At 41.6% G+C, this 244571-nt stretch overlaps 4 protein-coding genes across 11 annotated transcripts in view; 2 read left to right on the top strand and 2 right to left on the bottom strand.

Annotated features, from left to right (window-relative positions):
* Positions 1–17170: 17170 nt before the first annotated feature.
* WBP4 (WW domain binding protein 4) lies at positions 17171–52877 on the bottom strand. Its single transcript, XM_054013878.1, has 10 exons — positions 52769–52877; positions 43893–43965; positions 41537–41599; positions 41299–41422; positions 40313–40483; positions 39274–39329; positions 36167–36233; positions 25145–25311; positions 23861–24072; positions 17171–18081 (listed from the first exon to the last, which is right to left on the bottom strand). Coding segments are annotated over exons 1-10 (1143 nt in total). The 5' UTR covers positions 52771–52877; the 3' UTR covers positions 17171–17873.
* A 55-nt stretch (positions 52878–52932) lies between these two features.
* Positions 52933–178437, top strand: ELF1 (E74 like ETS transcription factor 1). 7 transcript variants are annotated; one of them, XM_054013801.1, is made up of 9 exons: positions 52933–52994; positions 133814–134120; positions 144234–144408; positions 154989–155096; positions 155750–155914; positions 160804–160887; positions 162207–162399; positions 164079–164549; positions 176728–178437. In XM_054013801.1, exons 2-9 carry the CDS (start codon positions 134049–134051, stop codon positions 177344–177346), a joined length of 1887 nt encoding a protein of 628 aa, XP_053869776.1. In that variant the 5' UTR covers positions 52933–52994; positions 133814–134048; the 3' UTR covers positions 177347–178437. The 7 variants fall into 7 exon arrangements, with proteins under 7 accessions (XP_053869776.1, XP_053869802.1, XP_053869794.1 ...); XM_054013827.1 differs by lacking the exon at positions 52933–52994 and adding an exon at positions 53308–53408; XM_054013819.1 differs by lacking the exon at positions 52933–52994 and adding an exon at positions 53312–53417.
* Positions 178438–184563: 6126 nt separating this feature from the next.
* On the top strand, positions 184564–228754 carry SUGT1 (SGT1 homolog, MIS12 kinetochore complex assembly cochaperone). 2 transcript variants are annotated; one of them, XM_054013770.1, is made up of 13 exons: positions 184564–184668; positions 185328–185373; positions 191221–191311; positions 193056–193125; positions 193678–193748; positions 195781–195834; positions 198532–198551; positions 199932–199966; positions 202163–202259; positions 203115–203222; positions 225492–225582; positions 227073–227254; positions 228183–228754. In XM_054013770.1, exons 1-13 carry the CDS (start codon positions 184661–184663, stop codon positions 228282–228284), a joined length of 975 nt encoding a protein of 324 aa, XP_053869745.1. In that variant the 5' UTR covers positions 184564–184660; the 3' UTR covers positions 228285–228754. The 2 variants fall into 2 exon arrangements, with proteins under 2 accessions (XP_053869745.1, XP_053869737.1); XM_054013762.1 differs by lacking the exon at positions 184564–184668 and adding an exon at positions 184980–185239.
* A 13044-nt stretch (positions 228755–241798) lies between these two features.
* CNMD (chondromodulin) overlaps positions 241799–244571 on the bottom strand; it is a 19056-nt gene continuing 16283 nt past the window's right edge. The window contains exon 7 of the mRNA XM_054013751.1: positions 241799–244571. This exon is cut by the window's right edge and continues 587 nt beyond it. The gene's annotated coding sequence lies outside the window, so the exon portion shown is untranslated.

Genomic DNA, 244571 nt, shown 5'->3' with positions numbered 1-244571 from the left:
GCTACATTAGTAGGAGCACTGCCAGCAGATCGAGGGAAGTGTTTATTCCCCTCTATTCAGCACTGGTGAGGCCACATCAGGAGTACTGTGTCCAGTTTTGGGCCCCACGCTACAGAAAAGATGTGGACAAATTGGAGAGTCTTCAGTAGAGGGCAACGAAAATGATCAGGGGGCTGAGGCACATGACTTATGAGGAGAGGCTGAGGGAACAGGGCTTATTTAGTCTGCAGAAGAGAAGAGTGAGGGGGGATTTGATAGCAGCCTTCAACTACCTGAAGTGGGGTTCCAAAGAGGATGGAGCTCGGCTGTTCTCAGTGGTGACAGATGACAGAACAAGGAGCAATGGTCTCAAGTTGCAGTGGGGGAGGTCTAGGTTGGATATTAGGAAAAACTATTTCACTAGGAGGGTGGTAAAGCACTGGAATGGGTTACCTAGGGAGGTGGTAGAGTCTCCATCCTTAGAGGCTTTTATGGCCCAGCTTGACAAAGCCCTGGCTGGGTTGATTTAGTTGGTGTTGGTCCTGCTCTGAGCAGGGGGTTGGACTAGATGACCTCCTGAGGTCTCTTCCAACCCTAATGTTCTATGAGTCTATGACAGGCAATGCAGGCTTCCCCTCAGGGTGTCTTGAACCTTGATGAAGGAGGAGTCAGAGTGCAGGTTGATTTCTATGCCTGTTCAGTCCTGGGCACCTTTGCTCTGTAATGCCATTTGTGGAAGTGGCTTTGTGATGTAGATGTGTCCCCGGAGAATAGGGTTGAGACCACCACTGAGAAGGTAACTTCCAGTAGCTACTGATTGGGGTTAAAGCAGTAATAAATAGTTAGTCTACGCATGCCATGACAGCAAGCTTCCCAGGCCGTTCAACAGATTTGGACTTGCACTAGTGCTCTAAAAATAGCTGTGTACACAGTGCTTTGAAGTTGCAGCTTGGCCCGGAACTCAGACTCTGAAGCCCACCCTCCTCCCTGGGCTTCTGACCCAAGCTCCAGCCCATGCTGCAACTTCAAAACACTGACTACACAGCTAGTTTTAGAGCACTAGCGAGAGCCCTGCAAGCTTAAGTCTGTCAACCTGGAATGGGAGACTCACTCCCGTGGTCTGCGTAGACCTATCCCTGAAAGCTCTGCTCCAGCCAGTTCCCCTAACTTCAATGCTTCTTAACATGGGCCCAGATCATCCCCTCTCAAATTAAAACCCCTGGCAGGAGCTGTAGGAATGGAAACCTCTGCAAGGTCCCCCTTCCCCTATCATCCCATCAAGGGCAGGGGCAAGGTACTCACTCTACCCCCCAAAATACTCAAAACCTGGAAGATCGCCAAGAAGCCATGGGATGCCAAGGCTATAAGTGTAGAGGGCCTCATCTCTGGCCATCAGGTGAGCCCCCTTCCTTAGTATTTTGGCAATGTGGCTTCCTACACAATTAATAACTTATCTGCAAACAGTATTCAAAGAGACTAAAGGAAAATCCAACAAATTCACAAATAATTTGATCAGCTCTAGTACGTGTGTGTCAGCTCAGGTGTGAGTAAGAAATATAACACAAATTAATTCACCAATTAATTATACAGCTTCAGCTACCCTCAAGGTTTTCTTAGAAGCGGGGTATTTCATCATATTACATTCCAGATCCAGGATTTAGTTAAACCTTATAAAGTGCTCCAAGATTAAAAGCTCTGTCAGAGTGCTAAAAAACAATAACCCGAAGCCTCACTTCTGGTGTGTATGTGCAAGAGAGATTTACTCTGCAGTTTCAGCTGCAGCACCTTAGGGATACTTGCGACTAAGTTGGTTAATTTTCTTAAGCCCTTCCTTGTTGTTGATGGTTTTGTGAACAGTGATGAGAAAGGGGAAAGCAGAAGGGAGCTCCACTCTGCTGCTTAACTTCTGATGTCCCCAGTGCAGGCACCGAAGTTTATCAGCCAGGTCCTTTCTTCCAGCCCGTTCCAGGGCATCCTGAAGGATCTTTGTCTTGTTAAGTTTATTCCATGCTCGTTCATACCTGCATTTGTCGCAACAAACATTACAGCATCCTGATCAGTCCATGTAAGATATAAGCCAGCCCCATTTGCACTTGAAGTGCATCAACTGCTATGCCATATGTTATAAAAAATATATTTATTTATCTCCCCCCAACAGACATGATACTGTTGGAGACCTTATTTTCCTTCTAACTTCTACTGCCACCATAGGATTGCAACAGAGATAAGAGCAGGGACACCGTAACCGAAAATAGTCTAAGCTCCTTGGGCTGCACTTGCAGTAGGAAAATCAACACTGGTGGGGCTCTACCCATTGTGAATGACTGGTCCTAGGCCAATATTTTCAAAACTCGGTACCCTCAATTTAAAGTCTTCTGTCCACATTTAAGTACTTAAAACAGGGCCTGATTATCCACAGTGCTGAGCAACCAGCAACTCCCATTGGCTTCAATAGCTGCTGGATGCTCAGCACTTGCAAAAATCATCACTACTAAGAACTAGTCCTCAGGTGGATGTTATTCTAAACCTACTTATGGGAACGGTTTTAATAATGAACCACAATGTTAAAAGGGGAAAAAAAGTGCCTTTTATAATGGTAGGAAATACACCAGAGAGAGAATACAGTTGCTCATTGTATCCCTGTAGAACAAAGCAGGTACAGTACAGTGGTTTAATCTGTACAGTAATCCTTATTGCCTTATAGTTTGTTTGCCTGTAAAATAAAAATTGTAACACAAATCAAATACTTGCTTTACCCCCCACTACTCTCACTTTCTTCAATATTCATGACTGTGTATAATCCCAATCTTGTACTTTGGCATAACAAGGGTAACCATTAGTCAATGCTTTTTCAGAAATTCTAAGTCCAGAAGGGTTGTGATCATGACCTGTTGTATAACACAGGCCATAGAACGGCCTCCCCACAAAATTCCTAGAGCTTATTTTTTAGAAAAACATCCAATCTTGATTTGAAAATTGTTAGTGATGGAGAATCCACCATGACCTCTGGTAAATTGTTCCAATGGTCAGTTACCCTCACTGTCAAAAATGTATGCCTTATTTCCAGTCTGAATTTGTCTAGCCTTAACTTCCAGCCATTGGATTGTGTTATATCTCACTCTGATGAAGAGCCCATTATTAAATATTTGTTCGTCATGTAGATAGTTGTGGACGGTAATCGTCACTCCTTAACCTTCTCTTTGTTAAGCTAAATAGATTGAGCTCCTTGGGTATGTTTACACTGCAATAAAACACCCATAGCTAGCCCAGGTCAGTTGACTCAGGCTCTCAAGGTTTGGGCTGTGGGGCTATAAAATTGCAGCACAGATGTTTGGGTGAGCTGGATCTTGGGCTCTGCAGGGCCTCAGAGCCTGGGCTTCAGCCCAAGCCCAAACAGTTGACACGGGCCAGCCATGGGTGTTTTATTCCAGTATAGACATACTCTGATTCTATCATTATAAGGCATGTTTTCCAATCCTTTAATCATTCTTGTGGCTCTTCTCCGAACCTTCTCCAATTTATCAACACCCTTCTTGAACTGGGGCATGAACGGGGCACAGTATTCCAGCACCACTCGCACCATTAACAGATACAGAGATAAAATAACCTATCTACTCTTACTTGAGATTCCTGTTTATGCATCCCATGATCGCATTAGCTCTTTCAGCCACCGTATGACATCTAGAGCTCATGTTCAAATCATTATCCACCAGGACCTCCAAATCTTTTTTAGAGTCACTGTTTCCCAGGACAGAGTCCCCCATTCTGTACGTATGGCCTACATTCTTTGTTCCTAGATGTATTCATTTACATTTAGCCATATTAAAATGCATATTGTTTGCCCCCCCCTTACCAAGTGATTCAGATCGCTTTGAATCAGTGACTTGTCCTCGTCATTATTTACCACTCCCCCAATTTTTGTGTCATCTGCAAACTTTATCAGTTATGATACTGTTTTCTTCCAGGACAAAAATGTTACTAGCATAGGGCGAAGAACCAAACCCTGCAGGACCCCACTGAAAACACACCCACTTGATGATGATTCCCTACTTACAGTTACATTTTGAGACCTATCAGTTTTTAATCCATTTAATGTGTGCCAGGGTAATTTTCTATCATTTTAGTTTTTTAATCAAAATGCCATGTGGTACTAAGTCAATCACATTACCGAAGTCTGAGTATATGTCATCAATACTATTAACTTTATGAACCAAACTTGTAATCTCACCAAAAAAATATATCAAGTTACTTTGACAGGATCTATTTTCCATGAACCCATATTGCATTAATTACGTTACCCTTCTTTAATTCTTTATTAATTGAGTCTCATATCAGTTGCACCACTATCTTGCCTGGGGCGATATCAGGCTGACGGTCCTATAATTATCTTCTCACTTTAACTCCTGTTGATTCACAGGTTTTCACTCTCTTGTGAATCTAAAAGCAAAATACCTATTCCTGAAGTCTCTGGTTCTGGTCTTTGGATTATTCAGTCTGCTGTTGTATTTCAGTCCCAGTGAAATGCACTATAACAAAGCTAATGAAATTCTAAATATCCAACCAAAACTTCTATTTGTTTCCTTTTTATTTCCTATCCCTCTCTCTTCCTTTCTGCCTCTCTCTCTTTCCTCCACTCTTCTCTCCTAGGTATCAAAGTTAGTACAATGATGCACTGCTATGATGAACACACTAGACCAGTGGTTCTCAAAGCCGATCCGCTGTTTGTTCAGGGAAAGCCCCTGGTGGGCCGGGCCGGTTTGTTTACCTGCCGCATCCGCAGGTTCGGCCAATCGCGGCTCCCACTGGCCGCGGTTCGCCGCTTTAGGCCAATGGGGGTTGTGGGAAGGGTGTCCGGCACATCCCTCGGCCTGTACTGCTTCCCGCAGCCCCCATTAATTTAATAAAAATAATAATTTAATTAATGGAGATATCCTATCTCCTAGAACTGGAAGGGATCTTGAAAGGTCATTGAGGCCAGCCCCCTCCCTTCACTAGCAGGACCAAGTTCTGATTTTGCCCCAGATCCCTAAGTGGACCCCTCAAGGATTGAACTCACAACCCTGGGTTTAGCAGGCCAATGCTCAAACCACTGAGCTATCCCTCCCCTGCCCCATTGGCCTGGAGTGGCGAATTGCGGCCAGTGGGAGCCACAGTTGGCCAAACCTGCAGACGCAACAGGTAAACAAACCGGCTCGGCCTGCCAGAGGCTTTCCCTGAACAAGCGGCGGACCAGCTTTGAGAACCACTGCACTAGACCAGATTAAGTGCCATTGAGACAGAGACCTATGTTGGGTTTATAGTCAGCAGTGTGTTCTCTTTCCCAGCTAGAAGCTCTGTTGGATGGTGTGCAGAAGATGGGAGACTATAGGCCAGTCTTGTCTCCATCTTTTCTTACCTGTTTTGGAGTAGGTGGGGTTATGTCTAGTTATGGGCAGTAGCAGGGAGCAGTTCTTGCACCCAGGATTTCAGAGACTTTAATTGTGGCTGCCTGCTGCCCCCTGCCTGGGGGAAGGAATTGTTGGTGCAACAGCAGACTCTTGCGGCCTCAATCAAGGGCCAGACACAAACTGGCTCATTTGAGATTGTTTGAACTAACATACAATACAAAGTGGGTCATAGCACTCAATATTACTGAGGGATCCAGGAAGATGCCCTTAGCAATAAGTATCAGAGGGGTAGCCGTGTTAGTCTGGATCTGTAAAAAGCAACAAAGAGTCCTGTGGCACCTTATAGACTAACAGATGTATTGGAGCATAAGCTTTCGTGGGTGAATACCCACTTTATCAGATGCACTAAGGGCTATTTTAGTGACTGCAAAAATCTAATATATTGAAAATATCCACCAAATTGCTTTGTGTGGCTAGTTGATTGGACAGGGATTAGAGATCATCAGAGCAGTTTGCTTAATATCTGATTATACTAGCAATATTGTATTTGTACATGGTTATGCTTTAATCTCTTTTCAGCAGGCACCCTGTTATTTGTCTGGCCCAGTTTACCTCCTGTACAGCAATGAGTATATTTAGAGGGGTACAGAAACAATAATAAAGATGAAGAAATGATAATAAATTTTCAAGAGAGGAATTTGTTCATGCTGCACACAACTCAACTGTCTCATCTGTACTCTGAAAACATTTCTATCTCCTCTTGGGCATGCCGAAGTTTTGCTGCTACAATTCTAAAAAACTGTAATGAACATTTTGACATTGTGTCTGTATCAAAGTATGACCTCCACTTTGTATTATGTATTGAACACATCTATACTTATTGGTGGGCAGCCTATTTACTGCATACCAGACAGCTGCCCTACCTGGAAAAGGTACTGGATGCCTTATTGAAGAACTATCACTGAGACGCTATCAAGGCTGCAGTCTAGGGTGATTGAATTTTATTATCTCAACTACTGGTCCAACCCAGGGATCAAGTTTTTTCTACACAGGTGGGCAAGCATGACTGGGGGAGGGAGCTAGATCTTCCCAGTGGAACACATGGCACAGGAGTGACCTACTTAAGAGCAATATTCGCTCTGTGCTGGAGGACTGACCATTGCCACATGTAAGAAGGACGTGAAGGAGAGAGAATGCAGGAGGAACTCTGTCCAGCATCAAACACTGCTGACAAACCTGGGACTCTCAGATGCTGTAAGATCAAGGGGAGGGTGTGTTTCAGGAGTTATCTTGTTTTCAAAAATCTGTAAGTCTTTAGTAGTTTAAGAGTAAAGTGACTCTGATTAAGAAATTCCTTTGCTGAGTCTGTGTTTCTTGCATTCCTGCCAATCTGTCCCCAAATGGGTTAAAATAGAAACTCAGAGTGACCAGAGCATAGGTGGGATTCTGAGGGAGTATGTGTAGACACTTGTGGGTAGGGGACTGAGAGGTCTGACACTGATTTCAGGATCTAGGGCAGCTGGGCGTCAGTCTGCCACATGCTGAAGAAGGATGCCAGATGAGATCTGAACTGAGAGTGTGCTCTTTAATTCCAGAACTAGAAACAGTGATGAGACTCTACCCAGACAGAGTTGGCTTGGAAGCACATGGGACCCATATTCTATATTCTATGACCCAACAAGTGGGTTTACTTGCAACAGACTGCTGACCATACAGAAGAGTAGTGGGTCAGGTTGTGACAAGTATCATATAAACATTTCTTTTGAACGCGATAAGAAAAATAGGAATAATCTAAAAGTATCCCCATAGGTCAAAGCCATCTTAACTGTGGGATGTGGATGAAAGTATAAAATGATTAATACAACTATTTATTTGAAAGGATGAGGGACTTTGCACTCCTCTCTCAGCTTGAGCTACTTACCAGCATTCCAGCATTTTCTGTGCTTGAATCTTCTTCTCTGTGCTAGCTGAGTGAAACTGGGTTATTTCTGCTCTGCTGAATCCCAGCTCATTAGCAACAATTGTCCACTCAAAACCCAGCTGCTTACCCAGTTCTTGTACTGATTTCAGGTTAATCACAGCATCCTAGTAGTCAGATAAATTCACATTGTTTAACTCATTGAAAAGAATGTTATGACATAAAGAGAAATGTAAAACACTACTCTTAGGAAGAAAAAAATCAAATGCAAAACTAAAAAATGAGGAAAACTAACTAGTAATGCTGAAAATGATTTGGGGGGGTATAATGGATCACAAATCGAATATGAGTCAACAATGTGATGCAATTATGAAAAAAAGCTAATATTCTAGCATATATTAACAGGAGTGTCATATGGAAGACATGTGAGGTAACTGTCCCACTCTTCTTGGCAGTGGTGAGGCCTCAGCTGGAGTACTGTGTCCAATTCTGAGTGCCTACTTTAAAAAAGATGTGGACATACTGGAGACAGTCCAGAGGAGAGCAACAAAAACTATAAAAGGTTTAGAAAACATGACTGATGAAGGAAGGCTAATGAAACTGGGCAGGTTTAGTCTTGAGAAAAGACGACTGGGGGGGGGGACACCTAATAACAGTCTTCAAATATATTAAAGGCTGTTATAAAGAGGATGGTAATCAATTGTTCTTCATGTCCACTGAAGACAGGACAAGAAATAATCAACTTTGCAGCAAGGAAGATTTAGGTTAAACTTTAGGAAAAACTTAACTGTCAGGGTAGTTAAGTACTGGAATAGGCCTCCAAAAGGGGCTGTGGACTCTCCATCATTGGAGGTTTTCAAGAACAATCCAATGGACTAGATGATCTTGATATCCTTTCCAGCATTACATTTCTATGATCCTATGACATGTACATATTAAAGTAAAGAATGGATCATCTTTTTGTTATGTGAACGGTGCCTAGCACAGTGGGGTCCTGGTCCATGACTAGTGCTCCTAGGTGTGCCCACACAAATTACAGTAATAAAAAGCCTGGAGGGATTTATATACACATAATATATCGGCAAATAGATGGGCCCCAAGTACTAAATACTTGGTGGTGGTACATAGTTGGTGGAATCCTGCAGTAAAATGCATTTATAATGCAGCTTTGGGTATGTCTACACTGGAGCTGGAGATGTAATTTCCAGTGCAGGTAGATCTGATGGAGCACGCATACTAAGAATAGAAGTGTAGCCGGGGCGTCATGAGAGCCCATCCACCTGAGTATGATCCCGTCTGAAATACTAGGCATGCACTTGGGGCCGTTAGCCCATTCCACCCTTTGCACAGCCATGCCTGTGCTTCGATTCTTAGCGTGCTAGCTTGATCAAAGCTACCTGAACTGGAAATTACACCTCTATCTCCAATGTAGGCATGTCCTTTGACCATGTACCCTTTAAGCCCCTTTTGCATTTGCCTGATTTTAGGCTGTGCTAAATCATACTGCTTGCTAATGTCTTCAGGGGATTGTTATGTGAACCTTAATCACACCTTATTTTACTCGGCTCAGCCTCCTACTCTGGAGTAGAAGCCATTATGCCAGCTGGTTGCCACTGAAATGTCTTCTGACACTGCTGTGATCCTCCCACAGGGACTTACAGGTTGATTTTGTACGTTTCTTTTTAGAATGAAAGCTCTTTATTAGGGCAGGGGCTGTTTCTTCATATCTTTACAGCACCTAGTCCATTTTGGATGCTATTATAATATAAATAAATAACTTTCTGTTTAGTATTGAGCATCTATGTTTATACTTACCACAGGCAATTTTACTAAGAGAATTAAAAACGGTGTTAACATTAATACTAATACTAACTCAAACTAATTAGCATAAGAGACAAATATGTTCTTTGGGCACTAGTAATGCTTTCTTAGTCATCAAGATCTTTCTCAATTTACCTGTTTGACAGTACCCCATCACCATAGTGACCAAGCATCCAAGGTACAATTTTCCATTTCTAGGAGTCATAACTGCATGAATATGGATAGACTGATATAACCTTGTAAGCATTTTTATCTTAAAATTAGTGGCTGAAAGATTAACGGCTTCTCTGAAACACTTTGGGAGAACATTCCATGTGACAAAAACAAAAATAAAAAGACCCCTTTCTCTGAAGATTAAGTGTACATTTTGTTTACCTCTTGGGCTTTATTTGGCATTTTTAATGTAGATTCCACTTGAACATCTGGCAAAACTTCTTTACTTTCTATGTAGCAGCTATCGTCAGGATGGCAATGAAAAAGATAAGTATTTTCAGATAGATATAATGCAATAGTATTTTTCACAGCAATTATATTTCACAAATTACTTTCCAAAAGTATCGATACTAATAGTTATTACGTGCCTATAGCATTTACTGTTTAAACAGCATCAGCTCCTCTAACTGGCCTGGAAAATCCAAGAGATGCAAATGAGCAATAGATAATACCCCACAGGTCCTGTCACAAAGGGGTGTTAATGCTTCTGGCTTTCTTTATTGCTGTTGAAATCCAGGTCTGTCCTGAACTGTGATGGGGAAAATCAAGGGTAATGCATTGTGAAGAAGGAGGCCATGGTGTCAAAACCTAAGAGTGCTTTCATGCAGGCTACTGGGCCATTTGATGGCTCAGGGATACTTTTCAGGTGAAAGTTGATCAGCTGTTCACTCCATCAGATCTGGGCAGGAAATAAGAGAGGGCAGAGTCCTTTTCTTGTGCCCATGTTTTCTGACCTTTCTGTTCCCCAACCTCTTTACAGTTCTAATGGACAATGTGATTTTCTGAGCCAGGTTCCCCCAATATTTCATTGATACTAAATGCTTGAAATGATACATGGAAGTTAAAACCAAAACAAACACTGCTGTCCACATACTTATGCATGTTCAAATTAGAGCCCAGTATGAGGCCAACGTGAACATGTAATATGACTATACATATTATGCACAGTCCCTATTTTTGGTTGTATGTGAACAGGCACCTTTCCCACACTGTTCTGCACGCTATATGGAGTCCAAACTCACCTTTCCTGGGGTTTGGCTTTACTGAGATAAATCGATTAAAAATAAGATCACAGAAAGTCCTGCTTAAGCTATCTCCCCTTAGGGCTTCTCAGACCACTCCCTTGAACCTCTGTTCCACAGAGTCACTCCCATTTCCCTTGTATCTATGTTGGAATAATGAAGCATATGCCTCAATGACTCAGCTTTCTCAGCAGGGTCAACACATGCTAACAGGATGAGGATGTTTTAGGCGAATTCTGCCAGTTTATTCTGCCAGTGTGCATATAGGGAGCATAGTTTTGAAAGTGTAGCTTCTTGTACACAGCTTTTCTCTGTGGTTTACACCCCAGCAGGCAGAGGCAGAACACTTCTTTCAGTAGGTTGAGAATTCATAAAGGGAATCTTTCATGAGGATATGTTATCCAGAGCCTTTGGCTGATGTGTAGGGTATTCCCATGTCAATATTTTAATAAAACATGAATTTTAATCATTCTGATCCTATTTCCTTCTTCCTCTGACTTCTAGAACGAGACAATATTCCTTGTGTAGCCTCGCAACATATTCCTAAATGAAACAGCAGGAATCACTATAAGACATGCTAAAATCTATGACTTCTCATGTGTCTAAGTATGACAGTACTTTCACAGCACTGCTAAATTTCTTATGTGCATGGGTTAAACATAAGTTTAGGAAGAAATACTAGAAAAACCATTAAGTATAACAAAGTTATGGGCAAGACAGTGAAAATACAGATTTTTTTTTCTAGACCAGTAGAAAAATATCAGTCTTAATAAAAATTCAGCCTTCATTTAGTCATTTGTAAAATGTATCAGCAAAGTTCTCGGTGATACTGCAGCTATGAATGAATTCAGTCACTTGGAAAACCAAGAAGTTATTCTTATACCCATATTACAAAAATGAAGCTTGTTTCTTTGACTTAAGTCTGTGTTAATCAGTGTCTTTAGTATTTTTAGGATTATGAATGTTTCCTGAAGTAGAAATAAATACAGCTAATTCCCAGAAATAACCTCCCTCCTATGATGATAAACCAAATTTCATAACCAGCAAAAAAACTGTTTGCTTGGCCATTACCTTATTTTTTCTGTCCTCCTGATGCAGCTGAACAGGGAGCTCTGCTTTCTGTAAAAGAAATTCCCAAACAAGTTTACTACAGGATTTTCTTGTTCAAAGAAACCTGATAAAAATATTTGCTTGTATTACTCATCTTTTTAAAAATCTTAACCTTAATGTCTCTGAGTTATTTCTCATCCAGATCAATAACTGTGAAGACCACTTTATGATAATCTGTTATATGAAAAACATCCTTCCCGATATATACTTTGGATGTTGCTAAGTAGTAACTACAACAAACCCCAACTGCATTCTGTTAAAAATTTAAAAATTAACAATTTTAACCCAAGGCCATTTGTTACTCATGACTGGTGCACTGGGTAAAGCAATTTCCATTAATTGCTGAATGCACTACTGGAAGACGCTCAGATACTATGGTGATGAACGTGGTGTAAGAACTTAGAATAGAATTTCATATAAACAGTTCTGTAGTAACACACTTCTTTTAGTTTATATTTATCATTATCCTCAGTTTTTAATGGAACATGTGTGTCTAAATCTCTTATGCTGCCTTAAAAATCTTTTAACAATATGAATATTATTGTTAGCTTACGTTTTAAGCTTTATTCAGGATTTTTACGTCAGCTCCACTTCAGCAGCTGGTAATTTTCTGTACTTTGAATGGAGAAGTTATAAAATGAGAATGGTCCATTGGCATGGCAAATAATGAATTTTTAAAAAACTAAACACGTAATTTCTAACAGTTCCCCATTGTTTATCAATGTAAACATTTGATTGCAAATAAACTGTAAAGCTGGCAATATAATTTTGGCAAAAAAAATAACATTATTATAGATACTACTTCTACATTGACAAGTACAAATTTGATACCAGTTTGATTTGATACAAGTTTCATACCATTTTCTGGAAATTGTGAATGGCAACTACATGTGTCAAACTCCAATTTGTTGAGGTTACTACTTTATTTACAATACAATATTGCTTTATTTTGTACAGCAACTTTCATACAAACTATATCCCAAAATGTTTTACACAGCTAGGTTATATAATCACAGAAAGAAATAATACAATTCAAAAGTTAAATAGCAGGTAGAGGGAAAGAGGAATTATGAGGTAGATGCAAGGGAGCAGACAAAGAGATCAAGACAGAAACACAGGAAGGCAGATGGCAGAAGCTATAAAGGAGGCTCTTGCACCTACAGTAATGATACTGTGTGAAAGGACATAGGGGCAGTGAGTCTAACAGAAGAAATGGGTAGGGGAGCAGATGGACTAAGATGGACGAGGTCCATGTCAGGTTTTAAACATAATGGGTCACATTTTGGGGTAAATCCATAGTAACTCCTTTGATTTTAGTGAACATCAAAGATTAACTGCAATTAAATTATTCTGGATTTATACCAGCGTAACTAACTGAGTAAAATTTGTCTCAAGGAGGGAAATTGTGAACTGGGTCAAAGAGTACTTGAAATCAATCCTGAAATTACTAGAAAATTATTTGTAAATACATGTAATTAGGTTGTGCTTCTTGTATTTAGGAGGCAGACCTGGCAGGAGCATACTTCATATGCTGGAGTCTGAAGAGCTGGGAACTATAACAGTCAAGCTGAGAGGAAATGAAGGCATTAATGGGTATTTTCAAGAGTAAGGGTTGGGGTAAAGATGTACATTGGTATTGTGGCATATCTGGTGATGTATATATTTACACATATGGGAGATACTGGAGAAGACAGTTCTAGGTCAACGGTGACACTAATTATTTGAATAATGGTAGCAAAGCGCAGGTGCTTTGTTAATAAAGGAGATTCTCCCTTTCTTAGCAGCCAAATAATATTAAAAAGTGGTCCCTCAAAATTACTTTTATAGAATAAAACAGAAACTTGAAGACTCGTGGGGTTAGTGAGGGGTTAAATAAATTTTCACCAGTTTGAATCTAACTCAGGTTGCGACCAGAGGTAGACTTGACCACAACCCTAAATCTGAACATTATAATTGGATTTGAGTTTCAGGGCCATAATGTGTCAAATACAAACACTGAACACAACTACTGCTCAAAATGGAAAAGTGTGGATTTCAAACAAATTGCCATGTTCAGACCTCAGCATGTACATTCAAGCTCCTGTCAAGTAGTCGCAAAGTGAAAAGTAGGTGGTCTCAGTGCAGTTCCTGGCAGACAGGTTTCCACATCACGCCAAACCACAAATAAACAAATAGTGTTATGTTAACATCTAAAGACCTCAACCAAGCTCAGGCCCTATTGTGCTAGGCACTGTATAAATATATAGTAAGAGACAGTCCTACTCTGAAAAGCTTATTGTCTAACTAGACTAAGCAGACAAAAGGTGGAAAGGGAAATAAAAACACAGTAGTGAAGTGACTTTCCCAAGGTCACAGCGCCAGACAGTAGCAGAGCCTGGGTCTGAAATCCCTGGATCTGAGTCCCATTCCAGTGCTGTGGACATTGGCCCACAGCACCTTTCTCTTTCTCCAATAATCATTGCTGCACAGTAGTGCTGATAGACTGCATGACTCTGTACAAACCAAGGAAGATATGGTTCCTGCCCCAAGGAGCTTACAATCTAGGCAAACAATACAATTCAGATACAAAATGTATCAGAAGATGAGAAAACTGATCGATCAGAAAACATGCAGGTTTTTTTTAAACAATAAAACCTTGATTTGTTTGACAAATTAACATTAATAGGACTTGCTAAAGAAGTGCAATTTAACGAAGGACTAGAATACACAGAGCATAACTAGTTACCATAAAATCCCCTGGGGTGCTGAGTGCCAAAGGCATGAGAGCTTAGGAAATGAGATGATCAGTGCATATGTAGTAAATATGCCCTGGCGTATCAGTATCCCTAACTAATTCTTAGATGAGGTAACACTTCTGTATGTGATCAGAAAATATTTAGTTTAGGTATGCAACAAGGAAATAGCTGCCAAAGTGCTGGAGCATGGTCCAAAAGCAACAATGCCTATTTAAATATGAAGCTTCTTAAGCTTTGCCAGATGCTGGGAATGAGCAACAGGGAATGGATCACTTGATGATTACCTGTTCTGTTCATTCCCTTTGGGGCACCTGGCATTGGCCACTGTTGGAAGACAGGATACTGGGCTAGATGGACTTTTGGTCTGACCCAGTATGGCCATTCTTATGTTCTTAGAGCCCAGATTACATTTTAAAAAGACATAATACTGACAATAATTATCAATGTGTTTTTTGGGAAGGAACCTAAATGATGCATTTCACATGAAGTGGAAAGTAGGTTTTAGAAACCACACTTATTATCATACAAATGTGCCTAATGAAAGCGGCTATACTTATCCTAATCCAACTTTACTGCGACTCTCAGCTCATGTTGGCTCAGTTTGTAAATTTTACTTCTGATGGAACAATTTGTAAATTTTTAATAAGTTATGGGCTAGAAGCTTTTCAACTCTCCTTCTTTAGTAGCCATTACATATAAAATCAGAAGAACCACCAGGGAGAAAAGAGACTGTCAGTGGTGAATAAAGAAAACCTCTGACCCTTTTTCATACTAAAAAATAAGTGTCTGGATTTTTTTTTTTTTTTTTTTTTTTTTTTTAAGATTGATCTATTAAACTCAGCATATTGCAATGTCTGATTTCTGGCTGCCTTTTTTCAGGAGCTCCTCAAGGAACAAAAGTTCTAACAATTTTAATTTCTCATTTTAAGATTTTTTTTAACACGACATATAGCTATAGTTAGGCATTTTCTACATAATCACACCAATTCAGGTGTCCTAGGCCACTACCTGCATAGTACTTTTCCTTATTGATCATGTGAGCAAAGAATAAATGTAACCATTACTTGACCTATGACCACAAGGCCATTCAGAGCATCCTGAAAAGTTGCTCCTATGTGGGCTGGTCTCTGAGTGGCACTAAACAGCTCCTTGAAATTTATCACAGCGTGGCAGGTACCACAATAAACATAATTGTCATGACAGTGCAACACAAGCAGCACACAAGGGCCTGAATCTGTAATCATTTAATTCCTCTCTGCATCCACAGAAAATATCACAGCTCCAAAAAAAAATTAAAAAAAATATCTCTATTGTAATTTACAGTCAAGGTCCCCAATCCTGCACTCTTTAGGTTTGTCTACACCCCCCTTCAGTACAGACTCTGAGGGTATGAACTGTAGCATGCACTAGCATGCTGCACTGTAACGCCATGTGGATGCCGCTGACACGAACTAAAAGGTACCTAAGTTTGCATTAACATAGTCTTGTTTAAAAGAGGCCTAAGTTAACGGTGAACTGGGTATCTCCTAATTTGTGCCTGCAGCATTCACACAGGGAAGTGACAGCACAACATGCTGCAATTCACACCCCCTGTAGAATGAACTGCAGGGCCACAAAGACATTGCCTTTGCTCAAGTAAAGAAATGCAGGGGGCAAGCACTTATAAGGTACATCACATTGTATCTGGGCGCTGAAATATTTCATAGCTTGTACAAATGCTCTATAATTGACTGAGACCCTCTCTAATGAGGTATTCGTGATTTTAGAAGTGGCACCACTACACATTATGAACCCACACTAGCTCTTCATTAGAAAGTCCATGAGCACCAGTGGATCACAGCCAACAATTTGGGAAGCTCTATGTATCACCATCTTCTTTTACATCAGAAATGGTAACATACAAAAGCCAGTAGGTGAACACTTTAACCTCCCTGGACATTCTATACCAGATTTAAAAGTAACTATTCTTGAACAAAAAAACTTCAGAAACAGACTTCAAAGAGAAACAGCTGAACTAAAATTCCTTTGCAAATTTAACACCATTAATTTAGGCTTGAATAGGGACTGGGAGTGGCTGGCTCATTACAAAAACAGCTTTGCTTCTCCAGGAATTGACACCTCCTCATCTATTATTGGGAGTGGACTACATGCACCCTGATTGAATTGGCCCTGTCAACACTGGTTCTCCACTTGTGAGGTACTCCCTTCTCTTCATGTGTCATTATATAATGCCTGCATCTGTATCTTTCACTCCATGCATCTGAAGAAGTGAGGTTTTTTACCCATGAAAGCTTAAGCCTAAATAAATCTATTAGTCTTTAAGGTGCCACCGGACTCCTTGTTGTTTTTGTGGATACAGACTAAAACGGCTACCCCCTGATACTTGACATCTTTTGCAGTCCATGGACTTTGATGATGCTAAACACAGACCACTCTATCATCTGAAAAAATAGAAATCAACTCAATTTGTGAATTTTAGGACACTAACCTTAAGAAAGTGTTTAATCATTTACGTCATGGACTTCAAGCTGCAGCTTTCTGTGACAGCCCTGCAATCAACTATGTCTATCATCCTTCTGTTTTCCTCTCCTAACATACGTCCACACGTTGGGATCACTATTCACTTGGTCTCTACCAGATTCTATGATCAGTAGTCTAGCACTGTGTAGCTAGGCAGTGCACTCATCTGAACATTTCACACAAGCAACAACCACTAAAATAGTGTCTTGCATTGGAGCATGACTCCAACTTTGAAGGACTTGTTCATGAAACTACTGTGTGTGACCATTCCTGACTTACAAGGAAACAGACAAAGAAAATATGGAGAGAAGAAAGAAAATAAATGTGTAACTGGAGGAAAAATCATGGACACAAAAATATACAGTAAAAAACACAATGGGGAAGATACCATAGAAATACGTGTGACACAGAGGTGGTACTTATCATGGTATCATGAAAAACAGATTAATCAGAACAAGGTTTGAATCTCTGTATACTTGCAATATATTTATCATGTATGTACAGTCTTGCTTTCCATGAATCTAAGTTAGAACACTTGGCTGAGATTTTCAAAAGTTTCAAAACTCGCTTTTGTCATAAATGGGATCTGTGTGGCTCACTCCCCTACCTTGGCTTTGAAAATCTCAAATTATACGTGGACTGGTTTGCACTTGCATCACCTTCAATTTTGTAACTATTAAATCAAAGCTTATTTGCTGGAAGACCACTCTGCTTATATCATATTGGGTCTTAATTCTACTTTCTAGTACATGGGTACCTGTGGACTGCCGCTTATCCACTCCTTGTGTTCACACACATGCTCTGTACCATATTTTTCCAAGTTATGCATTGATGTATTCCCATATACCTAGGAGAGTAGTCAAAATCTTATATATTATATTGTATTTTAAGTAGCACACATTGAGCAAACTGAAATCAGATAGGCTTAAAATAAAAAATAAATGTATTTACAACACTGCATAAATTGTGCAATTATCCATTCAGAAAACAAAATATAATCACATTAACATAAAAATAAAAAATTTATTACAATCCACATTCAATACATTTTTGAATAACTATAAATTCTTAATTTCTAACCAACATTTTCTTTAAAAAAAGCTTGTTTAAAATAGTAACTTTTCACCCTCTCTCGTTTAAACAGCATCTAAAATGCTTTGTTAATTTATTACTGATCAGTTGGTCTTTGTCGTAAATTTCTAGATTTTCCATTTTCAAATTTTCTCTTTTTGAAGATCGGCACCTCTTCTGTCAGGTCTCCAAGGGAGGTGACTGTTTTTTCTTTAAATATCATTTTTGCATCCTCTGGAACCTGGAGCACTGGCAGAGGGAGATAGTCACTCTCTGTACTGGGAAGCTCTAAGTCCACTTTTTCACTAGGAGAGGAGGTAAAAAAACAACAACTACTAGATGACAAGAACAAGAATGGCACCACAGATGGCAGACAGCACTTTTATTTTCATAGCGGCCCGACAAAATTGTTAGGAAATTTTATAGCCCTGGCACAAGTTTACTTGCCCATCCTCATCATGACCATGATAATCTGGCATTAAAATAAATACTGTATTTGCCTTGGGTGAGCTGACAAATAGCAAACTAGGGCCCCTATCCTGCAAACACTCAAGGATGTAAGCATTTTGCTCATGTAAGTCCTATAATAGCCATTATTGCTACTCATGTGTAAAGTTAAGCAGGTGCGTAAGTGTTTGCAGGGTAAACATCTAATGGAACAATCTTTTGGTACATGACTAGGGAGTTTTGCCAAAGCACACAGGATCAGGTCACATGAGCTTGACTTTAAACAGGGGCTAAGCAGCTACACCCACCACTGAAGTCAACCAGAGCTGCAGGTAGCCAGCAGTCCTCAGGATAAGACCTTAAACCTAACAACTAAGAAATACAAGGTTTGAGTTGCAATCATCAGCTGCCATTGTTTCTGTATTGTTCCACACAGTTCCAGCTTTTCCCACTAAACGGTAAGCCCTTGGAGGCAAAAAATCTGTAATTTGTTTGGTACAGCTTTCCTGCTGCGCAGCCTCAGAGATGTTATATCCATAATAAATCAGGCTATGATTTAGTCCTGGGTATTTTTAGTAAAAGTCGTGGAGCGGTCATGGGCAATAAACAAAAATTCATGGCCCATGACCTGTCCATGACTTGTACTATATACCCATGACTAAATCTTAGCTAGGGTGCAGGGGTGCTTCTCTGGTGGGTAGGGGTGGGCCACTGCTTTGGGGGGGGGGCTGCTTTGGGGGAGGGGGGCCCGAGGTTCAGCAGCACCAACTGCTGGGGGCCACTGAGCAGCAGCTGCTCTGGCTGCCCCTGGGGCCGCCCACCTGTCACTGCTCCTGTTGCCCCCAAGACCGCTGCTCAGGTGGTCCCCAGGGCCAGCTGCACAGGCCAGTTGCGGCTTCAGCAGTGCCATTGCGGCTGGCTGTGGAGCCACTTCAGCAGTGGCTGATGTGGATGTCCCCGGGACCGCCTGAGCGGCTGGCCCCCAGGTCAGCCACACCAGCCACTGCAGAAGTCACGTCACGTCATGTCACCTAACCAAATAAACAAACAAACAAATAAATGAATAAATGTCATTACATTAAAAAAATAAACTAAAAGAGTCACTTTATTCCATGGGCTCTATCATACTGGGGTTAAAAAGAACTTTTGAAGTAATTTTGCTCAGATCCATTAATTGGATTGAGGGTTAATGAAGAAAGGAGGGAAATACAGAATATTTTGTATCTGCTTTAGACTAATCTCCACCACACTAAAAGCCTGTGCTCCTGAAGATTAATATATTCTAACACACAGTGGTTTAGCCTCATAAATTCACACCCTACACACTATTATAATAATCTTTGTACAAAATACATCTTGTGAGGCATCATTTGAAAACGAATAACTCACTGGTCAATAATATCATGGTGAAATGTATGTAGCAACAGTATATATAAAGTTATGAAATATCCCTGTATGATGTTCTTCACGTATGTTCAAAACTACACTGCCCTGCCTAGGCACGAGTATACTGAATGCAGAACTGAGTGTTGACTTCAATGTACATATAAGTAGTAAACAGAGTCCTCGAGACAGCAGGGAGAAGAGATGGCAGGAAGCAAAGCAAATTTGCATTTCACCAAACACGTGAGAAGAAAGAACTTGGAGCCTCCTTCATCACCAGGCTCCATGTTGCCTTCTTTACAGTTTGAATAACTTTGCTTTGAGTAATAACCATCAGAAGAATCCACTTCAAAGGTTAACTGGATTATAAAAGAAAGGGGCAGAAAAACCCAAGCTATCTTTCTCTCTCTTTTACCTCAGAAGACAAAGGAACCAGCCCTTTGGCTTTGGGAGGAGATCCTGACCTGAGAATTTGGTCAGCCCGATTGCTGGGAACATGTGGTAAGGATTTTGCCTTGAACCAAGTCTAGCTTGTTAAGTTTTAGCTAAGAGAAAGCGTTTTATCTATTTCCCTTGTAACCATTTTCGACTTTAATATCATATATTTGTACTCACTTAAAATCTCTCTCTCTCTGTAGTTAAATGAACTTGTTTTATTTTTAATCTAAACTAATCCCGTGCTCTGTTTAAACTGAATGTTTGGTAACTCCAGGTAAAGTAGCAAACTGTTGAATATTGACCTTTTGCAGGGACAATGGACCTTTATATCGGAACTGTCCAGGAAATGGCTGAACAGTGCAGAACTCAGTTTTTTGGGAAAATTCGGAACTGGGATTGTGTTGGGTGGTGGAAGCCAGAGTGTCAGCAGAGTGTTGCTTACAGGCTGCTGGGGTCAGAGTTGCTGGACCAGGGCTGTAGGTAAACAGACACTCAGGGTGTGACCTGCATGCTGTTAGGTTGTTTGTGAGTAGTCCTGACTGGGAGCTGCAATAGCAAGGCATTGTGAAGCACCTAAGGTTGCAGGGCAGGCGGTGACGCAACCCCTCACGGGGCTGGATTGCACCCCAGCATGTGACAATATATATAGTCATTAAATATATATTACAACTGACTTTGGGAACTTTAAAAAAAAAAATCCTTTAAAGTCCCTGAAATGAACTTCAATTATAAGCTATTCAGGGAAAGATGGTCTCTACCACTAGAGCCCTGTAAATCCATGGGTATCCGTTTTGTATCCACAGACCATTATTGCGTATTGCAGCGTGGATGCGGATACAAAATTTGTATCCGCACAAGGCTCTGTAGCACACAAACACCAGAACAGCGAGGGTGTCACCCAGCCTGCAGGCTCCAACTTGGCTCTCTGAATCACGCAGCAGTGTGCTGGGCATTCTGGCAGTTGTAGTCCCCAGCTTGCTTGGAGGGAGGAGGTAAACTAGAGTTCCCAGAAGGGAGTGAGCCAAGCGCCGTTTTGAAGGTGTGGTTGTTCTTTAAATGAGCAGGCGGCAATGGCTACGTGCATTAGAGCCGCTGCAACTGCGTAGGGGTGTCCGAGCCCCTCACAGGGATGGCAGCACTGCATAGAAGAATCCAGAATTGTAGCCTCCCTGCCTGGAGCGAGGAAGGAGGTACAGCAGGGGAGGAGCAGGCGGGAGGACAGGTCTCTGGTGAGAAGTGGGGATGGGGGTGATGGGGTGATCGGGGGTTTGACACAGCCCTGTGTCACTGCTGTGCAGTGACCTGTGGAGCTTTTTAGAGCCCTGAAAATCCGCAGATATATGCAGATATCTACAGACCATTTTTGCGGATCGTGGATCGGATACAGATACACCTTTTTTTATCTGCGCAGAGCTCTATCACTTTGTTTCTACAGTGGGTAAGCTAATGGGGCTCTAATTCTGATCAAGGTTCTGTGCTGCCATAATCTAAATATTAATTAATGTTTGTGGGTTAAACTGAAAACCTCTCACGATAAGCCTAGCATCTCACTCCATGAATGGAAGATGTGACTGCGTCTTTCCTGTAATCAAAAGTCATCCCTCACCTCTGGAGTATGAGAGTGCCTTTTGCCATTGTTCCCCACTTCCATTATACTAGAACCACAGGTAACCTAGGGTTACCATACGTCCGGATTTTCCCGGACATGTCCGGCTTTTGGGGGCTCAAATCCCCGTCCGGGGGGAAATTCCCAAAAGCCGGGCATGTCCGGGAAAATCGGAAGAAAGGGCTCGGTGGTGCTCGGCCGGGGCCTCTTTGGCTGGGGTCGGCGGTGTGGGGCCGGTGCGGGGCCGTGCCGGGGTCGCGGGGCCGGGGGCATGGTGCCGGGCCGGGAGCCGGGCCGGGCGTGCGGTGCCGGGCCGGGGTCCAGGAGCCGGGGTCGCAGTGCCGGGCCGGGCCGGGCGCGGGGCCGGGCGGGGAGCCGGGGGCGCGGTGCCGGGGCGGGAGCCGGGGGGCCGGGAGCCGGGCCGGGGTCGCGGGGCCGGGCCTGCGGGGCCGGGAGTCTGGGGTCGTGGGGCCGGGAGCCGGGGGACCAGGCCCGCGGAGCCGGGAGCCGGTCCGGGCCCGCGAGGCGGGGCCGGGAGCCGGGGTCGCCAGGCGGGGCCGGGAGCCGGGGGGTGCGCCGGGCTGCCGGGGGCCGGCAGTGCTGGGCGGGCCGGGGGCCGGGGCCGGCACCCCAGGGCCCAAGCCGACCCAGGCTGGAGCCACCGGGGGGCCAGCCTGGGCCGCGCCTCCTCCCCCCACACTCCCCCTTACCTGCTTCAGGCTTCCCGCGAATCAAATGTTCGCGGGAAGCTGGGGAGGGGGCGGAGTTGGGGCGTGGGCGGGGCTGGGGGCGGGGCCCCGTGGAGTGTCCTCCTTTTGGAGGCACAAAATATGGTAACCCTAGGTAACCCAGCCTGCACCTGACAACCCACAAAAGAATAAACATTTTGATTAGAATTTGCTAAATTGCCACCAAGACAAAGAAGACTTGCATCGCAGAAGTTCTTGAAGAAAGGACAACGAAGGGCAAGTCTTCCCCATGCAACTGAGCAAAGTCTCTTTTGTCCACAGACAACCATCTTACATGAAAACTTAAGAAATTAGGGAAAAGTGGCAGCCTTAACTATACTGAGCTGAACAAGTGACATTATACTATGATCCTTACCTATGGAATGTTGAATTTGTTATTATTATTTGCATTACGGTAGTGCTTAGGTGTCCTACTCATGGACCAGATCCCACTAGGTGTTGTGTAAACACTGAACAATAAGATGGTCCAACAATAGTACAACTTTGCATTTACCTAAGGATCCACGCATCCTTATTAATTAACCTTTCTGAGACATGAAAGTGTTATCCCCATTTTACAGAGAGGGAAACTTAAGCATAAAGAAGTTTAGTGACTTGCCACAAGGTAACCAGCGAGTTTTGGGTAGAATCAGAAACGGAACCCAAGAAACTCCAAATTGCCTTGCTCAAAGTCCCAAATTCCCATATTTTTGAGGATAACACAAGCAATTTGTAGCAACTAGTAAATATTTTTACTGTTAACAGTGAAAGATATTTTTATACTAATAATAAGTGACTATTTTTACTCTAGTAAAATGCATTATTTTAATTAATTTATGAAAAGATCATATGGGAAACTCATAAACAATAACAACTATCTGAAAAGATAGCTGCCTGTAGAGAAGCAACATGGGAAGGCCCTACCATGTCCTCCAAGACATGAGACCACATGGGTCATGTTTAATCTAATGAATGTGTAAGCAAGCAGAATACCTGATTTTACTAGATATGTAGCAATATATGGGCCGGACTTAGCCTATAATTTTTACACAGAGAGAGAGTTCAACAAGCATCATCTGCTTCTCTGATCAAATATTACTGAATTTTTGGAAAAATATATACAGAGCCAAATTTTTAAAGGTGAAAAAATTGTATGCATGACAATTTGCATTCACACCCAGAATGGGGCCTACAAAACTACACTTAAAAATCTGGCCCATGGCATCTGAATACTAAATCCATTGAAAACAACCATCACCAGCAATTTGTGAAGTTTACCCTGTGATTATAATGAACTTCAGCATTAAAAAAGACTGAAAACTACTTTTTAAATAATCACCATGGGTAAAACCCTTAAATCTTTACTCAGGCTAAACTCCAACTGACTTGAGTATTAATATTGCCTGAGTGAGGAATGCAGGTTTTGGCCCTATAGATAGGGCCTCTGGAACAGCAAGGTGATAGTGGTAAATGGACACTTACTATGGATCTTCCTTTTCTGTAACTGTCTCCCAGTTTCCATAAGGGTTTGTCTTTTTAGATACATTGTGGGAGGTAACTTGTGGAACTGATGGGGCCTCATCCTGAGCAACATCAGTTTCTTGTTTAACTTCCTGCCACTCTCCATAAGGGCTTATCTTTTTAACTTTGGGGGGCTTCTCTTCCTCTGTTTCTTCATCGCTGTCTCTTTTCATCTAAGGAAGAAAAAAAACTCACCTTCAGCAAAAATGCCTAAATGAAACAACAGAATATTGCTCTTTTTCACATCTATTATTTATACTTTTCAACCAAGGAAAATCAAAAGCAATAAAGAAACAATATTTTAGTAGAATTTTACTATTTTTCTCCACAAGCTTCTTACTCCATTCAGAAAGAGACAGTCATTCAATACATGCATAAGAAGAACAATCATTAGAACAAGCTATAGTTAAAAGGTCCCGTCTCACACAGCTGAAAATGAGTGGAATACCACATACACATTTACAAAACAAAGCTCTATCATATATATTTAACTTTTAATTCTTATTTTAAGTAAATATTCTTTGCACACTTTCTTATGGATAACATTTGGTAGAACTTTGACTAGTTTTGTACACAACGGGGGAAGAAAATTGGAATAATACCTTAAAGCATTTGTATCTGGGTATTTTCACAGTTTAAATAAAAACACTATCTTTGGAAGCCGAAGTTACTGTTTCTGGACTCAAAATAAAATGCACTGGAAAATTTTTATCTACCCATACCTAAAATTACAGCCTTTATTGTGAACTTTAATATGAAGACATAGTATCTAGTTTTGACAGTACTTTTATCCTACCATTGGTCTTGTCGGACAATTAATAGGAAAGCCTGTAAGTGTCAAATTTTCAGACAATGGCCATGATCTTGTGGTGTCCCACTGTAAGCAGATATCTTTGAAGAATATGGGCCAAAAATTATAGCCACATATTGAAGTCAATATCAATCTGAGGATCATCTAATGGGGATGCCAATGCCCTTCCTTGGAAACCATGAGCACCTCTAGCTACATCCAAGCCACCCACATTGAAGAGTCTATCTTCCATGGTGTAACAGTGCTGCTGATGTTCCTATAGATTAACAGTTATTTATTTTGCATTTCAAGCATTATAAAGTGCTAATTCTTATCAACGTCAATCAGGTTTAACCTAACTACAATCAATATAGCCACCCAGAAAGATGAAATCACGTTATTCCGGAACATTAATATTGTACATAAAGTAAATCTGATGGAAAAAAAAAACTTACCTTTAAGTTTGTTTCTGGCTTTTGTACTTCACTTTTATTACCATCCTTCTCAGCATCTGATTCAGATCCCTTTGAATCCGCTGTGGTGTGTTCTTCAGGATGATTGTCATCTTTATTGCTCTCATACGAAGATGAAACAAAACCATGAGGCTTCTCCCACGTTGATACTGTTCAACATATTTGGACAGTCACATTATTCATGTTTTAATTCTGGCCTTACATCAGTTCCACTTTGACAACATTAACCTTAAGCAGTACCATATGCTCCATGTGAAAAATACAGTAAAGAATTTAGCATAAGCCCTTCCACTTTTCTTTTTTTCTCATGTTTTCTTTCTAGACTTCTCAAAATTACTTTTTCAATATTTTATTTTTAAACACAAGTTTCATGACAGTTCCACTCAACTTATGAAAAGACTTGCTGTATCCTGTCCTCTACTATGCATTTGATCTTTTCTTTAAAGTAGAAATACTTCAATTAAACCTGTCCAACCTACTATACATTATTTACTTTACATACCATTAGTTCTCTTTTCAGATTGGATAATTTAATTATAACAACCCTAATAATGGATTAGGATTCTTTGGCATGTAACTGTGAACATAATTAACACAGCTATAACCCACACTGTTCCCCACTACAAAAATACCTTTGACCATGCATTTGCCATCTCTTGCACTGATTACTCTAACATATTCAGATATGGTGTCCCAGCCCTCCGCACAGATTTTAAAGCCAGCATCCCTATTTACAGACTAAACATCTATCAATTTCCTCAGTGCTAGCTGCCTCAGTAGCATACAGCCATAGAACTAAGGCTCTTTAATTAAAAAGCAGCATTTACATATCCAAACCTGATTTATTGGAAATCCCTCAAACAGCTGAGGGACATGACCTTATCTTGAATTAAACAATGATGTTCCAGTAAACTTGTTGAGTGAGATGGTGTGATGGATGTATCCACATATTGAAAATCCCAATGTCATCACTTAATTGCCTTAAATGCACTGATTTTAATAAAATGTTCCACTATTAAGTGAAAAACCAAGTAATTGCCAGCATTCATTTGAAGAGTCAGCAATTAGTTGAAGAGTTTGCATAGACAGATTCTATTTGACTAGCCAAATCACTTTTATAACACTGGAAAGTACACTGACTCTCAAATTAATAAAAACTATCATACTTTTGACATTATTTTCATATTTTAGACATATTATTAATTAAAAACATTTAACAAATACACTTCTAAGATTTATTATCTTCAAAGAGCAAAAGCTTTCTTATTTAGGTGTGTTGTACTGACATCTAGTGGCCTTCAAAGCTGTTAACAACAAAACAGAGTTTTTGTTGATAATTGTCCCTTCTTTAGAACACTGGGTTAACTAAGAGGACATGTACTCCAACAGAGTTAAATTGCACTGAAAATTAAAACCACAAATATTTGTCTGGTGGTCACAATGAATGGTAATTCAAAATCCAACAGGTATAAAATAATACCAAGCAAAATAGTTACAAAGAAGTTGTTCATGCAGCTTACACAACTATGTAGAACTGTCAAAAGTAACAAAACACAAATTATAAAATACAAACTGGAGTTTAAAAGAGAGCACTGACAAATGACCTGCAAACAAATCTACAAAAACCCCAAACCAAAACCCATCTTTTTGCATATTTAGGCTACATATGCTGAGAAGAGTTATTTTTCTGCGTCCTTAGAAATATCAAGACTGCCAAGTCTGATTTTCCCTGTTTTTTTCTGGAGAAATGTCAGTAGTCTCAGATGTTTATTCTATGCTCTGAAGACTTAAGTGAAGGGCAGGTTCTTTAATCATTAAGAAAGAATTCATTTCTCCAAAATGTTGATTAGTTATTACAGTTAAATAGGTGTTAACAACAAACAAACAAAAAGCAAAGAGTTTTTACAAGAAATTGACTAAAATCACTTTCCTTCTCAGTAGCTTAACTTTCATTCTTTTGGGTCTTTTGGCATTATTTCACTAGTTCTCCATCCTAGAATCTTTTCAAGCCTAGACAAATGCTGAATTTCTAATATGGATGAAAAACAACAACAAATAAAGAAATAAAGCCATCCTTTCAAGTCTTCTTCATACATCATAACGAATCAAAAAAAGGACACAGTTCAATTTTTTTGCACGTGAAGAAGGGTTTTTAAGTTAGATTGCTTAAACCTCTTTGTTTCCAGGTATTTAACTCAAAATTCTGACACCCAAGGAAAAAAGTTCTTTTAAAGATTCAAACCAGCATAGGCGCCGACTCCGTGGGTGCTCCGGGGCTGACGCACTCACAGGGAAAAAATGATGGCTTCTGAGCACACACCAGCAGCTGCCCTATCAGCTTTCCCCCACCCCCCCAGAGTGCCTCCCACCCACCAGCAGGCCCCACGGATCAGCACCTCCCCCCTCCAGTGCCTCCCACCCACCACGAACAGCTGTTTCGCTGTGTGCAGGCAGGAGGCTCTGGAGGGAAGAGGAGAAGAATGAGGACACAACATGCTCGGGAGAGGGTGCGGAACTGAGCGGGAAGAGGTGAGGTGGGGGTGGGGCCTTGGGGGAAGGGGTGGAGTTGGGGTGGGGTCTGGGACAGAGCCAGAGGTTGAGCACCCCCCCAGCACTTTGGAAAATCAGCAACTAGCGCTGTCAATTAATCGCAGTTAATGGCTGTGATTAACTGAAAGCAAAATTCACGAGTTAATTTTTTGAATGTGTTAATCACATGCCTCTGGGCGGGGCAGAAGGCATCGGGCGGGGGGGGGAGGGGATTTGAAGCCTCAGCCCACAGCTCCATGGACAGCGGGGGGGGCTGAAGCAGCTCCAGCCTGCAGTTTCCCTGGTGGCAAGGGGGCTGGAGCCCAGTGAGAACAGCTGAAGTTCCGAGCCCCAAACTGGGCTGAAGCCCCACACCCCGAGAGGGGCTGAAGTGTCAAGACCCCCAGGGGTTGAATTCCTGAGCCCCGTGCCCCCGGGGGGCTGAAGCCCTGAGCTGGGCTGTAGCCCAGAGCCCCCAGCCCTAACCCTATATTTGAAAGTATAGAAAACCCAAAAAATTTAAATAAATGGTATTCTAATATGGTTTAACAGTGCACTTAAAACTGCTATTGGTGTATTGTGCACTAAGGAATTTGAGAGTTTTCAGGAGATGGGGTGGTTTTTGATTAGGCCCCTCGCCCTCTTGGTAGTATTCCCCTTTTGGGATAGGGGATTGGCCGTCCCATTTCGGATTCCCAGGTGATAGGTGATAGATAATGAAATTGATCTGAGAGAAAAATAATGTCCACCTGAGCTATCTTTGTGGAAGGCTCAAGCCTTGAATCAGATATTCAAGATTCTTAAGGTTGGAAAAGACTTGCACTGGGTGTCGGGCTCCCTCGAGGTGATGGTGCCAGAATTCCAAGACTAATTTAATTGTGAGCAGTTCCTTATTTATTATCTTATCATTCCATTCTTCAGGGGGTGAGTTTTCAGGAGTAGTTGGCGCAGGGGTGCAACACGTGCTGTGGACCATGCCTCTGAGACACTATGGCCTCGATGGTTATGTTGGAGGCATGGCTTCCACTATGAATGCCTGGGCCGAGTCCTGGTGTGCTAGAAGCAGAGCAGTGGTGAAAGCAGCCTTGATCTGTTCAAAAGCATGGCGAGCTTCACGTGTCCAAACAAATTTGATGGCCTTGCAGAGTAGGTTGGTTACTGGGGCTATTTACCTTGAGAAACCTGTAATGAACAATTGGCAAAATTTGCAAAGCCCAGAAGAACTGTAACTCCCGGAGGGAATAGGGCACTGCCCAGTTGCGGATGGCCTTTACCTTCCGAGGGTCCATCCTGACTCCTTCTGGGGAAAGGATTCTGTGGAGGACTGGTCAAAGGTACATTTTTCCAATGTCACAAAAAGGCCAGGCTTCTGTAGTCTTTTCAGGATGGAATGAATATGGTAACAAATCTGCTCAGGATTATCTGAAAAACAAGTATGTCATTGAGATGGATGATTACATACTGGTCCAGGATGTCTCGAAATATGTTGTTCGTGAAGTGTTGAAAGGTTGAAGGAGCATTTGTTAGCCTGAATGGCATTACTAAATATTTGAAGTGCCCATAGTGGGGTTTGAAAGGCAGTCTTCCATTCATCTCCTACCCTGATGTGCACTAGGTTGTAAGCACCCCAGAAGTCCAGTTTGGTAAAAATTCTGGCAGACCACACATGATCTAGTAATTCTGATATTAAGGGCAGAGGATGCAGGTTTTGGACCATCACCTGGTTTAGGGCCCGATAGTCTATAGAAAGGCTTAGCGCATTCTGTCTTTTTTCTTAATGAAAAAGACCGAAGCCCCTGCTGGGGAGGTGAAGTGCTAGATGAAGCCCTTGTCCAGGTTTTCCTGGACGCACACACGAAGGGCTGCCAGTTCTGGTTTGGACATCGCATAAATATGTCCATAAGGGACCTTTGCCCCAGGCTGCAGGTCTATGGGGGCAGTTGTAGTCTTGGTGCACAGGTAGCGTGTCTACATTTTTCTTTTAAAAAATGTCTGCATAATCCCAATACTCTTCAGGAAGATGGGGACTCAAGCTTGGGACTGACTCCTTCCGGTTAGCCGCCATCATCTTGCATTCCCCCACAGGTTCTGTTGTTTCCAATTGGCTACAGGAAACGGGGACTGGGAGGCTTGAAGCCAGCTGCACACAGACAGACCCTTCAGCAATATTCCAAGGGAAAGCGGACCCTTTTTTCTCTCCAGGAGATGCAAGAGTCGTGCTGCTCCAGCCAGGTAATTCCAAGAATTAGGAGGCAGTGTAGAGAATGGATCATATTGAACTGCAGCACTTCCCAAAGGGCCAGGATTACAGCCTCTAGGGGTTCTGTTTCCTGCATTACTGGTCCTGAGGACAGGATGTATCCATCTATTGCCTCTACAAGGACTGATGTAGGCTTTAAACAGAGGGGAGATTTGTAGTGCTCAAGCAGCTTTAGCATCTATGATGTTATTGGTAGCCCTGGAATCAATCAGGTCCCACTAAGGGGGAATCAGTTTAGCCTCATTCATGGTACGTAACTTTACTCATACTTGGAAGTGTGGGGAGTACCTGCGTGTCCTGGATCAAGTTTCTCTTGAGGACTGGGGAGTAGTTCCAGAACATAGAACCCTGGTGGTGCCCAGGCTGCCTCTCCCCCACCATAGGGCCTGGGCTCGCTCACTTCCCAATTCCTTGCGGGTTGAGGTCCACAATGGACAAGAGGCGACGGCATGTCCTCGTGCTTCGCAATAAATGCATAGGTTACTGTGCGGTCATCATTTCTTTTCTTCCAGGGTCAAGCTTCGGTGACCTAGATCAACCTGCATCAGTTCACAGTTGGGCCCTGGGGTTTCTGGTGTGGTGTTGAGCAAAGTGGTGGCAGGGTGCCCCTCTTCTCTTCCTTTTGCTCACATAGCCAGTTGTTGATGCGGAGAAAGAGGTCAGTAAAAGCATCCAAGTGGGTTGGGGTCTCAACGTGGGTTAGCTTATCCTTTACCTCCTCACTACAGCCATACCGAAAACGCAGAATTTGGGCTGCCTCATTCTATTCAATGTCAGCCATGAGGTGATGGAACTAGGCAGCATACGAGGCAGCTGGCTCTTGCTTTTGCTGGAGCCTTCGTAGTGTGGCTTCTACTGGGTGAGTGTGATGAGGGTCATCAAACGTGCAGAAAATGCTCAAAGGAAGGTGTTCCAGTCTGTTAACACCTGGCTGTCCTGCTCCAGCATGGGGGAGGCCCAATCCAGTGCTTCTCCAGCTAGCAAACTGATCACTAGTCCCACCCTGGCCTGGCTGGTGGAAAAAAGAAAGAAAATTGGTTCAGGCACCCCCGAACCTCTGGTGGTTTCCATCAAAACATTTGGGTAGTGGTACTGCTGGACGCTGTTCAGAGAGCAGTGACCCAACCCAAGCCTGGAGCACAGATCTCTCTTCCTGGGACTGTAGTAGCAGCTCACGGAGTGTCTAATTTTCCACTAGGAGCTGTGCCACTTGGGAATGGAGCAGATGGTTCTTGGTTTGGAGTTGCACGACCCGCTCCTGCAGATCTAGTACCCCATGGGGTCCCGTGGGAGATGGTAGACCCGTCCCTTCCATATCCCTGTTAAGGGGCTCCCGCAAAGGGGGTAGGAAGCGGGTCTGGGCAAACTGTAAGGGACCAGGGCATAGGCGGTCTGCACTAGCGGTCACAGCGGGGCTGGTGTCCACACATCAGGGACAGTAGTCAGTGAGCAGAGGTTGAAGGAATTGCTAGAGCCGGGTTCAAATAAGCAAGAATTGAGGTCAGAGTCAGGCTGAGGTCAGAGACCAAGATCAGGGAAGTACCATGCTAGAGTCAGGAGGCCAGAGTCAGGGTCAGAGTCAAGCTGGGGTCGGAGGCTGGAGGTCAGTTGCAACATGCACAAAGTTTGTGTTGTTGCCTAGACAATTTGCTAGGGCACCCTCCAGGGTTAACTAGGCTGCTCAGCCCAGTTAATGCAGCATGATGCTGCATTATCTTTCCACTCTATCCTTCTCTCTGGACTTAGGGATTGCCTTTTAAGGTGGAGTTCTAAGAACAGCTTAATGGCTCAGAAGTCCCTGGCAGTATTGTTGGACCATATCAGGGAATTTCTGTATTAAAACCGTAAAGTGTATGTGTATAAGAAGTCTGAGGCCAAGAGAGACAAGGGGTAAGATTGAATTCCCCACAGCTTAGGCCTCTTGCTTTTTCCATTTCTGTGTCTCTCCCTCTCCGTGAGAAACAGGCAAGGCCAAACTGCTAATTGTGTTAACACATCCTAAGACAGAAAGTCTGTTCTCAAAAAGGAATCAGGCTTTGCAAAAACAACTGTAATTGTTCTTCAAAACAGAACACCACTTTTAACTTGTTTGCTATGTATGTTAAAGTTTAAGTAGATTTGCAACATCCTGAGAGTTGCTAGAAGTAAGAAATAGTAAAGTAATAAGTGATAAATGTATGTTAAAATAGAGGATGTATGTTAATGGATGCTTGATTTAGATAAAGGATAAATTGATTTAGATAAAGAATGAATGGTTAGGGAAGTGCCAGCCTAAGAATTACAACTTCAGTCTCGATTGGCCGAAGAATACGTAGCACGGAGATAACTGGATGACCCCACAGGGCAGTCCGGAATCCACCCAAGTGCCCCCCCGAAAGAAGGGCTGAAGACTCCAAGAACAAGATAACACTCAGACATTAGGGATGTGCCACCTGCTGATTGATAATCACCTCAAACAACATCAGCAGGATGAAGCAATTCCCATAGACTTGTATAAGGACAAAATCCTATAAGAACAGACTCTAAAGACTGAAAACTTTGAGTCTGGTTCTGCAACCACCTTCCAGGAGCATCAAATGTGCATCTGACAAGGACTCGGCTCCACCCTCGTGTGCAGGCTACCTGGCCAGTACTTTGCCATGAGCAACCTCTAGGCTGGTAACTATAACAACTCTGCAGAACGTGTGTGAATGAATAAGGAATGGGAGTGAAATAATATTGAATTGCATATCTTGATTTCTCGCTCTCTCTCTGTATTTACAATAAACCTGGCATTTTGCCTCATCTCTCTTATAAGATCCTGTTGGTATTATTTTATTAGTTTAACAGTATGGCTTGATTGTAGCTATACTGCCTGGGAGCACAAAGGGACCCCGAAGTTGGGACAAAAGCAGAGAATCTGCACATGGCCAGTCCTGTCCTACTATGAGTCCCAAAGATCAGTAAGGTTTAGAGACAGAACAGTTGCCCGTTTTGAGGGGGTGTGCAGAAAGCTGCATTATGCAAGAAAAGAGATTAAGGAAAACTGTTATATGGAGATATACATATCTCATAGAACTGGAAGGGACCCTGAAGGGTAATTGAGTCCAGCCCCCTGCCTTCACTACCAAGACCAAGTACTGATTTTGCCCCAGATCCCTAAGTGGTCCCCTCAAGGACTGAACTCACAACCCAGGGTTTAGCAGGCCAATTCTCAAACCACTGAGTTATCCCTCCCCCCTCTTAGAGGATCACTGCAATATCTCTCCCACTGGTATTTCTGTAAGAGGAAACAATCCAGGCTATTATTATTTGATCCTACACTCATGTCAGATAATTATACATGTATGATCAATAATAAAATAACTGGTCAAATATCAAATTCAGTCCACTATTGAAGTAATGGGGAAATTGGTTCTCTTTCACTGGCTGGATTATCTTAAAATCTAAATCTTACTCTATAATTTCCCAAGTTGTATATATTCTATTTTAGGAAATTTAAGCTTGCTAGAGAGAGTATGTAAAGTGTATCAGTGAAGACAGCCCACTCTCATTCCCCCCTTTACTTTTTTCTTAACCGCTGACTCTTCTCTGGTCTTTCCCCTCACGTACAAACATGCTTCAGCCTCTTCTATCTTATAAAAAACCCATCTTTGACCAGACTTGCCTCTCCAACTAATACCCCATCTCCCTTCTTCTTTCATTTCTAAGCTCATTGATAGGGCCCTACCAAAGTCATGGTCCATTTTGGTCAATTTCATGATCATAGGATTTTAAAAATTGTAAATTTCATGATTTCAGCTATTTAAATCTGAAATTTCACAGTGTTGTAATTGTAGGGGTCCTGACCCAAAGAGGAGTTGTGGAGGGGTCGCAAGATTATTGTAGGGGGAGTTGCAGTACTGCTACCCTGCACTGCTGCAGGCGGCGGCGATACCTTCAAAACTAGCCAATGGAGAATGGTGGCTGCTGACCAGGAGCCCAGCTCTGAAGGCAGAGTCGTTTCCAGCAGCTGCGAAGAAGTAAGGATGGCATGGTATGGTATTGCCACCCTTACTTCTGCGCTGCTGCTGGCAGGGCAATGCCTTCATAGCTGGGCATCCTGCCAACAGCTGCCGCTCTCCGGCCACCCAGTGCTGAAGGCAGCGTAGAAGCAAAGGTGGCAATCCCACGACACCCCTGCAACTCTCTTTTGGGTCAGGACCCCCAATTTGAGAAACGTTGGTCTCCTCCCTGAAATCTGTATAGTATAGGGTAAAAGCACACAAAAGATCAGATTTCACGGGGGAGACCAGATTTCAGTCTGTGATGTGTTTCTCATGGCTGTGAATTTGGTAGAGCCCTACTCATTGAACATGCTATCTGCAATTGCTGTCTCAAGCTCCTCTTCTCCAATTCCATCCTAGATCCTTGCCAATCTGGCTTCCATTCTTTGACCTTTTGCTCTGGCCTCTTCCTAGCCAAATCTCAGAACCATACTCCATCCTCATCCTCCTTGACCTGTCAGCCATCTTTAACACAGTTTACCATGATCATCTTCTTGAAACCTTGTTCTCCCTTGGCTTCCATGACTCTGTCCTCTCCTGGTTTTCCTCCTACCTCCCCAATAATTCTTTTAGTATGTTCTTTGGAGGATCCTCCTCATCTGTCCTCCAACTGTCTGTGGGAGTTCCACAAGGCTCTGTCTTTAGTTCCCTTCTCTATCTATACCTTATCTCTCGGTAATCTCAACCACACACACAAGTTCAGTACCATCTCTGTGTGGATGATTCATGGATCCTCCTCTCTACTCCAAACCTGTCCCTTTTGTCCAACTAACATCTCAGACAGTCTCTCTGACATCTCCTCGTTGAGGTTTAGCCCAAGCTCAACATAGCTAAAACAGAGCTCTTAATCTTCACCTGCAAGCCCTTCCTCCGACTCCTTTCTCAATCACTGTGGACAACATCACCACCCCACCTGTCACTTGGGCCCATAACCTAGGCATCATCTTCAACTGGGACCTCTCTCTAGGTCCTCACATGAGTGATACATCTAAGTCTTGCAGATTCTTTCTACATAACATCTCTAAAATATGGTCTTTCCTATCCTTCCACACAGCTAACACTCTCGGCCTGGCTCTCATGATCTTGTGTCTCATCAATTACTCCATCATTATCTTTTCTAGCCTTGACAAACGCAATCTTGCCTCACTGATATTTATTCAGAATGCTGCTGCAAAGATCATTTCCCTACCCTGTTGCTTTGACCATGTCACCCTTATCTTTGCATCCCTCTACTGTCTTCTCCTTCTCTATCAAATCAAAATTAGCTACTTGGTCTTCACTTCCGAGGCCCTTCACGACCTATCCCCGCCCTTCCTATCATTTCTCATTCAGTATCCAACGATTGACTCCTTCCTCTGATCGGTCCAAGATGCCAGCCTCCATTGCCCACTTGTTACATTTTCAAAACAAGCACCCGCATGCTTTCTCCCATGCTGCCACTCATGCTTTGGAGAATCTCCCTGCAAACATCCACAAAACTAAATCCCCCTTCAAACTCTTTTGCCAGGAAGCCTGCAAAAAAATTGACAACAACTAGGTTGCTGGCATCCTGAGACAAGAGCCTATCATGTTGACCAATATTGTCTCAGTGTATCCTTATACTCCCACATCGGTTTGTCTGTATCCATCTGTTGTCTCTAGTCCTATACTTAGATTGTAAGCTCTTTGGGGCAGGGACTGTTTTTTGTACAGCATCTAGCACAATGAGGTACTGGTCCATGACTGGGACTCCTAGGCACTACTATATTATAAATAATAATAATAATAATAATAATAACAACAATTGTAGTACTAAAGTTACAGCAAAAAAACAAAACAAAACAAGAGCCTATCCCTCTTTGGTTTCCAAACAAAGATTTTTTTAAATAAAATTATGTATATAGACTACCCATATTTCACAGTTACAAACTGAATGGGTAGACATATATGAAATTATTATGTTTGCATGCCATCAAGGATTTGCCTGTAGGCCAACAAAACTAGGAGTGGTTTAACAAAGCATAAAGCATCAGATGATTCTCAGCTGAGGGAAACGCTGAATTAAGCAACAGGCATAATTTAGCCATTACTACATTTTCAAAAGATTCAAAAGTTTGAAATAGTTCTAAGAAAGTTTTATTAAAAACAAGAAACAAATCCAAACCATCTCTTTCAAGACAAGAGCTCAATTGTGAAATCTATGTTGCTTACCTCCTGTCTCTGTATTATAATAGTAGGTCTGACCATCTTCACTGACTCCTTCCACCCATACTCCTGTCTAATGAAAACACACAGAAAGTAAATTAGTGGAATAAATTTTAATGAATAACCAAATAATTGCTGACAAACTATAAAGATATTCAGCCCTCCAGTACTTTCCAGTCATGATAATTATGATGTTTTTAGGGCCTGCTCCAACTCATATTAAAGTTTTTGGAAAAATTCCCCGTTGCCTCTGCTGGGAGTTAGATAGGGACCTTATAACTTAAAGTAATACATGTGCAAACATGCACACAGACACTCTACAGGTACACATATTTCACACATATATACAAATAGTTAGTTTTTAAAAATAGGATGCTCAGTAGCAATCACTGTAGTTAAGGTTGCCAAACAGTTGAAATTACAACTTAACCCATTATTATTTTCACATGCTTGTGGCTTTCCAAAATATTCACTGCTTGAGTCTCAGAGGGGTAGTCGTGTTAGTCTGTATCAGCAAAAACAATGAAGAGTCCTTGTGGCACCTTAGAGACTAAAATTTATTTGTTAGTCTCTAAGGTGCCACAAGGACTCCTCATTGTTTTTACTGCTTGAGTTGACATTTTCAATAGTTGGTTTCTGACCTAAAGTTAACAGAAAAGTTCTCAGAAAGTCTGAGAAAAATTCATCTAGCAGATTTAAAGTTTTGTGAGGGTTGGAGAAAAACAACATGATCCAGCAGAGCACTTAAGCATATGCTTAACTTTACGCATATGCTTAACTTTACGCATATGCTTAACTTTACGCATATGCTTAACTTTACGCATGGTATGACCCAAGAACCCCTTAATGCCAACTGTCAGGGGGGTTACAGGAATATCTTGATTCTGGTATGTACATTCTGGTTCACCAAAGAATATGAATCTTGAATGAAAGCTGGAGTCACATTGGTCATTAACATCATTGTGAAATGTATGTACGGATACTTTGTAAGGAGTTACACATACAGACTTCACACAAACAAAATACTTCTCTAACACACACAGACACACACACAAAATATGTTTTTGAAGACTGTAGCAAGGCATTATTCACCAGCAGAGGTGACAAACAGGTTGTCCTCCAGCCAGGAGGTAAGATACACCTCTACCCTGATATAACGCTGTCCTCAGGAGACAAAATATCTTACTGCGTTATAGGTGAAACCGCGTTATATCGAACTTGCTTTGATCCACCGGAGTGCGCAGCCCCACCCCCCCGGAGCGCTGCTTTACCGCGTTATATCCGAATTCGTGTTATATCGGGTCGTGTTATATCGGGGTAGAGGTGTATGTATATCTCTCTGTCGGGATGTAAATTAAGTATTGCACACTAACACAATGGATGTCCACTAACATACAAAGTTAAATGTTATCAAAGAGATGTGAAGTCAACAGGGAAGCAGCACACAGGAAAAACAAGCCACATGTACCACAATGAACTTTGGAGGTATATGTAGAAGGCAAAGAAGACACCCCCTCATCCTGCCCATCGGAAGTTAACGGACAGCACGTTTGCATTCAAGAAAACAAGATCACAACCAGCCTTTGTGGAAAACACTGCAGACTGGGTGAGACAAAACTTCTTTAGATAGAGGAGGTTAACCTGAAGAAGGAAGAAGAGCTCTGTGTAGCTCGAAAGCTTGTCTCTCTCTCATCACCAGAAGTTGGTCCAATAAAAGATATTACCTCACCCACCTTGTCTCTCTCTACATCTATCAGCATTTATATAGCTCTTACCACTATAGTAGTTAAACTTCAGTACACAGCCCTGGTTTATTACTCCACCCTGTATGTTTGTGTGAGGTCTAAGCAAAAAGTTAACTTTCTGAAGTTTAGTTATAAGTTAAGAGATATATAAATGCTGATGGACATACAGAGAGATAAAGTAGGTGAGGTAATATCTTTATTGGACCAACTTCTGTTGATGAAAGAGAGACAAACTTTCGAGCTACACAAAGCTCTTTCTCCTTCTTTCTTCAGGAAGTTAACTTTCTGCTGGCTGTAAATCAAGGAGAATCTCAGAACCTAACTAGTAACCCAGCATACATACAACATGGGGAAGGCGCCATTGCTTTTAGAATTTCCTACTTCGTTTGCTTATCTTTTGTTTGCAATTTTAACACACATTATTTATTATTAGTTTTCCCATTTAATTTCCTCAGTGTAGTTTAAACTAGAAAATAACGATTCTGCAGCATTTTGTACAACTCCATAAACTGCAACACTACCTTAGATATGCTGAAACTTTAACTCTAAAATCAGGGAGCTGAATTAAAAACACAACTGTGCAACTATATAGCTGCAAGAAACACATATATGCAGCACTGTGGAGTTCCACAAATACTGCACTACATAGTTGCATAGGATTTACTCCAATTAATGTTTCAAAAAATGAATAGAAGTTATTTAATCTGCATAAAAGAAACAAGCAAATTTTTAAATTGTTTATAGGTGGAATTGCTCAGGCAAACTTAATTCTGGCATTTCTTAACTTTTGAGTGCTTGACTTTGAAACATTAACATTCTTTTAACATAGTTTTTGGGTGCGTGTACACACACACACACACACACACACACACACACACACACTGCATGTATACCCTACAAATGTTTCCTAAAGGAGAACTAGCCACATGTAAAAAGTTTAAAACATTAGCCATTTCCAAGCAAAAGAATCTTATGAATTATTTTAAAATGTGAACATATAATTTTTTTACTGCGTTGACTAATTTGCAAAAGGCGGAACAGGATTTGCTTGATTTTTTACAGAAAGATTCAGCTTTTTTGGCTGAAACACAGCATCAAAAGTTTGACTCCAAAAGAATAATTTTAAAAAAGTTATCTGCAACTGAAAACAGGAGTTGGTAATGAAAGCTGAGTTTTAACCTTAACTGTAGGTTTCACAGCTCTATGTATTCAAGCTACAATATATTTTTCTAAGATCCACAAAATGTAGGTTGTTTGAATTCAGTATTATGAATAATACATGCATGAGAGATAAGTCAATTAGGCAGCAAAAAGTTTTGTAAAGAAAGCCATAAGAACAAAGAAGTAGTACAGATAACATTTGATTACCATTTGTGAGTTTCGAGAGTTGTCTCGAAATCCTTCAGGTTTCTCCCACTGTGATTCTTTAAACAGAAACATATTTCATTTATCATTTATAAAACCATTTCAATTTTTACTATCAACTATTATGACAAATAGTTTACTAGAACATATTGCAGTTGTGTATGCTCACCCATGCATCACTAATATATGTATTACTCATCTAAAAAGAAATCACACTGGGTCAGATTGTGATCCTCTTACTCCACTGAACAGTAACCCAAGAGTAGTCCCACTGAAGTAACTGAAACTAAATGTGGAGTAAGGATATGACAATCTGTCCTACTATGACTTGTAAATTTCTATTGCATTATAGTTGATATATAGTTATAGTACATTTAAAATATCTTCTTATAGGACAATCAGCCAAGAGAGACTGAGAAACAGAAGACTTTTACGGTTTGGAAGTTAGGAAGAACTGAGAATTACACCAATGTCAGTGCCTAAGAGAAACCGTGTGAGATTACCCATCTAATCATAATATAGGACCCCTTCAGTGCTCCACAGCAAACACATTCATTAAGGCCCTATCAACACACTGTGTTCCTGACCCCAAATAAGGTGACCAGTTTAATCCTGTGCAGGTAAACAAGAAACCCAGTAATCATAGTCTAATCTCATTATCTCATTTACCTTGAGATACTATTGGTACTCAAATAATTACCCATTTTATACCTGAGCCCTGATAAAGTGGATTCTGATTGCCCTTTTTTGGGTGGGGGTGGAGAGGGGATTGCCCTTCTGTGCATTTAAATATAATCTTTGTAGGGTGTCAAGAACTTCTAGGAATGTCCATGAGTTCTCCTGTTATTTACTGATTAACAAAAATCTTAAGCTCTGGACACTCTCACATAATTATAAAAGTCATGACTTTATAATATATAATTGTCCACACACTAATAATCAACCTATCAACACAGATAGTGGAAGGCTAGCAAAGTGTATGGCGCCCTGCTTTGTTCAGAGGGAATAATTAGATCAATATTTGTTCCTTGCCATTATTTACCTCCGGTTACAGTATTGTAGTAATACATGTAACCCTCAGGGGAAAGTCCTTGCACCCATTCCTTTGTTTCATCTGATGACGCTTCTGAGGTGTCTTTTCTCTTTTTTTTCTTTTCCTTCTTTTCTTTCTTTTCCTCCTGTTTACTTTGTGTTGAACTGGGACCTATAGAATCTTAAAGAAAATAACACCCATATTTTTCAGAGTTATAATCAGAATTTACTTATTGGGCATTCCTCATACAGGCAACAGCAAATATCAACTTAGTCCAAAGTAGTTTCTTCTTTCATGATAGTAGATAATGTTTTCACCTCTCAGCTCACAGAGAGCCGAGATATCAAAAGCTTTTCTAGTATAACACTATACTATTATGAATCAGTCTGAGAATCACCAGGAGAAACAAGCTAAAAAATCTAAATTCAAGGATTACCTCAGTGCTATTGAGCATGGAGTCAACAGAAGCTAGAAACAAGAAGAGTTATGGAAGAGACAGTCTCCATGGAGGGTTCAAACTAACAGGACTAATTAAAAAAATGGTGGTTTACCCTCATGGTAACAGAACAAAAGCACCTGCTCAACTTTAAAATGGGAGGAGATTAAAAGAAGAAAAAAGGACTCAGTTAAGTGATGGATGCAAGCTCAACTATTAGCTATGCACTTGTCTCCATTGGGAAAATTGGGACCCATAATTAATGACTGTTGCAGCTCCACCAGTAACTGTAATAATAGAAACTGTACAGTAGATAGTGCTTAGGCACTTTTTCTATCACCTGAAGTGTCCTGAGGGGTTAGAAGACATGACGGTAAAAACCCTGCTTACACAACTTCACAGCTTCCACTATTGCTAACACTGTGGCAAATTATATGTCCCATTTTTGCCAATGTAAACACAATTCTGGAGTTTCTGCAAAACTAATACAAAAGAAAATCCTGTTCAATATTATCTCTATTGCTGCCTTTAAGCCTTTTCTGGCAGCTACAGGAACTACCTGACTTAACTCCAAGCCTTTTCAGATCCTCTTGATATGCTTTCAGTGCAGCTTCCTCCATTGCTGCGAATTCCTTTGACATTTTTTCTTCTTCTTTTGCCTTTTCCATACTTTTCTTTTTAATCTACAATTTAAAAAAAAGGGGGGGGGGGTGGAGGGGAGAAGAAATAGACCAAAGTCATAAATAAAAGAGATAAAAAATTAAATGTTTAGAGAAAAAAGGAAAAATTCAATTTACCTCACTAATTTTCTTTGCCACATTTTCCTTATGGTTCTTTCCCCTTTCATGAAATTCAATGCTCTTAAAGAGAAAAAAAGTAAATTAAAATACAATAAAAAAATAATTTGCAGGAAATTAATTTCCTTTGGTAAACTACAAATATATACACAGACAAGAAGAAAAACTTAGTTAAGCTGGAGTTAAGACTGAATGTACCCAACATAGGTAAAAATTGTTATGAAAAAATCCAACCATTAGAAACTTAGGAAATACAAAGTAAAGTTTAAACATAAAAGAAACCCAGCAGTAGAAAGAATGGAAGTGCAGTTATATTCTGAAAAATGGCATGGTGAAGTTTTATATTGACTGGGTCTCAGTGACATCAGATGGTTTGTATGGGGTTTTAATTTAAAAAAATATATATATTAAACAAATTAAAGAGCAGGGACCCCTGTTTGGTTTGGGAGTTTTGCATGGCCCACGGTTCTCTAGCTCCCTTCTATGCCCCTAGGATTCATATCTCAATTTCCACTCCCCTTTACCTTCCAAGTCTATAAGACTTACCATAGACCAGGGGTCGGCAACCTCTGGCACGCGGCTTGCCAGGGTAAGCACCCTGGTGGGCCGGGCCAGTTTGTTTACCTGCCGATGCAGCAGGTTCGGCCGATTGCGGCTCCCACTGGCCGCGGTTCACCGTCCCAGGCCAATGGGGGCTGCAGGAAGTGGCGCGGGCCGAGGGATGTGCTGGCCACGGCTTCCCGCCGTACCAATTGGCCTGGGAAGGCGAAGCGCGGCCAGTGGGAGCCACAATCGGCCGAACCTGCCGACACGGCAGGTAAACAAACTGGCCCGGACCGCCCAGGTGCTTACCCTGGCGAGCCACGTGCCAGAGGTTGCCGACCCCTGCCATAGACCTTAGTGGATCAATAGGAACTTATGGGACTCATGAAGATCATATTAAGATCCACCGAGCTCTTGAGGTCTTTAAAAACTCTGTAGTTAAGCAAATCTGAGATTGGGAGCAGAAATCAAGGTATGTAACCTAGGAGATCAGGCGGACTGGGAGTAGGATGCAGATAATTTAGGAAGACAATTGGAGAGCCTCTAAACCAAAAAGGCTGCCAGATAGAATAGGGGAAACAGAAGCCTGAAGAGCTTAGGAGTCCTGCAGGAGCACTGAGGGAGGTGTGGTGCGAAAGCCGTGGGGAGTTTAGGAGCTCTTGGGGTTGTAGGAATCACCTCCTAATCCAGGTGCTAGTGTACTTGCTGACAAACAAGGCTCAAAAGTACTTCTGGAGGCCTGGCATACCAACATGGCAAATGGTGCATGCTTAAAGTGATAATTTGGTCTTAAGTGCTTAGAGCACAAACTTTAGAAGGACTGCAGGAGGGAGGCAACACTACTATGCTCTTGTGGATTCTGTTGACATTCTAAGGTCCACAACAGGTCCTGTAGACTTTAGAAGATTTGCACAGAGGCAAAGCTTCAAGACAATGATGTGCATGGCATTTACCTGGGTGGTTTTTACTAGGTAAAATCATGGTTTTTACTGCACCAGGAAAAACTAGTTAGTCCCAGTTCAAGACCTTTTCTGTTTTAAAAACTGTTTCATTGAGGCACACCACATCAAACTTCATTTTAGTTACACATTCAAATTATCAAATTCAATAAGGAAGTAGATTTGGAGATTAATTTAGGGTTGTACAAATAAAAAGTAAAACTGCAGTAGGGGTAATACTAATACAGGTAATATAATACTGAACTTTGGAATGTCTGTATACATTTTGGTTCAGTATTTTCTCAAGGAAATTATACATGTCATGACTCATATTTCAGTTTTCAGTATTATATACATATGATATATACTGCAAAACTATTATCATATTTGTAAATATTTTTCAGTAATTTTCATTAGTATATTCTAAGAATAATTTTATTTTTCCCAGTTAAACTGGGTTTACACCGGTATTTACCAGTGCCTTGTCCAGGCTAGTTTTTCCCAGGAAATGGCCAACCTTGCTTCAAGGTGGAGCAAAATTCAAATTATGGAGCCTGAGAAAATGGAACTTGATTCTCCAGACCTTTTACACATGAATAAGGAATGTAGGATCAAGCCCTAGGGCTCCAGTCTTGGATTGAGGTCCATGGAGTACAGGAGATTCTTAATGCAGGATCCAGGTCTTAATTTGCAAGTCTTTTTTCCCCTAGTTTTATGGCTAACATGGCTTAAAAAGGCATATTTAAAATAAACAAACACTATTTAAACATTAATTTACATGTCAGTAAACAATACTAAAAAAATATTTTAAACGCCTATAATTCAAATTCTAGTACTTCAGAATCAGTAATATTACACTAACTAGACCAACATACAGGCTTGTTGTCTGCTATCCAGCACTTGCAGTAACCACAGAATTTCTTTGGCTGTGATTTCCAGTAATCAGCCCTAAACATAAACAAACAAATTAGAAAAAAATTAGGTAGATTTATGCATAATCAGAAACAAAATAACCAAAGCAAAAAGTTCTGAAACAGAGAGCATCAGAAACCAAGTCCAGCCTTGCCATGGTGCTTGGCTGTGCTGTCAAGGATTTCTTCTGCACAAGTTTTTATGGACAGTTTAGAGTGGCTATTCTAGGTCAAAAACAATATTTATTAATGACTTCCACTGTTTCACAAAACAGATCAGAAGTTCTCAACTTAGGGATTGTGCCCAAGCTGTTACCTGTGGCTTTGCAAAAATTTCTACAGACCCAAAGCCTTCACTTACAACAGAAATTATGTTTTTGGTGCTTCTGTAGTCAGATAACCTTCCAAATATTAACAGCTGCAGTAGGTAGGCTTATTGAATACATAACAGTGGGGAATGCACAATTCATGATATCTGCAATAAAAATGTAGACTTGGATATTTTTTAAACTATCAACATAATATAAATACGTAATTTGGCTATATAGTACAATGAATTTAAATATTTTGGGGAGAGAGAAAGAGATATTTTTGGACAACTCAAAACTGTGCAAAGGATTCTGGAACAGATATGGAATAGATTCCAGTTATGTCCCAAAATGGAAATTTTGAAATAGGCAATTAGAGAGCAGGTCCAGAGCACCTCTTGGACCTTCTCTCTTAGTTGAGAAGTTGTTCCTAAACCATCTCTAATTCTTTTAACAAATGGAAAGTGAATCCCCAGGATAATCCCTGGTTAACTTTTAGGAGGTAGAGGAATAGTTTCACTTTTAAGGCTGTATTCTTTGAAGTGAATGAGTATTAACAGCACTGTTAAAGGACTACACATTAAAAAACTTCAAGTAGTATATTATGTGGGACTCTCTATCCTCTAAAAAAGAAAATACATAAAAATCCAAAAAAGTGCTAAAGTCACCAAAAGTCAAGAAATGAAAGAGGTGAGGTTCCTAAACTATTAACTCTGCTACATTACCCATATGTATATTCTATTCTTGTTTTCCTTAATAAATGCGTCATTTAGTAGGTTACCAGACATGACTCCATTCTGCCATTACATCCTGTAGGAGTCAACGGGGCTCTGCACAGGCACTGGAGTCTGTGCTAGCAAATTTAAGGGTGGGACCGGGGCCTACAGCTGAAATCTTGGCTTCACTGAAGTCAAACACAAAATTCCTATTGTCCTCAATGGAGCCAAGATTTCACCCATGTTGTTAAATGTATAACAAACATAAAGGATGTGGATGTGCAATGCTGCAGACTTTAATATTATTGCATTTCATGTGTGATTTTAACTGTGAAAACTATGACCCCAACCCTCTGAAGACGTATACACATGTTCAATTTTATGCACTGAGTAGTCCCACTAGGGGACTACTAAAAGGGGCAGATTCCCTGGTCACCAAGCTAATTTCATGCCGCTTAAAGGAAACTGAGATGGTCACCAGAGACTATCCCCCATGTAAGGAGAATCTCTAGAACCCTTCCCCCATTTGGAATACAGACGCTCCCCGACTTATGCAAGCGTTTCATTCCGGAACGCCTTGCGTAAATCAAATTTTGCGTAAGTCGGGGATGTATATCTGACAATTATGGAAAAAAAACAAAAACAAAAAAACCCCACTTGTGGAACTTTTTCTGTAAGTGCGGGTTTGCGTAACCCGGGGAGCGTCTGTAACAGCAAGAAGGGGTATGTCAGAGTCCTGCAAGGGACAGGCCAGCGATGGTGAAGTGAGGCTCCACTGTGTCCAATATTCCATTGGCAAAAGGTTGCTTAAGCCTGGTCTACTGTGATTTTTTTAATTGATATACTACACTGATACATGCACTAGTATAGATGCAGTTATATTGATGAAGAGCACCTTTATACTGATATAACTGTGTCCACACTAGTGGGATCATGCCACTGTAAGTACACTGGTATAGTTAAAGCAGTACAAATTTCTAGTGTAGACTAGGCCTAAGGAACCTCATGTCAGTGGAGTAAGTTAAGGCTGGTCCCAACTTGCACGTGAGCCAGGCACCAGAACCAGGGAACTATGAGCAGCTCCCTCAGCATCATGCCTCTTCACTGTACCTGAGCTATGCTTGGTACAAGCCCATGGTGCATAAAGTTAAGCACATGCTTAGCGGTTTGTGGGATTGGGGCATAAATTTGTTAAGCATTGTGCACATTTACCAAGTGTTAAGTTGTTTACATGAAGGCAAGTTTATTCTCTTTTTAAAACATGCTACATTAAAAAATTATCATATATCAAAGATAATTGGATATATTATGTTAAAATAATACTTGAAACAGAAATGGTCAATACGGTAAGAGAAAGATGTAAATCAGGCATCTGTTCTGGCATAAGCTCTAACAGTATTTTGATATAACAGATGGACTAGCATGACAAACATGTGCAGACTTAGCTTTCTCACTGCCTAACGAAAGTACGCATTGCTAAACAGCTGATAACACAGAATTTTCCAGGTCCCAAATCCTTTAAACCAGGGGTTCTCACCAAAAAAAATGTTGGTGGCCTCAGAGTGTGGCCACCAACTCTTACTGGTGGCTGCTCTGACAATTTTTCCTAAAATACTTAATTAACTTCAGGAAAATCAAATAAATATACACATATCCATGTCCAAAGCATTGTAATTTATTTATGTAGGGTTTTTTGCAGACTCAATAGTAAAAATAACATACAGTTGTCTCTATTCCTTACTGGATCTAAACAGAATAAAAACACAAATAAGGTGCTTTGCACATTCTCATGTTCTTGTCTTTTTTCTTATTGTTTCTTTTGCCTTTTTTGCGGGGGAGGAGGGTTGCTTTTCTTTTTTTAAGACTTGTTAGCTAGTAGTCTGCTGTGGAAACTGATAAGAACAAACATACAAATATCACTTTTCACAGCACACTTACTCAGTCCCAGCAAGCCCAGGGACAAATTAAGCCCTGTATGGGGAAGTGGTTACAGAGGCACCAGGGCGATGGGGCACTGAGGGAGGCAGCACGGGCCAGGGGTAATTGGGGAGGGTGAGCTCGGGGCCAGAGCCCGTCACCGCATAGCCAGGGAATGGAGCCCAAAGCCTTTTGCCCAGGGGATGGGGATGGAGCCCAAAGCCCCATGGGTGGAGCCTGCACCCACCACCCCAGGGCTGAAGCCCAACCCCACCTCACCTGGGAAGGTGGGGAACACACACCAGCTGTCTGCACCTCCAGCTTTTCTGTCTCCAGACAGCCAGGACCCAATCACTGCTGTCAGCCCCAGGGGAGTGGCAGCTGCTTTGCCCCTTCCCCCAGCCTGAAACACTGAGAAACCTCAAACTCACAGAAGGGATAAGAGTGAGACCAAACCAGTGGAGGGTTTGTCTCAGAACTTTTGTTATTTTGCAGAGATCTGTAACTCTCTGTGTCTTTTAAGATTAAAGTGGCTGTGGTTAAGAAATTCCTTTGCTAAGCCTGTGTTCCTTACTTTCCTGTCACGTTGCCTCCGAAGAGGTGGAACTAGAAGCCCGAGTGACCCCAGCCAAGATGGAACTCTGTGTAAGTGACCAGGTAGAGGCAAGGGAGGTGAGGCACTGTTTTCAGGGTCTTTGGTGGTTGGACTGTAGATAAGATAGTTTGTGATCATGTAATTAAAAGCTGTATCATAATGCACACATAAAATGGCGAGTTAAAGTTGCACAAACAATCTTTATTCCAGCATTTCCTAACTTTTCAACACTTGACTTTGCAATCTGAATGTTCTTTTATCATTTTGCGGGGGATATAATTATTTATATAGTGTCAAATTACTGCTTTGCAATCCTGTTTAAAGACTAGTTTCTTGCCCCAAATGCCTGTACAATCTAAGGCTCCAATTCTTCAAAGATGTATGTATGTGTTTATATTTAAGCATGTGAGTAGTTCCATTGAACTGAACAGTTATTCTGGAATAGCTCCCCATGTGGATACTCTATTCCAGAAAAAAAGTCATTTTAATTGCATAATCAGTGTGCTTCCAAAATGAATTAATTACTGTGCAATGAAATCACTTTTATTCTGGAATAAAGCAGTCACATTGGGAGCTATTGCAGAATAAACTATTAGCTATATAGTTATTCCTATATATATAGCTATTCTGGTCAATTTCTCTGCATAGACGAGCCCTAAGTGTTTGCAGGATTGGGAGGGTGTGGGAGAGGAAGCCTGTAGAGCAGGGACTGGCAACCTTTGGCACATGGCCCATCAGGGAAATCTGCTGGTGGGCCAGTTTGTTTACCTGCAGCGACCGCAGGTTCGGCCGACCGTAGCTCCCAACTGACCATGGTTCGCCATTCCAGGCCAATGGGGCTGCGGGAAGCGGCAGCTAGCAAATCCCTCAGTTCATGCTGCTTCCCGCAGCCAGGCGAACCTCAGCCAGTGGGAGCTGCGATCGGCCGAACCTGCGGAAGCTGCAGATAAACTAACTGTCCCGGCCCGCCAGCGGATTTCCCTGATAGGTTGCGTGCCAAAGGTTGCCAATCTCTACAGTAGAGACTTGTAAGTATCTGCTTCAAGTTGGATTGGGTATAAAAAGAACTTGATACTCTTGAGCTCAGGTCAGGGTGGATGTGGACTACCAGGGGGCTAGGTCGGTACCAGGATGGAGGGAGCAAGGGAAGGATCTGGCTCTCTGTCCTCAGAGCCCAGAGGAGGTGGTGGCAACAGGCTGGAGGAGTCAGCAGTGGGACAGCGGGCTGGCTATGCTGAGAAGGGGCCTTTGTCTTCCTGAAAGGGAAGCTGCGGCAGCGCCAGCATATACAGAAAGCTTAAAGAATGCAGATAACCCCCACTGACCTGCCCTGCAGGTAAGAGTCGAACACCCACATCCACACTGCGGTATGGCAGGCACAGCATGATGCAGACCTAGCTGACTGGGCATGTGGGCTGGATCCCTCCCCACTGCCTGCCCACAGGAAGCCCCGTGGGCAGAGTGCTGGGCTACCCAGAGCTGCTGCCTGATGGCCAATCTCCCTGGAGGGGCACATCTAGGACAGGCCATCCCAGTCCTGCAGGAAAGAGCTTTGGTGGAGTGTGACATGTTTGTGCCCAGTAGTGGCATTGATGGAGCCTCTCACAGGGTACAGCAGAATGTAGGACTGGAGACAGGGCAGGGGGCGCAGGGCTCCAGGCCTAGAGTTTGGCATAGTGGGTGTAGGGAGCCATGGGCTACAGTGAGGGCAGCAAGTGAAGTAGAGGCTTGCAATCCAGCCAAGACCCGATGGGACCACCCAACTACAAGGTTCGGGTTGGGTCAGGTATAGAAACAACTTGATGGGCTCAGATTTGGACTGGCTGTGATCTACTCAGCATTGGATTGGGCTTTAAAATTAGGGTTGAACAGACCTCTAGAAGCCAGGAGGGAACAAGTTCTCCTGGTACTGTGAGCAGGGGTCCAGGTCAAAGGCCACAACTGCCCACCCCAGGGAAGGCTTTCACAGCATCTTCACTCAATAGCTGCTCCTCAAAATGGCAGAGGAAGCATAGTCTTGGGACTTGCAGGCAAGGACATGGGGCAAAAATCAAGCTCTGAGTCAATGGGAACATTTACATTGACTTCCAGGGGGTCAGGATTTCACCTGTTGTGTACTAGTCTCACCTTGAAATCTCTCTCTCATTTCAATGTGTATCCTGAATTTTCAGCTGAGGTGACAATACAAGTTTACCTGCTCAGGATGCTAAAACTAGGAGGCACCAATCGAGCTTTATGAGATATTTATCCCAACTTGCCTAATTTCTTTAACAGAAATAATTCTAAATTCACAGTGCTATTTGACTAAAGATTACCCAGCCTTTTTCCTGGGAAAAGACATGAACATAGTATCACTGTTATCAAAAACCTGTAGACAGTGCTGCAACTGTATACCTCTTGATTTAAAAGAGAGGGGGCTGATGGTAGAGCCTTTTCCGTAAACAACAGGTCAGGAACAAGCTCTCCCGTTCCCAACCATGTCCAAAATGACCCTGGATCTATTGGCCTTCAGGCATGCTGCAAGATGCATCAATTTATGTGGGCTGTGGCAGAGGGTGGGATTTGATGAGGGTTATAACTGCATAGGAAAGGGGAGTTTTGTGTTTTGCTGCGGGCTGCCAGTGGATAAGATGCTATTTAATTTTATTTCTTAACTATAATTTGTTTCCATTCAACATTCCCCTCCTCCCCTTTTTATTACTGTATAATTCCAAAGAAATAAAACAACACAGGCACCTATCTTGCAGGACAATTTCCATAGGAGGATGTTTGTGCCCATACAATGGGTCTGGGCTGGTGCAGGGTCTATCTGTGTGGATTAGGGCCTTGGATTGTAAATTATTTTAAAAGTCAGTTTTTCTATTATGTAAAGCATTATAACATCTACAGCAGTACATAAGCTGAAATTCACAACTGGATCAGTGCGGTCATATCCTTGCACACACATGGAGCTCCACTGAACTCACTAAGTCTCTGTGGCGGCACAGGGATTCCACTGTGTAGACTGAGCTACAGGATCTAGCCTGCTTCTCAAACAAACAAAAAACAAAAACAGTGCACAATGTTGGGGAACTGTGCAATAACAATGCTAGCAATAATTACAGTTAGGGCTAGTCTACACTAAAGCTGTAAAGTCGACCTAAATTATGCTATTTCAGTTACGTTGAGTTATGTAATGGAAGTCAACATAACTTAGATGGTGTCAAGTATCAGAGGGGAAGCCGTGTTAGTCTGGCTCTGTAAAAAGCAACAAAGAGTCTTGTGGCACCTTACAGACTAACAGACGTATTGGCGCATAAGCTTTCATGGGTGAATACCCTCTTTGTTGCTTTTAACATAACTTAGGTTGACTTACAGCGGTGTCTACACTGTGCTGTGTCAACGGGAAATGCTCTCCTGCATATTTACCTTACGCTTCTCGGGGAGCTGGAGTACAAATTTGATGGGAGACTACTCTGACATCAACTTAGCAGGTCTTCACCAGACCAGCTAAATCGACACCACTGCATCGACTGCAGCAGTGCCAATTTAGTCACAAGTATAGACATGCCCTTAAGTACAGTTGTAGCTAGCATGGTTGATACTAATGTGGACAGGGCCAAGGTTACAACCTACACCATCTAATACTCATTTCCTGCAATACGCTATTGAATTAAGTTTAAGTATCTTTGGAGTCCATTATATTAAATGCAAAGATTATGTATTATTGTGGGCCTGTGTGATCAAAGGACTGAACTATGTGGATTGGCTGAACTGCATGTGAACCTAACCTTTTGAAGCTATGCCCTGAGGAAAAAACCACTGTATCCTGATTACCCATTCATCAAGACTGGAGATGAAAGGCCCAAACTGTATAAAGACATAGGCTGATTTACCCAGTCTGTGCGTGCGAAGGACTGACTCCTACCTGAGCACTTGTGTAGCTGGGGTAGAGTGATTTTGGTAAGCTTATTAGCATGCACGTAGGTTCTTTTATTGTTTATGTTTTCTCTGTAATGCTATCACTTTAAGAATAAATGAGCTTGCTTAGAATGAGATGTGTGGTAACTTATAACTAGGCAATTAAACTTTTAATAGCCTCGGGAGGTGGGGGGAGAGAGAGAAAGGACAGAATCTGTGCTTGTTTAGCCATTCAGGTTTGCTGGGAATAACACAGTATTAGCAGGGAACCATGCAGCCTGTAAAAACTCCAATTTCAAGGGAGAGAGAGATGCAGGTTTCTGCCTGAGTGCAGGGATGACAGAGGAGCTGGAAGCCAAGTATGGCTTTGCTTGTTGGACCATGGAGCAGGACTACAGGTACAGTTGCTCTGAACTGTGGCAACCTCATCATACAAATAAAAGGGAAGGAAAAAAACTCTAAACCAAGTACTGGTCTGTTTCAGGTTGTGTGAACAATTAATTTGTGAAATCCTAACAGGTGGTGGAAACCATACAAAAGCACTATTATTGCTAAGTGAAGTAAATAGCACTGTATTTAAGTATATTTAGCAAATAATGCAGATTGCACAAACATAAAGGAAGGAGATTAAAGGGACACTAGAACAAATATTATTCACCTGACTCACACTGACTATTTAAACTCATTATTAAGTCGATTAAAGCCAAAACTTAAATATTGTAAGAAAAAAATGTAACAGCTAAAATTAAATATTGCTGTTTCCAATCATGTAAAAGAGTATTAAATCTATGTATCTATACTGATTTCTTCAACACCAACTGTATCTAGAGCCACAGGCACTCAAGGAGTCCTGTTTTAGGGAATGAAATGTAAACGCTCCTCTGCAGTGTTTACCACCCAACGATTGCAGCACAAGAAAATGAAGTTCACAAGAAACAAAAAGTGAAGCTGCCCAGATTGCTTTCCACAGTCTAAGACAAGAGTCACAGAAACAAAACAAACAGCACCAAGTGTGGGAGACGTGAATCAGATTTGTCAAATCCTCGCTGTTAATCACCTTGGGTGTTATTAGTGGCACAGATGAGGGATTTATTTTGAGGCATAGATGGGTTTAAGCAGACAGGGTCCTCTGCTGCCCTGGGCTAGGGAGAGGGGTGCACTGTGGAGGGGGGGAGGTCCCCAGCGGGGCAAGTGCACTGCCGGGAAACCCGCAGCAGAGTGTATGCTGGGGCTAGCAGCCCCCTGCCCTGCACTAGGGGGGAGCTGGCTGCGGGGTGTGCCTGGGGAGGAGGATCCGTTCCACTCACTGCACACGGCGGGGGAGAGGCTCCCTGCTCCCCCGCACACACACACACACACACACACAGGGGCAGGGGGTTGCGATGGCCCCTCACAGACACTCACATCGCCGCCGCTCTGCTCCGGGTGCCGCCGCCGCTCCCAGCCCCGCGCGCCGGGCCCTTTCGAACGCCCCGAGCTGCTACACTCAGCGGAGGCCGTCTGGCCCGTCACAGGGTCTGGAGCTACGGGCGCCGAGAAGGCTCAAGCCGCGCTCCCCGCCCCCCCCCCGCGAGAGTCAGTCATCAGCGCTCCGCGGGGAGCCGCTGAGCAAGGGAGCCACGGCGACTCGGTGAGTGACTCGCACGCGCTACAGGTGGCTCCTAACGCCCCTTCCCCTCGTGCCAACACTCGCTGCGCACCTGGGGGGAGGCGGGAGGCGCGGGGCAGCCTCGTCGGAACTTCAGCGCTGGTGGGAGGGCGGTGGCCCCCAGGGCGCGCCGGGCGGTGGGGCCGGGAGCTGCGCTCGCCCCGTGGCGCGGGGAGTCCCGCTGCGGGGCTGGGACCCCCCCTGGGGCTCGGACCCCCCCTGGGGCTCGGCCCGCGGCGCGGGGGTAGGGCGGGGCGAATGACACCAGGGACATGGACGGGAGCGCCTGGCTCCGGCTAGTCCCGGCTGTACGTGAGGCGCCCGCAGCCCGGCCGGGGCGCGGCGCAGCGCAGCGACCCACGCGGCTGCGCCAACTTTCCGTGGAGTTTGAGCCTCGTGAGTTCGGTAACTGTTCCTGCTCGTCTCTCCCCCCGGTGCCCTCTCATCGGCCCCCTCAACCCGGCCGCCCCAGCTCTCCTCTTCACCCGGCTGCCCCTGACCCCCGGCTCCCCCGTGCTGCCTTTCACCAGATCCCCGTACTCCCTGTCACCAGACCCCGCTGTGTGCTCCCCCACATCCCTCACCAGAAATCCCCCTTGCTTCCCCCTCTCAGCACATCCCCCCGCTTCCCCCTCACCGGCTCCCTAGTTCCCCTGGCTCCCCCCACGCTCCCACTCAGCAAACCTCCCTCCCTGTATTGCCCCTCACAGTGGTCCTGCCCTGGGCTTCCCCTCACCAGATCCTACCCTGAGGCTCCCCCTCTTCACCAGACCCCCCCCACCCACACTTTCCTTCCTCAGAACCTAAGCTCCCCCCATCACCAGACCCAAACCCCTCGGCTCCCGCACGCCCCTGCTCACCAGACCCTCTGTGCCCCCCTGGGGCTCTGCCCTCCCCTCACCTGATCCTCTGTGCCCTCCCAGTGTGCTCTCCACCCCGTCACTGATCCTCTGTGTCCCCCTGGGGTGCTCTTCCCCCCCATCCTCTTTCCTCTGTGCCCCCCCAGGCTCTCCCCTCCCCCAATCCTCTGTGCCCCCCCCTCCGCACTCTTCCCCCCTCTCACCTGACCCTCTGTGCCTCCCTGGGGTGCTCTCCACACACTCCCCTGACCTGACTCTCTGTGCCTCCCCAGGGTGCTCTCCACTCCCCCTCCCCTCACCTGACCCTCTGCGCCTCCCCTGGGGTGCTCTCCCCCCCCCCCCGATACGAGATCCTCTCCCACCATGTCGCCCCTCACCAGGACTCCTTTCCCTAACCCCCCATGGCAGTTGTCCTGGTTCAGGTTGGCTTTCTGGACTGGCATTGGTGTTAGAGGGACTGGGGGAGTTTCAGGTGGCTGCTTCGCCTGTGTAGTGTGTGCAGCTCTGTAGAGTTAGATACACTTGCACCTGTGCACTCAGCACTATTTGGTCTTGTCCTGTAATGAAGGGCTCCAGGCTGGGCTCAGAGAAATAGAAGGTGTGCTTGCGCCATGTGTTTGCCAGACAGTGTGTGTGTGTTTGTACTCACTGCAGCGACAGCAGGCTGTTGCTGCCTCTTTCTAAATACATCTACATGTCAGCCCCAGATTGGCTGTTTCTGCATCTGGACCTGATGATGTTTATCACTTAATAACTATGACTCTTAGGCATTGAGTTGGCTGGGAATCATCTTAAACATGGCGCAGATAATCATCTTTATTTGTATATTGGAGAAGTAGATCAGAGTAAGTTTAAAGGTCTTAACACTCCCCTCCTTGTGGCCCCCATGCTATTAGAGCCTGGTCCCCCCACTCCCAGGTTATTGGTTTTCTTTCTTTCTACACAATCCAAGTGTTTGGGTAAGGGGGGTAATCACAACTGACAGCTTTTGCTATAGTCATCTAGGGGAGGAGGAGGAAGTCCAATGAAAAGTCTGAAATGAATCATTAAATACAGAGGCCGTCATTGTTAACAAAAAAAAATATGTGGGTTGTAAATGGAACAAAAATGTTATCTTAAATTCACAACAAAAATAGAAAACAAATATAGCAACAAACTTTTTTACCCTTAGGCTTCCTAAAGAACATACTAAAAAAAGAAAGTAATTTTGCTTTTTTCTGAAGGAGGCTGTGTGGTCAGAATGTCATAGCTAACTGCAGTAGTTCTACATCTGTCAGCGTTTCCATTATAAGCCCCCATTTTTTGTGTAGTTTACAACTTAGTTATCAAATGTACACTGGGTTGAAACTTGGTCTACATACTCTCCTTTGGAAATAGTTGTTAAAATAAACGGTGAAATGAATCTGCTAAGATGACTCAATGAGAATTTGGTGGGAAAAGCATACTGGTTTTATTATACTTTCTTTGTATTGCTCTAAACTTAAAACTTGTATTTAGAAAGGAATATTGCTGGCTATTGGACCAACATTTCTTTTAATATTTTCCTTAAAATGAAATAGTCAAAGGACTAATGTCTAAAAATTTCTCCTTTATATGTAAAATATATCTATATATAAAATATAAACTTCCAAGTTATGGTCTTCATAACTTTTTTTATTATGCATTAGCTTTAGAGATCCCAAATTGGATTCCACCATAACCTCTCTGAAGAAGCTGTTACAGTATTGCTATGAATTAGTATTAAGAAACTTGGCTAAATCTTTGTATGTCCAGTGAAACGATGCAAAGTCCTACAGAGCTATAGACCTCCTGCAGAGTGTTAAGTGCAAGCAGCACGTTAAAATCCATAGTAGCGCAAACCAGAAGCCAATGTGAAGATATTAAAACTGGGAGCAAGCTAAGTGATTTATGTGCAGAAGCCCAGTGGGATGGTTTTACTGTTCCTTTTAACTGCTGTTTTTTGTTTCCAGACATGTAACAGGCATAATATTTTTGATGCTTAATTTTGTGTGTATGTATGTATGGCTCAGTAAAACATGACTGCCACCCAGCGGACAAATTTGAATACTATGCAAAAATTTCTTTTTATTTACATTGAAACATTAATGCAGTCTAATAGCAATTTAATTTGTTTTTTCAGTCAATTTACAGAATTTTTAACATGCAAAGTAAGTCAATTCAGAACTTTTTTTATTTAATTATAAGAAGTTTTAGTTTACACTATTTAGTTCACAGTATTTAATTTACTAGTGAGGAAAACATTAAAGTGGACCCTCTGAAATAAATAAAAGCAGTGGTTTACATGTTCCTAATCTGTCTCGAAATGCCTTCACAATTGCTAAGAACTAATTTATAGAGGAGCTGCAGAAAACTGCTTCCCAAAGTTGTGAGCTCTAGAAACCCACACCTTCCAAGCTCATAAACCATTCATAAATTATATTGGCATGGTTGACTCACCCTATATTGTGTGCCTCAGAAACCTATTAATCCTGCAATGAAGTGCGTGCCTAAAACAATTGTGCCATAGAGCCAGCATGGACTAAGTACCACAACAGCTGGCAGAGCTGCTTCAGAAGTCTGTCTAATGGTCTTTGGCATATGTTTTTTCCACATTTGGGCCAAGATTTTTTTTTTTTTTTTAAGTTATGCATCATTCTAAAGTGAACTGGTTTTTCAAAAATGCTGAGTACTCAAAAGATCCTATAGATGTCAGAGGGAGATGTTGGATGTTAAGCACTTCTGAAAATCTGGCTGCTTATTTAGAATCCTGAATATGAACACAGGGGTCTAACTTTAGGCAGCCATTTTAAAAAAAATATCTTTGTTGAGGTCTTTTTATTTTGTATCAGGTAGGTAAATCAGACTGTAGTTTAGCAGGGACTGTATTGGTATCTTATCAGCAGCCTTGGGGCTGCACCTAAATTGCATAACCTGGAACAGACTTCCAGATGGCTGTCTGCTCAGATCAAATTGAAGCATTGGGCACAAAGACTTGTAGTCTCCTTGAGAATGCTTCCATATTAAAGGTGAAAGTTTCATTTGGCTTGGGAGCTGCACTTGAGTCATAGATATTTATGAAATCATGTTTATACTTCCATATTTTCTTCATTTTTTTACTGGAACACAAATCTATTTCTACACCATAGGTAAGCAAAAAAATTTTAAGGAAGGACACTCCATTCTTTTGTGCCTGTTGTATAAATGGTAAGTGATATATATGCACTGAGCTGATGCCTCTGATCTCTCGCACCGTTTCTCCAGTGAACGGCTTTACCTTTGGACTTCTTGGTTCACACTTTGAATACGAGTTTTTAACGTGGATTTTTAAATAAGTGGTATTTCAGTAGACAGCGAAGTTACCAGTTGCTTTCCCATTTCCCCCCTCATTTAGATAGCACTGAAGAAGTCATATTAGGGTGATAAACAAGATAGATCTTTATAATGAAACAGACTATCTCTAAACTGGGAATGCTTTACCAGTATGGGAATGCAGTATGCTGTACTGGCAAAGTTCCCCTAGTATGGACATAGCTAAACTGGCAAAGATGCTTCGTTCCAGTACAATAAAATCACCAGCTATGAACAAAACAAACTGCATCTGTAAAAGCACAGTTTTGCTGTTATAACTGTATCTGCATTAGGGGGTACCAGATAGGGATCCCACCTCCTAATACCCTTGACCAATATAGCCATGCTGGCAGAAGTTCATCTCTGATTCTGCAAACGTGCATATGAACACTTCCATTGAAAGCATCTAAGTAGTCTCACTGTTCAGTATTTGCAGGATTTGGGGCTTCACTCATGTGAGCAGCCCTGTCAACACCCCTGTGTGTAGGGGCTATGCCAATGAATAAAAGTTTGTAGGATTCAGAAGCCTATGTGGCCTAATTCTATATCCAGTGAAATTGATGATACTGTGCTATCCATTGGGTAAGGATCTAGCATATTAACAAAATTAAGGTTGAGTCAGAAATTTTTAGTGTAAAGGGGGCTTTAAACCTCCATCTTGTTTAAAAAAAAAAAATCTCATTTGACATGGCAAAAAGTGAAACAGAAAATAAACTTTGAGTACTATTTGAATCTTTTGTGGTGACTTGGTGAAAATTGGATTGATATTGACAGGATTATAAGAGTTCCAATATGATCCTTGTTTTGAAAATTTTCCATGGATTGCAGTTTTGCCAACAGTTGTGATTTTTATCATGAGTCTCACAATGTGTGTTCTTGTGATGTCCCAGCTCGAGACTTGAACATAGCAACATCTTTTTTTTTTTTTTTTTTTTAAACAAGGAAATTTCTAGCCTTTATCATTGCAGACAAAAGCTTGAAAACATGAACCTAAGGGCTCAAAACCCAAGAAGGCAAAGAAGAACCCAAACTTAATTATTTTTTAATCTCATGTTTTTTTTAATGGTTTAACTCATGATTTTTGAACACTTGGAGTTGGCAATATCTGTTTCATAGGTTTCTTTGGGACACCCTTTGCAAGAAATTTCAAAAACTAGAGACTAACTCTCCTACTAAATACACCCATATCTTAGGAGAAAGTTGAGCTGGGAAACAGGAGATGAGTTCAAATTTCATGTCTGTTTAGGCTATGTCTACACTAGCACTGTTGTCGGTAAAACTTTTGTTGATCAGGGGTGTGGAAAAAAACACACTCCTGGCTGACATAAGTTTCACCGACAAAGGCACCTATGTGGATAGTGCTATGTCTGTAGGAGATGCTTTCCTGCCGACATAGCTACTGCTGCTCATTGTGGGTCGTTTAATTATGCCAGTGGGAGAGCTCTCTCCCATCCGCATAGAGCGGCTACACCGGAGATCTTTCAGTGGTGCAGCTGCAGCAGTACAGCTGTGCCACTGTAAGGTCTGTAGTGTAGACATAGTTTGAGTGTGGTTTATATTCCCATGCACTGCCTCACACTTATTAGTGACCAGTGCCATGAATCCCAACCTGAGAAGGTTGTTAAGTATGAGTTGCTAACTCATTTTACGAGTTAGTTAGAGCTTTGGAGGGGAATTATGTGATTCTCCCACTCTCAGGCCAGGTCCTGCGTGGCAGTCCTTTGGTACTAACTGTGATTGCCTCAGTAGCTCTAATTTAGGCTTAGACCGGAGTAGTCAATAGACAGAGCACAGGCCAAATCCAGACCACCAGACACTTTTGAATGAACCCTAAAATCTTTTTATTTACTTATTATCATTATTGTTGGGTTTTTTATTATTCTCTCTGGAGTCTGGACATTGACTATATCTTGACCAAGAAATTTGGACCTTGACAAAAAATAATTGATTACCCTTGTCTTTGACCATGCAGTTATGTTCCCTCTGGGGCACTGACAGTGGTAATCAGTGACCAAATAGTCTCCTTAAAACCATGGATCATTTATTTCAAATAAAAGCATTTGAGAAAACAGAACTTAAAACCATAAAACACAGTGTATGCATGTTTAGGTTACCAGGTATTAAACCTTATTCTACATGGGGACCATAGAAGGACTAGCTCTCCTATAGTCTCTTCCACAGAGCCTCTTTGTCTGTCTGATGCGCCCTTGTCCAGCCCTGGACAACTCACTCCACTTTCTAGGAATCAACATTTTTTAACTGTTTGTAGCCTTTGAATCTAGTAACCCCAGCTTTGACAAAACATAGTTTTCAACTTGGTGGAGACAGGCTCCTTAAAGTTAACAGCTGCCCCCATTGTCTTCCAAGTGTGTGCTTAGGGCTGCTTGTGTTGCTTCCCTGTTTTTTCTCCTACAGCCCCCTAGTAAGATAGATTAAATGCATTTCTAGAGGAAAGTCTTATAATCCAAATATACAATAACTTCCCTGCATTGACCAAGTTGCATACAATGTTCAAACAACTGTTAGACCTCAGTGTCACAGTTCAGGGCAACTGCAGCTGTTTCCCGTCAGTGGTTCAGTAAGGATGCCCACTCTTAGATATGCATCCGAAGAAGTGGGCTGTAGTCCACGAAAGCTTATGCTCTAATAAATTTGTTAGTCTCTAAGGTGCCACAAGTACTCCTGTTCTTTTTGCGGATACAGACTAACACGGCTGCTACTCTGAAACCTGTCTTAGGTTTCTGACTCCCTAGTCGTTGCCTCTCTTGCGTGAAGACCCTCATCTCTCTCACTTCTGTCTGGGGTGTTTCCAGGCAGAACAGTTCCCTACCTTAATTGTGTTATTTGCAGCAAAAGAGAAGTCTGCCTCAGCAGACCTGCTTTGCTTCTCTCCTCAGACAGTACACAGTGTAATTGCTACAGTTATAAGTTACCACACAGTTCTTTCTAAGCAAGCATATTTTAATCTTAAGGTAAAAGTACTTCAGAGTGAATGTTTAAAAGCAGTAAAATACATGTGTGGTAATAGTCTTATCAGAGGTCAACCCCCCCTGCAATCTCCCTCCACAAGGGCTCTGATTGATGTTAGTTGTTCCAACTGCTAGTTGTTCAAACCCTTCCATAAGGATTGTGAACTAGAGGTCCTGCCCATTTGTGGGATCAGAACAAAAGCCCTGAGCCTGTTTAGGACCAGGCTATTTATCTAAAATTCCTTTTTGTCTATTGGCCCCTGGAGAATCCAGATTGGTCTTTGAATTGCCCTCCCTTTACAGGTGATCAACAGACAAAAGGTCTTCCTCCCTCTCCCCCCACCCCCAGCAAAGCTTCAAAGGCTGAGTCATAGGTGTGGGCTTGTAATCCTCCCCAGTACTTTCTAAGAATTCTACTTCACACATATTGTCCCAAAAGATCAACTGTCTTCTGTATTGTTCAGCATAGTCTTTTGAAGGTCATGTTATCTTCCAGAGATTGCATTAATCCTTCCTCCTCCTAGAGAAATTCCATACAATCTCCCATAGTACACAAACATTCACATTTTCAATACAATGGACCTCAAAGGTATTAAATGTAATTCAATAAGGTTTAACTTAATTCCATAAGGTTTGCTGAGAATCTTGTCATATCTGTCATACTGTGTTCATAACATTGTGCAGCTCCAGGTCTCTCACACAGAGTTACTGCAGGCTTAGTCAGGAATAGAACTACACCCCCAGCCCAAATCTTAACTTCTTAGCCATGCTTCCTTTCATACTAAGCATGCTTTGGTTAGGTCAGTGGTTCTCAACCAGGGGTACATAGAGGTCTTCTAGAGGGTACATCAACTCATCTAGATATTTGCCTGGTTTTACAACAGGCTACATAAAAAGCAGTAGCGAACTCAGTACAAACTAAAATTTCACTCAGACAATTATTTGTTCTGTACTGCTCTACGTACTATAGCAGCGGTTCTCAAACTGTGGGCAAGTTCTTTTTAATGGGGTCGCCAGGGCCAGTGTTAGGCTCGCTGGGGCCCAGGGCAGAAAGCCTAAGCCCTGCTGCATGGCGCTGAAACCAAAGCCCAAGTTTTTAAGTGAGGTGGAACTTGGGGTATGCAAGACAAATCAGACTCCTGAAAGGGGTACAGTAGTCTGGAAAAGTTGAGAACCACTGGGTTAGATGAGCTTTGACCACTACACATTCTTCTCCCAAATTAGGGACATAACTGTCTCCTGTACAGACGCCTCCCGGGTTATGCAAACCCGATTTACGCAAATCCGCACTTACAGAAAAAGTTCCATAAGCTAGAAATAGTTTTTTTTAATTTTTTTTTTTTTTTTTTTTTTGGTCGGGTATACGTTTCCGACTTACGCAAAATTCGAGTTACGCAAGGCGTTCTGCAACAGAATGCTTGCCTAAGAAAGGGAGTGTCTGTATAATAATTAATAAAGATATCCCATCTCCTAGAATTGGAATGGACCTTGAAAAGTCATTGAGTCCAGCCCCCTGCCTTCACTAGCAGGACCAAGTACTGATTTTGCCCCAGATCCCTAAATGGCCCCCCTCAAGGATTGAGCTCACAATCCTGGGTTTAGCAGGCCAATGCGCAAACCACTGAGCTATCCCCCCCCCGGTATGTGATTGCTATCCAGTAAGCAACTATGTAACCCACTGGGAAAGTATGTTAAGTCTGATCCAGTGTGTGAACTAAATAGAGACTTGCAAATACTCATATAGCTCAAGTAAAACAGATCTGATCTCTGCTGCAGGGGAGAGGAGGAGGGGCTCTCTCTGGCTGTTGGAGTCCCATGCAAGTAGCACCATCCGGCCGGCTGCCCTGTTAGCCGTGTGCGCTCTTCATGGGGGGGGGAGGGGGGGGAGGGGAGTCCGGACATTTACAAATTCCTCCCAGACGCTATTTTTAGCTCAAAAAGCCGGACATGTCCGGGGGAATCTGGACGAATGGTAACCCTAATCTGCATTAGCTTGTGCCACTAAACATGCATGGGATATGTTAGGGGGCCCCTTGGGCTCATCAGAAGGATGCCTGATTTTTCTGCCTCAAAATACAGAACTGCTGGGACAGAAAGTTGTAGAATTCTACATCCTGCTGTGGATCATGGAAGATCCCCTACTGAGAAGATAGGGGTATTGAATGGGATCCCGAACTCTGTTCTTTCCTTTTTGTAAGAGATGCTGTATGAGAGAGGTGGGGAAAATTCAGACAGAAATTGAGAGATTTCCAGGTGTTAGTCAAGAGAATGGAGAGGGTAAAACTGTTTTGAAAGGAATTGGAGGAGTCTGCCTCATATATTTAAGCAGGCTTTTTTAAGCTGTGGAAGAGGAAAGGGTGTTTGTTATTCCCTCATGCAGAAATTGCAATTATGTAAAATACACAATAGTGAATACTGCTGTGATGTAGCAGGAAGTACAGCAATACTTCCAGCTAGAAATCAGATTCAGAATAATACAGAATATCATACAAAAAGATCTGGATGACCTTACTGGAGTAATAGAAATGGGATGAAATTTAATAGTGCAAGGTCCTGCAGTTAGGGACTAACATCAAGAATTTTTGCTATAAGCTGGGGATGTATCAGTTGGAAGTGACCGAGGAGGAGAAAGACCTGGGTGTATTGGTCGATCACAGGATGACTGAGCTGCCAAACTTACTCTTGGGGAAATTCTGCGCCACTGTGCATGCGCAGAATTTGTGCCCCCGCAGATTTCTTTGCTTCTCAGAAAAATGACTTTCTGATGGGGAAGCAAAGGGAAGCCACAAGTAGTCACACGACTCTCCCCAGCAGTATGTTCCGGGTGCCCAGGGCAGCCGGCAGAGAGGTAAATCACTGTGGGGCAGGGGATGGGACTGGGGAAGACCCAGTTGGTGGCTCCTACCCTGCGCCAGGATCAGCTGCTAGTCCCAGCTGGGCTGGGGAGGATGGGAATTCCTCTTCCCCTGTAAGGCATTCGGGGCCAGGTCAGACCCACTCCCAGATTTCTCCCCCAGCTGCAGGAAGCTCTTCAAATCCCACCCTCTCACACCCTGCTTCCTGCACCCATCGCTCCTCAGCTGTAGGGGGGAGGGATCCCTGTATAGGAATACTGTGTGCAGTTCTTGTCTCACATGTTTAAGAAAGCCGAATTCAAACTGAAACAGGTGCAAAGAATGGCTAGTAAGATGATCAGAGGAAGGGAGAACCTATCTTAGGAGAGGCGACTCAAGGAGGTTGGCTTGTTTAGCCTAACCAAAGGAAGGCTAAAGGGAAATATGATTGCTCTCTACAGGAACATCAGAGGGATAAATACCAGGGAGGGAGAGGAGTTATTTAAGTTAAGCACTATGGATATAGATTGGCCATCAACAAGTTTAGGCTTCAAATTAGACAAAGGGTGCTAACCATCAGAGGAATTAAGTTCTGGAATAGCCTCCCAAGGGGAGCAATGAAGGCAAAAGACCTAACTGGTTTCAAGACTGAACTTAGTAAGTTGTGAAAGGCATGGTGTGATGAGTTTGCCTACAATGGACTGTGGTCCATCTGTGACTGCTAGTAGCAAATATTTCTAATTGCCAGAGAAAGGAAACTGAATGGAGAGGGCTCCAAGTTACTACAGAGAATTCTTTCCTAGGTGTCTGGCTGGTGTGTCTTGACCACATGCTCATGGACTAACTGATCACCAGATTTGGGGTCGGAAAGGAATTTTCCCTCGGGTCAGATTGATAGAGACCCTGGAGGTTTTTTGCCTTCCTCTGCAGCATGGGGCACGGATCACTTGCATGTTTAGATTAGTGTAAATGGTGGATTCTTTGTAACTTGAAGTCTTTAGCTCATGACTTAAGGACTTCAGTAACTCAGCCAGAGGTTATGGAGTGGGAGGGTGAGGTTCTGTGGCCTGCAGTGTGCAGGCAGGCAGACTAGATGCTCTCGATGACCCCTTTTGGCCTTAAAATTTATGAGTCTAGTTAGCATTTATGTACCACCATTTATTAATCCAAAATGAAATGAAAACAATGTGCTATATAAAGCAGAATAGATACTAGAAGGAGAGCACAGTCCAAAGCAGTTTCTGGAGGACTTTGATTTTTGTGGGCAGTGACTTGTTTAAGCATTAAAATGTGTAAATCATAGTTACCAAATACAGATGACTGTTTAAACATGTGCATCAAAATCATTTTTCTCAAAGCTCATTCCTTGCCTCCATGCAGCCATTTGGAGTGAATATAAATGACATCAGGAAACTCTCAGCTCCAACACCTTCTTGGCACCATTCTTGGAGCTCCTCCCTCCCCTCCTCTTTTTCCTTTACCGTCCATGAACACAATACAAATGAGGCAGCTGCCAGATTCCATAAAAGTACAATGCTCAAACACTTTTGGCAATGATTATTCCAAACAAGTACATACCTCAGAAAAATTACTTCAGTCAAATTAATATAGTCCTTCTATCAGACACCTTGTATAGTGTTTTCCCTGGTTTGTTTTTTGTGCATGTATATGCTAGGACCATCTGCAAGCCACACATAACCACCAAGGCTAATGGCTAGTACTTGATTAGTATGGCTCCAAAGAAACAGAGGAAATCTCCTTTCCCCAAGTTAAGTGTTGTTAGACTGGAGACACAAGTACAGTAAGAGGCAGGAACTTTCCATTGTGAACATTGTGTTACAGGAGTAGCCATACAGGAGATTTCACTGGATTGGTGGATTTGCACGTGAGTGCTCAGGTATAGTGGAGCCTGGACAGGGAATGGATTCTTGGCTTGAGTAAGGAGTGTGGAATGTAACATTAACACATCTCCAACCTCAACTTTGCTTCAGCATTTACTTCTTTATACCAATCTATGTTGCCACTTGAGAATATAGGAAAGAAGATGTTCTTCCCCAATTCGTGGACCTGGATGATCTTTTGAATCCAGAACCCAGAATTATAAATGCAGAGAGAGCTGTATGTGTACTGACATTCAGCAGCTCTATAGAATATAAACAATTGCATGAAGAATCATGTATGTGTTTTTATATTCAAGTAATTCACTACTCTTAATAATAATTTGTTGCGAATAATTTAACAGTCTTTATTAGATACAGAGGGCTGGTCCCCACTTAGACTGGACTTCGGACTAAGGTACGCAAATTCAGCTACGTTAATAACGTAGCTGAATTCGAAGTACCTTAGTCCGAACTTACCGCGGTCCAGACGCGGCCGGAAGTCTCCCCCCGTCGACGCCGCGTACTCCTCTCGGCAAGCTGGAGTACCGGCGCCGACTGTGAGCACTTCCGGGATCGATTTATCGCGTCTTAACCAGACGCGATAAATCGATCCCAGAACATCGATGGTGTGCCGCCGGACCAGCCGGTAAGTAAAGACTAGGCCATAGTTAACATATCAGAGGGGTAGCTGTGTTAGTCTGAATCTGTAAAAAGCAACAGAGAGTCCTGTGGCACCTTTAAGACTAACAGAAGTATTGGGAGCATAAGCTTTCGTGGGTAAGAACCTCACTTCTTCAGATGCAAGTAATGGAAATTTCCAGAGGCAGGTATAAATCAGTATGGAGATAACGAGGTTAGTTCAATCAGAGAGGGTGAGGTGCTCTGCTAGTAGTTGAGGTGTGAACGCCAAGGGAGGTTAACATATACAGAGCATCTCTCAGTCTAATCCAAAACAAAACAGTCTCCTCCCACTGTCAGCTCCCACACCCCGAAGATTGTATTCATTCTCTTAAAGCCACAGTAACACCACAGTGTAGGTCTCAGAGCATTAATTTACTCATCTTGCAGATCCTCTTGACTTTCTATTATTAAAGTGTGTTTTTTTTTGACATTTCGAGTATATTTTCACTAATAGTGAATTTGCTTTTCAATGCTTCTGACCATAAATAGATCTCACATGGGATTCTTCTGTCTTTGGTAGGGGCTTGGATTTCTTTAGACTTGCCAGGATATATCACTGCATGCTAAATAAACAATTTTTATTTTCTTATTACTAAGTTTCCTCACCTTTTGGATTTTCCTTGCTATTGATATACAGTACTCTTTTCAGGGATTGTTTATGTCCTCTGTGGTATACATCATGTTCAGTAAATTATTGAAAATATATGACAAATCTGACCCACATTCTCATTTAACCTCTGGGAGTAGTTTCTCTGGCACTCTGAAAATAAGGGCTGATCGCTAAACAGTAGCAAAGTTTATATAGGCTGTTGCCTGCTTAAGAGGTCTCAGTGTATTTCTCCTGTGAAAGAACCCATAAAATAACCTATTCTGGAATAAACGTTCACTCTGTAATCTGAGTTATGGGCTTCATCTTGCAGTCCTTATATCCCTTTGAAATCAATGGAAATCTCTCTCTTCCATCAGGACTGCAAGACCAGACCCATAATTTGGAGTTTCTCTGTTGTCATTCTTATATATTCACTTATTTATTAATTGAATTACTGTAGCACCTAAGAGCAGTAGTTGTGGGCCAGACCCTGTTGTGCTAGGTGCTGTACAAATCTCTTCTATATTAGTTGTTAATGTACACATAGGGTTAGTGCAAGAATGGAAGTTGATTCTTGGTTTTTTTGGGAAAAAAGCCAGCTACACAGGTATTAGACTGTATTATTAATGTTTGTTTTTTCACACACCTGACTGTACAAAAAGTATTTTTTAGGTTTTATGTCGGTGAATCAATCCTGCTTGGTTAGAGTGGTACTTAATTCTATTTTTCTGAGTTCTCTAACCCTCTAAAGGTAATGCTCACACATTCTCCCTTAGGGTATCAGAATGGTATCCTGATGCTTGGCAAAATAAATTTTAATTTGAAAATATAAAGTTCATTTAAGTTCTAGTTGTAGGAAAAGAATGTTTGGCGGAACAAAACACTATCACAAATCACTTTAAACTTCAGTTTTCTTTTCTCCATCATATAAATGCTCAGGCAAAAGAAAATATGTAATTTCAAGAGTGATTATAGGCACTGGAACAAATGTTTATTTGCAGAAAGTTAAAGGAGCATATCACTGAAAGCTTTGAATGTAATTTGGTATTGCCCCATTCACATATATTTGAATCGTGCATGTTTTTTCCTTTGGGTGTTGAATAAGGGGCACATAATTCAGTTTATCAAACAATACAGTAGTCTGTTGACTATAGATTGCTAAAGATGGACAGTTATTTAGTAATGACCCGAAGAAGCAGTCGGTGTAAGCTCAAAAGCGTGTCTCTTTCACCAACAGAATTTGGTCCAATAAAGATATTACCTCACCCACCTTGTCTCAGTTATTCAGTAATGTATTATGTGCATGTCTGGTTCAAAGAGAGAAAATATCTCTCTCTAGAAGACTATTTTAGTACTTGTAGTATGTCTATATGTAGGAGAGGAAACTATTTCAAGATCAAGTAGGAAGCATGGGGGGCGGAATTCAGCTACTTATTGTGTTAAAGAAATTGGAGGAGTGAAGTGAAAGGGAGGCTTCCATGGATACTCTACTTGTATCTTTCCTTCTTTTGTCCCTTCTTTCTCACTTGCCATTTGTTTTCTAAAACATATTTTTCAGAGGGTTTGTTTGTTTTTTGTTTGTTTACACCAAAGATGTGTACGGACAGAAATCCTAAGCAATTATTTCATCATTCTGGGACAAATCTTATTAGAGGAGATGACCCGTTGCTTCTGCCAGGAAATGTTACTTTACTTCTTATTAGCTTGAGGAACATCAAAAATGAAGATGCATGGATTATTGCCAAGCATGCAGATGCTGATTCAAGCAGCTTGAAACTGAACAAGCACTTTGCTTTTGCTCCGTGTAGAGTAGGGGTTGGCAACCTCTGGCACACGGCTCGCCAGGGTAAGCACTCTGACGGGACAAGCCAGTTTGTTTACCTGCCGCATCGGCAGGTTCAGCTGATCGCGGCTCCCACTGGCCGCGGTTTGCCGTCTCAGGCCAATGGGGGCGGTGGGAAGGAGCGCGGGCGAGGGATGTGCTGGCCACGACTTCCCGCCACTCCCATTGGCCTGGGACGGCGAACCGTGGCCAGTGGGAGCCGCGATCGGCCGAACCTACCGAGGCGGCAGATAAACAAACTGGCCCAGCCCGCCAGAGTGCTTACCCTGGCAAGCCGTGTGCCAGAGGTTGCTGACCCCTGGTGTAGAGCCTTAGCAATATCAAACTGCTTAAGCTTCAGTATTCTGATCAGTATCTTGTTTGGTGCATCTGATAGATGAAAAGTGTGCATTGTGGCATAGTGTATGTAGCCAGGAAAGTACTAAAAAAAGGAGAAATAAAAATGGGGAAAAGAAACTAGAAGAGGGAAGAAGGAGATAGAAACGGAGGAAGGTTTGAGAAAGATAAATATTGTTAACAAAGGCTAAGAAAAATGGGCTCTGCAAGTTCACATATCTGCTAAAATGAAAAAGTGACTGGCAGTTAAAAATAGATATCAGAACAGACACAAAATCTAAAACAAAGTGAGAACAGAGTGGGAGGGGAGAAATACCTCTCCTCTAGAGGCAGCAAAATTCTAGATTTGCATGTTCTGCAGTCAGCTCGGGTGGTTTTCTCCCTGTGACTGGGGAAAGTGAATATTGTTTAATTCACTGTAAAATACATAGCTTATTTAACTCCCCAAATAAATTTTTGGCCTCAATATGTCCCACTGCAGGCTCATATTTAATTTGCTGTCTAGTATCATTCCAAGATCTTTCTTGGCATGACTGCATTTCAGATACACCTCTACCCCGCTATAACGCGACCCGATATAACACGGGTTCGCGTACAGCGTGGTAGCAGCAGGGCTCCAGTGGTGCTTTAAAGAGTCCGGGGCTCTGGCCGCTGCAGGGAGCTCTGGGCCCTTTAAATCACCGCTGGAGCTCCGCTTCTGCAACCCCAGGGCTGCGGCAGCAGGGCTCGCCGGCGATTTAAAGGGCCCGGGCTTCCCGCAGCGGCCGGAGCCCGGAGCTCTTTAAATCACCGCCAGAGCCCCGCTGCTACCCTGGGGCTGTGCCAGCGATTTAAAGGGCCTGTAGCTGCAGCTGCTGCAGGGAGCCCCAGGCCCTTTAAATCACCGCTGGAGCCCTGCCACCCCTACCCTGGGGCTGCGGCAGCGGGGCTCCGCTGGCGATTTAAAGGGGCCCAGGCTCCCCGTAGCGGCCGGAGCCCAGAGCTCTAGAGGTGTATCTCTTTAACAAAATATCTGTTTCAGATTATTTTTCTACATGTTACCTTCCATTTTTCTAGGCTTTCAGACTTATACCATCCCTTTGTATATTTACCATATTCTTTGATGGGACCAAGACATTTTAGTGTCTTTGAAAAGCAGTTGTTTTGCAGGAATAACAGTATCTAAGATAAACTACAGATGCTGACTACGCTCCAAAAAGTATCTTGTTAAGATTTTCACCCTCCAGCATGCACACTGGTGTGTGTGTATCATCACATGTTCTGTATGCCTTTAATAGGCTGAATATACATAAAATACCTGCTTGAATATTTGTGACTTGGGTCTGTCCAAGAGCATGAAAATGCAAACACAAGCTGTAATTTTTTTGTAAAATTTCCCTAATGTAGTGGCTATTTTGAATTTTAAAAAATGAATAAATTGACAGGATTGGAATAGGCTGAAATTAATTTTCTCTCAAGTAGCCTAGAAAATTGTATCTTGAGGCTAGATTAATAAAGTAGAAGTTACTATTGATTTTAATAAAAGTACAAACATCTGATTGGCTGAGCATTTTTATTGGAAAACTTACATTTTTGGATAGGTGTCATCCCCCCCCCCCCCCCAAAAAAAAACCAAAACAAAACACAAAACCCCCAACCAACCAACTAACCAACAGGAAAACCAAAAAAACCCACACTCTTTTTCTAGCCTGTACTAAAAATCCTTTAAGGACAAGCTATTCCGTAATTGCCTATTATGGTGTTTCTTGTACTTTTATTTGAAGCATCTGCTACTGACCACAGTTGGAAACAGAATACTAGACCATTGATCTGATCAAGTAAGGCTGTTCCTCTACAAAATCAGTAGGGCTTCACACAGGCACATGTCCGCCTGCATGAATTTGATTACAAGATCTTGACATACATGCTCAGCCTCAGAGTAGGAGGGCAACAACACCCAAACATATCTTTATCTCATCTGTGTTGTCAAGGCTCCTTCCCCACTCTGAACTTTAGGGTACAGATGTGGGGGCCTGCATGAAAACTTCTAAGTTTAACTACCAGTTTAGATCTGGTCCTCTACCACCACTACCAATGTGCTAATTCCCTTCCCTGGGTAGCCTTGAGAGACTCTTCACCAATTCCCTGGTGAATACAGATCCAAATCCCTTGGATCTTAAAACAAGAAGAAATTAAACATCCCCCTCCTTTCTCCCACCAACTCCTGGTGGATCAAGATCCAACCCCCTTGGTTCTAAAAACAAGGAAAAAATCAATCAGGTTCTTAAAAAGAAGGCTTTTAATTAAAGAAAAAGGTAAAAATCATCTCTGTAAAATCAGGAGGGAAAATAACTTTACAGGGTAATCAAACTTAAGGAGCCCAGAGGACCCCCCCTCTAGCCTTAGGTTCAAAGTTACAGCAAACAGAGTAAACACCCTAGTAAAAGGTACATTTACAAGTTGAGAGAACAAAGATAAAACTAACACACCTTGCCTGACTGTTTACTTACAAGTTTGAAATATGAGAGACTTGTTCAGAAAGATTTGGAGAGCCTGGATTGATGTCTGGTCCCTCTTAGTCCCCAGATTGAACAACCACCAAAACAAAGAGCACAAACAAAAACCTTCCCCCCACCAAGATTTGAAAGTATCTTGTCCCCTTATTGGTCCTTTGGGTCAGGTGTCAGCCAGGTTACCTGAGCGTCTTAACCCTTTACAGGTAAAAGGATTTTGGAGTCTCTGGCCAGGAGGGATTGTATAGCATTGTACACAGGAGGGCTGTTACCCTTCCCTTTATAGTTATGACATGTGTTTTAAAGACTTATACTTGCCATCCTTCTCTGCTATTTTCCTTCTCCTCTATCTAGCATTTAACACTTATTTAAAAAAAAAATTTCTTCTGCCCATCTCTCTGTCCCCTTCAGTTCTTCTCTCCAGCCATTTTCCTTTTTCTTACCTCTTAGGTGAAATCCTGCCCCTACTGAAGTCAATGGGAATTTTGCCCTAGACTTCCATGGAGGCCAGGATTTCACCCTTACAGCTTGATCCTGCACTCCTTACTTATGTAATATCCACTGATATCAAGAGGAGTTTTGCATGAATACTACATTTTAGAATCAAGTTCACAATCTTTGTCTTCTCTCCAGTAACATCCCTCACCCCTCTTGTTTTCTTTAAATAAAAGTTTGTAAAACAGTCTTGGCCAGTAGTCCCTTTCAGCTGGCCTACAAGAAGAAGCCTTCTATGTATCAAGGTTGTTTGCATTTTGAATGTTATAGGACCTGGCTTTTCTGGTGGAGATATTTTTGGAGATGCTAATTCATATGTGGGAAAAGGAGAAGCAGAACCTTGGCATAAGGTTGGATTAACGTTGTGGGCCGGTAGTGGGTTACTATTACAGAATTTGGCTGTACTTTAGTAAGAGAAGCTCCAGGTTCCCGTTGTTGGTTGGGACTGTTTGGTTCCAATAGTGCTGTAGTTAAAATTTAACCATTATGAAATTAATTTCCATCATCTTTGCTCCATATTTTATTTATTGGAGATGTAATTATGCATCTGGCTTGTATTTTTACTCTAAGTTAAAAACAGTCTAATTTCTTTATTTCTATAATAACTTGTGTCTTTCTCCATCAGTATGCTGTTGGCTTCATTCATCTGTGGTCCCATGTTGTACCTGGCTGCATACTGTGAATCTTATTGTTGGAAAATCTTGATTTCTGGAGTCAAAAGGTTAACTAACTTCCATTTGTGTTTGCGTTTCAGTTGACTATTCTGTGCTTACTTATCTGCCTTTAAACAGATCTACTTTCTAATTACCACACTTACATTATTCTGATTATGCTCTTACTCAAAATTGTTTTGTTTCACTCTCCTTTGCCTCCTGTTCTAGAAACAGTTGGTTGTATTTGTACAAAATTATGTTTTTCACCCTATTTCATCAGGAAAAAGAGGGAGGGAGTTTTTATTTATTTACATTTCTAATAAAATATACAAGAAAGGCACCTATCAGTTACTCTAGGAACTTGTTGAATGTTTTATCAGGCTAAGGCCTTGTCTACACTGCCACTTTACAGCGCTGCAACTTTCTCGCGCAGGGGTGTGAAAAAATACCCTCCTGAGTGCTGCAAGTTTCAGCACTGTAAAGTGGCAGTGTAGACAGTGTACCAGCGCTGGGAGCTACTCCTCTCATGGAGGTGGGTGTTTGTTTGTTTTTTTTTAATAGCTCAGGGAGAGCTCTCTCCCAGTGCTGGTGCCACAACTACACAGCCACGTTAAAGCGCTAGTGAAGACATGCCCTAAATCATGAGCAAATCCACTAGCAGAATTGACCCTCATCCACAAATATCAGCTCCTGTAAAGCCGAAGTAAAGTAGAACCTCAGAATTACAAATACCAGAGATACGAACTGACCAGTCAACCAAACACCCCACTTAGAACCAGAAGTACACCTCTACCTCGATATAACGCTGTCCAAAAGATCTTACCGCGTTATAGGTGAAACCGCGTTATATCGAACTTGCTTTGATCCACCGGAGTGCACAGCCTGCCCCACCGGAGCACTGCTTTACCGAGTTATATCTGAATTCGTGTTATATCAGGTCGTGTTATATTGGGGTAGAGGTGTACACAATAAGGCAGCAGCAGAGACCAAAAAAAAAAAAAAAAGGCAAATATAGTACTGTACTGTGTTAACATAACTACACGGTCCCAGGAAGGGGGGACCAAAGCCTGAGCCCGCCCAAGCCCTGCCCCAAGGTGTGTGGGAGAGCCAAAGCATTTCATCTCCAGATGGGGGGCCTGTAACCTGAGTCCCACCACCCAGGGCTGAAGTCAAAGCCTGAGCCTTGGGTGGTGGGGCTTTGGCTTCAGCCACACAACCCAGCCAGTTTCATGCCAGCCCTGGTGACCCCATTAAAATGGGTTTGCAACCCACTTTGGGGTCCTGACCTTCAGTTTGAGAACTGCTGCTCTACTGTCAACCTCCTCTGGTTAAATGAAAGGTTTTGGCACAAATGCCTTCACTGATTCTAAGTGTGGCAGTATTGCTCTGGGAGAAAGGCACTCTTGTTGAAGTGGGCTTCATAGTAGGAGTGAAGAGGTAGAGAAGGAGGAAGACTGGCTAAAATTAAAAAGAAAAAGATATGGGGCAAGGAAGGAGGTGGCCATCTTACAATCTCTAGTATCATTACAAATTTCAAAGAATATAGTAAAAGTAGCTGCTCAGTCTTTTGCTTTCATCTTGTTTCCTTTAGCCTTAACCTTTAGTTTATCTGTTTAGGTTGCAAGCTCTTCAACTGTGTACTCTTAGGGCTGCAAAACTCCCTTTGTGCTTTGTACTTTCTGTAAATAAAAACATTGCTTGCAAAACGGGTTGCATTCTTATCCTTTAGATTATGTGTGTGTGTATCAAAATTGGCTGCAGTGGTTTATATTTTTTCAGTTTGTATATTCTCTGGCTGTGGATTTTTTGTTGTTTTGTTATTCAGAATATGTGTTCATGTGAAGCAATCTAGGTTGAATGGTGGCCACATTGCTTTCATTTTGGTACACAATCTCCACATCTGTGGGCATAACTCCTGCTATTCACTTCAAGCTGTGAGGATGTGCGATACTGTACACTCACGCAACTTTGAAAAAGCACGAAGGCTAGGTCTACACTACCCGCCTGAATCGGTGGGTAGAAATCGACCTCTCGAGGATCGATTTATCGTGTCCCATCGGGACGTGACAGTCGATCCCCGAATTGACGCTCTTACTCCACCAGCGAAGGTGGGAGTAAGCGCTGTCGACGGGAAGCCGCAGCGGTTGATTTTGCCGCCGTCCCTACAGCGGGGTAAGTCGGCTGCGATACGTCGAATTCAGCTACGCTATTCGCGTAGCTGAATTTGCGTATCTTAAATCGACCCCCCCCTGTAGTGAAGACCTGACCTTAGAAGGACATGTCCATCGATGGGGTAGAGGGGCTAAAATTAGTTTTCAAGGAGGCTGAGAGAAGAGAATTTGCCCTACCCTGTGGGTATTGCAGGGAGGCAGGATCAAATAGCTGAAATGAACAGGGATCTCTTAGGAAAGAAAGCAGTCTGCAGAGAACAATTAAGGATCAGAGATAAAAGGAAATAGAGAATGGTTGCTGGAGGTTTTTGGTTGTAGCCTGGAAAAGAGCAGACGTCTAGCTGGTGAGATAGGACAGATGACTGAAAACAAGAAGCTATGTTTGTTTTGCTAACTGTCCTGAGAAAGGGGGGAATTATTTATTTAAAATTCTCATTTTCCCCTTCTCCAGAAAAGGGAGAGTGTTCACTGGCTACTGTATCAAGAAAAGGAATTGGCCCAGTGTTAATCTTGCCTAAAGATGCTTGTCAGTAGAAGATTTCTTTGACCATAGATAATGATGGTGTAACTGTGGTGGGCATATGAAACTGGCTACATATCTGATGTGCTCAACAACAAAAGGGAAAGTTAAAAATAAAACTTCAGGAAATAAAACCTTTTGGTCAGCAGCAGAGTAAAAATTCTCTGGAGGAAGTGGTGCCACCTTGGGGTGAGAGCACCCTCATCCATCCAGGATAACTTGAGGGGGTGACATCTATGTTCTGGAGAAAGAAGAACAGGAGTACTTGTGGCAGCTTAGAGACTAACAAATTTATTAGAGCATAAGCTTTCGTGGACTACAGCCCACTTGTGGGCTGTAGTCCACGAAAGCTTATGCTCTAATAAATTTGTTAGTCTCTAAGCTGCCACAAGTACTCCTGTTCTTCTTTTTGCGGATACAGACTAACATGGCTGTTACTCTGAAACATGTTCTGGAGAGTTATTTCTCACTTAGCCAGAGGGACAGTTGCCAAAGCACAGAGGTTTCTGAAGCTGAAGGACTCCTCAAGGATGGATAAACTTGGAGGAGAAAAGGAACAGGACTAAATGTCTATTCTGTAATATTCAAATGTATAGTACATACTAATATTATCTATTAATGAATGTATATAGTACTAATATTATCTATTAATGAATGTATATAGAGTGTCTGGAATAAAGCACTAGCAGTGCTTAGTACTGTTATAACATCTTGAAAAGGGAAGGAATTGGATGCTTCTATAAAATGAGTGAACTCAGTCATTGGGAAGTGGGAGAAAATCACACGTGCGAAATTATGCCTACCTTAATATTCTTTTTCACTCTTAACATCTGCTTCATGATATCGTTCACCCTGCTCCCAGAGAAGTCTTCCATCGCAATACAAATTATACTCTTGGGCAGCTTTAGGCAAACAAATCAAGGGTAGTTGCTACCTCCACTATCTTGGGCTTTCATGAGCCCAGATTTCTTTTAGGGTATGCCTGTTTTGCTTCATTCTTGTGGGCAGATAACATAGTAGAGGTGAAAAATCTATTTCATAGACTGTATCACAGAACTGGAATCTTAGATGTACTACTAATCTTCCTGTTTTCCATGACAGAAGAGATGCATTTGCAAATGTCTAACTTGAACTACAGCTGATAGGTCAAAATTTTGTCATTCCAGCCTACAGTACCCTTAACTTCAACCCCCAAACTCCCTACTTTCTCTCTTTTATATTCCCCCAATCTTTATTTTATTCCCCCCTCCCATCTCTGACCTCTTCTCCACCATTTCTATTATAAGGATACTAATACAGAAAGAAAACAAATGAAAATAGCCTGAATTAGTGCCCCCAAATGGATTAATTAATTTAGCTTATACTTGTACAGGTGATCCTTATACTGAAAACATTCTAAACATTTCCTGTGCTGTTTAAGCAAGCATTACATGTGACTAGCTATCTTTCTATAGATGCGGTTTGTTCATGGTCTGTTCTCAAACAGAATGGCAATATGTGCATTACGAATGTTTTTATCTCTGTTGTAAACCAGTTTACTTTTCCACACAATTTTTCTTTCTTGTTCCTCTCTTTATATTGTCCTTATATCAATTGTCAGTAATCAAAGAAGTTGTAAGGTCAATGATAAGTACACCTCTCTCTCTCTCCCTCTGTGTTTACATCGTGAATAGTACAGGAAAATTTTTGTGTCAATTCATTGCTCTCTGAAGCATCTAAACATATTTATTAAAACTGCCTGCAGCATTGTAAAATGTTTTTAACTAGATTTCCTTTCATTCTATGTATTATACTTACTTATGCATATATACAATAGATGCTAATCATCATTGTCTGGTCTACACTACAGAGAAATGTAAAATAATAGCAGCGGTAAAATTGACAAGAATGTCAATTTCACTGCTGGTAGGCTCCCTGCTGTGAAATTGAGCCCCAAGCCTGGCTCACAGCTGGTGCTATCAGCCCTGGGGGGAGGTGTCCAGCTGTGAGCCCTGCACAGCTGTCAGTACCCCACAGTGCCCCACTTCAGTCAGTTTAAGTGCTCATGATGAGAACTCACACGGCCAACAGAAGGAGGGTAGTGTGAACACCAACAGCTGATTTAATTACTACAGTGGCTGTAGGTTGACCTAACTTGAGTCGACCTAATTTTGTAGTGCAGACAAGCCCTCTAAAACAAGTGTCAATTTAAATCACTGTTGTTAGTGTGTAAGTACCTATCTCCTGCAATATGGCCTACTTTCTCGGATGTTGGATCTTCCACACCCTGGCCTGTTTGTCTAAATAAAAAAGGACTGAGCTGCAAAAGGCCTTTTTTGCAGCTTTGGATCCAGACTTTCTTAGCTGAGGGCGAGTCTTACTGTTCTCCCTTAGGAGAGAGTTTGACAGGGAACATTCTGATCTTTTCTTCCTGCTCCCTTTTAAAAGGCCTAATAGTAATACTAACATTGCTATGCAGTAACTTCAGTGCATATCTGTATGTTTGTCTCAGACTGTACCAAATATTTTTCCCATGAATAATAGCATTCCTTGCAAATGAACTTTGACAAACATAAGCTTCATTCTTGATTTGATTTTTATACTGACAAATCTAGTTGTGAAGAATTCTTTTGTGGACAATTGATTTTGATTGCAGGAAGTATTTTATTATTTGTTAATGTCTTTCAACATCCAAAAATGTACTGGACACCTCGTGGTACCAATGTATAACGTAAAATTGAAGCAACTTAATTGGGATGGATTGATGGACTACAGTACGCTCTGGTTAAGCAACCATTCTGTTTTAAACATAATGTATCTGTGTATGTAATATGGTTTCATTTTGTACACTTCTTTAGTAATGCTTTTGCTTGACTTGTTTTCCTTCATTTTTCTAGTGGATTATAAAATACCAATTTTAATGAGACATTTCTAAATATTTCCAGGTTGCCATTGTGTATGTGAGACAGGCAGAGTGTGAATGCTGAGAGCCATGAGTGGCCTTTAACTACCATGTTAATACCTCTAACTATAATTGACAAGGCATGGATTCTGAAAATCGTTCCAACAAAGCATCTTGAGCAAATATGAACCTCCTATTAAAGCAAAAGAACATTTGTTTGATCTCACAGAAAATTAGTTCTCTGAAACTTGTCCTGCTAGAGACTATCCTGATATCGGTGTACTGTTTAAAGGGTTACCATCAAACTCACTTCTTTCTAGAAAATTTTACTACTATTGTCACAATGTAGGATTTTTCTCTTTCATTTTGTTTATGTGGTACACTTGACAGTACTCTGTGTATAGTCAGGTTCACTTCCACACTTATTTCTCCTATCATTTGTATGGGCCTTTTGCACAACAGGGAAAAGAACACTTAAAAATATGGACAGGGCATCTAGTACTTTTAACTAGTCTTTTAAACTGACTATTTCAAGTTTATTGGATCCCTTTAAGACGCAACAAAAATAACAAAATCCACTTACTGTGTATTGGATCGCAGTTGCAAAGATAATGAAGTAGGACACTGAACATACAAGTGAGGTGCATTTTGAATAGTTTTCAGTGCAGGCTGCTCTTCTTATCCTTGCCACCTGAGAATTCAGCACAAAAATGTACCATTACTGTACATTAATTTCCCAGAATGCCTAATAATTCTAACAAAAATATCAGGTCACTTTGTACAATTTATCAGCAAATATGTAATAGTGAGGTCTCCTGTTAATAAAGCATCAATATTATTACACCATGTAACGGTAGTATAGTATTAACTAGAATAATGCATTTATTAATTCAATTACAGTAGTACCTAAAATGAGAAGGAAAGCAAAGTACCTGTTTGTCTTCTTATATTGTAAGCTTCTTCAGACGAGAAGTAAGGGAAAGACATAAAATACAAGTAAAATGGTGAAGGTGGTGATTCCCTATCTCTTGATATTGAATTCTTATTGCTTTACTTTTTAGATATCTGTCTATCTTCATTTGTTCCTCAACCTTGCCATTAGTTGACTAACCTCTTGCAGGGGGTGATGGTTGAAGTTGGCCTATAGGAAAGATTTGAGTGCGTAAGGGGGTGTGGTCTTGTGGATCAGGTTAGTGTTCCATGGGTGAGGAGCATCAGGAAGTATTACATTAAAACTAAAATATACCCAAATAAGTAGAAGTGTGTTTTGAGGTGCAATAGCCTTGTTTATGTTTCATATTTGTCTGAATATTGTTAATCACAATATTGGGTATACCACAATGGGTTTCCTCCTCCTCCTCAATCTGAAAAAAGCAGGGTTGTGCTCTATTTCATTAAAAACACATACAGGTGACATTTTAACTCTCCTCTTCATTTTCTTTTGTGAGTCTAAACTAAATTTATCTCTTTTCTACTTGTTTTGTGGGGTTTAACAGTGTGACTCCCATTAAAGTTACTGATAGGTGTAATTGGATCATATAAAGTCACTTGCAATGTACTTGTAAAAACAAATGTACAAATAAAACAGTGAGGGTGTATTTGTGTGTATAGGGAGGGATGTTGGAGCAAAGTTAGGCCAATGCTAAGTGTCAGTTAACCTTGCTGAGCTGCACTCTGCTCCCTCTCTGGTCTCTGAGTGACAGGCCTTTACCTTTCCTGCAATGGAATCCTGAGATTCTCCCACTCTTAGACCGGGCCCTGGGGCTTCAGTACCCTGTGTAGTGACTGTGCTTACTCAGTAGGTTGATGGGATTCCTTTCCTTTGGGAGTCTGACACTAGTGCTGAATACAGTGACCAGCCCAGGAGAGGTAATAAATTCAGTACGTGCATGTCTGATGTACCTTAAATCTTAGCATCCCCTTGATGGAACCCAGGGAGGTATAACCTCTTCAGAAACCCCAGCAGGGATCAGGTATGTCAGTCTGTTTGTTTATGTCTTCCCTCTCCTTGAGGGAGTGTCCTTTCTGAACTAGTCAGGGTCTTTGCTCTCAGCTTCTCAAACTTGGACCTTGCTGCCCAAAATAAGTATGAGAACAGGGGTGAAAGTAATATTAATTTTTTACCAGTATGGGGCTGAGGGTCAGCCTCCCCCAGCCAGCCCATCCGCGCTGCCTGGCCTGCACCACCTGGGGCTCCGGCGGCAGTGTAAAAGGGTCCGGGGCTCCGGCTGCTGCTGCAAGCCCTGGGCCCTTTTAAATCGCCAGCTCTGGGGCAGCTGCCCCTTTTGCCCCCCGCTGTCGGCGGCCCTGGGGGGGGTAGAGGGGAAACGGAGCAATGATGTTAAAGTGCTGCCGGCAGGGCCACCAACTGGGGGGGAGGAAGGGGCAGCAACGTTAAAGGAGGCTTTAAGGAGGGTCTCATAGACTTTAAGGTCAGAAGGGACCATTATGATCATCTAGTCTGACCTCCTGCACAACGCAGGCCACAGACTCTCACCCACCCACTCCTGTAACAAACCTCTAACCTATGCCTGAGTTATTGAAGTCCTCAAATCGTGGTTTAAAGACCTCAAGGTGCAGAGAATCCTCCATCAAGTGACCCGTGCCCCACGCTGCAGAGGAAGGCGAAAAACCTCCAGGGCCTCTGCCAATCTGCCCTGGAGGAAAATTCCTTCCCGACCCCAAATATGGCGATCAGTTAAACCCTGAGCATGTGGGCAAGACTCACCAGCCAGCATCCAGGAAAGAATTCTCTGTAGTAACTCAGATCCCACCCCATCTATAACATCCCATCACAGACCATTGGGCATATTTACCTGCTAATAATCAAAGATCAATTAATTGCTAAAATTAGGCTATCCCATCATACCGTCCTTTGCTGTGGCAGCGCTTTGATGTCAGATGTGTATGGGCCAGTACCAGCTTCTTACCGGTACCCTGTACCGGCCCACTTTCACCCCTGTTTGAGAGAGAGAGGGTGAATGAGGTAAAATCTTTTATTGGACCAACTTCTGTTGGTGAAAGGGATAATCTTGGGAAATCAGTGTGTCATAGCTAAATACAAGGTGGAACAGATTAAGCAGAAGGAGTTAACACATGTTGGAAGAGACCATTCCAGGTGAAGTGGGCAGTTAACACCTCTGCAATCATAGGACAAAGGAGAGCTAGTGAGTTACAGATTGTTGTAATGAGACAAAACCAGTGTGTATATTGAGTCCATGGTTTATAGCATCTAGCAAAGGTAGGAATTTAAACTCCCAGGCTCATCTTTCAAAAGCCTTGTGCCAGTTTTCTTTGAGGACAAGAACTGGGGCCTTGGCTACACTCGCGGATTCACAGCGCTGCCGCGGCAGCGCTGTGAAGCGCGTGTATAGTCGCGCCGCCAGCGCTGCGAGAGAGCTCTCCGAGGGGAATAGCTTGCAGCGCTGCGAGCGAGCGTGCAGCGCTGCAGGCTCTGATTACACTGGCGCTTTACAGTGCTGCACTCGCTGCGCTCGGGGGAGGGTGTTTTTTCACACCCCTGAGCGCAGCAAGTGCAGCGCTGTGAATTGCCAGTGTAGCCAAGGCCTGAGAGTTCAGGTATAGAATGATAGCTTTGTGAGAAGTGTTCACTCACAGATGATATAGTTTTTGTCTTTTATCATTTTTCTATATGAGTTTATTCAAGAACTTAGTGATTGTTTGGTTTAACCCCTACAGTTGTTCTTGGGACATTTAATGTACTGGATGAGATATAACACATGTTGTGATAGACAATGTATAGGACCCATGGATCTTGAAAGGTGTCTTGGGGCGGCGGAGGGGGGTAATTGATCATCATAGCAGTAGCAGTTTTCAGAGTAGCAGCCGTGTTAGTCTGTATCTGCAAAAAGAACAGGAGTACTTGTGGCACCTTAGAGACTAACAAATTTATTAGAGCATAAGCTTTCATGGACTACAGACCACTTCCGAAGAAGTCTCTAAGGTGCCACAAGTACTCCTGTTCTTATAGCAGTAGCAATATATCTGCAAGTTTTGCATCTGTTGTTACGGTGGGGTCTGGTGCCACTTTCCCAGACCTGACCAAGAGCTCTGTGCAGCTGGAAAGTTTGTCTGTTTCACCAACAGAAGTTGATCTAGTAAAAGATACTACCTCACCCACCTTGTCTCTCTCATATATCCTGGGACCAACACTGATACAACAACACTACAAACAAAAGAAGTTTGGTGAGCTCTGTAGGGGGTTGGAGTTAGGTCATCAAAGCAAAAGGCCCTTGCATTGTCCCCGAAGTGCTGATTGATGGGTAACTATCTGGTGTCATTATCCTGTTTCCTTCATGTTTTTCCACAATCTGCTATGGAACTAAACCAACATAGTCCTACAGTAAATCCCCCAACTACCAGGTCACAATACATTGTTCATAAATTATGGCAGAGTAGCCTCACTTCCACCACACTGAGCACTTTCAAAATCCCATTTGTTTGTTTAAAGCAACTTCATGGGATATGAATGCTAAGGGTTACTTTTCAGAGAATGGGGAGTTGTACAACTAAAACCACAGCCACAACTTCAGGAAAAATATCCTTTAATGCAGCGTTTCTCCCTATGGGTTGGGATCCAGAATTGGGTCACCAGAACATTTCAAAGGGTTGCATGGCACCTCCTGTGGCTCCTGTCTCACAGGGCTGGCTGTTCCCAGCACTGCAACCTCTGGGGTGCAAGCGCCACTCAGGTTTGGCCCAGACAGCATGATCACGGGAGTTCGGATAGGCCAATTTGAGTGAGTGACACTGCAACCCCATGAGACAGGTCGCAAGTCCATTCACACAAATTTGGTCCAGTCAGGAGAGCGGGACCAAACCTGAGCGGCGCTGCAACCCTGGAGGTTGCAATGAATGGAGCACAGAGCCAAGCCCATTCAGCCCCACGGCACAGAAGCTGCAGGAGCTGCCACTGTGGGATGAGTGCCAGGCAGGACCCAACTCCCCAGGCAGGGCCAGCTTTAGGCGCTGCGGGGCCTGATGCGAAAGAGCTGCCGCCGAAGAGAGCGGCGGGACTTCAGCAGCAGCTCTATTGGCTGCCAGTGCCTACGGCGGCAGAGGGTCCTTAGGGATGTTGCAGGGCCCTCTTAGGGGCGCGGGGCCCAATTTGGGGGAATCGGGTGAATCACCCTAAAGCTGGCCCTGCCCCCAGCGGGGCAGAACCTGACCAAAACCATCTCAGGGCCTCCAACCCTAGACTATTTACTGGGTAGTGACAGGCCATAAACATATACAAATGGCTCCTGAGGCCAAAAAGATTGAAAACCACTGCTTTAATGTGTCTTCCCTTCTTCCTCCTCCCCCCCCCCATAGGAATATAGTGTATGTTGTCTTAAAATATTCCCTGACATAAAGTGGCATTGACTTACTTGGAAACTGAATTGTACAAATACTGCTATATTTTAGTTCAGGAATTTGGTTTGAGATTTTCATGTGTGAGTTCCTAAAATTAAGCAGCCTTATTTTCAGAAATGCTGAGGAACCACATCATCCATTAAAGTAAATGGATTTGTCTGCAGTGGTGAAACTTTACCGAAACAATTCACACTGCTTCAGCTGCTGTTAAAACTGATGGGAAGCATGGAGAACACTTAGAAACATTTTTGCCACAGTTTTGATTTAAACTTTTTTTAGAAGGTTTTACTAAAATGGCAATGAAAACCATTCTAGCCTGTGTAGCCTTGTCTACACTATGACTTCCCTCAGTTTTAACATAGTTCAGTGGGAATATTTGAGTAAAGCTACTCATTGTTGACAAGACAATGGGAATTTCAGTACTTGGCACTCTTTTGAAAATTAGGACACTTATTTAGGTATGTAACTTTAGGATTGCATATTCAAAATTTTTGGCCTTGTTTTGCATATGTATACATGAGAGCAAATCAGCTGTAATATGACTTTGAAAAATGAAGTGTAAATCCTTTATCTTCAATCAAGAGAGATTTTCCCAAAATGTGCTGTACTGTGCAAGGCTGTACAAAGTCATGATTGGGACTGTATGGGAGGCTGATCTATGAAAGCCATCTGCAAAGCAAATCTAAAATTTCTTCTGCACTAGGAAATGCACAAAACCAACTTGAATGTATAGACAGGATGAACTTTTCTCTCTAATTTAGTTCTCAGTTGTCAATTCATGTTAGTTTAAACATCTGCCTCACCCCCACCTCCACTACTCACAGACATACAATTAATTTGTAAGGGCTAGGAGTTGCTTAACTGTAGACTTGTGAAATAACTTTTTTGCATCATTTTCTAAAAGGAAACACTCTTACTCATCTTCTAAAGGGTACCATTTAAACATCACCCAGTTGTCTTTCTCCTCTCCAGCCCAAGCTTTAAAAGGGAGATTGGCTTCTACATATAGTTGTTTCTACTCCCATATTCTATTCCCTAAATGCCTAATTAAAGTCTAGAAAAATACAATGAAAATGTGTGCTTTTATATGTTTTGTTTCCGAAGTCCTATATTTGGTGTGTACATTAGAACGGACACAGAAATGTTAAATAATATTCACCAAAGGTCATTCATTGAATTGGTAGCAGAGTTTTGTTTATAATCCAAGACTCCTAACCCCCATTCCATGATCCATCTATTAGATTCTGTTTGTACTAAAATCTTGGGAAGTGAGGGGAAGAAGAGGCTCTATAAATACTTGAAAGTACCTTAAAAGTAAGGGAGGGGTGCTAGGATCCTATGATGATGGGATCTATAGAAGAATCTAGATACATAGGATGTCCTGAGTTCTAATTTTGGCTCTGACATGGACTTTGTGGCTTACAATTTGTGACGCCATTTCCTCATCTGTAAAAAAACGGGATAATTACTTACCTGACATTAATGTTCAGGATCAGCTTAGAGGGAACTAGGTTCCACGTGCTTCTAAGATCAAGGCCGTCCTTACCCATACGCAAAGTAAACAGCTGCGTAGGGCACCAGGAAATGTGGGGCACCACATTTCCTGGTGCCCTGCGCAGATGCATGCTGCTTTAGCCCCTGCTCCGGCTCTTCCCCAGGGCCCCCGCCCCGCCCCCACTCCCCTGAGACTCCAGAAGTGGTCGGGCCTGCACTTACCGGTAAGTAGAGCGACCCGGCCCCAGCCTGCTCTGCTCCCCTGGCTCCCAGCCACGCCACCAGCAAGTGCTGGGGGTGGTTTCCCCCTCCCCCTAAGCCTGGGAGCCAGGGAAGCAGAGCAGGCTGAGGCCGGGTCACTCCACTTCCCGCAGGAAGTGGCCAGCTCCCCTCTCCCCTGTCCTCCCTGGTGCTTACCTGCAAGGGGGGAGGGGGCCCTCCTTCAGCTCATAGCTCCATGTGCTGCCTCTGCCCTACCACTCTCATTGGTCATGGTTCCCAGCCAATGGGAGGTGTGGAACCGGGGCTTGGGGCGAGGCGGAGACATCATGTGGCGCTCAAGAGCTGGGTAGGGAACCTGCCCCTGCCCCAGCCCTGCCAACCCTCCCCCCAGCACTCGTGGCACGTCCTCTCCCCGGCCACACCCCCTGACTACCCGTGGCACCTCCCCCGACATGTCCTCCCCCTGAGCATCCACAGCGCCCCCTCCCCCCCAGCATCCACACCACCCCCCGTCCTGTCCCCTCCCTCCCAAGTTTTAGTCAGTGGTATATAGTAAAAGTCATGGACAGGTCACAAGCCATCTATTTTTTTTTATTGCCCATGACCTATCCGTAACTTTTACTAAAAATACCCGTGACTAAAATGTAGCCTTAGTCATGAGCCATGGTGCTGTAGAAACCATCTTCATTTTCTTTCACTGTCTCAAGCTATGTCTACATGGTTCCACTGTTCAGATAATCGGTGTATGAACTGTAGTGCATACTAGCATGCTTTAACTCCCTCGTGTGAATACTGCTGGCGCAAATTGAAAGGTACTTTGTTCGCATCAGCATAGAGCTGTTTGAAAGACGACTTTAACACAAACTCTCTACCATTTAGTTTGCGCCAGCAGCATTCAGAGAGAAGAGTTATGGCACAGCCCACTAGTGCATGCTGCAGCTCGTACCCCCCATAGTTGAAATGTGGGGCCGTGTAGACGAGCCCTATTGTAAGAGCCTGTGGGACTAGAACCTGGGCTGCAGTGGGGTTCTGGGTTGCTGCTACTTCTGTATCGCCAATGGAGGCATAGGTTGGGTTTCTGCTGGAGGACCCTGTGAATCTAGACAATGCAGGAAGTACGGCCCACCAGCACCTGACTAGTGCCCCCCGTCCCCCACAGCCCACTGATTGGCTCATGCTGGTATATAAACCAGGAAGTCTTCATAGGGAACTGTCTGAGCAATGATGCAAAGAGCCTGCTTGCTTCGGCTCCAAACCTTGCTTTGCTGTGGACCGTAGACTGTGGCTTCTGACCCCAGTTCATCCCTGACTTTTCTACTTGTCTTGTGTCTGTAACCTGGTGCCTGACTCTGACTCCCTGTCATCCTGACCCAGCTTGAACTCCACCCCGCTACTTGTCTCCTGATGTCAACTTGGTGCACATAGACCACCCACAGCCTGGCCCTGACACCCCTGTTCCTTTTTGTCTTAAGCCATGTCTACATTAGTGAGCTTATAGTGGCACAGTTGTACTAATGTAGCTGTACTGCTGTAAGATCGCTCATGTAACTTTTCTAGGCCAATGGGAGAGAGCTCTCCTGTCAACATAATAAAACCATCTCCAGGAGCAGCAGTAGCTATGTCGGCAGGAGAAGCTCTCCTGCCAGCATAGCACTGTTCACACTATCACATATGTTGGCAAAACTTACGTCGCTCTATGCATCCGAAGAAGTGAGGTTTTTACTCACGAAAGCTTATGCCCAAATAAATCTGGTAGTCTTTAAGGTGCCACCAGACTCCTTGTTGTTTTTGTAGATACAGACTAACACGGCTACCCCCTGATACTTTACGTCACTCAGGGTTTTTTCCCCACACCCCTGAGTGATAAGTTTTGCTGACATAAGTGGTAGTGTAGCCTAAGTCTTAGGTCGGAGACCGGTGTCTCTGTGAGCCCAATTGTAATCATCACCTCCGCCCTTTTTCTTGTCCTGCAAAGTTATATTGAGTTCACATATTTAGCTTGCTGGAAGCCTGTCCTTGATAAGTGTTCAGTTGCCCAGTCCTTGGGATTTCCATTGTCTTTGTAGGGTCTTCCACTCATGTCTTCTGCTTGTAGCAACATAAGATAGTTCATAAAAATAGGAGAGACAGTTCCTACTTCCATCACAACTAGTCTCGCTCTGGATGTATAGGGCTTTCTCTCCCAGACTCGTACCTCTTGTCCAACACCCTTCCTTAAGACATGGAATTCTGCATTCCAGTTACCCTAGATCCTAAAACCATTGCCTCAAATCTCCTGAGCTGTCTCCCTCCGTCACTTAAAGATGCTCCTTCAGAGTCTCACCTAGACTGTAGGCCCTCTGGGTTCAGTTTAACCCTTCGTCAACAATGTGGCTGGAAAGCAAGGAATACTGGCTTAACAAGTGATAGCTAACCACAACCACTTTACTCTTAAAAACTTTGGGAGGTACAGAGCCTTGTAAAATAACAAAAAGTCCTGAGACACACCCTTCCCTAGTCTGATCTCACCCCTTCTGTGAGTCCAAGGTTTGTCAGCATTTCAGGCTTGGCAATGGTTGCTTACAGCAGCATCCTCTCTGACTCTGTCTCTCTTTGCCTTGTGCGTCCCCTGACTCCTGCAATGCTTCAGGCTCCTCCACTGAATCATTCTCTCCCCCACCTTGTGTAGAAAGTCCATCGTTCCAGGGGGATGGATCAGTTCTTGACAATCAGTCAATGGCTGTAGATCGGGGTAGTCAATTATTTTTTGTCAAGGTCCAAATTTCTTGGTCAAGGTATGGTCAAAGTCCAGACTCCAGATAAAATAATAATAATTGGTCCACAGTCTGCCTACTCTAGATTCATGTTTCTCAGAGATTGTCCTTCAATGAAGACTCCTGTATCTGACCTTGGCAGGGTACTGTCTACAATTCAGTACAATACACTAAGCTGCCTTGTGCAATATTAGACAAATGTTCAGCACGTAGTAATAATTATACCTTGCTCTTATATAGAGCTTTTTACCATTATATCTCAACATCCTTTACAATGCTGGTCATTATCCCCATTTTATAGATGGAGAAATTGAGGCACGGAGCAATGAAATTATTTACTCAAGGTCACCCATCAGGCCAGTGCAGAGCTGGAACTGGATCCCAGGTCTGCTAAGTGTCAGTCCAGTGCTCTAGCAATAGGGTACACTGCCTTTCTAATACAAAATGGGGTTCACAATATGATACAGAAATATACCAGTCTGTCACATCCTCATTTGAACAACTGTAAAAGCTAATTATTATTTAATTGAGCCCAAAATTATCATTAGTAATTTGGAAGAAAACTGATGCAGCAGTAATGGTGAATATGCATCTGCTTAACCTCACATTAAATATGAATGCATTTTATATATGCTTTTTAAAAAACATGGCCACCACAACTAAATTAGAGGCACTGAGAAAATTCTGCATAGTTTATAATCATACTTGACTGCAGTCATTTCTAACCATAGCTGAATTACCATGAGAGAGAGAGTTTGTCTGATCACACACACACACACACACACGTTACAGTTACTGTAATAAACGTTAAATTCCCTGTTGGGATTGCATATGGTTTAAAATTGACTCTCCTCCATGAGGTCTTGGAGCAAAACTGCTCTTTGGAAGGGAAAATGATATAATTTCAGTTGCAGCATTAACTATACACCTCATAGAAAAAAGACTTAAAATGCCATATTGGTTCTCTACATATCCAAAATACTGAAATCTAATTTATAGGACTATATTTCTAAAAGAAACAGGCCCAGGTGCATCAGAGTCAAATTTATCAGGGTTTTCATACTCTTCACAGGAATCTGCAATGCAGGAACAAAATGCGTTTTCTGGTTATCTGGGCACATGGAAGATAGTATTAGAATTATGTGGATGAAGTGAGAGAGAATACAATATGCCTCCCCCAGGAGCTGGATAATATGTTCTGACTAAAATAACATCATAATGTTACCCCTACTGAGTCGTTTTTCAGGCAAGAAATGAAAATGAATGTATAGTTTGGTATGGAACTAGAGGGAAATAACATTGGTAACCTTTACTTGATGAGTGGTAAACCAATGACTGTTGATCAGCTTGTTGTTTCACATCCTTTCCTAATGTAGGCTGAAAAATACCTTGATAAAATATAGCTGATAAAATCATCTGGATAATTGCACTAGTTATTGGAAATTGAGAGCCAACTTGTGCCCTGTCTTGCATCCACTGTGATCCTACTGAAATCATAGAGAATGCAAGTAAAAACAAAACTTTAATCTTAATTACTAAATATAACTAGTAATCAAGTGGAGATAGTAACTTCCATAAAAATAATCCATTTTGCTTAGTGGCTATTTGGTCAACTATTGTTTAATTGCTGGTAGATGTTGTTTAATTACTGCTAGCTATAAGTGTATTTGGACTGTTTCCATTCAGCTACCGAATGAAGTTTAAGCTTCTCATCTAGCATTGTGCAGAGCATTAAAGTCATCTGTCTACTTTTCTGCTCTTGTCTTCTGTTGTGCTCCACCTTGGCCCTATTGCTCCACCAGTAATAGCACTCTGGTCTTTGTGCCTTCTCTATGCCTGCAATGATCTCCATATCCAATGCACTGGACTCATCCCTCTTGAATTGATTTTTTTTATCCTCAAAGGTAAAAATTCGAGTCCACTTTCACTTCCTAGTCCACTATCAAGCCTACACGAACCGCTTCCCAATTAAAAAAAACAACCCTTCCCCCATCCCCCATTTTTGTTTGTTCTGACTGAAATTTTGTTAGTTCTTTGTGTCTCTGTGTGTTTATATAATCATAGCCCCTGTCATAAAGTGCTCTACAAGGTCATTACCTGTGTCTTGTTCAGCTTTAAGAATACTCATACCGTTCAACAAAGAGTAGATTGTAATATTTAGTTGTCAAGGCTGATTTCCCCACTCTGGCACGTCGAGTGCAGAAGGTGGAGGCCTGCAAGGATTTTAAAAATTAATACTTGCCACTCCAGGCTTGTATTAAACCCCCCAAGGTTACAGCTTTTCTTTGACCTTAGCTTGGTAAACGCTGCCACCACCCAAGTGAAAAACTGCCTCTTGCAAATGCTGGAAAAATTCACTTGGGAAGTTTTCCCTGAGGCCCCTCAGCTTTTCCACCCCTCCCTCAGGGAAGCTGAGAAGAAAACAAACAAAAGGGAAACCCAGCTGTTGCCACCAGCAAATTGAAAAACATATGCACAGACCTTTTAAGACACAAAAACCAATCAGGTTCTTAATTTTTTTTTATTAAAAACAAAAAAAGAAAATACATCTGGAACTTAGGCTTTTGCTAAATCTTAAAAAAGAGAATATAAACAGTGTAATCTCCCTCTGTTAGAAGTTACCACATAGCCCTTTATAAGCAAGCATATTTATTCTTAAGGTGAAAGCATTACAGAGAAAACATATTAAAAACAATAAAAGAATCTACATGCCTTCTTATAAACTTATCAGAGATCAACCTCAATTCCAACAAGGACTCTGGTAGGATTCAGTCCTTCGAACTCCATCAAGGTGTTTTTCTGTCTTCACAAGTTCTTAACAGCTCTTAGTTCAGAACAAGAATACCCATTAATCTATGAGTCATTCTTTTATACAGTTTAGGTCTAAAGGTCCCCTCCTCAGGTTGAAACTTCAAAAGGCTGAGTTCTTGCATAACCAAAGGAGGTATATTTGCATACACGTCTCCCTGGGAAACCCATCTCACTTTGTCCCATAAATTCATTCTTGTCTGGCACAATAACACTTCCTAGGGCTACATGCCATTCCACAATAATACATAAACTTTACATTTTTAATAAAATGGACTCCAAAGCTACTTACACTTAATTCATTAGGATTTTTCAAGGATATTGCAGGAAATTGCCGTAGCTGTCACCAGAATGTAGTAAGATGTAATTGCATATTTTATGTATCCCCAACTATTGTCTTCTAAAGAGCAGCATGTTAGGTTATGCAATTAATGTGAAGACAGAAACATTTTTTAGTGTTTTACATTTTTTATAAGGTTACACTAAAATGTTTTAAATTTATAAAGGCTAATTAATTTATTGTCTCTTTGCACATGCAAAGATTAGGTATCATTCAGTCAAAAGTAGCACAGAAAAACATATCTAATATCACTATGTAAATTGTTCCAACCCTTCTTTGTTCATTGTTTTGCAAACATAACAAGCTCTAATGCACCTGTTCGATTTTTTTTTTACAACTTCAATCAACAGCACCAGTGACTTTTCTGTTCTCTGCTGCTAGCATGAAACATTATATGTTTATTTCCTTAGCATTTGACAAATAAAGTGCTTTCTTACAAAGTGAATGCCTTTCAGTCACTTTCTAAAATGTGGTTTTAAATAGCCAGTAGTGCATGTTGCACTAACTCTGCATTTCAGTTTGTTACAAAGAGTATGTGGCCTTTGCTCTTGCTAGCTAAGGTGGGGCTGGGTGATTCAGGTTGTTCTCTTTTCCCTTCTTACCTGCAGATTTGCGTGTTTGACCTAGCAGAGTAATTGGGCCCACAGCAACATGGGCGTGCCTCCCTGAGAAACACTTAGTTTCATGTATGACTCATAAGCTGAAGCACAGACACCACTTCCCCAATCTACAGTAGCCATTTTAACTGCATAAAACTGCTGGATTTCTTTTTACTTTCTGGCTCTTGGGACTATGCAAACGCTTTAAAACAAATTAAGGTAACTTTTCTGTCTTGCTGTGGTACAGTATCTAAATAGGAGTGATAATTCTAATAGCAGAGTAGGTGTACCTGTTGAAAAAACATGGCTGTATGTTCTTTACCTCTGTTAATGTATGAACTCAGTCACATGCTTGATTGCACTTAACTACCAGGGGAAAACAAAGAATGCCAGTTCTTGTAGGGTTTTGGCCTTGAGGGCAGAGCATCTTTTAAAATCTAAAAATCTTTTGTATACCAGAAATTCCTCAGATGTATCATGAGAGTGAGACTGAAAAAAAGAAAACTTCCTGTTACAGTTTAGTAAATACCGTCAGTTCTGTTGCACTTTACGTAAACATGATTATTTAGTATTTAAGTGCTGTGTAAACTAGTTTTTTGCTATATGTTTTTCAAAATGTTAAGTGGACTATATTGTTTCTGTGTTCCTGAAAACAATACACCTGAAATAAGCCTAAAATATTGACAGTGTTTTAAGTGTTATCGCATTTCATTTCATGTATGCTTATTCTTAAAATGTGTTAATATTTAATACTTTAGATGTGCTGCTGGTTTGACTGCTTTAAACACGGCTCAGTTGATTGTAGGATATATTAGACTTTTCTAAAGCTGGGTACACGTTTCTGTTGATCTGTTTGTCGTGTACTAGAGAATTTCTGAAGGATATTCGGGCAAAGTATTACAGCACTACAAAGTACTACAGACTCTGGTTGCACTTGCTTTGTTATACTTGCTAAGGTTTGATTTTGAGCTGCTGTAAACATGGTGGATTTGTAATTGATGGCCTGAGAGTCTGTTTCTACTGAAATATCCTATAAAAACCCACTGCCACACTGTATAATTTAAAATGGAACAAGAGTTTAATTTCTTTCATAGAATAAAAAATGGATATATAGTTATCCTTCTCCATACTTTTGGTCCTCAGAGCTTAGGATTTTGTATTTGATAATGAGAAAGGCATAGTGTAAAAGGGACTAGGGTTAGTGCCATTTGTACAAGAAAGGTTGTGAGGAAATATGCAGTGTTCAAAGGCTGTTTTTAAATGTTCAGTGGGGAAAAATACACTTGCTACTAAAATAAGTGTAACTCACGACTGCCCGCGTACACACACACACAGTCTCTTACACACACACACACGCGCACACACACTCTCTCTCTCTCTCTCTCTCTCACACTTCGAAATAGTGTTAAGTATGTTTCTGGTCCTGTAGTTCCTATTCAAACACAATTAATTTTTATTTCAGTTGGAATCTTGTCTGAATGAGAACAGTAGCCTTCAACTCTGTATTTTAATTTTTCAATTAAAAACAAAATTCACTTAAAAATGAAGTTGAATTTCTTCTAAATTGAAAATCTGACACACTAGAGGAATGAAACTATTTGTAATATTGTACATAGGGGATACTTTTCAGTGTCATTTACTGTTCACTATAGTGTAATACCTACCTCACAGAGTAGAGTGTTGTAGTGTCTTGCTTAATATTGTAATAATCTACAGTGGAGGGAGGGAGGGGAGAAATTATTAGGCTAATAGTGCACACTTTGGGTGCGACAGACTTTTGCTTTTAGCCATCTGCAGTGTTTGCCAATAGCTACCTTGTGCATCCTGGCATGTCTTCTTTTTCTTGTCTCTTAATTTTAGGTTTCATTTTTAAACACATTTTAAATCCCAGGTTTTTCAAGAGGGTATGCAATGTATACTTCCCCTGAGAAAAATTATCTTTAGTAGATGGGGAAGTACTAGGGAACAGATTAAAAAAAATGTTTTTGAATATGTTGTGGAAGATTTTTGTTTGTTTAAAAAAATATTTACAATTTGTTGGACTATTTGAATTCCTTTTCTCTCCTCCTACTTCCCCCTGAGCATTGATGCCCTTTTAGCTATAGTTTTGGTCTATGGTAGCCACCTTAAACTCACTGTCTAGTGTTAAACTTGAACTAACAGAGGGGACCCCTGGCTTCTCTCCATTCCCTCCCCTCCTTTACTTATCTTGCAAGGTAGCTGGAGGTCTTTAAAGAGTTAATCTTAAAAAGTTGAATTAGCAGTCCCAAAACAGCTCCCAAATTGCTGGATGCTTCTGTAGTGCTGTTGAGGGTTAGAAACTAGTTTTTTTTCATGTAGCACTTCAAGGAGAAATCTCTGTTCATCCTATAGGCAAAGCTGTTGTGTCCAGGCTCTTGGATACCAGGGTGAGGGTGTGGTACAGGAACCTGAAAAGAACAGAACCAGATGCTATAACTAAACTAGAATGAGTTGAGAAACTGGTTCAGGGCTCCCAATTGCTCCTTTTAAAGATTAACTTCAAAGACCTCCCACTGAGAAGCAGAAATAGCTAGACTGGAAGAGGAAAGGTGGTAGTTAAAAGCTCTGACTGATTTTTCCAGCTGAAGCGTGGGTGTGGTATGATATGTCTCTCAAAAAAAGTAAAGGTGATTTTTCTATACATCCATTAGACCTGATAAGTGCAGTGTTTTCTCTGGAATTTTTTTTATTGACAAGGTCCCAGTTCTGATTGCTGGGAGTTTGATGCATGTTGGTGACAACATCCTATAGGCCAACCATCCAGTCAGAAACACAAGGCTTTGGACAATGTGTAATTGCCTCTGATGTCTGTGGAAACTGTTAGTTCAGTGGTGCATTACTCTTCTCAGGCTTCTTGGGATGAAGAATTACCTGGCTTCACTCCTGTCTGGAATAGCTGAATTTGTATGTGCGGAGATAAAGTAGAGCTGAATCAGGTGAACTGATCCAAATGCCTTTGAAAGTGTTTGTATCAAAAATGTAGGATTTCCCTTTATACCAGAGGGAGGACTTTGATCTCCACAGTAGCTTTCACTTTTTGATCGTTAAGTAAAGGTTTCTAGGCTTTCATTTGGCAACTTTCACTGATAATTTTAATACTGTACTCTCTCGTGAATTTTGTTGGATATGAGAAGACCAGAGACTTCCTTTCTGAGAGGTGATTAAATACAGGGGTGGGGGAATAAATGTAGTCTTGTTTGTGACCCACTCTGTAAGCAGCATGACTGTCCTAAAAGTTTAAACTTACACTTTACTCATTACACTTAGCTTTTGATACCATTGATATGTTTCAGAACTAACTTTCTTTGTTAAATCTGGCTGTGTCTGGGGAGGAATATTTAAATATTTGTTCTTAAGAGACTATATGCACTGAAATTTGAAGTCTTTTACTTATCAGTAGTCCACAGCTGTAGTGTGAAATCCTCTAGATACTCTCGCTCTCCTGACATAAAGGGACTAATCTGTTCAAATAATGTATTCTTCAGTATCATTCTGTCTGAGGGCCTGTCCTAAGGCAAAGCTACCAACTGTGCTCAATCTTTGTGCTGATGGGATCCCATTAGATAAGGACTAAAGTTTATGCATTCTTACCCTGATGTTTGTTAGGATTTAACTACCCAATAACCAACTTTAGTGATGATAGGAATTGTATAGCTAACCCACAGTACATTTAATTGAGAATTTGTCCTTAAAGAGATCAACCATCTCATGTCATATAGGACTTCATACTGGATTAGAATTCTAATCTGAAAACTGCATTCATTTTGCTAGCCTCAAAATGAGCCTTCAAAGTCCTCAAGTTTTTTATGTAAAATTCTTCCTTACATTGGAAAAATATGGCTATCTTCACTTGCTAGGAATAGAAATGCCAAACCGATAGGTTGACAATTTGGAAGGAATGCTTTCAGATGGCTTGAATAGTATTTTCTCTGTGTTTCTTGTATTTCGAGACATACGTCTAAATTACTTTTTAAAACCTTATTTAACCAGGAGTCAGCTGGGCATCTGATCTTAATTAGCAGGGGTAATTTTTTTTGCATCCTTCATCCCTTTACCTGTTTTGTACCTGTTCAGTAGGTGAACTAATTGCTGTCATGACTTAATTTGAGTACTCTCTTTCTCTTTGTCTAATTTACCTAATGATAAGTAGTGAGATGACTACCAAGTTGCATGGGCCTCAGTGAGGCCTTTAGGATGGGGAGAAAGGAGTGAGAGCTTGAGTGATTCAAACTGCTCTTGACCGTTTCAAGGAAATTGGTAAGGATGTTACATGTATTTTGTGGTTTATACATATTATTTCATCACTAAAAGTTTTCTCTTTAGATCTCCCCCAATGTTTTTAATTGGCTGCTTGACAGATAAATATTAATATAACTGAAAGAGATTAAAGGAAAAATACTTTTCACTCTCTTTTTAAAAAATTGTTAACGTTCTGATTTGAAAACACTTTGTCTATGTCTGTTTCACTGTTGTTCCCCTGACTAGTTATCTTTTTGTTTGTGTGGGTTTTTCACCCTGCAAAAAGGGAAAGAAATGTTTAAAAACATAGTAAAATGGGATTGTGAAAACACAATTACTGCTTGTGCTAACCATGGATGGTGTATATCAGAAAATGCTGATAGTGTCATTTTAAATTTTCTATTACGTTTTCCCTACTTGTGGACATTATATGTGGAAGAACTGATGCTCTGGAATTAACATCTATAATCTTTCAAGGATGTGCTAGCATGATTTATTGTAATCTGGGTGCAGCAGGCCATCTCTCCAACACAAAGTGTCTCCTCTTTAAAAAGTAAGCTTGAAAATAGTGCCTTTGAAGTCACTAGGAGTCTCACGTATGCATTTGAGGGGAAAATACAGACTAAAGCTTTAATTGGAGCCCGTTCTCTTGTCCAGTCCCATGCTACCTGTGTATTTGCTGGTCATAAAAAGATTTTCTACATTGCTCCTGTGAACTCTATACCTATAACTATAATTGTTCAAACTTAAAGTATAGGCTGTTTAACTCTTGAGACACAGAGTGGATGAGGTATATCTTTTATTGGACCAACTTCTGTTGGTGAAAGAGACAAGCTTTTGAGCTGCACTGAGCTCTTTTCTGTGTTGCTCAGCAGAAGTTTGGTCCAATAAAAGGCAGTACCTCACCCACCTTGTCTCTCTCATATCCTGAGATCAACACGGCTACAATACCGGAAACAACTATGTTGTATTGTCCATTTAGACATGTAATGTGGCCAGTAATGTTCAATGTTGATGTGATTAGCTAAAAAGAGAAAAATAGTTAATTTTGCCAAAATTTGCAAGCTGTCCTATGAAGAGTTGTCAATTAATACAAATTGTGAGAATTCACGCTATGGACTCTTAGGGGCCTTGAAGCAGCACACAAATTACCAGTAATTCTGAGAACCTACACAGGATCTTGTACGATGCACATTTTGGGGTGCAGCACTTTCCAACTCATGTTATTGACTAAGTGAATGCTATTCTTTTTTTCTTTAAATGTACATTTTTTTCAAAAGGAGAAAATAAGGAACTATAGACTATAGAACCATATATCAGAGGGGTAGCCGTGTTAGTCTGTATCCACAAAAACAACAAGGAGTCCGGTAGGATGATTTTATAGGGACAGTCCTGATATTTGGGCTTTGTCTTATATAGATGCCTATTACTCCCCACCCCCATCCCAATTTATGACACTTGCTATCTGGTCACCCTAGAGTCCGGTGGCACCTTAAAAACTAACATCAAATAAATCTGTTAATCTTTAAGGTGCCACCGGACTCCTCGTTGTTTTTATAGAACCATAGAAGCTTCTGTATCGTGTGTGGTATTGGGGTTTTTTTCTGCCTGTTTCTGCCATACAAACAAAAATAAAATTTTTTTGTATTGAGAGGCAACTCCATGACATTATTTATTTGAATAGCAGAGAATGCTCATGAAGTTCTCACTAATACTAAACTATGTCTATCCAAAAAGTGTATTTATTCTGGTCACCAGCCAAAGCCAACATTGAAATAAGTATAACAAGGAGTCTGGTGGCACCTTAAAGACTAACAGAGATACAGACTAACACGGCTACCCCCTGATACTCGAAATAAGTATGTTTTTAAAAATCCAGACACCAAGAAGTAAAATTTTAGTTTGTCTAACATAGCCATAATTTAGGAAGCAGCTAATTAATAACACATTTAAAATGTAAAACCCTTCATAGAACATTCTAGCTAGCAAGAAAAATCATTATTGTTATAATTTCCCCTAAATATTTACTTCTAGAAGATGTGTGTATGCTACTGTAACTGCCTTCCTCTAAAATGAAGTGTTAATATATTGGATTAAATACAAGCCAAGTGGACCTTTAATATTATGCTCTGATTAGCTTGTATTTAAGATAATTATAGCAATAATGTGTTGGAATTAATTTCTCTTACGCTTTCCAATGTTGAGGCTGTCAGTCAAATGACAAAATAAGAGTCCAAACTTGTAAGTGTTCAGACAAAATAGGGGAATCTGAGGTTTGAAGGAAAGATTTAGTAATATAAGGTTGTGTGATGACAGAGACTATTTGTTTAACAATGTATTGCTTATATGAATTCTGATGCCTGTTTGTATTTCAGAACTCTAGGCATCCAACATGTGGCCTACATCCAGCAGTACTGGAAAGTAGTTGTTTTAATTAGCACTGCCAAGAATCCCTATAGTGTGGACAAGACCATGCCATTATTATGTTAATATGGTCATATTAAAAAATACATGTATTCCTGGGGGGAGAAAACACTAAGGTAATAACTAGATTGTTATTATTCGTATTAGCGTAGCGCCTTAGTGTATTATCGAAGCCCCCGTCATGACTAGCACCCGATTATGTGAGGTGCTGTACAAACACAGAATGAAAAGACAGTCCCTGCCTGATTAGGGAATAGCCATTTCACTCTTTGAGAACAGTCCATGGAATCATCCCTATGGATAGGATACCGTGCTGGTGAAACTACTGCACTGGTTCCATATATATATATATATATATTGTACTAGATTTCAATAAAATATTAATGGAAATCTTCATGAGTCAGGAAATGTGCAGACTCTGTTTTTGTTGCTGCAGACAAGTACCTGTAGAAAATTTGCAACTCAGAAACAGAGAATTGAACTAAATCCTATATGCATTCTACTGAGACATTTGCCAGCTTGCTTTCAGTGTATTCTTCTAAGGTCTAACATAGCCTAGAATATATACAGAACTCAGTTTATAATATCTATCCAAAATAATTTTGGTATTTGTATTTATGGACTGGAAAGGTCCAGGTTCTATCCAGACTGTTCCACACATCTTTTTATCTGAATCCTGCTGTTAAATTCTCATGCTGTCCCAGCCGCAGGTCTCCCTATGGTCTGGTCTAAAAGCAGGCCTTGTCTACACTACAGAAGTTTCGCTCCCATAGCTAGAGCGGCAGACCTTCCCAGTATAGATGCAATTTACACTGGGGTAAAAGTGCTTTTTCTTGGTATAGCTTACACCAGTTCCCCAAGAAATGTAAACTATACTGGCAAAAGCACTTTTAGGCCAGCAGAAGTGTCTGCACTAGGGCTTATACTTGCATAGCTATATCGCTACAGTGTGTGTTCTGTTTGTGGTGGGTTTTAACTGACATAATTATGATGGAATAATTTTTAAGTTTAGACTAGGCCTGTTTGCACCAGTTTAACTGAAGCTGTGATATAAACTAATTTAATTCAACTGTTACAGCTTTGTTCATGGCCACTTTGACATCTGTTTAGATCAGGGGTTCTTAACCTTTTTTTGAATCACAACCCCAATTTTTTTTCTAAATTGAAGCCCCCTACACCCTTGTACAAAATGGGACTTTTCAACATAATCTAGATGGAACTGGGGCCATTAATACTCTGATTCCAATAAGGACTGGTTTAAATAAACATGATAATAGAAAACTTGAGAAAGTAATGGCTTTTTGGTGGGGGAAGGAGGTGCAAACAAAGTCCTAAAAGGGTAGAAACAAAAATATATATATATATTTTTGAGGCGTATGGAAAGGAGACATAAGGACAAGATATGGGTTGCTATCACTTTTTAAAATGTTTACTTTTTGCTACAATAAAAGCATACTAGCTATTCCCATCTGCTTAGGCAGGGTATTCAAATGAACTGATGACCTTTGCACTCAATCTGAAGAGACAAATGAGTGAAGCAGACGTTAGGGGAGCTTAAGCCGCTTAAAATTTCTTCTAACTGAAAAGAAAGGTAGAGAAACTCTAAAGAATGTTTTATTGTTACTAAGATGAAACATATAAGAACTAAAAAGAATTTTAAAAGTTGATTGCTGGTGATTGCCTGCACAACTTGTGTGATAAAATATTAACTCATTGCACTGTACTGACTCTTAGTGCAAACAGAATAGTTAGTTATTGTGATCTGCTTGTTAAGTAAACATTGTAAACAAACAAACAAAAAACCTCTCTGGTTATCTAGAAAATGTCTTGTTCAGCATGTTTGTTAAAGGAACACTTTTGGGTTAAAAATCATAATTTTACCTATTAAAACGGATTAAAATAAACCAAGTCCATTAATGCAGTTTATTTCTTCCCCTACCTGGAGCCTGAACAATGGACACAAACTAAGTCAGTTTAATTCAGGGGTCGGCAACCTGTGGCACGTGGCAGGCCGGGCCAGTTTGTTTACCTGCCGCGTCCTCAGGTTTGGCCGATTGCGGCTCCCACTGGCCGTGGTTCGCCCTCCCAGGCCAATGGGGGCAGCGGGAAGCCGCGGCCAGCACATCCCTTGCCCGCGCCGCTTCCCGCAGTCCCCGTTGGCCTGGGACAGCGAACCGCGGCCAGTGGGAGCCGCAATCGGCTGAATCTGCCGACACGGCGGGTAAACAAAATGGCCCGGCCCGCCAGGGTGCTTACCCTGGCGAGCCGTGTGCCAGAGGTTGCCGACCCCTGGTTTAACTTTTGTTTCTGGTTTTACATGGAATTTCAGACACTAGTACAGTGCTGCAATGTGTAAGTTTCTCTGCTGAGGCACTAAGGTTTTATTCAGGTATGTTGGTAGTCTTGGGTACATCAAATAAGTTGGTTTGTTTTGTGGAAAAAAGCTGCTGCGTGGAGACCACTCAATCCTGCTGGTATTCACTTTCAAGTCTCTTCATGGCCAATTCCTGCCCTACCTATTGTCTCTCATTTGCTATTGAGCTGTTGATGTTCGCCTCTGATTGGTCAGTCATGTCCGTCTCCATTGCCCACTTATTAAATTTTCGTTCTTTCTCCTGTGCTGCCCCTCACGCTTGGGAGAATCTTCCTGTAAACATCCACAAAACTATCTCATTATCTACCTTCAAACACTCTTTTGCTTTGATACCTACAAAAAATTTGACAATGGCTAGGGTGCTAGTGTGCTGAGACCACTGCCTATCATGCTGACCAAGATTGTCTCATTGTTTCCTTGTACTCCCCTTTCTATCTGTATCCATCTGTTGTCTCTTGCCTTATACTTAGATTGTAAACTCCTTGGGGCCGGGACAATTGTTTTGTTTTATGTTTATACAGCACCTAGCAAAACGGGGCCCTGATAGCAAAAAATAACAACCACAAAATAGTTTTAACCAGGTCAGTTGAGGAATACAAACTGGCTACCAAAAATATAATGGTGCATCACTATAGTGACAAAGTATAGAGTTTCAGGGATAAATCTTCAGTTTTAATAGAATTCAAAGATCAGAGTTAGTTTTTTACACATTTTAAATCAGTAACAGTCTCTGTTGAATATCATGACATTTCATTTTTAATTTTTGGTAAAATGTTAATCTTTAGATACATGCCAAATTCTTGATTGTATCAAAAATCTCATTTATTCACGCTTTCTTTCTGTATCAGGTTAAATACTTAGCTTGTTCTAGGCACACATTAATTTGATTGCCTAATTTTGTAATATACGAGTGTACTAGAAACTATTATGCTTGTAAACATTCCTTTTTGCATCATGTGGCAGACAGGAAATCTTAGTAATACATTATAAAAACATGTCGTTATGATCTAAAGCTTTTGCTGTAATAAAATGTTCATTCTGTAAGTGGAACAGAGATGAACTTCCAGGGTTAAAAAGAATATCTGAGTCCCATTTAAACCAATTCTGGCTCAGTGTCAACATCTCTGCCATCCCAGTTTTCCTAGGAAAACGTCGAATGCTGCCAATGTATGTTGCAAGAGAGATGACCAATGTGTCTTACAAAATAAGAGGCAAAACTATAAAATGTTGTTGCCTATATAATATTGTTGTAAGAATCTGAGATGGAAATTTTTTTTTCAGTCATCTTCTACCTCTCTCTGCCAATTGAGCAAAATTTAGTAAACTTCAGATCATGCTACAAGGCTTTTTTTGTTCACAAGGACTTATGAATAAACATTGTTTTGTATTTTTTTCATTTGTTTGGATGTTATGAGTTAGTTGAGTGTGAAGGATGGGACTCTGAACCATGTTTCTTTGTTACAGTACAGTGCCTACCTACTTTTCTCATAGGTGCTGAGATGCTGTAGAGATGAGCCTGTGCTTAAGTTCCTCCACTGGGTCCCAGTCAACGTCCGATGCCATTTGAAGGCCTTGCTTCTAATTTTCAAAGCCCTGGCTACATCAAAGACTGAATTTTTATCTATGAAACACCATGATAGCTGTGCTTCTCTAGGTCAATGCAAATTGCAAAGCCCAGGACTAAGCATGTGAGAACTGGGTTCAAAGCATTATCTGTTATGGGGATCTGGCTATGGAATAATCTTTAGAGATGATCAGACAAATCCAGAGTGTGGCCTTCTTTAGGAAATATTGCAAAAACTTTCTTCTTGAAGAAAGCCTTTCCACCAAAGACTTCAAGGCCAAAAGGGATCATTGTGATAATTTAGTCTGACCTCCTGCACATTGCAGGCCACAGAACCTCACCCATGCTCTCCTGTAATAGACCCATAACCTCTGGCTGAGTTACTGAAGTCCTCAAATCATGATTTAAAGACTTAAAATTACAGAGAATCTGCCATTTATTCTTGTTTAAACCAGCAAGTGACCCGGGCCCAGTGCTGCGGAGGAAGTGACACTCACAAGTTGAACACGCTTTTTATTCACAAACGCCTTTCAATCAGCAACTGCTCTTCCCTCCCAAAAAACTCCCTTTATGGGGTGAAAACGCTTCTTGGGGTAGAAGTGCTAGAGACTACATGAAGTATACCAGGCACTTTGCTGTTGCTATTGAATAATGGATGGAGCTCAGATGCTACGTTGAGGGCAGCAGTGTTAAACTCTAAGATAGATACCATTTATTATTTCCAATAGCTTTGTTTGGTCTAATTTAAAGCAATTGAATAATGTAGCTTCCAATACTTTCCTGGAGACTATTAGTGAACCTTCCAGATATCCAGCCTAAATTTTGTTTTCCTCATTTTTGTATCATTACATCAAGACAACTGGCCGCTGACAGAAGTAGGATAATGGAGAAGATCCTGTATGGCATTTCTTATCCACCCCTAATTGCACTTCTTAGGGCCACCTTAAACAATTTCTCTCCATTCCTCCTCTTTCCTTAAAAACAATTTGGTCAACTTTTTAGGTTGCTGACTAACTAAGAAAATAAAACTTTCTGATAGCCTAGATTTTTGGGGGGGGAGTCTTGCAGCAAGTGGATGACTTTACCTCACAGGGATCCTCAGGTATAACATACTCGGGGGGATCAAATGGGCTGTTTGAATATATAGTCATTAAAACCTGAGGACCCTGGTTACAGCTGTAACAGAGTTGTGTCTCTTTTTAATGACATTTTGCTTTGTCTGTCCCCTGATCCTTTGCTTGCCAACTTTATGGTAGTTCTTACTGTGCCTTTTTTTTTCTTCTGTGCTGCACTAAATACATCTCCATTATTTTGTGGTAGAATTCTAGAAACTACAGTTAAAAAAGCCTGTTTGGTCATCTAATCCCATGCCAGTAGAAAATTGTTACGTTCAGCATATATTTTTAATGTTTTAATGTCTGGACTACTTCTGAAAGTTCTGAGCAATGTGGCTTCCACCTTTGGCTGCTGTATATTTATGGTTAACCTCTGTTTCTCTCTGTTTATCTGTGATACGAAGTGTTTGACATACTCGGATACTCTGCTGTCTAGTAGCTGCTTTATAGAAGGCCACACACTAAAACCTATCTAATGCTGATGTGTGTAGTACTGGGGTACAATAGAATAGTTGATATAATCACAATTTTAATATTATGATTTGTGATTCTCATGAAACAATGTTCCAGTAAACTTGGGCTAGTTATGTCTTATCAAATGGACTGGCTTTTTGTGTGGGAATAACTTTTTGCCCTCCTTTTTTGAAAAAAATATTTGTCACAGGTTTTAGGAGAATTTCATCTCGCTATGTATGCTGCTACTTATATGCCTGTCACACTTAAGGACCAATGGATTATTTTATAACAAGTAAAAAAGAAAGATGTGTCTGTGAAGGCAGGAAACACTTGTCATTCAGACTCCGTATCTTTGTTTCTGCTTCCTGTCAGTTAAACCACTAGCAGAGGAACAGATGTACTAAGAGATGACTCTACTCTAGTTTCCGTCACGGACAGCAATTGTGCAACAAGCAGCCTCCTGAAGCAAATTTTATTAAAATCTATTTGCTTTCCATTTATCAGTCTATTCTTAGATGTCTAAAAATATAAGATTAAAGATCAGAATTTGGCCAGTAATTGGAGAAAGGGGAAAATATTTGAACTATTGTAGAATAACTGTAAAACAGTAACTACAGGAGTTGTCAGAAAAGTAATAACAGAACTAAGGTATGATATTTATTTGCTCTACTGTATTAACACAGTAATTCTTTTAAATCTAGACAGAAACTTGTGATTAGCTAGCAAGTAAGCTGTTCCTAGAAGATCCTAAAATATATGCAAAGGGCTGTTTCCATTTGAGGGTAACTTGAAATCTCATGATACTGTGAATTCTTGTCTATGTTAAAGAATTGCAGTGTTGCCAAATCTTGTGATTTTCATCTACAGGTCCAGTGATATTTGATGAGGTGTTTTCTTAAAGTCCCAGCTCTTGTGTTCAGTTGCTTCTATGAGAATCTCAGCTTTAATATTTTTTTAAAGCTCTCATGGTAGTGGAGAAAAGTTGGAAAATCATAACATAAATACATCCTAAAAAGCTCAAAAACCAGCAGACAAATAAAAAGCACTAAAACTTACTATTTATAAAAAGACTCATGATTTTTAAGCAAATCTCGTGATTTTGGGGGCCTGATTTATGATTTTTGAATACTGCAGTTGGCTGGAATTGTTAATTTACATATATTATTATTGCATGGTTTATCAAAGTTGTAGCTTGGACATTGAGTATGATCTCCACTTCTGTATGTATTAACTATGCATTAATAAAACAAGTTATTTTGTCTTTAATTGGAGTAGTCTCCTTATGCAAATTTACTTAAATTATTTGCATGACGGGGTATTTCCAATATTTTTTTGTAAGTGATATTCATTTGGAGCTATTTTATTCAAGACTCTGTTTTAACTTGTCTGGATATGTGAATTGTGGTTTAAGATGCTGTAAAATATTCTGAAATTTCTTGAGGACAACCTCTAATGCTGTAGAAAAGATAATAATTAGCAGGTTCAAATTAGGGAGACTGTGGATTCTAAATCCTCATAGTCATTTGCAACTATTTGGATGAACCTAGATTAGCAGACCTGAAGGAGAGTTCTGAGTGAGGTTGAAAGGTTGTCTCTCTCACCAACAAAAGTTGTCCTTTAAAAGATATTACTTCCCCTACCATCTCTAATATCCTGGTACCAACACTGCTACAACACTGCATACATGGATTAATCTGGCAGTTGATTTTGATACTTTTTTCCCCCGGTACAGACAGTGTGAATCCCCTAAAGATCTTTTAGCACAGGGGTCGGCAACCTCTGGCACGCAGCTCGCCAGGGTAAGCACCCTGGCGGGCAGGGCTGGTTTGTTTACCTGCCGCATCGGCAGGTTCGGCCGATTGCGGCTCCCACTGGCCACGGTTCGCCGTCCCAGGCCAATGGGGGCAGCGGGAAGCGGCGCGGGCCGAGGGATGTGCTGGCCGCAGCTTCCCGCCTCCGTCATTGGCCTGGAGCGGCGAACCGCGACCAGTGGGAGCCGCGATCGGCCGAACCTGCGGATGCGGCAGGTAAAGAAACCGTCCCGGCCTGCCAGGGTGCTTACCCTGGCGAGCTGTGTGCCAGAGGTTGCCGATCCTTGTTTTAGCAGTTCAAAATTGGCTAATCAACTATGTTAGATGCTCCTTTTGCTTGGGTGATCAACAGATTATCTGTACCATCGATAAACTCCTATCAGAAAAGATTATATTGCCTTTGCCTTTACTCCCACCCACTTCACCCCAGAAAATTAATTTGAAAATTGTATTGTGGCTGTGATCTTATTAAACCACAATCTGTTGAAAACTGAGGATTTGAATATTCAGATCAAATCTTAAGTCCAAAAGAGATGAAAAAGTGGGGTGTGTGTGTGTGTGTGTGTGTGTGTGTGAATTAGATTATAATTAAAAATATCTTCCCAGTTTTTTTACAATTTGGACTGGGAAAGATGTTAAGGTTGCAATTCAACTTCCATTTTAAATTCCAGTTTTCACTTGCCATCCCATTCTGACTGTGTGTGAGCTGACTCTCTTGCTGAAAGAGGCATGGGTGTGATAGATATAGTGGGACTGTTGACCTAGACACAGTACTCATTTAATCTCTGCTTTATGTGGTCATTTAAAGGCTCACCCAACCATGAAGGAGAGGGATTAGTAGTAGTTTCTCTGGTGTTTCTCCCTGTCTCCCAGTCTCTTGAGATCTCAGTGTTCATAACCACAACCCAGACAAGCAGATCTTGCCTCTCTCGATACAATAGCTTCTATGTCTAAGGTTGTGTATGAATTTTTTTTAGCATATAATCCTAATTGAACTAAGTATGATCAACTTCATTGAAGGTTGTGGAAAAATAATACCTGTATGGGCCGAATTGGCACGGAAAAACTCTAGTAAGAAAATTTCTTCCTGAAGTAGGAAGTAGCTAAAGCGATTCTCACGTGTTCCAAACACATCCTTATCAAGACCTTGTACTGTATCTGTCACTCTAAGGGCTTCTCTGTTTGGAGGTACTGGTGAGTTTATGCTTGTTGGCTGCATTTTTAAGGACTAACTCTTGGCCCATGATTGTATTATTGTTATTTGTATTCCCATACTGCCTAGACATGGGAGAAAAATGATGCTTTTGTGACTATGGGGCAATGGGGATTTCATCTAAATGAGTTGTACTTGCAGAGATTGCTAATGCCCGAGAGCCAGGTGTGACAGGTTCGGTCACAGAGACCCCCTTGGGACTGTCACCTGACATGGTGGAATTACCGCTGAGCCCGTTTTCCCTGCCAGCTTGGGACTCCAGAACCCTGCCTGGTTGAGCCAGACATGCTAGCCTGCTGCAACACAGACCCAGGTCTGGTCCACGCCCCGAAAGCTGCAGACTTTAACCAAAAACTGCTCAGCAGGTCACCTATCTCTAACACCCAGACATCCAGTTCCCAATGGGATCCAAACCCCAAATAAATCCATTTTACTCTGCATAAAGCTTATAAAGGGTAAACTCATAAATTGTCCACCCTCTATAATACTGATAGAGAGTTATGCACATCTGTTTGCTCCCCCAGGTATTAATCACTTACTCTGGGTTTACTAATAAACAAAAGTGATTTTATTAAGTATAAAAAGTAGGATTTAAGTGGTTTCAAGTAATAACAGACAGAACAAAGTAAGTCACCAAGCAAAATAAACCAAAAACACGCAAGTCTAAGTCTAATACATTAAGAAACTGATACAGGAAATATCTCACCCTCAGAGATGTTCTAATAAGCTTCTTTCACAGACTAGACTCTTTCCTAGTCTGGGCCCAATCCTTTCCCCTGGTACAGTCCTTGTTAGTTCGAGCTCAGGTGGTAACTAGGGGTTTTCTCATGACTGGCAGCCCCTTTTTTTTCTCTTCCACTCCTTTTATAGCTTTGGCACAAGGTGGGAATCTTTTGTGTCTCTGGATGCCCACCCCTCCTTCTAAATGGAAAAGCACCAGGTTTAAGATGGATTCAACCATTTTTCCTGGGCTGGCTTACATGAACACAGGAAGGCTTGCAAGTAAACAGAGCCATTTACACCAGTTGTGCTATGGGAGCCATCAAGATTCTAAACCATCATCAATAGCCCACACTTTGCATAATTACAATAGGACCACAGAGTTATACTTTATATTTCTAGCTTCAAATACAAGAGTGATACATACAAATAGGATATGATACAAATAGGATGAACACACTCAGTAGATTATAAGCTTTGTAATGATACCTTACAAGAGACCTTTTGCATAAAGCATATTCCATTTACACTCCTAAGCATATTTCCATAAAACATTATGGAGTGCAACGTCACACCAGGAGTAAGCCCATTAGTGAGGGAGGCAAAATGAGAACCACCAATAGCCGGGGTCCCTAACATATTAATTATATGTAAATCATTATAATTGTTTGTTTACTCTAGGTCTCACTGTGTGCTTGGTGCTTTCCCAAGGAGTCAAGAAGGATGGTCTCTGCTCATTGCCGTTGGGGGAGGGCTCTCTGAGTAGTGTTCCTCCTTCTATCATCCAGAAAAAAAAAATCTATAATATCAGAATATTCTGGAAGGATTTAGTGCATTATTCACAGCCAAACCCATTAATTAGTTAAGCTCAAATTCTGCATCTTTGATTTTCTGCGTGGCCTGTCTCTGAGCTGAAAGGTGAACACTCTGCACAAACATGCTTCTGCTATATCTAGCATTCTTATTTGCTGGAAATTGCAGATGCTTGTCTTCTCCATATGTCAAGTGATTCATCCTTGCCCTCACAAGTTAGAGTGACCTGTAAACTTAGCATTGTAAAGAATAATAAACCTCAATTTTAGCCATGTGTTCAGAGTGGCACTACTTATCTCCATAAATCTCTGAGCTAGGAGCTTTGTCAATGGATTCTCACTCAAAACTGTATCTTTCATTCCACTTATGTCTCTGTTGCCCCATAGTTCGGACTACAGGGTGTGAATAGCAGTTTGCACCACAGAGGTGTACTGTAGTTTCCCCATGTGGACAATGGGGAGCAAACTAAAGGGTTCCTAGTTCAAATTAATGTAGCCCTGTTTGAAGAGGACTAAGTTAACATGAACTAGGAACCTTTTACTTTGTGCCCGCAGCGCCCACATGGGGGAGTTAAAGCTTAGCACTTTGGTACACACTGCTATTCACACCCTGTAGTCCAAACTGTGAGGCTGTGTAGACAAGCCCTCTGATAGAATAGTGCTTCATCAAGTCTTGGCCTTCATCTTCAAATTGTCTTTCACTGTTCAAAAGGTTGCACTTTCATTCCACTTCCCTGGCACTCTTCACCTGGAGGGATAGTTATGGCACACAGTGAATGTGCAAGGAGTTCTCTGAATTTACCTCAAAAAGACAAAAGCTTTCAGGAAGTCCATGGATTATACCAAAACTCGTCATTGCTAGGAGACTAAAATTCTGTGTCATGGAAGCTTATAAATCCAAAGATTTCAACCTTTCTAAATCAGTTTCACACAAATTTTTTCTCTGTCTCACTGGGAAAGAAGACTCGTTTCCTATGAGTAGACTTGTAAACTAGCTACTTGGGCTGCAGTTCATACATTTCCCCAGACATCACAAAATGAGACATACAGACACTGCTTTCACTATGTTTTACTGCTTATTCTTGAGTCTAAATGTTTTGCTTAGTTATGATAACTTTATTGGTCCCTTACATATTTCACTATGGATTTTTTTTTTAGAGCATTTAGAAAAATTGGCTATTTTAAACAAGAAGATAGTCTTAACCTTAATTGTGGTTGAACTAATGTCCCCCCACAGTACAGCTCTAGAAGCTCTCTCAAGTCTTATCTAGACTAGGATTTAAAGGTATGATGTTAGATTGCTTTACCTAGGTTTGAACTATTAACTTCTTAAACTGTAGTTAAGGCATGTTAAGCATGTGCTAAACTGGTTGGCTTGAACTGGGTAATTTGATCTAACATCACACTTTAGTTTCTAGACAAGGAATAAAATTCTCAAAAGCCCTGAAGTCCCATTTACAAAAGTCATTCACAGAGTTGGAGCCTATGGGTATTACTACACTGCAGCAGCACTGCTATGGCATTGCAACTGTGCCACTGTAGCGCTGTAGTGTAGATTGTTGACTTAGCTGCATCTACAGTGGAAGTGAGTTCAACCTGACTGTATTGTACATGGTATGAAATTTTTCACAGCCCTGAGCGATGTAGAAGGTTGAGCTAACTTTTAGGTGTAGTTCAGGCCTAAGTCCCATTGACTTCAGCCTGCTTTACGCTTAAAAAGTTTTAATAGAATAACTATGTTGATTTCAGATTGCACCCCTGATCAACATAGCTATGCTGGTTAAAGCCATAGTGTAGATTCAGGTATACTGACATAAGGTGCTTTATACCCGGGTAGCTTATTTTGTTTCACCAAAATGAAATAATCTATACCTGCATAACTGTATGGAGACTAGGGAGTGTTGCCTCTTTAACTATGCTGGAATAGTTAAAGCAACATAACTTTTAAGACAGGCATTAGCTGCCTAAGTCACTTTTGAAATTTTTCCTTAAAGTTTAAATCTGCACAGCAGAGGGAAAAACACCTATAGTGGGAACAGTGAACCTGACTATTCAAAGGAGAAGCATATGGTTTCTTTTAACCAATAACGTATCTCTTTCACTTAGGGATGCCTGAGAATGTTTTACTCCAATTAAAGTGTCCTACGATCTTGTCTAGGCCAGGATTTGGACAGGGTTAGCAAACACATTAATAGCCCAGTATAGACAAAGTAGTGTACCTTTAACGTATTAAATCTTGTCAGGTTCAACAAATAATAGCTAACAACTTCCAAATCCTAGTCTAGACAAAACCTAAATTCAAATTCAGTTCATCTTTATTAAAAAGCAGGTTGATTTGAAAGAAAAAAAAAAAAGGGAAGAAGAAGATGGAAAAATAGTGTCTGATAGGGTTGTCAAAAGATTTTTTTTTTTTAATCGCAATTAATCACAAGATAAAACAAGTTGCAATTAATCACAGTTTAATCGCACTGGTAAACAATAATAAATACCAATTTAAATTTATTATAAATATTTTTTTTTTTTTTACATTTTCAAATATATTGATTTCAGCTGTAAGATAGAATACAAAGTGAACAGTGCTCACTTTATATTATGATTACAAATATTTGCACTGTAAAAAAGATAAAGAAATAGTATTTTTCAATTCACCTCATACAAGTACTGTAGTGCAATCTCTTTATCATGAAAATGCAACTTAAAAATGTAGATTTACACTTTAGTTATGTTAAAAAAAAATCTACATTTTTAAGTTGCACTTTCATGATAAAGAGATTGCACTACAGTTCTTGTATGAGGTGAATTGAAAAATACTATTTCTTTATCTTTTTTACAGTGCAAATATTTGTAATAAAAATAATATAAAGTGAGCACTGTTCACTTTGTATTCTGCGTTGTACTTGAAATCAATATATTTGAAAATGTAGAAAACATCCAAAATATTTATAATAAATTTAAATTGGTATTCTATTATTGTTTAACAGTGCGATTAAAACTGCAATTAATCACAACTATATTTTTAATCTAGTTAATTTGCTTTGCATGAATCGCATGTAATTAATTGACAGCCCTAGTGTCTGAACACAGGAATGATGAAGAGCAAGGTTCTTAACAGACCATTTTAATGAGACTCTTTTGTATCTGGCCCTAGATACTATGGTGACAGGAGCATTATAATTGCCTAAAATAGACAGAATTAGTAGCATAGCTTAGCTACAAAGCTTTTTTTTTTCTGTCATCCCTCAGTTTGGTAAAGTTTGGCTGTCTTGCTAGAAAACCATCTCTGTACTACCTGCAAGTTGTAGCAAGACTTATTTCTTTATTTAAAGTCTCTCTGGATGCGTGGTGCTTATCTTTCTTAACCAGGGCCACACCTGTCTTTTTTATTGTTTTCTAAATTCAGTTTCCAGTTTCAAGTTCAGGTTCCAGTTAACATTTGAGAAACATTCCCTCAATTCAGAACAAACCTGTTTGGTGAGCGAATCTGCTTTCTTTCCCCAACACCCAAGGATGGATTGTTAACCCAATCCACATCTACCTGAGCATGTCTGATCTATTTTCATACTGCTTACCCTCTCCCTGGATGAGGAAGAACACAAGTACAAGCTATCCATGCAGAAGGTACAGTATATACTCGTTCGTTAGCCCATTCATTTATAAGCCGACCCCCCAAGACGGTTATGTAAAAATAGCAAAAACTGTATGACCCTTTCATAAGCCGACCCTATATTTCAGGGGTTGGCAAACTTTGGCTCCTGGCTGACAGGGTAAGCCACTGGCGGGTCGGAACATTTTGTTTGCTTCATTGTTCCCAGCCGATGGGAGCTGCGGAAAGCCCCTTTGGCTGGGAACGGCGAGCCGTGGCCACAGGGAACTGAGGGGCTCCGTGCCTACAGACGCTCCAAGTAAACATAACGACAATGTATTAGATATTCAATTCAATGATTCCATAGAGTTTAAAATCATCAAATTTTGGTGTAGACCAGTTTATAAGCCGACCCCCGCTCTTTGATGCGTCACTTTTTTACCAAAAATATTTGGCTTATGAACAAGTATATACGGTACATAAAAGTTCAGAACAATTACACAAAATTATAAGTTTCAGAGTAGCAGCCGTGTTAGTCTGTATCCGCAAAAAGAACAGGAGTACTTGTGGCACCTTAGAGACTAACGAATTTATTAGAGCATAAGCTTTCGTGGACTACAGCCCACTTCTTTGGATGCATATGCACAAGTACTCCTGTTCTTTTTACAAAATTATAACTGAAATATACAGATATAGCCAACTATCAAGTCCAACTTTCTTACACAATTATTTTTATGAAAATGATGTAACTCTTTCAAATAATTTAGTAACCATAGCTAATCCAAGAAAGATTATAAGATTTGTGGTCTAATAACCATGTCTTTGAACCAGTAATAAAATTCAATTTATAAACTTACAAAGTTATGAATTTAGGTCTTGATTCAGGAAAGCAACCTGAAATAGGAAAGCACTTTGATGCACTCGGGGCCTGAGTGACAACAAGGAACAAGATTATCCCCAAAAAACAAAAATGAACACACAGCCAACTCAAATTTCTTTTTATTAAAAAAGCAGGTGGGATGGGAACAATGATTAAAGGGTTTGTATAGGGGGCAGACAGAGAGGGGGGGCAAGGTTGTGGCAAGGATCACAGACCTGGCAAAAAATTAAAAAATTGAGCTGGGTAGCTGAAGGGAATACTTGAAGCACTCTTACCAAAGCTGCTCCCAGATTATGATAGGCACCCCACTTTTTTCAGACCACTTTAAGCACCCGGATGGGGAGGAGGGGGAACGGATGGACAGTAGACACCACTTTCGAGCAAAAAGATGACTGATTCAGTATGTTCTTTTCTGTTTTACTTTTTTTCTACTCTTTTTACGTTTTCTTTATGTGCTCTAAAATATTAATTTCTTTGAAATTACAGGTATTTCCCTTTTAGGTAATAAAAGAAGGAGTTCTATGTATTTTGTTAAAAATATGCATAATTAAACATCTTTATTGTACACTAAATTAAAGTTAATGAATGTTTTCAGAAGTTAATGAATGCTAAATATTTTCCCGAAAGGAGGGCATTCAGGAAGTCAGACTCTGAAATCTTCCACTCCCTTATCTACCAATGTTTCATATCAACCTATATTGTTGCTGGTACCGTTCAGTACTGTGTGCCTCTCCCTATGTTACCTTTCATTCTTGTTTCTACAGGCTTTTGTAGATCAAGTATTTCTTCTCATGAAAGGTAATGAGCTTCTCCCATTGTTATTTTGAAGCAGTATGAATGTTTTCTGTATAATCCCTGGTGAATTTCATATGGTATGTTGTTTGATCATCTCTCTTCTCTTGCCCCTGCCCTCATTAAAAACCCTAGCAAGAATGGTATGGTGCTGGATCTTTAAAACCCTAAAAATATTTGGATTCCACAATACTATCTAGCATAGTCCACTCATCTACATAGGTCACCTTCCAAAAATCTTTCAAAAGAATCTGACCCCAAATATTTAATTCCAATGGAGACTCATGATATCTGAAAATAGGTAGGCAAAACAGAGGCACAGAAGCATGTTAACCTTGTTTACAGAGCAGCAAATAGAGATCCTACTACATCTGTTTCAAAACAGGGAAGGCAAATCCTTTCCTGCTTATTTTGAGGAGCTTCCACTGTTTGAATTCCTGTGGTAAAATAAGAGGACCAATGTACACGGAAGAATATTGAGTACTTCAGTCACAACCTATATGAAAAAACGTAAGTGAGACTTGTTAGAGCAATGATTAAAGGTCTTGAGAACATGACCTATGAAGGAAGGCTGAAAGAATTGGGTTTGTTTAGTTTGGAAAAGAGAAGACTGAGAGGGGACATGATAGCAGTTTTCAGGTATTTAAAAGGGTGTCATAAGGAGGAGGGAGGAAACTTGTTCACCTTAGCCTCTAAGGATAGAACAAGAAGCAATGGGTTTAAACTGCAGCAAGGGAGGTCTAGGTTGGACATTAGGAAAAAGTTCCTAACTGTCAGGGTGGTTAAACACTGGAATAAATTGCCTAGGGAGGTTGTGGAATCTCCATCTCTGGAGATATTTAAGAGTAGGTTAGATAAATGTCTATCAGGGATGGTCTAGACAGTATTTGGTCCTGCCATGCGGGCAGGGGACTGGACTCGATGACCTCTCGAGGTCCCTTCCAGTCCTAGAATCTATGAATCTATGAATAAGGTTAAATGAATAAAGCTTCAGATATATCTGTGAAAAGACAGGAGTTTTAGCTAAGTAATAGATTAGAAGAGGAAACATGTATTATTTCTACGAAATTACTGGACAGCCCTGTTAATATGTTCAAGGAAAAAATCAGCTGTGTCTCTTTGTTTAAAGTTTAGTGTTTAAAGTTAAACACATTTTAGGTGTTTTGCTGGATCAGGGCCAGAGTGCTCAGCTCATGGCAGGAGCAAATCCCTGTTGAGTCAAAGCCACTTAATAAGGACACTGTGATACGTGTTGAAGCTGTCTTTTTTCATGGTTAAACTTGTGATATTTCTTAAAGCAAAAACAGCAAATACTTTCTAAAAGAAAAGTGATTTGGTTGGTCTGTGATTCTTGTCTGAAGGGTTGAATTAGTGAACTCAGCTTAAAGAAACAAATGAATAGAACTTTTCCCCCTATGCATTTAATTTGTACTGTTTGAGTTGGCCCAGTTGAATGATGATAAATGGCAGGGGGACAAGGTGGGTGACGTAAAAGATATTACTTCGCCTTCTCTAATATCCTGGGACCAACACAGCTACATGTAAATGGCAGGGTCATATTTATAATATATTGTCCATTTCACTGAAGTTAATCCATTCACTGCTGCTAAAAGCACACTGTACAGATCTGATTCATCAGAATTAATGTATTTATACATTATAAACATATCTTTCTCATTCTTTCATTTCCGAGGCACATCATAGACCTATAAAATGGGACCTCTAATATAGGAATCCACAGAATACCCCTTGCCTTGGCCAAAAAATCCAGAGTTGAAATTTCATGTGTGGCATGTATAATGCCTAGGCCACATTATGGTATTTGAGTGAGAAATTATCTGGTTTTATATTTTTTTGTTTATAGGTTTGTTCTTAACATGTTACTTCATATTTAATGGAAGTAAATATGTAAGACAGACTCTGGATGAAACAGAATTAATGGAGGCCTCTCTAGAAAGGAAAGGTGATTAAGAATTATCAGAGGCGGGCAAGCAAGAGACATGCCTAAGGCAGTCCCATGTGTTCAAGGCAGAGAAACAGCCTTGAAACAGTTGTGGGCCAGAAATTCCATCTGTAGTAACTGTGCCAGTTAAAAAGATTTGGCTAGCTCCTTCTCTAACTTGGCAGCAGTGGAGTCAGAGGGAAGACGTGGGGTTGCATAGTTAAACTGTAGAGCTAATTATCTCAAATTCCAAATGCTGTATTTTAAGTTTCTGTGAAGGGTATTTTCTGAGATGCTAAAAATTAAAAATAGCAGGGTAAAGGAGTTTGTATAAAATAATTCTTGTTTTGCAGTACAATAAGCCTTGTTGCTTCTTGCGGTCTGAATAAATTCACTGTTATATGGGCATTTCAGCATCTTTGTATATGACATGCATTGCACTGCAAGGGAGGTTCATAAGATTAAATGACAGGATTATAAAATTATTTGAAGTTATATTAACAATTGTCCATATCACTTTTTGGAGGTATTTTGGGCACACTCTTTCAGCTGACAGGCAAGAGAAAAAATATCCCCTGAGGCCAGTTTTTTAAAAATGACAAATTTCAGCATAAAACAGCTTGCTTTAGTGCTAAAAAGGGTTAAATATGAGGGCAACAGGTACAGGCAGATGTAGGTATGTGATATGTTTGACTGTTTTGCAAGGTGCTATAAATATTGGCTCCATGTAATCTGATACCAGGGTAGGACTGGCAAACTCATGAAGGAAAGTAGATAGCAATGTAAAAGAACTGGAATTTCAGGTCTAGCTGAGTAATCGCAGTCTGCTCCAGAGTAAGGTTGAGACCATTCATATTGCTCACAGATGACAGCAAATGAGAGGCAAACAAGAGGAATATTCCATAGTCTGCACTATTGTCATATCAATCCCTTAGGGTCTCAGCAAAGGTAAGATCATTTACATTTCTGAGACCTGCAGAGGTCTCTTGGGGAACTCTATGGTGGATGAAAGTATGTCAGAGGCCTACAAAATATCAAGATGTGAATAGCATGGTTGGGAGTGGGGGACAAGGTTGGCCAAGAGGACAGGGTTTTATTAATGCGGAAACTATACAACTTTTGCTCAGAATAGTTTGTACCTATTTTTTTTAAATGGTGTATGTAAGTGAAAACAAAAGCTTGAATGCATGATACTGTATTTACAGTGAATCTGCATACATAATATTAATGTGAATGTACATTGCAGAATAAAATGCTTAACTCCTAAGAATAATTTATTTTGTTCAACAACATGCTCTTGGTAATCGGTTAGAATGCATTAGCAAAACAATAAAAGGAAAAAAGAAATTGAGATAGCAGGAAGAAAAGGCCATTAAGATGCAAAACACTCAATCAAATAAGTTGATGTTTTTTACAGGCCTGTTTTTCTTCATACATAGAATGGATGATTATTGAGTTTGGAGGTATGGCACCTAGGCTTAGTTCCAGTTTTAAATAAATATTCCCCCTTCTGTTAAGCTGTGGCTGTTCTAGAATTACCTAGGCCTGAGCAGCAAAGATTGCCCTGAATGAGAAACTTTTGATTTGACCTCTGGAGATAGATTTCTATAGCTGCCTACAGGTGGTAAAAATTTGTTTTACAAGTTTGTGTGCCTGGTAACTTTATGGGGCAGTTGGCAGTTTTACCAGAATTTGGTGGAGGCTGGCTACCAGTAACTTGTGAAGTTTTTTACCTGACCAAAATAACTAACACTGTCCTATCCCAGCTCCTGATTCTGATCTACGATTCACTCCCTTTTAAGTTTAAGATATAACCCTCTATTCAGAAAGGATCACAGTTTTATGTATCTTGTTATTTTAGGAAACAAGATTTTCCCTGAAGTCTTATTTATCAGATGATACTTTTTACCAATGAGTTAATTATCTCGGGCTCCAGTTCTTCAAACCCCACTGGCATACCCCTTCCCATTGAAGGCAGTGTGATTTGACATGGCTCCAAGCATCTGCTTGCATGTTGCTTCTTGCAGTATGAGGGCTTGATTTCTTAACAGCATATCAGTATTTAATCTTCCTAGTTAAAACATGTGCCATTAGACACCAAAACTATTTGCAAGTGCCTTTATTGTATTAAACAGATGAGAATGTATTGACTCCTTTTAATTTTTTGGAATACAAAGCATTTGGTTTACATTAATTCTTAAACTAGTTCTGGGATTTTAACAACTCACATTCAATAAATCAATCCTTGTCACTAGATTTTGTTTAGCCAGATTTTAAAAAGGCCATTAACTCTTAATATTAAGAACTCGTGCAGTGTACTTTCTTTATTTATGTTATGCTGACAATATGCTCAACTTTTTACTCACTATGGTACGATACACAAAGATAGTCCCTGTCTCAAAAGTTTACAATATAGAAAATAAGGTACACTGGATATTCTAGAGGAGGGAATAATTTAATGGTATCTATTTTCCTCTCTTTATATAATTATTACTAAAGACTTGCCTACTCTGTTTTTTACTGAGGCGAAGGATTTGAACACAAAATCTTGTGGCTTGCTGAACTGCAATAGGTATTTTATCCCATTTAATTGGAAAAAATGCCATTCTGGATCAGACTCCATCTGTCCTGCCTTGGCAGTAGGCAGTACCAACTGTTTCAGAGGAAAATGCAAGAGTCCCCAAGTGGGCAGTTATTTGGGAGGGGAATCCTGCCTGTCTGAGAAGCTTGTTTGAAATTCATATCTATGAGAGTTTGGCTTGTGCCGTGAAGCATGATGGTTTATATCAATTCCAAACTTGTTTCTTTTTTAAAATCATATTTACTGTAACTTTGGACCAGGATCACCCAATGAAATTAATAGGCAGCAGGTTTAAAACAAACAAAGAAAGTACTTCCTCACGTAACGCATAGTCAACCTGTGGAACTCGTTGCCAGGGGATGTTGTGAAGGCCAAAACTATAACTTGGTTCAAAAAACAATTAGATAAGTTAATGGAGGATAGGTCCCTCAATAGCTATTAGCTAAGTTGGTCAAGGATAACCCCTGGGTGTCCCTAAGCCTTTGGCTGCCAGATGCTGGGACTGGACAACAGGGGATGGATAACTTGATGATCGCCCTGTTCTGTTCATTTCCTGGCATTGGCCACTGCCAGAAGACAGGTTACTGGGTTAGATGGACCATTGGTCTGACCCAGTATGGCTATTGTTAGGCTCCAATTACCCATGTAGATGTTACTAATACTTTCCTAAACTCTTGGTCTCTAATGTGTCTGTGCCAATTACTTCCACCAGTTCCTTACAGGCTGAATTTTAATATCTTTTTTTTGTCAGTGTTAAATTTGCTGACTTTCAATTCAATTCAATGTCTGTCTGTTCTTGTATTATAAGAAGGGGTAAATAGGAGCACCTTATTTTCCTTCTCCATACCAGTTATATATAATAAAATGGAGGCAAGCTCCTGTGAAGCATAGTCTAAGAATGATAAAGATTCACTGTTATGAGGATGAGAGGAGAGACCAGGATAAACCCAGAGATATTCTGAGGGACTGAGAGTACCAGTCAGTGACCACTGAAACAGAGAATTGTATGGAGAGGTCAGGAAAACCAGCGGAGACAGCATAGTTGTGGGGTAAATTTTCAAAAGTGCCTAAGGCCTGATACGCAGAATTGGTACCGTTATAATTATGTTGGTTAGCAGTGTGATTTTTGTTGTTGTTAATTAAATAATTTTACTGGTATCACTTATTCCCTGCCCCATAAGGAATAAGCACTTTTATATTGGCATAAATGTGTACACATTTGTGTGTGTGTGTGTACGGCTTTAACTATATTGGTTTAATTAAAGTGGTATAAATTTCATGGATAGAAAGACTTAGGAGCTCAAGTCCCATTTTCAAAAGTGACTTGGGCACGTATGTTCCTAAGTCACTTCTGTGCTTTTGAAAATTTCGAACTCACAAATTTCAGACTAAGTCATCTGGTCCATAATTGCCATCTGAACAACTCTATCAAAGTACTTTGCAAAGTCAGATAACCATTTAACTTATAAATCAACACTTGTATGTTGTTTTGAGGTTACCTCAACCCCTTCACCACTACCTCTCAGCCTTTTCAACAGATTGCAGCAAAAGGGAGTGAAGGAATTAAAGTCAGAAAAAGGTTATAGCATAAACAAGGTTTTATTCCTTAATGTTAATACTCTGGAAGGGAATCCTGCCTAATATTAAATATTCAGCTTAACAAAGACTGTCATTAATGGAAAGATATTCATGGAAGGTTTGATTACCTGGTGCCAACAGGAACTTTTTATGACCTGTGTCCATACTGCCTGGAATCCTTTAGAGTATGTAGTTGTTAGCTGAAAGTTATGCCAAGGGATTCAGTCCATTTTTTTTTATCAAGTTTTAAATAAAAATGTTATGTTTTTTGATAAAACAGAATAACCTGACTGATTTCTGTCCTTCTCTCTGCACTAAAGTGAGTCTATAGTTCCTGGCAATGCGGCCTGGTTTCAAACCAGGCTGTGGAACATTGATGTCAGTGGTGTTCAAGCTTCTTTAGTTATGGACAAAGAAAAGGCCACTTAGGTTACAGCTGTCAGATCTGCTGCTATTGTAACTATTTATCCTGAAGTAACTCAGAAATCTTGTGCAGAGAGTTGGTTCCTCTTTTCCTCACTGGTAGACACTGAGAATAGCTGAGGGCAATTGCTTGTTCTTCTTGCATGTGAGTTTCTACAGTCTTCCATCTTGTTAGCACCTGCTCCATGTGTACAGTGCCTAAAGACACTTGGAGAGATCATAAGGCATTTTGGGTTGCTTTGTCTCTCAGCTCTGTGTTTCCTTTTCATCACACTCCGATATTACATTCTCACTACTTTTTCTGACTGAGATATAGTTCTGAATGCCGTGAACTAGATCTGGCTCAATCCTGCTAAGACAGAAGTGATGCCTATTGGCAGAAGGAAACATTGACAAGGCCTGGACAGTGGTGTCGTTACCATCTGTGTGTTTGCCTGACTTCAGCCAGGATGGTTTGTGGCCTCTTGTTTCCTAAATTCCCAGGTGACAATGCCCTAGTGTCTTTTTCCCCTCCTCACTCCAAGGAGGGGGTAAAGGCTGGGCAAGTGGCTATTGACTTTCGACAGTTATCCACAACTTTGTCACCTTCAGCCTAGATCAAAATAATGTGCTCTACTTAAGACTACCTTTGAAAACCACTTGGAAACTTTAGGTAACACATAATGCAGCTGTCCCTGTTCTAGCTGGATTGAGCCATTTTTAGCACATAACACCCAAGCTCAGTTCCACACCAGAAAAATTATTCATGTGCTTACTTTAAACACAATGGGATTGAAATCAATTGTAATCAATGGAATTACTTATGTGTTTTAAGGTTAAGCACATGTTTAAATGTTTTGCTAGATTGGGCCTAGATGCCTATATTTTTCTAGGGTCATTTCCTGGTGTTTGTGATGCTCTGTAAAGCCCTGCATGGGATGGGAACCAGCAGCCTGAGAGGGAGGTCCTCTCTCATCTTGTATTTTGCCATAAGTTTCAACTGGAATGTTCTTGCTGTTAGTCCCAGGAATTGAATGCTCCAAGACTGGTGGCAGAACTTTCTTAGCAGATGGCCCATGCCTTTGGCACATTTTGCCCTGGGTGTTCTGACGGTGTCTTTTAATAGGCTTCAGAGCACAGTGTTGAGAGTAGTTATTTTCTTAAGTTTTGGTTTTGCTCAATTTGATGGGTGATAACTACCGCAGTGTGTAGCATTGATGCACTCTCTGCTTCCTATTGTTGGTAGCAGGTTGATGTTTTGCATCTGTGCTTGAATGACAAAGCCAGAAGGGCTATATGCGTTAATAATCATTAACTTTAGCCCTGTTTGGGAGAGCACTGAATGGTAACAGTGATAGAAACCAGGAATGCCAGTTCTGAAGGGATCTCTTACAAGCTTTACTGAACTGACCAAATTTTGATAAGAATGGCCTCAAGCAGAGAGATTATGCTGCCAGTCAGTGGGATTTCATGTGGGAGGAAGTTGGAGGGCCTAGTAGGACTCTAGCGAAGGTGTGGAGTCCCAGATTGCTGAGGTCTTCCTGCAGGGTCACCAGTGAAAATATATTTCTAGGGTGTAAGTTGGCTAAGCAAATCTTCTGGAAGGCTCATCAAGGAGTTTCGGAGTTCTTGAGACACAGCAGAAGAAGTAGAAGAGGATTTCCAGGGAGACAGAGAGTGTGTATTCCTGTATAGTTTAATTTTAGATAAGAATTAATAAGTGGTTATTCATTTTTCATTAGTTTATTGTATATAAAGTTCTGTTTTTACTTGCTACCCTGGTAAGTTAGCCTGTAGTTTTCAGTGTTAGAAATAAGTTTATAGGTATCATGTTTTTCTTTTTTCTAGGGATTAATTGCATGCGGTTGGGCTTATAAAGTGGGAACTACTGTGTGTGTTAATACAATTTTCATGCTTTGCTAAGGTTGTAACTGATTCATATACATCCTTGAGCTTTAGGAACCACCTGTTTTCCACCCAGTATCACAAAAGAAGCAACAGTGAAACATTTTCCCATGAATAGTACTGACAGTTCACAAAGCGCTCAATGTTTATAACAGCAAAGAGGCCAAAGACCATTGAAATAAACACACAGGCCATGTCTACACTACAAACTTACGTGGGCCTAAGCTATACTGACAAAACTGCTGCAGTTAATTCATTCCTTGTGCTGGCAATGTGCATACTCACCAGGAGTGCTTAGAATCATAGAATCTCAGGGTTGGAAGGGACCTCAGGAGGTCATCTAGTCCAACCATCTGCTCAAACGGGTAGGGATAGCTCAGTGGTTTGAGCATTGACCTGCTAAACCCAGGGTTGTGAGTTTAGTCCTGGAGGGGGCCATTTAGGGATCTGGGGCAAAAATCAGTACTTGGTTCTGCTAGTGAAGGCAGGGGGCTGGACTCGATGACCTCTCAAGGTCCCTTCCAGCTCTATGAGATAGGTATATCTCCATATATTATTAAAGCAGGACCAATCCCCAACTAAATCATCCATCAGCTTGTATTGATGCAGAGTGCAGTGCACTGTGGGTAGTATCCCACTGTGCAACTCACCACTATCCATCAGTGTCTCTTGGAAAGATTTTGCAATGACTGATGGGGCTGATGTGAGTCGCACAGGGGTGACTGGGCACATAGGGTCAACTTCCCATAATGCAGTGTTTTCCATCTCATAATTTCATCTGCATCCCATAATGTTCATGTCTTCTTTTCAAAATCCCACAAACCCACATGGCCCCTCTCACTGTCCACCATCTCTGACAGAAACATGGAGCCTGCACCGCTCTGCATTAATTGTTTGCTTTCAGAACTGCTCAGCACCAGCCAGGATATGTTGTGAACTAATAAAGATGAATTATGTTCCAAAAAATAGAATTTTATTCTGTGACATGAACCAGGCAATTCATAAAAAACATGTAAAACTTAAAACTTAATACATTAAGCAAACAGAACTTAGGAAGGAGAAAGAACAGTCATTCATTTCAGGTTACACATACACTGACCTATGAAAGTCACGGTTGGTGTATGTGAGGCTGTGTTTGTCTTTAATGTCCCCTGGGGTGGAGTGGTAAGGGCAGTACTCTGACCTCTGATGCCATGTGAAATGTTTGGGAGTGGGGGGGCAACTATAGGGAGGTCCTGATATTGAGTTTTCAATGGGATCTAGGGGGAGGTGAGCATGGGATTGTTGAACTTACAGGTCCACTAGAGTCTGCATCAAGGGATTTGCTGCCTGAGAAGTGTAAACATCTCCTACAGTATGTCCCTCTTCTTTTCCTGCACCTTTCTCCTCTCCACTCTATCTTTCTTTAGTGTCTACAATGGTGACCCTCTAGGACCTGTGCTCATTCTCTGATGCAGCACTGGCTTGCAGAATCTCCTGGAACATGTTATCCTGAGTCCTCTTCTTTCTCCTCCCTATTTGGCTCAGGCATTCCACATGTGTAGAGGGGGAACCCTATAGGTCGCAATGGCAGCAGCTGCAGATATAACACACAGAGGTACCATTGTCAGTGTAGTCACAATGGAAATCGAAACTTAAGATGCTGAGTGAATTCACTCCCCTTGCTCCATACAAGTTATAAGTACTACATTCTTACTTTTTGCTTGGGATCGATTGAGTATGGGACCAGTCACAGCACCAGCTCTGGTGAGTGTAGCCCTCCCAGGGTTGAGGAAATGAGGAGGAAGTAGCTCGGTTTCATGTTTCTAGTTGTAGAAGGCAACAGAACTGAATACCGGCACAGTTTTCTACAGATGGTGGTGATTTTAGCTGATATTTCACTCCTGAGGATAACAGAGGCATTGAGAGCACAACTTGTACTGACATCCCAATGCTGCCCCAGGTCTGTATGCTGCTAGCCTCTGTACTGCAGTGTAGCCTGCTGAAGCTATAGCTGAATGGCATGGGAAAGTGTCCTACTGTGGCAGAAGAAATAAGGCAGCCCTCCCCAGAAACTTTCAGCAGAGGGTTGCAGACTACCTCCTTGAAAGTTTCATCGAGATCTCTATGGAGGATTCACAGGACATCCCGGTACACATACATAAACTGATTCCCGTGGCTTCCTCTGTCTAACCCTGGAGAAGACTAAAAAAGCAGATAGAGTTGCTATCTCTCTTGGTTGTTCTTCTACAGTGGTTCTCAAACTTTTGTACTGGTGACCCTTTCACATAGCAAGCCTCTGAGTGTGACCCTTCCCCCCCCCCTTATAAATATATAAAAAAGTGATTTTAATTTAACACCATTATAAAGCTGGAGGCAAAGTGGGGTTTGGGTTGGAGGCTGATAGCTCACGACCACCATGTAATAACCTCGCAGCCCCCTGAGGGGTCCCGACCCCCAGTTTGAAAACCCCAGTTCTTCTACCTCTACTAGCACAAGTCAAGATGAGTAAATCAACATATGTATCCTGCTACTTTGGGGTGCCATCCCTGTAATTTCAAAATAAACTGCATACTTACTGGAGGTTCCTTCCCCTGCATTGGGCTCTCCTGTGTTCAACTTGCAGTACTGGCTGGACTGAGGTGGAGTCAAAAAACAGATCTTGGCTTGTTGCATAGCTGGATCCCATGGTTGCCTGTTTCCCATACTCCTCCTCACTGATTACGGCAGGGGCCTTTGGCTTGAGCTCCTTGGTAGTATCCTTGATGCTATTGCGGGCGGTGATAGGGTCTCCACTGAGGATGACATGCAGTTCTTTGTAAAAGTGGCAGATCTGTGACTGTGGATCAATTGCTGGCCTCCTTGGCGTTCTTGTGCTTGCTGCAGCTCCTTTGCTTTCATGAGGCACTGCTGCTGGTCCCTGTCATAGCGCTTCTCCTGCATTGCCCGAGCAATCTGCTTGTAGAGATGTCTATGTTTCTACGTCTGGTTCAGAGCTGAGCCTGTGCAGCATCTTCTCCCCACAGGCCCAGGAGATCCAATATCTCCTGTGTACTCTAGGCAGAAGTGCGTCTGGAGAGTGTAGTTGGCATGGTCAGCTGAGCAGTTGCACTCAACAATGGACTGGAAAGCTGCTAGGTGTGCTCACCAAGCTGGGCAATCGGGAAAAGCAATTTAAAAAATTTGCAGGGCTTTAAAGAGGAGGAGGGCTTCTAGTCTGTGACCCAGGAAGCAGAGTTCACAGTGGTGAACAGAGAGCTCAGTGTAGGGTATTGTGACACAGCTTCTGGAGGCCAGTAATGGTCGATGTAGGTAAAGTAGGGTCTACACTCTCATGGTGTCGACCTAACTACATCGACCATGACTCTAGGCCACTTGGGGAGGTGGTGTTATTCAGTTGGCACAGCGAGGCACTTACATTGGCAGGAGCCAAATTTAAGTGAGACACATGCACAGTTAAGTCGATGTAAGTTGCCTTGCGTTGACCTAACTTTGTAGTGAGGACCAGGCTAAAGTTTCATGGACTTCAGTGGGTTTCGGATTAGGCTCATAGTGTTGTGGTTATGTGACTGTCTTCTAATACAGGGGTTCCCAAGCTTGGTTCGCGGCTTGTTCAAAGTAATCCCCTGGTGGGCCGCGAGATGCTTTGTTTACCTGAATGTCCGCAGGAACGGCCGCTCGCAGCTTCCAGTGGCCGCGATTCTCTGTTTCCGGCCAATGGGAGCTGCGGAAAGCGGTGGCCTGGCCTGCGCCGCTTCCTGCAGCTCCCATTGGCCAGAAACAGCGAACCACAGCCACTGGAAGCTGCAAGCGGCCGTACCTGCAGACACTCAGGTAAACCAAGCATATCGTGGCCCACCAGGGGCTTACCCTGAACAAGCTGCAAACCAAGTTTGGGAACCCTTGCTCTAATATGAACAAAAACAAATCACTTTGTTTGACATCTACATTCTGTTTCTCATTTTATAACAATCTATATCATAAAACTGTGCCAGTGTAGTCTGATGTAATATCTAAAAACCTATTTCAAACGTATATTAAAGCTTGGTTCCTATATGTGTAACTTCATGTCCCACTATTGTCAGTGGTTCTCTGATCAGTTGTAAGAATCCACCTCCATTAATCCCTTTGGAGGATCGGGGCGTAATTTGATAAACGTCTTACTACTGTTGCAGCCATAAGTCTATAATTCATATCAAATGCATAACAATGTAGACTGTGACATTATATAATGTCTAGTTATATAATCCAGCTGTCAATGTACATGTTTACCAAATGTCCTTGTGCAGAGTTCTGTTGGGGCTGAGGAAAAGCAAGATTATTTTCAACTTCTTTCCAAAGTATAGATATAGGTCCATATTCTGGATTGATGCTGGAAAAAGTTCTATTTAAATATTTCTGAGAGCTAGAAGCACAATTATACATTTGCAAAGATGTTTCTATATTTTACTCTTCTTATGCCAACTTGACAGAGGCTGCACAGATTCTATTTCAAACTTAATTTCTTTATTAACCATTTTCAGGCTGAGACACTCCGTAATAACAAGTCTTGGTCAGTTTTTACTTTTATGATTAAACTCTCAACTCCCTAAAAAAAAAGTTGTGTAGTGGAAACACTGGTATAACATTTTAAATGGTGTCATATTACAAAACATAGTTTTGCCCCAGCTACTTTATTTCATTAGTTCAAATGTATTTAATAGTTTGCTGCTACAGCATATGCTTTTGGGTACTGGGTCTATGCTGTTTGCCTGTGTATTATGAAATCCACCATAAAAATGTGTTTACAGCTAATGAAAAATTTGGGGAGTAACACAATTTGTTTTTAAAACTATTTTTTTCCTTTTAAAAATATGCAGCATATTTATGTTCAGTCTCTTTAGAAACATATAGTTCTTTGTTTGTCCTTGAGAGTGTTGATGATGTTGAGGCTCTGGAAGACAGATGCCCATAGTAGGGAGAGAAAGTCCTTTCAGAGGTACAAGCACCTGATCCTTCCAAGAAAGAAAAAGAATAAATATGATTCTTTAATGTGTGTGTAATGTTGATGTATCCATGTTTTACATTTTTTTTAGAGCACTCTGCTTTATGCCTTATCACAATCTTTGTGAGGCCTAAATACAGGTAACCATTTGTGATTTAATAAAGATTTTAAAAACAAAAAGAAACTCTGATAAATGTATTTTTAATGATCAAGTAAAAACTAAAGTAGAAGTTGAAACTTATAAGAACCTAGTTATCCATCAGTGGTCACAGGTAATTGCTCTTCATGTTATGGAGAATTATGCTCTAGCATCAATGGAAGAATAAATCTCCTATGCTAGCTTTCTGAGGAATGTGTCTAGTGCAGTGGTTCTCATACTTGTTTGATCAGACCGCCTTTCTTTGTGTCTGTAGTTGTTCATGTGCTCTCCCCCTCCCCCAAATACATATACCGCTATGCACCTCTGAAGGCAGAGCAAAGAGAATTGACTGCCGACCGGGCGCCCTGTTCTGAGAGCAGTGCCATGCCAGCAGCAGCACAGAAGTAAGGGAGGCAATGTGAAAAGTTATATTTGTCATCATTTTTTGCAGTAGACTTAGTGCCCCATTGCTGCCCTTACTTCTGCGCTGCTGCTGCCACCGCGGGGCTGACAGCCAGAACCCTGCCACCCCGGAGCTGACAGCCAGAGTCCCGCTGTCTCCCAGTGAGGGATTGGGAGATGGGGGAAGGAGTGCCCAAGCCCAGGTGGCGGGGCTCTGGCCGTCCCCTTTGTCCCCGCCTCCCATGTGTGCGCAGCCCTTCTGCACGAGCCCCAGCCACCTGAGGATGATGGTCAGAGCTCTTAAAACAAAACAAAAAACACACCCCTCTACACACAGCTCGTGCCTCCCTTGTCACATTCCCGATTCTCCCTTGTGAGGCCCGCCCCATAGTTTGAGAACTGTTGGTCTAGTGGATAAGCAGGGAACCCAGAATCAGGTTATACTCCTGGCTTTGCCTCCAGTTTTCTTTGTGACCTTGAGTGACTTACTTAACAACTCTGCCCTTCCATTTCCTCCTTTGTAAAAATGGAGACAGTAGTATTTGCCATACAGTACTGTGCAGTTTTAAATGTTTGCAGAATGCTTTATCATTGGATGAAAAGAAGTTCCAGAAGTGAAAAGTACTGAAGTATCTTTAGCACTCCACAGTGCAGGATGTGTCTGAGTTTGTTCATTTACCCTAATTTAGAACCACTGCTGTTAATATATCTACTTTTTTTCATTGATAGAAAAATTCAAGTCTGTAGGCCTTGCACACTCACTCAGTGTCTGGACTGTGATGCTTGAAAATTGGTATTGCTGTTCCTTGGTTAGAGAAAGTGCAAACAAAATTTCATCTTAATGAAAAAGTATTAATTTATCTATTGGGGAAGGTTTAAACTATGTATATACTCATTCATTAGCCCATTTGTTTATAAGCCGACCCCCCCCCCCCCCACCCAAGATGGTTAGGTAAAAATAGCAAAAAACTGTATGACCCTTTCATAAGCTGACCCTATATTTTAGGAGTTGGCAAACTTTGGCTCCCAGCCCGTCAGGGTGAGCCGCAGGTGGGTCGGGATGTTTTGTTTACTTGGAGCATCTGCAGGCACGGAGCCCCTGAACTCCCAGTGTCCGTGGTTTGCCATTCCCGCAGCTCCCATTGGCGGGGAATGGCAAACTGCAAACACTGGGAGCTGAGGGGCTCAGTGCCTGCAGGCGCTCCAAGTAAACAAGACGTCCCAACCTGCCAGCGGCTTACCCTGACGGGCTGGGAGCCAAAGTTTGCCGACCCTTGCTATATTTTAAAAGCTGGCATCACAAGCAACACTCAAAAGTTTTGCTAGAATTATTTTAATGTAATCTAACAAAAAAAACTGTTATAACAACTGAACAAATACGTATTCACCTTCAAAATTACAGTCATTTAAAATTAGTAAATGGATATTTAAAACAAGTAACTTAGAAGAATGAGACTTTAAAAAGTCTTAAAATCCTTCAAAGTCTGAATCAGTCTCTGATTCACCAAACAGTTCATTAAACTCTGCTTGAGTCACAGCTGCACCTGCATCGTCATCGTAGATGTCAGCAGTGTCATCTTCAGAGTCAGATTCCTTATCATCAGCCTCTGTTGTATCATCAAATATGGCATCATCTTCTGACCCGTCGAGTGCATTGCTGATACAGCATTTCCTAAATGATTTTTCTACCATTTCCGAGGGAATAGGCACCCATGCGTCCTTGATCCACTGGGTGACCAGATTGATTTCGGGCTTCATAAGATTCCCGCCTTTTGTCAACTTCGCCATGCCTGAGCACAGCCATTCAAACCACATTTTGCGTAGCCTGTCCTTAAAGGGTTTGTTCAGGCAGACATCAAGCAGTTGTAGAACTGAAGTTAAGCCTCTAGATCTTACAGCCAAAGTAGTTTTCATGTTTTTGGCCACATTTTTCACCTCATTCGTCTTGTGTGCCCTGAACATGTCCCAAACAAGCATAGCAGGTTTCTTGAAAAGTGCTCCTGGTCTCTTATTCCACACTTTTTCCAGCCATTCAATAGTCCCACTTTCATCCATCCATCCCTTTTCATGTGCACGTATAATGACACCAGTGGGAAATTTCATGTTTTTAGGCAAGGTTTTTCTTTTAAAAAAAAAAACAGGAGGGAGCTTTGATCCATTTACCAAACATGATGAAACCACCATAAAATGGATTTTTTTTTATGGCCAGTGGTTTTAATTTAAAACTGTTTTTTAACTAAAACCGGTTACCGTTCTGTTGCTTGGGAGATGGAATGTTATTGGTGTTTCATCCATATTTCCTATTTGTGACAGTTCAAATGCATATTCCCTTCAATATTTTATAATAAATATTTGAAAAGATTCGATTTTTTTCTTCCAGATCTCTAGGCAGCTTTTGCGCAATCTTTGTTCGCTGACGAAGCGAGAGACTAGGACAGTTCATGAAGCGAGTACACCAACCCGCTGATGCGACAAACATTGATGGCTTTACTGACTTGTATTTGTCGTCTTTCGACATTTGCAGAGCATGCAGATAAATTCCAGTTCTAGTGACAATGTACCCATTTTGTCAACATTCAACAACCCAATTATTGAGATCTTTCTCTAGCTCAGGAAATGTCCACCTCGTTGGACATTTTTTTTTTCTTGCTTCTTGGCATGTCTTTTAGTGGTGTTTTATTTTTTTGCCATTATCTTACTTGCTTCTCATGGATACAGAATTCACAAGCAGTGGCGCAATTATTGTTTGCTTCTGCATATTCAACAACTTTAATATTGAACGCTGCATGATAAGAAGACCTTTTTCTTTTGATTTCACCGTTGTTCATTTTAAATATTAGTATGAAAATAGAGTATTGTAGTTATAGATTTTGTAGGACTTTATATAGGAATGTCACCTGCTTTATCAATAATAATTTGACAGCGTTCTTTGTTTATTTCAAAGCAGCCCTGTAGATTGGCATGTCTGTAGGGATAACAGGCTATTTCAATTTTATTAGAGATTCCATCGATTCTGCACGTTATATTTTCATATTGGCTCAAGACTTATGAGGTCCATTTCTAGCCAATCTAGTCCACTAAACAAAGCCTTTGCAACTTTAAAAGGCTGCAGAATTGACATCAATAAATGGGTCGGCAAACTTTGGCTCCTGGCCATTGGGATAAGCTGCTGGCGGGTCGGGACATTTTATTTACCTGGAGCGACTGCAGGCATGGAGCCCCTCAGCTCCCTGTGGCTGCAGTTCGCCATTCCCAGCCAATGGGAGCTGTGGGAAGTGGCGCCATTCCCCACAGCTCCCATTGGCTGGGAACAGCGAACTGCAGCCACAGGGAGCTGAGGGGCTCCATGCCTGCAGACGCTCCAAGTAAACAAAACAACAATGTATTAGATATTCAATTCACTGATTCCATAGAGTTTAAAATCATCAAATTTTGGTGTAGGCCCATTTATAAGCTGATCCCCGCTCTTTTATTTGTCAATTTTTTACCAAAAACATTTGGCTTATGAATGAGTATATACAGTACTTTACTTTTGCTGCTGTATCCTTCATTTTGAATATCAGCAAACAGGCTGCTAGGTGGCCGATGTGAAATGAGATTAGTGAGCATATGACTGACACTATTGGCACTTGCATTTTCTCAAAAGAGAGGCAAAGAAATAAATGGAAGGGAGGTTAGAAATGTCCCTCAAGATTAGAAACATTGAGAGGCAACCTAGAGTCGTTGCACTGCTGCAACCTGTATGTGTATTCTGAGGATATATAAGAGACTCTCACAAATACTATAGGTGCTTTACAAAATAATTTATTTTAAGGTTGAAAAATTAAACAAATATTTTTAAAAATATATTCATGTGGCTTCCATTAAGAAGCCAAATGAGTATATGCCCTTTTATTTAGAGCTATGATTATTTTCATGGGGAATTTAACTTAGAAATTGGGGGGGGGGTTCTCATGTTTGTACAATCTTGGGTTTCCTGATTTTGGAAGATGAAGATTGAGTGCTTTATACAACACTCTTTGTTAACATGTAATTGTAATTAATTAATTAGGGAATACTACAACAGACATTGTGTCCCCTGAGAAAGGAAGGCCCGGCTGTTGGATTTCCTGAAGTCATAGCACATGACATCTCCTCCCTAATTAGGTTTCTTGATGCTAGGGAAATAGAGAGGCAATTCCATTCTCCCTGTCTTATTCCACTGTAAAAACAAACCAAAGAATCTGTATCCCCTCCCTTTAACAAGGTCAGTATTGTATATAAACACAGTTAATAATCAGAAATGGCTAAATGCTGTTCCCTTTAAAGTCATTTAGAAATTTTGTCTTTGACTTTAATGGCCACAGGATCTGGCTGGCTCAAAATATATATTTCACAGTTGATTGCTATATGTCTGGAAGCTGGCGCAGACTCACCCAGCAGCGCCTCCTGCTGGTCACTTCCGGGAATTAGCTCTCCAGCTTCTAGAGTGCCCTCTTCAGGCCAGTGATCCACCTTGCCACTGCTGGCCTCCATATCCCTACTGGACCCTGGTGCCCCTTTAACTGGGTGCTTCCCCCCAGCAGTACCCATAATTCTGGGTCTCCCCCTCCCAGGGGAACCCCCACCCACTATCCCCACTTCATCTCAGAATATGGCTACTGCCAGTCACCATCTAGCCCCCACTCACTGGGGCAGACTGCAGTGTACTCCACTCATCACAGGCAAGGTTGGGTTGGACCTGCTGCCTCTCTCTGTAGCCCCAGTACTGGTCTTAGGCCCTCAGCTAGGCCCGCAGCCTGGGGGTTTTCCACACTGGAGCTACCCAGCTCCTCTAACCTTCCCCAGCCCTGCTCCACTTCTCATACCCTGCTCAGCTCCCTTGCAGCCAGGCCCTTCTCTCTCTACAAGCAGAGAGAGACTTCCTATTTGCCCCTCGTTTCCCTGCCTTTATAGGGCCAGCTGAGTCTGTTTGGGGCGTGGCCCCAGCTGCAGCCACTTCCCCCAATCAGCTCAGCCTAAGCTGCTTTCTCCAGCCACAGTCCCCTCCCAGGGCTGTTTTTAACCCCTCGGGACCGGAGCGGGGTGATTACCCCGCTACACTATTTAATATATAACTTGTGTCTTAGGACAGTGGTTCTCAACCTTTCCAGACCTCTGTACCCCTTTCAGGAGTCTGATTGTACCCCAAGTTTGTACCCCAAGACTCTCTGTCTGCCCAGCTCTGAAGGCAGTGCTGCCACCAGTAGTAGTGCAGAAGTAAGAATGGCAATACCATACTGTACCACCTTTACTTCTGCCCTGCTGCTGGCGGCAGCCACTGCCTTCAGAGCTGGGCATCTGGAAAGTGGGGGCTGCTAGCTGGGGCATTCATGTTGTTTGCGACAAGGGAGAACTATTTTTTTAATCCTGCCCCATCCCGCCTTACAATACCCACTCCACCCACTCCCACGTTGTTTGTTGAATTTTTATCCTTCTTCCTCTGTTATCGCAGCAGTACATGGGGGATCCCTGTCCTGCTTCATTGTTCTAGAGCCTGTTGTAAAACTAGGCAAATAAGATGAGTTGGCATACCCCTTGGAAGATTTCTGCGTACCCCCCCAAGGGTACATGTACCCTGACAGAAAACTGTCTTAGGAGATCTGAATTTAATGCAGTGGGTGGAACCATGGGCTGATATTTTCAAAAATAGATGTTTAAAGTTAGGGTCCTAAATCCATATTTAGGCACTAAATATGAACTTAGGCATCTAGCTTTAGGCACCTATTTCTTGAAAATCTTGGCCTATATTTTAAAAACGTTTCTCAGCTTTTTCTTATCAGTTTACTTAATATACGAGTCATATAAATAAGATCACATTTTATGTCCCATTTGAAAAAATGTGATACAGTTTATCACTTTGAGCCCATTTCAGCTGGCTCTACCTTTTATTGCAGCTTAATAAATTAGAACGTGGGAGTTGTAAGCACATATCCCTCCAATGAAGCTGTTTACATTCCTAAGTTGCATTTCTGTTTTTTGCTATTGTAGCGTGCAGTTTTTTGCATGTTCTAATTTGCCATGACGTGGTCAGTGCTGTTTCCTTCCTGTTGCTTGCAAGCCTGTGCTAGAGATAAGGATACATTTACAGTACATTTTAAAAAGAGAGGCTGCTTAGTGTGAGAACTCCAGGGCTTTCTGGATTTTAGAAGGATTAGTTAAAAAGGAGTATGTATTTGTTTTATCTAGTCTTTGCTTTAGGAGTTAACCAAGATAAAGTGAATCATCCATTTAACTGGCAAAATAACAACTTTTCAAAATTGGGCCAGCAAATGAGGAGGAGAAAACAATAGTACCTGCTGTATCCAATAACTTATTAGATTGCTCTGGGATTTTATATTTTGCCTTGAATTTTCTCTTAGATACTTCATTAACAAGTATGGGAGCTGCATGCTGAGTATCAAGTGAAAAATAAAATGTCAATAACTATTGTATTTAAATGATCTTTTTTTGTTTTTACTTGTCAGTATGCTACTTTTATTTTTATTTTAATCTGATACACTTTGAAACTCATGTCCCGCTTGGTGAAACAAACTGAACTGTTTATGAAGCACACTAAATTAAACTTGTTCTTATCTGTAAAAATAAGATCTCTAAAGATACGGGAGTGTCTGACTTTATGTGATGTAGATGTGGATCTTTTTATCACTCTGAACAAACTCTTATGGCTGTGCTGTACAATTAAGGCAACTACTTATTCATTGTAATATTTTTGTTTTTCAGGGGTGAAAGGTTATCTAACTGAGGACATTTCAGGAAAGGTTTCCCCGGGTTTGTTTATCTTTGAGCAGGGAAGAACCCAGGAAGATTGGCTGTCCAGGAATTATTGGCCCAGACACCTGGTTCATTTCATAATCGTGTTTTCCTGCCTGACTGGATACTGGAAACAGTCTCCATTCCTTTACGTTTGACAGCATTTTTCTTCTTCTGTGGAACTGAGACCTGGGAATGCTTTATTATGGCAGCAGTTGTACAACAGAATGAGCTCGTGTTTGAATTTGCCAGCAACGTCATGGAGGATGAGCAACAGGTATGAGATAAAAAAAAGAAGCTATATTAGTTTGTCAGTGATGTGCGTATTCTAAAAATATCAGAAAACATGTCGCCCTCTTTTTTTTTTTTTTTAACTAAACATTGAGATCATTATTACCACAGAAAATGTTAGCACGGTTTCGAAAGTTCACTGTTGCTTCATGCAGTGTTTGTGAACAAAGCAGAAAATAGTTCAAGTGCTTGGTAGTCATGACCTTGTGACTTCTGTGGTATTGAAGAGACCATTTCTTTATTGTTAACAGATCTGTGCCAGTAGATCCCATTGGTAGATGCAGAATTCCAAAGCCCTAGTATTTAGCAGTCTTTTTAACCCTTCCAATACACTTGGATAAGATTATAAATATGGGGAGGGTGATACTCCACAGATAGCCAGAAAAACCACCAGAAGGTTATCTTGGATACCATATGTACATTATGGGTTATTTTCTGAACTGTATTATTATAGGGTTTTGTCAGCTACTCAAAAATGCAACTAGCAATTTAAACTCCAATAATTTATTTAGGCTAATGTCTGTCAATTACAAAAAAAAACCCTCCATCCCCTTCAAACCATTCTCTCAATTAGTTATCTAAGCCAAGCCCTGTGTCTAAATGATGTAAAATCTGCCTTGACACTATAGTGAAGGATTCCTTAAATGCAAATTATAATAATCATACTTATGGAGGGAAGAGGGCAACTGCTCTTAAGAGATTTCAAATGCCTGTTAAAGGTAAGATTTGTATTTGTTAGCAAGGCATTATTACAGGGAGGCAGTTTTCAAAATGCTGCTAAACACTGTTATTGTCTATCCAGGCCATAATATCTTTTAAAAGTTCTGTGTGAAAAGCACCTATCCCAGTTTTGTAATCATGCTTATGGCTTTTTTTTTTTTTTTTTTTTTTTTTTACATGACCTACCTAAAGGGCTTTGATTGGCTAACATCTGCTGTCACTTACTGTCACATGCTTCCAATGAAACTTGAGTTTGAACTGCTTTCTCAATTTTGGGTGGAAGTTCTGGCAATGTAACTTCCTTCCCTGTATTTTTCCAGAGTTCATGACAGCCCAGGGATTCAAATATTGCAATTCCAAAAACTTAGTGGAAAGCAAGCCTTATTTATTAGCATTATTTATTGTTGTTCTCACTTTCCCAGCCAATGGCAGAGGAGAATGCTGAGGAAGTAAAGGATGCTTCATTCCAGCTTCATAGAGAAGAAATAAAGCTGGCATGTTTTTGCTCTGTTTAAATATGTTTTGATGTAGACAAATGGAAATAGGCATAACATATAAAGAACATGATCAAATATTTCAAGAGGGCAATATAAACCTCCCTTAAGAGTTCTTCAACCTCAGAACAAATGCCTCCCTGGCATTCACTTTGGAAGCCCAATAAATCCTATGCTAGAAAAAGCCTAGGAAAACAGTCTTGTAGCATGCCCTAAAAGTGACCCAATTAAGGCTATGACAGACTAATGGGAAAAAGTGAACTCTATAATGCCAACGATCGCTCATTGAGAATACTTTACTGCAAGTTCCTTCCAAACCTGCTTGCTCAATTGCAAGAGATGAGGGTAAATCTAGAGATGGCTGATTTATGAGAATGAATCTTATGAAAAGGGACACTCTTCTACCGAAAAAATCTGAAGTGGCTAAAGTGGAAATTGAATATGGACGTGTCATATTATATCGTTACCAAAAAAAAATGCTGTATTAGAATGTATAAACCAGAGGGATCATGTGGTAAGACCAGGGAGGTAGCTAATTATATACAGAATTGCTAAGAGTTTTGATTTCTGTGATGGATAAAATTGATATTTCTGTTTATATGTCTAGGGCTGGCAATTAGAAAGTTGCAGCCCTGAAAATATTTTGATTAGTCTAACAAAGATTTTTTTTTTCTAGCTGAGCTTTGAGTATTGGTGTCACCCAATTTAATTTCTAAAAAATTATTTTTGCTGTGTTTTTGAATATTAGAATTTAGGGATTGAAACAATATAAGGAATTTTCCTGTTTTAAAAGCTCTTAACACTTAGTTTAGAGTCCATTTTCTGTCTGGAATGTAGAGAGGGAGACTGTTTCAGAGAAAGTTTCAGTGTCTAGATTCTTAAGTATCAGAGGGGTAGCCATGTTAGTCTGGATCTGTAAAAAGCAACAGAGAGTCCTGTGGCACCTTTAAGACTAACAGATGTATCGGAGTATAAGCTTTCATGGGTGAATACCCACTTCGTCAGACGCATGACGTGTCTAGAGTGTCTAGATTCTGGCTGTTTTCAGTACTTTTGGGAAGTTATAACTCATTCTTATTTTATGTATTTTGTTATTGTCTTACTTCAACACTTAAAATCAACTTATGAGTCATTTATTTGCAAATGTAACCCAGCTCAGCCAGTGTCCGATGGTGCTAGAGGTGGGATTTGAACAAATGACTCCACATGAACAGGAAATAGGATTTATTTCCTTACCAGCTTTGTCCATTTCTGTTTAGGAAATGCTCTTCTTTTGTTTTGTTTTGTTTTGTTTTGTTTTCTCAATGGTCCTTTTTGGAGTGTGCAAGTGTGACCATGCACAAATAGCATAAAAACTTCTTCACAGGCTTGAGAATGGGGTGGCTTAGCTTGTTAGACTCTAACAATCTACTAATAGGAGTACAGACACTGTTGCTACACAGAACAGATCCTGCTTAAATAGGGATGATTCTGTTTTAGCATGGAGTACCATCAGTCTGCATGGAGTACCATCAGAAACTAGGCTGCACCTTCTAGAGCAGGGGTGGGTAAACTTTTTAGCCCGAGGGCCACATCTGGGTATGGAAATTGTCTGGTGGGCCATGAATGCTCACAAAATTGGGGGTGGGGGTGCGGGAGGAGATGAGGGCTCCAGCTGGGGGTGCGGGCTCTGGGCTGGGGATGAGAGGTTAGGGGTGCAGGAGGATGCTCTGGGCTGGGACCGAGGAGTTCGAGGGCAGGAGGGGAATCAGGGCTGAGGCAGGGGGTTGGGGCGCAGGAGGGGGTCGGGGTGCTGGCTCTGGGCAGCACTTACCTCAAGCAGCTCGCAGAAGCAGCAGCATGTCCCCCATCCAGCTCCTACACTGAGGCGCAACCAGGCAGCTCTGCACACTGCCCTGTCTGCAGACGCTGCCCCTGCAGCTCCCATTGGCCGTGGTTCCTGGCCAATGGGAGCTGCAGGGGTGGCGCTTAGGGCAGTGTGCGGAGCCCCCTGGCTGCCCCTCTGCGTAGGAGCCAAGGGGGGACATGCCACTGCTTCCAGGAGCCGGGCAGAGTAGGGCAAGAGTCCGACCCCGCTCCCTGGCGGGAGCTCGAGGGCCAGATTAAAACATCTGGAGGGGCAGATGTGGCCCCCTGGCAGTAGTTTGCCCACCCCCGTTGTAGAGGCTCCAATTCTGGCAGATATGCTCCCTACCACAGTTCCTGCCTGTGGCACATAATAGTCTGTTTTCCCAGGGGCTGTGTTACTTCAGTCTAATTTTGGTTGTTGGGTGGTGTTGATGCCTGTGCCATACAGAAAGACATACTAGATAACATGTTGGTCCCTTCTGGTCTTACTCTATGACCTCTCTCTTTCTCTCTCCCTCCCTCCCTTCCTCTCTCCCTCCCTCCCATTCATTCACTGCCTTGCAGTTAGTTAGGAAGTTCCAGGCTTGAAATAGTTGCATTTTGGCAGCCACAATACCTTCCCAAGGGTACACTAAGTCTGGTAGTGCTTGTGGATCAGACCTGGTGCTATCCCTTACAATTTCTTTACTTCCTGACTGCCACTTTTGGCCCTTCACACTCCTCCAAGAGAGAGGGAGACCTCAGAAAGTGCAGTCTCATTGCCTGGCAGGTGGCCTGTCAATTGTTTTGAGATGCCACGGCACAGATTCACAGAACAGTGCAGTCAAGTTAGTGGGGACTGATTTTCTCCACCTTTTGACCCAATTCCAATCCGCCTTCAGTAGTCTCCTTTACTTTGCATATAGCCACTTCCTTTCTCCCCTCTCAACTCCAGTGTCAAAGGGCCTCTGGATCGGGCAGTAAGTTTTACTCTCTATCTCCATGCAGAGTATCTTTCAGCCAGATTCTCAGTCCCCTTCTCACTTTCCTGGGATTGATAATCTGGCTGTGGGTCAATTTGGAAGGCTGGATTGTTTTTGGCAGGGCTGATGGAACTGAAGTCAGTTTCTGTATGAGAAGGACTCCTATATTCAGAAAGCTCCTAGGAAGACATGGTTCAGGTCTCCCTTCATGGGCTTCCAGTTCCATGGGGAACACACCACATTTATCTGCTCCCCAGAAGCTGTTGTGAGACCTGTTAATCTCTCATGTGCCTAGGTGTGGTGGACACCTTGTCAGAAGCTGACTCTTCTGATTTCACAGGCAGTCTCCATCAAGGAAGGAGAGCATCTCTGACTGGTAATTCTATCAGACTTCTTCTACTATTTATAATTTGTACAAAGTTGCTCCTGTGATTTAAAATAACACAACTACTAGTAGTTTCAATCTTCTATTCTATTGAGATCCAAGTACTTTTCCTCCAGTTATATTATTGAGAAGGATATGGAAAATCTGAGATTAAATTGCCTCTTTCTCTTGTCACTTTCATATCAGTATATTTCAAGTCGTGTTTTTTTTTAAATGCCACTAAAAGTGTTGCTGATTTTTACTCCTACTCTTCACTTACCATATGACAGCATGGCTATTACTAATAATTTTCTATATCCTTCAGCTTACTTTTTTCATTATGTTCACCTTTTCCTTCCTGAACAGTGTGTATCACTAAGTTCCTCAAATAGTGATTTAAGCATAGGGCAAAACTAAGAATTATTCTAATACTGTCTTTTGGCGCTGTATAAATTAGTATGTTGGGATATGCAGTGTAGTTGTAACCATATTGATCCCAGGATATTTAAGAGAGGTGGGTGAGGTAATATCTTTTATTAGACCAGCTTCTATAGGTGAGAGAGTTGTTGGGGATATTTAGTTACAACTACACCTCTACCCTGATATAACGTGACCCAATATAACACAAATTCGGATATAACGCAGTAAAGCAGCCCTGAAAATAGAATGGGGGGTGCACACTCCAGTGGATCAAAGCAAGTTCGATATAACGCGGTTTCACCTATAACACAGTAAGATTTTTTGGTTCCCGAGGACAGTGTTATATCGAGGTAAAGGTGTACCATGGTGGGTGTAGTCCCCAGGCATGGTCAGAACACAATTGTAGGTTGTGCTAAACCATGTTCCTGAGCAATCTTACAGACTGCTAAAATTCAAGGCTGCAGTACAGTTCAGTAACACTATCAAAATATGGTTCAGTCCTGTTGATAGTGCAAGACTGAAGATATTTTCAAAATGAACAGATGACTGACCTATTGTAGCCAGGTTCCATAGCACTATAACTTCTACTGTGCAGTGTAGATGGGACATTAGAAAGCTCTGGACAAGAATTTCATTTACACAAAAATTGTTTCTAAATTATAAATACTCTTCCTTATTTTTAGTAAAAAGCGTTTCTTTGGATTTAGTCTTCTGAAGCAAAGCAATTGTTTAAAACCTACTCCCTTGAAGAATAACAACAATATAGTTCACTTGCTTTCTTTAGTTCAGGGGTTCTCAAACTGGGGGTAGTGACCCCTCAGGGGGTTGTGAGGTTATTACATGGGGGGTCGCAAGGTGTCAGCCTCCACCCCTAACCCTGCTTCTCCTCCAGCATTTATAATAGAGTTAAATATTTGAAAGTACTGGTAATTTAATTTATAAGGGGAGTTAAACTCACAGGCTTACTGTGTGAAAGGGGTCACCAATACAAAAGTTTGAGAACCAGTGCCTTAGTTTCTGCTTCTAAGGAGGCTAAGGTAGTGGCACAAATTTAGGCCATTAGAGAGAGAGCGTGTTGAGCCAGAACCATTTTTATAGAGAAAGATGCTAATGAGAAGGGCTGGCCTTATGGACAAATAAAGTAAGCAACATTTTCAGCTACCAAGCTAGTGCAACAGCAGAACCATAAGGGAAGGAACACTTCACTATCAAACAATCTGTTTCTAACCAAATTGGAAGAGGAGACTGTTTAAGGCTTCATTTCCTCCTCACCCTCTTGCCCTCCCCATTCCAGCATCTTGAGCTTCTGCCTTGTTTGGCTTGGGGGTCCCACCATTCATAAGCCCTACTAAGCAATGTTGAAAACATATAAGCTCTATTCTGGGAAGAATATTTGGAAACTATTCTGGCTAACATAGTTTCCCTTGAATGTAGGTGGGACTTCATAATTCATTACTTTTCAAAATTGTAATCCAAGACTTCTGTTCAAATCTAGAGAAAATATTTTTCCTGTGTAAACATGGCATGACCTTAAAATCCTGATAATTTAGGAAGGGTTTATGTTTAACCATTGAAATGTTCAGAATTAGTAAATGATATGAGAGGATGTGGTATATTGCACAATATATATATTATAGGTGGGGCTGGTAGAGAGTTTGTCTGTTATCAAAGTTGCGCCACACTTCTCACTACAAAGTCCTGTTTTCAGTAGCTTATAGCTAGGCTTGGAAGGATTAGATTTTTGTTGGTAAATGTCGATTTCACTTTACACACACAAATCGATGAAAAAAATATTTCCATTGATAATAATTGAAATTTACGGATAGGCAAAGTAAGAAAAGTGCTGCTTGAGAACCTGCTTGGTTTAAGGATATTTACTTTGTATATTTTGACATGTGATATTGACAATTTGTGTTTTTAGAGGCTATAAAAGTTTAACTTTTTTAATCTCAATGTCTACTGTCATTAAATAATTAGCTGACCCCCTATTTTTTGATCCCCAGCATAATTTCCTGCAATTTTGAAAATTTAAATAGATAAATATAGGGAAAAATGCTTAAAAATAAACATTGATATTATCCATCAAAATTATTTTAAAAAAAATTGAATTCTGCCAAGCTAATTTAAAACTTTCCCAGACTTTAAATTTTTGGGCTTAAATTTTCCATGCTAGGTGTCTGCCTCAGGCTCATTTTTCGATTTCAGCCAAATGAATCAGCCATTTCCGAGAATGAGGTGAGGGTAGGGTTACCATACGTCCAGTTTTTCCCGGACATGTCCAGCTTTTCGGCAATCAAACCCCCGTCCGGGGGGAATTGCCAAAAAGCCGAACATGTCCGGGAAAATGCCGGCCGGGCACTTCCCCTCCCGCGGCTGCTCTGCTCCTCCCCTGACTCTTCGGCTCTGTTTAAGAGCCGAGCTGCCCGAGCGCTATGGGCTTCAGGCAGCCCCCTTGCCTCCGGCCCCCAGCCGCCGGCCGGGCACTTCCCCTCCCGGTCTCCGGCGGCGCAGGGTTCGGAGGCATGGGGGCTGCCCGAAGATGGTAGCGCTCGAGCAGCTCGGCTCTTAAACAGAGCCGAAGAGTCAGGGGAGGAGCAGAACCTCCGGCCGCGGCGGCTCTGCTCCTCCCCTGACTCTTCGGCTCTGTTTAAGAGCCGAGCGCTACGGGCTTTGGGCAGCCCCCATGCCTCCGGACCCTGCGCCGTCGGAGCCGGGGAGGGGAAGTGCCCGGCCGGGGGCGCAGGGTCCGGAGGCATGGGAGCTGCCCGAAGCCCGAGCGCTACTGGCTTCACGGTTTGCCGGGCAGCCTCCAGACCCTGCGCCCCCGGCTGGGCGCAGGGTCTGGGGGCTGCCCGGCAAACTGTGAAGCCGGTAGTGCTCAGGCAGCCCCTTTCGCGTGGCTGGGAGTGGGAGGGAGGAGGGGGCGGGGTAGGGGCAGGAAAGGGGCGGAGTTGGGGCGGGGCTGGGGAAATGGGCGTGGCCAGGGCCCCGTGGAGGGTCCTCTTTTTTTATTTGTTAAATATGGTAACCCTAGGTGAGGGGAAAATAAGTTGGTTTGCTTATGTTAAAAAGTTTTCATGGCCTTTGCTTTAAAAACCTCTGATATCTCATGCCTTGGATAACAGGCTTGAAATGTGGGAGGGGGATGCCTTTGTGTCAGGCAACCTTAATTCTGGCATTTTAAATTTTTTGAGTGCTTGACTTTTCAACCTTAATACTCTCTTAACATTTCCCCCCATGTTTTCACAATACGTTTATGTCTTGGTATTGGTTATATTGGGGAATCTCAAACTTTTTCATATCCTGGACCACATCTCAATAGTGCAGTTGTCTCTTGGAGACCATTTACTGTCCAGTTCATGATCACATAACACCCTGGGGCAAATAAAGCTATTTCAAACATACAGAAAGAATTTGACTTTACCTCTTTTTAATATGTTATTTGGTCCCTTTGCCTTTTTTGCTTTTCATTTCAACTCCCCTCATATCTATTGTGGAAACAAATAGACCCAAAACCATGTGACCAGCCAGATCTCTGAAGACCAACAGTGGTCTATGGGCCAAAGTTTGGGAAACTGCAGGGTAGATTACTGGTTAGTTTCTATCTAGTCTTGTGCCATTAAGAAAATTAGCTGGCTCGGTTCTTAAATGGGATAATAGTTTTGTGAGCCATTTTGATATAATATTAATAACACAGACTGATTCTATTGACTCACATGAGAGCACTTCTTTGGGGTTCAGTAATAAGTCTTAGTGAAGCTCATTATTCTACTGAACTGCTTAGCAGCAGTCATCTTTTCTGATGCTATGACTTTGTGCCCTTTCTCTCTTGGAGTCACTCTTGTTCAGACAGGCCTCTCCTCAGCTCTAACCTGTTCACTTCCTAATTTTTGCAGAACTGCTTGAGGGACCTTAGCTAGGTCTGCTTTTTGACCATTTTATTGCTCTTGTAGATGTTATTTTATTTTGATTCCTGTATTTTGAGGAACTTACTTGCTGAACTTTCATAATTGGCTTTTGTGTCTACTGAACTCTTAACAGTAGAAGCCCACTGAAATATATTAGGGATTTTGTTTAATTTGAGTCTTATTACCCATTAACAACAATTGTTGTTGGAACATATTTTTAAAAACTACTGAATGACTTAAAATACTAATTCCTGCCTATCAAAACTTTTAATGGCACCTGGTGCTACCAATAATTCCCTTCCTGGATTTTTGCTGAGAGATACTTGACCTTATAGCCATCATTTATATTGAACCATTGGCTTGGAATATATATATTTTTTTCTTGAACTTGAACTGTATACAGTGATCAGATTATGACCACAATCATAAGATTTTTTTCTTGAATGGTTAAAAAAATGGCTTGAACTAGGTACAAATCTATATTGTACTCTTCTGAAGTATATGTTAGCCCTAAGTCCATCCACACTGTTTTGTTTACAGAAGGACCCACTCACATAACTTATCTTTTAATTTGTCAAATTAATAGTGTTCTATGTTTTTGTAGTATGAAGATTGCTGAAAGAAATCTTGGAGTAATTGTATCAAACTGTGCTAACATCAGCTAGTGAATCTCTTCCTGTAGATGACCTTTTAGAAGATTAGCTTTAGAAAACTTTTCTCTGTTGTAACATTCACTTTCTGAAAATCTCTTCCTGTTGGGGGACTGCCTTTTGAAAGAATGTTCATCTTCTAATTATTGTTCCTTGGCTTGACATGTTTCTGATTCTCCAGCTGCTTCATTTCTTTTACATCTGACACAAGATAGAAATTTAGAGGGTAGGGTGATGACAGAGAGTAGATACTGCAGTGGAGAGGGAGGGACAGAGAAGTTTCCAATTAATAGAACCATAGGAATTAATTGGAAAACATCTCCGTCCCTTCTATTCCTCCAGCCAGTGCAGTTATCCCCTACAATGTGTTTTCTAATCCTCTGCCCAGTCCATTTTTTGAAGTACAGTTTTACTCTGAAAAGTGACTCTGTAAAAATGTTATCATGGGGATATACATTAATTGTTTCTCAATTATTTCTGTAATAAATATGCTTGCTCAGTACAAAGTAATCCTTTTAGAAATTCTAATGATTATTTTGCTGTTATATGACCACCTTCTGCAGCTGTGCCAATTTGCATGTTAAAGGATTGCTGGTTGATTGATATTTGTTCCTGACAACCTAATGTACTAGTACCACTTTATAGATGTGATAAGATTGAAATATTCCAGATAGACAAACATTTAGTTCTGAAATAATCTAAATAGTTTTCTTTTAATACTCCTTTTTCATAGCTTGGTGATCCATCCATTTTCCCTGCTGTCATTGTGGAACATATTCCTAGTGCAGACCTCCTACACAATTATTCTGGCTTAGCTTGCGTTGATGAATCCAGTGACATGATTACTGAGAGTTCCCTGGATGTTGCAGAAGAGCAAATAATAGAAGATGATGACATCACCCTTACAGGTTTGTTAGAGAAATATTTCTGTACAGTATGACAGAGGCTTACGGTGACAAACGTTTTCATGACAAAGAGCAAAATCAACCAAAGTTCTGCCCATACCAAGTAAGGAAGAAATGTATAGGATTATACTATGTTCTTTGTTATGAAGTAAACAGTTTTCTATCTAAATAGTATTTCAACAAAAAAATGGGTTTTCAACTTAAGGAAAATGTGTTTGCTTTCTGTGGAGAATTTTGGACTTTCTAACCAGAACCAAAAAATTTCATTGTTTGAATTTCTGCTGAAATGTTTTTTGATCAGTTCTATTTGCCACATTACTGACAAGAAAGCACTTTTGAGTTGCAATTTAGCAATAATATTCAGTGTCTTTTACTTTCTGATATTAAAGGTTGATTAAAGTTTATTTGTCCTGCGTTAAATGAACAATAGTACAAATACAAGCCCCAGAAATGTGGTTTCAAACTCCAGTGAAAGTATTCTAAAAATGACTGTTTTTATTTTATTTGAAACATATGAATTGCAAAAAGTTGTTTACATCTAATTTTAAAATTGCAGCGAGCCATGTGAGCCAGTCAGGAAATTCAAAAATTTAAGGTTCTAGCAATAAGGGTAACCCGACATTGTTACACATTGTTGTGTGTCTTATGGTTTGCATTTTACAGATGAATGCTACACATTTTACCAGGAAAAACAACAACAGAGAGCATGGGATGTACCCAATGTGGCAAAGTTATGGTGCTGTTGGAAAAATAAGCAGCAAAGCTCCCTGCCCCCCTCCTCCACCACTTAATACTGTAACTCTGGTTTCCCAAAATGTATCAAGAAAACATGAGATGGAGCAAGTAGAAAATATTTTCTTAAACTAGAATACTTTATTATTGAGTGCCATTAATGCTGTACAGTAGAGAAGACAACACAGACACCACCCTTAAGGTATGCCTACGCTGCAAAAAAAGCTGCGTTTGTAACTCAGATTAGCTAATCCTGGTTAAAGCAGCAATGAAGACATGGTAACTAAACTTTTAACTCAGTTTAGTAGCTCCGGTTCTAGCTCAGGCTGCCCTTTAGGCTTGAATTTGAGCTGTTGAGCTGAGTTGCTGTGTCTTGACTGCCATTTTAACCCAAGTTAAGAACACATCTTCTTCTTCTTCTTCTTCGAGTGCTTGCTCAGAGTAGGTGTGTGTGCGCCACATGCACAGTCACCAGAAAGTTTTTCCCCTAGAGGTACCGTCGGGTCGGTTCAGGTGCTCCCCGGAGTTGCCCCGCATATAGGGCCCTACCAACCCACTGCATCTCCAGTTCCTTCTTACTGCCAGTGACAGTCATTAAAGTGTTCTCTTCGCTCTTGTTTTCGAACGATCCCCTAGCATACTCATTGTTCCTACCTGAAAATAGTTTCAACGGTTAGTTGATAGTTTTTAGTAGAGCATAGTGTAGAGTTTGAACTTCATCCCCTTGTTAGCCGGGGTTCTCTTCTCCGTTCCCTTCTCCTGCCTGGGGTCAGGGCATGCCTCGGTTCCAAAGGTTTAAGCCATGTGGGGTCTGCCAAAAGCCAATGCCAAAGGGCGACCCGCACAGGTCCAGCTTAAAGTGCCTGGGGGAATCCCACCAGACTGATAAGGGCAAGATCTGCAGAGGATTCCACCCCCGCACTAAGAAGGAAAAGGACCACAGGCCCCGCAGCTGCAGTTGGAGTTGAGTCTCATGGACCTGCCACTGGTACTTCAGCATCAGTGTGTAGCGCACCGGCTTCAATCAGGGATCAGCACCGAGGATGGACTCTGGGATCACCTCGGCACCGTCACTCCCCGGCACCGAAGACTTCCTGATGTGCAGAAACCCGGCACCGCTCGCAGTCACTGCTGCCTCGCACAGGAAGACGGACAGAGGGCGCTCACCTGCTCAAATAACTGAGCATGAGCCTGCTAGCGGAGCACAACCATGCCGGGCCAATCCGTCTCATCCATGCCTGAGGCAATATGATTGACTCCAGGCCCGTAGAGTCCCGCACCAGTGGATGAGGGTCAAGTGGAGGACTTAGATCTCCCCGCCACTCCAGAGACCTTTGAGGCAGGCAGAGGCCTGTTGTATCCACCAGGCAAGGTATTAACAAACTTTAACAGAACTTTATTTAGAGTGGAAGTCTCTTTTCCAAGCTGCAGCTGCACACTCTGTAACTCTCTCGGCCTCCTCAACTCCTCCCCTCTCCTTCCTGTATCCTGTCCTTTCAGACTCCCAACAGCCAGTGCTCCCAGTTCTAATCACATGCAGCATCTAAACACCACAAGGCCTCATAGCCCTAATGGGCCCGCACTCTCCCGACCAACACGAGAGGAATCATCCAGCACCGCAAAGACCTCCAGTGCCATCCAGGGGTAAGCCAGCGATGATGTGGCACCGCTTGCCCTCAGCACTGTCAGGCACGGTGCCACCATGGTGTGTGCATTTGGACTCCTCAGCATCAGACTCAGAGTCCTGTGTATCTAGAAGGAGCCAGCACCGTGCGGAGTTGCATCTTCAGAGGTTGGAAATGGGACAATCCTTCCCACCCGTGCCGTGGCCAGCGCAGTGGCCCTTTTGGACACCGTCAGCACACCACCAATCCCAGGGGTCCTTTTCACGGTGATCTCTCTGTCGCCTCCGATGGATGAGCACCGTCCAGGGCCAGAGAGCTCTATAGCAGTGCCGACGTTGGCACTGCTACCAGGACTGCTACCGGCTTTGCAGTCGGCACCGAGATGGGCGCCCATACCAATGACTAGGCATGCATTGAGTTTGGACAGTTTGTATATAGAATTATGCCAGAAAAGAATAGCTCAGAGAGTGACAGAAAAAACAACTGTAGGTCTTTTAAGAGAAAAGGTAATTTGCAACAGGACAGGTAGCTCAAATCGTACAGGAAGACATTGAGTATCCCGGTCATGCAAAGCGATCCTTCAGCGTGTGTCTGTGATGCACAGAGGGGGTGAATGTCTTGCTGGAATTTAGATTAAGGTCTGAGTAGTGCCTATTTCTTTTTCTTCTTTCAGTGGTGAGGTCCCAGACATGTATCATCAGGACTTGGTGAATGCCAATAACATCACTTTAAAAGCCTAATCTACCAATCAGAACATGGTTTTGAACCTTGTTTCCATAGTCATGGTCTAATATTGCTAAATCATCCACACTGAAGACCTGTGCTAAAATATTTTAGGTTACAAGTGAAATGAGTTTGTTCTTCCTTCTGCCATCAAACTGTTTGTAGTGGATGTATGTGCATATTTAAAAAAAAAAAAAACTCAGTAAAACTTGACGTGAGTAGTTGTTACTCAGTGTAAATTGGCACAAACTGTTCTCAGCAGTTTTATTTGATGAATTTGGCCCCTTTTTTCCCTTAGTGAATTATCCTCAAATAGATTGTGACTTTTACAGATGTGTTCGTTCAAGACTACAGTATTCGTGTATGTGAACATATTTTAAGTTTGGACTGCTTGCAGATACTTGCTCTAACTATTGCTTTAAGTCCTTGCTATTTGTATGAGTTATTCACACTGTGTAATTGGTCATCTAGTGGTTTCCTTCCTAAATGGTTGACTCCTAAACTCACAAAGAGCATTTAAAATGGCTGTGAATGTTTGTGTGAATCCATATTTAATTAATATTTATGTGTGAATATGCATCTGCACTAGTATTTGTGAAACTGTTTGTGAACATTCATGTAAACATTTATTGCTCATTCAAATATTAATGAGAAGAAGTGATAAATGCTACAGTGAGGCTATGATAGTGCCTCCCCAGACTGAGCGAAAACATGCAGTCCATTAACTGATGGAATGGGAAAAGTTCTAGCATAGCTGTTAATACCATTCATTGTATTTCAAGCACTCTTGTCTGCTTTAAAGGCAAAGCACTGAGTGAATTAGTAGTATGATGCTGAGCAGATTATTGAATTTAAGTAGAGGTTAGCTAACTTATATCTCTGTTCACAAGACACTAGCTACTGTGCAAACTGTTTATTTGGCTCAGTGGAAATTACTACAGTACTTGAGTTTTGTTTGTAATGCAGAGAGTACAAAGCTCAGAGTTCCCTCCAAAAAAATCTCATTTTGGATTTGTTGGATGTAGTTTTTACTCCTGGAATAAATGACTGTGTTTTCAATTTGATAACAGTCTTACCAAATCGTGTGTTCTGTGCAACACCAGTCCTCGGGACACAATGATCAAACAGGGATCTTTGGGGTATGACGTGTGGGGTGGTGGTGGTGGGGGGAATCCTGCTCCTTCTTGACCCTGAATTAGGGAGTTTCTTTCCCAGCAACATGACTGTGTCTGACTGCGTGAGAATGTTACGTAAAATTCAGCAGCGTTACCAGCTCCGAACTCTGATCACTCTTGCCAGCTGTAGTGCCTTCCTGGCCCATTAATGCTTCCGGGGGTGGGGACCCAGGAAGGGGGGCTTTTCTGGCTAAGTAGGGAGGATTGTGGGGGTTGGAAGCGCTCTTGGGACCCCTGCAGCAGGCCCAGCAGGAAAGGTGGTGGAGCAGGGGCGAGGCTGGGCTCACCATGGGAGTTGATTTCATACTCTTCCTTTCCTTGCAGGAGGACAGAGCTGCGAACTATTCCTCATGCCCCAGCTGCTGGGACTAGCGAGCTCAGTGGCGCTGGGCAGGAGCTTCTCCCCCCTTACCTCCTTCCCTCGTGGGGCACTGTAGGGAGGTTACCTTCTGCCTCCACCCGCCCTTATAGGCTATACTAGCTCTGTGCTTATCCGCAACCAGGTGCCCCGCCCCGGAGTCGTGCTGGGACAGGGCTTGCCTGAGGAAAGGGCCACAGCCTCCCCCACTGGATTGGTTAGTTACAGCAGATACCGGGCTTCAAGGGACACTGACCTGGGCGGGGGAATTCCTGCCCGGTCCTGCCCTGGGGTCAGCGTGTGTGTGTGTGTCTCCCTGCTCCCCCCGACCCTGCATTATCCTTCATTTCTGTTTCCCCCCAACTAGCAATACCCTATCTGTTGCTGACAAGTGTCAGTAACCGGAGCAGCTGGATTGGTGCCCAGCACAGTGTAACTGCAAGTGTTAAGAAGGACAAACCACGTTCAGCACGTTTCAGTAGCCTGGGTGTGAAATGCAAGCATCTAATTCAGTGGTTCTCAAACTTTTGCCTTGGTGACTCCTTTCACACAGCAAACCTCTGAGTGTGATGCTCTTATAAATTAAAAACACATTTTTTAGATATTTAATACTATTCTAAATGCTGGAGGCAAAGGATGGTATGGGGGTTGGGGCTAACGGCTTGCAACCCCACATGTAATAACCTAGTATTGGGTATTGTATTTGTGTATTGTGTACATTGTGAAGAAGAATGTAAGAGAATTCCCCAACACAGGTCTGAGTTTGGAAGTAGAGGATTAATTAAGCCTTTGCTATAGCCTCCATCCAAGAGGCAGTAGTCCCTAAAAGATAACTTTAAATTATCCACATTATTCAAGTTGAACGATAATGAAAACACTATAGATATTATACTTGACTGTCAAAACAAATTATATTCCTGGGCAGGTACTGTCTTGCAAAGCTGCTTTCATTAATGATCTGTAAACAACTGAGTTATTTTTCCAATCCCTTGGTTTGCAGTTTAAGAGGGAAAAGTTGCAATAAACTTTGCATAATGGGTTTAGTCCAGGGGTGGGCAAACTTTTTGGCCCAAGGGCCACATCTGGGTGGGGAAATTGCAGGGTTGGGGCTGGGGGTTGGGGTGCGGGAGGGAGTGCAGGATGTGCGAGGAGATGCGGTGTGCAGGAAGGGCCTCAGGGCAAGGGGTTGGGGCAGAGGAGGGGTGTGGGGTGTATGAGGGAGCTCAGGGAAGGGGATTGGTGTGCAGGAGGGGGTTCAGGGCACGAGTGCAGGGAGGGGTGTGGGAGGGGGCTCAGGGCAGGGGGTTGGGGTGCAGCAGGGGGCTCAGGGCAGGGAGTTGGGGTGCAGGAGGGGTTCGGGCTCCGGCCTGGCGCCACTTACCTAGAGCAGCTCCAGGGTGGCAGCAGCATGCACCCTGCCAGCCCCAGCCCCGCTGCTCCCGGAAGCTGCTGGCACCATGTTCCTGTGGCCCTGGAGGAGGGAGGGCAGAGGGCTCCATGTGCTGCCTTTGCCATGCTTCCTGGTACTTCCCGCGAAGCTCCCATTGGCCGCGGTTCCACATTCCCGGCCAATGGGAGCTGCGGGGGGCAGTGCCTGGAGGCGAGGGCTGCGCATGGAACCCTCTGTGCTCCCCGCCCGCCCCTCCCACCCCCCCGGGGCCACAGGGATGTGGTGCTGGCCGCTTCTGGGAGCGACGTGGGGGCAGTGTCACCGTAGGGGTGACAAAGCCCTGAGGGGCTGGATCCGGCCCACCCCTGGTTTAGTCAGACCCTCAAATTAACTGTTTCTTCCTACTTTTTTTTTCCTGCCAGTTAGATTTATATTCCTTTAAATGTCTATTTCCTCACTACTTATTACTATTTTTCTTGTTCAAGTGATGCAATCAAACTTTTTGTTTTTGCATTAGATTGAATACTAGTGCTCTGCTCAGGCTTACTGTGAACATTGTGGTTGAGGGCCCACTGTTTCAAATTCTCTTTCATTGACTTCAGTGTATTGTGTGAGGTGGGCCCGCCAGATCAGGGCCTGAACTACACGGTGCCCAAAACTGTTTCAGGTGGCAAAGCTCTTATTGATTTCAGTGATTTCAAGAACCGAGGAGAGGTTAGACAATTATCTGTGTGTGCGGTCACGTGTGTGTGTGTGTGTGTGTGTGTAAACATTCAGCCCTTTTATTTTTTTCAATTGGTGACTGAAGCCTGTGATGGCCATGCTTATGAGAACTATTTCCTGCCAAGTCACCAGTCTGTGTACGGGGTCACGCATGTGTATGTAAACCTTCAGCCCTCTTATTTTTTCAATTGGTGACTGAAGTTTATGATGGCAATGCTTATGAGAACTAGTTCCTACCAAGTCACCAGTCAGTAGTAGTAGATACGCCAGTAATCAAAATTTGTTTTAAATCTCTTTTGGCATTGCATATTTAATTCTATGTTGCACTGGTTCACACCCTGCTCCTGAGGCATACAAATGAAGGTGTTGGTTATAATTTCAAAAGCTCCGAATGGCCTAGGATTTAACTGTGTCTCAAGACTACCTACGCTCTCTTTTGGAAGCTGTGACTGGATGGAACGTCTTGCTGTCTGCCCTTAAGTTTAAACTTAGTGGGGATGGATAGTTAGGTAATTTTGTGACCCTAAGCACCCCCCTATATTCACATCCCATGCACTATAGTAATAATCTTTGTACAAAATATGCCTTCTGATTTATATTTGAAAACTAATAACTCACTGATCATTAATATTCTTGCATGACGTATGTATGTGATGTGCATTAAGGAGTAATGGATATAAACTGGAATTATGATTAAAGTGTATTTAAACTAGGGGGGAGTGGAGAGTTGTCTGCTTTAGACAAAGAAACATATATTTGATTCTGTAACCAGCCCAGCCTTCAGGCAAAGGCAATTAAGGTCCATTTTTACATATTAGATAAACAAAGCTAGTAAGCTAACAAGTGGGGGAAGAAAGAGTGTAGAGCTTCTTTAACCACCAAACTCTATGTTGCCTTTCTCACAGCTTCAATAAACTTTACTTTGGAGGGGGTGGTTAACCATCAGAAGAATTCATTTAAAAGATGTACTGGTCTCTAAAGACGAGGGCTGAACCTCAAGTAATAAGCCAGAGATCAGCAACCTTTGGCCCGCGGCCCGCCAGGGTAAGCCCCTTGGTGGGTCAGGCCGTTTGTTTACCTGCCATATCCACAGGTTCGGCCAATCGCAGCTCCCACTGGCTGCGGTTCGCTGCTCCAGGCCAATGGGGGCTGCGGGAAGTGGTGCGGGCTTATACAATGACTGTATACAATTTTCCTGTATTATTAAAGCATATAGAGTGAAGTCTTTTCTGAAATGTCATTAACATTATATGTGGAAATATGGATACTTAATGATATTATGCTTTAAAGTCTTTGGCTAAACAGGGAAAAACATGTTCTCTCCCATAGCTGAGAGAAGGCAGCCATTTACCTGTCTCCTGTGTAAATTAAAGCATGGTGGAATCAAAACAATGGAAACCTCATTTACATTTAGGGGATAGGCGACCCACAGAAAGGGAAGAACAGAATGAGGTCATCGTGCCTCATGGAACAAAGCCATTGAACTTTGGAAGATATAAGAAAAGACAGAAGCCATGGAAACTTTTTAAAGACACCATAATAGATAGACGCTCAACTTAAATGTACAACCCAAATTAAAAAACGTAATAAGAGAACCAAAGAAGTGCCACCGTGGCTAAATAATAAAGTAAAAGAAGCAGTGAGAGGCAAAAAGGCATCCTTTAAAAAGTGGACGTTAAATCCTACTGAGGAAAATAGAAAGAGCATAAACTCTGGCAAGTAAAGTGTAAAAAATATAATTAGAAAGACCAAAAAAGAATTTGAAGAACAGCTAGTCAAAGATTCAAAAAGTAATAGCAAAACAAATTTTAAGTACATCAGAAGCAGGAAGTCTGCTAAACAACCAGTGGGGCCGCTGGAGAAACTAAATGAATTCTTTGCATCTGTCTTCACAGCTGAGGATGTGAGGGAGATTCCCAAACCTGAGCCATTCTTTTTAGGTGACAAATCCGAGGAACTGTCCCAGATTCAGGTGTCATTAGAGGAAGATTTGGAACAAAGTGATAAATTAAACAGTAATAAGTCACCAGAACCATATGTTGTTCTTCGATTGGGTGCTCCACTTCAGATGTCGTTGCATCCTGGCGCCGTTGATCGGAGATCTTTGGTAGCAGTGCCCAGTCGAGATGCATGTGCACACTTGGTGTCTCGCGGCGTCATTGGAGTCTGTTTGGCACCTGCACGTTCTAACCCCCTCGGTTCCTTCTCAACCATCCTCTGCTGAAGACGGAACTCGACACTACCCACATCCCAGAGGACCGAAGAGTGGATATTAAATCGGTCCTGGTAGAGGGACAGCTAGTATTCAGAACGGTGCTTCAAGCATCTCTGGACATGGCTGACACCACAGCTCGCACCACAGCTACTGCAGTGGTGATGCGTAGGGCCTCCTGGCTCGCCTCATCTCGCATCCCTAAAGAGCTGCAGACGAAAGTGGAGGATTTACCGTTCAACAAAGACAAACTTTTTTCCGGGAACACCGATGAAGTCCTTCGCATGATGAAAGATTCCAGGGCTACCCTCTGAACACTAGGGATCTACAGCCCTCCTTCCAAGAGAAAGAGATACCAGACTTACCAGAGGTCTTGCCCACAGCAATACAACAGCTCACAGTGCAAGCAGTATGACACTGGGAGGTCCCGTGGCAGGCCTAACAGATGTCGAAAAACGCAGTTGGAACAACCTACTTCCCACCCGTCAGGCAACAAACCGCAATTTTGAAGTCTTGGTCGAGGGTCTGAGCGACCACTCCTTAACCACCAGCGCCTATTTGCCCTTTTTTTAAGTACATGGTACAGAATACACTATGTGCTCTAGTTCAGTGGTTTTCAAATTGTGGGTCGCGACCAAGTACTGAGTCCTGGAATGTAAGGCACTGGGTCGCGGCGGCTCTGGTCAGTACCACCGAACAGGCCATTAGAAGTCCCATTGGCGGTGCTTCCCGGCTCAGGAAGGCTAGTCCCTACCTGTTCTGACACCATGCTGCGCCCCGAAAGTGGCCAGCAGCAGGTCCGGCTCCTAGACAGGGAGGGCACGGGTCTTCACGTGCTGCCTCCACTTCAAGCACCGGCTCCACACTCTCATTGGCTGGTTTCCAGCCAATGAGAGCTGGAGGGGGTGCCTGTGGGCGAGAGCCGTGCAGAGCCGCTGGTGAGCCTCCGCCCAGGAACTGGACCTGCTACTGGCTGCTTCTGGGACGCAGCACGGTCTGCGGTGCCTTAGCAGCCCTGCTGTGCCGCAAACAGGGAGTCACCTGAGGTAAGCCCGCACCCCAATCCCACCGCCCCTATCCCCAGCCCTGAGCCCCTTCCCCCCCCCCCAACCTGGAGCCCCTTCCTGCACACCAAACCCCTCATTCCCAGCCCCACCCCAGAGCCTGCACCCCCAGCCCAGAGCCCTGGCCCCCTCCAGTATCCCTGGCCCAGCCCAGAGCCCCCTCTCACAGCCCAAACCCTTCATCCCCAGCTCTGTTGGGTCACGGGCATCAACAATTTTCTTCAGCTGGGTCACCAGAAAAAAGTTTGAAAACCACTACTCTAGTTCTTTTCAGAGCTTATAGCCAGGGGAGTACTTATTGCACATACTTCATCAATGGGTGAAGACAGTAGAGACAAAGCTGAGGTAGAATATACCATAGTTTATAAAAACTGTTTTTAAAAGTGTAGTTCTTTAACTATATGAAGATACTTCTAATGTGTATTTCCTCCCCAAAGATGATGTCCCTTGTAAATAGTGTGTATTAGCTAAATGTGGATATGACGTACTGGTTAAAAAAAAAAGCATAGGAACAAAGACCAGTAAAGCTTCAGACCAGGCTTCACCTTGGTACAAATGATTTGTTTTTGTCTTGCTTTCAGTTGAAGCATCTTGTCATAATGGAGATGAAACCATGGAAACTATTGAAGCTGCTGAGGCACTTCTCAATATGGACTCCCCTGATCCTATGTTGGATGAAAAAAGAATAAGTGAGTTTAACAGTAGTAAATTAAATGTATATGAGCCATGTTTATAAGTAAAATTTGAAGAAACTCAATATATTGTGGATTTTCCTATATGTATAAAAATAATATAAAAAGGTGTGGGTAGGTGAGATTTTGTTGGTAGCTTCAACATGCCAGCTTAGGGAATCAGATAGGGAATCGCATAGGCTAATCAGTGCCAGAGTTGGACATTGGAGGTTATGAAAGAAAGGGAAATAAAATAGGATGTGTGTGTGAGGATTTAAATGTAATATTGTGCGGAAATGCTACAGTTTATCTGGTTATTGGTATTGTATTTCACGTTGGCAAAGTAACTGAATGAATGCAGGTTACCTTAGATATGAATGAAAATGCCATGTTCTGTTGTGATCACAACCTTAGCTTCTGTTGCAAGTATTAAATTATTCTACACTTTGTTATGATGTGTGCTCATGTTCAAACCTTATGAACAGACTTGTTCATTTGTGGGCTGACCTTTTCTGCTGTGAAGACCTTAATTATGATAATACATTTTATGTACATTATTATGTCTATACTTTGACCTATTGAAATGTTTCCTTATAATTGGAAGTGTTTTTTAAAAGTGTATTTAATTCTGTAAAAAGCATTGATAATGTCATCTTTTTTTTTTCCCTAAGCAAATATGTTTGGTACATCTGAAGATGAAATTATTGTTGCTCCTGTTACCCATGTATCGGTCACACTTGATGGGATCCCTGAGGTTGTAGAGGTTCACCAAGTTCAAGACTCTTATGCTGAATCATCAGACACTCCAGAACTCGAGCAGCCTAAGAAGAAGAAAGGTAAGAAGTTCACAGGATATGAGAGTTTGGAATAGAAAATGCTTAGAGGTATGCTTTCTTCTCCTTGTGTATATGTAGCAGCTGTTTAACATTAATAGGAGCTACATATAGGCATCAAGATAACATAAACTAAGTTTACTCAGCTAGCTGTTCAGGAAAAGAACTTGACAAGGTGAAAATTTTCTGTAGTATTTTTTTGAAGCCTAGGCATGCCTAGTTTCCCTTTGTATATTGCATTGCTATTCAGTGGATGCAAAAGGGTTGACACTGCTTCTGGAACAGCACAGGAGGCAGGACGTATGTGTATGTGTGTGGCCTTGCTGTCTGTGGGGAATAAATACAGTCATGCAAGAGCTGGCTCAGACTGACTCAAATCCAGCAAGACAGAGATAATGTCCCAACAACTGAACAAACACTTGCCAGCAGGCAGGACTTGAGAACTGAGCTGGAGAACAAAGTGTCAGGTGACTGGAAGAAGGGTGGGCTCAGGAGGTTGGACCAGGGAAGACAAAAGAAAGAGAAAGAAAGAGCCAGAGATCGAGTACATCAGAGATTGGCTGTCTGATTGTGGCACTGGTTTGACCAGGATGGACTATGGCTTAACTTCTGCCTCTCTGTGCTAACCTAACAACTTTCAGATTCAGTGTGCCATAGTAATAAATGGTTACCTTGTTTTGAAAAGGTCGCCTGTGTCACTGTAAGTACTCACTGAGAGCATTGGGCCCGGAAGGGGTAGAGTAAAGCCTCCCATAGGACTTTTGGTTGGCTGGATTCATTACAGGGCTCCACGGAAAGAGACTGGGATTGTGGGTGCCAAAAGTCAAGTCTGGAAGTCGTGAAGGCCACGGGCCTGCCCCTGTGAAACTGTGAGAGTTCTTAGGGCCTGGTATACTACAGAGGTCACTTTCAGGCTGGGTTATAGACCAGACCCTGTGACTCCAGGATACTTGTAAACTGAGCAAATGTGCTCAGATTCTAATAGTACTTGGGATAGATCATATGGAATCATCATTCCTCACAAAACATGGATCTTGCTATGCCATCTTTATAGAGTCACTCTTCAAAGCAGAACCACACTGTAAGTTGTAAGGCCTTTTGTCATTTAAGTGTTATAGTAGTTGCTTCTGCGGTATCTCAAGCATTATACTATTAACTTAGTTCATTTACCTAAGACAGATTTGAAAAAAGTACTCTGTTTTATTTAGCATTAGATTAAAAATACCCTGCAGTCTTTGTTGGAAGCTATTGGAGAATTGTTTGGCTTGAAGAATGTTTCTGTTAAGAAAATGAGAAAAGAGCTAAGTTGTCTTTCTTTTTTGTGAAAGCCTGACTGTCACAACTGTTATAATAGTCTCAATTTCCAATAGTTGTGTGTTTTTGTATCTTTGGTCTGGTATTTATCACAACATGGTTTGCAGTAGATAGCTTACAGAGTCTGTTAAGCAGGCTGCTATCTGTCCAGCTAAATAAGCATCTAAATGGGGGAAAGCAGCATGCTTCATTGGGCTATCTGTTATTAAAAATGATTGAATGGAATTTGTAGTTTAATTTGTTTTAAATTTCTTATTAATTTGCTGGATCTAGGTGCTTGTACAGCTGTTAAAATAGAGTTACAAAAATAAAAATAACACATATCCTGAACTGCTTATACAAAAACACAGTAATATCAATTACCCAACATCTGATCAAGCTTTCTAGTATACCCTGAAGAGTTACAAATTCAGACTGTTGAATTAGAGGGGGAAATGCTCCAGAGTTGAGGATGGGGAGGGATAGCTCAGTGGTTTGAGCATTGGCCTCTTAAACCCAGGGTTGTGAGTTCAATCCTTAAGGGGGCCACTTAGGGATCTGGGGCAAAATCAGTACTTGGTCCTGCTAGTGAAGGCAGGGGGCTGGACTTGATGACCTTTCAGGGTTCCTTCCAGTTCTATGGGATAGGTATATCTCCATATATTATTATGCATTAGGAAACTGCCCAGGGGAATGATGGCTTGAGTGTCTTCACTGATTGCAATGTTGATAATGTCAGACATCAATTTTGGAGTAATATGGTTCAGAAAACCAGTACTTTATATGTTAAAACCAACATCTTAAACTCCACCTGGCCAGATTACAGAGTACCAGTGTTATGTGCTCTACGTGATATATCACTCAGTAAGCAAGGACCCATGTCCTGTAGTAAGTTCAGTTTCCAGATGGTCTCGTGATATAGTCACGTCCAAGTAGAATGCCTTGCAATAGTCTAGGCTTGATGTAAGACAGGCACGGATTATTTTAGCAGCATAGTTTGTTTCCAAAATTAAGGGCCACAGCCTTCCTGCCATCAGTAGATGCAGGCGACAGGGCATGGCGCAGCAGGGCGCACTCTTGGCTACAACTGTTAGAGCAACCAAGGATCTGAGACCCCCTAAATTGCTAACCTGTTTAAACAAATTTTAGATTTTCCCTCTATCAGAGGTGCTATGATACGGTACGATCAGCTCTTCTGATTGTTTCGTTAAACTACCAAACATTACCTCAGTGTTGACTGGATTGAACCTCAGCCACCTAGTTCTCACTCAAGCCCCAATTTAATTAATTCCTGGCAAAATCAGACCAATGTTGATGTGGAGCTGGCGTTCTCAGTTTACTAAAGGCACTGCAGTCTGTCTCCTCGCTCTCCTTCTCAATGTGCTTGCATACATTTCGTACAGATAAGGACACAAGATGGAATCCTTCAGCACCCCATCTGACTGAGCCCTCAGGGCAGAAGAGCATTCACTCAAAGCAATCTTATAGGACTTCTTGCACAAAAGTAGCTGAGCTATTCAAGATGTCTCCATCTAACCTTGGTAGGGACCAGAGACATTTCAGCAATCCCTCATGATAAGTTAAATTAAAGATCCAAAACAATGGGTCTCAACCTTTGTCATATACTGACCTCATGTGACAACAGAAATATATCAGGACTTCACCCATTTCTCCCCCCCCCCCCCCCCCCCCCCATCTAGCCATAAAGAAACGAAGGGTGGTTGTGACCTCCCAGGTCAATAACCCATGACCAAAAGAGTTATCTTTGTTGATAGCTATGATGACATCCTTGGCAATATGATCAGTACAGTTTCTGCCCCATACCCAGCTGTGAATCCTAAGTGACTGGGGGAAGAAAACAAATATTGCCAGAGTTGCTCACCACACTTTTTCAACAAAGCTTTTTCCAGAATGAAGATCATGCAAATATAGATACTTAGCAAGATTGTCATTGTCAAAAGATGGCTGCCTGAGCAGAGGCCTTGAAGTGCCTTCCAAAAAACCCCCAGCTGGTATCCTGCCTACCCACGCTGCCAAAGGGGATATTGACATTTCAGGCCAACAGAAGGCCGAGCTGGCCTTCACCAACCAATAAAGGATGAGGTTCTATTTCATGGGCTAAAACTCAGAGTTCCTCAGCTCCTACAAAATCTCAGTGAGCAACATTTGCTGAATTGCAGAGCATTTGAACCCTGAAGATATTGCTCTGGTACTATGAAACTGACAGGTCAGTCCAGAAGTGAGTAGGTTTAATCACAAAGTAATCTGAAAATTCCTCACAATGAGAAAATCTTGACTCTGTAACAGAGTTATTTTATTATTTGTATTATGGTAGCACTTAGAGGCCAAACCAAGAGTGGAGCCCTGTTGTGCTAGGCACTGTGCAGATGCATTGTTTGCATGCTACACAGGCAAGAGAAACTCTTTGGGAAAGGGTCAGAGGGTAAATAGAGGGACCATAAAATGACTTGCCCAAGGTCATGTATGTTGTCAGTAGTAGAGCTGGGAATAGAACCATGATTTTCTGAGTGGCAGGTCAGTACTTCATCCACTGGACTATGCTGCTTCTCAGCAGAGCAGAGATAATATGTGAAATAAAATCCTCATTGTGTCTAGACATTGCCAGAGTGCCCAAGGGGATAAGTAGGAAACCTGATTTGCCTAGTATTTGCCAGAAAAACTCAGTCTTGAGGGTTCAGGACCAAAACACAATGCTATAAAAACTGGCATCTAAATGAATGGGGACCAATAGAGAAACAGATTCTGGATTTTGTTAAGAAATATATATGCGAGATTTTCATTTTTGACCCTACTCAAATAGCTGATCTCTCATTTTTTCAAAGGAATGCTCTTCATTCTTGTCAGGAGCTTTAACTCCTCCCTCCCACTCTTCACCGGGGCCTTGAAACACAGCCACCATCTTTCTGTCTAAAAAAGGATGTGATGCTTTTCAGAACCTATTTGGCTCTGTTTGGCTGGAGATGGCACTGCTGGGCAATGAAAGGGAGCTGCTTCTACCCTCCTTTTTTGTATTTCTAGCCACTGCAGGCTAAATGTGTGAGACTTTAGGATTGAAAATGAATGTTTCCCTCACATGGCAGTGCAGACCCCAGCTATCAATGGAGCTTTCTTCTCATATAGTAAAGAGCTAAAGAATCTTCTTTTGTCTCTAAATTAAGTTTCGATGCTAGCTAGACAAGACAGTGCTGTGTATTTTTTCTAGCCTTTTGATTTAAAAAATACAGTTAAAAAGATGAATAAACTACTATTAATTGCCTTTAGATGCCCTAAAATGGACAAAAAATATACAGATTTCAAAGCAGAAGTAGATAGTTTATGTATCTAGCTTTTGAAAAATCGGTAAAATCTTTGAAGCAAGACCAGTTAAATTGACTAGTGCTATGTGGAGTGCCCTCAATACCTGTTAGCGTCAATGAGCATTGAGAGTGCTCAGTACTTTAGAGGAATGGGCCATTAAGAAGAAATGTAAGTGTTGAGATGGGAAGGAAATATAAAAAACTGAGCTATTTAATGAGTTAATGTTCTTTTCCAGATCACATTTTTCTGTTGAAATTTACGTAATAGTGGTTTCATTTCAGGGAAAAAGTCCAAATCTTCTCGTCCTGAATCCCCTACGACAACTCCAAACATATCAGTGAAAAAGAAAAACAAAGATGGAAAGGGTAAGTGTGATGGTTTGAGTAGAATGTTTGTCTTCAGTGTTTTAAATTGAAAATTGAATGTGCCACATAAGAATGAAGCCTACCAGCTTTCTCATTATGCAAAAATAAATCGTGTGTTGCCACATGCTCAGAAGACATGGTTGTCACCTTCTGTTAAAGTGGGGAGAGGAGTGCAGGAAATCCTTTTGGAAGATACTCAGTTTCTGGGAGGAATAATCCATTCTTCAGCTTATTAACGGGATTTTGGGAGATCTTTAACCCCCAACAAGCACTGCTCTGTTTCAGATCAAGTCTAGAGGGATGTTTTGCATTGTAGTAGTGTTTCTTGGGATGCTGTTGCTTCAACAGCTGATATTTGGAAACATTTTCCATCTGCCTGTTTTTAAATCTGCATAAGATGATCAAAGCTTACAGTTGGGTGGCAGGAAGAGCAGTCCCCTTGTTTAAGAAAAAAGTGAAGCCACCAGAAGAAAGATGTCAGAGAAAGTTCCCTGGTACTCCTTCCTGTGCTATCCCAATTCCCCTCCCCGCCCTTAATAAAATCAAAACCAACACCTAACAGAATATAATTTGATAGCATGAATCATTTTATTTTATAGTAAACTACTCAGCAGAATCGTCCTGTTTTTGCCAATGGATCCTAATATGCTTCAATTGCTTTCTTGTTTGGCATGGCATAAGCTATTATTTACTGCACGTATTATATGTAATTGTTAAAACATTCAAGTAAGGATATCTTGAACCTGTGAAGAATCATCAGCACTGGAATGGGTTACTTAGCACTGGAATGGGTTACCTAGGGAGGTGGTGGAATCTCCTTCCTTAGAGGTTTTTAAGGTTAGGCTTGACAAAGCCCTGGCTGGGATGATTTAGTTGGGGATTGGTCCTGCTTTGGGCAGGGGGTTGGACTAGATGACCTCCTGAGGTCCCTTCCAACCCTGATATTCTAAGATTCTATGATCTTGCGGGCCCCAATTCAGCAAAATACTTAAGCACCCCCTTAATTCCCAATCACTATAGTGGTACTTTAGTGTATATTTAACTGCTTTGCTGAACAGGGCTGGACTTGAGCTCTTTGCTGATTCAGAGCCAAAGATGGTAAAATAATAATGTTCTGTTAAGAAATAATTCAGTTGGAATGGAAGGATAGTCACGTGTGGGAATTCTCAACGTGACATTACAGTCTGTTCAGAAAGTAACAGGCACTCAATTCCTGGAGTTTTGTTGTATTTGTGACTTAAATAAAAGCTAAGAAATCAATATAACTATGCATTTGGGGGAGTTTATATCTCCTGAAAGGCTTTATTTATTTATTTTAGGAAATACAATTTATCTTTGGGAGTTTCTCTTAGCACTGCTCCAGGACAAAGCTACGTGTCCCAAATATATCAAATGGACTCAAAGAGAAAAGGGCATTTTTAAACTGGTAGATTCCAAGGCTGTGTCCAGATTGTGGGGAAAGCACAAAAACAAACCTGATATGAATTATGAAACAATGGGCAGAGCTCTCAGGTATGTGAGTTTTTAATTGACTATTTTTGTCACAGCATTTTCATGTATTGAAAGCTTGCTGTAATCTGTTTAACAACTGTGAAGGGCTTTTTCCTAAGATGAGCTCCAGTTTTGAAATATGAAGCTGTTGGGTTTTTGGGGGGGCGGGGGACGGGGAAGAGATGGGGGGGACACTACAGAAATCTAAAAGTTAAAAGCTTTATTTAAAGTTTCTACAGAGCAAATTATACAGTAGAAGATTAAAAAAAAGATTAGGATATACACTGCTGTCCAGTGACAAATCTGTGAAACTTGCTTTATTGGCAGAAATTTGTTTTGTGGGTTTTACAAAGTGCTTAAAGTGCAAGTATATGTAATTCTGTAGAAATCCTGCAAACTCAGAGCTTTCTTTTTTATTGGGTCTGGATTTTTTTACACTTCTTTAATATGGATAATATTGGATTGATTATTTTAAATGAATGCAACTTTACTGAAGAGGCAAATTTCTGATTTATATATAGTAAGCTGTACAACTTGCGTGGAGTGTGGTTTTAATGCTTTGCACATTTAAAGAAATAGAGGTAGATCATCCCTAACCTACAAAAATTAGTGACTCCCATTACAAATGAAGCATCTTCACTGCTGTTGTAAAAGCTATTGGAAAACTAATAGTGTGTTCTAAATTCAATACAATCATTTCCATGGTCAGTTACCCAAAGCATTACTGTTAACTGATATATCTCCCACAGTAGTTAATAATGTAGGAAGATTTGAATAGCCAATACTTCTTCAAGACCAAGCACAGAGAGTTTCAGGAGACTGAAAAGTCTGAGTGACAAGCCTTTACAAAAAACTCCTGTAAACTAAACTTAAAGGTGACCATCAAATTATTTGGACTAATTGTATAAACTTGAATATGTGCCAAATGACCCAGTTTCAAATCCAAGATATGAGAGTGTTCCACCCCAGCAGAATTCAGGTCTGTGCATACTTCCCCAATTTGCATGTATATGTGACTAGAAAAGCATCTAATCATATATGAGTACCTGTGCAAACTGGAAACTTGCTCATACAGAAAAGTTTGTGCAAAGTAGGTGAGCAATTACACAACCATATGCAAGCCTAATTTTTAAAGATATTCCCTATTGTTTGGGGATTCTAACCACTACTGTCATAAAAATAATAATTTTGCTTAAAGCACTCTCCTCTCTTCCCCTCCAACCCTCTCTCTTTTTGCACCTTTATTGTAACTCAATTTGTAAACACAATGGAAAGTAATGTTTACCTGTCCTCTCCCCTTTGGTCTACAAGAACCATATAGTGATAGGTAATTTAGCTCTTTATATATTCTACATATTATGCACTTTATTTAGTAAAGAAAGAATTTGAATATTTGACAAAGATGGGAGATTTAAGATTTAAGTCAAGATATTGCTATTTTACCAGGATTATCAAAGCATCATTTAACACTAGGCATTGCGATAAAACAAATAGTAATATTGATATCATGAAGTGCAAGTTGCTGTGAGTGATATATATGTCTTCATCCTTGAGCCTAAAGAAGGGTAAGAGGAAATGTCAATAGGCAGCGATTGTTATTTCGCTTTATAAACAAAAACCCCTCCACTTCACTGCTGATGTCTTTTTTCATAGCCAATTTTGCTATATAACTTGTTGATGTATGTGCCTGCTTTGAACAGATACTATTACCAAAGAGGTATACTGGCTAAAGTAGAAGGTCAGCGCTTGGTGTATCAGTTTAAAGAAATGCCAAAAGATCTTATCTACATAGATGATGAGGATCCGAGTCCCAGTACCGAGTCTTCAGATTCCTCTTTATTGTCAACAACTGCGACTAATAGAAACCAATCAGGCAGATCTAGAGCAACTTCTAACACAGGAACAAGAGGAGGATCCACCACAGTTCTAAAAACAACAGGGAACTCTAAGTCTACTAAACTTAAGGAGCCTGTGGAAGTTGTACAACAGCAGATACCTGGTTTTGCATCTGACATTTTGAGGACAATGCAATCTGCACAGCCAATACATCCAACTCAGCTTTTTCGGACAGTTCATGTAATGCAGCCAATGCAATCCATCACAGAAGGACATGCAACTGTAACTAGTAACATGCAGGATGAAACATTACATTCCTCTGTTCAGAACATAAGGTAAGAAAATGTAAAGGAAGTTGATTTATGAACATTTTCACTATCCAATGTGGCTGTTTTCTATTTTGCCACATTGCTTTCCTCTTAATTCAGTTATTGTGATATGAACACAGTGTGAATGATCAATAAATTGGTCTGGTTTTTCAGTTACATTGTAAAATGGGTACTCTGCTAAGACAGTATATTTAGGAAAGGGAAGAAAATTGCAAAATGTTTTCTCTCCCGTGTTGCTATATGAAAAACCCACATAAATCAGGGGAAATTCACTAGCCGATGGACTATGAAGGGGAAACAGCAATCAGTGAAACTATGTCCAAAGGGTTGTCAAATGAACAAAGTAAACAAATCTAAAAAACATTTTTCTCTGATATGTCAGTTATATTAATAAGTTATCTTTAAAATTAGTGAATAAAATAGAATTATGATTTTCAAGTTCATGCTGTCCATTTTAACACTCTCTTTCATTCTTAATTTCTGTGAAGCTCGTATGTTAGGACTATTTCAAAATGCACTTAAAGGAGAGAAAAGGTACATCTGATCCAGAAGTTTAGATAAATGTAATCATGAAGAATTTGGCAGGATTTAAAAAAGAAAGTAGATGAAAGTAGATTTAAAAAAAAGTAGATGGCTGCTTGTTTTCCACAAGACAAAGCAACTTTTGAGGGAAGTTTACTTATATCAAATAAGATAAAGTTTTGAATTGCAGTGTAGTGAATTAAACACTAACATTTAGCATAAAAGTGAGAGACAATTTAAAGTTAGTCTCTCCTTAGTGCTGTGTGTTTTTAATATTCCTTAATACACCAGAGAGCTTTAAAGCCTAATTGCAACGCCATTAAATGCTGTATAACAATATGACTTCAGAGATAACGAAGAATTTCATTATTCATCAGTCTCAAAAAGTGACTCAGATAATATAGAGGAAGCACATGAATGAAGAAATAAATGACTGAGGTCATGCAGTGACACCTAAGTCAGGAGACCAATGCTATGAAACATTAATAGGGAAACAGTACAGCGATTTGTAGAGTGAGAAAGATGCCTATACTGAGCCATTTCAGGATTACCTAGCAAAACCTTCCTGAACAATCTGCAAGATTTAATCAGGAAGCCAGGGAAGCAAAGACAATAATGCAGCCAAAAGTTGCAAAACTGAATGTTGCTATTTCAACATCCTGTTGTGTTTAAAATATTTCACAACTGGACTGTGGGCAGTAGTTTTAAAGGCGAAAAGGAGGAAGTAGCAGTAACGCTAGCATGAACTGCTCAGGCAGCTCCTGGGCCAAGTGTACCAGCCACTGCAGAAGTCATGGAGATTCTGGAAAGTCACGGAATCCGTGACAAACTCGCGGCCTTACTGATGAGCCATACAAATTCACTGGATGTTCCAGGCTGGTTACAATTGGTCTAGGATATATCTCAGGTCCAAATTCAAAAAACTAAATGTCCTTGTAAAGTTTTACCAGGGCAGTCTTGGGAGTTTTGATGGGGTTGATTTTACTTAATTTTTTTCTGAAATGTACATTTTAGGGTCTCTCTCTAGTAAGCTTCAAAACAGTTTTTTTCATATACATTTATAGCTATATCAGTTTATACCCACACTCATCATTGTCTTGTAGGAACCTCCATAAGGATCAGATCAGTGGTCCAGGTAGTCTAGTGACATGCCACATACAGCAGACAGTAAGAGGAAGGTGCAAGGAACCACATAATGGACACAACCTACCCTGTGGAAGTTTTTCTGAGCCTTACCATTTAGTGGTTGGCCTATACCTTGAAGCATGAGGGTTTCTATTCTTTTTAATTTCTTTATCCTGCCTAATGCAACTTTGGATTGTGTTATCCATATAAATGTCTCATCCTCTTTAGAATCCTGCTAAGCACTTAGCTTTAGTAATATCCTGTGGCAAGAGTTCCATGTGGTTATCTACCTGTTGTGTAGAAATGTTTTTCCTTTTTTAAGGTTTAAATTAGTTGCCTCTTTAATGTTTTCCAGCTGCCTTCTGAGGGGTAGTCTGTAGCATGCAGGGTTTCTGCTAATGGGCTTATTTTAAGCAAACAAAACTGCTTACGTTTGCCACAGTAGTTATATTAGCTATAATCATGTTCGAAAACTGTTGTCAAACTAGATTTGTGCCTGACAGTCCTTTTTTAAACGTGGCTGTAGCTAGTCAGTTCTTTTCCCAGCTGAGGACAGAACTTTCCAGGGACAGGACAGCAGCTCTTCTGTCATGACCTTTTCCATTTTCTCCAAGAAAAGTAGATACTACAAACTGAAGTGCAGTTAAAAACTTAAGGCCTAATTTTTCCAAAGGTGTAAGGCAATATAGTTGTTTGTACCTGTAGAAAATGGGTATAAAATGTGTAAATGAGTTAAAAATTGAGATTTGGTAGCATTCTACACCTGCGCATAGGTGCTGGTACTCGGGGTGCTGCCACACCCCCTGGTTTGAAGTGGTTTCCATTATATACAGGGTTTACAGTTTGGTTCAATGGCTCTCAGCACCCCCACTATAAAAATTGTTCCAGCACCCCGTGCACCCGTGTTACATAGGTGTAAATGACTGCACCAGCTGCAAGGCAGACTATGTCAACTTCACATTCTCCATCATCATTTATAGCTTCTTTTTGTTACATTAGTGTTTAGTAATAAACTACCAACAGCATAGAATGATGCCCTAGGGAATTCTTAGCTTCTCATAAACAGCTTTTTGCAAGACTACCAAGAAGACAATACACTGTCCTGCACACAGAAATCTAACAAAGCAGAGAGGAAAGAGTTAGATGTGGAAGCTTTTGGAGGGAAAAACTTGTTGAAGTGCACCAAAATCTTATCTAATTTAGCCTATGCCTAAAGAGAATAGAGCTTTTTCTGACTAGTTCAAGCTGTTTGAACTGCTGCTTTACCTATTTTACTTTTCTCTTAATGAAAGGACTTCCTGTGTGATATAAATGCCTAAACCCCATGGGCCAAATTCTTTTCTGATACAATGGAAGTAAGCAGAGGTTTGCACTGGTGTAATTGCGCAGAATTTGGCACAAATACAAATGTTCCTGTGGATCAGCATTCTAATTATAAATCTTTTTCAATAAAATATTGGTCACTTAAGTAAAATCAATATTCACATGAATCTCTATTTAACATTTGTAAAATAGTTATGTCCATTTTCAACTGGAATAATTTACTGTAATCCGTGTGTATTTGTGTACAAAGGAACTTGAAGGAGTAATTGGGGACCTGTAATGGTAAAAGTAGACGGTAAAGGGTCCAGACACATACTCACGTTATTTCAGTTTACGTTTAATCTTCAAGCAGTAGTGATTTCAGACATAACGTTTCAGACATGGTGGAGAGAGGTTCTGATGTTAGTAATGTACAAAGAATGGAATCATGAGCACCGCAGCCACTGGGAGCTGCGGGGGCGGGGGAGGCATACCTGCAGACAGTCACGGTAAACAAAATGTCTCGCGGCCCACCAGCAGATTACCCTGATGGGCTGCGTGTCGAAGGTTGCCGACCACTGAGTTACTAGGTGGGTTGATAAAAGCTGAAGCTGATTCATCATGCAGCTTGACCTTTGTGGGTAACCCCAGGGTAGAGCATGTAGCAGTAGTCCAGCTTGGAGCTGTCATGAGCATGGATCGCTTTGATGCTTCTTGGGAGTGCCAAGAATTTGGAGGCACCTCACTACCACCTGCCCTATAGTGAGGAAGCCTGGTCTGTGCCTGCCAGGGGTCAGCTCCCGGATTCCACCAGCCACGGGCAATACAAGCACTCCCTTCTAGGCCTTGCAAGCCCCGTTGTCACTGTACAGGTTAGCGATAGGCACATCCCGGCCCTCAAGGCCTCTGTGGGTCTCCCTAGAGAGTCCAGTGCCTGCTCCACTGGACAATCGCAGTGCTCACAGATTCGCTGCTTCCAAAGAAGCAGCACACCCCAGCTTACCAGTTTCACGTCACATCACTACTCTTCTTGACACACAGCACTTAGATATATATTTATAGAGAAAACAACTAAATGTTTATTTAACAAAGTATAAAGATTTAAGTGATAGCAAGTAGAAGTATTGAAAAGAAATGGTTACATATAAAAATCATAACACCCATTCTGAGACTTCTAGAAGAGAAATGATCACCCAAGTTCTTCCAGTGTTTTACAGCCAGGCTTGGCTGTGATCTTCCATTCATGAGGCAAATTGTGCTGTGAGCTTGCCTCCTCAGGGAAAGATTCAGGGTGTCTGAACCCCCAGATATATCAAAACAATCCATTGTCCTTATTCATAAGCAGGATTCCCCCTGACGATTGTTTTTTTTTCCTGTATACTGCTTTCTTGTAGATTTCGCAATCTCTTAATCAGCATCTGACTCAGCATGCAAATAAACCTACATTGTCGGGCACACAATGATGATACAGGGAGATATGCATCGCCACCCCCTGCCTGAAAGGAACCTGTTACCTGCCTTAGTAATATAATTTTCAGTTTAGATACATAACGCCTTAAATATTATCTCTACATAAGTTTCACCATGATGACCAGTGGGCTATTGGCTCTGAGCCCTCAGATGCCACCCTTTTGTGAATTATTATGCACATATCCAACCCAGGGGATCCCTGTAAAATCTTATGCACCCCATATCCCTTTGCCAGTTGGCATCGAGAAGTCACTGAGTCTCAATCACCATGGCTAGCTCCTCATTCTAGAGACAAGGGCACAGTTTCCTGATAGTCAAAGACAAAAGATGTTGTTTCTAGCCACACTAGTCTTCAGGAGCAGTGATTAATTCAACAAGACCCCAAAACAGTCACTGCCTTGACCTGAAGAGGACAGGAACCTTTCAAATATCTACACTAGCCAAACTTTGTAGGCCTTTTTAATTATAAAATGATATGGTGATAAAAATGCCTGTGCCCTGTCAACAGTACAGCTTAACCACTGGTAGTGTGAGTGCAGTTACAGTGATGCTGAAAAACAGGTGCAGATTTGCCTGTTGTAGACTTACCTATAGAGGGTGACAATTCATCAAAATACTTGCCTCATCATGCTTATTGTACCATGTGTAGTCATTTATACTAGTGCAAAGTGTGTAAAATGCTACCAATCTGATTTGATAGCATTTTGAACCCGCTTCATACTCACTTTGCTCAGGTGTAAATAACTATCCAAGATGAGGGCAATGGCACTGTCCTACCCAGATTTAGCGTGAGCCAGCTGCTTTCCGTACAGGTTCCTGTTTCTTTCGGATGCTAAGCCAGCTGGGAAACAACCCTGACTACGATGAATATGAAAGAGCTGCAGACCTGGGTGAAGTCAGCACACTGAGGTCATTGTAGACCATAGCATTTCACATCAGCGCCTTTCGTTCTTACGTAAATGTTGAATAAGAGTGGTGACAGGTGAGTATCCTCAGGGAAGAGGAGCAGCTATTCATCAGGGTCCTCTGGGACATGTGAGAAGAAATGAACAACGCCAGTTTAATATGATTTAGACCATAGGTGCTTTGCTTCTGTTCGTGGCCTAAGGCATAGGCGCCACGAGCCCCCACTGCCCTTGACCCTGACCCCACTCCACCCTGCCCCGCCCCCATTCCAATCCCTTCCCCAAAGTCCCTGCTCCAAATCTGCCCCCTCCCTGTCTCTATTGGATCGCTTCCCCAAATCCCCACCCCGGCCCCGCCTCTTCCCCGCCTCCCCCCCGGGGCGTGTCACGTCCCTGCTTCTCCCCCCTCCCTTCCACAGCTTGTTACCCAAGCGCTGGGAGGAGAAGCGGGGATGGTGCACTTGTGGGGAGGCGGAGGTGAGCTGGAGTGGGGTGCTTGGCTGCCGGTGGGTGTCGGTGCCTATGGTCTAAGGAAATTCTCCATCAGTTTAATCAGTAATGTCTCTGACCTATCCCAAATGGAAACCTAGCTAGGAGTCTAAAATACTGGTGATCAAATAGCCACTGATATAATGCTCCCCAAAAAAGAGAGATTAAAGGTAGGCGACAGATTACTAGTTGCAAAGAGTGGCTGTGTCAGGTGGCTTTTGGTTGTTTTTTGAGTACATGCTGGACTATGTCCCATGTTTAAAGGTGGCAGAGAAAATCCCTTCTTGAGGCTGATGTGATCTCTGCAGGCTTTCAACAAAAATGTCATAAATTCTTTTTGCTGGTTTTTCTTGATGGCATTTGGCCCAATCATAAATGCATTAGGAAGGGTGCTATGATCATAGCTTTCCACTCTGACTTGATTTTCCTGCAGCTGGGAAAATACCATCTCAGGCTCTATTTTGCTGTTTGCTTTAATTTCTCCTGCAAGAAGGATCAGAGCTGTTTGCAGTGGGAGGTACCTGAGTCTTTGGTTGTGCAGAAGCAGTTTGAATTTATGTAGTTACCTTTCTTTCCAGGACAGTTCTACTGGTCATGTTAGCAGGTACTATAGCAGGGATCAGCAACCTTTGGCATGCAGCCTGCCAGGGTAAGCACCCGGGCGGGCTGGGCCGGTTTGTTTACCTGCCGCATCCGCAGCTTCGGCCGATCACGACTCCCACTGGCCGCGGTTCGCTGCTCCAGGCCAATGAGGGCTGCGGGAAGTGGCGCGGCTGTATGCCAAAGGTTGCCGATCCCTGTACTACAGAGTAGGAGGAAGCTTTCTTAGATATAACACTTAGCTACAGTACAGGTTATTGGGTTCACAAAGTCTTCTGCCATCTAAACTCAAACTTTTTGACTTTGTGCGTCAAGGTTACTTGTGGGAACAAGGCGTGGGAAGGGACATCTGAAGAGCATGATGGATACAGCACCAAATAGGGAGTCAGAAGAATTGGGTTCTCTATGGGCTTGTCTGTTGGAGCAGTTAGTGCTTGGCAAGCTATAGTGTAACCCTAAATCTGCCTAGCACTAGCCTGCTGCACACTAACTCTCTGTGTGCACCCTGCTATGGTACACTAAAAGTTCCCTAGTGGTCTTTGATCTACTCCATTTTGAAACAAGAGTAGATCAAAGCACTCTAGGAAACTTTTAATGTGTGGTAGCAGAGCCCACATGGACAGGTAGTGTGCGGCTGGGTACTGAGAGATAGATTTACACCCCAGCTTGCCGTGCACTAGCTGTTTTATATAGCAAGCCTTATGGCTCTACCATTTACTTAATACATGACCTTAGGCAAGGTGCTAGACAAGAAAGGGGAAGGTTCTAACCTTTCTTTGGAGGAGGGGATGTTAAAGCCCAGTATAAGGGTATCCAGTGCCCCTTTCCCCCACCATCATCTGTGTACCTAGGCAGCCAGACACACTGGAGCTGCTGATCTATGTGTGCAGGGGTCTGGTGACCACCAGGGAGAATCCCATGGATGTGAGGTCTTAGGCCAGTCTACTAGAGGCAATGGTGTGGAATGCACTGCATGCCAACAAGATTTTCACATTAGATATGACTTGTACAAGTGGATTTACTCCAGTGAATCTATGTTAAGTCTGGCATCTGAAGTTGGCTCTAAATTGCATGTCATGTGTATTCCACCTCCCTAGCCCTCCTGGATTTACATTGTATCAATCAATTGGATGAGTGGGGGAAATCTGGGGAAATTTCATCTTTTCCCTCTTAAATTATCTGTTCCTACATCAGTATGTTGAGTATCTTTTATGCTAGGGAATGAATTCTCCTCAGTTCCTCTCTCTCTGTTTTTCTTTATCTTGCATTATTTAATTTGCTAAAACACTGCTTACCTTGGTTTGTAGCTTCAAGATCTTTGTAGGATTTTCCTCTCCTTCTTTGCGTTTTAGAAGTTTCACAAATAAATCACTATGAATAAACTTGTTTCTGTCACCTGTCAGCTAGTGTTTGCAACAGCACTGTTCATCTCCAGATGAGTGATTGTGATGTTGCACAACACTAGATAACCCCCACCCAGTGAACCAATAAATGGATTTGTATCATTTCCCTGCCAGCAGGCTGAAACGAGTGTGGAACATGTCTCATCTTTTCTGCAGTAGTAATCAGAATCTGTATTTTTTCTGCAGTATTTCCTCTTAGCCAGTATTGCTCAATAGTCTTGTTTTTTAAAAGTAGTAGCTTCAGAAAGACTCTTGATAGTGCACCACTCACAGACTTGTGCAGTAGCACAAGAAGTATAGTAGCAATGGTAAAATTATTAACAGAGCAAAACATAACAGAAAACAGAGCAGCCTAGAAAAATTCTAGCTGCCTGGGTTTTGGCTGAGTAGTTTGGGAGGTATCTTTTCAGTACTATTTGCAGTAAGGGTGGGCAAATACATTTTTAGTCTGGGCTGGTAGACTTCAGTGTTTAAATCAGCCTGTTAAACAAAATCTACTTGCCCATCTTTACTGTAAACATCAACAAATGCAGTTCCATACAACACATACTGTGCATGAGCACGCACACCTACCTCACTCACTACATGGCTGGCTCCCTTTCTCCTAGTATCCCACATTCCATCTTTCTCTTCAGGTTCTCACAGTGCCCTCATTACTGTAATATCTGAGCACTCCAGAAGGGCATTAAACAATGAGACTTTGGCAGTGTGGTTCTTTCTCCCTTTTTTCAGAGTAGCAGCCGTGTTAGACTGTATCCGCAAAAAGAAGAACAGGAGTACTTGTGGCACCTTAGAGACTAACAAATTTATTAGAGCATAAGCTTTCGTGGACTACAGCCCACTTCTTCGGATGCATATATATGTTCCATTCTATATGCATCCGAAGAAGTGGGCTGTAGTCCACGAAAGCTTATGCTCTAATAAATTTGTTAGTCTCTAAGGTGCCACAAGTACTCCTGTTCTTCTTTCTCCCTTTTGTGACTTACATACATACCCCAATTCACTGTCATTCATTCCTCTCCCCATCGGTTACTGCTCATCATCCTGACTTGATCATCCCTCCAGGGATGTACTGCTGCTTCCCACAACCCCCATTGGCCTGAAACGGCAAACCGCGGCCAGTGGGAGCTACAATTGGCCAAACCTGCAGACGCTGCAGGTAAACAGCCCGCCAGCAGATTTCCCTGACGGGGTGTGTGCCAAAGGTTGCCGATCCCTGAGCTAAGTCATGGTACCTCCCAAGGACCATCCACGTGTGGTGTCAAAATGAGGTGTTACTCACAGTGCAGATATGTGACCCTCCTTGTTTCTTGAGGAATGTAATTTAATAACATTAGCATTTAAATTAGCATTGCTGCGTGTTGAAGTTAACTCTCACTGAGATGAACAGAGTAGTTCATTTCTCTCAGATATTGTTCCAGGCTCTCTGCAGTCTTATCTTTGTATGGGTAACACTCAGTTGTCATTTTTGAGTTTTTCTTTACAACCATAACTAGACTTACTTTTTTATTTTAAATAAAAGCTGAGATTCTGGAGAATACAGTAGTAGCTTCAGAGAAGAGCTGGTATGATGTATAAGACCATAAGAACGGCCATACTGGGTCAGACCAAAGATCCATCTAGCCCAGTATCCTGTCTTCTGACAGTCACCAATGCCAGATGCCCCAAAGGGAATGAACAGAACAGGTAATCATCAAGTGATCCATCCCCTGTCGCACATTCCCACCTCCTGGTAAACAGAGGCTAGGGACACCATCCCTGCCCATCCTGGCTAATAGCCAGTGATGGACCTATTCTCCATGAACTTAATCTAGTTCTTTTTTGAACCGTTATAGTCTTGGCCTTCACAACATCTTCTGGCAAGGGGTTCCACAGGTTGACTGTGTGTTGTGTGAAAAAAATACTTCCTTTTGTTTGTTTTAAACCAGCTGCCTATTAATTTCATTTGGTGATCCCTAGTTCTTGTGTTATGAGAAGGAGTAAATAACACTTCCTTATTTACTTTCTCCACATCAGTCATGATTTTATAGACCTTTATCATATCTCCCCTTAGTCATCTGTTTTCCAAGCTGAAAAGTCCCAGTCTTATTAATCTCTCCTCATATGGAAGCCGTTCCATACCCCTAATAATTTTTGTTGGTCTTTGCTAAAGCTTTTCCAATTCCAATATATCTTTTTTTGAGATGGGGCGACCACATGTGCACGCAGTATTCAAGATGTGGGCATACCACTGATTTATATAGAGGCAATATGGTATTTTCTGTCTTATCTATTCCTTTCTTAATGATTCCCAACAATCTGTTTGCTTTTTTGACTACTGTTGCACATTGAGGGGATGTTTTCAGAGAACTATCCACAATGACTCCAAGATCTCTTTCCTGAGTTGTAACAACTAATTTAGACCCCATCGTTTAATATGTATAGTTGGGATTATGTTTTTCAATATGCATTACTTTGCATATATGGCCACAGATTGGATGTTTTGGAGCTCAGATATTAACTTCAGCAGCAGCTCTTCAAAGCTGCAGTGGCTGCCTTAACATTCCATCCCAGCGGGGTCTCCTACCCCTGAGGGAATTCTGCGCTAAAAAAATAAAAATTCTGCACGTCATATTTGAAAATTCTGCATTTTGGGGGCAAAATAACAAAATATAATCATGCCAGTTTCAATTATTTTGATAATTTATTTCAAAATATCTGTCAGCAAGTACATCTGTAACAGTACATTCCCCAAACGAACAAAGATTCTGGTAATTTATTTTCTGACACATAGATTAATACAGAACTTTGTGTAATTCATTTTAATTACAATACAGAACTATATTTTCTGCACATGTCAGAAGCAATGCAAAGACTTGGGGGAGTCAGGGGTAATGGAGGAGCTGAGGGAGAGAGAAGGAGCCTAGGAGTGAACCTGGAGGGTGTTGGGTGTGGGTGGGAGAAGGTTTTTTGGGGGGCAGGGATTGTTAGGGAGTTGTGACGCCTCCCTCATGCAGACTCTGACTGACCCCAAGCCTCTCCCATTCAGTCAGGCATGTCTGCCCCATCCCTATGGGTCTCTGCAGACCCCCTCCCCAGGCTCAATGCTGTCACCCCACTAGCTCCTGAGATCATGCCCGTCTGTCCCTCCCACTAGCCATTCTGAACCCCAGTCTGTGACCCCTCCCTCCCAACACCTCTGTGTGCCCCATGCTGTCCTAACCTGGCTCTGCAGACAGGGTTCTGTGATAAACTTCTACTCCTTGGGGAATTCTGCAGCACTGGGCATAGAATTTTGTATTTTCCCGCATAAAATACATTTTGCCTAAGACGTGCTGCCGTTCTGTCTTTTGCCCACAAGAGGCAAAAGCAAAAACTGCAGCACTTCTTAGGCAAAATGTTTTTTATGCAGGAAAATACAAAATTATGCAAGACCGAGGAATTCTTCGTCTTCTCAGATGTGCAGAATTCCCCCAGGAGTAGTCTCCTTGGGTGGTAACAGCTGCGTCAGTGCCCCCTCCCCCCCCGTCAGATTTTAAGTCTTTTCCTGGTGGCATGTGCCAACACCTTTCCTCCAACCTGTTCCAATTGCAGTGTCACATCCCTCATCTCCATGGAGGTGCTGGGGACTCCTAAAGTGTGGTCACACTAGAGTTTTTACCTTGAGTTAGCTGGCAATGAACTGTAGGTATTTTCACTTTGTGAAAGCTATTGAGGGTGCGTCCCCAAATGTTTCTTCCAAGATACGTCACTTTGTGGTTTTCTGCACAAACCGTAAAGGTTTAAAAAAAAAAAAGTGTGTAGGCAAGTCCATAGGGAAGGAGCCACTGGCACTGCTTCCCTCCCTCAAAGGAGAGAAGGATATGTGGAGGGGTGGAACTGCTTGAGTGGAGACTGGCTGCAGTGGTCTGAGGCTGGAGACAAAGCAGGCCTTGCCCAGGGAATCTTCTGGGCTCAGCCACCTAAGCCTGACACAGAGTGATTGAGTTGAGAGGGCTCAACAAGGGCCATTGTAGATGTTCGCTCACTTGTTTTGCTGCTGAATGGAGAAAAAGTGAGTAGAACTCCCTCTACTGGCAAAGAATACAGTAGAGGTAGCTGCTCCCACACTGCTGGCCCCAACAGCTGCAGGGTCAGTTAAATTAAGTTCACATTTTGGATGGATTTAAGTTTATTTTACTTACTATAGGAAAGCATGTATGTGGAGAGAAGGTAGGTGCTGATGGGTTTCAACTGGAATCAAGTCCAGTTTTCTGTGGCTGGAAGGACAGTAGTCCCCCTTGCCTTTCTCCTCCAAATTAATAATTTAAGTAGCCTGTGTTGCAAAACACTCATTCAGTAATAGATCTGGGAACATTCTAACATTTTCCTGTTTTCTAATCTTAATAGGACTTTACAGACCCCAGCCCAAGTGCCAGTGGTTGTTTCACCTGGAAACCAGCAGTTGCATACTGTAACACTCCAGACAGTGCCTCTTACAACAGTGATAGCCAGCACAGATCCAGCATCAGCAACAACATCCCAAAAATTTATTCTCCAAGCCATTCCTACTTCGCAGCCAATGACAGTACTTAAAGAAAATGTCATGCTGCAGTCTCAGAAGCCAGTCTCTTCTTCTTCATCTATTGTCTTTAGCCCAGCCCAAGTTCAACAGGTTCTCACCAGCAATGTGCAGACCATTTGCAATGGAACAGTCAATATGGCTTCATCTTCATCCTTCAGTGCTACTACTCCCGTGGTAACTTTTTCACCTAGCAATTCACAGATGGTTACTCATCCACCTGGCACAGTGATCACTTCAGTTATCAAAGCACCAGAAACTAAACAGACTGTTATACAAGAAATGATGAAAGAGGAGGTAGAAGAGGACACAACAGATGATACTGAGCAGTCAGAGCAGAGGTTCCAGCAGCAGCCTTTTGTGATGGTGGTATCCAATTCAAATGGATTCCCATCTAACGTGCAAGTGAAACAGGAAAGTGAACAGTTGGAATCCAATTTATATTAATAAACAAAAAAAATCCCTGTGGATGATTATTTTCAAAAATGTGATGGGACCTTTACAGTTGTGTGTATATATATATATGATTTGATTCTGAAGCAGATGTTACAAAGCTACTTAATTTCTACAGTTAATTGTTAGAAGTCATGCATTAGAATGAGTTTTGATTTTCTGTTAATTGCTAAATGTTATAAAATATAAAAATATATAGTACTCATTTTTCAAAACACAAGCATGAAGGAACATGCATTTTATACTATGAAGACTTTCTCTTGATTTTTTTGTTTGCCAAAAGTTCCAAATTTCTTACATATTATGCATTTTCTGTCTTGCTAATTTACATTGCAATACCATATAATAACATTTTCTGTTTAATCTGTAAATGTGTCATTTAACTTTTGAAACAACCGTTTCTTTCTACAGAACAGCATTTTCATTCCGTGTGGGAATCTTATCAAGTTTACCAAATACCTATTGCATACCAATGAACTATGTCAAATTTTACTTTGAATAATGGACAGTGGCAACCAAGCTTCCTCCTGTTGCATTTATGCAGCACAGACATTTGGGTGTGCAAAATAAAAATACACTCCCATTAAGAGAATACATAAAGCATTTACATATACCAATAATGGACAATGCCAGATCTATATTTTTATATACACATATCAAATATACTTAATTACAGAAACTAGTGGCATTGCTACAGGTGCAATTATTTCATACTATTTTGTGGCTATGAAGTTAAACAATCTTGCTTTCTATTTCAGATTATTTTGTATGGGGGACAGTGAAATGTATACAATTATGCAAGTGTTCTGAGATTAATACTTTTATGAGTTCCTTTTTCAATTGTAAATAATGTACATTTAATTTCACAAGAAAGTTTTTCAGCTAATTTGTTTCCATAGAGCAATTTTTGATAGATACAAATAAGATCATTATGTTTAGAGGTCTAATGTTATATGTATTCATATTACAGAGTGAATTTGTATTTAAAGACAAAATTTTAAATGACAGAACCTTACTGAACCTGGGTTCTTTGTCTTTTGTATTTTTAATTGGTTTATTATGAAAATAAATCAAGTGGAAATTTTTTTCTGTATTTACTCTAGAGTTTTCTTACCAATACATGAATACAGTGTTTCCGGCAATCTGAACTGTATTGAGAAATAGAGCAATATGATTAATTAGTGATGGTCTGTGATTTGGAACACAGTAGATGAGCAGTTTAGGAATCAGTTCAAGAGAACTCAGGATGAGAACTTGATTCTCAAGCTGTTTGTCTGAGAATATGACAGGACTATGCACTACTGCTATAGGAAAAGGTGAACTTCAGCAGTTAAGGTGAAGAATGAGCTAAGTTCAGAAATATGTGCTAAATAGGTCCATTGATGTGGCATTGGGCACAGATGGTTTAAACTTTGTCCCCTGTAAAAGCCGCTGTCAGTCAACAAATGCATAATTCTGGGACATCACTGATACTACAAATTGCATAGGACTTCTGGGATCAGTGATACCACAACATGTTTCATTCTGGATTGTCTTAATAGAACCCAGAAGTACTGGATGATTTCACAAAGTATATGGGGAGGAGAGAGGGCGCTTAAAAAGTTAAAAACACGTTATCCTAATATCTCTTCTTGGGAACTTTAAACAAACATTTTCTAGGCTTAATTCAGTTTTAATTTTAGTTCGCAGTTCTTTAAAGTTCAATTGGTTTCCATAGCAAACCCCTTTACTAAGGAGGTATAGACCTTGGCCATTTTAATTTACATCAGAGTGAAAGTTGGACAGAATTTGTATACTATTTGAATTTTAATTATCTTATGTGTTACAAATCCAAAGTATTTTGAGAAGTTTTATATATTTTTGCAAAAAAGTTCATAACATGGAGTTCGGCAAGTTCTTTCAGGGAGGAAAATACTTAAAATTAACAAAATTCTACTAATCATAGTATGCATAATGTGAAAACCATGTAAAAAGCTCATGGATTCAGAACTAAATATTCAGGATTGTTAATGGTCTGGTTCAAAAAATTAAAATCCATCCTCCCATTGGATTTAGTACTCGATAGACTAATTCTAATACTTCAGTGCTCCCATCAATCTATGTGGTTGAAAAGCACTTGCACCTAAAATAAATCTTAGGAAAACATTGCTATTATAAAGAAACCTCTATGAATTATAGTATTAGCATAAACTTCATTTTTTTTTTTTATAATGAAGTAGCAGCAGAAATGTGGTAGGCACTGTAACAGCACACACAATAGTCCCCATCCTGAAATCCTTATATTCTAACTAGACAGTAAAGGTGGACTAGGCATTTTACTGAAAAAGGGGCTTTGATCGCTGATTGGGCCTGTATGCCACAATATAAATATTTAGTAATACAAGCAAAACTGAAGTGATATTTAATACCACTCCCTTCTGTGACTGAAACAACAAGGAGTCTGGTGGCACCTTAAAGACTAACAGATTTATTTGGGCATAAGCTTTCGTGGGTAAAAACCTCACTTCTTCAGATGCATAGAGTGAAAGTTACAGATGCAGGCATTATATACTGACACATGGAGAGCAGGGAATTACTTCGCAAGTGGAGAACCAGTGTTGACAGGGCCAATTCAGGGTGGATGTAGTCCACTCCCAATAATAGATGAGGAGGTGTCAATTCCAAGAGAGGAAAAGCTGTTTCTGTAATGAGCCAGCCACTCCCAGTCCCTATTCAAGCCCAGATTAATGATGTTAAATTTGCAAATGAATTTTAGTTCTGCTGTTTCTCTTTGAAGTCTGTTTCTGAAGTTTTTTTTTTTTCTATGATAGTGACTTTTAAATCTATAATAGAATGACCAGGGAGATTGAAGTGTTCACTTACTGGCTTTTGTATGTTACCATTCCTGATGTCCGATTTGTGTCCATTTATTCTTTTGCGGAGGGACTGTCCGGTTTGGCCAATGTACATGGCAGAGGGGCATTGCTGGCACATGATGGCATATATAACGTTTAGTAGATGTGCAGGTGAATGAGCCCTCGATGGTGTGGCTGATGTGGTTGGGTCCTCTGATGGTGTCGCCAGAGTAAATATGGGGACAGAGTAGGCAACGAGGTTTGCTACAGGGATTGGTTCCTGGGTTGGTGTTTCTGTGGTGTGGTGTGTAGTTGCTGGTGAGTATTTGCTTCAGCTTGGGGGGTTGTCTGTAAGCGAGGACTGGCCTGCCTCCCAAGGTCTGTGAGAGTGAAGGATCATTTTCCAGGATAGGTTGTAGATTGTGGATAATGCGCTGAAGAGGCTTTAGCTGGGGGCTGTATGTGATGGCCAGTGGTGTTCTGTTATTGCCCTTGTTGGGCCTGTCCTGTAGTAGGTGATTTCTGGGTACCCGTCTTGCTCTGTCAATCTGTTTCCTCACTTCCCCAGGTGGGTATTGTAGTTTTAAGAATGCTTGATAAAGATCTTGTAGATGTTTGTCTCTGTCTGAGGGGTTGGAGCAAATTTGGTTGTATCTTAGGGCTTGGCTGTAGACAATGGATCGTGTGATGTGTCTTGGATGGACGCTGGAGGCATGTAGGTACGTATAGCGGTCAGTAGGTTTCCGGTATAGGGTGGTGTTTATGTGACCATAACTTATTTGCAGTGTGACTGAGTCACCTTATTATCTCCAGCCTCCAGCAAGAGGAAGGTTTGTTTGTGCTTGACTGAATGTCGGCTTCCTGATACTCCCAGTCTGTTAGCTACCCAAACAATCTCCTCAGGGCTCTGCCAGTCCTAACTTTCATGGATTCCAAGGCCAGAGGGACCATTGTGATCATCTAGTCCAGTGGTTCTCACACTTTTTTACTGGTGACCCCTTTCACATAGCAAGCCTCTGAGTGCAACCCCCCCTTATAAATTAAAAACACTTTTTTATATATTTAACACCATTATAAATGCTGGAGGCAAAGTGGGGTTGGTGTAGAATTTGACACCTTGTGACCCCCCCTATGTAATAACCTTGTGACCCCTTGAGGGGTCCCGACCCCCAGTTTGAGAACCCCTGATCTAGCCTGATCTCTTGTATAACACAGGCCATAGAACTTCCCCAAAATAATTCCCCGAGATCTTTTAGAAATGCATCCAATTTTGATTATAAAAAATATTAATGATGGAAAATCCACCAAAATCCTGGGTAAATTGTTCTCATGGCCAATTAACCTGTCAAAAATTTACAGTTTATTTCCAGTTTAAATTAATCTGCTACAACTTCCCGCCATTGCATTGTTATACCTTTATCTCCTAGATTGAAGGGCTGATTATTAAATATTTGTTGTCCATGTAGATACTACTAATCAAATCACCTCTTAACCTTCTCTTTGTTAAGCTACATAGACTGAGCTTCTTCACTGTAAGGCATGTTTTCTAATCCTTTAATTATTCTTGTGACTCTTCTCTGAACCCTCTCCAATTTATCAATATCCTTTTTGAATTGCGGGCACAAGAACTGAACACAGTATTCCACCGGTGATCACATCAGTGCTAAATACAGAGGTAAAATAACCTCACTCCTACTCAAGCTTCACCTTTATTGCTTCCAGGATCACATTAGCTCTTTTGGCCACAGCAGGACATTGGAAGCTCATATTCAGCTGATTATTTACCACAACTCCCAAATCTTTTTCAGCGTCAACTGCTTCCCAGGATAGAGTCCCCCTTCTGTAAGTATGGCCTACTTTCTTTGTTTCTAGATGTATACATTTAACCATATTGTTTACTTCCACCCAGTTTACCAACTAGAGCCAGGTTTCTCTGAATCAGTGACCTGTCCTCTTCATTATTTACCACTTTCCCCAATTTTTGTGTCATCTGCAAACTTTATCTGTGATATTTTTATGTTTTGCCTTCACCTTGCAGGTTAACAGTAGGTATAGCCCTTGCACTCCTTTGAAAGCATCCCCCTGTAGTATCCAGCACCAATCACTAGACACACTCAGAAATTACGCACACCTTGACTGGTACAACTCAGGATCAGGTCCTTTATAGCATCTTAGCACTGATATATATTTATAGTACAAACAATCAAGTTTATTATCAAAGACAAAGATTTAAGAGATACTGAGTTAAGGAAAATGATGGAAACAAACGGTTATATATAAAACAAAGAGTATAACCCACTTCTTAGAGTGCAAACTTTAACAGGCTAAAATCCTTGTCTAAAGTAGTTTCTCATGTAAGGCAATCTCCAAGCTTCACTAACCACCATGCCTGGGATCCACTTTTCAGTGATAGATAACAAAATATCCTTTTGCTTTTCCTTGTATTTCCCAAAACTCATTGTTTTGTCCCCAAAGTCAGGATGACCCCCATGGTTCCTATCCTGGTGTTCTTGCTCCAAGTTATTTTCACATACTCATATGCAAAATGGGCTCCCATTATGTCCGCTTACAGTGCTTAATTGACACATGAACCTATGCAGACAGGTACATACCTTTGGCAAAACTTGTTTGTCAACCCTGCCTGGGACACAGACTCTAAAATATATTTTCAGTACATATACACAACTCCGTAAATATCATCAGTATATACATCACACAACAATTGAGGATCAGTGTGATGCTGGCTTTCATTTAAGATCTCACATAACATAGATAAATACTGTGAAAACTGTATGCTATGTCAGGTGCTGTTATAGAACAATGAACCCTTTCCAAGCTGGTACCCATGGGTCTTTGTGTCACACCCTCCCACTTCCCATATATCCTAGTGCCCCAATCTGCTTGTTCCCCTATTCTGCTCACTCTTCTGCTTCATGACAAGTTTCAGAGTAACAGCCGTGTTAGTCTGTATCCGCAAAAAGAAGAACAGGAGTACTTGTGGCACCTTAGAGACTAACAAATTTATTAGAGCATAAGCTTTCGTGGACTACAGCCCACTTCTTCGGATGCATATAGAATGGAACATATAATGAGGAGATATATATACACACATACAGAGAGCATAAACAGGTGGGAGTTGTCTTACTAACTCTGAGAGGCCAATTTTGGTAAGACAACTCCCACCTGTTTATGCTCTCTGTATGTGTGTATATATATCTCCTCATTATATGTTCCATTCTATATGCATCCGAAGAAGTGGGCTGTAGTCCACGAAAGCTTATGCTCTAATAAATTTGTTAGTCTCTAAGGTGCCACAAGTACTCCTGTTCTTCTTCTGCTTCAGTACACTGAACCCTTCTTGCCACTGGAGTGGTAATAAACAGGAAAATCACACAGCAGGCCTTGAACTGTGACTGACTGGCCAGCTGTTGAACTCTCTCTCTCTCCCCCCACTCCCCCCCCCGCTGGGCTACCATCTTGCTGCAGCCTTCCTTAGTTGTGTCCATGGCAGTGGTAATCAGAATGAGTGATGCCAAATTCAAGCTGCAATCAGGTGCTAAAGAAAACCAAACAACCAGTGATGCTGCAGCATTATTCTTCTGGGAGAGTTAACACCTTTGTAATTAATTGCTGGTAACTGGACCCTTAAGGCCTCACATCTTTCCCCCCAAGGCCCTGCCTTGTTGCTCCTTTTCCCCCTGCTCCTAACTCCCCCCATTGTCTCAGGGAGCCAACCTGCCTGCAGGTATGAGGCAGTCCCATCTGAGTAGAGGCTAACACAGGTTAATGACACCATACCTCCCCCCTACCCTGTGGTAACTGGACTTTTGGTTCTGGTGCCATTTAGGGTTCCCAGCTCCCCTTTTAACTAGATTTTCCAGTTGAAAACTCAGCACCCGGCAACCCTAAATGGCACCAGGACATACAAGCCAAAAAACCAGCTGGGTGCCAACCCTATTCTTCCCACATGACAGGAGAACCAGAGCTCTAAACCATGGTAACAGCCAGGAAAGGAGCCCCCCGAATGGCGGTCTGGGGCTCTCTGCTGTTGCTGCCTGGGGAAGCCCCAAACTGCTCGGTGGTGGATGGGGATAGTCTGGATTACCGCTGCTCTGAGAGCCGGGAGGGGAGGGAAGGAGTCTGAAGAGCAGCAGCCACCACCCAGTGGGTGGGGCCGCCTGCTGCTGAAGAAGAGGTGCTTAGCACCACTTTAGCAACCACTTCTGCAGCTGCTCTTTGCTAAATTACCAGGCAAGAGCCACAGGAGCGCACCCTTCAGCCCCCCGGAGAAAGAGCAGCTGGCTCCGCTTCAGTGGAGGAACCCCGCCCCGGGGGGCGGGCTCTCTAGTCCAAGCCTGGAGGAGCAGACCCCAGCTGCAGGGAGCTGAGCCCAGACCACAGCCGGTCCCCCTCTCCCCCGCCGCTTTGCCAGCGGGAACCTGACCTAGACCGCGGGGGGGAGGCAGAGTTTGGGATGCGGAGGTGCTAGCAGCGAATCCAGCCATTACTCCTGCCGCGCCGAGCTGTCACACGGGCCTCTTTCACCAGGGTTAAATCTGCTGCCTTTCCGTGCCAGTCCGCTCCGGCCAGCCTTGTGGCTGGGGATAGACACGGCAGCGGACGGACGGGTTCCAGGAGCTGGAGGCGCTGCTGGCCGGGGTCCCGCTGCCGGGCCGGGCAGGCCGGCGAGCTCCCGCAGCCCCTCGGAGGCTCGTTCCGTTGCCAGGGAGGGGCAGGAGCGGGCTGAGCGCCTCCTCGCTCCCAGTCCTCCCGCGCTAGGGGGCGCGAGGGGGGATCCTCACCGAAGGGGCGTTCGCCTCGCTCGCTAGCAACCAACGAGCGGCGGCGACGGGTGCCGACCGCGTCAGCTTCCCTTCGTCACGTGGGGCTGGCGGTTACTGGAAAAAGGGGAGTGACGTCACTCCCCCATTGGTCCCATCAGCCTCTGCGCGCGTCGCGGGACTGCAGGCGGGTTTGTTGCTCAGCTCCCACAGTCCCGTGGTGGCGGAGCGGGCAGCATCATGGCGGCGGCCCTAGACCCGGCCTGTCCGCGGTGAGTCTCCCCCTTCCCCCGCTTCGCGGCCCCGGCCGGAGCCGCCGCGGCCCTTTCTAACCGCGCGCTGCTGTATTGTTCTCTCCAGGTTCCCGGACAGTGACGTCGAGCAGGACCCCGGGGCGGCGGTGCAGGTGAGAGGCCGGGCGCGGTGATGGGCGGGAGAGTGAGTGACAGGGGCCTGCGGGGCGGGGCAGCGGCCTGGGCATCTCCTGTGCCCTGGGCATCGTCCTCGCTGCATTAGTAGGGCCCAGCCCGTGTCCTCAGCCGGAGGAGACGCCTGTCGGATTGTCCCGAGCTGGGGCCTCGGCCGGTCTGCAGGTGTGGGCGCGCCTGGTGCAGCTCGGGCTTGTCTACACTACCGCGCAGCGTCGATCTAAGATATGCAACAGCAGCTATGTGAATAGCGTAGCTGAAGTCGGTGTATGTAGATCTAGTTACTGCGGTAAGTCGACTGTTGATGCTCTCCTGTTGACTCCACTTGCGCCTCTCGTTCTGGTGGAGTACCGGAGTCGACAGGAGATTGCTCAGCGATAAATCGATCCCTGCTGGATCAATTGCTGCCCACCAATCCAGTGGGTAGTGTAGACAAGCCCTCAGTAGCTAAGGTTACATGGAGTTTCTCTAAAAGCACGTTAACATTAGCGTAAGGTTAGCTTTTGTTGCAGCTCCTGTGAGAGCACCTCTGAGCACTTTAGGAGCTAAAAAACTGAGCCTCAAAGTCTTTGCAAGTGTAACCCTGACAGACCCCGGTCATCAGCAGGCAGGATCGAACCTGGGATATCTGGAGCTTAGTGCATGAGTTAAAAGCCAACTGGCTGTTAGCTAAGGCTGTAGAGCAGACTCATTTTATCTCTCTCTAAGTGTTCTCATTTCCACTAGATGGGACACAACACCACACCCAGAAGGTGTGTGGGTTACACAAGGTAGAAAAGTGTCATAGAGCTGGGGAAATGGAGGCATAGAGTGCTGAAGTGACTCTCCAACAGCCTGGCTGAGTTGGTGTTAGGGCTGGAATAAGAATCCAACTTTTTTTGCCTCATTTTCTCTCTACTGCTAGACCATAATGTGTCTCCATAGGACTGTTTGTTATTTTGGAGGCTGCGTCAAGTAGCTATTTTCAGCGTTAGCATTTTTGTAAAGTCATAACTATATATGCTAGGTGCATTACAGGCAATGATAAAAACAGGGTCCCAACTCTGAGTAAATTACAGTTTAAATGACATACAGATGAAGCATGTTTTGCAAGGAAAGATGCGGAGTGACTGAGCAGTGAAGTTTTATGCATAACTTTAATAGTTTTTGTTTCCTCTTAGTCTACACCATAATGGTTTCTTTTAACCTAACCCAAGTATCTCCTTTATCTTGGAAGAAATGATTTTTGAAGAGAGGGTAGAACCATATCAGGTAGCAAAGGAATAGATTTCAGGTATAGTACTCTTGGGGGAATTCTGTGCCACTGCACAATGCAGAATTTTGCAGAAATTAATGGTTTTTGCGAAAATTTCCTTTCCCCCACGGAAATGGGCTGCAGTGCTACTTGCCACCAGTAGGGCCACTGGACCCATCAGAGCCTAGCTTGTGATAGAAGACACTGCCCCGGGGTAGGCAGGGAGGAGCTAGAAAGTTCCTGGCAGCTGCAGGAGAGGTTGGCGCACAGGAAACTCCACTTGAGCCCGGGACCCAGCATCAGGCTGTTTCTCCCTGTGGATCCCTGGGTTTCTGAGGGGTAGGGGGGTGGGTGTCAGGCTGGCGGGGGGGCCACGGCTGGGCTCTGGGAGGGGAAGGGTGTGTGTGTCTGGGCTAGGGAGCCCCTGTGGGCTCTGGGGTGGCGGGGTTGTGGGTGCTTGGCCCCCAACTGGGCTTTGGCGGGGAGGAGGCAGAGAAAAAGGAACTGAGCAGTCATAGGGGTTTCTTTAACTCTCTACTCCTGGGGGAATTTTTGTGTCTGTATTGTTACAGACATACTTGCTGAAGGTATTTTGAAATAAATTACCAAACTACTTGAAACTGGCATGATTATGTAGTCTTATTTTGACAAATAAAATTTGCAGAATTTTAAAATATTGTGTGCAGAATTTTTTTTTTTTTTTTTTTTTGGCGCAGAATTCCCCCAAGAGTAGTATAGGGAGCAAAAGAGAGGATAAAAAACAAGTACTTAGGATACTGATATGAAATTGTACAATAATTTGAGGGCAAGAATGAAGGTTTTCAAGTGGGTGTCGAGGTAAGGAAAAATGACTGAAGGATTTGGGGAGGGGCGAGATGTGATTGGGATTGTGGGCCAAGATAAATGATGCTCTTGCAATCATTTCAATGATAGGGACAAGTTTAGAGATTTGGGGCCTATGCAAAGATCTAAATAGTAAGAATGGAGTGGAAAAGATGAATTTTGGAGATGGTTTCCACTTTATTTTAAGAGATGATGTACGGAAATATCACAAAATAACCACAGACATATCTGCAGCCTTTTCTATGTGTGAGCCCAAGCTTTAAGTGTTTGTTACAGGTGAGTGTAATTATTAAGAATCATTTCCCTCCCATGGAGGGCTGAGAGAGTCAGGACAGACGCACTGAATTGTAATTTCTGTTGGCTCTTCCTTGAGTACAGGGAACGAAGCACCAGGGTGATCTGTTCAGAATCCTGTAGCTAATCAATCTGGCTGTTGCATTTTGTACTAGCTGGAGTTTTTTCAATGTATGCCTTCATTCTATTCTATGTAGGAAGGACAGGAGGATGCCCCTTATTGTTATAAATGCTTCCATGACAGCTACTTTTGAATATACTGAATTAGGAGTGGATTTGTGTAAGCACGTCAAATTCTGCTTTTTTTCTGTAACATGTTTGGTCTGCCCTTCTTTCTCCTAGCTCTCTTTGTTGAGGTATACCAGAGTTCATTGCCACATGTGCTGCCCTGTGTGCATGTCCTTTGGACACACTATTCCCTACTGAGGCACTATAGATAGTTCTTTAGAATTCATTCACTCATTTAAATGCAGGTAGTCCATATCAGAACCCACAATATAACCAGCAAAGAGCTAATGTCTTCTATGCATGGTACTGGATTCAGTCATCGGATCCATAGTTGGGCTGCTGGTTGTTTTAATCCTGCAAGAGGAGCCTTGATCCACCTTCCATTTATCAGATTTCTGTTTTTTATTACAGGAGAAACATGGGCAATTAGGCCCTCTCTCGCTGAAACGTCTAATACTTCATTTGTAGTTCTCTTTCACCCTCTTGTTCCTTCAATTATGTGGCTGGCCTAAACCTTAAATTGTAAGCTCCTTTGCAGAAGGGCTCCATCTTCCTGTGTGTTTGTCAGCACCTGGCATGACGAGGTCCTGATCCTAATTGTGTTCTTGAGCACTGCAACAATACAAATACAGAAAAAACGTAGTTTCTGTTGGAGTGTGTAGCATCTGTTGTACTATTCTGCCATCATTCTTTATTTTCACATAAGAGAAATCTGGGTAATCAATTTAAAAATGCAAGTTTATAACTCTACTCACCTATGCAGCAACTGTTCAAGAGTTAAATCTCCATCTCTAAGCATTAGTTGAAAACAATTGTCTGCCTCAAATTGTGATCTCTCTGTAGTTGCACTTCAAGTGTGTCTCTGGGGAAAAAAATAAAAATTGAAGGGATGGATGGTGGCTGACCCAGAGCAGGGTGATGGGGATGTGTGTGAGATGCAGTGCAGAGGTCAGGCACAGAGTGGCTGAGGAGTGCAAGCACTGTGCATTTCTAGTGCAGTAGTGGCTCTGGGCTCAAAGGGGAGAGGGGGGCATTTCGGTGGGGCTGTTGCCCTGCATCAAAGTGCCCTGGCCAGAAGAGTTAGCTTGGTTCTGGAAGGTAGTGCATACCTCATTCTTTCCCAGGGTGGCAGAGCTGCTGTACTCCTTGGAAGCCCAGGAAGAATTCTTGTTAGCCAGGATGCATTTTAGTGGGGGCTCCTACTGTATCTGATCTTGATACAATCTGTATAGACCACTGACTGAACAGTTCTTAAGTACGGGTTTTAGAATGGCATCACGTAATAACATAAGAATGACCATGCTGGGCCACACCAATGGTCCATCTAGCCCAATGTCCTGTCTTCTGACAGTGGCAAGTGTCTGTATGAACAGAACAGGGCTAATACTGAGTGATCCATTCCCTGTTGTCTGCTTATAGCAATCGGAGGTTTAGGGACACCCGGATCATGGGGTTGTGTCCCTGACCACCTTGGGTAATAGCCATTGATGGATCTGGCTTCCATCTGCTTATCTAATGCTGTTTGAACCCAGGTATAGTTTTGGCTTTCACAACATCTCCTGGCAGCAAGTTCCACAGGTTGTGTCTGTGTGTTGTGTGAAGAAGTATTTCATAGAATATTAGGATTGGAAGGGACTTCAGGAGGTCATCTAGTCCAACCCCCTGCTCAAAGCAGGACCAGTCCCCAACTAAATAATCACAGCCAGGGCCTTGTCAAGCCTGACCTTAAAAACCTCTAAGGAAGGAGATTCCACCACCTCCTTACGTGACCCATTCCAGTGCTTCACCACCCTCCTAGTGAAAATTTTTTTCCTAATATCCAACCTAAACCTCCCCCACTGCAGCTTGAGACCTTGTTCCGTCATCTGCTACCACTGAGAAGAGTCTAGATCTATCCTCTGGGAACCCCCTTTCAGGTAGTTGAAAGCAGCTATCAAATCCCCCCTCATTCTTTTCTTCTGCAGGCTAAACAATCCCAGTTCCCTCAGCCTCTCCTCATAAGTCATATGCTCCAGCCCCCTAATCATTTTTGTTGCCCTCTGCTGGACTCTTTCCAATTTTTCCACATCCTTGTAGTGTGGGGCCCTTATGTTTAGTTTAAACCTGCTGCCTGTTAATGTTCGATAGTGTCTCTGGTCATTTAGGAGCTGTCTTTTTAAACTCTTCTTGTCCCTGGGTTAGCCCTGCCCTGTTATCCAGAGATCTCAAAAAGGGTTACAGGTCAAAGGCAAGCAGGCTGGAACCTCATTAGTAAGATCTCAGCCTGCCCAAAACAGACCATGCTGTAATTTTCAAGCAAGCACACAAACTAACTCACCCCAAGGATCTTGTGATTTCTCCTCCTTCACCTGGAGAATTCCCTTGCAAAACTCCCATTTACTGCTCCCGTTCGCTGTCTCCTTCCTCCTGTTTGCTAGTTCATGTTTTGCACCAGTGGGAAGGAAATACTTGCACTAGTGTAATTGCTACTAAAGATACCATATTGACAGGATTCCTACTCTTCAAAAAGTGTTTTAGTGCGTACAGGCAGTTGGTCTTGCTATGATACTGGCCTTTCTGTTCCTCAAGACTAAAGAACTTTGAGGGCTTTGAAAGCTTCTGCCTATTTATGTGCTAAGTAGCTGAGATGTGAGAGTAGAATCCACCGAAGTAATTCAGGAAGTAGAATTACTGAGAGTAATTATCCCTTATTTTAATAGCTTCAGAAAGCAGTACAAGATGTACCTTCTTTAGCCAAACGTCTACCTGGTAAAGTGTAAACCAGAGGCATCTATTTCCAAGTGCATATGTAGTGTGGGGAGTAATTATTGCTGCTGCTTTGGGGGAGTTATAAATTGGTCTTTGCTCCACACACATCATGGGAATGGGTGTACTACAACTTATTCAAAACGTGTTTGCTCTTTCTTTTTCACAAAAGTCATTTGAATAAACATATACAGGTCAGTCAATCATATTTTGGACTTTGTTAGCGGTTAGCTCTAAAGTAAAGGCTTTGGGGATCAAAACTGAGGAATAGCCAGGCATTCCCGTGAGCTCAGGATATTTAGTTCCAGTGTAATTTCACTTAAAGCAAAATTGTACTAATTTTTGGTGGTTGGGTTTTTTTTTTTTTTTTTTTTTTTTTTCTCTCCCAGCAACACATTTCACTGTGGGCTACACACTGGGTTCTATTGTTAGAGGGATTTACAGAAACTGTCATGTTAAATTTTTGTATTTGGATTTGCAGAAGCTGACAGTGGCCTTGGAACAGAAGCCAGATGATGCAGAATATTACTGTCAAAGAGCTTATGCTCATATTCTTCTACAAAATTACTGGGGTAACATCTCTTAAACTATACTGTGTATCCCTTTAAGACCACATTATGACATTCCTTACAGAAAGATGTCTTAAATCAAGCAAAGTATAGTGATAGTCTTAGAAATTTTTAACTTTTTAATCAAAGCAACCCACATTTGCCACTAATATAGCTCTTCTGATATCTGATCACTTCTGGTCTCTCATGGAACCTTTGCAGTCCTAACTTTCCATTTAATGTGTTGAGTACACTAATGAAAGAGTAACCCATTGTTTCAATTTATTGCTTAGTTACTTTGGTTACTAAATTTAGGCTTCAGACAGGCCTTAAACTTTCTCCTTATTTTATTAAAAGTGATGTAACACTTTAAATATGTTCTGTTTTGAGAAAAGTTTCACTTTCTAAATGGTTCCTTCTGTGTCTGATCCAGTTCTATTCTAAGAATAAGGTTTATTTTTATTTTTTTTAAGAATTGGCCTTGGAATGCACAGCTTAAACCCAAACAGTCTGACTGACTGAAGGTCACAGTCTGTCGCACTTAGGGGGCAGAGCAGCAGAATGAAGGATAGACTAGCTGTATGCTACTGGGAAATACTCTCAAAAAATTAAAAATTCTGAGCCAAAAAAATTAAAATTCTGCACACAACATTTTAAAATTCTGCAAATTTTATTTGTCAAAATAACACTATATAATCACTCCAGTTTCAATTATTTTGGTAAATACCTGTCCGCAAGTATGTCTGTAACAATACAGACACACACACAATTTTCCCCAGGAGTAGAGAGTTAAAGAAACCCTTATGATAACGCAGTAGTTGCTTCTCTACCCCCCTTTCCCCTCCCCCAAGCCCCACACTCACACCCCATTTCCCCCCCAGAGCCCAGCCATGGGTCCCCCTCCCCGACCCAGACACTTACCCCTGCCCCCCAGAGGCCAGCTGCGTGGCCCCCCTCTAGCCTGGACACTCAGACTCTACGCCCTCCGCAGCCCAGGGATCCAGAGGGAGAAACAGCTGGTGCCATCGCCTCCTTCTTTCAGGGCATGCTGAGAACTGCAGCGGCCGGGAACCCTCCAGTTTCCTTTCCTTCCCCCTGGCCTTGTCCTCTATTTGTGAGCCGGGCTCTGCCGGGTCCAGTGGCCCCTAGTGGCGGCCAGTATCTCTGCAGCCCATTTCTGTAGGGGGGAAAAAGGAAATTCTGTGTGCTCAACATTAATTTATCAAAATTCTGCATTGCACAGTGGCGCAGAATTCCCCCATGAGTAGCTATAGCAGATTTGATTGGTGAAAATATTGTAAGATAATTGCTGTACTTCAATAGCATGACTTTCTGCATAAAATTAAGAAAACTAATACTTCACACGCTTCATTTAAGATGTAAAAACGGAGCTCAGAAATCTAACTGTAGTATTAACCTCAAACTACTTGTTCACTTAGGCAGCGCTTTTAGTATGTGAATTACTTTGTGTTAAAATTATAAAATTCAGAATGTTAGTTTTGTCTCCTGATTCAAGTCAAATGCAACATTAGGGCAAATTAAATTACTGTATTTCTATTGTTTCTAGAACAGAGTAATATACTCTACATTAAAAAACATGTGACTGCTTATTTGTAGGCTCTGTACCATACTTCTGAAGGTGTGAGATTATGGCTAAATGTTGAGTTGGGACTGAATTGTCATTTTGCTTTTAGATCTTTGGTTTAAGATAAGAACTGCATTATTTCAGTTACGTAAGAGACTAATGTGCAAAACTGACTTTCTACAGATGCTGTTGCAGATGCAAAGAAGTCCCTAGAACTCAGTCCCAATAATGCCATGGCTTTTCTCAGAAAAGGGTATGTAACCATTTAAGAAACCGCAAGCAGCAAGTTTCCGTTTTCCATTTTTGAAATATATTGTACTCATTCTAGCACTACTACAATTTGCATCAGATTGGGGTCTCAATTGCCCTTTTATAGAAGGTGGACTAAATAAATTAATGTGGTGAGGGTCAATCTCAAGGAGGAGTGGTTGCATTCATAGGAGGGGGGAGCATTCATAGCTTTAATCGTTTGGATCTTTATAAGAGGGCTGTTGGACAATGGCATTTTAAACTTGGTACCATGTTTAATCTAAGATTTTGGTGATTCACTTTGAAGTATCTGTAATAGAGCTCTTGTATTAGTAGACAAATGTGCCAAATTCCCCCATGTTTCTGCCTTTGCAATGTTATTCTGTTCTTAGCATCCCAGTTAATTTTAACTTATAAATGATAGTTATGGCAAATTTGTAGCTTTTGCTTACTAATGGCAAATTTAATAGTCCATTTAACCAGATACGGTGTAAAGTAAAATATACTATGCTCAGCAGAAGTGTGAATTCCTTGTTTTTTTCTGTGTGTATGTCAGGATAAGTGAATACCATATCAAAAACTATGCTTCTGCTCTAGAGTCTTTCAAAGAAGGACAGAAATTGGACAGTAAGTATTGAAACTACATTTATTTTTTGCACACTAATTAGTAAATATTTAAAAGCTTCTATAAGGCTCAGATTAAATTGAACACTATTTTCAGAAGTGACTAGTGATTTAGGTGCCACAACTTTTGGATACCCAGCTAGATCATGTGAAATGGGTCTAACTTTTGGGAAGCACAGAGCACCCCCTCACCTGAAAATCAAGCCCTTTTAAGGCATCTAGAATTGGCCAGAAAATATCAATCACTTCTGAAAATGTAAACCCATGTGTTTCAGTTCCCTATGGGTTAAATGGGGATATTTCCCTGCTTCAGACATACATTGCGGATAAATTCAGGTGTTTGAGGAGATCTGGTACTATGGTGATGAGCATCATGGAAAAGCCTACAAATAGACTGAATTCCTCTTATACAATGTTGTAAACCAGGGATTGGCAACCTTTGGCCCGCGGCACCCTGGCGGGCCGGACCGGTTTGTTTACCTGCCGCGTCCGCAGGTTCGGCCAATTGCGGCTCCCACTGGCCGTGGTCCGCCGCTCCAGGCCAATGGAGGCGGCGGGAAGTGGCAGCCAGCACTCCGTCTCTATTCAAGTCCAAGTTAATAGTTTGCAAATTAATACCAGTTCAGCAGTTTCTCCTTGGAGTCTGTTTTTGAAAGCTTTTCTGTTACAAAATTGCCACCTTTAAGTCTGTTACTGAGTGACCAGAGAGGTTGAAGTGTTCTCCTACTGGTTTTTGAATGCTATGATTCCTGATGTTAGATTTGTGTCCATTTATTCTTTTGCATAGAGACCGGGAGTGGCTGGGTCGTTACACAAATTGAATCTATTTCCCCATGTTAAGTATCCTCACACCTTCTTGTCAACTGTCTGAAATGGGCCATCTTGATTATCACTACAAAAGTTTTTTTTCTCCTGCTGATAATAGCTCATCTTAATTAATTAGCCTCTTAGAGTTGGTATGGCAACTTCCACCTTTTCATGTTCTCTGTATGTGTATATATCTTCTTACTATATGTTCCAGTCTATTCATCCGATGAAGTGGGCTGTAGCCTGCGAAAGCTTGGGCTGTAGTCCACGAAAGCTTATGCTCTAATAAATTTGTTAGTGTCTAAGGTGCCACAAGTACTCCTGTTCTTCTTTTTGCGGATACAGTCTAACACGGCTGCTACTCTGAAACCTAGTAGAGAGACATCTTATACCAATAAAACCCAGTTCCCTGAATAAGATAAGCTATGTCTATGCTAGGGCTTTTTGCTGGTATAACTATGTCAATTAGAGTTGTGATTTTGTTTTTTTACACTCCTACGTGACCTAGCTATGGTGGCAAAACTGTTAAGTGAAGACCAGGCCCAGTAATCCACAACTGCACCCCAAACCCTATTTGCTAATCACCAATGACTTCACCCAGTAACTTGAGGCTTCTAGAAAATTCTTTCCCTATCTTATTGTTACTTAATAGACAACTAGATTCTTGATTTCTCTTTCCTCTTAACTTTCTAATACAACTAGAAACCCCCCAAAAAACACATTAAGTTGGGGGTCATCTGTAAACTTTTTTTCAGAATTTTGGATTGGTCTCAAATAGACTAGCTTTTCTGTACTTGTTCAAGTGGGATGCATGTGGATGAGTATTTGAAGGGATCATTCTAAGAACAGAGGAGAGATGTTTACCATCTTTGGGAACAGTTAAATGGAAGTGGTGAAGAAGCCTGAAAGCTGAATACTAGATTTGGGTCAGTTCAAACTTAATTTGACTTGTTAACTGAACTACTAATCAGTTCTAAGTGTATTAAATCTAAGCCCAACAAAGCTGGGGACTTAATTATGTAATCAAACACTAGTATCAAACATAGTATAATTGGTTTGAAGGAGTCCTGACACTTCATACTGTATCTAGTCTTCTATATTTAAGAATCAAAACAAACCAGTTCCATTGTTGCAAGTTTGCTCTTTATGCATCATCATGACAAGTAATAGTACCCATGTTTAGAGTAGTAGATTTGAGATACTGAAATGTGTATTCAATCTCTTTTAGATATGGATACTTCTTTTACTATTTGGATTAAAAGATGCGAAGAAACACTAAACAGTAAGAGTGGCTTCATTTATTTTGCACTTGTTTTGATATTTGCCCTGCTCTTAAACATTTTTTCAAAATCTGAAATGTTTATAGCACTTGCCTTTGTTTACAATAAACTACTAGATGCCCCAATTGTTTCTGTGAGGATCAGTGTCCCAAGACTGTTTGTTTTTTACTTAAATTTTATAAATGTTTCTTTAGATTTTTGAAGGAAAAATCCATGCCAGAATCAGTCATGCAAATGGGAAAAGTACCTATTTCAAGTTCAGACTTTGAGAACAAAAATCCAGATATTTCAGAAACTTTCATAGTTGTAATGCAAATCTTTTGTTGGTAAATGCTGCCAATGAACATAATCTTAAATAAATCCAATTTATATTAGGAGCCACTCAGTTTTGACTCCATATGCTGCCCTTGTGTAGAAGTACTTGGAGACCAACTTAATGTAAGAGCTCTGTAGTGACGTTGGAGCATGTCTTGCACTCTACCCCAGAATAGAAGCTTGCAAGATTGATAGGTGCGAGGCTGGAAAAAAACAATGGAGAGTTAGAGATTTGGGCCTCCAGTTCTCTGAAGTCTATTTCCTTCGTCAAAAGAACCATTCTCATCTATCTAGCTGTGACACCATGATAAAGCAGCAATAGCCATGCTCCTACTAGTTGCTGGCACCAGCTGTGATCTGGAGTAGTAATGGAGTGTTCAGTGAGAGAGCACTGTCTGAAGCAGTGGTCAACTTTGTACTAATTCTTCGTGTGGGTTGGCTAGTCTGACAGAGAGCATGCAACTTAGTGCAGCTTTTCCCACACTTTGGCACAACCTACTTTTCCTAAGTTGCCCAGGGGCTTCATAGATGTGTCGGCTGTGGATACGAAGGCTTTCTCCTCCACTGTGACTTTATCTGCAGACTTATTCCCTTCACAGTGTGTACTGGGAAAGAAAGATCAGTGGGGGCAGTATGAGTTGATATTAATTTAACAGCAAACGGCAGAGGAACATAACTTTTTTTTTTTTTTTTGTCAGTCTGGTACTTATCCTTTATATCTAGGGCCCTACCAAATTCACAGTACATTTTGGTCATTTTCATGGTCATAGGATTTTAAAAATCGTAAATTTCATGATTTCAGCTATTTAAATCTGAAATTTCGCAGTGTTGTAATTGTAGGGGTCCTGACCCGAAAAGGAGTTGTGGGGTGGTCGCAAGGTTATTGTAGGTGGGAATGTGGTACTGCTACTCTTACTTCTGCACTGTTGCTGGCGCTGCCTTCAGAGCTGGGCAGCTGCAGAGCGGCAGCTGCTGGCCGGGAGCCCAGCTCTGAAGGCAGAGCCACCGCCAGCAGCAGGGCAGAAGGATGGCATGGTATGGTATTGCCATCCTTACTTCTGCGCTGCTGCTGGTGGGGCGGTGCCTTCAAAGCTGGGCGCATGGCCAATAGCCACTGTTCTCTGGCGCCCAGCTCTGAAGTCAGCACAGAAGTAAAGGTGGCAATATCGCAATTTCCCTAAAATAACCCTGTGGATCCCCTCCTGCAACTCGTTTTGGATCAGGACCCCCAATTTGAGAAATTCTGGTGGTCTCCTTGAAATCTGTATAGTATAGGGTAAAAGCACACAAGACCAGATTTCACGGTTTGTGATGCGTTTTTTGTAAGCATGAATTTGATAGGGCCCTATTTATATCATATAAAGATGGCCTCAAGATTTTTTTTCCAGTGGCTTCTCTTTTGCTGAAGAATAACAAAAATATCAAGTCTTGGTTGTCTTGATTTTGCTGGAGGAACACTTTGAAGGACTATGGTTGGAGTTCTTTCCATTTCCGAAGGGGAGAGGATGTCATGTCATATCCCACACCAAGCTTTTCTTCCAAGTGTTGAGCTTGTTCTTGTCCCTGTTTACTCAATTGGCCTAAACACCTTCCTCCCCCTCAGCTGTTCATGTTTTAGTCATCTTGTGATGTCATTTTACTGATTCTCCAGAGGATTTTGTAGCAAAAATAGAATTCAGAACATGGTATTATTGATGTTAGTAAAGCAGAGTGTGTTTTTTTTTTTTTTTTTTTTTTTTTTTTTTTTAATTTGAAGCACCCTCGTGCATTATAAAAAAGCAAAAAGCAGTGATTTTTTTTTTTTTTTTTTTTTGCTTTGCTATTCACTTCTTGAAAGGGGGCCCAACCTTAAATATCTCTAAATTAGAATTTCTGGCAATTTTTTTAAAGATTTCTATGGAAAAAATTCTCATAGTATGGTATTGCACAGTTAAGGTTGCCCAAATAACCTTAACTCTTCTTTAGTTAAATGTCATCACTCTCTTCTGTGAAACTAGAGTCCTTATCAGAAATATCTTACAAACTTGAGCATGAATGTCCAGTGTATGGATAACAAGATACAAACACTACTGTAGAAGATCTTAAACCAAAGCCTTGGGTGCTGATTTGTCAAAGCCTTCATATCATAACAGAAGTCTGTTACATCTTCATTTGTTAGGAACTATTGATCAGAAGGTGCGATCATTCTGTTAATCAGAACATACTTTTGTGTTGCAGTTGTCCTTTCGCATGACTTTTGAAATTAAATCTCTAGATACAAATAGTGTTATGATACAAATACAGAATCTCTCTGAATAGTTGAAGAAAGTTGAAAGAAGCAAATCTGCCTTGTACATTAAACATGTTGCTCGTCTGAAAAATGCAACTTGTTTTTGTCCCTACAGCAGGATCACAGACTGAAATGGTAAGGCTTTTTCTTAACATACTTGCTCCTTACTCTTAATTGTGGCACTAAACAAGAGCGTGCTTTGAGACTTGACTTAGTTGCTTCATATTAACAGGCTCTAAAACTAACTTAAATCTTCCTACTACATAGCATTTTTTGTGGGGGGTTAACTTTAGACTAAAGTCCTGCTCTTTGTTGATGTCAGGCATATGGAGACTCTTACAAAGGATTAAACAAGTACACAGTTCTAGCAGTTATATCAACGTGCATAAGTTTTCTAATAAAGCAAATCTATTTTTTCCTTTGCACAATTGATGATTAATCTTACAAGATTAATCAATTCCACTTAAGCATTCAATTGCTTTTAATTGTAATTTATTAAGTGCCTTAAAAGTGCATGAACTGTTACTTAAGCAGATTTTTATTCTGTTGACGCTCTAGTTCATTTTTCAGTTGCCTCTTTCTACTATGTGCCATGGTAGAATCTTTGAACTTGTGTCTCTAGAAATAGTATGAAAGTCTGAGATGGCGTTGGAAACTTATGTTGGTCCTTGAGACTGTTGCTCTCAAACTACCTCCAACTTATGCATATTGAAAATAGGTACTGTGTGGAAAGTCTGACAGGAGTAGTGTTATACACAAGGACAATGGCCTTGTGGTTAAAAGCAAAAGATTGGAAGTCAAGAACTCTGGGTTACATTCCCAGCTCTACTGTAGATTTTCTTTGTGATTTTAGGTTAGCCATTTAACCATTGTGTCTTTTGTTAGCTGCAAAATGGGTGTAATACTTGCTGCCTGAGAAGGTGGCTGAATTGAGAATTTGAATTACTATTTATAAAGCAAAAAGAAGAACAGGAGTACTTGTGGCACCTTCGAGACTAACAAATTTATTAGAGCATAAGCTTTCGTGGACTACAGCCAACTTCTTCGGATGCATCCGAAGAAGTTGGCTGTAGTCCACGAAAGCTTATGCTCTAATAAATTTGTTAGTCTCGAAGGTGCCACAAGTACTCCTGTTCTTCTTTTTGTGGATACAGACTAACACGGCTGTTACTCTGAAACCTATTTATAAAGCACTTAGAGTTCAGAACATTCCAGTCACTTGTGACTTCAGAGCATTCCAGTTGTTTATTTTTCTCCCATATAAAGATGTCAAGCTCTTTTGTGCTGGTCCTACATAAATGGTTATGGGACTAATCAGGAGATTTGTTTTCAAAATATTTGTTTAACTTAGTTAATGCACTGTGCATCAAGAGGAGAAAAAGGCAATTTAGTTAATAATGTACAATGTGTATATATATTGCGTTATGAATGTTTCTTTGAAAAGTACATCATGATACAGTGAACTATACTAATTTAACTTTTAAATGTCTTTCAAATGTCATGTGCCACAATCAGACTACAGAACAGCAAACTCAGCCATCAAAAATCAAGTAAGTCTTTTTTAGCTTTATTACACTCTACATAATTTAACAATCATTTTATATAACATATGTATTTGTAGCAAGCTGTTATTCCAAATTGTAAATTTAGCCTGTTCTATAATGCACAAGTTAAAACAAAACTAAATTCTGTACACTGGATCAGATATGTTTGCTGATTGTGTTTATGGTTTGGATTTGTGTAAATACCAAATCTTCTCTGAAGCAGTAAGGAGCCATAATGTATCATAAACTTCAAACTGTTTAACCTGGTGGTATAAAAGATATATTATTAGTTTAGATATGCTTAGTGTGCATGTCCACTGAGTATAAGCTTCAGAAACTTCAGAAGCCCAGATGCAATGACTTTAGTTAGTATGTCAACATTAAACTCCCCAACCCGTCCTTTCAGAAAATGTATTGGTAGATCAGTTTTTCAGTATGTCCTAAAAAGTCCATGTACACAGGCTATTGCCAGGCCAAGAACTCTCCACTGAAGATATCTAAGGATTTGGGATTAGGTATCCCAACTGATGTTCAACTGGGGCAAAATATACTGCCTCTCAGTTGTACCTACCTTAAGTATTGTTTAGGCATCAGGGCAGAGAGATTCCTATATATGATTCATACAGTATAAATTGATGAAAAAGTGAACTCTGTAGTAATAGTTGACAGATACTTGTTCCCTAATATTAAGTATAGGGTGAAACTGGTAAGCTTAGCTACCACTGTGGTAATTGATGACTGACTGCTACATGTTGTTTGTAATAAAATGGCTTTGGGTCATTCTCTTTGCATTTTAAGGTTTAAGCTAGACCTCATGACCATAGGCTATGGGTATCATAGGCTGGGGAGAGGCTGTGCCTCCCCAAACTGCTTAACATGGCCCTACCCCCAGGCCGCCTCCTGCAGTTTCCGGCACTCTTCCATGGCCCAGGCTGGCTCTGTCTGGGGCTGGGGAGAGCCGGCCTGTTGACGACTCGGGGCAGCACCGCCTGGACTGGGGGCGCTGGCAGGGGCGGCTCCAGGCACCGGCGCAGCAAGCGCGTGCCTGGGGCGGGAAGCTGTGGAGGGCGGCAGGCAGGCAGCTTTCGGCGGCATGCCTGCGGGGAGGTCCGCCAGTCCTGCGGCTTCGGCAGCGGGGACGTTGATGGCGTTGCACTGGCAGACCTCCCCGCAGGCATGCTGCCAAATCCACGTGACCAGCGGACCGTCCACAGGCACGCTGCTGAAAGCCGTCTGACTGCTGTGCTTGGGGCGGCAAAAAACATAGAGCCGCCCCTGGGACAGTTCTGCCTGGCACTCTGGGGTTGGGGGCCGTGATGGGGGTGCTCTGGGCTCCTGCAGGGGAGGGGGGCAGAAGGGGAGGGGCTGGGGGCTAGCCTCCCCCAGCGGCCTGTTCACCAGCTGCCCATGCTCATGACTTACTGTCTCAAAAATGACTTCAGTTCTGAAGAGGCTAAATAGGAAGTCTAATGGTGAAAAAACACAGAGTACTAGAAGTCTAAGAACTGGAGTCTTAAAGGGATGCTGTCCATTTGTCTAAGCCCCCAAATTTTACCTTAATTTGCTCTCTTCTGGAGTAAGTTCTGTGCAGCCAGTTGCACTCAGTCCTCTGTCCCTTTTGTTTTACCTTCCACCACTCAAGCCACACAGCCTGCTCTCTTGCTACATAACTGTTCTTCCTCTAAATGCTTCAAGGGATTCAGAAGGTGGCAGCAGATCTTTTAAGAAGCACTTTGCTTCAAACAATTTACTTGAAATTCAGGCTCAATTAACCCTTCAAAGGAATAAGTGTTATCTAGCATCTAGAGCAGGGAATGCACTCTAGATCGTCTGGGTTCTGTTGCTAATTCTAGATCAAAGTTAGGATCAGAAGACTTGCCTATATGTGGGTTAATATATCATGTTCATAAGGTGCTTTTAGATCCTTGAATGAAAAACACAATAAAAGTGCAAAATAGTATTGTGATACTTGGCAATAAGTAGATTTTTGAAGACTTAATTGTGTAAATTAGTTATTTAGATTTTTGCTTCTTGGTAGTTAACCTCAGCCTTTTGTGCTATGTAAATTCAAAACAATTAACACAAAACCCTATAATGTTACTGTGCTCTACAATACTTGAGTTTTCTCTCACTGTGGTTCACTCACATGTTTTTGAACCCTGTGCAAGAAAACTTAGTTTTGATGTCCTTCTCTTTTTAAAGGTATGACTGGTACCAAACAGAATCTCAAGTAATCGTAACTCTCATGATCAAGAACGCACAGAAGGATGACATCCGTATACAATTTTCTGAGAAAGAGGTGATTACATTATTAGTTCACTAAAAAATAACTTCTTAGTTGATATGCATCCCTATCTTTCAGGACATCTATTTGCTGATACAGACATTCTGTATCGCATCATTCAGTCCATTCAGTTGCCATGAAAAAGTCAGAATAAAGTACAACTTTCTACAAGAATGTTAAGGGAGAACGTGGTGTAAAGAGCATATTGGTGTTTTACTTCCCATGCTTTTGGTATCCTCAGATCTATCATGACATGAGGTAACCAGTTTAAAGGAAGCTTTGCAATCTAGCATAATTATATTTGTGTTTCGTATATTACTGGCACCATATTAATCTTGGTTTCTCTTATTCTGACAACAGACATGGGTTTGTGTTGCTTAACTGTTAATTCTTGGTGAACAAAACCATACATATTCAGTTAGTATCTACTTTAAATAGTCAAGATTACATGCACACATCTTGCTTCATAAGTAAATGTTTGAAGTAGGTGGGAAGAGGAAAGCTGCATAATCTTTGTGTTCCATTGTTAATGTTTTGCTATCTTCTTATTGTCATGCAACACTTTCCTAAAGAATGCGGATCAAATTGATGAGATAACATGCTTTTTGAGTAGCTAGTTGGTGGCTCGGAACAACAATCTCCTATTTATTTTTTAGTGCACTTTGAAATCACTGTTGAATAATGCAGTAAGAAATAGTGCAGTTTGAAATTCCTGTCTTGTGCTTGACATTTCATTAAAACATTCCAAGTGAAGGGTCATTAATTTAATCACTAAAAGTTGTCAGTGGAGGATTAAAATTAATACTAGGATGGAAAATTGCAGCTGGTGTACTCTGTGGTCATCACAAAGATACGTTTATCTGTTAACAGCTGAATGCATTGGTGAGACTTCCATCAGGAGAAGACTATAACTTAAAGCTTGTTCTTCTGCATTCCATAGTGCCAGAGCAAAGTACATTTAAAGTGCTCTCAACAAAGGTAAGCTTTTAAAGTGTAAATTATTTCTTTGAATATTTCTAATGTTGAAAACATTTCTGCTCTTTTGTCTTGTGTTCCTATGACAGTCATAATGACTAGCTTTTTTCATACAGAATTTGTTTTTTTTTTTCAAGGTGCCCTTCAGGCAACAGAAGACTTTAAACAGACATGTAAATATCAGAAGCTAGCAAAATCTAAGATAGCTTTTACTGAAGTGCAAATTACTTCATTTATAAAGTGTGGATGTTTTTACCTGCCACTAGAAAAAGACTGCTATGGTGCTCATCTCTTTATACATTCATAATCTCTAAATTATAAACTTCTTATACAACCTTTCCTAAACTTTTAGGAGTTAAAGGTTGCTTGTCATTCAAGGCAACTTTATGTATATACAGCAAACAAGTTGTCAGACTTGACTTAAAACCTAAGTGTTGCAGTAATTTAGGCATTCTTAATATAGCCTTTCTTCAGATGACTGCTTGCAAAAAATTGCCATGCAGTTAACTCTTGGATGCTTTTCATGAATCCATGCTGTACTTGAAATAGTGTTTATCTCTGGAGATATTTAAGAGTAGGCTAGATAACTGTCTATCAGGGATGTATTTGGTCCTGCCATGAGGGCAGGGGACTGGTCCCTTCCAGCCCTAGAATCTATGAATTTAAGCACTTGAAGGCAGCATGATTTTTCAGCATCTTTGATAAATCTCAGTAATAAGAGATGAGGAGGTAGTCTATGCAGTATTGGGTATAACTGAGACCCTTGATTTCTTGGGAATTTATCAGTGTTTATTATCAATTTTTGTAATAAACACTGATAAATTCCCAGGAAATGAAGGGCCTTCTCAGTTCCATAGACAAGCTGGAGTTGGAGCAGGGAGGAGAGGTTCTGTCTGGCAGGGGAAGCGGATGGGTGTCCCTGACTTCAGCACACTGGATGGGATGGAGGAGGTTGCCTGGTACTCATGGGAGGGTTGGAGGGGGGAGAGGAGGAAGGGGTGTCCAGTGTTCTCAATGGGCAGAGGAGATGGGGTGCCTAGTACTCTTGGGGGAGGCAGCAGGTGAGGGGAGGAGGTGCCTCACACTCATGGCAGGCAGGGGAAAGCAAATGGGGTTCTGTGCCCTGGGGCCATACTGAAGGGCAGGGGAAGCAATTTTGGGGCCAGTACTCACTGGGTGCAGCCTTGTGCTCTGCTCCCTGCAGTCCTGTTGCTATCAGGACCAGACTCCCTACCTGTCTCGCTCCCCACATGGGCCAGCAGCAACAGCCACCGACCAGCAGTTACCCTCTTCATTCCCCCTCTGTTCAGGTATGCTGAACCATCCTGCAGGGACTCCTAAGAGTGTGTGGGAGGCAGGTCTGTGGAGATCTGGGACATGAAACATTTGGGTTTAAACTGATAAAAACCCAAATACTTGCTTTTGAAAAATGTTTTCAAGAATTTTTTTGAAGGTTTTCAGCGATCAAAAATCAGGTGGTCAATATGACTGTCAGTAACTTACCCCTTTTCATTAATATAAGCAGAGATTTACTTATAGGGCTAAGCCTGAACCTTTACTTTAATACAAGCAGAGATTTATCTATGGATATGTCTCTGCTGCAGATGGACACCAGCAGCTGGCCTGTACCAGCTGGCTTGGGCTAAGGGGCGGTTTAATTGTGGTGTAACTGTTCAGGCTCAGGTTGGAGTCCAGGCTCTTGGACCCTTCCACCTCACAGGATCCTGAGCCCAGGCTGCAGCCCGTGCTTCAGCATCTATTCTGTAATTAAACAGCCCGAACCCTGCAAGCCCAAGTTAGCTGACATGGGCCAGCCATGGGTTTTTAATTGCCATGTAGACATGCCCTGTAGATTCAAAGCCTGAAGGGCCTTATGTAGGAAAGAGGGGTGTGTTGGCCTTTTACTTCTACTTGCACTGGTTCCACAGTGTTCGGAGCAAAAGGTGCATGGAGGAACTAAGCAGTACTCTGCAGTAGAGCTGTTTTGGCATGGAAGATGAGAGAAGGGGAGCACCGGGATAAACTTGCAGCTCTAGGGCTGTGATAACACCTGTGTCGGGGGGCAGGTAGGCCAAGGTGTTTTTTGTTGAAACACCTCAATTTCTGATAGCTCAGTTTAAGTTTCAGCACTGCTTTAACACTGACTCCTGCTGATAACCTCTCACACTAACAACATGAAGCACAGACTGCTGTTCCCACTGTTACTTTACATGCTAACTCAGCAAATCAACCACCACTTAGACTGAAGTGTTCATACCTGCTACAGGCCAGAGTCTACAACATCTTGCATCTTATCCTTCTTGTGAAGTCCAGAAATCACAACCACCTCCAGTATGGGCTGGAGAGCCCAATCTACCTTATCCCATCCTTTATGGGCTGATTGCATCGATTTCCCTGATTTAGATATGAGTTCAGAGATCCATCCTCACCCTGTGCTGTTAACACAGGTTGGCCTGCAGACCCTAAAGTAATAACTCCTGAGAGGAAACTATGGCATATGCAAGACCCTATATACTGAATGGTAAGCTTGAATTTTGTAGTTTCTGCGGTGCTCTATGCAGCAAACTGGAGATTCTGCAGCAATTTCATATGTGCTAAGAAATGAGGCTTTGTATTCATTCTCATGGAATTCAATAAATCATTGTAGCATATTCTGGTAAAATGAATATAATATGAAATCTTTCTATGCCCCTAAATTTTTAACTTTGAGGCTGATTCAGAATCTTCTAGGAATATGCATAACTCTGTCGAAAGTTGTACCGGGATGGGGGAGGGGGGGGAGAGGGGCGTGAATGGAGAAGCTAGAGGTTGTGGCAGTTAAAGGACATTTGGGGCATTTTGAGATGAGGGATGGTGTCAGATGAGAGTTTGAAATTTTGGGATAAGTAAATGAACTGGATGTTAATATGGTCAACATTGGTATTGTTGGAATTCATATATTTAAGAGGGTAGAATTAATTTTTATTTGTCACTGGTGAAGGTTTTGAGATAATCTGTGGGTATAGGTGAAGACTGGTGGGCTGAAACTACACTGAATTTTTCTGAGTTTATACCACTAAATTTTAAAAGGTAATGCATTCTGAGTCTTAAATGGCTCTGTCACTAGATTTTTTTAATGTCGACTATTAGAGCAACCTTTCAAAAACATTGGCCTGATATAACCTGAATATTTTTAAATGCAATTAAATAAATCTAATCTAAAGTTTTCTTCCCTGCTTTATATTTAAAAACCTTACAGCAGCCCTGAGAACATACCCAGAACTGCCACCTCTCTCACCACTTCTTTGTTTGTTTGTTTGTTTTTTACTTGCTGCCATTTAAGTTTTTCAGCTCAGCTACAGTAGTTTACTGAGAAACAATATTTGGGAGGCCTAAAGTGGGTGCAGCATAAATACAACTAATTGTACACAAAATGCTGACAAATGCAAAGTAAACAAACTTACTGAAATGTTTACTAACCTGATAGCTGTTCTAAGTGTTACTTGAAACAGTGGCAGATACAAAATTTAGATGGAATTGTGAACTCTTTTCAAATTGATAGGCTCTTTTCATTCTTGGAATTGCACCTCTCACAGTGCAAAATGTATTCATGCTTATCCTCAAGTTGGAAAGACTAAGTGAACTTTACATTTAATTATAAAACCTCTGTGAGTTACAAGGTATGTTGCTTGAACTGAGAAGTGATTCTCAGGATGGAGTTAAGGAAGATGGGGAGGGGGCCGTGTTGCAAGCTTGTATTATGAACAAAACCAAATTTGTGATTTCAGTGAAAGCTATAAGCTTTGATAGCACAATATATGGCATTTATAATGGTTGAGAGACACACATTTCGGGCCTTATTAAAGTGAAGCTGTAGTCAGACAACCTTTGAAGTTTACAGTGATTGCAAGGTCCACTTTTATGGTTCTCCTGGTTTTAGCTTGCTTGTCAAATTCAAGTTTAAAACCATCCCCAAAACTTAAATCCTACAGAGCTAAAGAAAATCTGAGGCTAAGATTTTGTAATATACTGCTTAATACTTGATAGTTTACTACTGGCTTTTCCTAGTTTTTTCTAAAATGATGTCTTGCCTCCTGGTGGATTTTATTTTCAGGAAGAAATGCACTTTTTGTTTTTTAATTCTTTTAATAACTGTATTCAAGAATAGGGGTAGCCGTGTTAGTCTGGATCTGTAAAAGCAGCAGAGTCCTGTGGCACCTTATAGACTAACAGTCTATAAGAACTTTCCTAGGTGGATTTCCTGATTAAGATGAGTTTGTTTGAAGGTAGTGTTTTAACCATTATAGGCAATTAAGAAGCATCAGGTTGGCTTTTTAATATTCAAAACAAGAGACTTCTCCTTCTAATAGGGTGATATTGCACACTTAGCGTAAGTGTTAGACACACACTAATATAGATATTTTATTTTGTGGAAAGGGCAAAATGTGGTTTGGATGAAGCTACCTTCTTGTGTGGTGGCAACATCTGACTGCCACTTAAGATTGTTTTAATATTACACAATAAGAGAGGAAATACAATTTCTGTAATTTATTTTTGCTGTTTTAAAAAGGTGAAAACAAATGTAGTCTATGTATCTCCTGACAACTGTGGTAAAACGTGGGTCACATGCTAACTATGCAGGTACTACTGGAGCAAGTAAAACATGAGCTGTGTAACTTTCTTCAGTAGTATTTAAATTACTGATCTTAGTGTCTGAGAATCTAGAACACATCATCTGTCTTTTATCCAAGAGGATCATATTTGTAATGCTCTCTCTTGAGAAACTTTCTAATTCATGCTGCTTCAGAATTGTCTTAAAAGAACAAAGCAGAGCTACTTTATGTAGATTTAACTTTTAACACCCTAAAGCTGGGAATTTTTGTATGTGTCTTTTGGTAATGGAGCCAACAATATAATATGTCTAATTTATACAAATATCTCAGACCATTTGCAAAAATAGAGAACATGTACTGGGAGTGTATTACTTGTATTTAGCTCATTTTTGAGTGGGGGAAAAAATCTGAAGTTGGGTATGAAATTTGTAGTTATGTTAATATTGTCTAGACCAGGGGTCGGCAACCTACGGCATGCGTGCCAAAGACGGCATGCGTGCCAAAGACGGCATGCGTGCCAAAGACGGCATGCGTGCCAAAGACGGCATGCGTGCCAAAGACGGCATGCGTGCCAAAGACGGCATGCGTGCCAAAGACGGCATGCGTGCCAAAGACGGCATGCGTGCCAAAGACGGCATGCGTGCCAAAGACGGCATGCGTGCCAAAGACGGCACGCGTGCCGATTTTTAATGGCACGCTGCTGCATGCCGGGGTCCTGGCAGGTAGCAGCATGTCATTAAAAATTCTGCCCGGCCCGCTCTTCTCCACCCTCTGCCTCCTCCCATGGGGGCAAGGGGCAGAAGCTTGGTCCTGCTGGCTCCCCTGCATCTTCCCGCAGTGTGCTGTGTTCTTGCCCCTCCTCCTCCTCTCTGTCCGTCCGTCCCTCCCTCCCTGCCAGCCGATCAGCTGGTGGCCTGGCGAGGGAGGAGCGGAGTTAGCGTGCTCGCTGCTCCCCACTGAGGCAGAGAAGAAGCAGGGGCAGGGCCTTGGGGAAGGGGGGGGGGGTGGAAGTAGGCCATATCCCCTCCAGCCCCCTGCTGTGAGTACCCCACGACCCCAGCCCACACCCCCAGGCCCCTACCCTGAGCCCTGTACCCCCCTCACACACACCCGGCCCTCTGCTTGACTCCTTCACCCCACCCGCCCCACGACTCCAGCCCTGACTCTGGCACCCCCACGCATACCAAGGCCCCTCACACCCCATGCCCTGACACCTGCACCCCCTCACATGCCCACCCAGCCCCCACACCCCATGCACCCCCCACAATCCTGACTCTTGCACCCCCCACAGCCACATCCCCACCCCCACCCTGAGCACCAAACAGAAGCACCTGCACACACCCCACATTCCCTCCTGCACCCCTTGCACCAAATGGGAGCTGCTCAGGTAAGCGCTCCATACCCAAACCACCTGCCTCAACCCTGAGCCCCCTCCCTCATTCTAGCTCCCGGCCAGACCCTACACCCCAACCCCCAGCCTGCTCCTTCACCTCCAGCCCTGTGCTCAGTGCACTCCCACCCTCAGCTCAGTGCAGAGAGAGGAAGAGAATGGGCCAGAATCAGGGAGAAAGTAGGTACCCACTGTATGTGGGCAGGGCTGGGACCCCAGACTGGCAGCAGGCTGAGCGAGTCCAGCAGCCGGGATTCCGGCTGGCAGGGGCCGGCGGATGGAACCCCAGAGCGGCAGCGGGCTGAGCAGCTCAGCCCAGTTCCGGTCTGGGGTCCCGGCTGCTGGCCCCGCGCAGCCCACTGTCAGTCTGGCGTTCTGGCTGTCGGACGTTTGCCAGACGGGGTCCCGGCCACAGGCCCCGCTAAGCCCGCTGCCAGCCTAGGTGAATGGAACCCCAGATCAGCAGCGGGCTGAGCAGGCCGGCGGCGTTAGATCAACATTTTAATTTAATTTTAAATGAAGCTTCTTAAACATTTTGAAAACCTTGTTTATTTTACAATACAACAATAGTTTAGTTATATAGTATATAGCCTTATAGCGAGAGACCTTCTAAAAAACATTAAAATATATTACCGGCAGGTGAAATTAAATTAAAGTGAATAAATGAAGACTCGGCACACTACTTCTGAAAGATTGCTGACCCCTGGTCTAGACTTAACAAAAGTGTGATGAAAACATAAAAAAAAACACCTCTTAAACAGTTTCAACACTTATATGGGTCCCAACCGATAGCCTTTGTGCAGGCTTCAAAGTACATATGTGTTAAACTCTGAATATAGGAATACTTTTTCTAGCTACCATTTTCCTTGATGGCTACAGCAGTTTAGACTCTTTAAACTCAGTCAAACTCTCCCACAATCTATGTCCTGCAGAAAATCCAGGCCACCAAAATTTGGGAGACTAAGTGCCAGATTTAATAAAAAAGCAGCACACCCACAATTGGAGCAAAACTTTTGCTGGGTGCCACGCGCTTCTGAAAATTCCCACTGTTCTCATAATCTGGCTATAAGTAGTTACGGTATTTCTCTCAACCAAATAACTTCAAGTCATTGCCAGTACTGCTTCCTTATTAATGAGCTATAGGTTTTCTGAAGGTAGCAATGCTGGCCTTCTGTCCTTTGCCCATCTCTGGGGAAAGAAAACTCCTCTACATTCTACTGTCCTTTACTAATCTAATTTTCTGACTGTTTGACATTCTCTCTTGGTGTGGAGCTGATCTCTTGAAAGCTTGGGTAACCATATCCAAATAGCTTTCAGGTTATCTAACTCTTACTTGTGTCCACAGTGTTTGGTATCCATCTCTTCTTGTGGCATCTACCTCCTAGAACTTAAACTGTTACCTATTTCTTACTCTTCCAAGGTCAGAATTTCTCTCCTGTTGCCCTTCAAACTACCTTTCTAATATTTCTGACTTGATCCAGGTTGTTTTAAAATATTACTCATAACTTTATAGAAATACAGGAAAACCTAAATCTCTAGGTGACTATTAGAGAGAGCTGTGTTTGGTATTAAACTTGTTTCAGACATATTTATCCCAGTCTTACATGAAAGAAAATTCTCTAAACCATTTGCTGTAAAATTGTCTTGTCTTAAAGCGCTTCCTTGTAACCAGAGTTCTTGTCTTATGTAGCCTGATGTGGCTTGGGCAAGTGTTCTCAGTCTGCTAGATCTGCAAAGGCTACCTGGACTCTGAAAGTGAAACTGTCTTCTGGCTTGTTCATAGCCAGCAATAAAGGTTCTGCAATCAAAATTAAACAATTTTGGTACTGGATCCAGAAAAGAATGTAGCTCTTTCTAGAATTGTGTTGACTCTGCTGTGCTAACAATGATGAAAAATATTAAAACAATTTTTTGAAAGAACTTGTCTGACTGAATATACAGAGCAGATCTGCTGAGTAAGGTACCATATCTACATAATCATTCTTGGAAACAGAACCACAATTTTGTCTCTAGCTTTTGCCATTACAACACTTCCAAACCCTGTATATCAATAGGTTTTCCTTTTGCAAACAGTATTTGTGTGAACTATGTAATCTGAAGCTATCCACTTGCCTCCTACTCCATTTAGCATACCTGTAATGAGAGGTTAATCAGAGTAGCAGCCGTGTTAGTCTGTATCCGCAAAAAGAAGAGCAGGAGTACTTGTGGCACCTTAGAGACTAACAGATTTATTAGAGCATAAGCTTTCGTGGACTACAGCCCACTTCTTCGGATGCATATAGAATGGAACATATATTGAGGAGATATATATACACACATACAGAGAGCATAAACAGGTGGGAGTTGTCTTACCAACTCTGAGAGGCCAATTAATTAAGAGAAAAAAAACTTTTGAAGTGATAATCAAGCTAGCCTAGTACAGACAGTTTGATAAGAAGTGTGAGAATACTTACAAGGGGAGATAGAATACTGTTTCCCTAATAGCTCTTTGCTTGTTTATTTGAACATGCTATTGTGGTACACCATAGCTAGAATATGATGCAGTAGAACCTCAAAGTTACGAACACCTTGGGAATGGGAGTTGTTCATAACTCTGAACAAAACATTATGGTTGTTCTTTCAAAAGTTTACAACTGAACATTGACTTATACAGCTTTCCTTTTATTTTTAGTAGTTTAACACAGTACTGTACTGCTTCTTTGTGGTTTTGTTTTGTTTCTGCTGCTCTCTGATTGTATGCTTCTGGTTCCAAAAGAGGTGAGTAGTTGACTGGTCAGTTTGTAACTCTGGGGTCCATAACTTTGAGGTTCTACTTCATGTGTATATATACTTAATGGCATCAGTACATAGACATCTGACCAGCTCATATTCCTAATACAAAATTTTTGAATCCGATATCTGAGAAATGCATAGGTAGGTGCTGTGTATGTTACAGATTACCACTGTAACTTTTAATTATAGTAACATAGGTCATGCATCTTTGGTGGCTAAAGCTACAAACTTAGTTTCCCACTCCTTACTTTTGTGGGAGAATTGTGAAGGAGAGTTAACTGCATTAATAGCATCAGTCGTTTTAAAGACTTATTTCCAGCAGGGGGAGCCAAAATACAGTGCTTATGTCAAGATCACTTGTATTACTGGGACAGTTCCACTTCATATGGTTATCTCGAATTTCATGTGCAAAATGCAATCTTATTCACCATTCTTTCTCCAGGAAAGAGTAAAGAAATACTTAATATTCTTTGTGCTGAGTATGTCAATTGGATGTTAGTCCAGATTCTTGATTTTTCTTTGTTGAACAACTATGGTGGGAAAAGACTAAGAATTTACCAACTTGCATGTAAGAAACTGTTAAAAGACATTTTATTTAAATTGTGGAATGTATGAAAGGAAAAAGGTTTAAAAAAAACTAACTATTTTTGTGCAACTGTCATCGGTCGCCATCCTGCATCATTATCAGGGCTTGCATCCTGAATTTTCTGCCACTTGAGCTACAGAAATAACTATATTAGCTGGTGGCAGGAGAAGATTTTAATCTGAGTTGGATAAAAGTCAATTTAAAAAAAAATAGAATAAAATTGGATTTTTGATTTAACAGAAATTATAATTCAAATAAAAAAAATCGGATTTTAATGTTTTATATTCTGATTTAATTTTAATATGCTTAGGCCTAAACTTATCTCTTAAAACATTTACGTAAAAAATAAATACTGTTTTGTCTGTTTACTTAAATTCTGGTCACCTTTCAAATGCAGTATGACACAAACCATGGACAAAGTTTAATTATCTAGTAAAAAGGAATATATCATTCACCATTTTCTAACATATTAAAAAGTACAATTAATAAGAATTGGAAAATATTAAGCTGTTCATTACTTACATTATAACTATATACATTTATTTATCCTCGGTAGCAAAAGATGTACCAAATCTAGTGGAACGACTCTATTTAGTTGTAAATCAACATGTTTTAATGGTTGTCTCAACCAATGAATGGACCTTTCTTTAGAAAATAACTGATGCACAAATGGAAAAGTTAATTAAAATCAGTGAATTAAATTGAAGCTTTCCACTTGGTGATTTAAATTCCCTTGATTGAGGTGGATCAACCCACCCTGCTGCAGCCTCCTTGAACCAGCCACTGGAGGATGATGTACAACGCATTGAAACAGTGGGTTACCTATGCATGATTATCCCAGTTTTATACATGCAATAGAAAAGGACAAGGACACTGAGGCAGTGTGGCTAAGTGTATGGTATTTGGGTATGCCATATCAGAGCTGGGTTGTATTTGGAGCTTAACCTCTGTGGGATATAAGACATTGCTTAATAGCTGTGAAGGGTACAGAATGAACGTGTCAGCAGAAGTGTTTCTAGAATTCATTTTTCTCCTGGTTCTCACTGCTTTCATTTTCAGGGATTCTCTTCTGCCTTCTGCCTCAGGTGCTCACTGATGTGGAGGATGGGTCACTGAGGCCAAGTGCAAGTCCCCATGTTTTGGACAGGAGGCTAGCCTCGTGCATGCTTTCTTCCTTCCATCCTGCTGTTATGTCGGTTTTGGCAGCAGCCAGGCTGAGTTTATTCTCCTGGTGGTTCTCCGTGCACTGTGTACTGCAGCTGCTAGGCCCTAGCCTTAGAACATTTGGGAGTTTTGGCGTGCTGTCAAAATCAATCAGCAATTGATTCAAACCATAGCAGGGAAGTGATGACTGTCAGCAGTTTACAACTCTAACAAATCTGAATGGAATTCTATGGCACCAGCAAAAGGCAGTTGGTTAATGACAGGGCCTTTCCCTAGCCAAAAATCAAAGCCATGCTTGCAAACGGTTGATACTTACTGTATAAGTAGAATACATTGATGTGGAATAATACTTTAATTTAGGTTATTATACTATTTGCTTAATAGACATCTTCCCCAGGGTGACTTACGGTATGTACAAAGTATTACAGTTAAGTGCAAGTACAAAAAATGTTTACAAGTAAGATCAAAAGGTTGTGTTTGTCATGGTTGAGGTTTTATTCTTAAAACGTAAAAATAAAACTTGATATTTTTATATCGTTAAATCAGTTAATCTTGATGCAATATGGTGACAGGCTACAAATGCAGAACAGAGCTCATGTTTAAAATGTACAGTATGTATACTAATGTATTACTGTAGGAATAATAAACATACATTGCATTGTTACAACTATGGATTGTTAGCATGTACTGTCACTGTTTTACTTTATTAGAATAAGCAGGCTGGCTTTGGTCAGATGACACTCCCCATAACAGTAACAGCCGCACAGAAGCAATATAGCAAAAGGGCACTGATATGTTGCTACTAATGAGTGTCTATTGTAGTAGCATGTAGGGCTTTGTGCTCTGGATGGCCGGCAAAGAGATGAGAAGGAGCACAGGACAACCCGGATACACAGATGTGGTCAGGTGATCCTGTTTACCCAGAAAAATAGCTTTTAGCCTGATTACAGGGGGATAACTATGGGTTACCTTAAACTGCCAATAACGGCAAGGGAGCTGAGAATTGAGGTTGTGGAGGCCCAGGTGAAAGGTTTGTGAAAATGTCGAATGTATATATTAATTCCTAAATGAGTCCCAAAAGAGAAGAAAGTGGAACCCAATTGCACAGTTGGTTTCTGCTTCCTTCTAATGAAATAGAGATTTTAGATTAGGGCTGTCGATTAATCGCAGTTAACTCACACGATTAACTCAAAATTAATCGCAGTTTTAATTGCACTGTTTAAACAGTAGAATACCAGTTGAAAATTATTAAATATTTGTGGATGTTTTTCTACATTTTGAACTATTTTGATTTCAATTACAACACAACGTGTACAGTGCTCATGTTACATATTTTTTATTACAAATATTTGCACTGTAAAAATGATTAACAAAAGAGTATTTTTCAATTCACCTCAGACAAGTACTGTAGTGCAGTCTTTTTATCGTGAAAGTGCAACTTACAAATGTAGTTTTCGTTTGTTATATAACTGAACTCTAAAACAAAACAATGTAAAACTTTAGGGCCTACAAGTATACTCAGTCCTGCTTCTTGTTCAGCCACGCTAAGAGAAACAAGTTTCTTTACATTTATGGGAGATACTGCTGCCTGCTTCTTATTTTCATTGTCAACTGAAAGTGAGAACAGGCATTCGTATGGTGCTTTTGTAGCTGGATTTGCAAGGTATTCATGTGCCAGATATGCTAAACATTCATATGCCCCTTCATGCTTCGGCCACCATTCCAGAGGACATGCTTCCATAATGATGATGCTCATTAAAAAAATAATGCATTAATTAAATTAGTGACTGAACTTCTTGGGAGATAATTGTATGTCTCCTGCTCCGTTTTACCCGCATTCTGCCATATTTCATGTTATAGCAGTCTCAGATGATGACTCAGCACATATTGTGTGTTTTAAGAACACTTTCACTGCAGATTTGACAAAACATAAATGAGATTTCTAAAGATAGCTACAGCACTCGACCCAAGGTTTAAGAATCTGAAGCGGGTGAGGTGTGGAGCATGCTTTCAGAAGTCCTAAAAGAGCAACACTCAGATGCGGAAACTACAGAACCCAAACTACCAAAAAAGAAAATCAACCTTCTGCTGATGGCATCTGACTCGGATGATGAAAACGAACATGCATTGGTCCGCTCTGCTTTGGATCATTATCGAGCAGAACCTGCCATCAGCATGGATGCATATCCTCTGGAATGGTGGTTGAAGCATGAAGGGGTATATGAATCTTTAGCACATCTGGCACGTAAATATCTTGCGACGTTGGTTACAAAAGTGCTATGCGAGCACCTGTTCTCACTTTCAGGTGACCTAGTAAACAAGAAGCATTATCTCCTGCAAACGTAATCCAACTTGTTTGTGTGAGCGATTGGCTGAAGTAGGACTGAGTGGACTTGTAGGCTCTAAAGCTTTACATTGTTTTATTTTTGAATGCAGTTTTTTTTGTACATGATTCAACATTTGTAAGCTCAACTTTTATGATAGAGATTGCACTACAGTACTTATATTAGGTGAATTGAAAATACTATTTCTTTTGTTTTTTGCAGTGCAAATATTTGTAATAAAAAATAAATATAAAGTGTGCATTGTACAGTTTGTATTCTATGTTGTAATTGAAATCAATATATTTGAAAATGTAAAAAACATCCAAAAATATTTAAATAAATGGTATTCTATTATTTAACAGTGTGATTAATTGTAGTTAATTTTTTTTTAATGGCTTGACAGCCTTAATTTAGCTTTCAGAGTAGCAGCCGTGTTAGTCTGTATCCGCAAAAAGAAGAACAGGAATACTTGTGGCACCTTAGAGACTAACAAATTTATTAGAGCATGAGCTTTCGTGGACTACAGCCCACTTCATATGCATCCGAAGAAGTGGGCTGTAGTCCACGAAAGCTCATGCTCTAATAAATTTGTTAGTCTCTAAGGTGCCACAAGTACTCCTGTTCTTTAATTTAGCTTATAAACTTTCTGGTAATTTGTGATGTTTTCTTTTGATACTGGAAGATGCTGCGTGTTTGCTTTTGGCTGTCTTCATTTTCAGTGAGGTGTACTGACTTGATCGGTCAGAACTTGTTAGGAAGGAGCTCATTCCAGTTTGGGATCTCAGGCTAATCAGAAGCCTGCTCCAGCTGTAATGAGCTTTCCAGTTTAGGGGTTTAGCATCCCTCAGAAATATATGTATGTTGGGAATGTGGCATAGCTTAGAAGCTCACTCTGGTTGGAAGTTTGGTGTAGCATGGAAGTTTGCTTCAGCCCGGGAGTTCAGCTTAGCTCAGAAATGTGTTCTAGCTATCATGCTTACTCCAGTCCAGAGAGCCTATCTCTCTTTGAGAAACTTAATGTAGGTTAGTTCAGCCTAGACTAGGACCTAGAGCTTCTAGATTTCAGTTAGGCGTTTCAGGTGAAGCCTTTTTGCCTTAAAAAGGACCTTTTAAAGGGGGTTTTGCTTCTTAAGACGTTAATTGAATTTTTAGCTGAACTTTAAACTCAACTTGATGGTATCTGTCTGTAACGTAACCTTTGGATGGCCATCTAATCAATTTCCAAATTTAGGGAATGTTACAGATATCAATGGGCAAAACCCTATTGATTTTTGTGAAAAATGCATAACTGGAATGGAAAAAATGGTACTCTTGGAGCCCCTGGCATCTGGTTAGAAGACCATGAGCTTCAGTCAGGTTTCTTATTGCCTATAGAATAAAGGTGCATCCACTAATGAATTCCAGCATAACACTCCACCATCTTGGTTCTGTCCATTGTCCCAATAGAGTTAAAAATATTGACACTCTGATTGAAACTTCTCTCAGACATAGAGGGGAGGGGCAAAACAGGAGGAAGGGCCCTGGAGGTGGGAGAACACGGAGCCCCTGGAATGGAGGTGAGTGGGTTTGTAGGGAATCCATGAAATAGAGGGAGGTGGGAAGGTGGCAGAGAGAGTTTGGGGGAAGTCCCTGCTGTTTGGGGTGACCTTGGCCTACAGAACTGTGCATATTTCTAGTATAGGTTAAACATTTATTGAAATTCCACTTTCTCTGTTTTTGTTAAACTCCTGATTTATTCTCTTACCCTCCCTTCACTGCACTTGAATCTGACCCATAAATCACATACTGTGACTATGGACAGTAATCTGTCATTAGCTGCTGCACTTATTAACCAAGGAGTAACCACGGTAGGTTGGGGGCCTAAATGATAGAGAGCTATTCATATTGCTAATGGGCTACAAACTGGGTTTAGTTATACTGTAATCAGGACTTAAAGTTAACCTGTCAAGAAGCTTCTCTTGTGCTCTTAAATTATGAATAGGTGTTGAAACAAAAATAAATTGATCTTTAGTATATTGCAGTCCTACTGGAACAAAACTTGAGATACAAGTACTTTCTCTTAAGTGTCTAACTTTTAAGCAAAATAGGAAACTAGTCAATTAGAATAAATATTAATATTTAGATAATGTTTAATATTGATAAAGTAAGATCCCCATAACATCCTCTGTTGCAAACACAAAATTAGAACTTAACTGCAGAAGTTGGTAGGAGAGTGCACAGACAAATTTTATCAGCTATAAATGTGACATCAGAAAATACCTGGCAAGTAAGTTTGTTTCCAGCAGGGTCCTACGTGGATCTGTTCTTGGCCCGTTGCTCTTTAACATTTTTCAGTGACTTGTAAGAAAACAAAATCATCATGGATAACATTTGTATCTGTCACACAAATTGAGGGAGTGGTAAATAACAAAGGACAGGTCATGGGTTCAGTGTGATCTGATTCATTTAGCAAACTGGATGCAAGCAAACTATGTATTTTAATATGGCTAAATGTAAAGGTATACATCTAGGAACAGAGGATGGGGGACTCTGTTTTGGGAAGCCGTAACTGACAAAGATTTGGGGGTCGTGATGGCTAATGAGGTGAACATGAGCTCCCAATGTGATGCTGATACAATCACGGGATGCATAAACGGGAATCTCGAGTAGGAGTAGAGAGGTTATTTTACCTCTCAATTTGACACTGGTGTGACCGCTTCTGGAATATTGTGTGCCGTTCTGATGCCCACAGTTCAAGAATGATATTGATAAATTGGAGAAGGTTCAGAGAAGAGTCATGAGAATGGCTGAAGAATTAGAAAACATGCCTTTATAGTGATGGGCTGAAGGAGGTCAATCTATTTAGCTTAATGAAGATGGGTTAAGGGTGACTTGATTACAGTCCACAAGTATCTACATTGGGAACAAATGTCTAATAATGGGCTCCTCAGTCTAGCGGAGAAAAGTATAACATGATCAAGTGGCTGGAAGTTGAAGCTAGACAAATTCAGACTAGAAATATGGCATAAATTTGTGACAGCAAGGGTAATTAAATATTGGAACAATTTACTAAGGGTTGTGGTGGAGTCTCCATCACTGACCATATTTATACAGTAACTCCTTGCTTAACTTTGTAGTTATGTTCTTGAAAAATGCTACTTTAAGCAAAACTATGTTAAGCAAATCCAATTTCCCCATAAGAATTAATGTAAATGGGGGAGAGAGGGAATTAGGTTCCAGGGAATTAGGTTCCAGGGAAAGCCCGAGAAAAGACTGTATTTTTTTATATATAATATACACACAGAATAAGTTTTAAACAATTTAATACTGTACACAGCAATGATGATTGTGAGTCTTGGTTGAGGTGTAGTCAAAGGGTGGGATATTTCCCAGGGAATGCCTTACTGCTAAATGATGAACTAGCACTCGGCTGAGCCCTCAAGTGTTAACACGTTATTAATGTAGCCTCACGCTCTACAAGGCAGCATGAATGGAGGGAGGGGAGACAGCATGGCAGAGAGACAGACACACACTTTGTATGTGTGTGAGAGAGAGAGAGATGTTCATTGCCCCTTTAAATACACTGACCCCACGCTAAGTACATTGTCTTTTAAAGTAGATCAGCAAGTTGAGACAGCAACTGCTGCCAGCAAGCTCCCTCCATCCTGAGCCTTGTTATGTCGTCCCCCCTCTCTGTGGAGATGGGGTAAAGGAGTGGGGGGGCAGGGAGGGGGACACCCTGACATTAGCACCCCTCTTCCTCTCCCACCCCAGGAGCAGCTCCAAGGCAGAGGGCAGGAGCAGGAGCAGCACACAGCAGTGGGGAGAGGACAGCTGAACTGCCTAGCAATTGATAGCCTGCTGGGCGGCTTCCGCACAGGGGACTTAGGGGGGCTGCCAGTCCACCCAGGTTCCAAGCCCCCTCCAGCTAGCTCCAACGAGTTGCTTTCTGCAAGCAATGGACAAAGCAGGCGGCTGCCAAACAACATTATAAGGGAACATTGCGCAACTTTAAACGAGCATGTTCTCTAATTGATCAGCAACGTAACAACGTTAACCGGGATGACTTTAAGTGAGGAGTTACTATATCAAGATAGGATGTAGGAATTGTTTGGGGGAAGGTCTGTGGCTGTGTTATGCAGGAGGTCAGACTAGACGATCAGAGTGATCTCTTTTGGCCTTGTAATCTATGAAAATAAATTGTGAAACGTGTTCACCTTTGTCCAAATAGTGAAAATCCAGGCTGACATGGTGTTTGTCAGAATTCAAGACTCTCGTCTGTAATATGTCTGTCAGCAGCATTAATTTCAAAAATGCTTGTTTTAAACATTTTAAATCCTATTTATATAAATAGTGATGTGGTGTTCACAGCTGTGTTTATCAGATCAACTCAAGAAATTCTTTCCCAAGTTCATAGGTTTCTATTTTTAGAAAGCGTGGTTGTATGGTGATACTGTAGTGTGCACGCTTCCCTCTTTCTGTTCCCGCCTGCTGCTTTAGCTAATGAGTTACTCCAACTGAAGGAGACTGAGTCAAGGTTTAACCATGTTATCACTACTCTCGCTCAAATGTTTTCATCTGTCCTTATTTTAGTCAGCTGCTGTTATTGAAATGATTTAAAGATTAAGAAGGCTGCATCTTATGTGTTAGGAATTGTTTTGTAAACCGCCTTTCAGGGATAATTGTCATATAATAGGACTCTGGTTCAGGGCCATTTGCAGTAGAGGGAAGTGTAATAAGAACTAGCAAAAACATTACAAACAAATATCGGTATCAGTGGAGCAGCCAAAACAATAAAGCTTGATTTGCATTTTCCTGAAGCATGGGGAGAGTACTGTGACGGGCAGGCAAGACCTTCAGAAGGAATCCATGATGTCAATGTATGCTGGAATAAGAAAGCGCTTCGGTTTAAAAAATAATAATTAGAAGAAAGTGTATGTACCTAATTTAAAAGATATCCTACTCTTGAGTGTAAACATAATTGTTAGAAGTAAAGTTTTAGCTCAAATTAATGGCCTAGTGTACAAATATCTAATTGGGTAATTCTGTGCAATGGAACTAATTAGGCAAAAGTACAATACTTGGATTATACAAAAAGTAGTGGTGATTAGCCATACATTAGTCACTTATTCTGTTACGGGCTGAATCAGGTCTCAAAAATAAGAACAAAAGTTAAACTCTAAAGGCCAACAACAAAAATTTGATAATATGGATCTAAATCTGCCGGACATTCGAGGCAAACAAACAGGCCACAGGCTAACGTGAGTTAATGGAATGGTGTTCTACAATATCAATTGTATAGTGGCATAGTCATGCATAACACTTGACAAGTAAAGGAAGACTTGAGGAGCTCAAGGTGATCTTATTTTCTACACTAAAAAATTAGACTGACCCGGTTATGTCATTCAGAGGTGTGAAAAATCCACACCCCTGAGCGACATAGTTAAGCTAACCTAAATCCACATATACATAGTGGTAGGAATTCTTCTGTTGATCTAGCTACCACCTCTCGGGGAGGTGGATTTACTACATTGATGGGAAGGCTTTTTCTGCTATGCCCCTACAGCCTTTTAAGTGTAGACTTAGCCTCAATAAATTAAAGCACAAACCAACATTGACAAGCTGTCAGGGAATCTGAAATATAAAGAAAGATGAAGACAGTGAAGGGTTCAATTAAATAGGTTTCTTATCTCACCCACCCTCCAGTCCCCATTCCTATCAGAGGTGTCTGCAACCATCCAGGTGAAATGCTTAGTGCACGGACAAAGGTTTAGCAATAAGGATGGAGAGCCATTATTTGTAGTGTGAGAGGAAAGGCCACTGTCTTTTCACAGACTGTGCAGAGGAGGGTAAATGGAAAAGGGAAGGATATAGAATGATGATGTAATCAGGTTCTGCACCGGTGAAGAAGCAGGGAGTTGAATGACTGGTTTAGTCTGATCTAATATCACTAGACGGAAAACTTTTTGCTCACTTTACCCAATCCAGTATTATGAAAGCTTAGAGGGTAAGGAGCACTTCAAATGTATTAATTGACATTTGAGCCATTCTTTGAGGTGGTGTGACTTGCTGCACCTGGCAGCATAGAAGCCTTTTTATCTCTCCATGGCTTACATGGAGCTCTACATACAGTTATCTTAAAACTAATCACAAAACTATAAAATTAGTGAGTTTTAATGTCGGAAAACTGACAAATGTGGTGATTCTGTTTTTAGTGACACTTTTTTAGTGACCTGCTTTCCAAATCTTACTTAAAACTATTGTAGACTTTTTTACTGAAGGCTAGTCATATTGGCATAGATCATGGACATTCCCTGACATCCCCCCCATTCCTCCATTTTCCCCATAACTTTTTTAATTTGACAATTCCCCCATGAATTTCACCATTGTTTTTTCACACTCAGGTTAGACTCAAGTACAGACTTCTCTTCATGAATGACAGGTTAAGCAGCTGGAAGGGTGACTGACTATTCTTAGTCCTGTAACTGAGACACCCTTAGCTATTAAAGAGAATCCATTGATACGTTGTAAAACACTTAATGATTTAGTAACCTTGTCAGACTCTTTGGAAATCCTAATTTACAGGCATGGAAGAAGGGGCGGAAAGACCTTTTTCTAAGAGCAGAAGGTAAAGATTGCCATAAAAGTTGGTTGGAAAGTTTTATAGAGTATACCAGTGATCAATATTTTGTGGAAGGAGGAAGTAGGGGACCTTCATTCAGACACCTCAAGTGTTTGGACATGGGTCTGGGAAACATCTTCAATGTGTAGTTCCTAAATTTGGAGGCAGAACAAATGAACAGTGCATTCAAGTTCAAAAGGACTTGAATCATGTAAATAATTGGGCCAGCAGAGAGCAAATGTAGTTTAATGTTAAAGGGGGGAAACAGTTTGGGACTACGGAATCCAGCTAAATGTTTCATTTAGCACAGGATCTAGCATGTTGATCGGGGGGGGGGGAATTTACTTTGCATCTATCGCTTAATACCTAGCTGTTACATATATACCTCTACCTTGATATCACGCTGTCCTTGGGAGCCAAAAAAATCTTATCGCAATATAGGTTTTATATTGAACTTGCTTTGATCCACCGGAGTGCGCAGCCCCCCCCCCCCCCCCCCCCTGAGCACTGCTTTACCGCATTATATCCGAATTTGTGTTATATTGGGTCGCGTTATATCGGGGTAGAGGTCGGTGCATATTATTGTAAAATAATAATTTTGAAAAAGCAGATCTAATACTAGTTATATGTTGGAGGGATACAATACAAAATGTGGTGCTACTGTTTAAGATTTATGTAGAATATTAGTTTGTACTTCTCTTGGGCACCACACACAACACCAGGCTTCTAGAATCAAAGTTTAGTTCTGCCCCCTTTTCAGAAAGTAGAATTCAGTTGTGACAGATGTACCAGAATTCTTTGCTAGGGCCTGCAATGCTTAAAAAGAGGTGCTGATTCACCTAAGTGCTTCAGAGACTTCTAGTTCTTTTGTGCCGTGCTCCTTTCTCTCTTCCGTCTCTTCAAAACTGAAGATTGGTTTCTGTGGAAGGTGGTGCAGAAGCAGGAACCTGTTCTGATCAGGAGAGACACCAGCTAAGTTTAAAATAGCCTTGTTTGATTACTAAGACTAATGTTACTTACTAAACATTTCTAAATTGTTTCATTTTGCAGGCTTTACTGCTAGAAATGCAGAGAGCAGCAATAGCAAGTGACTTCGTTTTTAGAAAGGAAAAAGTTTCAAAAGAAATGTTTTCAAAAGAAACTGATTAAATATTTTTCAGAAACTGCTGCAGTAAGGGGACTGAACACTCCAAAATAACAAGAATAGAGGGGGATAATGTACTAAGTTTTCTGAATATTGACTTGGTGGGAGGAGGTGATGTAATAAGAAGCTGTTGAGGCAATGTGTTCCTGCACTTACGAACAGCAGTTGGGATCAGAGTATATGGTGGAGGAGGAAACATTGTTTTGCTTTGGGCTGATCTTCTTAGACCTGAGAATGTTAAAACACATCTGTTGAAATCCTTCCTTGCCTCTTTTGGAGGCGTTCTCATCACTTACCACTAAAGTTCCATGTTTTGTTTCACTTTTCCAGGTTGTTGGTAAACAAAGTAATCTCTATGTAAACTCATGTAGGAAAGGGGAATGATGTACAACCCTCCCAAAGAAAATGCAGGGATAATTGAATATTTCATGCATTTTAAAACCCAGCCTACAGCTTTGAATACGCTGGACTTCAAAGCAGAAACCTAGGCATTGAACAAATGACTGTGAGTTTACTTCCTGTTTTAAAAACCATCTTAAATTATTGCTTACTTGCAGCTGATTTGATGAATGGGTGAAATAGAAGTTCAAATTTCTGATCAGCATGATGGTGTTTAAGCGGCTTATTGCTAGGAGCTCTGGGGCTAGCATTTTACAAAGGTCTCTTTGTTCTTAGGTCTGCAGGGATCCCCAGGTTATAGTGGCTTTAGGTAAAGCTACGTATTCTGATCAGACAAAATAGGGAATTTTTAATAATTAATAAGACCCAATTTAAGGTACTATAGCATCATACTAACTTATTCTTGTAAGTGAACAGTATAATTCTGTTTTGAGCTGAAGTTTGTCTTAAGTATAAATACAGTTTTCCTAAATGCTACAGAAGTCAGTATCTGTTTTGGATTTTCCCATTGGCTATTGAGTTACAAAGTTGCAAAGCAAAAATACAAGTTTAACAACTATGAGAAGGCATCTGAATATGGCTGTTTCAAAGTAAAGGGCTTAGAAGGTGCAGCAGATAAACATATGGCTGTTTAGAGAGCTGTTTTAGATTGCGTTTACTGTGTGTGTCCACGCTCACTGCCGAATTTGGAATGAATAGCAGACATTTTCTCCCCCTACAGTATTAAAGACTAGGTTTTTATTTATCCACTAAACCAGCTAACACTATAGAGTTTTTAATGTCTTCTGAAAACTGTTAATAGCTTCAGGCTGTCACGTAGTCTGTAATTATGTATTGTGCTTCAAATACTAAACCTTTAAATATGAGCAGTTTGAGGTAAGCTACTGAATTCTGATTCTGAAGCCCTGTTGATGTAAAAGTTGCATTTAGTTCTTATGTATAACTTGTATTGCTATAGTGCTCAAAGGCTCTAAGTATGGGGATTCATTGTGTTAGATACTGTACTGACATGCAGAAAGATGCAGTCCCTGCCCTAAGAGTTTACGATCTTAATTTGAAACAAGACTCGTGTGCATAATAAACAATAGGAAGTAAAAAGGGAGGAGAATCTGTGTAATAAAATTTTGAGTAGATTAACTTTTGTGTAACTGGATGGCATAGATTTGAGTTTTTTTAGTCATAAATTAATATCTGCAACCTCTGACTGTCCTGCAACCTAGCCTACTTTAATCTGCAAAGCTATTTATTGTGATCTGGAATTATAGATTTTTGGTCTTTATACATCTTGTATGTTCTATAGATTGAGATAAAAATGAAGAAGCCAGAGGCTATAAGATGGGAGAAGCTGGAAGGGAAGGGAGATTCTCCTAAGCTAAAACAATACACATCAGGTTTGTTTTTTGACTTCATTGTGCATTTAATGCAAATATACATATTGTCCTATTAACGTTCTTCCCAATTACATAGAACATCTTATACATATGAAATATTGTCTCAATAGGTTTACCTGGAATAAATGTAAACATGTCATTCTGATACTCTACTTTCATGGACTTCATGTGTAGTGGGAATGGATTCTGATTGGTAGTAAAGCCCTAAGAATTCAGCTGTTCACTCTGCTCATGGCTTTCATCTACCTGAGGGGATTATTCAGGATGCGTGCTTGTCATCTGGGTTTCTCTGGGAGCTTATCGTTTGATTGGGCTGCCTAGTTAAGTTGTATTCTCCTTTGTTGCATTGAGAGAGGCTTGTAACTTTTGGAGAAAATTTTAGTTCAATAGCACTCACATACATCAAAAGATTTTCCTGATACTTGGCTTAATTTTCCTTTAATTTCAGCTCATTACTTATACCCCCTTGTACTATCTAAAATGCCTCTCCCCTTTCATTTTCACAGTTATCTGTACATGTCTGGTATGCTCTGCTCTCCTCCACTCCCATCATTGCTTAGCCAAGCTACATATTGCACTCGTTAATGTTTCCTTATAAATAAGTCTCTATAGCTGCCTAATCTGTTCCTGGTGTCGTGTTCATCTTCTTCCTTCTGATTTACCTCCATATTTTTGTTATTGAGGCACCCAGACCTAAAAGAATTATTCTCTTTGTAGTCTCAGATTTGTAGAGCAATGGTTGTCCCTGTGATGGTTCTGCATATGTAGCCCAAAATTGCATTAACTTTTTTTGCTGTCACTTTCAGTGCAAACTCAACTTCTCTGTTTATATCATATAGGGCTTTTCAGCTTTACTGCTTTCCTGGTTTCTCCCTCCCTCTGCATTTTGCTTCAGATAACTTTTCAAGATGATCTTCATTTCTCCCCATGTTTTCAGCCTTGCTAGGTTCCTTTTTTGCCTGCTCTCACTGATGTTTGCAATGCCTCCTGATTTTTAGTATGAATTGCATGATATTTTAATGTGACCATTACTTAGTCTTCTAGGGATCATTAAGGCTGTGATCCAACACCCATTGAATGGAAGAACTCCCAATGACTTCACTGGTCATTGGATCAGATCCTAAGATCTTGAATAACACTGGCTCTGACACTTACCTTGTGACACTTGGATACATTGCCAGTTCATCATTTTCATGTTCTTCAACCAATTTTAATCCTTAAACATGGCTCCTATTCAGTCCAATCAGACTGAATTTTAAAAGATAGGATATTGTGCTGTATCAGGTGATCCACTAGAAAAATCAACCTCCTGCAGTTCCCTTCATTTGTTAGCTTTAAAATTCTGTCCAAAAAAGCAATCAGACTTGTCTGACAAGATCTGTACTTACAGATCCCTGGTACTTTTTGCTCAATCTGGGTGGGGTTAATTATTTCATGCTGTAAATGTTGTCAAAAACGCCGATTTAACTTACTGCAAATGTTATTTCCAGACTCCAAACACCTATATCCATCATCCTCTCATTATACAAGGAACTGGGATAAATTGGTGGTTGAGATCAAAGAAGAAGAAAAGAATGAAAAATTAGAGGGGGACGCCGCTTTAAATAAACTCTTTCAGCAAATCTATTCAGATGGTACAGATGAAGTGAAACGTGCCATGAACAAATCCTTCGTAAGACTTCAATCTATCCTTACATATTTGTTAATGCTATAAAGTAAATAACTAAAATTAAAAAAAACCCTGAGGCCAAATTTTGTGGGCCATTCCATTTGCATATGTAAATACGGTAATCGGAGGCAAATAAATATTTAGACCTCTCTGTTTGCACCTGCAATTGTGGTAAATTCATAAATGCACAAGAACTTATATATATGAATCTCTAGCAGTTGAAAACTCAGCCTCTACTGAGTAAGAAAACAAATTATCCAGTGATGTTGGTATGATAGCATTTTTATGTACTGGCATATGGAAGAGTTGCATTTCTCCATATTGTTAATTCTGAGTGGTGAGTTGAGACTTGGAGCACAAAGATTGCTCTCCATCCTTGCTTATTTTTTTGTTTGAGCCTATACTAATGTCAGTGGGAGCAACTTGCTCCTTCCTGGTTGGTCAAAAGATCCACAGAGGAGAGAACCTGACTCCTCCTCGTTTTTCTGTCAATTGCTAATTTTTAAATAGGCGTTCGAGTGCACAAGAATGCATGATTGGACCATTAGAGGCTACTGTATTCGAAGCAGTGTCAGTACTTATTTGCCTTAATCACATCAAAAGTGGACATATGACAACAGAAATTATTGCTTTGTTAAATGTTAATGTCAGAAGTCTTATGTGCAGAATATGCAAAGATTGATACAAAAATCATGTGCACATCCTATGTCTAGATCAAGTCATCTTCATTTAATATAATCATAAATGCACATAGTATATAGGGAAGGGTTTGAGAAGTTCTGGAGAATTCCCAGGGTATCTGCATTAGTGCATTGTTTCCTGCAGACTCTAGTCTTGCAGAACATAATCTGCTATAAAAAATGTGGATCATTTTAAATGACTGGCTATAACTAACTTCATCAGACTAAACAAATGTTCTTCCATATTGCAGATGGAGTCTGGAGGGACTGTTCTGAGCACCAACTGGTCTGATGTGGGGAAAAGGAAGGTAGACGTAAATCCTCCTGATGACATGGAATGGAAAAAATTCTAATCTGTTGATTTGGCATCTTTGTATTGCCCATATTCACACGCTGACCATTGTGTATGGACATAGCATTCTTGGATTTAAGACACTGAATGTTCCCTTGAAGATCGGAATTATTGTCTTTACATCTTGCGTGCTTTAGTAATTCCTTTGTCTGCAGGTGTTAAGGTTTAATCAGGAATGGAAGCCTGTTTTTCATCACTCCTGTCCATGAGGGGTTTTCAGAAACAGATTTAACTAAGTCATAAATACACATTTTCTACTAGCTTTATCAGTTCTGTACTTTTGGGGATGAGGAGACCTTTAATGGACTGTTTAGGATTATTGCCTTATTTTTAATTCACAGTATTTCTGTTGAATAATTTATTAGCTCTGGCAACTTTGGGTAAACACACTTTTCAACTACAGTGTTAATTGTTTGCTCTCTAACTGTGCTTAAGAATAAAACTGTAAAATATAAATTTTTCCATAAAGAAGTTTGGTTCATCTTATTTTTAAGTCTGAAAACTCGGATGTGGAAGAAAAAACATAAAATCAAAATTGATATTTGGAGAAGTAATAGCTAGGTAGTACAGATACTGGGAACCAAGCTTGCGAGTATGTAGGAGCAAGACTCCCGCTCTGCTAAAAGAAGAATGAGCCCCATGCCCTCTTTATTGGAGGGAGAGGAATTATTTTTTTGTTAAGGTCCAAATCTCTTGGTCAAGGTCCAGACTCTGGAGAAACATTTTTCACACCACAATAACAATAGTGATAATAGGTAAGTAAAAAGATTTTGCTGTTAATTCAAAAGCGTCTGGCAGTCTGGATTTGACCCACGGTCCACCTATTGACTTACCCCTGCCTTAACCCCTGTTATCAGGTCCCCTCTCCCGTCGTCTTTCTCAAAACTAAACATGCCCAGTTTGTTTAGCCTTTCTTCCTAGGTCAGGATTCCTAAACCTTTTGTAATTTTTGTTACTCTTCTCTGGACTCTCCAATTTGTCCATCTTTCCTAAAGTGTGGTGCCCAGAATTGGACAGCTGAGGCCTCACCAGTGCTGAGCAGAGCGGGACAGTTACCTCCCATGTCTTACAGCTGACGCTCCAGTAAATACACCCTAGAATGATGATAGTCTTTTTAGTAACTGCATAACATGTTGGATTGCAAACTGAATGTGAATCACTATAACCCCCAATAATGATGCCACTTACGAAATAAGGAAGAAACATGTCCTACTGCTCTTTAGCTCTTGCATGAAGTGCTATTGACAGGCTCTGAAAGTGGATAGGCTTTGATGGTGGACCTTTGAATGAGTGAAGAAAACCAAATACCACCACCTTCCAAAAAATCCCTCCATTTCAGTGTTGGAGTATTAAATCTCACATTGTAGATAAATTACTGCATTTATTCCAGGATTGCTTACTGGGCAGTTGCAAATTGTCTTGGGTCTTGTCTACAAAAGTTTGAAAATAGAATAACTATTTTAGTGTTCTGGCTATAGTCTAAAATTAAATTAAATTCCACTTTTATATAGTAAAAGGGACATAATTTGAAGTGGTGTCTGCTTTACCAATCTAAAATGACATGATAAACCATGACTACCACAGACAAATGGGTGAGAGACATTTCCAAAGGGTCTGCCACAGAATTCAAAAGGTTCCCTACTTTAAATTTTCCCTTTCTCACTCAGCCCCTCCAAGAGGAAGACCATGTTCAGGCAAATCAATCCTCTTCAAATCAGGGCAGTAGAGCCTATCCTAAACCAGGAATGATGTCGGGGGTTTTGCTCCCTGGGTTTTTCTAATTCACAAAAAATTGGGAGGACAGGGTGGTGCTGGATTTCAAGAGACTCAATAAATCAATCCACTCCCCCAAGTTAAAAATGGAGACCGCTCAGACCACCGTGGTGGCTATCACCCAGGGGGATTTTCTAATCTCAGTGGAGCTGAGGGAGGAACATCTCCACATTCCCATCCTTCTGGTCCACAGACTGTACCGGAGGTTTGCACTTGGCACACGCAGTATGAAGCCCTTTTGGCATTGTTACTACCCCTAGGCTATTCACAAAGGTCCTGGTAGCAATAGTGGCATTCCAGTGTTAGAAAGGGGTACACCTGTTGCCAGCACAGAGTGCCCGAGGACAGCAACAGCAGGGTTCGTTGCCCGGTGTGCTCCGCGCCAATAAACACACCATGGGGAGAAGCAAATAAAGTTTATTTGGGATCCCAAAGCGGTGCTAGGAGACAGGCACGTCTCAGATCAAGCACACTAACAGAAACAGTTTTTCTTCTTTTATACATTTTGCAGTTAAGCCTCACCCCCCCCCCTTTCCCCTCTAGCCCTCCCTTTCTCCCCCCCCCCCCATTCCTCCCTTTACCCCTCCCGTCCCTGGTAATAGTTACTAAGCAAATAACGATTACATTTAAGCAGTTAAGTCATTCTTGGCAGCTATAAGCCTAGCTTGTTAGTAACTTCTTTAAACCGTTATCTTGTCCTTTTTCCCTTCAGCCAGAAACATGCAGGCCTCATTATTACCGCTTGAGCAGGGGGTTGCACACAGATAACTGGTTGCTTACATATTCCAATTGCACCTGGCTTTTGAGGTTGATTAGAGTTTAAACATGGAAGGATAGAGTTTGGTTCACTTAGGCCTAGTGCAGGAAGGCTTCATTAACACTTAGTGGCCTTCCACTGTCCCGAGTTACCTAGGGTGAGGCCTAGTGACATCAACACACCTGTACCCTTTTCACAAAACATCCTGATAAGTTCCCTCCCTATGGAAGTCTGTCAGGAACAGACAATGGACAGTCCGTCCCTCCCCCCTCTCCCCCTCCGAAGGCTGCAATCTAGGTTTATAATCAATCAGGAGAAAAGACAGTTCAGCCCTACACAGACAATAGGACATCTGGGGGTTTGGCTGGAAACCATGCTCCACAGGGCTTTCCTTTCCAGAGACAGGCAGGCCTGAATTCTGCAGCAATATCCTTCACAGTCCACATTCCCATATGAAGGACTGACTGTGTATTTAGATATGTTAGTTTCATGCATATAACTACTCACATGGGCAAAGTTTCATCTCCCGTGTCTGCAGTATTACCTGCTGAGCTTCCCTGCTTGCAATCGCAATTCCATCTCTCGCTGTAAGACTTCCCTTCTTTGGATGGCGATGATCTCTGGCAAGATTCATGAGCAGTATTATTCATTTGATATCGCAGAGACATACCATGAAGACGGATGCTAGCTTAGAGGGCTGGGAAGCTCATGCAACTTGGCACATGGTTCAGTTTCAGTGGTTGCAGATGGAATCTCACTGCTGTATAAACTGTTAGGAACTGTGAGTGATTTGCCTAGCCTAGCCCTTCAGGCACTCCTCCCTACCTTTAAACTCCAGATGCATACTTGGATTCACAGAGAACACTACTGCTGTGGCATACAAAGACAAACAAAGGGGCACCTGGTCACGCTTGTTACAAGCAGAAGCCACAACTGCCTTCAGGTGGGCTGAGAGAGCCGTCCTGTCAGTCTGAGTCATGCATGTCAAAGAACAATGCTATGGCAGACCGGCTCAGCTGCAAAATCACAGACCGGGGGAACAGTGTCTCCACCAGAGGGAGTTCAATTGCATGTTCTAGTTTTTTGGGAAATCAACATGCGATCTCTTTACATCCAGCTCCAATGCCAAAACAAATAACTTTTATGCCAAGAGGAGAGACCATTGGGCCAGGGAATCAATGCCGTCTCACAGGTATGGCCTAAGGCTTTGCTATATGAATTTCTTCCTTTTCCAATGATAACACCATCCAACATATACAGAGACAACAGGCTACAGTGATTCTGATTGCACCACACTTGCCCAGACATCCCTGATTTTCAGACTTTGTGGAGCTGTCTAGGCCCATCCCCCCCACTACCACTATGATCCACTTTATCTCAGGGCTGTCTTTCATCCTTGAACCTGACTGCCTTGATATTGAGAGAGAACCTAGGATACTCAAAGGATGTGATCTCAAACCTACTGAAGTCCATAAATGTTTTTAACAATTCTCATTATACAGTATTGCAGAGAAGATTTGATTCCTCGTGCACATCAAGAGGATATATGGCAGGATCAATTTCAATCAAATTGGTCCTAGAATTCTTACGAACAGGTCTATCTCTGGGGCTGCAGGACAACACACTTAGAACGCACACGTAGGTTCTTTATATTCAATTCTGGCAGCTGAGGGTCGATCTCCCCTATCCCGTCACCATCACACCTTCTCTGTCCTCCCTCAGAATTGTATTTTCCATAATGATAGACCCATCATTCACCCTTAAGATAAATTCTTTTTTCCCCGGTCCCGGGAGATTTTGCTCTCCGTCTTTTGCCCAAATCCAGTCCATCTGAAAGAAAGGGTCTGGCACACCTTAGACGTCAGGAGGGTAACTTATATCTATATTAGAACAAAGACCTTCAGAAAAACATCTCCTTGATTTTTTTCTAATACACCACAGAGTTAAAGGACAGAGAGCCTCCATATCAAGATACATTAGGTGGGGGATTTTAGAGGCATATAAAGCCAAGGGGAAAATTCCTCTGTTCAAAATGAGGAGATGGGGGTAGGTCCACTACACCAGATGAACAAATTTTCAGGGCAGCAACTTGGCGAGGCGTCCCTGCATTCATTCACAAAAGTCTCTAAGATTGATAGACTTCAGTCAGGCAAGGCAGCCTTTGGAAGGTGGGTTCTCTCTCAGCCCACTCAATAATTGAGAGTAATAGGGGAAGGAGTACTGCTACCAAAGTCCCATCACTGCTGAATTCACCCCCTGCAGTGAGAATGAGGAAATGTGTGTCAGCTGAAATTGTTTAGTTCTGGTAGGGGGTTGGGTCCATAAATTCATCCCATATTTTTCATTTCCTTCTTAGGGGGGGTTAATTTTCAAAAATGTCGCATATTTTTCCTTTTTTTTTATTTTTTATTATTTTTTTAGGGAGAGGTGATGGGAAAAACTGTCTTGCATTTAATCAGTGCCCCCTGGGATCATCCCAATTTGTTTTTTCCCCCCTCAGGTTGGACAGTTATTACTACTTATTGATGGACAGTTTTATCTGTTAATACATTTTGAAAAAATGTTTTATTCAGATATGACAGTTATTAACTTTAGAAGTGACTCTCTGGAGGGGCTTTCCCGTGGGAGGAGTTACCTGGAGAGTCAGCCCAGCCAATCAAAAAAATTTGACGCTGCCTGCTACAGTGTGGGGACTGAAGAACCCATCACTGCTGAATTTATGTATCCAGGCCGCTACAGTTTTCGGGTGAGTGAGACAGATTTTCTTATATACAGCTAATAATGCTTAAACACAGTATAGTTTCTTTTTGCGACATCCGTGCAGTTTCAATATTGCAACTTTTATAAGATCTAGATTGTAGGAACTTCAGAATAAACATGCTTCTCAAAGAAGAAATTCTTAGGCACTTGCTCAAGAAGCAAACTCTTAACATTGATATTCTCTCCAATTATTGCCCAGTCTCTAATCTTCCTCTTATGGGGAAAGTTCTAGAGAAGGTGATGTTTTAAAAAAAAATTCCCACTCAAAAAATCTATCTGTCTGATTTTCTTGACCCTGGTCAGTTCAGTTAGAGGGTTGGCTATGGTACAGAGCCTGTACTGGTTTAAGTGGTGGATCTTTTGCAGATGAATGGACAAACGTTTGCTCCATGCTGCTAGAGGCATTTAGAGGAAGGTGATGGGTGTAGTACAGGGTTCGGCAGCCTTTCAGAAGTGGTGTGCTGAGTCTTCATTTATTGACTCTAATTTAAGGTTTCGCATGATAGTAATATTAGCGTTTTTAGAAGATTTCTTTCTATAAGTCTATAATATATAACTAAACTATTGTTGTATGTAAAGTAAATAAGGTTTTTAAAATGTTTAAGAAACTTCATTTACAATTAAATTAAAATGCAGAGCCCTTCGGACCGGTGGCCAGGACCCGGGCAGCGTGAGTGCCACTGAAAATCGGCCCGCATGCCATAGGTTGCCTACTCCTGGTGTAGTACGTCAATTTTCATTCAAAGCTGTTTTCAAACTGTAGGACTGTATTCCTCATTTTTCACAAGTGCAGCACCCATTACTTCAATTGAAGATGTAATTAAGTTCAGAACTGGCTTATACCTATGGGAGAGACTTCACCCATCACGGCAATGCCGCAGCTGCTTCAGTTGGACACAGCTGCTGTCGTTATCAGTGCTTGACAACACTATATAATCCAAGGCATATATTGAAACCAGGAGGATGTTTTTGTTTGAATCGGTGGCACATCAGTGCGCACTAGGGAACTTTTAGTGCACATCAGCAGGGTTCACCCATTTAGTGCACAGCACGCTGAAAAGCTGTCGGTTTCCCCCCCTAGCTTGTGCAGCAAGTGCTCATGAACATATGTCCTTAGTAGTAAGGAGGTGAAGAATGTATGTAAATACTTAGATTGCACAGAGGTGAAGGGCAGATCTTAAGAGTGCCTTCTTAATTGAGCTGGCCCATTGTATCCAATGATGGGAAGTCTCAGCTATCATTTACAACTTCTTTCCAAGGAATTTGTTAGTCTCTAAGGTGCCACAAGTACTCCTGTTCTTTTTACGGATACAGACTAACACGGCTGCTACTCTGAAACCAAGGAATTGGGTGAGGGAAAAGACTGCTGGAATTTAAAGGACCAAACAGCTGGGCTTTTCATCCGCAGCAGAATCAGATTTAAAAATTCCCCTGCCTGGGGTAAAATGAGTCTACCATTATGTCTGGGACATTTCGTAAACAGTCCAACCCTCTTCAAAATCCTCAGGCAAGCCAGGTGCATTGTGGTGTGATTATAGTGAATAGGAAACCGTTCTGTTTGGGGATTCCAGAGTTTTGGAAGCCTTCCCTAGAATGCTGTGGCAGGCGTTGCTTTTTCAGAATTTTCAGCCCTAATGGGCTGAGCCATCTGTCTGTGAATTCAAGCAGCTGCTGCACCCCCCAGGTGTACTCATTATTGCTGCTGCAATGGGAACAACTTCTTCCAGTGATGGCCCCTCTGTGAATTCCAGTTGCGGGTGCGCGTGTACTCCATGAGCTGGAACTGTTTATAGTAGTGTCTGTTGACCCACATGTGCGTCAGAGCTAGTACCCATATTACAGCAGCTGTGCCAGTGCCAAGCCGTTATTTGGAGAAAGGCTCAAATATTTCTACCACCATGTCATGAAAACCTGCTGTTAGTAAGTAGGGAGCTCTCCAGTGACCCCTCTATACAATTCACAGGTGTGGAACTGAATGTGGTGCAGCTTTCATTCCCTATGACAAGGGCTGGTCAAAAAATTTCCATCAAAACTGTGCTGCATGGAAAACTAGGTTTCTAGTGAAACAATTTTTTTTTTTTTTTTTTTTTTTTTTTTTTTTGCAAAAGACAGATTTTCTGTGGACAACTCTTTGTGTTGAAATATTTTGGCCAAAATATTATTGTTTTGGTCTAAAAATTCAAACCTCTGTGGAAAATGTAGGCAAAAATTAAAAGGTTTTGCTTTTATCAGAAATTTCCACAGTGGAAAGAGGATCAGGATCTGTGTTTCTGCCCATGTGTTTCTGCCCATGTGGCTAAACCTTTGCCTTTTGTACATTTCAGGGTCTACATTTTAACCACATGCAGAAGAAGTCTTCCCTCTGAAAGGAGCTGATACAATCTTCTTGCCAAGTCTGGCAACAGCTATTTCCTGGTTATTCAGAAGCATCCAGGGAGCCCAAAAGACCTTGAGTCACAATCCTTGGCAACCAACTGAAAGCAACCCCATCCCCCTTAAGCGTGGGGTGCTGATAAAATGTTGCTATTTTATTTTGCTTGCTTCTCTTAAGCTTTATCACAGCCTTATCTAGGTTGAGTCTCAACCAATTTGATTGGTGGGTGGTGGTGGTGGGGGGCAAATGGGCACGCATGCATGGAGGGGGGGGGGCAACGGGCACGGCCTCTCGCAAATATTCATCTAAAAAAATGTATTTCTGTTCCAGCCCTTGACTCAGCCCTGTTCGCTGCCCCAGCCATGTGCTGCTCCAGCCTCAGCTGCTGTACTGGCCTCAGACCCAGCCATTGCCGCTGCTCCTGGCTGCTGACCCAGCCCCTGGCCACTGCTCTAACGTACCCCTCCAAGAGTGGTCATATTTTAATTCCTGTGCATGCCCTACCTTAATCCGTAACCTATTCTCTGCTACATACTGGGTAAACTGTCCCATTGCACAAGCAGGATTGGAACAGAAGCAGTGTAATAGGCATCTTACCAAAAAAATGTCCAGGAGTCTGATACTGACATAGCAATTGATTCTAATGATATAGATAACTGAAACCTTAACACTCTCAGCCATGTATACACTAGGAAATAAGGTGTGAGTTTTTTTGGTTTGTTTTGGGGTTTTTTGTGGAGTTTTTTTGCAATTTACTAGGATGTTAATGTTTGCTAATATGTTGTAAAAACACGTTTTTTCCTATTGTAGATCTGGCCTTAGTGATAGTGCACAGAGGCAGTAACGTTTGTTAAACTGATGGGGAGAACTTTATTTGGAATTTGGCAAATATAGTGTGGGAATGAACTGAAGTTGGCTTACATGTCTACTAGAGATGTAACTGAGGTGGTCTAGATATACCATCAAGTAAAGATCTGACCAGCTTATAACAATAAACTTGGCAGTAGGGTGATCTCAGAGGAGGTCCTTGGCTTTGGAATTCACTCTTCCACTTAAATCTCCCAGATCCTGGATATGGTGACCTTCAAGACACACCATAATGGTCACCTGTTCTCCTAGTCTGTCTGGTGCCAGGGGAGATTGGTTAGGGAGGATGATGGAGGAAGGTCGTGTAGGAGGTTTATTATATTTGAATGTCTTCTTAATGTATATTACATATGGACTGTTTATAACCCTTGTAAATGCATTTAGAGAATTTTTTATAGGTGCTGTTAAGAAAAAAGCTAAATAAATTAAATCAGCTCTTAAAAATTGAGGCAAAAAAGGTAATTTGGGGATTTCTCCTACTAGTCAAGATGTCCTTTCCCAGTACTTAGTTTCAAGACATTTCTGGTTTTGTCTGATAAAAACCTGCCTGTAGGCTTTCATTAAATGAAAGTAGAGACAAGAGCCCCTAAGATGTTTTCTGCATTAGCCGAGTACTATTTCACCACTTTGGGATTTAATTCACTTTCTTAGCTTAGGGCAAAGAAAATATGCATTGGTGCTTATACACCCTTGAGTCATAAACCATATAATGGTTTAGCCTCAGGGTAAAACTTGTAACTGATCAAGCTATAGCTCTCCCATCCATCTCAATTCTGTGAACTAGGATTTTAGATCTAAAGATACTATCTGCGTGTGGCTCTGAGTACAGACAAATTAACTCTTTGTAAGTGTCTTAGGTTGTTTTGTTCAATAAGAATGTGGCAACACCACCAACCCCAGTTGCATCAGGATAGCAGATTGCTACTTTTGCCCTATGTAACACCTGGTCTTTAGAAAGATACAAATGGATATTTGGGTGCTTTTTTTGTAAAGTGAGAAAATGGATTATAGATTTTTCCCAGTTTACTTGATTGGCAAGACAATAGGAGGGTATCAGATCCAGACAGCAGCTCTCCAGAATCTGCCTTTATTTGGGCGTAAGGAATTGACAGTTGCCTTCCTCCCAAATAGAAAGTCCACTGATCAGATCTGGAACCCCAGACAGGCTCGGTCTTCTAATTTATACGAGTTTCTCTTTTTTGTTGCAACACCAGCTGAATGACACCCCCCCCACACATACATACACACCTTATATGTAGGGTAGCACCAGCAGGAGGAGCTCTGCAGCAGTGTATAAGGATATGTCTGCTCTGAATCTGGGAGCGAGCCTCCTAGCCCAGGTCTGCAAACTCATGGTAGCAGAGCTAGCACACTAAAAATAGTTGTGTAGATGTTGCAAATCAGGCTGGAGCTTGGGCTCTGAAGCCTAGGGTACCATATGATCAAGATCACTATGTATCAATGACCTGTCCTCTTCAATATTTACCACTCACTCTCCCAGTTGGTGTCATCTGCAAATGTTATCAGTGATGATTTTAGGTTTTCTTCCAAATCATTAATAAAAATGTTAAATATTGTAGGGCTAAGAACCAGGACCCCACTAGAAACACACCCCTGATTTCCTGTTTACAATTACATTTTGAGACCAGTCAGCTTTTAATCTAGTTGTGTGCCATGTTAATTGTATATTCTAGTTTGTTCATCAAAATGTCATGCGGTACCAAGTCAAGCCGTGCAGAAGTCTAAATATATTACATCAACACTATTACCTTTATCAACCAAACGAGAAATCTCATTTAAAAAAAAAATCGTTATTTCGACAGGATCTATTTTCCACAAACCTATGTTGATTGGCATTGATTTTATTGCCGTCCTTTAATTCTTTATTAGTTGATTCCTCTGTCAGCCACTCCATTATCTTGCCTGGGATTGATGTCAGACTGACCAGGCTGCATCTACCTGGCTTATCCTGTTGACCCTTTTAAAATATTGGCACAATGTTCGCTTTCTACCAGTCTTTTAGAACTTCCCCAGTGTCCTAAGACTTATTAAAAATGAACATTAATTAGTCCACTGAGCTCCTCAGCGAGCTGTTTTAAAACCCTTGGATGGAAGTTATCTGGACCTGCTGATTTAAAAAATGTCCAATTTTAGTAGCTTCTGTTTAACATTCCCCCAGAGATTCGAGTGGAGTGGAGAGAGTTGTCATAGTCATAGAAAATGACTACATCATGTGTGTTTATTCCCAAATACAGAACAGAAATATGTACTGAACACTTGTCCTTTTCTACATTATGCATTAATCACATTTCTCTGATTAAATTATTCCTCCCCGCTGATTCGGCTCATAATTGTTTTCATCTTTGTGAAACTGGCCTTTTAAAGCACCAGGTATATATATCACTGGTCTGGACTGTAGCCCATAGGCTAGCTTGCTTTTACTATATTCACTGCCCTGCCTTCATTATATTTAGCTGCTTTCATTATATGCAGCCATAATGCAAGAAATCTACAGGTCTGTATCCTGTAAGATTATTAGCTGAAGCATAAATTAGCATAAGTGTGGTTAAGTAGATCATAATCTTTGGCATAAATTAACGATTACCTTTAGATTTAGGGAACTAAGGAGAACTTGCTCAATGGTAGGAGGTAGAATGTTCCAGTAAGTGCTATCACAAGGAACAATGGAAATAATAGCCACAAATCCATTGATGCAAGAGGTGACAGGTATGATCATGAGCTGAAATGGTAGTTACATGTACCGATATACTAAGCTATAGAAAAAGGATACCTCAGCATTAGTAGATTGAGAAAATATAAATAAGGAAGAGGGGAAATACTCCTACTGAATATGCATTAGACATATTATAAAAGTTGCATCCCAGCCTGTGAGCAGCAAGAGAGAGAGATGTAGCCCTTGGGAGTGCCAAAATGATGGGCACTGGTGATGATGAGGAAGACAATGGATAACATTTCAAGTTGTTCCACAATGGATGTTCGGACAGACGTTCTGTAGTTCTCAGTTTACCTTACTGAGTTAAAGTGTTTGTGACTTTGCTAAATGTATTATTAAACTATTTGTAAATATAGAAGAGGTCCTATACTGTGAGTGTTGCAGCTGTGCACATCAGGGTTCCCAACTATATAGTAATTTTTAATAATACTGGGCATGATCTTGAGACAAGAACCTGTCAACCCTGAAAGTAATCAATATAATGACTCCATAATCTATAAATCAGGCTACAGGACTTTATTCTGTTTGCACATTATAAATGTGATCAAGGCATGATCATTTGTCCCTAAGTTACCATTCATTTTTAGTTCTGTGGTCAGTTCCTCTTTATCAAGACAAGATCTAATATAGAATTCCCCCGTGTTGGATACAACAATTTTTGAATTAGGAAATAGTCATCTATAATATTTAGAAATTCCAAGGATGTTTTTGTACTGGCAGCAAGACCTCCAACATACGTCACTCAAATTGAAGTCCCCCATGAGCACGCAGCTTTTATTCTTACACATTACAGATAGGTGTGTAAGGAGCCAGTTATCCTGTCCCTAGTATGATTTGGTGGTGTGTAGCAGACACCAACTAATACCCCATATTTTGCTTTATCTGTTAGGAGATTGGACCATGAGCATTCAGAATAATTTTCTTCTTAGTTATCAGTGTCTCAGAAACAGGTAATTCCACTTTTGACAGAGTGCTGCTCTCCTTCCCCTTTTGTCCACTCAGTCCTTCATAAATAGATTTTAACCATCGATTTTAACATTCCAATCATGGGAATCACCCCACCAGGTTTCAGTAATACCAACTAAATCAAATTTATTCTCATAAATGAGCAATTCCCATTCCTCTTGCCTAACCATGCTCCTAGCATTGGTCTCATCATGTCCTTTGGTTCCTTGATTCATTTTGTTCTCAACTACTCACAGTTGTGCTGAGTGTTCATATCTTCCCTCTTTTTACCCTTCCCTTTTGTTATTAGCTTAACACCCTCCTGACTACTTTAACCAGTCTGTTCCTGAGAAGATTCCCCCCTTCTACTGAGGTGGACGCCATCCAAACTATACAGCTTTCTTTCCTCATAGAAGGTGAATCAGTGTTCCACAAAACCACTGCCATTATACCACTTACCTACCCAGTGGTTCACTTTCAAAATCTTCTGTCCTGCTCGTGGGACTGGGGAAGGATTTTAGAGATGATTGTTCAGCACCCTTCTGAGTCCCCTGAAGCCATCTACTATCTGTGAGATATCCTGCAACGCAGTGTCATTCATGTTGATATGAAACATCACCAATGAATCCTTTCCCATTGCCTCCAAAAGCCTATCTAATCTTAGCATGGCATCTTGGCTCCAGGAAGGCAGCGTACTGTCCTGTTGTCTGCCTGTCCCTTGCAGAATGTTCTTTTGATGCTTCTGAGTATTGAATCCCCAAAGAGGATCATCTGTCTTCCTTGGATGGCTGGAGAACTCTTTAAGAAAATCAAGTTTGCCCACACATACTGGGCCAAGTTCTCATCCATGGTTGTTTCCTATACATCTTTCCATTGCCTTGGAACATCTGTATCTTAAGGGGTATCTGTGATGAGGGCCCTGGGATGCAACCTGGACTGTGGGACCGCAGAGCCCTCCAAAACCCACCAGCCTGGCATATCCCTCACACTGAGATGCTAATGTCAAGCTACAAGACGCTGACAGGCATTACACTTACACAGACATCCACTGGCAGGAACACACCCAATGGAGTTACATGAATGGTCTGCCAAACATTCATGAACCAACATCAGAGGCTCCATCCAATTCCCCCAGTTCTCCAGTCTTGCACCCCAGAACTGTAGTGTCTTGCACTGGTCAGAAGCATGACCGGTGTAAATTCACTACTTAGTTTGCCATTTCTTCATAGGAAAGTGGACATGTACCAGCCTTTGAACCCTGAGCAGATTTCCCAACCACTTTAGACAAACTCACTGGGAAGGATAAAACATTAAAATTAGTTTATTAACTGCAGAAAGATAGATTTGAAGTGATTATAAGTGGTAGGCATAAAGGTCAGGGAGAGTTACCTTAAGAAAATAAAAAGTAAACACGCTTTCTAAATCCTAAACTTTTAGTCTAAGCAAGAGTTGAATCGGACAGCTTTTCTCACCTGACAGATGGTACAAGCAGGTTACATTTCCTCAATACACCGACTGGACTCCCTTTCCAGTCTGGGATCACTCTTCCCCAGTTCAAAGTCTCTTTCCTCCAGACATTCCTCCAGGTATTAAGATTGGCGGGGAGGGGAGGGAGGGAGAGGCCAAGTGATGATGTCACTTCCTTTCTCTTTATACCTTCTTCCAGCTGTTAGAAAGATCCTTGCTGTGACAAGGGGGTCAGAGAGTCCCCATTAGTCAAGCAGTCTCCATTGTGTACGAGTATTCTCCAAGAAGCCTCTGGGATAGTGGATTGTGTGTTAAGTCATTAATGAACATCTGGCTAGTGATGGCTACTCCTCTGTTGTAACTGAAAGGCTGGTTGTGGGTGTTCCCAACCTCACAACATATAGTAATACTTCATAACTTCACATAAAATGATAGTACATGCAATCCAACAGGTTATTATTGTTCAACAGATCAAGAGTTACAAAATGATACCTTACAAGCATACTTTGTACCAAAAAAAACAATACTATCACGGTGAATATGGAGGTTCCAGGGTGCTGCTTTGAGGTACATAGTATCACAGTATCTTCCACAGTGTCCATGTTGAGGCTCTGGTGTCAATTGGAAACTTTTAGCTTTGCGGAATTCCTCCTGGTCCTCTTCTCTCTGGTGGCTGCAGCCTGCCCATCCTTGTCTCTCTGAAGCTGAGTAAAACACCAGTGACCTCTTGCCTCTGATGGTTACAACTGCCAAGTCTCCTGTCTGACTTTCTCTCTCTCTCTCTGATTCTGAGCTTTTTTTCTTCCTTGAATCTGAGGTACTGGTGTGTCTTGACCTGTTTGTCAAGGAACGTCTCTACTTCTCTAATTTTCAGCAACATCTCTACTTGCCCCTCCAATCTAACATAAGAACGGCCATACTAGGTCAGACCAAAGGTCCATCTAGCCCAGTATCCCGTTTTCCGACAGTAACCAGTGCCAGGTGTCCCAGAGGGAATGAACGGAACAGGTAATCATCATGTGATCCATCCTGTCGCCCATTCCCAGTTTCTGGCAAACAGAGGCTAGAGACACCATCCCTGCCCAATCTTCTAAGAATCTTTTCCTCCAGCACAGCTACCAACTTGCACTTCATGCACAATATGTGCCTTCTACTTGCCTTCCCCTCTGGTGCTGAGTTTGCTCTTCCCCATCCTCCTATATTTTTGACTACACATTTGGAGGTAACTGCCGAGCACACACACTTTTTAAACAAGCACGAAAAAAGAGGAACATTTTTTACACACACCTTTCTTTAATCTGCAATAAAAATTATTTATTTAGGGGGGAAAAATCACCTTTATGCCTCAGTGTACAAGTGCTGTGCTTTTAAAACACGCACAATGATCAGGGTTAATCTTGATTTAAAAGCCAACCTCAAGTTTAACAGACCTTAAAATTACATCAAAGAATCTTCAGTTACATCTTTCAAGCAGAATTTGTTTTAAAAAGTTCTGTTTTTCCCATACTAAGGCGGGGAGGGAAGTTAATGTAAAAAGTGATCATTTGAATAGCCAATAAGATATCAAATTTATTCTGCACTCATTCTACCTTCCTCATTTAACATTTTGCTTTTTAGATAGGCTGTTTATTTTTCATGCAATTTTTTTTTTTTTTAACCACCAGCATGTCAAATTATTCCTCCTCTTCTGTTCCTGGCAAGCAGTGTTAGAACTAGGTTAGCTATGTGTCAGAACAGGTGCATTTGCAACCACAACTACTTCAGCCTCCGAATTCAAGGCAAGATTGTGGCCTCCTTCATGACAGGGAGTACTTTACTCTGCGAGTAGTCCCATCAATTTTGATAGGACTGTTCAAGTCCTACCCAGTGTGAGTAAGGAAGGCATAATTTGACCTGGTGTTATTTAAAGGTAAAAATCATAAATCACTACCCATCCGGCAAGTGTTTCAGCTCCCAGGAACGTCACTAGGGAGCTGCTTAGCACTGTGCGGGAGCAAGCCCCATCACTGCCTGCTTAAACACTGAGGGCTAGACAGTGAGTCCTTTATTTCCAGTGGCGAGCAGTTACTTGCATAACTAGTCCCACTGAAGCCAATGGAACTACTTGTATGAGAAACTGCTCCCCAAGGAGGGATAAAGGGCTCACAGCATGGCCTTGAATGTTTATGGTTTGTGGATGTAGACGTAGAGTGGCTGTTGTGGGTTCTGATTATACTGTGCCTTAAGGCTATTTAGTCTACAGCTATGTGTAATTACCTTCTAATAGTCTTATAGAGCTGACACTTGTTAGTACCAGTGATACAAGATTTTGGACACTAGGGCTACTCTGAAGTGCTGATGCACAAAGCATTTTGATTTCCTCACCATGTAAGTTCCATTCAGCAGCCCCTTTTTCTTGCCATTTGTTTTGATTCTGACATAATATGCATATTCCTCCATCCCCCAGGGCAGCTTTGTGGGAAAGGTATGCTGTAATTGGTCTATAACTGTTCATAATGATCTGGGAATGCTGTATGAACACCAACAGGAGCAACTTCACTTGTGATTTATTTAAGTGAGCTACATGGTTGAAAGGTTCTCCCAAGAGCACAAGTTTAGCTAGTCACCTAAT

Source organism: Malaclemys terrapin, chromosome 1, assembly GCF_027887155.1.
Source record: "Malaclemys terrapin pileata isolate rMalTer1 chromosome 1, rMalTer1.hap1, whole genome shotgun sequence".
NCBI classification, from domain to species: domain Eukaryota; kingdom Metazoa; phylum Chordata; order Testudines; family Emydidae; genus Malaclemys; species Malaclemys terrapin.
The sequence above is the reverse complement of the archived record's forward strand: the minus strand, read 5'-3'. Positions and strand labels throughout refer to the sequence as shown.

What these genes read in the sequence shown, in the direction of transcription:
- WBP4 (XM_054013878.1), bottom strand. An exon ending in GGATAGCAGACAACAAGCCT is followed by an intron (nt 41,600 to 43,892) that starts GTATGTTGGTCT and finishes TTTCTCTTTAAG; the next exon opens with AGCATTGAATTTCATGAAAG. An exon ending in CTACAATACTGTAACCGGAG is followed by an intron (nt 39,330 to 40,312) that starts GTAAATAATGGC and finishes TTCTGTTTAAAG; the next exon opens with AATCACAGTGGGAGAAACCT.
- ELF1 (XM_054013801.1), top strand. Translation starts at nt 134,049, where the DNA reads ATGGCAGCAGTTGTACAACAGAATGAGCTCGTGTTTGAATTTGCCAGC. An exon ending in TGATGACATCACCCTTACAG is followed by an intron (nt 144,409 to 154,988) that starts GTTTGTTAGAGA and finishes TCTTGCTTTCAG; the next exon opens with TTGAAGCATCTTGTCATAAT. An exon ending in GCAGCCTAAGAAGAAGAAAG is followed by an intron (nt 155,915 to 160,803) that starts GTAAGAAGTTCA and finishes GTTTCATTTCAG; the next exon opens with GGAAAAAGTCCAAATCTTCT.
- SUGT1 (XM_054013762.1), top strand. Translation starts at nt 185,208, where the DNA reads ATGGCGGCGGCCCTAGACCCGGCCTGTCCGCG. An exon ending in AGAAGGACAGAAATTGGACA is followed by an intron (nt 193,749 to 195,780) that starts GTAAGTATTGAA and finishes AATCTCTTTTAG; the next exon opens with ATATGGATACTTCTTTTACT. An exon ending in TTAAAGTGCTCTCAACAAAG is followed by an intron (nt 203,223 to 225,491) that starts GTAAGCTTTTAA and finishes TATGTTCTATAG; the next exon opens with ATTGAGATAAAAATGAAGAA.